Raw genomic sequence first — 288,358 nt, 5'->3', positions numbered from 1 at the left:
AACAAACATATGGAAAGATATACCATGTTCCTGGATTGGAAGAATCAATATTATTAAAGTGACCATACTACCCAAGGCAATCTACAGATTCAATGCAATCCCTGACAAATTATCAATGGTATTTTTCACAGAACTAGAACAAATCATTTTAAAATTTGTATGGAAACTCAAAAGATTCCAAATAGCCAAAACAATCTTGAGAAAGAAGAATGCAGCTGGAAGAATCATGCTCCTTGACTTCAGACTATACTACAAAGCTACAGTAATCAAAACAGTATGGTACTGGCATGAAAACAAACACATAGACCTATGGAACAGGACAGACAGCCCAGAAATAAACCCATGCACTTATGGTCAATTAATCTACAACAAAGCCAAGAATATACAATGGAGAAAAGACAGTCTTTCCTCAATAAGTGGTGCTAGGAAAACTGGACAGCTACATGTAAAAGAGTGATATTAGAACATTCTCTAACACCATATACAAAAATAAATTCAAAGTGGATCAAAGACCTAAATGTAAGACTGGATACTATAAAACTCCTAGAGGAAAACATAGGTAGAACACTTTGACAAAGACCGCAGCAATATTTTTTTGATCTGTCTCCTACAGTAATGGAAAGAAAAGCAAAAATAAACAAATAGGACCTAATTAAACTTAAAAGCTTTTGCACAGCAAAGGAAACCATCAACAAAATGAAAAGACAACCTATGGAATGGAAGAAAATATTTGCAACTGATGTTACTGACAAGGCATTAATTTCCAAAATATACAAACAGCTTATACTCAATATAAAAAAAAAAAAATCAAGAATGGGCACAAGGCCTAAATAGAAATATCTCCAAAGAAGACATACAGATGGCCAACAGCCACATGAAAAGATGCTCAATGTCACTAATTATTGGAGAAATGCAAGTCAAAACTACAATGAGGTATCATCTCACACCAGTCAGAATGGCCATCATCAAAAAGTCTACAAACAGGGGCTTCCCTGGTGGCACAGTGGTTGAGAGTCCGCCTGCCGATGCAGGGGACATGGGTTCGTGCCCCGATCTGGGAAGATCCCACATGCCACGGAGCGGCTGGGCCCGTGAGCCATGGCCGCTGAGCCTGGGTGTCCGGAGCCTGTGCTCCGCAACGGGAGAGGCCATAACAGTGAGAGGCTCGTGTACCACACACACACAAAAAAAAGTCTACAAATAATAAATGCTGAAGAGTGTGTGGAGAAAAGGGAACGCTGTTGGTGGAAATGTAAATTGGTGCAGCCACTATGGAAAACAGTCTGGAGGTTCCTTAAAAAACTAAAAATAAAGCTACCATATGATCCAGCAATCCCACTCCTGGGCATATATACAGAAAAGATGAAAACTCTAATTTGAAAAGATACATTCACCCTAGTGTTCATAGTAGCACTATTTACAATAGCCAAGACATGGAAACATGGAAGCAACTTAATTGTCCATTGAGAGATGAATGGATAAAGAAGATGTGGTATATATTTATATATATATATATATTATATATATATATATATAATACTACTCAGCCATGAAAAAGAATGAAATAATGCCATTTTTAGCAACATGGATGGACCTAGAGATTATCATACTAAGTGAAGTCAGTCAGACAGAGAAGGACAAATATCGTATGATATCACTTATATGTGTAATCTTAAAAAATGATACAAACGAACTTATTTACTAAACAGAAATAAACTCACAGACATAGAAAACAAACTTATGGTTACCAAAGGGGAAAGGAGGGTAGGGGGAAGGGATAAATTAGAAGTTTGGAATTAACAGATACACACTACTATATGTAAAGTAGATAAACAACAAGGACCTACTATATACCACAGGGACCTATGTCCAATATCTTGTAAGAACCTATAATGGAAAAGAATATGAAAAAAATATATATGTATATAAATTAAAGTCATATCAATCTGAGTTTGATTGTAAGAAGAGATTCATTATAAGAATTATGAAAATGGGGCTTCTCTCGTGGCACAGTGGTTGGGAATCCACCTGCCAATGCAGGGGACACAGATTTGAGCCCTGGTCCGGGAAGATCCCACATGCCACAGAGCAACTCAGCCCATGTGCCACAACTGAAGCCCGTGCACCTAGAGCCCATGCTCTGCAACAGGAGGAGCCACCACAATGAGTAGCCCATGCACCACAATGAAGAGTAGCCCCTGCTTACTGCAACTAGAGAAAGCCTGCATGCAGCAATGAAGACCCAATGCAGCCAAAAATAAATAAATAAATAAATCTATTTAAAACAAAATTATGAAAATAATCGTGTGATATAGGAATTAGGGCTTATAAGATTAAAGAAGGAGCTGGGGAGTAGACATCTGCAAGGATGAAGCCAAGACATCAGGAACAGTTATTCATGATGTCATCCTGAAGCCCTGGAGTATGGAGAAGCTGCAGCTTGCAGGGAATTTTGAGACACCACTACACCATGACCATGAAAGGAGAGCTCATAAGTCTATCTACAAGGCCACCATGTCTTAACACCACAACATCTCAGGAATATGGCTTCTATCAGTACTTTGCTTCCATCTTCACATGCTACACAAATTACTCTCAACAGGAAACTCTATAACCAGAACTGTACAGCAAAGAGGATTCTGAAAAGCTTTATGCTCAACCTTAAGTAGGAGGCCCTCAGTGCCAGAGAGAGACAACCCCCCACTATCTCCTTAAGACCAGACACCCCACCACTATCTCCTCTAATCATAGCAGAATTGCTTATTGTGTGAGCAGTTACAACATGAAAGAAAATAATCTTTAAGAATTATATTTAATTATCAGTTACCTAATTCCACTGAAGCCTTAAAACTTTCAAGAAAAAGATTTTTTCGTAGTTTATGAGGATAAATTAAAATCAGAATATCAAATTTACGACATCAACACTTCACAAAGAGGAAAATATCCAAAATTCTATATAACAAGTTCTATATTAAATCATCTTCAAGCTAAATATAATAAAGAATTTAGGTATAAACAGAAGAAAGTGTTAAAGAGAAATGGGTTTCCCAGATTACACTTTGTTCTCACTGATCAAATTTCAAAATAATAATTTTGTAAAGATGCTTTAAGATTTGAGTCTATGGGGTTAAGAATTAAACAAAAAGTAACTTAGAGTCCTGGCCCTGAACCAAGATGGCGGAGTAGAAAGATGTGCTCTCACTCCCTGTTGCAAGAACACCAGAATCACAACTAGCTGCTGGACAGTCATCGACAGGAGGACACTGGAACTCACCAAAAAAGATACCCCACATCCAAAGACAAAGGAGAAGCCAAAATGAGATAGTAGGAGGGGTGCAAGCACAGTAAAATCAAATCCCATAACTGCTGGGTGGGTGACTCACAGACTGGAGAATACTTATACCACCGAAGTCCACCCACTGGAGTGAAGGTTCTGAGCCCCACGTCAGGCTTCCCAACCTGAGGGTCTGGTACCGGGAGAAGGAGTTCCTAGAGAATCAGACTTTGAAGCCTAGTGGGAATTAATTGCAGGACTTCGACAGGACTGGGGGAAACAGAGACTCCACTCTTGGAGGGCACACACAAAGTAGTGTACACATCAGGACCCAGGGGAAGGAGCAGTGACCCCAGGGGAGACTGAACCAGACCTACCTGCTTGTGTTGGAGGGTCTCCTGCAGAGGCGGGGGGTGGCTGTGGCTCACTGTAGGGACAAGGACAATGGCAGCAGAAGTTCTGGGAAGTACTCCTTGGCATGAGCCCTCCCAGAGTCCATCATTAGCCCCACCAGAGAGCCCAGGTAGACTCAGTGTTGGGTTGTCTCAAGCCAAACAACCAAAAGGGAGGGAACCCAGCCCCACCCATTAGCAGTCAAGTGGATTAAAGTTTTACTGAGCTCTGCTCACCAGAGCAACAGTCAGCTCTACCCACCACCCGTCCCTCCCACCAGGAAACTTGCACACGCCTCTTAAATAGCTGCATCCACCAGAGGGCAGACAGCAGAAGCAAGAAGAACTACAATCCTGCAGCCTGTGGAACAAAAACCACATTCACAGAAAGACAGACAAGATGAAAAGGAAGAGGGCTATGTACCAGATGAAGGAACAAGATAAAACCCCAGAAAAACAACTAAATGAAGTGGAGATAGGCAACTTTCCAGAAAAAGAATTCAGAATAATGATAGTGAAGATGACCCAGGACCTTGGAAAAAGAATGGAGGCAAAGATCGAGAAGATGCAAAAAATGTTTAACAAAGACCTAGAAGAATTAAAGAACAAAAAAACAGAGATGAACAATACAATAACTGAAATGAAAACTACACTAGAAGGAATCAATAGCAGAATACCTGAGGCAGAAGAATGGATAAGTGACCTGGAAGACAGAATGGTGGAATTCACTGCTGTGGAACAGAATAAAGAAAAAAGAATGAAAAGAAATGAAGATAGCCTAAGAGACCTCTGGGATGACATTAAACGCAACAACATTTGCATTATAGGGGTCCCAGAAGGAGAAGAGAGAGAGAAAGGACCAGAGAAAATATTTGAAGAGATTATAGTCGAAGCAGAGGAAGGAACACTCCCAAACTCATTCTATGAGGCCAACAGCACCCTGATACCAAAACCAGACAAAGATATTACAAAATAAGAAAATTACAGACCAATATCACTGATGAATATAATTGCAAAAATCCTCAACAAAATACTAGCAAACAGAATCCAACACATTAAATGGATCATACACCGTGATCAAGTAGGATTTATCCCAGGGATGCAAGGATTCTTCAATAAACGCAAATCAATCAACGTGATACACCATTTTAACAAATTGAAGAATAAAAACCATATGATCACCTCAATAGATGCAGAAAAAGCTTTTGACAAAATTCAACACCCATTTATTACAAAAACTCTCCAGAAAGTGGGCATAGAGGAAACTTACCTCAACATAATAAAGGCAATATATGACAAACCACAGCAAACATCATTCTCAATGGTGAAAAACTAAAAGCATTTCCTCTAAGATCAGGAACAAGACAAGGATGTCCACTCTCACCACTATTATTCAACATAGTTTTGGAAGTCCTAGCCATGGCAATCAGAGAAGAAAAGGAAATAAAAGGAATACAAATTGGAAAGGAAGAAGTAAAACTGTCACTGTTTGCAGATGACATGATACTATACATAGAGAATCCTAAAGATGCCACCAGGAAACTACTAGAGCTAATCAATGAATTTGGTAAAGTTGCAGGATACAAAGTTAACGCACAGAAATCTCTTGCATTCCTATACACTAATGATGAAAAATCTGAAAGAGAAATTCAGGAAACACTCTCATTTACCACTGCAACAAAAAGAATAAAATACCTAGGAATAAACGTACCTAGGGGGACAAAAGACCTATATGCAGAAAACTATAAGACACTGATGAAAGAAATTAAAGATGAAACCAACAGATGGAGAGATATACCATGTTCTTGGATTGGAAGAATCAATATTGTGAAAATGACTATACTACCCAAAGCAATCTACAGATTCAATCCCTATCAAATTTTCAGTGGCATTTTTTACAGAATTAGAACAAAAAATCTTAAAATTTGTATGGAGACACAAAAGACCCCGAATAGCCGAAGCAGTCTTGCGGAAAAAAAGCGGAGCTGGAGCAATCAGACTCCCTGACTTCAGACTATACTACAGAGCTAACAGTAATCAAGACAGTATGGTACTGGCACAAAAACAGAAACATAGATCAATGGAACAAGATACAAAGTCCAGAGATAAACCGACACACCTATGGTCAACTAATCTATGACAAAGGAGGCAAGGATATACAATGGAGAAAAGACAGTCTCTTCAATAAGTGGTGCTGGGATAACTGGACAGCTGCATGTAAAAAATGAAATCAGAACACTCCCTAACACCATACACAAAAATAAACTCAAAATGGATTAGAGACCTAAATGTAAGACCGGACACTATAAAACTCTTAGAGGAAAACATAGGAAGAACACTCTTTGACATAAATCACAGCAAGATCTTTTTTGATCCACCTACTAGAGTAATGGAAATAAAAACAAAAATAAACAAATGGGACCTACTGAAACTTAAAAGCTTTTGCAAAGCAAAGAAAACTACAAGCAAGATCAAAAGACAACCCTCAGAATGGGAGAAAATATTTGCAAACAAATCAACTGACAAAGGATTAATCTCCAAAATATATAAACAGCTCATGCAGCTCAATATTGAAAAAACAAACAACCCAATCCAAAAATGGTCAGAAGACCTAAATAGACATTTCTCCAAAGAAGACATACAGATGGCCAAGAAGCATATGAAAAGCTGCTCAACATCACTAATTATTAGAGAAATGCAAATCAAAACTACAATGAGGTACCACCTCATACCAGTCAGAATGGGCATCGTCAGAAAATCTACAAACAACAAATGCTGGAGAGGGTGTGGAGAAAAGGGAACCCTCTTGCACTGTTGGTGAGAATGTAAATTGATACAGCCACTATGGAGAACAGTATGGAGGTTCCTTAAAAAACTAAAAATAAAATTACCATATGACCCAGCAATCCCACTCGTGGGCATATACCCAGAGAAAACCATAATTCAAAAAGACACATGCACTCCAATGTTCATTGCAGCACTATTTACAACAGCCAGGTCATGGAAGCAACCTAAATGCCCATCTACAGACGAGTGGATAAAGAAGATGTGTTACATATATACAATGGAATATTACCCAGCCATAAAAAGGAATGAAATTTGGTCATTTGTTGAGGCGTGGATGGATCTAGAGACTGTCATACAGAGTGAAGTAAGTCAGAAAGAGAAAAACAAATATCGTATATTAACGCATATATGTGGGACCTAGAAAAATGGTACAGATGAACCGGTTTGCATGGCAGAAATTGAGACACAGATGTAGAGAACAAACGTATGGACACTAAAGGGGGAAAGCAGCAGGGGTGTCGGGGTAGTGGTGTGATAAATTGGGCGATTGGGATTGACATCTATACACTGATGTGTATAAAATTGATGACTAATAAGAACCTGCTGTATAAAAAAGTAAAATCAAATTCAAAAAAAATTTTTTTAAAGTAACTGAATTGTTATACACTTGTTAAAGATAAAGGCTCTTTTAAGATGTCTTAAGTTCATTTTATAAAATGTAACTAAAAAACATTTTCTTGAATTATATTCTGTTGGATATGAAAAATGATATTGCTAAATACGCCCATTGAAAGAAAGTATGTATTTAGTACCTAAAACATGTGACCACTGTGACTAAATGAGCCATCCAGTAGTTAAGAGGTTAGAGAAATTACCATTCTGGTTCCACAATGTCAAACTTAAAATTTGACTCCTAAAGATTTTAATAATCATAATAGTAAACATTTTTTTTTAATTTCACTTATTCTTAAATTTCACAAGTTCATTCTATTATGGTGATATTTGCATTTGGCCTTGACTTTGGGAAATTATAGATCTTATCACCCCATCATTGAATATTTGGCAAAAAAATTGCATTTTAGGGTACATCTCTAAAATCATACCAACACAGTTCAACTAGATATTTTGGTGCTTTATGTGGATATAAATATCCTACATCCTTTCTTTTTAAAAGAGAATTATTTCTTCAGTGTTATCACGTTCATGATACCTCCCCACTGATCATACAGCCAGAGCTTTCTACTTTCAAAATTCTCTTTTCTTGTAATTATTTATGTCTATCGTCTCATCTCTCCTACTAATCAGAAGATGGTTTAATGGCAAGAACATTACTTTTGTCTCCTTTCCATCCCCAGCGGGAGTCATGAATCAGCAGCCTGCATGGCAAATTCAGTCTGCAAATACATTTGATTTGATTACCATAATGTGTGTGTGTGTTGCCCATACAATTGTTTTCAAGTGTATTCAAGGCATTGTGCAGCCATCATCACAATCTAATTTTTGAACAGTTTCATCACACCAAAAAGAAACCTGTATCCATCAACAGATATCCCCCTCCTTCCCCCCACAGACCTAGGTAACCACTAATCTATTTTCAGTCTCTATAGATTTGACTCTTCTGGTTATTCCATATAATGGAATCCTACTATATGGATTCATCTGTTACTGGATTCCTTTACTGAGCATAATATAATGTTTTCAGATCCACCCACATTGTATCATATATCAGTACTTTATTATTAATATTGCAAAATAATTTTCTGTTTATGAATGGACCACATTTTATTTATCCATTCATCAGTCAACAGGCATTTGGGTTGTTTCCACTTTTTGGCTGTTATCAGTAATTCTGCTATGAACATCTGTGTACAAATTCTTGAGTGAACATGTTTTCATTTCTCTTGGGTATATACCTAAGAGGGGAACAGCTAGATCATGTAGTAACTCTATATTTAACCTTTTGAGAGACTGCCAGACTGTTTTACAAAGTGGCTACATCATTTTTACATCCCCACAAGCAGGGTAGGAGTGTTCCAGTTTCTCCAGATCCTCACCAATTCTTGTTATTATCTGACTTTTTTGATTCTAGCTATACTAGTATGTGTGAAGTGGTATCTCACTGTGATTTTAATTTTCAAATCCCTAATTAATAATGTAAAACATGGTTTCTTGTGCTTATTGACTATTTATATTTGTTCTTCAGGAAAATGTCTATAGAGGTACCTTGTCCAATTTTTAATGGATTTTTTGTCTTTTTTCAATATTGAGTTATTAACAATTCTTTATATATTCTAGATGTAAGTCTCTTACCAGATACATGATTATCTCCCGTTCTATGGGTTGTCCTTTCACTTTCTTGATGGTATTATTTGTAACACATTTTTTAAAATAAGGTTTAGTGTACCTATTTTTTTCTTTTGTCACTTATGCTTTTGATATTATACCTAACCCAAGGCCACAAAGTTTTACTGTTATATTTTCTTCTAAGAGCTTTAAAAGTTTTAACTCTTTCATTTAGGTCTATGATCCATTTAAAGTTATTTTTTGTGTATAATGTGAAGTGGGAGTCTAATGTCATTCTTTTGCAAGTAAATATCCAGTTAGTCATCCCAGCATCCCTTGTTGAAAGATTATCCTTTCCCCACTGAATTTTCTTGGCACCCTTGTCAAAAATCAGTTGTCCAAAATGTGAGGGTTTATTTCTGTACCCTGAATTCTATTTGATGATTTAGATGTCCATTCTTATGCCCATACCACACTGTCTTGAGTACTGTAGCTTTGTAGCAAGTTTTTAAGTCAGAAATGTGAGTTCTCAAACTTTGTTATTCTTTTTCAAAATTGTTTGGGCTACTCTGGAAATCTTGCATTTCCATTGGAATTTTAGGATTAGCTTGTCAAGTTTGCAAAGAAGTCAGCTGGAATTCTCTAAGTCAGTTTGAGAGTATTACTATTTTAAGAAAATTAAATTTCCCATTAGCTTGTGGTATCTTTCCATTATTTAGGACTTCTTTAATTTCTTTTTTACAGTTCTCAGGTACAGGTCTTGAACTTCTTTTGTTAAATCTATTTCTACATATTTTATTCTTTGCGGTACGTGGGCCTCTCACTGCTGTGGCCTCTCCCGTTGCGGAGCACAGGCTCTGGACGCACAGGCTCAGCGGCCATGGCTCACGGGCCCAGCCGCTCCACGGCGTGTGGGATCTTCCCGGACCGGGGCACGAACCCGTGTCTCCTGCATCGGCAGGCGGACTCTCAACCACTGCGCCACCAGAGAAGCCCTGTAGCACTTATTTTTAAAAACAGTCACAAGCAGGAGTACCCCCTCCCACCCTCACCCTGATTCCCATTTAAAAAAATAAAATTTTCACTATCCTGAGTAATCAGGACTGATTACTAATTCACTTTGCTTCAGGGGAGGAGGATCTTTTGACTTATTCTGGTTTCTGAGATCAGGACCAAGACTCTGGAGAAAGGGGGCAGTCCAAATACTGATACAGGATATTAATTCATTACGCTAACTTATCACCTGCTGAAATTCATTTTGAACATCTTTGCATAGCAGTGAGTTACATAAAATTTTCATAGAAATGCTACAAGTGGCCCTTCAACCCCTAAAGGGAATGTGATGAGTCAACTTAAGCACCCCCAACACACACAAAGCCTTGGTTCTTGGTGGGAGTGACTGAAGTCACCTGGTTGGGAGGAGAAAGGGGTGAGAAGCACAGGTGGTACTTACAGCAGGAATAGGGTTGGAGTGAGGCAAGCGAGGGACAGACTGAAAGCTCTACCTATTAGAATAGTGCATTATCTTAAGTGAAGGAAATTGCCAATGAGTGAAACCTATCTACAAGGGAAAAAAAAGAAAATTTGGGGAAATTAAAACAATCCAGTGGTCACTGGGAAGGTTCTTCCTTTTTTATTTTTGAAAGTAATGGAAAAATTTTAACGTAATTTCTTTCTCCTTTGGAGAAAGAAATCATTCCCTCATCCCCCAACCTAAGCAAGTGGAGTTGTCACTACTAGTTTATTTCTATTGTTAACTTGCTAAGGGGTAGACAAAATAAAAGTGAAATGGGGTTTCTATGAAGAGGTCCATTAGAGGCTGGGGAGGGGCTGGGTTTACCCAGTGGAACTCCCCAACTACAAAGCAAGTCCAGAAGACCCTGCCCTCAGCCTCTCTCAGGGCAAAGTCCTGCTCTACTTCTTCTAAAGTGACTTGTCCCCTTGAAGACTAAGAAGGGGGTACAGGGGAGGTGGAGCATCTCAAGGAAGCCCTGTTGAAGTGGTCTTAGCTCTGGTTTCCCCAGGCTTCAAACCCCAGATTTCACCTCCTCTGGGAGAAGAGAAGGGGTAATTTCTTCTCTCACCCTCTGGTCCAACAAAGATACAGTACATGAGAGATGGACAAGGTGGAAGGAAAGGGGTGAAACATAGGATACCAGGGCAAGGAAGGTAGAAAGGGGGGACCTAATGGCCAGCCCTCCCACCACAACTAATATGAGAGGTGGATCCTCGAAAGTCTGCCTATTCCTGAAGGACAAATCTTTTGTGGTACAAGCTTCAACTTACTTCTCCTGGCTGGGATTCACACCCTTTACACCAAGTGCCTGTCCTTGATTCTAATGTTATTATAAGGATTGAGGTAGTTAATTATTTTTACCAGTAGTGTCCATCACCTGTGGTTACTCAAAACACATGCTCCCAAGGAGGTTTCTGCTATCACATTTAAGGGGGAAAAAAAATCTTTATTTTCTTTTGTCCTGTCTAAAGTTTAGATTCAACCATATTAAGGTACCAGTAATGTCGCCATCAGACTGTGCGCCAAGGAGGTGCAGAGGGCCCAGGGTCAGGGTTGGGGTCTTGGCCCTCACCCTCTAAATCCACCTTTGGTCCTCAGGCCTCCTCTCTCTCCCATGCCAGATAAAGAAGCCGTATGAACCCAAAGGAAAGAAACTGAAGTTTTCAGCTAAATATAAGGGAAATGTTCTGCATCTAAATCATCAAGATATTTGGAAGGGAAATAGTTTTATGTCCCCTGGCATTGATGCAGATTTTTTTCAATCTTCCTACAATTACTGTGTCAAGCTGTGCTATTTTCCACCTACCAGTTGTCAACAAACACGCAAACAGTTGCATGGTTTCAGGATCTCTCCATAAACACTTCATGGGAAAGAAAGGATGAGAGGTGGGAGGAAAGGGTTGACTTGAGGCACCAGCTCCTCCTGTGAATGAAAAAGCTCAGGCGGCCCTCTGGGGCTCTGTGAGGTCCAAATAAAGTACTGCTGGTTCCCAATTTGGCAGGGGGTGTGTCTGGGGTGGGAGGAGGGGAGGGCACCCTTGAGAGCGAACCGATGCCTCTCCTCACTGGACAGGATCATTTTTATTATCTGAGCAGAATCTTGCCAGTGAGACTAGACATATATACCATTTTCTCAAACAAGCTACTATGGCAATCCTCAGATTGCCTTTACTGTCTGGTTACCCAAACATGTGTTTGAAATTACTGTTTCATTCCTTGGGGATAGGACAAATTGTTCACTGTAGATTAGATACTTAAAATACATTCGTTTTACCTGAGTCACATCTTTATGGAAACTTTCCCAGGATTGAATTTGCAAGAATCCATGACTGGCATTTATCATAGTTATCAAGCATAATGAAATCTAAACGAATATGAGTTCATCTACTGTATCAGCCTCAAGGGCTCCATTTCGTATTCTGAAGGTCCAGGTTGTGAATACTGCTTGTAGCTGCAGCACAGTTACTATCAGTTAGAGATTCCAGTTTGAGAGAAGTCAGTTTAGTTTATTTCAAGGCCATTTTAAGTTTGGTTGATCAGTTTCTGCTTCATTTAAAATAAAATCTCTTCAAAACCATTTAACTTTAAATCTTTAAAGATTTTATTTTCAAGGAAAGAAAATGGTAATGATATAGTTAATCAAGTTATTGTATTCTAACCATATTATTAAAGAATAATACTTCAGAAGGGGGAATTGCATGAAGGCAATCAAAAGGTATGAACTTTCAGTTACAAGACAGTTACTAGGGGTGAAACGTACAACATGACGACCGTAGTTAACACTGCTTGTACGGCATATTTGAAAGTTGTTAAGAGAATAGATCCTAAGAGTTCTCATCACAAGGAAAAAAGAATTTTTTTCTTTTTCTTTTTTTGTATCTATATGAGATGATGGATATTAAACTAAACTTATTGTGGTAATCATTTCACAATATATGTAAGTCAACCATTACACTATACCCTTTACATTTATACAGTGCTGTATGTCAACTATATCTCAATAAAATTATGGGAAGGGAGGAATTGTACTTCACTATTGAGACATAATCCTATAAAGGATTGGAATCCTATAAAGGATTGGAAATCCCAAAATCTGAGCCCGGCCAATACTAGCTATGGTTGAAATCAGGGTTTCCCAACAGCAGCAGCATCGACATCTTTGCTGTGAGGGGCTGTCCTGTGCATTGTAGGTGATTAACAGCATCACTGGCCTCTATGCATTAGATGCCAGTAGCACCCTCTGCTTAGTGTAGCAACTAGAAATGTCTCCAGACTTTGGCAAATGTCCCTGAGGGGTCAAAATTATCCACAATTGAGAACCCTGTCTAAAGAAAGAGCTAAGATTATTTCAGGGTAGAAGTGGGATCTTCTGCATGAACTATGTCCCACATAAAAGGCCTATCCTTCAATAATCCTAGAGTAGACACTTGTGTCCCCTGTCTAATCTGAGTGGTTTCACCCAAGTCCAACTTCATTTACCACTGAATCTACTGGTTTGAACAGACTCTAGGAAGACGTAGTTCAAGATCCTCACCTCCAAGGCAAAGTTAGAGAACACTGACCAAGATACGTGCTTTTCTTCTGAGGAAAGCTATTCACCAGATCAGAAATTGTTCTTATACTTTGTGTTAATGGGCAAGAAAGTGTGCATTCATTATGTGAGCTAAAGCTGGGTACTGCATTATGAATCTTTTCATTCATCACACAGAGTAGTTCACAGTGTTTTTTTAGGTGCCCTGCACTGTACAATGTGCTAACAACAAACAAACAAAAAACAGAAAAATCATCAGAAATTGTCACTACCTTCAAGAAGCTAATAATCAACTCATGAACTACTCTGGTCTGGTTTCCTTTCAGCATCACTCCTGCTAACTTCCACCCTCCTCTGCCCTTGTTTATAGATCCTGGCCTCACACAGGGAAACCTATACACATGTTCCTGGGGCAGTTGTGCGTTTATTCTGAAAGGCAGAGTTCATTTTTCTGACATCTCAGTACTGCTTGAATTGACCCCCACAGGTCCCTTAATTTCACAGAGCTATCCTGATCATGCACTTATTTCAACTCTTCTCACCACTGAAGAGTGATTCCCTCAATTTGTACCAATCTTTTGGTTTATGTTTTTGTGAAACCATGAGCATAGAGAGCAAATAAAAAAATAGAAAAAAGGGATTGTTCATAATAGTCAGAATCCACCCTTAGATTGTAAATTCACATGCTGAACAGTTAAATGTTAGTAGGTACCTGGAGTACTGTGTTGAAAAGGATTCTCTGGCAAATGAAACATGGATTTGGTTTCTGGCATATGCAGAATGCTATGGGAACTCAGAAGAGGGAAGTTCTTATCTCTGCAGGAGATGTGAGGGACGGTCTTTAAAAAAACATGACATTTCGCAAAGTTCCAATTCTCTACATGTTACTGGAGAACGTTATAGGCAGAAGGAAATGCACTGCAAAAAGTTCCAGCAGGTTCAAGCAGCAATTCAAGGCATGTGGGTTGGGTTTGGGGGCAGGTTGAGAATATTGTGGGAAATAGGGCCAGAAAGTTAGAAATTAAAAAGGAGGGGGACTTCCCTGGTCATGTAGTGGTTAAGAATCCACCTGCCAATGCAGGGGACATGAGTTTGAGCCCTGGTCCGGGAAGATCCCACATGCCACGGAGCAACTAAGCCCGCGTACCACAACTACTGAGCCTGCGCTCTAGAGCCTGTGAGCCACAACTACTGAGCCATGTGCCACAACTGCTGAAGCCCGCATGCCTAGAGCCCATGCTCCGCAACAAGGGAAGCCACCGCAATGAGAAGCCCACACACCACAATGAAGAGTAGCCCCGCTTGCCGCAGCTAGAGAAAGCCCACATGCAGCAACGAAGACCCAACGCAGCCAAAAACATTTTTTTAAATAATTATTTTTTTTTAAAGGAGGGGAATTCCCTGGTGGTCCAGTGGTTAATACTTCACCTTCCAAAGTGGGGGGTGCAGGTTCAATCCCTGGTCAGGGAGCTAAGATCCCACATGCCTCACAGTCAAAAAACCAAAACATAAAACAGAAGCAGTATTGTAACAAATTCAATACAGACGTAAAATGGTCCACATGAAAAAAAATCTTAAAAAAAAAAAGGAGGAACCCAGATTTTGTAGAAATGTATCACTCAGGCAGCAGTGTAAAGAATGAGCTGAGGGGCTTCCCTGGTGGCGCAGTGGTTGAGAGTCCGCCTGCCCATGCTAAGGGACACGGGTTCATGGCCCGGTCCGGGAATATCCCACATGCCGCAGAGCAGCTGGGCCCGTGAGCCGTGGCCGCTGAGCCTGCGCGTCCGGAGCCTGTGCTCTGCAACGGGAGAGGCCACAACAGTGAGAGGCCCGCGTACCGCAAAAAAAAAAAAAAAAAAAAGAATGAGCTAAGGAGATAAGTTTTCTTGTCTGTAATGACCATGTTACCTTCGTCAAGAGAGTCCATCTGGTAGGATATTGCAAAGGACTCATAAACTGATGATCAGAATTTCAACAGCATCTAAATTGATATAATTTCTTATTTACGTATAAAAGAGATAACAACATAAAACCTGCTCTAACGGCAAGAGCTAAGTGTGAAGATGGTGCTATTTACGCATATGATGAGAATGGTAGATAATATTTAACTCAATATATAGCCATCTCTGATTCTAAGCACTTTACTCTGAGAACTACTAACTCACCTCATCCTCATATGGCAAATTGCAAAAAGGCCACAAATTCTACCCATCCTTGAATGTATGCTTCTTTGTGTTGTGAATTCCCACTCCTCCTATCAAGGGATAAAGTCTGTCTCTCCACCCCTTTAATTTGGGCTTGACCACGTGACTTTCTTTGATCAAAAGGCATTAGCAAACATCATGCAAGCAGAGGCTTAAAAATGGACTTGTTCTCTTTTGCTGCTCTGAGAGCACCATGTGAAGGAGCCTGGGTTAGCCTGTTGGATGATGAGACACATTCCGACGTGTAAATAAAACCACCCTAAGCCATCCATGTTCAGTCAAGCCACTCCAGATGAGAAGAACCTTCTAGCCAATCCATAGAGTAGTAGAAATAATAAATGTTGATTGTATTGAATCATTAAGTTTTGGGTAGTTTTTTACACAGCAGAAGCTTACTGATAAACCTCACTGCAATCCTGGGAGATGGGTACTAATATTTTTGATAAAAGTTGAGACTTAAAAAGACTAAGTAACCTGCCCACGGTTATAGAGCTAACAAATGATAAAGACCAGAATTTGAACCCAGGCTCTAGATTGATGTGTACTTTTTTTGGTGTTTGATCTGCTTGGCTAGAAGAATATGCATAGTGTTTTCTTAATTAAAGAAATTAAGATTTTGCTAGTACTTTTAAATTAAATTGGGGTAGAGGAGACATCCAAGACATTCTGGGATAAAATAATTCACTAGGTTTGTCATCAAGGAATACGTGAGTTAATGAGAAGAATGATAACTGTATTGCTGCAATTGTCAAAAACAGTAATTCATAGCCTATCAGTCAACTACAAGACTCAGTATTCTGCAGGGTCATCTGTGTGGACCATTGTCAGTCCATGGACCTATTAACATGTATTATATTACAGTCTTGCATGGATGTATTTATTATATACCTCCATGAAATGTTATCAAAATGCCTCACAGTTCTTCATATTCACTCTTTCTTTCTTTCTTATTTGGTGGTGGCAGGTGAGAGGGATTTAGTACCATGCCACAGTCCTAGACCCTAAGTGTTTGAGACACACTGCAACCAAGGTACAGCAAAAGTTCCCCCCAAATCTAAACCTGCTGGAACAGAAAACAAGAAGTTCCATGATAATTAAAAAGATAGCAGTAGGAATGCTGTAAAGCGCAGGCACCACAGAGAATGCAGAGTTATACCATAAAGGTAAAAAGGAGCAAATTTTGATTTATTGAGCTATAATTCCACTGAGGGTTTCTGGTGACTCCAGTTTCACACTTGTGATTATAGTAGTCCCAGAACCCTTCAATCGAGTGATTTCCTGAAATGCACAGCTGCCTCTTATTTATTTTATTAACTTTACATAAAAACCATGGGAGCACAGCTTTTACTGTATTTGACTATGATTGGCCTTGTCTTTTCAAGTTTGGGATGGAAGGGGAAAAAAAACATAAAACGCAATGAGAACATTTAAAAACTAAAACTTTCAAAGGAGTGATAAGTAGAAAGACTTTTTGCTTGAGGTTATAATTTAGCAGTGAAATTTCCTCAGACTAGTATATGATAATTGATTATATTTCAAAACAGATCAAAATCTGGATTTTATACCATGAAGAACAGTTGTACAGTATGCAAACACCTAGTTGAAAAGACAGGAAAATTACTGAACTTCTTGGTTATAACCTTGTTATTAAGGAGTAAGGTAATGTAATTTGTTATAGAAACTATTGTGATCCACTCAATTTTTTTCAAGTGTCTGGAATACATCTGAAAATATTTTTTGAAGGAATCATATTCAAAAATGTCACTGCAAAGACTATTATCTTTAAAACATAAACCATTAGAGTCTGATCCCAGACTCTGGAGCTAAAACAGTACCCTAGAATGGAAAAATCAGTTCACTGAGAAGAAAAATTTAAACTAAAAATAATAACTATTCACTAAACTAGTGAGACTTTTTTATAGTTTGGGGATAAATCTGCATCTTTTAATAAATCCTAAAGAAGCTCTTTTGGATAAAATCTCTAACCATGCAATATAATTATAAAATAATTAGTGCAAGTAAACCACGATATAGTGTTAATGCCAGAGTATTTTGTTGCCTAACTGAACAAGGGTATAATCAGAAATTCTTCAGAAAGTCCAGCATATGGAGCTTATAGCTCTTCAATTATGTCAACATTTATTAGTTAAATAGAAATCACAAATCTTCTTTAAGGAAGTGAGCCCAGATGCCTGCAATTAATATTTCTCAGCCCCACAGAAGATACTATAACTTAATTCCCAATGTCTTTACTTTCATAGGCTAAAATCTCACGAATTATGTCATTAGAAACAGCAATGGCTAACCAGAACTTCGTTGTAATGTATTTTCGTTAGCTGAAGCTAACTGGAGCCAAATGAGTAGAGCAATGTTGTAAGGGCACGAAGTGAGATCCTGTGTCTTTAGGAACTGAAATAAATGAGGGTAATCAGTGGTGTATGCAGAATATACTGCATTCAATTAATATAAATAGGATGGCAGTCAGCTGGGAAGTGCCACAGATCATAATGGGTTCTGGTGGGCAGCAGATGTCTTATTACGCTGTATAAACACAAACAGCGTGCCAGACTGAACCAGATCAAATAATGGGAAATCAGGGAACCAGGAGCTCAAATGGAGGGTGTTACAAATTTCTCTGGTGCAGTTTTACAGAGCATGGTCTGGTCTACATTGTCAATTTGTGTGTGTTGGGTAGTAGGATGCCCAGAAGTCCTCTTTTCAAAGACGAAAAATGTAGCTCAGGTAAGATAAAACTACTACCGTATTCCAACCATGGCAACAATTATTTTCACCCACATACCTATATAATAAGCATAAGAATTATTTTAAGCTTGTATTTGATTTTTACAATAAATTTTGATCTAAAATATAACAATTTCTGGAAGAATTTCTTGATATATTGGCATTCAGTTCTTAGGGAATAAATGTTATAGCTTGAGTATCATTAGCACAGTATCTTTAGGAAGTGTCTCTTTTTATAATGGACATTTTTGATGAGTTCCCTTTTCAAAATGAAACAGCATTAAACTCGCAATTTGAAGCTATTTTGAGCACAACATATTTAAATTTGTCACAATTATGTTGGAATTAAGATGTTTTCTCCCATTTTAAACATTCCGCCTTAGAGATGCCAACCTTGTCGTCATCATTAAGCATGTGTCTATTAGGTATGTATGTGTTCCAACAGCCACTGAATTAAACAATGAAATTTCAGATAAGTTCATATTGTTATCATTAAAGCAATCTTGGACTCACCACCAACTCTGTGACTTCTTGACTGAGTGTCAGCCTCTCTGGGTTTCAGTTTACTCCCCTTAAGATGAGAGACTGGTTTGGATAACCTCTAAGGTTTTTCCAGCTCTTGGAGTCTGTGTAAACTGAGAAGCAGTCAAACCGTATGAAACCACTAATAATTCAGGCAGAATGGCCTTTTTTTATTGTCATCTTTATAGCTGAGAATATTTCTGAGGCTTCTGAAGCTCTATTTGTGAGTCATTCCAGGAAGTGTAAGAGTCAGAGAGCAAGACAAATTATATATATTACAGAAAAATTATAAAATACAGGCAAGAAGAGAGAGGAAAATATAAACAGCCATAATCTTAACTCTAAAATAGCAACATTCTTAAGATCTTAGTGAATAGAAGTGAATAGAAGAAGGGAAGAGGGTAGAAGAGTGGTGGAAGAGATGGTGGGGGAAAGAAGAGACAGATGGTGAAGGCAATAAAGGTAATAGATGATGTAACTGTTATAGATGTGGACGTAGATAATGGCACGTATAGACAAATGATGTAAGATGATATAGATAGAGCATACAATTATCATTTTTGACCTTGATTTGACACTTAAAAATAAATATTTTCTTAGGTTATTAAATGTTTTTCAAAAGCAACAAAGGACTGGTAAACATATTTATAGATATAAACATATTTATAGATATAAACATATTTATAGATATAAACATATTTATAGATATAAACATATTTATAAACATATTTATAGATATATTCCATGTGTGAGAGTTTATATACATGTATGTGTATTGACTTGTGTAATTTTTTCTTTCCTTTTTTATTTTTTTCTTTTGGCCACACAGCATGTGGGATCTTAGTTCCCCTATCAGGGACTGAACCCGTGCCCCCTGAAGTGGAAGCATAGAGTCTTAACCACTGGACCACCAGGGAAGTCCCTGATTTGTGTAATTTTATAACAAATGTCATGCAGCTAAATTTTTATATATATCCATAATTTTTAGGTTAAATTTCCAGACATAAAAGATAGTATAGGAACGCTATGTAAAATTTTAAGACTTGACAGTTCATAAAAGCATTAATGAATACCTTATTAAGGACCTGAGGCACAGTTAGGATAAAATTATGTCATCCCTAATACAAAGGGAAGTGGGACGTGAGGAAGTCTCTTGTCCTCTCTTGACCTTAATGATTTTAAGGTTAGAGGTCTGTCTCCTGAAGAGAGCTTCAGGATAGGCACGCTGAGGTATAAGAAGTTGAGATCACTTGTGACATGTCCTGATCCGTGGCAAGAGCAGCCATCCTCATCTAATTCATCCCCAGTCAGTTCTGGATGGAAGGGAGGCAGGACAAGTAGAACAGGGCCACGGAAGCCAATCTTCAAGATCATTTTAGGAGTTCTTCATTTCTTCCAAAGAAGAAAGCAACAAACTAACAGAAGCAAGAACTGCAAGAATGTAGACAGGTCTTTCAATAAACTCACAAAAGTAAGCTACACTCTTCATTTTTAATTTCCAGGCTCCTTGCCCCAATTGCAAAATGAATAGCTTCTCAAATTCAGCTCCTGATTTTAGTGTTTCATCTTTGGAGACTTCCATGACTTTCAAAGAGTTACATTCACTGACATTTATTTTTCTGATATTTAAAAATCAAATATCAAGACATTTTCTGATCAGAGGTCATCAGTTATGACATTTTGCACTGTGGGGTTGAGAATGGAAATGGAAAGCATACCCCTCACCTGGGGGTGGCTAGGTGAGGTCTTCTGGTTTCTAGGGTTTATGACCCCATCTTGAGGGGCTCCTTCCTCTTACCCCCATCCCACTAGATATCCAGGGTCTCGCCTTCATTTTCTTAGACTAACAGTTATCCTTGAGCACCTGCAGAGGAGGGACATTGAAGGTGGACAGTAAGAGGAAGTTCATTTTTTTTGTCCTCTTCTCCTGCCCTCAACCCTTATCTAAGTTCTGAATCCTACTTCTTTTGGGGTAAACACCAAAGAGTTAATATTCTACATTAAGTGTTTGAGCCTTCCTTTCCTGTAAGGCAGTGATTAATTTTAGTAGTAGCCAAACTGCCTCAGTAGGTCCATGAGAAAGCATGAACGTCATTATTCACTAGAAGACATATGGGGGTTGGAAGTATATTCACGCAGGTCACCAAATCTGTCTGGGAAAGGACCCAGGGATGCTGGGTCTCCCAAAGCCCAGAACAGAAGCAGTGCTCTAAAGGAGTGTGGAGGGAGCCGCTTTGTGAAGAAAAAGAAGAGAAAAAAAGAACCAGAGCATGGAGAAGATCTTAGCATTAAGAGACAGAAGAGCAATAGTCAAATGTATTATCTTATGCCTGGATGGGGTGGGATGGGTGAATTGTTTTAAGACCTTCACTGTTCCACAGAAAGCGTTATGATCACTGGCTCCAACTGGACAGGACTGATGAGTCCTAGAGTGCTGCACGTGTTTCTGCAGGAAGTTTCAAAGAAGTAACAGTAAACGAAGGAAACTCCAGAAACCACACATGGAAAATAAAGAGCAAAGTAGCCATGCAAGTACAGGATGATGAGCAGAGCACACTTGCAGAAGCCATGTGGCCAGCTTCTTCCTTGCAGCCCACCCCTCTCTGGAAAGATTTCCTTTTAATCAAGGATGAAATTTGTAAGAATTGTTATGGGACACAGGCACTGTGAGACAATAGAATTTAGAGTGCTGTATTTCTTTTTTTATTTCTTTTATGTGTATATGTTAATTCTAAATACAGATTTAAAATGAAGTTTATACCCAGCCGCCTCCCTGTAGAGAAGTTGGAAATCTGCTGAAGTGTCTACTTTCCAGAAGACTATCCTAGATTTCTGAGAAAGAACTGCCATTTAAGAGGGGTTTTAGCCCCCAAAACAAACAAAAAAACATGCAGTTCTTTCGTGTCAATGGCTTTTTTGTCATAAACACTGATAGAAACTCAACATAATCAGAAAGGAAAACTAAAAATTTTTTAAATGCCTATATAATTTTATGATATGAGGGACCTGAATATGTAGCAGTGAAAGGAAACTAAGAACTTTATAATAGTGAATTTGTTAAGCAAGGTGGGTAATTCAACCTAATGACTGAAAAGAGTAACAGTCGATGTCATCACTTAGGATTGCCAAGAGACAATGTGACTACTTGAAAATAAAACCCTTTAGAATAACGATGACTCTAAACAAGGGAACATTATATATCTTTGTGTACAGCTTTGTGCTACAAGTAATTGGAATCTTAAATTTGAGGGTATTTTTTGATCCCACCTCACATAATAAGTCTGTAGGTTGGTTGACTCAATAACATGATGATGTCATAAAAAATCCAGGTTCTTTCTACTTGTCTTTTCCCATTGGCCAAAAATGCTGAAGTTCCAGGGGTTACATGTATTAACATTCAGAGGCAGAAAAATGAAGCATAAATTAATTTTTGCGCTTTTTTTTTGCAGTACACGGGGCTCTCACTGTTGTGGCCTCTCCCGTTGTGTAGCACAGGCTCTGGACGCGCAGGCTCAGCGGCCATGGCTCATGGGCCCAGCCGCTCTGCGGCACTATGGGATCTTCCCAGACCGGGGCACGAACCCAGGTCCCCTGAATCAGGCAGGCCGACTCTCAACCATTGCGCCACCAGGGAAGCCCAATTTTTGCTTTTTATTAGTGAAGATACGGTGTCTCAGTAACCCCCTGTAGCAGTCTGCACGTACTCAAAAGAGACATCACCCAGTAGGTTAAAAACGGCAAGTTTTACATAAGAATTATTAACTAAAATAAAACAGAAACTATAAAATATAAGGAACCTCTATATGGTACCCTAGCACTAAGGGGGAGCCCTTGAGGAGCTCCGGCCTTGCTGAAGAAGGTGTGCTTCAGCCACAGGACAACAGGGAAATTGGCCCATCTGGAGTTGCTGGTCAAATCATAGGCAGCCCCGCCCACTGCAGGCCGGGGAGCAGGGGGTCACTTACCCATGGTATGGGTGGCCACTGGGGGTCTGGGCTCCCTTGTGTAGGGTGGGGCCTGCACCGGGTTCGTGCCCCGGCCCGGGAGGATCCCACATGCCGCGGAAAGGCTGGGCCAGTGAATCATGGCCGCTGAGCCTGCGCGTCCGGAGCCTGTGCTCCGCAACGGGAGAGGCCACGGCAGTGAGAGGCCCGCGTACCGGAAAAAAAAAAGGGGGGGCAGGGCTGGCAGGGCTGGCAGGGAGGGGCTTGCTGAGGGAGCTTTCTGTATGCATTCTCCCCTTCCCGTGACCCACTCTTTGGGTCCCAGGTAGCTGCACGCAGGCCAGCCAGGTTATGGCCAGGCCGAGGCTACAAGGTCACAGAGAGATGGTGTTCTGGGCCTGGGGCTCAGGCAGGTCTCACCCAAAGTCCCCCCACCCCCAGTTCAGGCTGTAAATTGCAGAAGCCTCTTCCTCCTGCAATGTCTCTCCAGCGGCCTCTACTGAAAAAGCTTATGATCATACTCACTTTAAAGGGGAAATGGTTACAGGAATTCCGTTATTACAGAGTGAATGTCCAAGAGTGCGTTCAGAGCTGAGAGGCAATAAATTAAGAACGGATACAGCCCTGGATGGCTTTCCCTCATATCCACCTGGCCAGAAGTGCATAACATGCACATGCCTAAACCAATAACTGGATGGAATTAATCACCATATATGGCTTAAGCTAATCAAGATTTACCTCCCTAGGGCTGGAAAGGAGCTTTCTTTCCGGAGCACAAGACCCACAAGGCCAGTCAGGGCTCTGCCCTCAGGAAGAAGCCTGAGATTGGACATGGGCAGACAACCCACAGTGTGTGCTATCCCACGCACCCCTTCTGTTTCAATGGTTTGGGATACCCCTGGTCAGAAAATGACTGGCAGAAACCTAGAGTCTATTTTTTTTTAATTTTTTAAATGGTCTCTGAAACATAATAACTGTAGCAAAAGCATCTGAAAGCAGATGATACCCGAGAGCAGAATCTTAACGTATTTAAGGAGCTGAGTTAGAAGATTCTGTATAAGTTTTTCATGATGTGAAAATTATCATTGTCTAGAAACTAGAGGCTTGTTATGAGAAGCAAAAATGTTAATCTTTGCTTGATATGAAAGGAGAATGGGAGAAACTTCAAGTATCCATCCAAAAAAATGATTAATTTTAATTGATTAATTAATTCTCACTTACAGAAGCTCCAGAAACTATTTCATTACCCAACCGCCATCATCCTAGCCCTCTGATGGAACCTGGCTTTTCCTTTTATTACTTGCTGATCTCATTGCTCTGTTGCACACTCATTTGTCTTGGGTGACCTCATCTTTCTCTTTCTTGCCCTGCTTCCTCCATATGATAAATTCACATTTACCACCATACACTTTTATAGCCACACCTTCTGTCCCCATTCAAAGGGAGTTGCACCAAAGGCATGCTTGATGGTGAGAGTGTTGTTGGTCACAATGTTACCATTCTAGAAATTACATCTGCTCAATCTGAAACATTATTTGGTGAATATTGCTCTTACCTGTGAAAAAGAATTAAATATATGGAGAAACAGACATTGTTGTCCATACACAATTTCATTTTTAAAAAGACTTTTTAACTTAATATACCACCACTTTCAATGGGATAAAGTTAAACTTACATTAAAAAATTCAAGTTGCTTTTCCTGCTAAAGAATTATCTCCTGTCAGCTCAATCAGTAGTCACCTCTAACACATGATAGGAATAATCCATTTAGAGAAAGCTACAAGAATTCACCACTGAGAGTCATATTTCTGGGTGACATGTAACAAAGCTTTCGTAGCAGGCCAGTGTCATTTCCTTGAAGGCTGATGTGGGATATTGTTGCTGAAGAATATTCAAAAGCCGCCAAGACCTTCCTGAAGAACAGTATAACACCTTTATTTCACCGATTACGCCTACTTTGGGAGAAGGGGCATTGTATTTATTCACAAATGTTGAGTATTGAGTTGAGTATATTCAAGACTTCAAAGCTTAGCAATTAAGTTCTATTTGGATGTGTGACAATATTCAGACCTCATTTAACACATAACTAAAAAGTATAGGAAGCTCTAAGTAAAATTCGGCTTGGAGATTTTGTATTGGAACAGATACAAAATCTTAAATGTATCCTGTAACTGACTCAGGCTCAGCACCTCAATTTCCCCAGTGTAGGAAGAGATGAGTGTCAGATCTAGGCTGAGATATGAGAGGGGTTCATCCCTCTGGGCAACCACCTTCTTCACTGTTACACCTGGTCTGGGACGTGCTCTCAGTTACAGAATTTTCCTTCACTTTCCTCCCATCTTGATAGTCAAGCACTCCAATTACCATATCCTTTCTCAAACAGAAGTTAAGAAAGGACCCAAATAATATTGGGGGGGAGTGAAGGTGGGAGGAAGGATTGTCCCTGCTTCAAGGTTATCAGGAAGCCTTTGTCATACAGCTGAGTAGTTAGAAACACAAGCTCTGGAGCCTGTGACTGCCTGGATTCAAATTCCCTGTTTGATCAGGTTATTATCCATACAACCTTGACGGTATTATTTAACTTCTTTGGTTTCAATTCGCTCTTCTGCAAAATGCAGATAAAAATCATACCTACTAGGCATGGTTGTTCTTAGATTAAATGATTTGATACACACAAAGTTCTTAAAATAATGCCTGGGACAAAGTAAGTGTATATCAAGTCAATGCAGAATAGTTTTCAAAATGGGGGATAAAATAGTTGCTTGAAATATACAAGAAGTTTACATCATTTGAGTGTAAATAACTTATGAATATAAAAGTTTTCACTAATTTTGACTAGTAAAGCAAATGAGCAATTAAATGATTGAAATACTGAATTATATATTAAGAAATTTTTAATTTGCACATAATTATTTGTTCAATTTTGACAAGTGCTTCTGTAAAATTTTAAATACATTGAATTTTGTGAATTGTGCTATTCAATTAAATGAATATTTATTGAACAACTACTGTGTGTAAAGTTATTCCAATTTTCTATTGTCATTGGAAAAACCTCCCCAACACTTAGTGACATTATATAGTAACTAATTTATTATGCTCATTATGTTGTGGATCAGGAATTTGGGCAGATCACAGTGGTAATGTTTTGTCTCTGCTGCATAATAGCTGAGGTCTCAGCTGGGCTGAGATGGTTAAAACAGCTCAACTGAGACCATATGTCTAGAGCCTCATTTCTGGCTGGCTGCTGGGTTTCTCAATTCTCCTCTGCGTCACATCTGCTAAGATTGCAGTGTTCAGGTGGCTTCTTCACTCAAGTCCTATTCCTGGCACTGGGATGGCTGAAATAGATGGGGATGTCCAGGTATCTCTCTCTTCATGTAGCCTGTCCATGTGACTAGCTTGGGCTTCCTTAGAGCATGGACTGCTCATTCTTAGACTTCTCATTTAATGGTTCATGGATCTAAGAGCAAGTGTTCCAAGAAGCCAGACTAGAAGCTGCAAAGCTTTTAATGACTGATCTCAGAAGCACCAAAACATTACTTTTGCCACATTCTGTTGTTCAGTAAGTCACTAAAGCTAGCACAAAATCAAGGGGAAGAAAATTAGAAATGGGGAAAAAAGCAAATAATTTGTATTTTTAAATCCATCTCAAGTCAATAAGTCATTGACTTTATATATTTTTCAAGCTACTGCCCATGACAGTCAACCATCTCAAAAGAACTGTTTACCAGGCCGTATCTACTCACTTCTTAATAGCCTCTAATCTAGTGTTAGCCCCCATTATACCACTAAAACTTGTCATGAAGAAGCCATTAATGACCTCCATGTTCTCAAATAAACTGGAAAACTTTCAGTATCATTTATGTTGACTTCCAAGTGGTTTTTAACACAGTTAACACTTTCTTTAAAGATTCTCTCCCCTAGGTTTTTTGACACCATACTCTGGTTTTCCTCCTATTTCTCTGGCTGTTTCTTCTTAGTGTTTTTACTTCCTCCCTTTTTTCCATTCGTGTCCCTCTTCTTCATCACCATCACCATATCTCCCCCCACACACACACGCACATAAGTTGTTACCTCTGTTTTAACTAGTACTCAATCCATTTATTTATCTTTATTTCTACTGCTCCTAATCTAGTCAAAGCCCAAACTCTCTAGCACCTGATTTCCTGCATCCTAATTGGTCTCCCTCAACGCCTTCCTCCACCTTCTAATCTGTTTTTCAAATTACATTCTGAATGATGATTTAAAGATTGAAGACCCTTGGATTATTTCCCAATGAATTTAAAATAAAATTTAAAATCTTACAAAGTCCTGCCTCAGCCCATTTCATGACACTCTCCCCTTTGCTACTTTCTTTCAATTCCTCAACCTACCATGCTCTTAACATCTTAAGATCTTTCTCCATACCCAACTCTCCAGGTGGAAAATGCTATTCCTCCCTCCATTGCATTTGTGTCCTGGCTAATTCCCACTCACCCTACTCACTCCCACTCACCAAAGTCTCAGCTTAAGTATCATCACCTCAGAGACAACCTCATCTCTCTACCTAAAATAGGTCTTCCCACAAGTCTTTATCATTTTTCTTCATAAAATATTACTAATTGTAATTGAATATGTGCTTATTTTATTTCTTTAATATTGTCTCCAGTAAGTAGGATGTAAGTTTGATGAGGGCAGGAATACTATTTTTTTTTCTATAACCATTGTTGATATAATAGTGATAATTTTTCTCTCTGCATTCACATTACTTGATGTATATTCTGGATATAGGACTAGCTATGACTTTGGGTAAGTCATCTAATTTCTTATGCTTCAGTCCTCTTATCACAAAAATTTGGATAATAGTAAAATCTGTCTAATAGGGTTGTGGTAAGGACTTAATGAAATAATACATGTTAAGATCTGGCACATAGCATAATGTGCTCAATAAATATTTTCCATTAGTATTTCTATTATTATTATCTCTGGCACAGTGACTAGAACACAGTTGGTGCTCAATAAGCATTTAATTATGGGATGAATGGTGAAAATTAAACATTGCTTTAGAGAAAGTACTATATTTCTATGTGATGTTCTATATTTTATTTATATACATTTTAGATATTTTAAAAGATATATTTTGAAAGATAAGGTAGTAGTATATGAAAGAACTAAGGGAAAGTTATTCTTTTTATATCAGGCTAAACATTTCCCTTTCTTCAATGCCTGCTCTGTATAAAACTAAAATATGTCTTAATTATCTCTTTACAGATCATGTAAAGGTTAATTCCAATTAGTCCAAGTTGAATATTTACACATTTTGAATTAATGGCATTCTGATTGAGTTTTTCTGTATGTGTGGTTTATTCTAAACTAAAAGTAAGTTATACGTGCTGATAAATCATTAAATTTGATTCATTTAAGCATTTTTAATGAAATAATTGAATAAAATTTCTCATGAATAGAGTATATTCATGGAATTATATATTATGATAAGACAAAAATTGACCTGTGACATTAAAAGAAAAAAGTTACCTATTTAAAAATGAAAAGGGAAAGAAGGGAAAGGGTTCGTTTCTCCATGGCATAATTAATGTTACTAATTTATAATATAGTTTGGCTTTAATATTCTAGGAAAAGATTCATAGATGATAATCAGACTAGATTTGTAGGGGCCAGTATAATAACAATATTAAATTAAAAAAACAAAAAACACTAATGCTTATACAATATTCCTTAAAAATAGTAAATTGAATATCATTAAAATTAGTTTTACATTATAATCACATGACACTCATTATAAGGCTCTTCCAATAATCCATAATTTTCCAACTCTCATAACTTTTTAATAACTTTTGTCCTCTTCCCTTACCACCAAATTTCCTATGAGAAAATAGAAATGAGAATTCACTCAAATTATAGCTCAATATCTTAAAAATTTTCAAATCAATTATTCACCAATACTAAGCAGAAAAAATAATATTGCTATTTATAGTTAAATCCAGAAACAGGTTTACTCTTATATTTTTTAGTCAGATTTACTCTTTCTTTTAGTAATTCAATTTCATATTTTATTTCAGAATTAAATCCATTAATATTTCCAAAGGACATATTCAGGGGATTGAATTCACGTGTATACATTTGAATGTGTCTAATATGAAATTTTGTTCAATTATAATGGTTTATATTATTAAGCATAATTTGCCCAAATTTTGTTGCAGAAAAATTATTCCTATGAGAGTTTTTTATAGCATTCTTAAGACCACAAGGTGTGGGGCAGGGAGGTTGGAGAGGAGTATATATACATTGGGTAAGGAAATCTTAGAAAAGGCCCACTCATTTTATTAGGAAATGTTTTCTTAAGTAAGCAATATTTTCCAATTCACTGTTTTTCTCTTTTTTTTTTTTTTTTTTTTTTTTTGCGGTACGCGGGCCTCTCACTGTTGTGGCCTCTCTCATTGCGGAGCACAGGCTCTGGACACGCAGGCTCAGCGACCATGGCTCATGGGCCCACTCCACGACATGTGGGATCTTCCCAGACCAGGGCACAAACCCATGTCCCCTGCATCGGCAGGCGGACTCTCAACTACTGCGCCACCAGGGAAGCCCTGTTTTTCTCTTAAACCATAGAAAAGCATGGCAATCCAAGATTTCATTTATATGCTTCTCCTTGAGAATGTCTAGGAATGGTAAATTATTTTATCTCATTGCAGCCCTTTGGCCAACATGTATGCAATTTATTAGGATCATGAGAATAGTTGCATAAGATGTTAGTGGCTTCATTGTCTTCAAATTTACCAAAAATGTTTCCATATTCATTTTGTTAAATATCATCCCAAGTGAATTTAACTCTAATTCTTTGAAAATTACTGATTCCTGCATTGTTAACTCTCACTTAATCAGGGCATTCTGGTACCTGCAGATCCAATAGGAAGGACAATCCCATCATGCCTTTCTTTCTTACTGGTTCACACTGTGACCCACCACCTCACTATCCCATTGCTGACATCACACAGGTGTGGCAGGCAAAATTTCTAAAATGCATCCCTGCCGCCTGTGGCAGGCGCACATAGAGATGTCTCCCCATAACCCCCAGAGCCTGTGAATATGATGAGGTATCATTCCTGCGATTATGTTGTGTTCTGTGGTACAGTTGACTTTAAGACGGGGAGATTATCCAGGTGAGTCTGATTTGATCACACAAGCCTTTTAAAGCAGAAAGCTTTCTCCAGCTGATGACAGAAGAGCAAGTCAGCGAGATCTGAAGCGTGAGGACTTGCTGTTATGAGGGTGGAAGGAGCCTCCTCAGAAGGGTTGCAGATGGCCTTACGGAGATAAGAACAGCTGCCCACTGATGGCCAACAAAGAAACAGGGACCTCTCTATTATAACTGCAAGGAACTAGATTTTGCCAGTAACAGGAATTATGGGAAGACGCCGCGCTCCAGTTAAGAACAAATCCTGCTGATACCCTGTGTTCAGCCTTGTGAGACCCTGAGCGGAGAACCCAGCCACGCCATCCCAGAGTTCAGACTTACAGAACTGTGAGTAATAAATGGGTTTTGTTTTAAACTGCTAAATGTGGGGTAATTAGTTGTACAGCAATAGAAAACTAATTCAACTAGGAACAACCCTAATGTTCACCTAGTGATTCACTGAACTTACATGATGATTTGGGTCTCTAACAAAGTACTTAAATTTGTCATATGTTGATATCCTAACCACTAAGCCAGCATGCACATTATAACAACTATAGATTGCACTGGTCTTTTAAGTTCCTTTTCAACAGCAATAAACATTTTTATTATTATTTTAAAAACAAAAAAAATTGAACAAAATCTCCAGCGTTATATTCTGACACCTACATAATTTACTAATATATGTCTGAAGGTTGAAGAACATTGATTGAAGCTACTTTCTTAGAAGGGAGATTTCATTTTCACCCCAGATAGACCCATATTAGGAATCATTTTTAATAGTTTGATAATACTGTTTGTCAGCAGCAATATACGTTCTTCTTCTAAAATGCACCTCTATCATCCAAAATATTGTTCATGATTGCCCACATATGCCTGCCACACATCTGTTTTCATCTTTTCTATCCCTACTCTTGGATTCCACTCTAGCTTTTCAATGCGTTGATTTCTTAAAATTTCATCAACCACAAATTAACCACCCATCCCCCCCTCCCATTTCCAAATGATTATCCACACCTGAAGACTTTACAACTTACAGTACTTCTCTGCTTGTCTGGCATTTCTTTTAAGACTATTTTCAATAATCCCAGCATCTTAAAACAATTTAAAAAATAGAGATGGATGTGAATGACTTATTAGCAGTCCAGATGAAAGAAATTAACAATTGATTTAATGTGAAAGATGAATAGAAGGTGAAATAAAAAATAACACCAAAGTTTCAAGAGTAGATGACTTGAAGGAAGATTATGCCAGTAACAATAACAACAAAAAAGGAAATGCAGAAGAAAAAGCAATTCTGGAAGGAAACAGTGAGTTGATTTTGGATATATTGGGATGTTTATTCAAATACTAAAGGGCGAGATTTGTACCATAAGATTTAAAATGTAACCTTATTTTACAACTTTATACTAAATCCTAATCTCCTCTCCCAAACTTTGGATTCTTCAACCCTTTATTATTAAATAAATCTGTATTTTTCTTTACACCTAGAAACTTAATTTCATTTGTATATAATAAACTATTCTTAAACTATACTTAATGTGTGTATAAGCCCGTCTGCTCATTTAAGAAATCATCTTCTATTATATTTCTCTTTGTAATTCAGGGAGTGACAATCTTCTTTAGGGAATATTCTTCCAAACTTTATAGCTAGTTTGCTATTATGACCAAGCAAGGAAATTTCACTTCCAAGTGTAACCACAAACCCAGCTACTTTCCTCTGTAAACTATTGTTCCAACATATTTCAGCCTGAAATTTTCCAGCTGTGCTCAAGGGCTTCTCACAACCACATGGAAACTATTTCTTGGGGCTTATTTTTAATTACAGCCTTTACTCTTTTTTGGTTCTTCAGATATTTCTGCTCCCAAGGTTACATGATGCTCCAGAGACATAACATTAGTGACACCACCACTGTATGATATTGTACAATAAGGAATATCATTGGACAGATGGAAGCATTACCACAGAATTTGGATTTGTTTTTGTAGTTTATTCAGAAAGATGTCCATATTACCATTAATGTGTGTGCTTTGAACTCATCAGATGTTATTCATCTGGTTAGATGCCTATAAATATACCACACAACTAGGATCCCACAAACTGTCATGCTAAGCAAGATCCATACCCTTAATGACAGAAGTGGTAACATGCATTACACAGCTTTCCATCAGGAAAATGTAGTAAAGAACATTGTGTAATACGTCTATCTTACGAAGCAAGCACCTAATGACTGATGGATCTTACTGGCAAAGCTTTCAAGCAGACTCTCAAGTGAAGTCATGTTTATTTCTCATAAATGACCAAAAGTAACCAGAAAGTTCAATAAGGTAGATATAAATGTTTTCAGTTCAGTCTGAAATAATCATAGTGGATATATTCCTAGTTATTCCTCAAATTATTAGAATCTCAAAAGTTCTGGTTAATTCTAAAGTAAATCCAGAATGTGTGTATTCCAAGAAGGGTTAAAGAGATTCAAGATGTAATCTATCCAATCAGGACCCAGGGCCCACTGTACTTCTTAAGGACTATTCCAGAATTGACCAAGAAGATTAAAATGATTACTATGCTCCAGATATCATAATAGAGGATCCGCCAGTGACTTTTGCCTTAACTGTTTAGAGCCTTTTTAGTTAAAAGTGTCCATACACTATCATCAGTATTTTTTTTTTCAGTGAAGTGTGTATGAGGAAAGAGGTGGAGTGAAAGTAGTGTTTATTACTGAAAATTAATTAATGTAAAAGTGCTGTTTATACAAGATAGTTAATCATATAGGATAATTCCCTTTCTACAGATGATGAATCTGAGATTCAGGAACACAAAATGACTTTCCAGTAAGCGTTGAGCAAGATCTGGACTAAGGTGTCTTGTTTTCATTTTGATTCTAATTCCCATACTTCTTTGACTATAAAACACGGTGCCCTCAAACTTATCACATTATTAATAGAATTTTTGTTTGAAAAAGTACTATTGCCAGAGTTAAATAGCACAAATAACTATGCTATAAAACAATGGTTTTCAAGGTTAGGGTCCCCTAAGTAGCAGCAGCTGCATCACCTGGGAAATTGTTAGAAATGTACACAGTCTTAAGCTCTGGTCCTAATGAATCAAAGTCTCAGGGAGTGAGCCTTGGCAATCTGTGTTTTAACAAGGCCTCCAGCTGATTCTGAGACACACTCAAGTTTGAGCTCTAGAATAGTAATTCTCAATATTTGTGCATCATTATCACCTGTACAACTTTTTAAACTCAGATGCACTCCCTACAGTTACTTGCATCTGTGTAATTCTCACTTACACAAGGTTAAGTGACATTGCTGTAGAATGTTCGTGAGAGCAGTGAAATTCAATTGTTTAACAAAGAGCTTCATTATTTTCACATGTTTGGTCAATCTAAATATACATTACAGCAGTGGTTCTCAACTAGGGGCAATTTTCCACAATATACTTCACAACATTTTCACTATTGTGAGACTGAATTTTATTTGTAAGGATTTCATGTCAGATTTTAATTAATTATAATTTTTAGGTTTGGGGGGCTGTGAGTAGAACCACGGTATGACATAATATATTTAGATTAACAAGATATATATATATATATTGCCTTCTAGATATATGTAGACTTGCCTTCTATCTATCTAGACGCTACATATGGTTATAGAGATATGAAGTCTTTGAAGAATAATATGAACAAGTGTAGGGTAAAACACCAACCAGAGTGGAAAAGCCTCATTGAATATACTGGTTTCATGGATTGAATTGTGTTCCCCCAGTATTCAAATATTGGAAGCCTAACCCCCAGTGTAAGTGTGTGTGGAAATAGGACGTTCAAGGAAATAATTAAGGTTAAATGAGATCATTTAAGGAAATATTTAAGGTTAAATGAGGTCATAAGGGTGGGACCCTCATCCAGTAGTACTGGTGTCCTTGTATATAAGAAGATAGGAGACACACTAAAGAGTTCAGTCTGTCTCAGAACATGCACAGAGAAAAAGCCATAAGACAACACAGTAAGAAGGTGTCTATTTACAAGCCAGGAAGAGAACTCTCACCAGAAACCAACCCTTCCAGCACCTTGATCTTGGACTTCTAGGCTCTAGAACTGTGAGAAAATAAATCTATGTTGTTTAAGCTACCCAGTCTGTGATATTCTGTTATCACAGCTCAAGCAGACTAATACACTGGGTGTCTACAGGGTCTCCAGAAAAGACTACTTTTTATATTGGAGATAAACTAGTCCTAAAGAATGGCTATATTTACCCACCCAAAAATGACTTAAAAGCAGGGTTTGAATGGACCAAACTTATTTGTAAGTAATGCAACTTGCCAGAACAAAGTACAGAACTTGTTAAAGGAATGCAACAAAATCTAGCACTCAACAACAAGAAATTGACCATGTCTAGCATCCAATCAAAAATTACTAAATGCACCAAGAAGTGGGAAAATGTAAATCTTTTTTTTAAATGTATGTTTAAAATTGCCTATGCTTTTTAAAATATTTATTTATTTATTTTGGCTGCACTGGGATCTTTGCTTTGGCATGTGGAATCTTTAGTTGCAGCACACATGCAGGATATAGTTGCCTGACCAGGGATTGAACCCGGGCCCGCTGCATTGGGAGTGTGCAGTCTTACCCACTGCATCACCAGGGAAGTCCCAGGAAAACATAAATCTTAACCCGGAAAAAAAAAAAGAATCAATCAATATAAACAGACCAAGGAATAACAGAGATGATGAAATTAGTGAACAAAGAGTTTAAAGCAACTAAAGACTTTGTAAATATGCTCAGAATTTAAAAGAGAACATAAATATAATGAGGAAAGAATTGGAAGATATAAAAAATACTCAAATGAGACTTCCAGAAGTGAAAAATACTTTGTCATGAACATTTCACTGGATGGGTTGTCAGCAAATTAAACAGTTCAGGAGGGAAAAAGAAAAGTAAATGGAAGACATTGCAATAGAAACTGTCCCCCCAAAAAGCACAGAGAAAATCAAGTGAAAATAAAAATGAACAGAGCCTCACTGTCCTGTGGGACAATATCAATCAGCCTAACCTGTGTTTATGGTCTCTCCAGGTAGGGGAAAAAATGTGAAAGAAAAGGGTAGAATAGAAAAAAATATTTGAAAAAAAATGACAATTTTTTTCCAAATTTGATAAAAACTGTAAACCCACAGACTTAAATAGCTTAATAAATCCCAAGCAAGATAAAGAAAAAAAGGAAACTATACTGCGAACATCATAATTGATGAAAACAAGTAATAAAGAGAAAACCTTAAAAGCAGCCAGAGGCAAAGGAAGATTCATTATGTATAGAGGGCAATGATAAGAATGAGTTTAGACTTCTTGTTGTCAAAAATAAGAATGAAGCTACATTTTAACATCCTGAAATAAAACAAAAAGTCAACCTAGAATCTTGTAGCCAGAATAAATATCTTTTAAAACTAAAATTGAAATGAAAAACTTTTCAAAAAAGCTGAGAGAATTCATAGTTAACAGTCAGGAATTAGGAAGAATGATAATGGAATAGAACAGGCAGAAGAAAAATGATACCAGATGAAAACTTGAATATACACAAAAGAAAGAAGAACATCTCAAAAATCGTATGTGGGCAAATGCAAAAACCTTCATCATCAATTTTAATTTATTTAAAATGTCATTTTAAAAAAACATTAAATAAATTTATCCCTCCAAACCTGTATGTTTTTGAAGCAAGTTTCCCATGCATTTATTTCTGTAAATTTTTTACTTTTTACCCTGAGGGTGGATTGCAAGTAGAGTCAATTTGAGAGAACTCTGTATCTTAATTTCATCTCTGTAATTATTATCCACTCTTTATCATTCTGTTTCTTTTCCCTTTATGTTGCAGCTTTGTAGCCGGTGAGTGTGGATGACATTTAGCTACTTTAATATGTAGACAATTCTGAAGCACCTTCAGTCACTTCAGCACATAACAATCACTCTCCAAGACACGCTGTGTGGTAATGTAGGTGCTGGAATTCTCAGCCAGCAAAAGAATGTAAATAGTTTACAAAGAGTGACATAGCAAATTCATTAAATAGGGAAGAGCCTAGGCTTTCTCACTGTCTGCCAAAAGATACTCAGCTCAGTTTTAAGGATCTACATTCCTGCAAATTATGTACTGAACACCATCGTTGGGATTTTTTTGTTCTTTTTATCCCTGAATAATAAATTCAATGAATATTGCTAAAATACAGTTTAGTAGTTTAATGATCCAACTGTTTTTCAAATAAAGGTAAAGTCCATTCAACTATCAAATTACACAAATTCATGGCTGAATGGAGAATTATGTTGTAGTAAAAAAGTGAAATATTATCACCAGAATCAAACATATTTTCAAAGGGAATTTTTTTTTTTTACACAAAAAGCTCTAATCCTTAAACTTTAAGCATCTCTTGTACAAGGTATTTTCTGGGAAAATAAATATAAAATTGAAGGAAAAAGAAAACTAGTAAAAAAAATCCTTAAAGTTTTTAATGTTCAGTGTTGGAATTTACATAGTATAGCAGGAAACAAAAAGCTACATAGTATAGCAGGAAGCAAAAAGCTAATCTTCTTGTTCTCTTTCTTATAAACCCTCCAGTGGCTTCCCACAGAATCTGGAACAAAATCTACGAATCCTTGTCATTTCATTCACTGGCCTTAATGTTCTGGCCTCTGCTGACATGACAGGTCATCTCCTGCCATTCTCAGCCCACCGTGCTCAACAGGTTCAAGCCCTATTGACCTAGTAACATCCTTTCAGTCTGTTGACCTTGCCAAACTCCTTTCCCCTGAGGACCTCCCCAAATGCTGTTCCCTCTGCCTGGAACACGTTCCACCTGGATAACATCACCTCCCTCCTTCCTCTCTTCTCATCTGTATCAATTTAAAATATTTTATTATATTCTTTATTTTCCCTTCATTATGTTTAATTCACATAGTAATTATGTCTTTTTATATCTTTGCAATGGCATTGTATTCTAGTAGGGAGGTATCATGTTTTTGTCTCTCCCTGAACATCCAGAAAGTATGCCTGGCACAGAGTAGGAACTTCATGTTTGTGGAATGAGTGAACAGCTTGATTTGCACATGAATTCATGAATGCTTTTTACCACAAATGCCATTTCATTCTTAGATGAAACCCACAAACTGTGGTGGTATTTGTTATTATTTTATATACTCTAGTGGGTCTTTCAAGAACACTGTATATTGAAATTGATTCATTTGGCATTACATGGATTCCTAGTTGTAATATGGAGGAACAGTTAAAAGCATCATATGTGAACATTTAGGGGTACAAGATGCATAGAAATTCTAATGTTCCTTCCCCCAAAATGTGTGCCATACACGTGTGAACTTATACTAGAAAACGGAAGCACTCGTTTATGATAAGATGTTATAAAATGGAAAGGAAAATTGGAGCAGGTAGTGGAAATCCCTGTTCCAATATGAGAACTCAGCATTCCGCTGGCATGGCAAGGCGAATCTGTGTCACAACATCTCCACACTGTGGCCAAATCCAGAATCATTTACTACTCTGTGGGAACATAAGCTTTTCATGTCTTAAGTAAGAGTAATGCACCCAAGCATTCATTTAATATTAAACGGAACTAATTTGAATACTTTCTTGAAAATTAATCTTTCAGAATTTTATTAGTACCCCTTAATCATCGTGGCTTAATGTCACACTGGTATAGTTTACTGTGGCTGCTTTTCTAATGGCCCACTCCTCTGTCTTTCATCCTACTCACATCCAAAAGCAATTTTTTTAAAAACTCAAATACATGATTTAGAAAAAAATTGGAACTATATTATATCTCTCTTCCTCTATTTTAACGGTAACTTCCTTTATCAACTGTTACTCCTTTCCCCCCAAATTATCTGCTATACAATAACCTGAGTTCTGACCTTAAGCTTAAATTTTATAGTTATTTGAAATCTTTGTGCCATTACATTGAATATTTAAGATCTACTGTTTTCATATATACTCACTTCAGTGCCTTTGTGCACACCCCTCTACTTCTAGTATTGAGTGAGAAGTAAAGAGATTTCCCAAATGAAGGGAAAAGGGAGAAAAATGTAGCTAAATTTCCCAATCCTGCTTGGTCAGACTTTCTGATAACAAAAAAATTTGAGTTGAAGTGAACTCTTAAAGCATCTGGCACTTGATAATGAATTTGACTGCTTTGTTTAAAACTATTAATCTATAAAATCCCTTGATTGGCTTGTCTGTTAGTACTTTTACTATGTAATAGAGAAAAGGCATTTTGTTAACTAAAATTCCTCATTCTTCCTTCATCCAACATTGACAGCTTTCTGTATTAGATTCTATAGATGGCACAGTAAAGATTTTTCCCAAATATGTACCTCCTAGAGGGATGGAACAATGTTATCACCTCCTTTTGTTTCCTCATAAGTTCCTAATGTAATTTGATATCTATAGTGGAAATCTAATAATATTAGAATGACTAAATAGGCAGATAATTGTTTAATCACTTTATTATGTGTTGGTCTTTGTAACTGAATCATATATGATGTGTTAACATGCCATGTGACTTTTACCTAGTTTCTTAATTTTTCTGGGACTTTCATTACTCATATGTCAAATTTAATTTGGTTAAATTAGGTTAATTTTCTCTAAGGCCTCTTCCAGATTTAAGATGCTATGGTGATTCTGCATGTGAAAATAATAATAATTTTATTAAGAATTATAAGTAATAACAAATATAAATTTTTTAATCAAATGCCTAAGATTTAGGATTTACTATGACATTTTTTAGAGAAGTACTTGAAGGAGAAAGCTACTGTAAGTCTGTAAAAATATGAACTGGACCATACAAATGTTATTGATAAAAGACTTGAGTATATGGAATACCAAAATTATATTGTTATATCTGAGGAACTGGTTGTGTCATATGCTGACAGATTAATTAGTTAAAAAGAAAAACACAAACTAATCCCATTAATTCAATGGATGTAGCTTAAAAAAGGTGAACATAATAGATATTATCACTAAAATTCCTGGCCCAAAGTCATTTTTAAAACCTTAGGGCTTTAGGGGACTTCCTTGGCTGTCTAGCAGTTAAGACGCCACACTTCCAATGCAGGTGGCACGGGTTTGATCCCTGGTCAGGAACTATGATCCCACATGCCCCGCGGCAAGGCCAAAAAGTTAAAAAACAAAAACCTTAGGGCTTTGGAAGACACTTCTGTCAGTGGGGGAAAATGAAGCTAGATTGTTTGACTATACTTCATTCGTCCTGTAACTGTTTCTGGAAACTATTGTTTGGTAAATGCCCTGAAGATGAGAAAGTCCCTACAAGAGTGATAAATAGAGAAGTAAGAAACAATCAAAGAATTGGAATCAAATTACATAATTAGTTAAAATAGCATTAGAAATGCTTTAAAACTAAGTTATAATCAGAACTTCGTTAGAGTTTTTAAACAATGCATTACACTTTTAGCCTTTCTTTTAAAATTATTCTCTCAATAGGCACCGGTAACCTATGAATCTTCAAATTCAGTTCTAGTTCCTTCATCTCGCTTCAGCATGATGCTGTGACCATCTACTTAGACCCTTTCTTAGCACCACTTATGCAACTCTACCTGGTTCTTTTTCAGCATCCTAAAAATAGTCATTCCAGAAGATTCTATCCCACCAATATTTTCTTGTATTTTTAGGATGTTACATGTGTTTCAATATCATCATTGACCAGTTATATGGTTCTCAGCTGCCTTCTCAATATCTCTGTAAGGAATAGATAAAAGTCAATGCGTTTAAAACTGAACTTTCTTTTCAAAACCAGCACATCCTTCTGAGATTTCTGTTTCTATTAATGACCTTGTAGTTATCTGTGAATCTTACATGGCATCACAACTGTCTTTTCTTTCCCACTTCCAGTGCCACCCTCCTAGCTACAGGTACCTCTGTATCATCTCTTGCCTGGAATCTTGCAGTGGTTTCTTAAGTATGCTTCACATATCAGATTCATCATTTTTACAATACAAGTCTTGATTTATTGCGTACCATTTTAGTATTTCTAAAGCACACAGCAAATCTTATAATTCCCTGCTGAAAAGTCCTGTATGTATCTTTCCACTCTATGGGAACAATATAGAAAACCCTAATGGTGGGCTTCCCTGGTGGCGCAGTGGTTGGGAGTCCGCCTGCCGATGCAGGGGACACGTGCCCCGGTCTGGGAGGATCCCACATGCCGCAGAGCGGCTGGGCCCGTGAGCCATGGCCGCTGAGCCTGCGCGTCCGGAGCCTGTGCTCCGCAGCGGGAGAGGCCCGCGTAACGCAAAAAAAAAAAAAAAGAAAGAAAGAAAACCCTAATGGTCAAAGCTTTTCCTGAGCTTCCTAAATTACATTTCCTCCTGTTCTCTACCTGTCTCCATGTTCAAGTGGAACCAAGCCATCCCCAGTTCTCTACGGTTGCTCTTAGTTTCAGGCAGAAGCTCAAGGTGTTACCTTCCCCTGTAGTGCCCTCTTTACTTCCATCCCAGCCTTTCACGGCTTTGCTGCTTTGACCAGCTCGTTACCTTCCTTGATTCCCTCCGGTCAGAGTTTACTTCCCCACCCTCCTCCAACTCTTATTTTCCTTCAGAAAATTCCTTCCAATATTCATGTTTTTGAACTGTTTCAAATATATAAGAAGATACAGAGAAGAATACGACTAACAAATAATTAAAAACATAGCTGCGGATCTCAGAACGCTTTCCCAAAGGAATTCTTCTCCCTCTCTCTGAGGTAACCGTAATCATAATTATAATTTTGGTATTTTTCATTCATGTGCATTCATTATAATTTATATGTATATATGTAAATATATATACACATACATAACAAATATTTATATATAAATGTATATTTCTAATTATATATTCTAAATAATATGTAATATAGCTTTTCTTTTTTAAAATGTATTAAAATGATGTCATGTTATTCATCTTATCCTATGATTTAGGGAGATTTGGTGGGATGGGGGTGATGAACATTTAGCCTTGCTGATGCATGTAATCCTAATTCATTTTTTTAATTAATATAGAGTATTCCATCATCATTATATACAATTTTCTATCCATTCTCCGTGTTGACATTCAAACTTTCTCTGCTTTTCTTTTAATATTACCAGAAAAGTTGTTAAAACAATTTCCTTGTACATATATTCGAGAGGTTTTTTCTGAGTTTATATGCCTAGAAGTTAAATTTTGGAGTTGTAGGATTTGTTCCAATATTCACTCCCAGCGTTGTTCCCATTGTTCCACATTCTCACCCAAACTTGGTATTTTCAGGGCTTTTCAACTTTTGTTAATCTGAGAGATGCAGCTTCTTTCTTATTGTGGTTTTAATTTGTACCCTCCAGATTATTAACTAACTTGAACAAATTTTTTTCTTTTAATTAATTTTTATTGGAGTATAGTTGCTTTACAATGTTGTGTTAGTTTCTACTGTACAGCAAAATGAATCAGCTATATACATATATATATATATATATATATATATATATCTCCCCTCTTTTTTGGATTTCCTTCCCATTTAGGTCAACATGGTGCATTAAGTAGACTTCCTGTGCTATACAGTATGTTCTCATTAGTTGTGTATTTTATACATAGTATCAATAGTGTATATGTGTCAAATCCAATCTTCCAATTCCTCCCCCTCTTAGTATCCATACATTTGTTCTCTACATCTGTGTCTCTATTTCTGCTTTGCAAATAAGATCATCTATCCCATTTTTCTAGATTCCACATATATGTGTTAGTATATGATATTTGTTTTTCTCCTTCTGACTTCAGACTGTATGACACTCTCTAGGTCCATCCATGTCTCTACAGATGACCCAATTTTGTCCCTCCATTGTGTATATGTACCACATCTTCTTTATCCATTCATCTGTTGATGAACACTTAGGTTGCTTCCACATCCTGGCTATTGTAAATAGTGCTGTAGTGAACATTTAGGTCTATTTAGGTCTTCTGCCCATATTTTGATTAGGTTTTCTTTTTTTTTTTTTTTTTTATATTGAGCTGCATGAGCTGCTTGAATATTTTGGAGATTAATCCTTTGTCCGTTGCTTTGTTTGCAAATATTTTCTCCCATTCTGAGGGTTGTCTTTTCATCTTATTTATGGTTTCCTTTGCTATGCAAAAGCTTTTAAGTTTCAGTAGGTCCCATTTGTTTATTTTTGCTTTTATTTTCATTCCTTTAGGAGGTGGGTCAAAAAAGACTTTGCTGAGATTTATGTCAAAGGGTTCTGCCTATGTTTTCCTTTAAGAGTTTTCTAGTGTCTGGCCTTACATTTAGGTCTTTAATCCATTTTGAGTTTATTTTTGTGTATGGTGTTAGGGAGTGTTCTAATTTCATTCCTTTATATGTAGTGTACAGTTTTCCCAGCACCACTTATAGAAGAAGCTGTTTTTTCTCCATTGTATATTTTTGCCTCCTTTGCCATAGATTAGGTGACCATAGGTGTGTGGATTTATCTCTGGGCTCTCTATTCTGTTCCACTGATCTGTATTTCTGTGTCTGTGTCAGTACCATACTGTCTTAATTACGGCGGCTTTGTAGTAGAGTCTGAAGTCAGGGAGCCTGATTCCTCCAGTTCCATTTTTCTTTCTCAAGATTGCTTTGACTATTCGGGGTCTTTTGTGTTTCCATATAAATTGTAAAAATTTTTTGTTCTAGTTCTGTGAAAAATGCCATTGGTAATTTGATAGGGATTGCATTGAATCTGTAGATTGCTTTGGATAGTAGAGTCATTTTCACAGTATTGATTCTTCCAATCCAAGAACATGGTATATCTCTCCATCTGTTTGTGTTGTGTTGGATTTGTTTCATCAGTATCAATTTTCTGAGTACAGGTCTTTTGCCTCCTTAGATAGGTTTATTCCTGGGTATTTTATTCTTTTTGTTGCAATAGCAAATGGGATTGTTACCTTAATTTTTCTTATCATTGTTAGCGTATAGGAATGCAAGAGATTTTTGTGTATTAATTTTGTATCCTTTGACTTTACTAAATTCATTGATTAGCTCTAGTAGTTTTCTGGTGGCATCTTTAGGATTTTCTATGTATAGTATCATGTCATCTGTAACCAGTGACAGTTTTACTTCTTCTTTTCCAGTTTGGATTCCTTTTACTTCTTTTTCTTCTGATTGCTGTGGCTAGAACTTCCAAAAGGATATTGAATAGTTGTGGCAAGAGTGGACATCCTTATCTTGTTCCTGACCTTAGAAAAAGTGCTTTCAGTTTTTCGCCATTGAGAATAATGTTTGCTGTGGGTTTGTCATATACAGCCTTTATTATGTTGAGGTATATTTCCTCTGTGCCCACTTTCTGGAGAGTTTTTAATCATAAATCGGTGTTGAATTTTGTCAAAATCTTTTTCTGCATTTATTGAGATGATCATATGGCTTTTATTTTTCACTTTGTTAATATGGTGTATCACATTGATTGATTTGTGTATATTGATGAATCCTTGTATCCCTGGGATAAATCCCACTTGATCATGGTGTATGATTCTTTTAATGTGTTGTTGGATTTGGTTTGCTGAGGATTTTTGCGTCTAAGTTCATCAGTGATATTGGTCTGTAATTGTCTTTTTTTGTGATATCTTTGTCTGATTTTGGTATCAGGGTGATGGTAGCCTCATAGAATGAGTTTGGGAATGTTCCACCCTCTGCAATTTTTTGGAAAAGTTTGAGAAGGATAGGTGTTAGTTCTTCTCTGAATGTTTGATAGAATTAACCTGTGAAGCCACATGGTCCTGGACTTTTGTTTGTTGGAAAATTTTTAATCACAGTTTCAATTTCAGTGCTTGTGATTTGTCTATCTGTATTTTCTATTTCTTCCTGGTTCAGTCTCAGAAGGTTGTGCTTTTCTAAGAATTTGTCCATTTCTTCCAGGTTGTCCATTTTATTGGCATATAGTTGCTTGTACTCATCTCTCATGATCCTTTTTATTTCTGCAGTGGCAGTTGTTACTTCTCCATTTTCATTTCTAATTCTGTTGATTTGAGTCTTCTCCCTTTTTTTCTTGATGAGTCTGGGTTAAGATTTATCAATTTTGTTTATCTTCTCAAAGAAACAGCTTTTAGCTTTATTGATCTTTGCTCTTGTTTTCTTCGTTTCTCTTTCATTTATTTCTGCTCTGAACTTTATGATTTCTTTCCTTCTACTAACTTTGCGTTTTGTTTGTTCTTTTTTCTCTAGTTGCTTTAGGTATAAGGTTAGATTGTTTATTTGAGATTTTTCTTGTTTCTTGAGGTAGGATTGTATTGCTATAAACTTCCCTCTTAGAACTGCTTTTGCTGCATCCCATAGGTTTTTGGTCATCGTGTTTTCATTGTAATTTGTTTCTAAGTATTTTTTTTATTTCCTCTTTGATATCTTCAGTGATCTCTCGGTTATTTGGTGATGTATTGTTTAGCCTCCATGTGTTTGTACTTTTTACCGTTTCTTTTCCTGTAATTGATTTCTAATCTCATAGTGTTGTGGTTGGAAAAGATGCTTGATACAATTTCCGTTTTCTTAAATTTACTGAGGCTTGATTTGTGACCCAGGTTGTGATCTGTCCTGGAGAATGTTCCATGAACACTTGAAAAGAAAGTGTGTTCTGCCACTTTCAGGTGGAATGTCCTATAAATATCAATTAAGTCTGTTCAGTCTCTTGTGTCATTTAAAGCTTGTGTTTCCTTATTTATTTTCTGTCTGGATGATCTGTCCATTGGTGTAAGTGGATGTTAAAGTCCCCCAGTATTTTTGTGTTATTGTCAATTTCCCCATTTATGGCTATTAGCATTTGCCTTATGTATTGAGGTGCTTCTATGTTGGGTACATAAATATTTGCAATTGTTATATCTTCTTCTTGGATTGATCCCTTCATCATTCTGTAGTATCTTTCCTTGTGTCTTGTAATAGTCTTATTTTAAAGTCTATGTTGTCTGATATGAGTATTGCTACCCTAGCTTTCTTTTGGTTCCAATTTGGATGGAATATCTTTTTCCATCCCCTCACTTTCAGTCTGTATGTGTCCCTAGGCCTGAAGCGGGTCTCTTGTAGACAGCATATATATGCGTCTCGGTTTTCTATCCATTCAGCTAGTGTGTGTCTTTTGGTGGAGAATTTAATCCATTTACATTTAAGGTAACATAGATATCTATATTCCTGTTACCATTTTCTTAATTGTTTTGAGTTTGTTCTTACAGGTCTTTTCCTTCTCTTGTGTTTCCCAGCTAGAAAATTTCCTTTAGCATTTGTTGTAAAGTTGGTTTGGTGGTGCTGAATTCTCTTAGCTTTTGCTTGTCTGTAAAGCTTTTGATTTCTCCATCAAATCTGAATGAGATCATTGCTGGGTAGAGCAATCTTGCTGGCAGGTTTATTTCCTTTCATCACTTGAAATATGTCCTGCCACTCCCTTTTGGTCTGCAGAGTTTCTGCTGAAAAATCAGCTGATAACTTTATGGGGATTCCCTTGTAGGTTATTTGTTGATTTTTTTCCCTTGCTGCTTTTAATATTTTTTCTTTGTATTTAATTTTTATTAGTTTGGTTAATATGTGTCTTGGCATGTTTCTCCTTGGATTTATCCTTTATGGGACTTTCTGTGCTTTCTGGACTTGGGTGACTATTTCCTTTCCCATGTTAGGGAATTTTTCTACTATAATCTCTTCAAATGTTTTTGCATGCCCTTTCCCTTTCTCTTCGTCTTCTGGGACCCCTATAATTTGAATGTTGGTTCATTTAATGTTGTCCCAGAGGTCTCTGAGACTGTCCTCAGTTCTTTTCATTCTTTTTTCTTCATTCTGCTCCTTGGCAGTTATTTCCACCATTCTGTCTTCCAGCTCACTTATCTGTTCTTCTGCCTCAGTTATTCTACTACTGTTTCCTTCTAGTATATTTTTCATTTCAGTTATTGTGTTGTTTATCACTGATTGTTTGTAGTTCTTCTAGGTCCTTGTTAAACATTTCTTGTATCTTCTCAAGCCATGCCTCCATCTATTTCTGAGATCTTGGATCATCTTTACTATCATTACTCTGAATTCTTTTTCAGGTAGATTGCCTATTTCCTCTTCATTTATTTGGTTTCGTGGGATTTTACCTTGCTCCTTCATCTGCAACATATTTCACTGTCTTCTGATTTTGTCTAACCTACTGTGTTTATGGTCTCCTTTCTGCAGGCTGCAGGGTTGTAGTTTCTCTTGCTTCTGTTGTCTATCCCCTAGTGAGTGAGGTTGGACCTGGGGCTTGTGTAGGCTTCCTGGTAGGAGGGACTGGTTCCTGTGCTCGATGTGTGGAGCTGAGTCTTTTCCCTCTGAAGGGCAGGACCGTGTCAGGTGGTGTGTTTTGGCATCTGTCAGCTTAGTATGACTTTACACAGCCTGTCTGCTAATGGGTGGGGCTGTGTTCCTGTCTTGCTGGTTGTTTGGCATAAGGTATCCAGCACTGGAGCCTGCAGGCAGTTGTGTGGGGCCAGGGCTTGGTGTTGATATGGATACCTCCAGGAGCGTGCACACTGATTAATATTCCCTAGGCCTGGGAATTATCTGGTGGTCCAGAGTCCTGGACTTGAAGCTCCCACCCTGGAGGCCAGGGAAGCAAGAGCCCACAGGCCACACACTTTAAATATGTCCTGGCACTCCCTTCTGGTCTGCAGAGTTTCTGCTGAAAAATCAGCTGATAACATTATGGGGATTCCCTTTTAGGTTATTTGTTGATTTTTTCATGGACTTGAAGCTTTCACCCTGGCCAGGGAAGCAAGAGCCCACAGGCCACACAGTGCACCCAGAGAGAAAAGAAAGAAAAGGAAGAAAAGAAAACAGATGTACAAAACCCAAGACAAATAGCAAAACAAACAGCAGCAACAACAACACAACACACACCCATGCAGAAAAAGAAACAAGAGAACAAATAAACAGAAGAACTCAAAAGTGAGAACAGTCGGTAAGGACTAAACTAAGAAAAACAAAAAATGAGGAATAAAACAAAAACAGAAAGTAGACAAACAACAAAAAAAAAGCAAAGAAAACATAAAATATATACACAAAAACAATCAAAAGAAATAAATTTAAAAAATAAAATACAAAGAACAAAAACAAGAAAACCACAAAACAGCTAAAAAGTTAAGTAAAAATAGAAAACTAAAAAATATATATTTAAAAAAATACAAAATATCAAAATTAAAAATAAAAGGTAAACAATAATAAAAGCAACAACACCAACAACTGAACAAAATGAAACAAACAAAAAAAGAATATTAGTAATAAGAATATTTTCCTGGGGCCTCCTCTGTCAGTGTCCTTACTCCCACAGTGAGCCAAAGCCAATCCCCACCTCCCCAGGAGGTTTTCCAATACCTCTAGGTAGGTCTTTGGACTGGCTGTGGGCACTGTGGGGACAGCTCAGACTCTGAACTGGCCTGACTCCTGTGTGTACTTGCCCCCCAGTGTCCACTGCTACAAAGGTTAGACCTGTCTCAATTGTGGGAACACTCATTGTCTATTCAGGTATTCCACAGATGCAGGGTTAACTAAGCTGATCTCAGGGATTTAATCTCCAGTTTATGCAGCTGCACGGAAGGATTCCTGTTCTCTTCCTTAGTTGCATTGCCCCTGGGGCTCAGCTTTGGTTTTGACCCCACCTCTGCATGTGCACCACCCTCAGGCATCTGTTCCTTGCCCAGGCGAGAGGGAGCGAAAGCAGCAGCTGCTTGAGGCACAGTTACTCACTCAAGACAGGGAGGGGTATGGCAGCCACAATTGAGGTTTATGTGAGTTGCCTGCAGGGGTGGAACCAGCAGGAAGTTGCAACAGACTGTGGTGTGCTTGCTCTGGTGGGAGTCCCTCCCAGTGACCACAGAGGCAGGAGCATGCGTATGGGGGCCATGGTGACCCCCTCCCCTGAGCACCTCTCAACAATGGCACCTCACTTTCCAGGCAGACCACACTTCCTCTAGGGGCATTCCCAGCCTCACATCCCCTCACTCCTGTCCCCTCTGCTGTATCCATGCAGCCAACAGCGCTCCTCTCCCTAGATCTGTTCTCCCAACTCCACACTTTAGCACTCAGCCCCTGCCACCATCGGCAGACTCTCATCCCAGGCAGGGGCACCCAGGGCTGATTCCCAAGGAGGCTTTGGGATGGGCAACACTCAGGCTCCCAGAGCCCATGGGCAGAGGATACCCCGGCCCAAGGGGTGGGCAGGCCAACTCAGATGGAAGCCCCCCCCAGTGCCCATGGAGGAGGCCGAAGGAGCTGGAATGTGGGGAGAGGGGTTATGATGGCAGCTCCGCCCCTTGAGAGCCACTCAACAATGACACCTTGCTTTTATGGTGTCCCAGGCTTTTTCCAAAGACTTTCCTGGTTGTGGAGCTCCTTACTCCTGTCCCTTCAAGCTGTCTTTTCATAGCCAACAGCTGTCCCCTCCCTGGGTCCATGCTCCAAACCCCACTTTCCAGCACCCAGCCCCCCTTCACAACTGGCAACTCACGACTCAGGCTGGAATGTGCAGAGCTGTGGTGTAGACCATGCGTGCAGTTCTTACTTTGTCCTGTCTTCCACAGACCATCTGCGGTGTTCTCCTTTGATCCCCCAAAAGTCCTTTTCTGTCCCAGCTGACTTCCCCACTGTGAGGGAGATTTTCTGAGTGCAGAGACCTCCCCTCCCCTTCAGCTTCCTGCCAAGGTTGCTGGTCCCTTTTTTGATTCCTCTTTTCTCTTTTTCTTCTTTTTTTCATCCTACCCAGTTGCAAGGGGATTTTTCTTGTCCTTTTACAATTCTGAGGTCTTCTGCTAATGTTCAGCAGGTGCTCTATGAGAACTGTTCCATTTGTAGATGTAGTCTTGATGTACTTGTGAGGAGTGACGAATTCTGCATCCTCCTATTCTGCCATATTGACTCCTCCCCTAACTTCAACAAGTTTATTAGTCACTTGTCTTCTCCTAAAAATTGCCTATTCATCAATTTTTCAATTGAATTTATCTTTTCCTTAAGATCTTTTAAAATTCTGGATGCTAGCCTTTAGCACTCTTTTACTTTCAAATATCTTTGCTCAAATTTAGCTTATCTTTTTAGTTTTTTATATTTTCATTAAACAGAATTTTTAAAATATTACTATAGCTAATATTGATTAGTGTCCAATAATGCCTCACATAAATTAAATAATTGTATGTATTTGTAGTCAATTTAACCATCTTCTCCCTTGTGGTTTGTGCTATTACGCCTTGTCTAATAAATATTTCTTTATTTGTGGTTAAATGTGTTCTCCTTTATTTTCTTCTGAGAGATTGAAGTTTTGCTTTTCTCTTTTGTTTGGTTAAACCATATGGAAGTGACTTCTATAGGAGTTAGAGTGTTCGGTCATTTGTTTTCATATGGATCATCAGTGATACTAATAGCTAAAAAAAATATTTTATCAAGTCTGAACATCTTTTTCCTTTAACTGACAGTTTAATCCATTTACATTTATTATGGCTACTGATATTGCTAATATTTTATTTTGTGCTTTCTAATTGTCCTGCTTTTCTCTTGGATTTTAACCTCACTTTCTGTTGACTTCATATGTTCCCTCATTTTAATGCATGAAAATTATAAATTAAATTCAATTTAGTGGTCACACTTAAAATTGTAACATGTACAATTACATAAATTCTAAAGTTAATCAATATTTCTATTCTCCTCCTAAAAAACTAAAGGATTTTAAATGTCTTGTTGGCCATATTTCCAGAAAAGAAATGCTGAAAAGTACTTGCTACTTCTTGTAACTTCCTAATAGTATAGTTATTTGACTATATAGTACCCAATAGATTGTAAATTCCTTTAGGATATACATACATCCTCATTTTTTCTCCCTCTTAGTACCTTTAAAGACTACGTGCATAAAGAAAATGTCCATAATATATTTGCTGTTGAAGATTTATGGCTGGCTGTCCTAATTCCTCCTGGAGGACACCAAACCTAAAATGTGCCAAGCTTTGGGTGATATAAAAATAAAATGGATTAAACATATTAGGTTGCTCTCATTAATATATTATTCACCATATTACCTGCAGTAGAAGAAGTATGAGAGCAGGATGTCATAGATTTTAAGGGAATAAAAAGTTTCAAGGAAATTTTCCAACTCTACTAAGTCAGCAAAAAGATAGTAAGAGAAAAAATCTAATTTTTTCTTTTTAATTTGCAGTTAAAATGGTCACTGATGACCTTGTCGAGAGGAATTTTAAGAGGAATAGTTAGAACAGAAGATAAATTGCAGTAGGTGAAGTAAATGCAAGGTAAAGAAGAAAAGGAAAAAATACAGAGTATGGTTTCCAGAATCTTAGGTGTGACAGGAAAGAAATAATGAGGTAGAATTGAGAATATCTAATAGCTTTATTTTCAGATATTGAGAATATTTTAAATTCAGTAACTAGCATCTTTTGTGGAACTCTCTAGGCATGGGAGATAATTTGAAGTTTACTTATGTACATATATCTTGCTTACTCACTTGTAGCATGAAAACAAGATTCATGTGTTTTCATCTTTACATACTCCATATACTAATACAGTATCCTATACATAGATAGTGCTCAATACCTATTTGATGAAGAAACCAGTTTCCTTAATGTCCTTATCCCAGATGATTCCTAAGCATAGTGTTTTATACGCTTTGCCAATTTTGACTAAAGTTAGTCCCTTCCGGTTTTTGATCCAAGGCTATTATGAAGGGAAAATTTCCTTCAACTCTGTAATATAAAAGTGAAAAATGCATGTATCATTTCTAAATTATATTTTCACCTATATCCTCCAGGCTGAGTAAGTGAGTTTCTAGGAGTAAAAGTGCTAGAAAATATAACAGGCACTGAAATGATTATGGTGCCCATGGAGGTTCCAACCTTATCAATCCAGGAAGATCTTACCATCCCAGCACAATTATTTATTCCAGCTAAACACAGATATCAGAATAATTGAGTTTTCTATATGAGTAGAAGTATTTTAAATTTTAATTTGCATGGTAAAAGTCACATGTTCACATATAGAATTCATACTTATACCTAGTCCAAAGCTCAGTTCAGGTGGGCAGGTTGTATAAAGTTTCTATGGATCTATATTTGGAAATGTAAAGGGATGTATGAGAACATGGTATAGAAGCTGACTTGCTGCCCATTTCTTATTTAAACACCTCAAACCCTAACATTATTTATCCCCTATAGCTTTTAGTAATTATGTCATCAGGTACTAGGGCCATACCTTAGGCTCCAATAGAGTTAACATGGGTCAGAAGTTTTCAAAATGAATCCTTAGATAGACATCTTACCCTAGGTAAGACAGTCTTACCACAGAACTAAGAAATCCAAATTTCTTGGGGGGCTGTGAGTGAGGCAGCAATCTGTGTTACAACAAACCGTCCAGATAATCGAAATGCACACTAAAGTTTGAGCACCACTGCTCTAGTGGATGAAATGGGTTTTAATTACAAAGTGGCAGATTTCCACTCAACATAAAATTTTTATTATATATATATATATAACTTCTAGTAATATTCTTTAAATAAGTTAATTAGGAAAACTAAACAAATTCAAAAGTAGGCAGCATAATAATCCCCATTTACCACTCACCCAACTAAAACAACCATAATTTTTTCAATAATTAATCTATTCTGTTTAATCTTGTTAGATGTAACAATAGTGTAATTGTTTTGTTAGCAAATTCCCCCTCCATTAAAAAAAAAAAAATTACAGTAGTACCCCCTTATCCATGGTACTGATTTCTGAGGTTTCAGTTACCCATGTTCAACTGTGGCCCAAAAATATTGAATGGAAAATTCCAGAAATAAGCAACTCCTAAGTTTTAAATTGTGTGCCTTCTGAACAGCATGATGAAATCTGCAGCCACCCCTCTCTGATGGTGAAACATCCCTTTGTCCAGAGTATCCCACCTGTTAGTCACTTAGAAGCCATCTCAGTTATCAGATCAACTGTCACGGTATCTTAATGCTTGTGCTAAAGTGACTTATTTTACCTAATAATGTCCCCAAAGCACAAGAGTAGTGATACTGGCAATTCAGATATGCCAAAGAGAAGAGATGAAATGCTTCCTCTATGTGAAAAGGAAAAAGTTCTTGACTTAATAAGAAAAGAAAAAAATTGAATGCTGAGGTTGCTAAGATCTACAGGAAGAGCAGGTCTTCATAGATAGCATGAACTTGTGAAGAAAGAAAAAGAAATTTGTACTAGTTTTGCTGATGCACCTCAAACTGCCAGCCATAGTGTGCAATAATGCCTCTTCCATCTTAACCAAGCACTTAAATTTATACAATAAGATATTTAGAGAGAGAGGGAAGGAGAAAGAACACCTTCACATAATTTTTATTACAGTATATTGTTAGACTTGTTCTATTTTATTATTAACTATTGTTGTTAATATCTTACTGTGCCTAATTTATAAATTAACTTTATCATAGGTATTTATACATAGGAAAAAACATAGGATTTGGTACTATCCAATGGGGGGTCTTAGAACAAATCTCCTGTGGATAAAGGAGGACTACTGTATTTGTTGAAGTATTTAAGGGTGAAATGATATATTTGGGATTTGCTTTTAAAAGAAAGAACTTTTAATAATTATAGTTGCCTGCACATTAAAAGAGCTATCTAGGGATACAGTGACTTCCCTTTTACCAAATATGGTCTAAGAAATTTGGGTGACTATAAAAAATGCTGTAGAAAGAATTTCTGCATTACTTTTTAGGGGGGAATAGATAATCTCTAAGACCTCTTCAGACTCTAAACCATATAATTATATGATGAAATACATTATTTATATTAAATGTGATTTTAATTAAAGATATTTAAATTACCAAGGTAAGTTTCTCATTGAAATCACAAGTAGAAAACATAAACAATATCAATAAACAATAGAAAACATAAACAAATATCTATTCAAATGTAAATGTTAGACATAAACAATGTCATTAACTAAAAAGTCTATTTATACATTATAATTATATTAGAAATACAGTTTGCAAATTATTAAACCGAGTCTTACATATAATCACTATAATAACCATGGAGGATTTACTGCATAAGTAATCATCTCCCAATACCAGAGGCACTATATAATATATCTACATTACAAACTGTTGAAGGATACATCCCACATTCATGAAACAATAAAATTTATAGTCAAATATAAAACACATGTTACTGAATAATTGACCATATTCACAAATGCCAACTTTGTGGTTCAAGGACACGGCCCCCTTTGAAGAACATAGCAAGGAGATTGCATTTCCCAGGAAGCACAAAAGACATCTAGATCTGAGATGATGGTTGGATTTTACTTCTCTTTCTAACGTCAATTGATTAGGAATGGTGCCTGGAAAAATGTATTCAAGAATGTGTGACCTCCTTTGAGCTCAGTGGGAAAGAATGGGAAGATTGATTACTGGTGTCCACTACAGGTTGGGGTTATAAGAGGGTGGAGGAGTTTGGAATCAAGTATTTGCCAATCCTGTTGTAGACCGTTAAAGGTTTACTTTCTATAAATCTTCTTTAACCACCTCTACCACCTTGACTAGCTATAAAATCTCTCACTCATATTTAAATTGTTAGCCATTCTTCCAGAATAATCCTATTCCAGCAAAGTAATGGTTATTTTGAGTGGGCAAAAATCCTTTTTTTTTTTTCTTGAGACTTGCATAAAACAGGGTGGCATTCCAGAGCTTCCTTTCAGCAGATAGCCTGCATCCATCATCAGTAAAACACAGAAAACCTTAATTCGGAAAAGAAAAACCAGAATGATGTGGATAAAAATAGTACCCTCCCCCTCAAAAAAATGCTGATTCAGTGTCTCTTCTTCTATCTGGGTCCCATGATGCCCCTTGACTCCTCCTGAGTAGTGATTACAATTTCCCCTTGTTGCAGCCACCAGTGCAGCTGTTAACTCCCACTGTTGGCATCTGCCCCAGCACCCCCTCTAGTCCTTGCTCAGCTAACCCCTTCTGGCATAGATGACTCCCCTCATCGCAATCATGGTTATTCCTTGTGGTAGACCTGTCAGTCAAAAGAGAACATGGGAAACTGTGTTCAGAAAGACATGGCACAACACAGAAAGACTTACCACTGTGTTGCTTTAAATGATAAACTCCCATACTGCACTTATTTTATTTACTGACATTCTAGTTACACACAGTTCCCAGAAACTGAATTTTGATAAAAGAGAAGTCAGACAATAAGGCAATTCATATATAACTGTGAAAGCAAGGAAGGCCAAGACTTTCTGAGTTAAGATTGATCCCTCAGGATTGATCCCTCAAGTGAAGCTTTTTGTACTTTGGTAAATAAAATTTTGCTTTTTTCGGTAAATGTCTTATCTGGCCTCTGCTATGAATATTCTCTCTTGAACTTCTTGCTCAAAGTCTACCTGAAAGATGTTTCTTTACAGCCTCATCAAATAGAAGCTATTTTCTCTCTTACAGTTCTCTTATCAGTCAGCATGAAGATGACCATTCTCCCTCACTCCTCCCTGAAAACACTCAGCTCTGAATCTCAAGCCATTAAACTATGCAAAACAATGCCCTACTGTTGCAATGATCTACATATCCTAAGGCACTCCCCTTCTTTAATAATTATATTTTTATTTTTTTATTGAAGTATATTTGATTTACAATATTGTGTTAGTCACAGCTGTACAGCAAAGTGATTCAAGTTTTGGGTTTTTTTGTCTGTTTTGATTTTTGCAGATTATATTCTATTATAGGTTAAAAAGATATTGGGTATAATACCCTATGCCATACAGTAAATCCCTGCTGGTTATCTATTTTATGTATAGTAGTTTGTATCTGTTAATCCCATATTCCTAGTTTGTTTCTCCTCCCCTCCCTCTCCCCTTTGGTAACCACAGGTTTCTTTTCTATGTCTGTGAATCAGTTTCTGTTTTGTACATAGATCCATTTGTATTATTTTTTAGATCCCACATATGAGTGATATCATGTAGCATTTGTCTTTCTCTGACTTATTTCACTAAGCATAATATTCTCTACGTCTATCCACATTCCTGAAAATGGCAATATTTTCTTTTTATGGCTGAGTAATATTCCATTGTATATATATATATATATACCACTTCTTAAGTCAATCATCTGTGGACAGACACGGGTTGCTTCCATGTGTTGGCTAAATAGTGCTGCTATGAACATTGGGGTGCAAGTATCTCTTCAAATTAGAGTTTTACTTTTCTCTGGATATATACCCAAGAATGGTATTGCTGGATCATATGGTGGCTCTACTTTTAGTCTTTTAAGGAACCTCCATACAGTTCTCCATAGTGGCTGCACCAAATTACATTCCCACCAACAGTGTACAAGGATTCTTTTTTCTCCACACCCTCACCAGCATTTATTATTTGTAGACTTTTTGGTGATAGTCATTGTGACCAGTACGAGGTGATACCTCATTGTGGTTTTGATTTACATTTCTCTAATAATTAGCAATGTTGAGCATTTTTTATGTGCCTATTTTTCATCTGTATGTCTTCTTTGGAGAAATGTCTATTTAGGTCTTCTGCCTATATTTGATTGGGTTGTTGGCTTTTTTGATATTGAGTTGTATGAGCTGTTTGTATATTTTGGAAATTAACCACTTGTCAGTAGCATCACTTGCAAATATAATTTCCCATTCCATAGGTTGTGTTTTTGTGCGATGGTTTCTTTTTCTGTGCAAAAGCTTCTAAATTTGATTAGGTCCCATTTATTTTCACCTTAACTTCTTTTGCCTTGGAAGACTGATCTAAGAAAATATTGCTACAATTTATGTCAGAGAATGTGTTGCTGGTGTTCTCTCCTAAGAGTCATATGGTGTCATGTCTTATGTTTAGGTCTTTAAACCATTATGAGTTCATTTTTATATATGGTGTGAGGGAGTATCCTAATTTCACTGATTTACAGGTAGCTGTCCAGCTTTCCCAACACCAATTGCTGAAGAGACTCTTTCCTCGATTGTCTATTCTTGCCTCCCCTGTAATAGATTAAATTACCTTAGGTGTGTGGGTTTATTTCTGGGTCCTCTATTCTGTTCCATTGATCAATATGTCTGTTTTTGTGCAAATACCACACAATTTTGATTACTGTAGCTCTGTAGTATAGTCTGAAGTCTAGAGGAGTTATGTGTCTAACTTTGTTTTTCCTCAGAATTGCTTTGGCAATTCTGGGTCTTTTGTGGTTCCATATAAATTTTAGGATTATTTGTTGTAGTTCTGTGAAAAATGTCATGGGTATTTTGATAAGGATTGCATTAAATCTGTAGATTGCTTTGGGCAGTATGGCCATTTTAACAATATTAATTCTTCCAATCCAAGAGTATGGGATATCTTTCCATTTCTTTGAATAATCATCAATTTCCTTTATTAATGTTTTACAATTGTCAGCCTATAGCTCTTTCACCTCCTTGGTTAAGTTTATTCCTAGGGGTTTTCTCTTTCTAATATTTTGTTATCTGTGTAAAAAAATGCAACAGATTTCTGTATATTAATATTGTATCCTACATTGCTGGATTCCTTTATTAGTTCTAATAGTTTTTGTATGGAGACTTTAGGGTTCTCTATATAGACTATCATGTCATCTGCCCATAGTGACAGTTTTACCTCTTCCAATTTGGATAGCTTTTATTAATTTTTCTTGTCTGATTACTGAGGCTAGGATTTCCAAATCTATGTTGAATAGAAGTGGCAAGAGTGGGCATCTTTGTCATGTTCCTGAATTTATCGGGAAAGCATTCAGTTTTTCACCATTGAGTATTATGTTGGCTGTTGGTTTGTCATAAATGACTTTTATTATATTGAGATTTATTTACTCTAAATTCATCTGGGAGGGGTCTTATCATGAATGGATGTTGATTTTGTCCAGTGCTTTTTCTGCATCCATTGAGATGATTATGTGTTTTTTGCCTTTTCTTTGTTAATATGGTGATCACATTGATTGATTTGCATATGTTGAACTATCCTGTGACCCTGGAATGAATCCAACTTGATCATGGTGTATGATCCTTTTTATGTATTGTTGGATTCAGCTTGTTAATATTTTGTTGAGGCTTTTGCATCTATATTCATCAAAGATACTGGCCTGAAATGCTTCATCAAAGAATTTTTCTTCTTTGTAGTGTCTTTGTCTGGTTTTGGTATCAGGGTGATGATGGCTTCATGGAATGAATTTAAGAGTGTTCCCTCCTCTTCAATATTTTGGAATAGTTTGTGCAGAATACGTATAAGATCTTCTTTGTATATTTGGAAGAATTCTCCAGTGAACCCATCTGGTCCTGGACTTTTGTTTGGAGGAAGTTATTTTTATTATTATTATAGATTCTATTTAACTTCTAGTGATCGGTCTGTTCAAATTAAATGTTTCTACTAGACTCAGTTTAGGCAGGCTATATGTTTCTAGAAACTTGTCCATTTCTTCTAGGTTGTTCAATTTGCTGACATACAACCATTCATAGTATTCTCTAAAGATTTTTGTATTTCTGTGGCATCAGTTTTTATTTCTTTTCTTTCATTTCTTATTTGGTTTATTTGGGTCTTCTCTCTTTTGTTCTCGGTGAGCCTGGCTAGAGCTTTGTTTATTTATTTATTTTTTTATCGTTTCAAAACAACAGGTCTTGGTTTCATTGATCTTTCCTACTCTTTTTTTGATCTGTTTTATTTATTTCCTCTCTGATCTTTATTTTTTCCTTCCTTTAGCTGACTTTGGGTTTTGTTTGTTCTTCTTTATCTAATTCTTTTAGGTGGTAGATTAGGTTGAGTTGAGATTTTTCTTGTTTCTTTAGAAAGATCTGTATCACTATGAATTTCCCATCCCATAGATTTTGTAGTGCTATGTGTTCATTTTCATTTGTCTTGAGAAATTTTCTGATTTCTTCTTTGATTTCATAAGTATTCCCATTGGGTTTTTAATAGCATGTTTTTTAGTCTCCATTTGTTTGTTCTCTTCCCATTTTTCTTTCTGTGGTTGATTTCCAGTTTCATACATTGAGGTCAGAAAAGATGCTTGAGATGATTTGTATCCTTTTAAATGTGTTGAGGCTTGTTTTGTGACCTAGTATGTGGTCTATCCTAGAGAACATTCCATACATGCTTGAAAAGAATGTGTATTCTGGGTTTTTGTGGGGTTTTTTTGGAAGTAGTGTTTTATAGGTGTCAATTAAGTCCAACTGATCTATTGTATTGTGTCATTTAAGACCTCTGTTGTCTTATGGATTTTCTGTTTGGATGATTTCTCTATTGATGTCCTACTATTATTATTGTAATATTATCCATTTCTCCCTTTATGTCTGTTAGTATTTGCTTTATATATTTTGGTGCTCCTGTATTGGGTGCATATGTTAATGAGCATAATGTCTTCGTTTTGCATTGATCTTTTTATCATTATACAATGTCCTTCTTTGTCTTTTTTCTTTTTTTTAATTTTTTTTTTTTTGGCCACACCACACGGTATGCGGGATATTAGTCCCCTGACCAGGGATCGAACCCACACCACCTGCAGTGGAAGCATGGGGTCTTAATGCTGGACCACCAGGGAATTCCCAAATGTCCTTCTTGGTCTGTTTTTATAGCCTTTGTTTTAATGTCTATTTTTTCTGATATGAGTATTGTTACCCCCACTTTCTTGCCATTTCTATTTGCATGAAATATCTTTTTCCATCCCCTCACTTTCCGTGTGTGTGTCTTTTGCCCTGAAATGAGTCATAAAGTTTCAAACACATTCTAAAGGATCTACATTTTTTATTCCCCTCTCCCACATTTTGTGATTTTGATGTCCTACTTTACATCTTCATGCTTATTCTTTTACTGTTAATTGTAGATATGATCGCTTTCATTTTTTTTTCTTTTTAATTTCAGTTAAAATCTCTGAACTTTTTTTTTTTTTTTTTTTGCGGTACACGGGCCTCTCACTGTTGCGGCCTCTCCTGTTGCAGAGCACAGGCTCCGGACGCGCAGGCTCAGCGGCCATGGCTCACGGGCCCAGCCGCTCCGCGGCATGTGGGATCCTCCCGGACTGGGGCACAAACCCATGTCCCTTGCATTGGCAGGTGGACTCTCAACCACTGCGCCACCAGGGAAGCCCTGAACCTTTTTTATTATAGTTAATTTACAATATTGTGTAGTTTCAGCTATATACCAGTGATTCAGTTATATATTTTTTCAGATTATTTTCCATTATAGGTTATTTCAAGATATTGAATATAGTTCTCTGTGTTGTACATTAAATCCTTCTTGGTTATCTGTTTTATACATATATATTGTACTTGTTATTACCATACTCTTAATTTATTTTGCCCCCTTCCCCTTTGGTAACCATAAGTTTATCTTTAATGTCTGTGAGTCTGTTTCCATTTTGCTTTTGAAAGTTTATTGATTATTTTTAAAATATATGTACTGGCTTATTTAAATGATCTTCAATTCTTTTTTTAAAAAAAAATTATGGGAGTATATTTGATTTACAGTGTTATGTTTTAACCCTTCTATATATTTGCTTTTCCTATTGTGATTTTTTTCCCTTTTCTATAGATTTTTGTTCCTTTTCTATTTAGAGAAGACCTTTCAATATACTTTTTAGCATAGGTTTAGTATTGATGAATTCTTTTAGTTTTTGCTTGTCTGAGAAATTATCTCTTTCCATTCTAAATTATAATCTTTCTGGGTAGAGTATCCTAGGTTGCAGATTTTCCCCTTTCAGGACTTTGAATATATCATGCCACTCCCTTCTGGCCTGAAAAGTTTCTGCAGAGAAATCTGCTAATTACCTTATGGCAGTTCCTTGTAAATGACTCTTTGTTCTTCTCTTGCTGCCTTTAGAATCCTCTCTTTTTGTTTAACTTTTGACATTTTAATCACAATATATTTGGTGTGGGTCTGTTTGGTGTCATCTTGTTTGGGACCCTCTGTTCTTCCTGTACCTGAATATCTGTTTCCTTCTTTAGGCTTTGGGAAGTTTTCAGCCATAATTTCTTCAAATACATTTTCAATCCCTTTTTCTTTTTCTTCTCCTTCTGATACCTATTTTGGATAGGTTGACAAGCTTTATATTATCCCATAGATGTTGTATGTTGCTTTCCTTTTTTGTTTCATTTGTCTTTCTGTCTGATGTTCTGATTGAGTGATTTCCATTATTCTATCTCTGGGTCACTTATTCATTCCTCTGTGTCATTTAGTCTGCTATTCATTGCTTCTAAATTGTTTTTTATCTTGGCAGGTGAATTGTCTAATTTTTATTGGTTAATCTTTATAGCTTCTATTTCCTTGTTACAGTGATCTGCATTTCTACCAATAATCTTTCTTAATTTCTTTAGCATTTTTATTACCTCCTTTTTGAACTTGGGGTGTAGTAGACTGGTGAGGTCTGTTTCACTATTTGTTCTTTCAAGGGATTTTACTTGTTCTTTCAATTGGTAGTAGTTCCTCTGGCTTTTCATTTTATTTAACTTTCTCTGTCTTTATGAATTTAGGAGAAACAGTTATCTGTTTTGGTCTTGAATGGGGTGTTTTTATGTGGGAGCATCTCTGTGTTACTGTGTGTGTCCAATATTTTCTACATGAGGGTTTGTTTTGGTATGGATGCCAGCCACATCTTTCCTCAGTGTGATGGACACTATCCCCTTGATGGGTGATTGATGTGGTGTTTAGAACCTGAACTGGATGTGAGGCCGGGCTTCATCTTTCCTCTGAGGCTGTCACCACTCTGTCTAGGGCAGAGTCAGCTCCCCAGTTGTTGGGGTAGAAGTCCTGTGGGTGGGCTGGGTCAAGCTCCATTAACCTTGACTTCATGCCCCACCTCAAAGGAGGTAGATTGGTGAAGCAAGTGAGGCCCATGAGATCACAGCAAATCTACGCACCACCGGTATAGGCATCTGCAGTTCTACCCAGAAGCAGCCTAAAGTTGCACCCCTTTCTGTTGTGTTCATCCCAGACCTAGTGCAAGGCTGAGGTGTAGATTAGGCTGGGTGTCAGGGTGTTATGGCTGCAGAAATTGAGGTGGCTGTCCTGCTGCCTGGGCTCTGGGCTGCCTCTGTGACAGATTTCTTCTGCGACCTGTCTGCCCCAGAGCTAGGGCTAAGCAGCAGAGTGGAGTAGGCAGAGCCAGGATGCTCTCACTGGGAAATGAATCTCTGTGTAACCCTGCCCAGGGACTGTCAGGCTGAGATTCAGTGGTTATTTGCTGCACATTCTTGTGGCACTGCCCAGTGTTCATGCTGACAATGGGCTCTGTGGCTCCACTCAGATCACATCCTAGGTGCTTTGGTCTCTTTCTGTGTAACTAGATAAAGTCCTCTGTCTTCCTGACACTCAGTGCTTAGCCACTGCATGCTCTATGGCGCTACCCAGCGCATGCACTGACAACGTCTGCCTGGCTCAACCTACCACCTCCATGTGTGGGTTGATCATGGTCTCTAGGGCTCAACCCAGGTGCCCCAGTCTCCCTGTGTAGCTAGATCAATCTTTGCCCTGATCTAGCACCAGGCTGTGGTGTGGAGTGAGCGAGGCCAAGGCATTTGCTTCTTTGGGTTGGGAAGTGTGGTGAGGTGGCAGCCACCAGTGCAAGGCTCTTTCTGCCTTGACTCTTAGCAAGCCAGCATATGCAAACTCCTTGCAAGTAGAGTCTAGGCTTCTCCAGCCCTTCTATCTGTCTCAGCAGATTTCTCAGCGGGCAAAGGAGCTTTGTTCCTCCATACAGGACCCCATTACTGGGATGCCTAGATTATGGGTCTACATGCCCCCTTCCCTGGGCTAGGGTCTTCCCATGTGGACCATCTCTTCCTTAGAGATCCCTCCCAGGTGTGCAAGTCCCAACCTGATGCCTCTTTTTTTTTTTTTATCCTACCCAGTTACATGAAGATCTTTCTTGCAGCTTTGGTTGTATGGGAGATCTGCCAGTTTCCAATTCGTTTTCTTTGAGAATTGTTCCACATATAGGTATACTTTTAATGTGTTTGTGGGGAGAGGTGAGCTACACATCCTCTTACTCTGTCATCTTGATGACATTTTTTTGTCTCCTTTGTTCACTGCTCTTTCATTCACCACCAAGAATAGTGCTTAGATCATAGTAGGCACAGAATAAATTCTTAGTGAATAAATGATTTAATAGATGACTAAGTTAACAACATTGCATTCAAGAGGGTAATGTTGTGATTGTCTTGTTAATTTCACATTTGGCGAGGTGCCTTATTATAAACATAGTTCTGTATAACAGAGTTGGGTCAAATAATGTGTAATAGACCTGGGATAAAATTCAGATTAAAATATATTTAATATTATATTACTATTAGTTATTAATAAGTATTAGAGTTAATTTGTTACATTTCTTTTCATTCCCAAATCACCACTGAGCTCCAGATACACACAGCCTTATATTTATACCATTGTTTTAGTCTTCTAACTTGCTTCTCTACTTCAGTTGTTAAGACTGTATTTTAATCTATTTTACATACTGCTGCCAAATTAATTTTTCTGAAGAGCACTATGACAGTCATTCCCTGGCTCAGAAAATTGCTGCAGCATCTCAATGCCTAATGTAAAGTCTCTCAAGCTGGCCCTCATCCACCTCTACAGACTTTTCTTCTACTACTTATACTTCATCACCTTGCACTCCCGCCACTGAGCCTTTGTGAGTGTCACCAATTCAGCCTATAAAGTTGATTCTCTACATCAGAAATAGGCAAACATTTTGTATTAAGGATCAGATAACAAATATTTTAGGCTTTGCTAACCATATGGTCTCTGTTACAACTACTCAACTCTGTGCTGTAGAGCAAAATGAGCTCAACAATAAATGAATAAGCATAGATATACTCCAGTAATATTTGAATTTCACATAATGTTCATGTGTTACCAAATATTATTTTTAATTTTTTTAAACTATTTACAAATAGTAAAACCATTCTTAGCTTGAGGTATTATACAGAACAGATGTTGGGTGAGCTTTGGTTCTGGGGCCAGTTTGCCACCCTCTCTTCTACATGGATATAAATCCTACTCTTCATTTACAGTTCTGTCTATTCTGTGTATGCTTCCAAATTGTTAGTACCAACTGTGCTATCTTCTCCTTAAATTTTCTTCTGTTTATATAACAAAAATGACCATATAGTATACCTCTGTGTAACCCCAGCACCACATTATGCCAATACTAGGCACTCAGCATTTGCTGTTTGCTGTCACTACTGATTATAACTTTGATGCATGTTAGTCACATCACACTTAACCTTGCCACATAAAAAATATATATTAAAGATCTGTTATTTTTAAAAACTACTTTTTATATGTAGCTTATTTCTTTCATCTTAAGACATTTCCTCACCACATACACACACCATTATTTAACATTTATGACTCTAGTTGTTCTTTTTTTGTTTTTTTACTCTATATATCCATTGAGTGTGATGCCAGTTTTTGGCATCAAAAAGTAATTGAATCGTACTTCCCTGGTGGCACAGTGGTTGAGAGTCCGCCTGCTGATGCAGGGGACACGGGTTTGTGCCCCGGTCCGGGAAGATCCCACATGCCGCGGAGCAGCTGGGCCTGTGAGCCATGGCTGTTGATCCTGTGCGTCCGGAGCCTGTGCTCCACAACGAGAGAGGCCACAACAGTGAGAGGCCCGCGTAACGCAAAAAAAAAAAAAAGTAATTGAATCAGTGGTGCAGCTTACAGTCAATGGAATTTTACAGACAATTACAGGACACTCCAATTCTAGTCAGAAAAAGAAAAAAATTTCTTCTACAAATTTTTCTTTGTTTTGATTTTGAGCTTAGCAGACCACAGCTTCCTAGACCTAGGAATATGGTTTTGATTTGAAATTTTCTATAGAGTACTCAGATTTTGTCCTACTTTTAGTTTCAGAAAATATTACCACAGTCTGAAGCACAAGTGAAAGTGGTTTTCCTCCCAAACATCTCTCTGACTCAATGAAATGAAAGCCAAGTAGAAATGATGTCAAGTCCTGCCCTTCAAACTTGTTTGCTTGTATATCCCTTAAAAAAATGCTTGCAAAATTTATTCCCTCACAAATTTTGAGTTGACATCTGAAATATTTCATTATATTAAATAGTTGAAAAGAAGTAATTTCCATTTTTAAAATGTGTTAATTTTTTAAAATGTATCCAACTTCACTGTGTTCTCTACCCACCAGTATCTATTTAAACATTTACAAACAAACTCCTTTAACAGCTAGAAATTTTACTTGCACTATTTTAATTTGTAGGTTTTTTTCTACTTTTCTTTATTGAAGTATAGTTGATTTACAATGTTTCAGGTGTATGAGAGTGATTCAGTTATATATAAGTATTCTTTTTCAGATTATTTTCCATTATAGTTATTATAAGATATTGAATATAGTTCCATGTACTATACAGTAGGTCCTTGTTTATCTATTTTTCCCTGTACTATACAGTAGGTCCTTGTTGTTTATCTATTTTATATATAGTAGTGTGTATCTGTTAATCCAAAATCCCTAATTTATCCCTACCCCCCCTTTTGCCTTCAGTAATCATAAATTTGTTTTCTATGTCTATGAGTCTATATCTGTTTTGTAAATAAGTTCCTTTGTATCATTTTTTTAGATTCCACATATAAGTGATATCATATGTTATTTGCCTTTGTCTAATTTGCTTCACTCAGTATGATAATCTCTAGGTCCATCCATGTTGCTGCAGATGTCATTATTTCATTCATTTTTATGGCTAATATTCCAGTGTGTGTGTGTATATATATATATATATATATATATATAAATTTGTATTTTATTCCAGTTGTCCCACAGAATTTTATCCCAATATGATATATTTTATGATTTAAAAATCTATTAATCACTGTATAACATTTCTATACAAGAAAAATGTAATCACAATTTTTTAAAATTTTACTACAGTGTTTTAAGTACTAAACATGTGTTCTGGATTGAATTATTATAATTTTCAGTATTATATAATTGATCAAAATAATATAACTAATTCACACTGGAAATCCATAATTTAATGAGATGGGTTTATTTCATATATAAATAAGTATGTCATCAATTCTACTTTTTATATAAGCATGAGAAATCATGCTTACACTAATCAGTAAAGAGGAATGAAATTATAATATTTTGAACCCCAATATTTTGAACATTTTCTAAGTAAAGATTTGTACATTTTAGTGTATATAAATTTTAGATCAAAAGGAAAAAAATCAGATGGTAATTTATTGCGAAGATTCATTTTAATAAATGATCTATCAGATGAAAACTTAATTCAGTTTTTCTTTAATTTTGTTGAAAACAAATAATTTTAATGAAAATTTAGCAACCACCTGACTTGCAAAGCTTTTGTTGAATGATAATTGTAGTGATTCCCTTTCCCTATACCAATATCAATTAATTCAAAATTCTCTGTAGTTAGCACCCAAAGGTTTTGATACCATAGGTTAATGTACTACAGTCAGGCTCAGGAGAGATGAGAAGTAGGTCTTTCTTTGGTAAAGGGGAGAATGGTAACTGTAAAAGGAAGGTTGGGAAAAAAAGGGAAATAGTACAGTCCCTAGACCACAGGCGCATGGTCAGATAGTGTAGGGAGAGGGCAGGAGATTGAGGATAAGGAAATTGATTGCATTAAAACCTTTTATAACAGCTTAAATTTTTGGAGTCTTCAGGTACTCTCAGAAGTAGTACATTTTCCTGTTGGAAGTCCACTAGTACAAAGTCAATTCTACAACATAGACATAGAACACTCAGAGAAAAGCCTTGGCCACAAGATGTCACTAAAATTCCACACATTCTACTTTAAGATTCTATTGCAAGCTCCTTTCCTTCAGAATAATCAGCAACAGCATTTGAGTTCTAAACAAGAGGATAAAGTACCCCTGATTCCTTCTTAATTTTCCAAGGAAAAAAATGTGTTGCAGAAAGAAAGGATGATGAAGACAGGCAAGATAGTTTTGCAATATTATTTCATGCTATCTGAGCCTGTACAAATTTGTTTCTAGCAAAATGTAATCCAATATGTTTAAATGGAATTAAAATTTAATAATTTAAAGTAGAGTACTCTATAATGGAACATCGAATAACATTTTATTAAAATCCTCAGAAAATTTATACATTTTATAGGTGAAAATAAACCATTACATTAAATTTCCTAAGGTATATTTGATTTATCTGTTTATTCATCTACCTAGTTCTATGCAGTCCCTAAAACTTTTATAATTCAAGTCCATTTAGACTTGAAAAATTAGCAATAGCTTAGTTATTCAAGAGTGGTGTATATTTATAATACTCATTATACTTTATGTATTTTGATACCTTGTTTATTGGCGTGCTACATTTATTACCAATAAAAGTTAATCACTATGCAAAGTCTAGCAATTGAGACCAGAAGTATTTTAAAGGTACCTGTGTGCAATTCTTGGGACTTTCCCTAATGTGCAAACCCAAGAATTTCAAAAGATCCAGCCTTACAAAGACTAACTTATAAAATGAAGAAAGACATCACAGCACACCATCTGAATGTAGGGGTAGAAATAAGATATATTTACCAATTTACTAATTATGATAATGAATGAATGCTTTATTTTGGCTAGGAAATAACAAAGAATATAAAAATTATCTGATGAAAATATCCCCTCCCACCAATACATCATGCAAAAACATGCCCTTGCTTTACATACATCTAAAAGAAAGAAGGTATACTGATCAATGATGATGTTCTGAAAATGTTGGTAATCGTAATTCATAAAATGTGAACAAAAGAAAATAAGAATTTTTTGTGATTTTTAAATTTTTTAGTGACGTATAGTTTCAGTTGTACAGCAAAGTGATTCAGGTTTTGTTTGGTTTGGTTTGGTTTTGGTTTTGGTTTTTTTGCAGATTGTATTCCATTATAGGTTATTACCAGATACTGAGTGTAATGCCCTGTGCTATATAGTAAACCTTTGTTGTTTATCTATTTTATGTATAGTAGTTTATATCTGTTAAACCCATACTTCTAATTTGTTCCTCTTTCCTCCCCCTCCCCTTTGATAACCATAAGTTTGTCTTCTAAGTCTGTGAGCCTGTTTCTGTTTTGTGTATAGATTCATTAGTATTATTTTTTAGATTCCACATATGAGTTATGTCATATAACATTTGTCTTTCTCTGATTTATTTCACTAAGAATAATATTCTCTAGGTCCATTCACATCGTTGCAAATGGCACTTTTTCATTCTTTTTCATGGCTGAGTAGTATTCCATTGTATATATATACCACTTCTTCTTAAGCTAATTGTCTATTGTGGACACTTAGGTTGCTTCTATGTCTTAGCTATTGAAATGGTATTGCTATGAACATTAGGGTGCATGTATATTTTCAAATTAGAGTTTTCATATTTTCCAGATATATACCCAGGAGCAGGATTTACTGGATCATATGGTAATTGTATTTTTAGTTTTTAAAGGAACCTCCATATAGTTTTCCATAGTGGCTGCACAAATTTACATTCCCACCAACAGTGTAAGAGGGTTCCCTTTTCTCCATACCCTCTCCAGCATTTATTATTTGTAGACTTTTTGATGATAGCCTTCTGACTGGTGTGAGGTGATATCTCATTGTGGTTTTGATTTGTATTTCTCCAGTAATTAGTGATGTTGAGCATCCTTTCATGTGCCTGTTGGCCATCTGTATGTCTTCTTTGGAGAAATGTCTATTTAGGTCTTCTGCACATTTCTTGATTTAGTTGTTTTTTCGATATTGAGTTGTATGAGCTGTTTGTATATTTTGGATTTTAACCCCTTGTTGGTAGCATTGTTTGCAAATATTTTCACCCATTCATAGGTTGCCTTTTCATTTTGTTGGTTTTCTTTGCGTGCAAAAGCTCTTAAATTGGATTAGGTCCCAGTTGTTTATTTTGCTTTTATTTCTTTAGCCTTGGGAGACTAACCTAAGAAAATATTGCTATGATTTATGTCAGAATGTTTTGCCTGTGTTCTATTCTATGAGTCTTACAGTGTCATGTCTTAGAAAGGTCTTTATACCATTTCTAGTTTATTTTTGCACGTGGTATGAGGGAGTGTTCTAATTTCATTGATTTACATGTAGCTTTCTCAGCACTCATTACTAAAGAGACTGTCTTTCCTCCATTGTCTATTCTTGCCTCCTCTGCTGTAGATTAACTGACCATAGGTGTGTGGGTTTATTTCTCAGCTCTCTTTCTGTTCCGTTGACCTATGTGTCTGTTTGGTTGTCAATACCATACAACTGTAGTTCTTTAGTCTGAAGTCTAGAAGGGTTATGCCTCCAGCTTTGTTTTTCCCTCGGGACTGCTTTGGCAATTCTGGGTCCTTTGTGGTTCCATAAAAAATTTAGGATTACTTGTTACAGTTGTGTGAAAAATATCATGCGTGTTTTGATGGGGATTGCATTAAATCTGTAGATTGCTTTGGGTAGTAGGACCATTATAACAATATTAATTCTTCCAATCCAAAAGCATGGGATATTTTTCCATTTCTTTGAATCATCTTCAATTTCCTTTATCAGTCAGTGTTTTATAATTTTCAGCATGTAGCTCTTTCACATCCTTGTTTAAGTTTATTCCTAGGTTTACTTACTTATTTTTTGATGCAATTTTAAGCAGGATTGTCTTTCTACTTTCTCTTTCTAAAACTTCATTGCTAGTGTAAAGAAATGCAACAGACTTTTGTATATTAACCTTGTATCCTTCAACCTTGCTGAATTCATTTGTTAGTTCTAATAGCTTTTGTGTGGAGACTTTAGAGTTCTCAATATAGAGTATCATGTTGTGTGCAGATAGTGGCAGTTTTACCTCTTTTGTTCCAATTTGGATACCTTTTATTTCTTTTTCTTTTTGGATTGCTGTCACTAGGACTTACAATACTGTTTTCTTTAAAAAAATATATTTATTTTATTATTTTGGCTGCAGCGGGTCTTAGTTTCAGCACATGGATCTTCACTGAGGCATGTGGGATCTTTAGTTGCAGCGTGTGGACTTCTTAGTTGTGGCATGCATGCAGGATCTAGTTCCCTGACCAGAGATTGAACCCAGGGACCCCACATTGGAAGCGCAGCGTCTTACCTACTGGACCACCAGGGAAGTCCCTCAGTACTATGTTTAATAGAAGCTATGAGAGTAGGCATCCTTGTCATGTTCCTGAATTTAGTGGGAAGGCTTTAAATGTTTCACCATTGAGTATTATGTTGGCTGTGGGTTTGTCATAAATGGCTTTTATTATGTTGAGATATATTCCCTCTATATCCACTTGCATAAGAGTTTTTATCAGGAATGGATGTTGAATTTTGTCAGATGCTTTTTCTGCATCTTACTGAGATCATGTGTTTTTTGTCTTTCCTTTTGTTTGTGGTGTATCATGTTGATTGATTTGTGTATGTTAAACCATCCTTATGATACTGGAATGAATCCAACTTGTTCATGGTGTATGATATTTTTTATGTATTGTTGGATTCAGTTTGCTAATATTTTATTGAGGATTTTTGCATCTACATTCATCAAAGAATTTGGCCTGTAATTTTCTTTTTTTTGTAGTGTTTGGTTTGGGTATCAGAGTAATGGTGGCCTCAGAATGAATTTGGGAGTGTTCCCACCTCTTCAATTTTTTGGAATATTCTGAGCAGGATAGGTATAAGTTCTTCTTTGTATGTTTGGTAGAATTCCCTAGTGAAGACACCTGGTCTTGAACGTTTGTTTGGAGGGAATATTTTTATTACAGATTCCACTTCACTTTTAGTGATCTGTTTGTTCAAATTATCTGTTTTTTCTTGACTCAGTCTTGGCAGGCTGTATTTTTCTAGAAACTTGTCCACTTCCTATAGGTTGTCCATTTTGTTGGCATATAACTGTTCATAGTATTCTCTTATGATTTTTTTTTTACCTCTGTGATATTGGTTGTTATTTCTCCTCTTTAGTTCCTATTTTGTTTATTTGGGTTTTTTCTTTTCTTCTAGTGAACATGGCTAAAATTTTGTCAATTTTATCTTTTCAAAAAAAAAATAGCTCTTGGTTTCATTGATCTTTCTATTTTTTTTGATCTCAGTTTTATTTATTTCCTCTCTGATCTTTATTCTTTCCTTCCTTCTGCTGACTTTGTGCTACACTTGTTCTTTTTCTAGCTTTTTTAGGTGGTAGGTTAGGTTGCTTATTTAAGGTTTTACTTGTTTCTTGAGGGTAGCCTGTATCACTCTGAACTTACCTCTTAGAACTACTTTTGCTGCAACCCATACATTTTGTAAGGTTATCTTTTCATTTGTCTCAAGGTATTTTCTGATTTCTTCTTTGATTTCATTATTAGTCATGTTGTTTAGTATCCACATGTTTGTTCTTTTCCCATTTTTCTTTTTGTAGTTGATTTCTAGTTTCATACGCTCATGGTCAGAAAAGATTCTTGAGATTATTTCTCTCCTCTTAAGTGTGTTGAGGCTTGTTTTGTGAACTAGTATGTGTTCTATCCTGGAGAACTTTTCATGTACTCTTGAAAAGAATGCATATTATGCTTCTTTTGGATGTAGTGTCCTGTGGATATCAATTAAGTCTAAATGGTCTACTGTGTCATTTAGAATCTCTGTTGCCTTAATGATTTTCTGACTGGATGGTCTATCCCCAAATACAAGTGGGGGTGTTGAAGTCTCCTTTTATTATTGTGTTATTGTCTGTTTCTCCCTTTATGTCTGTTAATATTTGCTATTTATATTTAGGTGCACCTGTATTGGATGCATATATGGTAATGAGTGTAATATCTTCTTGTATTGATCCCTTTATCATTATATAATGCCCTTCTTTGTTGTTCTTTATGGCCTTTGTTTTAAGGTCTATTTTGCTTCATATGAGTATTGCTACCCCTGATTTTTTGTCATTTCAATTTGCATGAAATATCTTTTTCTATCCCCTTACTTTCAGTCTGCCAATGCAGGATGTTTCATCAATATATAATGCAGATACACAGTGCACAGTAGCGGAGGGAGAGGAGGCCAAAGGGCAGAGAAAAATATTTGTTTAAACTTTTCTTGTCTTGCCACAAAATACGAATTTTATTTCACAGTTTTCCCCTTTTGATCATTAATTGTTCGATAGAAAGCAGTAGGTGATCAAATGTCTGGTCCCTCAATGCCATGGCCTGCCCTGGGATCCATCATGTCCCTCCATGCTGGTCCTAATAGCCCAGTTCTCTCCTTTTGGGGGAGTTATACTAGCAGAATGTTGAGCAAGGAATGACATGCAACTCTAGGTTGTCCAATAAGACTTAAAGCCAATTTCCCTTGTATGTGCATTGTACATGTCCATTATTTTATAGAGAACTATAGATATGATCTAGTTTCAAGTTGTTTAGACATCATTATCTTAGTACCAATAGAGACACACAGTGTAAAAGGGAAGAAATTATCACCTTATAAGTTCCACGAACTGTAATTTAAATTGGTAGTAGGAGCAACTATATCATTAGCAAAGATTTAAGCCATATTCCTCCTGAACCAAACCATTTTCCTAGTATTTCCCCTATCTGGGAAGAGGGTTGTTTGAAGCAGAAATTTGACACTTCTTGTGTCATAAGATGAATTAACAAATATTGTGGCCAAATGGTCATACCACTGGAAAACTGATAGAAACCAATTACCAATTGTGCTCAAAAACCAATTGTCCTCAATTACAGATTGACATCACAGATTGACAGGGGCTCTTTCCAAGGCTACCCATAGATAACTGTGAGCCCAACAGAAACTAATTATGTAGCTTCCTAACCAACCTGGAGAGAACCAAGGTTACAAACTTGTTACAAACATAAATCCATTGGGATTTTTATTAGGAGCTACCCAATATTCAACATGTAATGAAAAGGAGTATTTATGGCCAGACTCAGAATAGGCATCATTCATTAATTGGCCTGGTAAGAGAGTCTCACTTAGTGATATTGGTGGTAGCATTAGCTTGCACAATGCTAGAGTTTCTTTCTTTTAAAATAAAATTTCCAAGGACCATCCAATCAGAGTTTTGGGAAGGAGAACTCCACCAAAGCAACCAGGGAGTACTGGACGTTGGTAATTGGCCACAAACCCAATGATTGGATTAATTTTTAAAACTTGCATATGACTGAGCCAAAGAAATACACTTGATTCACAAGCAAAAGTGTGAGCAGTTGTCAAAGAAATCAGTATACAGGCCTGGTTCAGCATCTTGGGTCAGCTGTCTACTTCAGATGTCATTGTCTTCTTGTCCTCATTGGGTAGTGCTGTTCTTAGTCAAAGTCAGAAACAGGAATTGCAGTTCATTCAGGAGAGGCCTGATATGGTCCCTTCTGACATGGCTGTAAAGAGTCCTTTATATGACGTCTTTTCTGATATGCATAATCTCCTTGTTTCAGGTCATAGCACATCTGATCTTCATCCAAAATTAGATTACTGTGATAAATTTTGGAAACAAACTTAGAGTGTCCTTTTAATAACTGAAGTTTATAAGGAGCTCTCTGGGAAGTGAGTGTTAGCTAGTAAATACAGACCTCAATTAAGAAAATTAGAATTTAATTGTCACTGAAACATAATCTTTTTATCTCTAAAATTACCCTCATACTACCAAATATCATTAACTGACCACATAGACTCTTTTAAATTAGCTGTGTTGAAACTTTTCATAAAGAATCTCAGATTGAGCTTTGAAAAAACCCTCAAGGCCAAGAAAGCCATGCAAAGGCTGTGTCAACGATTCTGCCTGTGATATCCTATAAGTTTGGGTGATAGATTTGGACAAATTCTTCTCCTCTCGAGGTCCCCAAAATATCTTGAGATTCCTGCACCAGTTTGGAGGTGGCCTTCTTTATATACCTGAGAAAGCTGCTGGGAACCTAAAGTTTACAAACTCTGGAGAGATCAGGTAGAGAGAAAAGAAAAATGTTTCATTTCTACTTACAGAGGTGTAATTTAAAGGTTTTCTTATATCTAGAAAATACAGATTAAAATCAGTAATATTTCAGACAAAAACCAAAAATTATAACCATACTCATAAGTTTGCTCAGTCTTATGTAAATAACCATTAATCTTAATCTTATGTTAACAGTTTTATGAAGCCATCAGGTTTTCCACTAGAGTTCTTTTATTTCTTACCCAGTTCACTGGTATAATATGAAAGTTATCAGAAATCTGTACTTGTCAAAAATTCTTTTCTATGAATCTTCTTGAAGATGAAGCATTTTGCAAAAGTGTTGGAGTAGAATAATAGCTGTCTTTGAATGACAAAAGACTTTAAGATACAAGGTTAAAGAACTGATTACAATGCAACTGACAAAGAAACTTGGTTACTGCTGTGACATGAAACAGTTTTTAAGATAATTACTAAAATTATGACTGATATCATTTACCAGGACATACCAGAATTTTAGGAGCTCCATGTAATTTCTAGAATATCTACATTAATAATAATGTTTACCCATACAATACAACTTAAGAAGTTTCATCACCAGTTATTTGACAATGCTTCCCATGTAATTTAACATACCAAATAAGTGTAATTAGTTTAATATTCCTCTGTCTTAGATGGCAAGAAAACAAATGTTTTGAGGTGTTCCAGGGACCCTTTGGAAAACCTCAGAATTAGCCATGGGTCAGACAAACTTCATTTAGAATTTAATCTTTGGGAAGTCTGCCAAAAATATCAAAAGTTTTAAATCTCTTTGTTAAATAGAATCATAGGTCACTGTGAAACAACACCCATTCATTTAACCAAAGTGACAAAGATTTCAGTGGCAAATACCAATCACTTAAAGGCAAAGAACCTCACACAAAAGAAGAATTCCAAGAAAACTTTGCTCTCTTAACAGACAGAGAACCAAACTCCAGTCTTGCACCAGCCTACTCTTAATAACAAAATCTGTTTACATAATTAAGTTTAATGCAATCTTAACCTATCCTGACCATGTACAAAACTGTTTTCTCAGTGTTCCTTTTCCACAAACCTTCTACAACTTCCTTTATCCATATTATTTTGTCCCTTATTTTCTTTTCCATTCAGAAACAACTAGCTCTAGGACAAAACCACCTTTCTTTCCTTTAACAAAATGCATTTCCATTCCTCATACCTTCTTTGCTGAAAACACACATCCCACTTTCCTTGCATACTGAGATGTTTCACATAAGGAAAATTCTTAACCTTAAAACCTTAATCTCTAGTGAAAACCCAAAAGCAAGTAATTATAAACTGTTTGTCATACCAGCAATTCCTGATTGGCACTTATGTGAATGTATTTTATAACCTCTAGAAACATACACCTTCTCAGAATTTCTTTCCTCAATGTGGTACAAGACATGTATGTAATATACTCAAACATCTTTAATTTCTCATAAGAAGATGAAAGTAGGTAAACTTAGACCTGGCCAGCAATTAATGTTCCAGTATTTTATCCAAGTTGAAATGACCCAGATAGTGAATGAATTCTCATAATTTAACTTAGTTTCAAGTTACCAAAATCTGGAGATACTGTCCTTAAAGCAAACATTCACAAAACACAATTATTCCTAAAGAGTTTACTTTAAAGCTCTTATCTCATTTACCTATATTTTATTAAGTTTCATCATATTATTATTTTTCTTGACAAATTTTGATGACATATTTTGTAACAAGAATATTTGATTTCTAGTAAACCTAGATACAATAAAAGCATTATACTTAATGTTGATGACTCTAAAGACGTCTGTATTAATTAAATCAACAAGCTTAAGCTACCATTAATGCCAGACATTAATTCAGTACTGAATATTTTTCAGATTATGTGAACCTGAAATTCATTCTGGCCAGTTTCTTCTATATTTCTGAGTATTTGAACCCTTATTTCCCTTTAAGCCAATTAAATACAGCTCTTTTACAAATTAATTTTGGCAGTACCATACATCTACAACACACATATATAAACACATACAAACACACAGACACGGACCTCATAGTTCACACTCCAAAAGTTCAGCCATGAATCAAGTACAACAATATAAAACCCATCAGTTATGAAAGAGATTGGATTCAAGTTGTGTTTCTGGTAGGTGAAACAAATCAACATCACCTGTCTAGATGGCTAAACCCTTTTAAACTAATATTTATGGAAAAGACACTTAAGATTTCTATTTGTCCTTGACCAGTCAAGATCCAAATTACCTATGCCTTTTCCCCAAATTTGCATTTTAAAAAGATGGTTGAGATAAGCATTCCTGTTGAAGACCAGGTAGAAATTTTGCATCTGAAATGCATAGGAGGAGAAAGGCAAGTTCCTTCTAGGAAGACTTTGTTCCCTTAAGGTCAGAAAAAAATTTTTTTTTCTCAATACTTACAAGCCTCTTAAGATAGATAGGGGAGTTTTGGGGAGTGGTAAAAGGATTGGTGAGCTTTAGGATTATTCCTGGAGTTACAACTCCAGTCCTGTAAAGACTAGATTTGGGGTTTTTTTGTTAGTTTGTTTTAATTTTATTGAAGTATAATTGATTTACAATGTTGTGTTAATTTCTGCTGTTATAGCAAAGTGACTCAGTTATACATACATGTGTACATATGTATGTATGTATATGTATATATATGTATTCTTTTTCATATTCTTTTCCATTATGGTTTACCACAGGATATTGAATATAGTTCCCTGTGCTATACAGTCAGACCTTGTTTTTACCCATCCTATAAATACTAGTTTGCCTCTGCTAATCCCAAGTTTCTAGTCCTTCCCTCCCCCTTGGAAACCACAAGTCTGTTCTATATGTCTGTGAGTTTGTTTCTGTTTCATAGATATGTTCATTCGTGTCATATTTTAGATTCCACATATTAGTGATATCATATGGTATTTGTATTTCTCTTTATGACTTACTTCGCTTACTATGATAACCTCTATGTCCATCTGTATTACTGCAAATGGCATTATTTCATTCTTTTTTATGGGTCAGTAATATTCTATTGTATATATATATACCACATCTTCTTTATCCATTCATCTATTGATGGACATTTAGGTTGTTTCCATGTCTTGGCTATTGTAAATAGTGCTGCTATGAACATAAGGGTGAATGTATCTTTTCGAATTATAGTTTTGTCTGGGTATATGCCCAGGAGTTGGATTGCTGGATCACATTGCAACTCTATTTTTAGTTTTTTAAGGAACCTCTATACTGTTTTCCACAGTGGCTGCCCCAATTTACATTCCCACCAACAGTGTAGAAGGGTTCCCTTTTCTCCACACCTTCTCCAGCATTTATTGTTTGTAGAGTTTTTGATGATGGCCATCTGAGTGGTGTGAGGTGGTACCTCATTGTAGAAATGTCTATTTAGGTCTTCTGCCCATTTTTCAAGTGGTTTTTTTGTTTTTTAGTTATTGAGTTGTATGAGCTGTTTGTAATATTTTGGAAATTAAGCCCTTGTCGGTCACATCATTTGCAAATATCTTCTCCCAGTCCATAGGTTGTCTTCTCATTTTGTTTAAGGTTTCCTTTGCTGTACAGAAGCTTGTAAGTTTGATTAAGTGCCATTTGTTTATTTTGCTTTTATTTCTATTGCTTTGGGAGATTGACCTAACAAATCATTGGTATACTATTTATATCAGAGAATATTTGCCCATGTTCTCTTCTAGGAGTTTTATGGTGTCATGTCTTATATTTAAGTCATTGAGCCATTTTGAGTTTATTTCTGTGTATGGTGTGAGTATGTGGTCTAATTTCATTGACTTACATGTGGCTGTCCAACTTTTCCAATACCACTTGCTGAAGAGATTATCTTTTCCGCATTGTATATTCTTGTCTCCTTTGTTGACGATTAATTGTCCATAAGTGTGTGGGCTTATTTGGGGGCTCTCTCTTCTGTTCCATTGATCCATATGTCTGTTTTTGTGCAATACCATGTTGTTTTTATTATTGTAGCTTTGTAGTATTGTCTGAAGTCTGGGAGGGTTATGCCTCCTATTTTGTTCTTTTTCCTCAGGATTGCTTTGGCAGTTCTGGGTCTTTTATAGTTCATATAAATTTTAGGATTATTTGTTCTAGTTCTGTGAAAAATGTCATGGGTAATTTGATAGGGATTACATAAAACCTGCAGATTGCTTTGAGTAGTATGGCCATTTTAACAATATTAATTCTTCCAATCCAAGAATATGGGATATCTTTCCATTTCTTAGAATCACCTTCAGCTTCCTTTATTAATCTCAGCATATAAGTCTTTCACCTTCTTCGTGAGGTTTTTTTCTAAGTATTAATTTTTTTTTTTGCTGTGATTTTAAAAGGGATTGTTTGTTTACATTCCCTGATATTTCATTGTTAGTGTAAAGAAACACAACCATTTTCTGTGTTAATCTTGTAGCCTGATACCTTGCTGAATTCGTTTATCAGTTTTAGTAGTTTTTGTGTGAAATTTTTAGAGTTTTCTCTATATTGTATCATGTCATCTGCCTATAATGACAGTTTTACCTCTTCCCTTACCAATTTGAACATCTTTTATTTCTTTTTCTTGTCTGATTGCTGTGCATGGGACTTCCAATACTATGTTGAAGAGAAATGGTGAGAGTGGACATCCTTGTCTTGTTCCAGATTTTAGTGGGAAGGCTTTCAGTTTTTCAACATTGAGTATTATACTGGTTGTGGGTTTGTCATAGTTTTTATTATTTTGACATATGTTCCCTCTATACCCAATTTTGTAAGAGTTTTTATCATGATTGAATGTTGCATTTATTTCTAAGGCATGTTTGAATATTTATTTGGTTGCACTAGGTCTTAGTTGTGGCAGGAGGGCTCCTTAGTTGTGGCACATGGACTCCTTAGTTGTGGCATGTGAACTCTTAATTGTGGCATGCATATGGAATCTAGTTCCCTGACTAGGGATCGAACCCAGGCCTCCTTCATTGGGAGCTTGGAGTCTTATCCACTGCACCACCAGGGAAGTCCCTGGATGTTGAATTTTATCGAATGCTTTTCCTGCATCTGATTGAGATAATCATGTGTTTTTTTTCTTTTGTTGATGTGGTGCATCACATTGATTGATTTATAAAACAAGAAGAGTTGTTTTTTTCCTCGAAGAATCAGGTGGCCATCTCAATGATATCAAAGGACTGACATATCCATTCACCTGTGTTGGAATGTTTTATTTTTCCTCATTTAGCTTAGGGGAGAGCCCCCACCCCCACCCACGCCACAAAAGAAAAAAAATTCTTATCAGGCTGAATATCAGCTATGGTCAGTTTAATCAGATCTGTGACCACCCATTTTGGTAATTCATTTTCAAACACTTTTGAAGATTCTCCCTGGGTTTAAGACATTCTTTAACTGTGGCCCTCAGATCAGCCTTTGATCTGAAGGGGCTTCCCTTACAGCCTCATGTGGTCCCATTTCTAAAGGTAACCATTTAATAATGTCTTCAGAGTGGAAAGGCAATTGGACAGAATATTACTAGAATGAGTACTCAAATAAAGAAGGCTAGAGGGGAGCAGCAGTTAAAGTTTTAAGTACCTTTTATATCATTAATCATTCATTATAGACTTTTACAACAAATCTTTCAATGAGGCTATTTTGGAATTTTGAAGGCTTTGGGGGCTTTCACATACCTGTTAGGATAGGTACCATAGTTTAAGATGAGAGTGTTATTGAACTCAGGTTGGGCTGCTCACCACTCAAAAGCCTGTACGCCACAGATAAGTGTTGGTTGGAAAGGAAAGGTGGTTTTATTCAGGAGCCAGCAACCTGGGGAGAAGGCGAACCCATGTCCAAAAACAAACTCTGAAGATTAGGCTTGACCATGAAAGTTTTTAAAGGGAGAAAGGGAAGTTAATCATTTGGGAAAGGAGTCAGAATCTTCGTTATCTTCCACTCTGTGCAGACTTTCTTCTGATTGGTTGGTGATGGGATAACAGGGTGGTGTTCCAGGAATCCTGTGCTCAGCTTGAAGTTACCATCCTCCATCTGGGTGGGAGCCTTATTTCCTGCAGAAGAACTCAAAGATATTGTTATGTATATCTCTTGAGGAGGAACCGGAATGTTGCTTTATCGCTGCAGTATTGTTTCTTGACTGTTCTTCCTTTGTTTCTGCATTCCCTCCCTTCCCTGATAAGCAACTTATTGAATCTGCTCTTCGGAACTCAGGGAAAGTCAGTGAGGCTGCGTGAAGCCTATTTCCTACAAACAAGAAACAGGGGATATGGAAAAGATTTGTACCTGGGAGGGCTCCACAGGGTCCTGCTCAGTTTCAAGAGCTCTCTAGAATTTTAACAATTTAGATGTTGCACCAATTCAAAGGATCCATGGAGCTAGCCATACAAATATTTCTCCCTGCTAATCTAATTTTAGAAAAAAGAAAGACATTTACCACTGTTGTTTCCAGTAGACCCTAAAGGCACAGATCCAGAAAACTGCTGGTTTTAACTGCACTCTCAAAAACTTTTTAGAGTGTCAAAAGAACCCCAAGTTGACCATTTCAGGGCCCGATTTCCTTTAGTTTCCAATTAAGTACTTGCAAACATACGGAAACCCAGCCGATATTCCCATAGGTGACTGTTTGCATGGGAGCTGTTTGGACTTTGAGGCAAAGTTTCCCAGTATTAATTTCATAGTCTAATTCAGATATGAGATACGATCTGAACAACTTTCTGAGGACAGTGTGATCAAGAGATCAAGAAGGAATGTTGTCTTTTTGATGCTAGGAGAATGTTGCTCTTTGTGGTTGAGCAGGTATTTCTCCCGATGGGGGAGGTTTGGTTGATGCATAATGCAGATGCACAATGCACAGTAGAGGAGAGGGAGGAGGCCAAAGGGCAGAGAAAAAAATTTTACGTTTAAATTCTTCTTGTCTTGCCATAAAATTTGAATTTTATTTCACAGCCAGCACCTGCACACTTTTCACGAGTGGAGTCTAGGGTTCTCCAGCCTTTCTATCTGTCCCAGTGGTTGTCCCAGCAGCCAAGGGCAATTGTCTCCTTTGTGTAGAGCCCCACGACTGGGATGCCCAGTCTGTGGCTCAACCTGTTTGCTCCCCGGGATGAGGGTCTGACCATGAAGACCTTTTCTTCCTTTCAGATTCCTTTCAGGGGCAGAGGTCCCAACCCTATGCCTCTTTTCTGTCCTACCCAGTATGTGGAGATCTTTCTTACAGCTTCGGTTGTATAGGAGTTCTGCCAGTTTCCAGTTAGTTTTCCATGAGAATTGTTCTGCACGTGGATGTATTTTTGATCTGTTTGTTGGGGAATGTAAGCTGCACATTCTCCTACTCCGCCATCTTGATCTGAGCCCCCAAAATAGGTTCTTTTTAAAGTTTTTTCACTCCAGTACTGAAAATATTTCAAAGTAGCCTTATTTGAGTAGAAAGTAAAAGAAGACAGTGAAATGATCTCTGACAAATTGCCAGAATATGGGGGTTATGAAAGGACAGAAAATAAGAGCATTGAATCATTGCTAAAAAAAAAAAAAAAAATGCAGGTAATGATTTCAGTTAAATTGTTGGTGAGAAAAGGTGATTACTGCTTTTTTTTTTTAAAGTATATAAAGTCAGGTCAGTATAAGCTTTTAGTGTACAACTAGTTGAACCTCTGTTAAGAATGATGTATAAGGGACTTCCCTTGCAGCCCAGTGGTTAAGACTCTGCACTTCCAATGCCAGGGGCGCGGGTTCGATACCTGGTTGGGGAACTAAGATCCCACATGCCGCACAGTGCAGCCAAAAAAATTAAAAAAAATAAAAAAGAATGATATATAAGCAATCTTATCTTTCCCACAATTCTATTCTATATTACCATGTTCATATGAAAGAGGAAGCTTGTCACTGCTGTGGTATTCTAAGAATAGGCATGTGATGCACAAAACCTCTTGTTTTTATGATCCACATATACAATTATTTTTTAGTCATATACTTTCTCTCACAATAATCTTACCTTGAATCACCAAAAGAAAAATCTACCTGCAGATGATGTTAAATGGGTTCCCAATCTGTCTTTTGCATTCAGCTCAGGAAAGAATTCTTTCATGTTATATTGCAGTATTTGGATATGGTTTTAAAGAAGTACTCTACTATACTATGGAATATTTCTACATTAAGCCAGGAAAATGAGATGGGGGTTAGGTGGAGATAAAGCTCTGTACAACTAAGCCATTTGCACAAGAGTTGTGTCATCTTAAAATAATCTGATCTCTTTGCCATTACAATTCACATTATGGACCTGAGGGATGTCTCTTCAAGACAGTAGGTCGACTGATTGATATGCCACATGAGCAAGGCACCTAAAATCAATGAAAAGCCCTTTACTGACATTAACAGTGTTTCAAAGAAATACTTTTAATCTCTGTTCTGATCTCAAACCTCATGTGAACACCTTTCCTCTAAAAAGGCAGTATCGAGGAACAAGTTTTGTTTCACCTCCTGCCCAGTTTTTCATGCAGTGTTATAAAAGTAAATGGTGTAGTCTTAAGAGATAAAATTTAGTATTTTCTTTCCCCTTCAGCACTGGATTAACATCTTGACAGTTTACTGTTGATAATTAACTGTTCTTTTAAGAAGGGGATGAGTTGTTTGGCTTTTTTGCATAACACTTTCATTTACCTAACCACCACCTTCATTGCTACCCAAATAGCTGGTGTTCTATCATTAAAGATCATGATACATCCTTTCTAGTCTTCACCAAAATTTATTTTCCAGTGTAATCTTGTTTTCTATATTCACAAGTTTTCAGGGGTGAATAGGACAAGTTGTTAAGGACTTCTCCCTTAATATATGTTAACACAAACACCAAATAATGATCCAGACACTGCACATCAGTGGTTCTGTCTGCAAAATAAAACATCCTCTAGAACACATGTGAAAAGAACTACTCTTCCATGTCACTGAATTATGAAATTTTCTGATAGGATTTTTCCAGTAGCTTTTTTGTTCTCTGATAATATTTATTAATGGTGAGACTTTTTTATAACCTCTCAACCAGTTTTTTATCCTTATTATTATTACCTTCTGTTATAGATTTGATATTTGAATTGAGTCTACAAGTTCAGACCCACATGTAATGGATTGCTTCATGGTTGTTAGAGGCTAGTGTTATTATTATTATATATATATAAATCTATGTAATTTCTGAGGATTACATCTGATGGCAGAAAACAAAGGACAGATGGACATAATCATTAAGGGATGCTAAAATGTGCCTTACTGCCCAAGTGATTGAGCTAAGATGGGAGACAGGCAGGGACTCCAGTCATTAAAGTGAGGTGGCTTCACACCACCGGGTGCTGAGTGAGCCCTGTGAGCCAGGTGCCTGGGACAGAAACTGGCAACAGTATCTTACACTTGGCCTTAAGGAATGCAACTCAGGATGATGCCTCGATAATTTTGGACTATTCTCCCACCTTGCATAAAAAATTTTAAACTGAGATGTATTATTTTATAATTATCCGGAAAATATAAAATTACCTAAGTTCATTTATGAGAGAAATCAATGTGCTTTAAAAAGGATGTGAAAACTTTGGCGACATGCAAATATTTGATAGGCTGTGTGCTGTTGACCACAAATATTTGATAGGTTGTGTGCTATTGACCAGTGGTAAATGGATTGCAGTCCAAAAAAAATTTTGGATGTTTATCATTGTCCTTCCTTATATGGTTCAGTTGATGTTTTGAAGACATCACACTCACAGAATCTCCTGCACAGAATATACAGATTTTTAACTCTGCATTCACACTGAAGTTCCTTCCACTATTTACATTATGGAATTTTTATGAATGGTGGTATTTGTACTATTTTATCATTTATCAGTAAGTCATTTATGTGAATTGGGAATAAAGGAGTATCAATTGTAAAATGCAAGTTTAATAAACATGAAAATTAATAGGAAAGTACATTAGTGAAGATGAACACCTTGCTGACTTCATCTTGGCTAGAGTAAATTGACCAACACAGTCCTTGTTGTATACATATGTACCTAATGAATGTACATTAAGAACAGAACACCGTTTTAAAAAATGAGACTTTATGAAAATCATCTTACATTTAAAATTTGCAAAATATGTGAATTATGTGCAAAAAATACATGTAAAAAAAATGTTTCAGTACATTTTTTTCCTTCTGAACTGTGAAACTGTTTACTAGGGTCTCCATTCTTTTAGCAGCATTACTCTGATCTGAAGGTTAGGATTTTACCTACAATTTAGATTAAGCACCAAAAGATGACAATAGTTAAGTAGTAAGAGAGAGATCTCAATGAGAGATCACAGAGAAGCACTTTCTAATAAAATAAATTCTTTATTAAACAGTAAAATTACTTTATACAAGTTAAAGTGAGGAAAAACATAAACTAGAAGAAACAATAAGCTACTTTATGTACCGACTGTCTTCTGTTAAAATACCTGGTACATAGTAAGTGCCCAATAAATGTTTACCAAATTCAAAGAACATTTAAGAGAAAACACTGATATGTTATTTAAAATCAACTTGTTTCTTCAGTCTAAAACTCTTGCTCTAGTATAAGGCTGCTCTTAGAATTAAAATAATGGCTTATTCTACATTTCTCTTAATTTCTAGGAGTCTACCGTTCAATGATTTTGATTGTTCTATTACTAGTTCCAGCATTAAAGGACCTGACATGCTAAAATTTTCTATCGTTATCTAGTTTCTGCATTCTAAACTCATTTTATCATAAAGCTGTATGTCTCTAATCAATGCAGTCAGTACAGCAAAACCTCCTATCTGCTCAAAAACTGTTTTTCCATTACACTTCCTAGAATAACTTTCAGTGATTTTTTTTTTTTTTGGTACGCGGGCCTCTCACTGTTGTGGCGTCTCCCGTTGTGGAGCACAGGCTCCGGACGTGCAGGCTCAGCGGCCACGGCTCACGGGCCCAGCCGCTCCGCGGCATGTGGGATCTTCCCGCACCTGGGCGCGAACCCGTGTCCCCTGTATCGGCAGGCGGACTCTCAACCACTGCGCCACCAGGGAAGCCCCACTTTCAGTGATCTTAAGAGCAGTATCCATCCAGGGCCATGCTTCCTACAGAAAAATCCTACCCCAAATCTGCCACTTGTCTCCAATGTCACTCTTAAATATTTGCCAACTCCTACTACTCAATCTCTTGGAGTCATCTATATTTGATTATTTTATTAACATCTTTATTTTTACTAGGGATTGCTGGCAGTCTATAATTTGGCCTTCTGTCAACCACTTTACACTCTTCTTGACTAAAACATGGACATATATTTTAACCATATGCAACAAAGCAAAAAAGTTGTACAGAACATCAATTTTTCAAACAACTTAAGCATTTCTAGTGATTAGAAAGTAGGACAGTATTTTAAAGGCTTCATACTTTTCCCTTTTCTATTCTAGATATGATCTGTAATTTTTTAATCTTTTTATTTCCTCTGTAAATAGAAACATACTATACACATATCCTTAAAAATGATTGAAAAACACATTTTTCATTCTTTGTTTTTTCAATGAGCATGATTTATGAGGAAGCAAAATAATAAGAGAATTTCCTTAATAATGAACTACAAATTCATTTAAAAGTAATATTCTTAAGTTGCTGAGAAGGCATACAATCACAAAATCGTGTAACCTGTAACAAAATTGTTCCAGACCTTAGAAATCATCTAACTGGTTCATTTTTACATGTGAGGAAATGAGGAATCGAGTTTAAATTCTTTCAAAATAAGGGAGTAGCAAAAGTCAGACTCAAAATAAAGTGCAAGAAAAAATAGGCTTTTATAACTCACAGTAAACATCATACTCAATTTTAATATTACTTTACTGAAAGACTACAGGAAAGGTTCAAACTAGAAAAAGTAAAGCTGAAAGGATTTAGTGCACTCTGACACAGTTCTGAAATTATTTTCCTTCCAACTCTAGCAAAGGGCCTAATGTAGCTCTCACTTTAAGATATCTAAACCCAGAGACTGAGATTTGAATTCAACATGAGAAGTTGAGGTAAATCAACTTATTGATGTATTATTTTATCTTATGCTTGATTCAGTGACTTACAGATTGTAGATGCTCAATAAATATATGCATATAAACTTGAAGAGAACCCAGATCCATAAGTCTTATTTCCCAGCATTACAGCTGGGCTGTGTACCTTCAAACTGGCTATATACAAAGGTTATAAATAGGGTTGGGGAGGAGAGGGGGAGGGAGCTGATCACAAATATAGACCCTTCAGAAGAAATGTTCATATTTTTAAAATCTTTCATTAGAATTAGCAATATGCAAACATTACCAAATAAACATCTCCTTAGGATAAAGTTTTGTAAAGATTTTAAGAACATTAATGTTTTTTTCACATTTTTATCACTTTCTCCAAAGCATGTTCATTGAACTTGTCTTGTCCAGATAAAATGAATTCTGCATTCATGTTTCACTTGACAGTACTGCAGTAGGTTTTGCCTTAATAGCTAACATCTATTGAAAAACAAAATACAAACAACTATCATAAACTGACAGACTTTCTAGAGATTATTCTTTCGTTCGTAAAATTTAGTCCTCTAGCTTAAGGACTCTGGCAAGGGCACAAAGTTTCTAAAAATAATTTTAATTTTTAACACAGTAGAGTAGTAGTCTGGGGGAAATAAAATTATTACGGCAGGATTTGAATATGGAGCAGAAGGATCCCTGTTAGGACTCACAGATGTGCTTCAGGGAAGTCCAAGAACTCAATGAAATATGCAAAAATTGTAATACTATATGCAAACATATTTTTTCTAGAAAGAATATAGCTCTCTTTTTCAAAAGGTCAATGACTATCCCCTGCAACCCAAAAAAACAGTGAAAAGGGCATCTAAATTTGTGAAAATAGATGGTGAGAAAAACATCAAGGTAGGGTTCACTCATTTTTATGAATTTTTAAGCCACAAGAGCCATTTTGTTAAAACACAATGTTTCTGATTATCTCATTTAGTTAAACCATTATTCTTTAAATCCTTTTCTGGGGTGCTATTACAATTTCTTACTGGGACTAAGTAGCCTTCCTTTAGCATAAAAATGTTGCCTTTCTGAAAACTCAAGAATGTTTTCCTGTTTGCCATTTTCAAGTTGATTTAATAAATTAGATACGGCTTTTTTTCTATTATTTGGTATTTTAGTAAGACACATGAAATACGTTTTTTGGTATTCTGGATATTAGTAAAACATCCCAATACAACTATTACTTTTAAGTTTTTAACAAAAAAAGGATATTGATGTATACTGTTGGCTATAGCAAATCAGCCTCCAGTAAATAAAGATCGGGTGTCCCCTGGTTTGACCACCCAATTACTATGAATTATGTGTGGAGTTAGTTGTATTCTTTACTACTTTACTCCACAAACTTCACAAATACCAGCTGAGTATAATGAAGTACTAGACAAAGCTATAGTCTCTACTATTCCCTAACATAAACAGAGTAGTGAGTGGTAGTAAAAGTAGCGTTCAATCTGCACTGTGCTTTTGGACCTTCTCAAAGGCCTGACCAAGCTTTAAGCTTCATGAGCCAATTTCAGTTCTTCTAGGTCTTCTTTCTCTGAACAGGAAGTATACACTTCCCTTATAATGGTTTCTAGGTATCTTAGGGCCCTCCAGTATATCCTACTCTGACCTTGGGCTTTTGAACGACAGTAAATTTTAATGGAAAGTTAAAATTACCCCAAATCTTAGTTTGGGGTCTAAAAGTTTGTGTATTCACGTATTAAAGTCAAACATGATATAACCCCAAAACCACCACTAATGACTAGAGCCAAAGACAAAATCTACATGCAAAAAAGTCTTTTATACAGTATATAAGCTTCTTTTGCTCATTCATTCACCCATTCACTTAGACATTAGGTCCTACTGTGTGCCCAGCGGTGGGGATTCAAAGGAAATAAAATATAGCTCTAATTCTCATTTGGTCTATCGGAAAGATTTCACATTTTTAAGGGTGATTAAAAGAACATGCAGATTACAGCCTTCCTTGAGCATTACACATTCAAAAATTCAATACTGAACATATCTACAGGTAATTTCTGCCCATCCTGAGCATCTTTGGTATTATTTCTTGATAATAATACTTGACATCAATAGCACAAAGAAAACAGATGGGAATAATTTCAAATTTTATCCTTTACTTTGTGTATTTATCGATAACATGCTATAATGATACTTCAAACTTAACGAAAAAGATAACAGGTTTAAATCGAAACAAAAAACTATTCTTACAGCAGAAAAAGGGATTTCCCTTCTTTATTAAGTTCTTATTTTAGGACATACCAATTTGTACTCCTCGTAAGGCATAGGACTAAAAAAAAAAAAAAAGATCAATATTTTCCTCCTGCTTCCAAAATTTTATCAGTTACCCTAGATGGTCATGAGCAGAGTTAAAGTTAAAAAAATTAATATGAACAATACCTCATCACGTTTCCCAGTTGAATTTTTTCCAAATGGGATTTTTGTAAATTAAAATTACTGATGAAATTCAGATTCAGCAAATAGCTGCTGGGTGATGAGGAATTTAAACTTGAAACCAACTGTGTAACCTGGCAACTTAACCTGGTAACTCAAATCTAGTAAAACAAATTAAGAGGTTAAAAAAATCCTAATAATTTTAATTCACGATGTGGGAGTATATCTCAATATATGTTTTTTTTTTTTTTTTTTGGTCACCTCTTCTAAAATCATTCAAAAGAAAACACAGTAACTCATTTAAATTAGGAACTGGGCAAACCTTTAAAAAATTTTCAATAGTATGTCTCCTTTATATGCTATTACAATAAATGCTCTATAAAACTGTTAGCTGAAACTTTAGATAAAGAAAAAAGTCTGTTTTGAGAACAGCACTTATCATTGCCCAAAATTGTTCAGAAAGTGTTGCAGATTTTAAGATACTTAGCTTGGACAACAGCAGATAACTCTGAAAAATGTTCCTCAAATATTTTGAAAGGCAAATTAAATTTTTTTCTACCAGCTAAATTACTGGACTTTTTGTATAAGAATGTCATTCAAGTTTTCTAAAATGAGAGTTTACTCATTTTAGAAAGTGAGCTTACTCATTTACTGAGTTTACAGTAAACATCTCTAAAATTTGTATTTTTTAAGCAATACTGTCATGAGATGCATTTGTAAAATTACCCAGATTTAGACAAAAGTAAATGAGAAAATTAAAAGGGGAAGCCTTGAACACTATTAATTTTTTCCCGCATGACAAGTACAGATATTAGCAGAATATCCACCAAGTAAAATGAAAATATTAACTGGTTTCTAAGGCACACAGTTAGTTACAACATCTAAAGTGGGATTTATTTGATGAATTGCATGAAGCCTTCAGAACATTTGCTGCAACTCAAGTAGAAAGAGGCAAGTGTTCACATAACATGTTAGTCTGTAGTCAAGAAAGACATTTCAACTAAAATATGTCAATCCCCAAATCTGAAATCACTTAGACATTACTGATGTAGTATTTGGAAGAATTTCTGTATAGAAGATTTTTCAGACTGAAATATAGTACTCAATGCTTCAAGGGCTAGGTAAAATTAGTTCTCTTTTGTTCAACAGTGCCTCATGTCCACTAGATAAAGTTTGGTCTCCAGTCTCACTATCCAATGCCTGCCTTACACTGAGTCATCCTTCACTGGACCACACAAAGTGTTTACATTATAAAAGGCTTCTAGATCACTTGGTTCAAGTGTAATAGCTGGTTTCATTAATGTTCCAGGAGCAAGGCAACTCTCTCCAATAATTCTCAGGTTGATAAATTTGATTTTCCAAGTATTCTCCACAAAAGGGCAGCGGATGAGTCCAAAAATTTGTTCAAAAATGCCCAAACAAGTGTTCTCTCGGTGGACAGTTCCAGCAACTCCAACCATAACTAGACCATGGGGAGAAGCAGCACATTTCAGTCCATGGGAATCTAGGTTGGGACTGAGAAAAAGATATTCTTCTTTCACTAGTGACAGCAGACGAAGGCTCACAATTTCTGCTCCATGGTAGTCTATCACATTTTGTTCAGATGTGTTGTAATAAAACCTAAGCTTGACATCATGCCAGAAGTGCTGTGGCCCCCATTCATCTTGAGGTGGTCCCAGAAGAGGATTCTGAGAATTAAGAAGTTCAAAGAACCAGTGACAGAATTCTTCACCTAATCGACGAAAATCAACGTTTTCAGCTTTTTTATCTTCTTTCTCCTGTTGATTAATAAAACCAACGTTAATTCTTGTATCTATTTACTATCTTGCCTGTTTCATAGCTAACTTTTAAGGTACTAATTATAGCAGAAAGGAAAGGAACTACCTGTGAACTCACTGAACCCATCTTGCACAGTAAATTATTTCTCAAAAAGGGGAGGTCATTTTAGAATTTCTCAGCTTAAACTTCTGAAAATTCCTCTAAGAAATTAAGGTTCAAAGTCTCTTAAAATATCAGCACGAATTAAGAGCCAATAATAAGGATTTACATAAGCATTTTCTCTTGATTGTGGTAGAGATTTCACAGGTGTGTTATTTGTCAAAACTTTCAAACTGTATGCTGTAAATGAATACACTTCACTGTGGTATATTTTATATGCAGCAAAGTTTATAATAAACATGTCTTTAAACAGACACTTCTAATATGATTGAAATTGCTTATTTTCTATGATTGGGCTTATTTTATATTATTTCTTTCCAAAATGAATATTGCAAAAATACACCTGATAGGCTAGACTTTATTCAACAATGTATTCCAGAGCACAGTACCTCATCTAGGTGGTGAAAGATCTTGTATTTACCGGGCACATGCTATTACTGAATGTACTGGGCACTGTGTTTGGCACTTAAGTGCTATTTCTGTCTTTCTCCACAAGCTTTATGACACAGATATTATCGTTATGCCCGTTTTATAAACAAGGCTCACAAAGGTCCTTACTTGCTCATTTACAGCTAGTATACAGCAGACCCTAATACGAAGTCATATCTATATGATTTTAAAGTCAACATTCTTTTCAGTACATTAAGGAAGGCTTAGAAGTTCCTTTCCTAATGTGAAGGCAAACCTCTCTCACTGTAAAATACCATTAATTCAATGTGGGTATGTAGTTTAAAAACTGCAAGTTACCTAAAGGTTCAATCGATATTTAAATATTCACACAATATTTAAAATGTACAGTGAAGATAAAAAGAAATACGAACAGCCAATGTCAGCTGGAGGAAATTACTAAAACAGGATTTTTTCCCTAGCTAACAAATAAAAAAAATTAAAAAAATTTAAGTTTCTTTCATGAAATGTTTGCAATTTAATACCAAAGAAAGTCTTCAAAATGAGAAAGTGCTTACAACAGCATTCTTCTAAAGTGGAAAAAAGAAATTGGAGAACCAGAGGCTAAATTAAAATTAAATTGATCCTGTAGTCTATCCATTCTCTTTAAAAATCAATAGTCCCCATTTGATAAAGGGATACAAAACATTTTTTCTCACAAATCAATAGAATATTACATATACATTACTAAATATCAAAAACACTTTGTCTCAGGTGCTTTACTGCTCTTTCTTTAGGATGCAAAAAAAAGAAAGTAAAGCTAAAATTATTTAAAAAAACCCAAAACATTAATCACATCATTCCAGATCTAGGAATATCTAAAGATTTTTACACAGAACTACAGTTCAGGATATGACTATAAGGTCTGTTTTACCTGTTCAAAGAGTCTAATGTCCTCTGTCTTAACTGGCTCTGGCGTTTCCTTCAATTTCAATTGTGACTGCTTTTTCCAGTAATCCTTTGCATGCTGAATAAGATTGTGTTTTTCAGTAGCTGGAGGTATAATAACCCCCTGTGTTGCCAAGTACTTAAATATGATTTCTCGGTGGACTTTTTTACGCCTCAAAAGTTCTTCGACACTTTGACTGTACACTAATATTGCATGAATGGCATCTAAAAGAAAATTATGAAGATTAATAGAAAATCATGAGTCACTTGTAAATTTGTCCAGGGTCAGCAGAAACTCTATCGAATAATATTTATAAACTCTTGTCATGGCATTATTGCTTTTGTATAAGACGGTTATCATTTCTAAAAACCAGGAAGTGGGGGCTTCCCTGGTGGCGCAGTGGTTGAGAATCTGCCTGCCAATGCAGGGGACACGGGTTCGAGCCCTGGTCTGGGAAGATCCCACATGCCGCGGAGCAACTGGGCCCGTGAGCCATAACTACTGAGCCTGCGCGTCTGGAGCCTGTGCTCTGCAACAAGAGAGGCCGCGATAGTGAGAGGCCCACGCACCGTGATGAAGAGTGGCCCTGCTCGCCACAACTAGAGAAGGCCCTCGCACAGAAATGAAGACCCAACACAGCCAAAAATAAATAAATTTATTAAAAAAAAAAAAAAAAGGAAGTAGGTTGTCAAGTTTTGGATTTTAAAAAAATTTCTTTAAACTATAAATTTCCCCACCTAAAATTCCTCCTTCCTTTCACTTCTCATACGAGATTGTGAATTTAAGCATTTTCTTTTAAAGAATGGTTGTACTTTAAGAAAAAAATTGAATAAGAAAAAATTTTAATAAGGTCAATGGAACTAAATTCATTTACAATCCCTAAAATATAGGTAAAATTACAATACTTTTCAATCTCCTCACTCTACAGATAACAAAAGTCAGGGATACATGAAGTATCAACAATCATACTTCTAAGAAGTGGCAGAACCAAGACTCTTAATTTTAAAGAACTTCTATTAAACAACAGACTAAAGATTATTTTTACATATGTGAGGTATACAGAATGGTAATAAAACGAACTCCTATATACACACACGACACAGCTTAAGACACAGGAATTACTGGTATCTTTGAGGCCTCATTTTACCTCTCCCTATTTAATGCTATTCCCTCTCTCTCCTCGCTCACCTCACATGTACCTACTTTCCAAAATTTTATCATTCTCTTGATTTTCTTTCCTTTTTTCTTTTCTTTTTTTTTTTTGGCCACTCTGCCGGGCTTGCGGGATCTTAGTTCCCTGACCAGGGATCGAACCAGGGCCCCCCAGTAGTGGAAGCTCAGAGTCCTAACCACTGGACCACCAGAGAATTCCCTCGATTTTCTTTAGAGTTGTACAGCATAACTATGTATCCCTACAAAATATAGTTTGGTATTTCTTTGAATGTTCTATAAATCTAATCCATCAATATATATAGTCTTCTATAATTAACTTTTAATGTTTCTGAGATTAATCTATGTGGCTAGACACAGCTGTAGTTAATTCATTTTCAGAGCTGTACCATAGGTAATTATAGACTATACCACAAGGTATCTATCCTTTCGTTTATAGACTTTTATTATGTGTATCCAATTACAAACACTATTACTTTGGACATTTCCACACTTGTCTCCCAGCCCAGAGGGGCAAGCAGCATGAGCATCACCTGGAACTTGTTAGAAATGTGGAATTTCTGGGCCCACTCCAAAACTACTGAATCAGAATCTGCATTTTAACAAGATCACTGAGGGACACAAAGGCACATTCAAGTTTGAGAAGCTCAGGTAAGTAACCTTCCATTTAAGGAGATAATATCGAACTTGTTTTCTTTCCAAAGTACTAGTTCTAATTTACACTCCCCCAGTAGTTATCAACGACATACTTCACAAGATCAACAACACTTGACGTTTTTACATTTAGTTTTTGCCAACTTGGTACATATGAAAGGCACCATGTAGTTTTGGTTTTCATTTCATTGCTTTCTAAAGATGTTGAGTATCTTTCAATATGCTTATTATTTTTTCCTCTCTGAAAAATGACTTCAAATCATTTAACATTTTTGTACTGGGTAGTTTCGTTTCTTGTTTGCTTTTGGATCCACCATCAATTAAATTCAGCAATTTTATCTATTACAATTTTAAATTCACATTCACCAAGACTGTTAGAAGGCGATTAGCATGTAAAATATATAAATGCCAAAGAACTACATTAAGTCTAAAATTATTTTCAGTCTAAATTCTTAGAAATTTATTCACTTAGTGTTCCTGGTTCACTTTCAAATGAATGACCTTAAATGGCAGAAATGTTAAAAGCAGAGAAAGACAGTTTTAAAAGGCAGACTCTTTTGTAGATACTTAAGTCATATGCTAATACAGGAGGCGGACATTTTCTCATTTTAAACTAAAATTCAGCAAATTTAAAATATAACTAGCCAGGCAATATACAAAATCATAAATGCTTAAGCTACTCATTACATTACAACCACACTGAATATTTATAATCCATGAAATCTACTCTACCAAAATGTTTATTTGGCTCTGAAAGTAATGTAGTCCTAGTACACAGAATCATCTCTGAAAAACTTTGGATCCAAAGAGACATGGATTGATCCTATCTGCTCTTTTATCACAGTAGTTATTTTACGCAGCACACTGATAAAAAGTGTTTATGATAGGTATCCTCCCCCAAGCTTGAAGAAAATGAGCAGCGGCTGACACTCCTCAGCTGATCGAAACTGAAAATGGAAAACACCCTGACTCCCCGGAAATCTTCAAAAAACAAACAAACAAAATCACTATTCACGTACTCTGCATCTTCGAAACAAGCAGCATTTGCCCACAACGTATAATGAATAAAACCTGGAAGCAGCGCCATTTTCAGCGTGCATCTGAAGCAACAGAGCAGCTATAGGGGCCGAGATTCCCGAGGGTTCCGCACAAGCGCAATCCCGGACGGGCTGGGAAGGAGGCCTACCACGGCCTCCACTCACACGCTCCCTACAGCTGGGGGCCGGGTGAGGTCTGGGGAGGGACGGCCGCCCTTGGGGAGAAGGGTCTACCTTTACCTTGGCGGTCCTCCGGCTGCACCTGGCGGTTGGTGATGGTGTCGCATAGGGCCATGATCTCGTCGTTGTCCAACAGACCGAGCAGGTTACGACAGCCCTCCATCTCTGAGTAGCTGAGCCCCGACATCTCTACCCCCAGAAAGCGGTGAGAGGACGCCAATAACTTCGCCCCCTTAGGCCCACTGGGCCGGCGCCGTGGCAACAGGTACCGGAAATGCTCTTCCCGTTGTTCGCAGCCAAAAGGCCTCGGGTATTCCAGAGCCGTGGGCGCGTAAGTGATCGTTAATGAGGGCACTAAGGGAACGCGGTGCTCCGACCGGTGGTTCCGGGCTCTCTGGCACTGAGTGGAGTCCCACGGGTCTCACTTTAGGGAAACTCCGCATTTACACCGGGAACATCGATCTTCCACAAGGGAAAACGAAACCTAAACTCCTCAGGAGTCCCTTCTCCAAAAGAACGCCTGGGAGGCTGCGCAGGGCGGGTGCGCGGAAAGCCGGCAGCGGCCCCAGCGCAAGACAAGCTCCCGTGATGCCGCGGGGCCGGCCAATGGAGGCGTCTCCTCCCCGCCTTTGGGCCGGGACCCCGGGAGCGCTCGAAAGTTCTCTGCGGCCACTTCTGCGTTGGGAGCACCTGTAGTTTGATATTCTTAAATTACGTAGTTCTGTGTTAAAACAATTTGGTTTTGTTTAACATTACACTTGGAAAAGTTAAGGGGAAAAAAATCACCTATCCTGCCATGCCTGCCCGCCTTGCCGCTGACTTAAATTCCCCAACAAGCTGCGGTCCGCTGTTGCTTCCCTTCTTATTCTCGCCGGCTTGGCTTTAGGCGAGGCAGTATCACGAATAGTTTAAGGTTGGGGTCTTTGAAAGCCAGATTACCAGGGTTTTATCCCGTCATTTACTAACTGTGACCGAGAGCAAGCTCTTTGGTCTTCCAGTTTTCTGTCTCGAAACGAATCTAGTAGAGATACCTACCTCATAGGGTTGTTGAAGCGCAGGGAGGGGGTGAAGAACTGTGCCTGGCGCCTAGAAAAAGCCCAGTATATATCAGCTATTGTTACCACTGTTGGTGTCAACATTCACGAGAGGGAAACTTCAGACTTCAACGCATTGTCACTGGCTTCTGTCTCCTTCCATTGTTTTAGCCATATTTTAGATTTTTAACATTTAATTAGATTATTGCCAGTTAGTAGCTGAAATGTACACACCTGCAGATACAGGTGAGCAGATTTAACTTTTTAAAAAAAATATCACAGCTAAATAGTCAAAATGAAATGTAAATACAGTCTTTAAAATAAGGCATTCAAACCATGGTTAAACTGATTTGCCAGTGGATGTTACTGGGGGTACCATTTACTCATCAGATACCAATTCTTCATTTGTCATTAAGCGTTGAGTGCCTACTATGCTAGATATTGAAGATTCCGAGAAATGACACAGACCCTCCTTCAAGGAGCTTTTGGGAGTGTTGCAAATAAAGAGATAAGTGCTCACAATACTGGTGTGGAACCAAATGGAAGAAGACATGCCCAACTTTTTCATTCGTTCATTTTTTTAAAAATGTGTTTACTGAGCATGATTTGCCAGACACTGGTCTTTATGCTGGGAACAAATGCAAGTCCTTTGGAGCTTGTATTCTAGTGAAAGGAAATAGACAATAAACATAAAAGAAACTATACTATGGCAGGAAATTCTGTGGAGAGAAATCAAAAAGAGAGGGATGGAGGAGAGGATGTTGCTATTTTATACAGGCTGTGAAGAAAGGCTTCTCTAAGTGACATTGAAGGAAAGACCTGAAAAAAGTGAGAAACTGAACCACAGAAGAGTGTTCTAGAAAGAAGCAAAAGAAGAGGTTCTGAGGAAAGAACAGAGTGCTTGGCATGTAGGAAGGAGGCCAGGAGGCTGCAGCAGCTTGTGCAAAGAGGAAGCAGTGACTGGTGAGGTTGGAGTTGTCAAGATTGATCTAGAGCAGGGTTTCTCAACCGTGGCACTACTAACATTTTGGGCAGGATAATTCTTTGTTGTGGGTCTGTCCCACAACATTGTAGGATGCTTCAGCATCCCTGACCTCTCCCCACTTGATGCCAGTAGCACCTCCTCTCCCCTACCAAAAATACCTTGTTCCTCAAATGTTTCCTGGGGTGGGGGGGGGCAAAATTCCCCAAGTTGAGAACCACTGATATAGAACCACTTGTCCAAAAGTGCTTTCTGAGATGAAAATATTCTGCATCTGAGCTAATACAGTAACCATCAGGCACATATGGTTATTGAGCTCTTGTAATGTGGCTAGTGCAGCTCAGCCGGTGAATTTTAAATTTTATTTGAATTTTAATTAAATTTTAATAGCCACTTGTGGCTAGTGGCTACTGTATCAGTACAGTCTAGAGTCTTGCAGCCCATTGTAAAAACTTTGGCTTTTATCTTTTACCTCTCTCAGCATTTCCTTTTATTCTCTCAGTCTCTCACTCCAGACCAGTCAGTGGTTCGCTTGCTATTTTGTTCCTTAAACTTGCCATGCAGGTCCTTACCTCAGAGCCTTTGCTCTTGCTATTCAGCCTAGCACATTTTCCCCTCATATATGAGTGGCTCTCTTTCCCTCAACTTCATTCATTACTATCCCTGCTCAACAGTTATCAAAGAGGTGGTATCATCATATTTTATCATCATCCTGTTTAAACACCACCTACAATGCCATGCTTACTTATACTTTCCCTACGCACTTAATTTTTCTCTATAGCACTTATATTGTATTTTTGTCCCCCCTCCCTACCACCCCCCCCCCCCCCCGGGTAGAATGTGAGTTCTGAGATTCAGGGATTTTTATGTTTCTTTTTTATTATTTTTTTTCAATTGTCTATTACAGAGGCTGGCACATAGTAGGTATGCAATAAGTATTTGTTGAATGAATGAATTGTAAAGCCATTGGAGGATTTTAAACTGAGGAATGGCATGATCTGACTTGTTACAAACAGTATCATTTTGGCTGCTGGTGTCTAGAACAGACTGCCAGAAGGGCAACAGTAGAGGCAGGGAACCCAACTAGAAGATTAATACAGTAGTCCAGGTGAGAGTGAAGGACACGATAATGAGTCAGGGATGATTGCAAGGATTTGGTTTGGGCAACTGGAGTTGCTGTTTACTGAGAGGAGGAAGACTGGGAGAAACAGGTTTCAATAGAGAAATCCAGAATTGTCAAGAGATTAGACTTTCTGGAGAGTGTGGTGATGCCCAAGAAGATAAAGCAAAGAATGAGGAGTGGGGTGGAAAAAGAATTACAGGTAAAGGGAGCAGTAGTGAAAAATGCATGGAATAAAACAGCATGGCTGTTTTTGGCTGGAACCAAGAGAAAGTTAGTAAAATCACTAACAGGAAGGCCTCAGCTCCCTTCAGGAGCTTAATTCTTAACCTTGCAAGAACGGCTCTCCCCTTTTAACAGATGTGGAAGTCTGAGCTCAGTGGGATACACTTAATTGCCTTAAAACTATCATGCTGGAATTTGAATATAGCTGATCACACATCTTTGAGCTGTTTTCATTAAATTACATTGTGGTAGTTTCAATCACTGAATACTTTGAAAAAAGTTCTCTAGATTAGAATTGTTTTGGGGTATTAGATCTGTTAAAATATCCATTCATTCAACAGTAGTTATTTAAGTACCTATTAATAGGGGGCTTCTTTAAATGTCCTGGAAATTGAGTTTCTAAGGCTCTATAAATTTAATACTTTATGAAGAAACTGGTTGCTTTGTATCTGTGGTTTTCAATCCTTACCTGGAGGACTTGTTAAATGACAGATTGGTCCCTCACCTGATCAAAAATTTAGCATTTCTTTCTTTTTTGAGGGGGGGCGGCGGGCACGCCTCATGGTTTATGGGATCTTAGTTCCCCGATCCCTGGGGACATGGCAGTGAAAGCACAGATTCCTAACCACTGGACCGCCAGGGAACTCCCCCAAATTTAGCATTTCTAACAAGTTCTCAGGTGATAGCGATTCTGCTCTTCTAGGGACCACACTCTTAAGAATCACTGCTAGTAGAAGAGAATGGAACATCAAACAGCCATGTCCGTACCAGACTTCATCCTTTGTGAAATCACTGATCCTTAGGCACGACTAACCCTCTCCATCTGGATATATTAGATCCACTCATGCTCTACAATTTGTAGGGAAAACTGCATGGCAGAATGGAAACTGCATGGCAGGATTTTAGGAGGAAACATCCGACTTTTCAGTTCCACCTCTCCATTTACTAGCTGTGTGACTAGTCAAGTTATTTAATCTTTCTGAGCCTTGGTGTCTAAAAAGCATTGTTCATATCTACCTTTGGGTTGTTTTAACAATAAGAGGTAACACACATAAAGTAACCTGGTACACAGTAATTTCTTCTCTAGTTGCAGCACCCATAAATAAGGCATGAACCTCTCTCCCTTTAGTTTTTATTCCGTGTAATATTGGATCGCCTCCATTTTAAATATTGATATATAGCCCAAACTTCTGGCCTTGTTATCAGTTGATTCTTGAATTAGTATGGACCTTATGCTATGAAAGCAATCTAATTTATCTTGGAAGTGTATTTAATATTTGATTGCTTCCCAGCATTTCTCAAATTTCAGAAAAGAAAAAAATGGAAAGTCTAGATAACCCCAATAACTTTATCTAAATACCTCAATACATTTATTTAATAGTCTAAGATCATATGACCATAAATCATAGATGGAGAATTCTAGATCTCAGCTCTAGAATGTTTCAGTAATTTTCTCATAGTTTTTCAAAGCATAACATTTGTAATATGTGCAAATCACCGTAATTAACACAATATCTGTTCTTTCATTTGCAGTGCTCTCATCGTATCAAAGAGTTTCTCTCTACTTCAGCCCCAAGCTGCAAGTTATAGCAAAAAGTGTAGGAGGTTTTCCTTTGTTAGTGAGCCAAAAGAGTAGAGCCCTCATGCCCAAGAACCCCACTTTTAGATACAGATTACTAATTGGTTTGAACGTTTTCCCATTGAAATACTTTCGTAGGAAGTAATTTTCATAATTTACATCTTATTTCAAAGCGACTTCACAGTCTTTAAGTTCCACCAGACGCTCTTCATCTCTGAAGAATTACCAGTGCAGATCAGTCCATCCACTGTCTTGGAGAGTTCTGATATTTGTTTTCCACCTACTAAGTTTCCAGAGGGTACTATTTCACACTGAAACCACTTACCTGAAATGACTTTAGTAACCAGTGTTCTATCAACTTGTAATTCCTGCATATGGACATGAGTTTAAGTAATGTCAAAAATATCTATTTTGTGTAGACTTTTAGCGTTTTCTATGTTCTTTAAAATCACTCAATAACCTGAATATGGTAATATTAACTGAAATACCTCATTCTCTTATGAAACATAATAGAAATTTCTTATTTAACATATACCTTAAGCCTAATTCCTTTTGAAGTAATGTGCTACATAAAACTGAACAACTTCATTACCAACAAGGACAATGTTTTATTGAACAAATCTATGTACAGTACAAAAAATTTCTTGAAATGAGACACTGTTGATTTATTGCAGTTCAATGGCTCAGTTTTAATTTGTACTCTTATAAAATGCAAAGTAAAATAATTTAATGTTCAACAAGGAAGCACAAATTTCCTTTCTTGCTGAATCTGTAATATCTTTCACATATTAACAATTCCAAAATGCATATGCAGCATTTAGTCATTCTGAAATGGTGTTTTACAGTACCAAATAAATTAAAAAATAAACACTACCATCCCTTTTAGGTTTTTCACCCATACTACAGTTTGAACCAAACATGAAAGGAGTACAGCTGAACCTTCAAGTGTGATTTGAAAAGAATCACAAGTTCAATGTTATGTTATGTCTTCATTATATAATTGGTGGTTTATTAAAAAAAAAAAAAAAAGAGTATGACTGAAGCCCAAAGTACCAGTGCCCCTGTCCACGAAGGTTCTCCTTTTCTATCTTCTCCATAATATCTGAGCAGCAAAAATTCAGATTTGCTATTTTTTTGACCTTACTGAAACATAGCAGAAAGTTAATATTTAATGTTTCAAAGGAAATTTTTATTTGAAAATGAAGGATGGAAACTTGGTCCACGTAAGATAAACACATCCTTAAAATAGAAGGAGTAGAAAAGAAAAAGAGAAGAATTTGAGGAATAAGAAGAAAGCTTCCTTGTCTTCTGAATTCCACATTGGAACTGTTGGAAGTTTATGCACCCCGTAAAAGCAAAATGATGTAAGTTTATGTTTTATAAGGCATACATAAGAAAATGTACACATTCTTTCAATAGCAATTATTTGATAAGTGTATAAAGAGGTTAGAACAATGTGGTCAAACAGAATTTTATAAAACATTCCTTGATCTAGTTATGTATAAACCAATTTGATCTCAGTCTTTCAGAAAGTTTTCCCTTACCAACACAAAAGTAGAAATAAAACCTCAAAGACAAAAAAATAACAAGTGGAATATGTTTAAAACATCTTGGTATGAACTGCAAAATGAATGAAAATAAGTTGCAGACATGGATTTATGTCAATAGTTACAACTTATAAAAAATAAAAAGTTAAAAATGTGATAAAATGTTAAGCTGTGATTTTAAACATCTGGAAAATGTACAAAGCAGAAATATTTTAAAATAACTTCATTGTCCATATGAACTAGTTTCCAAATACTTTTTATTATATGATGTATTTTAGACTGAACTGAAAAAGAACTCAAGTATTATATTTTTAGTATCAGGAAGTATGGAAAACATTTTTTTCTTTAGTTGACCTTAAAGGATTTAAAAACCTTATCGAGTTGTTTACTTATGTTTTTAAATGTAAATTCCACAGCCTAATGTAGGCTACATAACAAAACAAAAACCTGATTTGATTGATATGGACTTATGACTATCAATTGCATAGTAGTGAACGCCTATGATAAATAAACTAATAAAATTGGGTAGTTTTTTAGATATCTGATTTATCATGACCTGGAAATCCTAATTTAATAAAGCCTGGATGCTACCCTGGAAGAAAAGTCACACTTCCTTAGTGACTTCATTCAAGAAGCTTTAATATCCAGAAATTTATAATAGTAGGGTCTGATGAGATTATATACTTTGAACAAGAATGTATCAGTTGGAATAACTGGAATATCTGGTTGACATTGGTACATTAATAGCTCTGTTTTTGAAGAATTTGCCTTTGCATTTTTGTTCATTTTACCCCTGCTATAGATTAACACACTGTTAGGTAAAAGGAAGTCTTTAAGCTTCCTCTTTTAAAGACATGGAACACATCTGAGAGGGTATTTTTAAAAACCTTTTTGTTTTAACGATTTATTGACTATTAAGTTAAAATCTTCCTTAGGAAAATTACTGGTCATCAAAGAAAATAAATGCATCAATATATCTTACTGTGTTCTTGCTGTGCAAATTTTTGTGTAAATATTTCTTTTTATATATAAAAATTACTATTCAGACCAAATTCATCAGAAATAAATAAGAAAGCATAAGTAATATGGCTTATTTTAGAATTAACTCTCCTAATTGAATAAAACCAATGAATTCTTGACCGGATTCTTAGCTGCATATATTTTTTTTTATAGTCAGTTATTTTTATAGGACTGTACTTAGATAACTCACATTAATGTCTAAAGGACCTTACTATGAATCATCAAGCAATGTCCTAACACTACTCTATATACAAACAGAAATATCCCAGTGTGCTTATACCATTATTCACATTGAAGAATTTGCAATTCAGTGTTTTCTTTCAACTAAGATAGCCTTTAATGGTCTTAGATCCTCCCATCTCTTCCCAGAGTTACTGATAATATGTTTTCTATTGACGCTGCTGCCTTTTAAATATAACTCATTGGTATTATAAAAATGGAAAGTGGAAGGTTCTGTCAAGAGCTTATTAGCAAAGCACTGTTGTTTTGTCTTCTTTTGTTTGTTAATTTTAAATGCTGGTATGTCATTCATTGAACTTTGACCTAATCAATCATCTGGAAACAAGGTACAATCTTTTATAGCTAGTATGGTGATAAATCGTTTTACTTTCATCTTATCAATCAGTTTCTAAGTAATAATAAACCAAACAGAAATGGTTCCTTAAAGCATGTTTGACCAGAAAGGAGGACATAATCTGATTAGGCATGACAAGAAAACAAACCCTATTTGTGGAATACTTTTAAGTTGTAAACCACCCCCCCCCTTTTTATAATGGGTTTTTCCCTTTCTGTAAGGCCATAGCTGGTTATTCTTTTTGACTAGTTGCCTGCATATGTTTCTCACATAAGCGAAACTGAACATGCTGCTATTAATCATCATCGACTTCTTAAAAAAAATGTGGTTTTTCTGGATAACTGGTACTTTGGGAGTTTTGTAATAACCCTTTTGGAGTCTAAACCAGCACATCTCCTCTGTGGGTTCATTCTAGAAAATGTGCTTTGTCTTTATCTTTAGTAATCCAAGACCGCTCTAAAATTAAGGCCATCAGGGAAATAGCAAACTGATGATGCATTTTCTTGTAGTGCTTTTTGCACACTACTGCTTGATCGACAGATCGTTCTGAAACATTTTTATCAGGCACCTGTAAAACAGAACACGTCTGTTAATTCATATTTATAGATGTTCATCTAGTATTCTAAGTTAGATTTCCTGTTTATTTATACCCTTACTCATTTAAAGAATATTAATATTAGTAGAAAGGCAAGCTCTTCTTTTGCTCAGTTTTATTTTTCAATTATTTTCTGGTTCTTTCTTATTTTTGTTTTTGTAATGGAGGCTCAACTTGGTTTACATTTCTGGCATGCAGATGAAAAACATTTCCATCATAATTACTTTGTTTTTAGATCTCTTACTACATAAAACTTGGAATGAAGAAAAGCCTCAGATACAGTTAAAGAGTATGATCCAAAAGTATGAAAAAACTGTGTTCAAGTTCTGGCTTCCACAAGTTCACAGGTGTATGCCTATGCAAATTACTTGTGAATGTCAGTTGCTTGATCTATAAAACAGGAATAGTGACAGCACCTCATGGTGGTTGTATGGATTAAAAGAAATAATGTATGGGGTAGTGCTTTATTATCTGTGTTATATAAATGTTAATTTTTTTAACCTTACAAAGATCTATGGCATTTTCTATTTCTACAGATATACCTGCTGAGAAGACAGAAGACTTACTTTCATCATCTGAATCAAATCCAAAGAGTGTCTGACATTTCTTTTGTGCAAGGTGAGCCTCAAGTGCTTCCGCATTACAGTAGGTGGTCAGGCATTTGCCACATCTTAATCTTTTCACTGATTTTTTACAAACGTTATCTTGATCAGAACAGGCATCTACCCTATCAGTCAGAAATTTTCTGCGTTTTGGCATACTAAGGTACCGTTCATCAAGGTAACTGGGAGGCAATGGTCTGACATATGGCTTTGTTAAAATTAAGCCATATGAAGTATGTTCACTCGTCTGATTTGGTTTGGAAGGTGCCTGAGGTACTGGCAGGGTACTGTGTTCTTGTGGTACAACACTAGGTAAAATGGAACCGTTTTCTGTCCTGATTCTATTTGTATCAATTTTCAAAGCAGGATCTGAGGAAACTAAAGGTGTTTGCTCTATTCCACTGTGTCCATTGACTAAATCACTAATACAATTGTTTTCAGAATTTGGCTCTATGTCAGGCATCTTTTGGTCTGTCAAGCTTATATCAGAAACAGTGTGATCAGAATGTTCATTTCCATTCTGAACTAAACGGTCTTTCTTTTCCATACTTTCTATACATGTCTTTGGTTCTGTAGGATCTTTCCTTGATTTGCTAGTAGAAACTGGTAGACTAACAGTTTGTTTCTCATTACTAGATGAGTCTTTTTCCTGATGATTCGATTTTGAGTCTGTAAGAACATCCCAAAGAATTGCTTCACTTGGTTGTGCAGATGATTCTGGTGTTTTACTTAAATAGTGCTGAGCTTCATGTTCATATAGCAGAGGAAGATCTTCAAAAAGCTCATGGCATTCTGGAAAACTACACTGAGCTTGAAATATCCTGTGACTTTTTGTGTGCTGAGCAAGTTGGATTGGCAGCTTAAATGACTCATTGCAATTAAAATGCAAACAAAAGTACACATTTGGATAGCTGTGTCTATTAAGGTGATCTATAAAATGTTGAGAATCTTCAAACTGCCTTTGACAAAATTTGCATTTTCCTTTGCTCCACTTCATTACTGTTTGCCGCACATTTAAATCAGTTGGATGTACAGTCCTTGCATGCTTATTTAGAAATCCAATTCTTTTAAATATCCTGACACAGCCAAGAGCGGGGCACTTAAAGTTTCCTTCTTGATCTGTCGCATATATGTCTTTTGGATGGCACACGGTTCCATTGATTTTATGAAGTACTGAAGTTTCCTGATTCAAGTCGTAATCATCTTCTTCATAATCACCTTCTTCGTCTTCTTCCTCCTCATAGTCATCCACACATACAGGTAATGGCTCTGAGACATTATTTAAAGAAGTATCAGGATTGCCATTTTCAGTAATATTTTCAATAACATCTTCCGATACACTTCCGGGAATTTCAATGAATTCACCCACATGTGAAGGGAGGACATCTTTGTTTCCATCACTGGAACGGGTAATAGTCTCTACTTCCAAATCCTTATTATCAGACTTCCCATTTTCAAATGAAATGAAAGTATCAGAACAATTTATTTCTTCCAAAGCAGGATTTTCCTGATCCTCGTGTTGAGCTGCAGCAAGTTGCTGTCTCTGTATTTTCTTAACATGATTCTTTAAATGCTTCTGCATAAGTCCTCTGTTTCTAAATTTTCTACCACATATCACACATGAAAAACTGCCCTTTTTCTGATGAGCCTGGGCATGCCGTACAATATGACCACCTAGAAATTCCTTGTTACATAACATACACCGATGCCTTGGGACATTGTGATCTACTCTGGAAGCATTAAGAGCTGTGAGGTTTTTCTTTGCATTAATATGACCTTTTGGTTGCACTCCAGATATATCATCAGGATCAAGCTCTCCAGTGCTCTGATCTGTAAGAGAGTCAAGTCCTTCATCTAAACCTTGCTGTTCCACTGCCTTTTTTACATTACCTGTAGAATTTTCCAGTGTACTTTCATTTAGAAATCTAACTGCTGATTTATCACTCAGTAACGCTACACAGTTTTTCTTAATCATTATGAAGTTCCAGAATTCAGGATCAAAAAACAATCCCTTTTTCAAAATTGGAAGTAATTCAAAACGAACACGATTTTGAACACTACTTGTGCCTTCATTATATTCTTCATCTGGACGTTTGTAAAGCTCTTCAACAGTATGATAAGCTTCCAAGGAGCGCTCAAGAAAAAATATTGAGAGTGCACAAATCCTGAGAATCTCCAAATCATTTGGCAAAAAATGTGCAATTGTTTTATAAATTAGACATTTAGTTTTAGGATCATCATGAAGGTCTAGCTGTAGAGCACAACCACATATTTCAACACAAATTTGTAAGCCTTCTTCTTCAACCTGTAAAAAGAAAAACATTACTGCTACTTCTTAAAAAAAATTATTAACACTTACTAGATTATCCTTTTAAAATACAGGGTTGGCCAAAACGTTCCATAGCATCGTACGGAAAAACTCGAACAAACTTTCTGGCCAACCCAATACAACTCTGAAATGAAAGCTAAACAAACAGAGTATTCTAAATGTGCAATTTTCTTCAGTGGGTAGCCATGTTTAACTACTTTTTAATATATAAATAAATCTGTTTTAACTTGAGAATAACCTGGAAAAGACAGTATTTTAGCTTCCAATTTATTTAATTTTCAAGTCTGACAAGCCCTACTGACCATAATACAAAATGCTTCATAACCTTATGGTTATTAAAAAATAAAATGCTTCATGAACTTATGGTGATTCAAGTTTCTTACATATCTAGGCCCCTGTTTTAAGGTACCAATCTTACATTCTGTGGCAGAAGGGTTAAATTATATGTATTTAAAAACACAGTTATCAATTTTTTTTGTCTTGTCTTTGTTTTTGCGGTATGCGGGCCTCTCACTGTTGTGGCCTCTCCTGTTGCGGAGCACAGGCTCCGGACGCGCAGGCTCAGCGGCCATGGCTCATGGTCCCAGCCGCTCTGCGGCATGTGGGATCTTCCCGGACCGAGGCACGAACCCGTGTCCCCTGCATCGGCAGGCGGACTCTCAACCACTGAGCCACCAGGGAAGCCCAGTTATCAATTTTTGATGTTAAAAAAATACTAAAGTAGAAACAAAAAGAACTGCTTATGGAAACTCTTTCATAAAACTGCACTAAATAATATTACTTATTGTACTTATTAAGTAACATTATTTATCCAAATAAGGGGAGAAGTGTAATCCACATGAAGAAGGCAATTATAAACTTTCCAAATCTAATAAGGTATCAGAATAATGAACCTACTGGAAGTTATCTGAAAAGTATTCAAGCTTTGAAACTTTGACTGATGACTCAAAGATAACTGCATCAGCTTTTAGTTGGGAATTTGTTGTCTATCCACCTTAATTCAAGTTATAAATAATGCCTCTAGAATGACCTAAATGCTTGTTTGAATAGAAAGAGATAAAATAATAATATGTCTTTAACAGTTGTGTCTGTGTATCATATTGCCTGCATATGGTATATTACAGATGACATGCCAGCCTCATGTCCTCTGAGTTCCTTATGTGCTATGCAACCCTCACTTACAGTTCCACAAGCAGAACTTAACTCTGCATATCACTTTACCTCGCTGGTAAATTCCTACCCATCTCCTATTCATTCTTTGAGAATCAATTCTGCCTTGAAAGTTTTTCTGATTCATTCTGGCCCCTACCTTGGGGTAGAGTTAAAAACATTCTCTATTCTTTCCACTGAGAATAATTTATACTTATTTCTAAAAAGCATGTAATATTGTTTTATAACTGTCTACGCCCCTACTTCTTAACTTGGAATTCCTAAATCACAGGGACAGTATCTCATTTTTCATATCCTTCTGTGGTTAACATAGGAGTTGACATACAGTGACCTTTGAATAAATGTTTGCATAATGAATGAGATCAGATATATTCCACTGATTTAGTCTCCTATAAATCCACCATTTCCAGCTTGGAATCCTTTTCTGAATTCAAATTTCTCATTTCTATAATTGTCAGTTATAAAACCTACCTAGATTTTCCAGATATAGCAAATTCAAATCCACTGCTTCAAAACAATTCATTCTCTTTGTCCAATGTTCTATCTACATCCTCTCTTTTCTCATGAAATTATAATGTACTCACAGTTGCTGAGGTTTAAAAATTTTAGGATCATCACAAAAGGGAACAGGCTACTTACTTACCTGAAAGCCTTTAACAATTCCAGTATATTTATGGACTGACATTTCAATTTTTAGAGTAGCATTCAGTCCCTTTAGGGTCTATAGCAACCCCACCCCCAACCCCATAGAAACTAAACTCTTCGATTAGTTTTGTCATCCACACACTTCCCCGTTTCTGTGCCACCCTATTAATGCCACTGGACAGCTGTGAGAACCAAATAATAAAATGAGGAGAAGGGGCTCTGTAAACTACAAAATCCTCTACAAATATTAGTATTATCCTCCTCTATCATTTAAAACCCAACTGAAAGCATCTTCCTCTGTGAAGGCTTTTCAGATATGCTATCTGTAATGTCTCCTTCTGAACTCACACAGCATTGCCTGTGCCTCTTAGCACTGAGGCGTGTGAATGATCTATTCCATCAGATAAAAATGTTTTTAATAGACTGTATAAGAAATTAAGCACATTTTAAATATTTATTTCATCTTTGAATTTTTCCCCTTATCATGTATTCTTAGGTTGACCACACATGTGAAAACGAGAAAGCTCTATGATAATTGGCTGAACTTCACCTATATTGTAAATTTTCTGTAACAAAGTCTCTCGATTTTTGGTACAAATGAGAATCATATGTTAAAAAAACAGAGATAGATAAATATTTTTTAGAAAGTTTTACAGGTAATTCTGATGTACTTCAAATATTAAGAAGTATTCTATAGCATAGTTTGTTTTTTCTTTGTTTTTTTGGTGGGGAGAGAGGTTAACTTTGACAATGCATTTAAATGACATTTCACTCTTTAATAATGAAGCTATTAATGCAGTTAGCAAAATAAATAGGAAATAAAACAAAACCAAACCCTCTGATATAGTGCTTTTTATCACGGGAATATGATCACTACATGGTCATACATCTAATGAGTGATGTGATAATGAATGTAATAAATGCATAAATATGTAAAAAAATTAAAATATATTATTTAATGGATGCCTCCTTATATATTTAAAAGTAACCCACATAAAGATTCAGTTAAATGGAGCTACCTAAAATGTAAGGTAGCTTTATCTTTCCTATCTTTGTACTCAAAGTTCTGTTAATACTTGACGAGAAAAAGTAAAAGGATCTGTAGGATCTACTTTCATGTCTATGTAAGAATCATATGTAGAATTTTACTCACTTGCCAGTGGCCCATGAAAAACTTGCTTCAGAACTATTTTTAAAAATAGGTAATGGGTTTTTACTATTATTTTAAATAAACACTTTAAAAATTTGTCCTTAGGTTTCAAAAATGTCTCAGAATTCATTATTCCTTTTCACCTAAACACCAAACGTAAAACTATGAACTATTTCTCTATGATGGTGAACAGGTATTAGCTATAGTTACAGAAAGTTCATTTGCAAATTAGTTAAGATTCTACATACAGGAATTAGAATAATGTTAAAAGTGCCAGGCTTATTTAATTATAAGAAAAGAGATAATAGCTTCTTATGGAAGCAGTTCCCATACTAAACTTTATGTAACACTAAATTTTTTTTCTCTTTTTTCAGTTATTTTCATTTATGCATACTTTTTGTACCATGTTGGGAGTTTGAGGTGGGGGGAGGGGAGGATATAATATATGGAGAATGCCTTAAAATCCTCCTTTTCTTCAATTACATGATCAAATACATTTTACCACAAGAGATTCAAGTTTCAGTGAACTGTCATTTAAATTTAATTTAAAATGAAGGGATAAATATATACTATTTACCTCATCTTTAATGATTTTCATGAAAGGAAATATGACTCTCACATTAGTTGCTGTTCTTAAAAGCTGGTAGCATTGATCTACAAAAACTTGTTTTGAAGGATTAGACTTTAGCTGAAGTTTACTCCATATGAAAATCAACTCCCTGTAAATGAGAAAAAAAGAGAAATATCAAAGATACAGTTTATTCAAATACAGACATTAGCTGTCTTTCCCTGATTCTGTAGTGCCCTGGCTGGGATGTATACAAAGTGGGTGTAAATGGATATTAAGTTAACTTCCAGGCTACTTCCACTACCTATTTGGGACTAATAGAAGCTAGGAGAAAAGGTGAGATTAGAAATTGCAATTTGCTATATGGAATGCATTCTAATTATATGCCAACAAACCTAAGGCATCTCTAGTATTTGATCAAAACAAATTCTAATCTCAGTATACCAATATTAATGATATTGCTTAAAAAATTTAACTTTGACCTTTAATTAATACCCACTTGCAAATTTAGAAATCAATGTTGTAGAATTTCTGCAAAGAATGGTTCATACTTTTCAATCTATTAAGATACAAAAAGTACTACAGATTAAAAGTGTAAGTATATTATAGTACTGATTCTGAAATTTTGTTTTATATCATCTACTCTTCCATTAAGATGTAGTATTTTAAACAGACAAGCTATGGACCATTTAAAGTATTTCACAGGTAGATTCTTTTCTAAAATATGGCCAAGGTTATTAGATGAACAAGGTAGGAGCAGTGGGTTTTGAGGCAAAGGAAATCATAAGATATAATTGTTACATTTGGATATCACATTTTAGCAAATTAGAATTCCTTGAAAAGTGTCATAAAAGTTACATAAAACATCATAATCTAAAACGTATTAAAATAATTGATGAAAATGTTAAAAAAAAAGTGATATACTGAGAATGTACTTTGAACCCAGCACATACAGCTATTAAATCTAAGGACACCTTGACTACTATCATGAAGGTATGCATACTCTATTTAGAGAGACAACACAGAACACAAAACAAAAAATGATGGCAAGCAACACAAAAAGTAAAACCAAAATTCCTCTTCTATTTCACACAAGCTGTGTGGGTGTTCCTAAGCTTTCGTCCACCACTCACTTTTTTTTGGCACACATATTCCTTTGGAAAGCTCACCAGGTTTCACACCATGTTCCCAAATCTCTAGCTCTGACTTCTTTCCCACTTTCCGTAACTGGATATTTCAACTTAGATTGGTTTCTATCACTTTAATCCATTTAGAACAAATCAAATTCCTGCAAAATTGATTACCTTTTCCTAGACCAATGACACTAAACATTTCTCTAACCTGTCTGGTTCTAACCTGCTTGTTTTTCATAGTCTTTATATTTTTATTATATTTTTGCCCACAGTTATATCATTCTTTCTCAATGCTACCACGTTAGGCCCTTTAATTTTCCATATGTACTTCTATAGGGGTTGCTAAACTGATCTGCTTCCAGCCTCCCAGATTATTTCATTTAGTACTTGTTCAATATGCCTTGTGTTAAAAGCAACAGAAACATGGGCTTTGGTGTCAGAAGGATCGGGATTTGAATCCTGGGCATTCTCCTAAGTTGGTTTCCTCAGTGTCAGTTAATGTGCTTCATTTATTCTCACTTTTTGTTGTGCTGATTGCTCTACTTGGAAAATATTTATTTCTAAGATAAGCTTATCTTTCAGAGTCCATATCAAGTGCCTCTTCTTCATGAAAATTTTCATGAATACCCCAAACTTAAAGTGATAACTACTTCAGAACAGATCTTATCTCTCTTACTGGTTTAATGCCTTTCATATACTTCCTTGTTTATAAGTCCTGTTTCCCCAACTATTAATACATTGTAAATCTTCTCAATGACACATTATATAGTGGAGGTAGTGAAGAAGAACAGGAGATTGGGAATAAGAGACCTACATTTCAATAGGGCATTACATGCCAACTGAGATGGTACTCCCAGTTCACAGTGAACCACCATTTTCTAAGAATAGCCCGAATACACAGGGCTGGAACCTCAGTGGCCATGCCTCCTAAGTGACCCTCCTCACTCTCCTTAAAATATTAATTCAGGAATGGGAAACTGACCCCAATTAAGTCAGAATCCCTGGAATGTTCTCAGCTCTAAACTATGAAGCCTGGGGACTGCTGGCATTCTTCTGGTCTGCAACAGGAAAGACTGAAGCCAAATGGCAGAACAGAGATACTTTTAAAAAACCCCAGCAATCTCAACGTCCCTGTTAGCAATTATCTTTGAGGACCACCTATAACCCTGCCCTTTTTGTGGCTCACGTCATACCCCAGTATACATTCAATAAATACTACCTTCTCCCTGAACTAGTTAGACATAGGATGTTATCACTTGGAAACTGACTAGTATAAATTCCAACTCCATTTTGTTACTAGCTGTGTGGCTTTTATCTCTTTTATCCACAGTTTTCTTATACATAAAAAGAATTAAGAGAGATAAGTGAAAACACCTAGGTGAAATGTCTGGTATATACTGATGTTTAATAAATTGCTCAAATAGTATTCTTTGTGAAGATGAAAGGGAAAGTTTAATGAAGCTTATGTTTTCCTTTCCAAAAAAGGGTCCTTAAAAAAGAAACAACACAGCACTGATTTGGTGTACAAACACATTTCCCAGGTAGCTAACTGCTAATATAACCGCCAAGTTATCTAGTTGCAGAGAGACTATAACAAGGTCTATAGCCACCCATACCACATAGATTTTTTTTCATACTATACCCATTTTATAGTAAGTAATGTTTAGTAGCAGAGACTGCCTGGGTTTGAATCATTATTTACTAGTTGAATGGTTTGGGCATATTATCTACCCCATAAGATTGCTGGAGTAAATGAGATAATGCATATATAAAGCATAGACTAATGGAAGCACTCAGCAAATATAAGCAGCTGCTATTATTATAATATTCTTATTATCGATGGTGAGAGAACTGGATTAGTAGCTTTTTTCATTGGCTTGAGACAGAGCAAAACTGGACTGTGATCAGGTTTTGTCCTCAGAGAGGGGAGATGAAGAGTAATCTGAAGACCAAGATGAAACAAACAACACAGACCTTATAAGCTGGAAAGAATCCTGCTCTTGAAGTTACAGTGAAAATCAACTTTTTTCGGACCCCAGCACTCAGAAATATAAAGGAGAGAGGTAGAAGAAATAAGAGGGCAGGCGATCAGAACTCAGCCTACTCAGAAGGAAGGACAAAGAAGCAGGCTAAAGATTCCTTTTCAGTTAGGCAGCTGGGAGTCACACACCCAGCTTCTATTCTTAGAAGGTGACTGTGGCCAGGAGCAGGAAAGATAGGCACTGTTCTATTTTTAAAGTTCTTCCCTAAAGAGTAGAAATTGGTCAGCCAAAAGAAGAAGAAAATAAAATGTTTTCCTGGTCCTTTTTGGTTTGTTTATACTTGAGTCCAGTTTACTTATGAGTGTGTTAAAATGAAAACAATGGATATTCTGTTTAAATAGTTTAATATAGCCAAGGGTAGAGAACATTCCTATCACCATAGGAAAAGATATACTATAATAGTAATGACTATATCCTGTTTCAAAATAACTACATATCAAGAAATGATAATACTTTGAAAACTATTTAGAAGTGTATGTCTTACTATTGTCTCCTGATCCTCCTCTCTATTTGTAATTTCAATTTACATGGTAAACTTCTGAATAAAAATTTGTATATTCTAAGAGTACAGTCCCATAGAAGACAAAATTCACTAGTTTCTAGACCCAGTTCTATTAATTAGCTATTTGACTCTATCTCTGAATCTGAAGATTTTAATCTGTAAAATCTATAATATATTAAATAAGTTTATCTTTAAACCCCCTTCAAGCTATTGTTTTAAGTATCTAAGAACTTAAAATTTGAAAGCATTTATTAAAAAATGTTTATAGCCCATATCATTTCATATTATGATGTTAGGCACATGAAACCTAGTTTTCTCTTAAGAATTAATGACATGTCAAAGTGGTAGGGTTTTTTTTCGTGTGTGTGTGTGTGTGTGTGTGTGTGTGTGTATGTGTGTGTGTGTGTATGTACTAGGGTAGGGGAGGCAGAAGTTATTAGAATCTTTTCTAACTATTATTCATGATTTCATCTAATAGAACTTAAGGGTTGGTACTAAAAATACTCTCAAACCACATTCTAAATTACATGATTGCTAGATAAATTTGATGCTTCATAATATTCTAATAATTTTTTTTCTGCTAATAATTTTTAACTGGTTTTAAAAATGCTTAGAAAAACTAATAGTCACATAATACCATTTATATTAGTGTCCCCAAAATGAGTTACTTAGGTATAAGTCTAGCAAAATATGTATAAAGATCTACATGAGGAAAAAATCTAGCAAAATATGTATAAGATCTACATGAGGAAAACTACAAAACTCTGATGAATGAAATCAAAGGACTAAATAAATGGAGATATATTCCATGTTCATGGACAGGAGGGCTCAATATTGTCAAGTTATTAGTTTTTCTCAACTTAATCTACAGATTCAATCCCAATCTAAATCCCAGCAGGTTATTTTATGGATATGGACAAACTGTTTATGTGGAGAGACAAAAGACCCAGAATAGCTAATACAATACTGAAGAAGAACAAATTTGGAGGAATGATACTACCCGACTTCAGGACTTAATATAAACTAACATAATGAAGACAGAGTTGTACTGATGAAAGAAGAGACACATAGATCAATGGAAGAGAACAGAGAGCTAGAAATAGACCCACATAAATATAGTCAACTGTTCTTTGACAAAGGAGCAAAGGCAATACAATGGAGCAAAGATAGTCTTTTCAAGAAATGGTGCTAGAACAACTAGACATCCACATTAAAAAAAAAAAGAGTCTAAACACAGACCTTACACCCTTCACAAAAATTAACTAAAAATGGATCATGGTCTAAACAGAAAACACAGAACTACAAAACTCCTAGAAGATAACATAGGAGAATACCTAGATGACCTTGCGTATGTTGATGCCTTTTTAGATATAACACCAAAGACATGATCCATGAAAGAAATAATTGATAAGCTGGACTTCATTAAGATTGAAAACTTCTCTGTGAAAGACAATATCAAGAGAATTAAAAGACAAGCCGCAGACTGGGAGAAAATATTTGTAAAAGACTCATCCAATAAAGGACTGTTATCCATAATATACAAAGAACTCTTAAAACTCGACAATAAGAAAACAAACAACCCAATTAAAAAATGGGCCAAAGACCTTAACAGACACCTCACCAAAGAAGATATACAGATAGCAAATAAGCATATGAAAAGATGCTCCACATCATATGTCATCAGGGGAATGCAAATTAAAATGAGATACCACTACACACCTATTAGAATGGCCAAAATCTGGGACACGAATAACAAATGCTGGTGAGGATGTGGAGCAACAGGAAATCTCAAACACTGCTGGTGGAAATGAAAAATGGTACAGCCACTCTGGAAGACAGTTTGGCAGGTTCTTACAAAACTAAACATACTCTTACCATACGTTCCAGCAATCGTGCTCCTTGGTATTTACCCAAAGGAGGTGAAAATTTATGTCCACACATAAACCTGCACACAGATGTTTATAGCAGCTTTATTCATAACTGCCAAATCTTGGAGGCAACCAAGATGTCCTTTAGTAGATGATGGATAAATAAACTGTGGTACATCCAGGCAATGGAATATTATTCAGCACTAAAAAGAAATGAGCTATCAAGCTATGAAAAGACGCAGAGGAACCTTAAATGCATATTACTAAGTGAAAAAGGCCAATCTGAAAAGGCTACATGCTGTATGATTCCAACTATATGATATTTTGGAAAAGGCAGAACTATGGAGATAGTAAAAAAAAAAAAAAAAAAAAAAAAAATCAGTTGTTTCCAGAGGTGGTGGCAGGGGTGGGACGGAGAGATGAATAGGCAGAGCACAGAGGATTTTTAGGGCATACTCTGTATGATATTATAGTGATGGATATATGTCATTATATATCTGTCCAAACCCATAGAAAATTAACACCAAGAGTGAACCCTAAAGGTAAACTGTGGACTCTGGGTAATTGTGTCAATGTAGGTTCATTCTTAGTAAAAAATGTACCATTTGGTGAGTGATCTTGATAATGTGGGAGGAAATGCCTTTGTGGGGGCAGGGAATATATAGGGAATGCCTGTACCTCCCTCTCAATTTTGTTGTAAAACTTAAAACTGCTCCGAAAAATGAACTCTTAAAAAAATTTAAAAATAACACTCTAAATTTAATTTAAAACATAACTATTTTATTGTAACACATTCCTTAAATATCAACACTATCAATTACTGGTACATGATCATTTTCTTTTTTAATCCTTATGATAGGTCTTACAACCTATCATTTTTTGCACAATAAATGTGGGGGGGAAAGTGGCTTAACATTTTCACATAACTTTAAAAAAATATATAAAGTGCAAATTCTGCTAACCAATTCTCCTTCTGTACCCCATCTCACCATTTCAATTTCTATATTAGGAACACTTACCAGATACAGTACATATCCCCATTCTGGAGCTGTGGAATAAGAAAGGATTCACAGAGTTGCAAGGCTAACATAGTCTTGCCTTCTTTTTCAGTGTTACAGATGATATCAATTCCACTCTTACAATCAGTTTTCAGTAAATGCTATAAGAGAAAAAGAAAAACCAGTTTGTATCATTAAAAATATCTAGAAAGATAGGTGTAATAAATGTTTAAATTAAGCATTCAGAAGAAATTAGATTTCTAGTTTTCTTCTACAAAGACAATGATGAATTGTACAGAGATACTGTCATGTTTTCATAGTTTCACTATATAGAACCTACAGTTTACAATGACTACTTTTAATCTCAATGTCCACAGCTTGTCGGTATGTAGGGTCCGTATTCGAAAAAGGTTCTTTCATCTTAAAAAAAAACCAAAATAACAAACATATGCATTTAATTTCTTACGATTTTATTTAAAATGCAAAATCATAATGCTTCTCGGTTTTTATTTAACCTCTGTCACACCAGAAGCTCACTCAACATGAATAATGCTTATCAACAAAAATTTTAATTTCATCATTTGTTAATATCAGACTCTAATTCAATATGAGCTTAAAGAATGGTGCCAAAGGGAACATCTAGATAATGTACTTTTAAAACCTTTGATATTACTGTAAAAGGAATTTAACAAGAATGGGCTACTTTTTTTTTTTTTTGGTAAGGTTAAAATGGTAATAGGCAAACATAATCTCAAACAATACCTCCCGGAATAGGTGATCTTCTACAGGTGACATAAACAGACATGTGAAGAGTGCTTGATGGAAGTACAAGTCTTTACTGATTTCTGGGTGATTTATACAACATTTAATGAGAGCCATTGCTTCAGGTATGCGTTCACAAGCAATTAGATATCTGGCACGTAGTTCAAAGAATAGTGGATTTTCAGAACTTAAATATTTGTTCACTATATTAAAAAGAAAACAGACTCTTATTACTCTCATGAAAAGACTGTCTCAAACTTTGTTCTTTGACACCTTAGCGCTAACATGTGGTATCTAATTAAATCAACTATTTAATTAAATAGTATTTTTCTTATTAGGAGTTTATTTGTGAAAGGAATGTTCAGTTAAATGATTGGAAAAATGGAAGTAAGAGACACCAAAACTGTGTCCAAGAAATATTTGCTGATTCTTTCTCAGTCTAAAAAGTAAGCAAAATTTAAAAAACAAAACAAAAAAAGAAATATTCTTTTTTTGTGTTCACTAATGTTAAAATATGTTTCAAATTTCTTTCTAGTCTAAGATTACATACTTTATCTTCTTACTGACCAGTATTTTCATTCCTATAAGATTAAAAGGCTAAATTGTAATTTGTCATTAAACCATATTAATTCAGATTAATTATAGAGAAATGTAATCTGAATTAATGAAAAAGTTCAATCATAAAAGAAATATATTTTATTACTTTCAAACAAAAAAATTAAGTTACCAGTAGTGCCAAACAGGACTGCTTATTAATATATGCCCATGTGTCACTAAGGATAATTACTAATTAATACTTGCTTTTACACAATTTTAAAATATATAAAAACCTTTATCTATAAAAGTTCATTTAGACCTAACAACAACCTCATGACAGGTATAATATTAATACTTGTTTTACAGATCACAAAACTGAGTCTCAGAGAGGTCAAATGACTTGCCCAAGGACAAAGAATTAATTAAATAAGTGGCAGAGCAGGAACTGGAACCCATATTTCATGATTTCAAATCCAAAAATCTTTTAATTAGTTATATATGTTTAATCAGTAGTTTCTGAAATGCCTATGAATAATGTTTTATTTGGGCTTCAACATTTGCCTTGCAATTCTGTTTACACTATAAGCTAAGCAGACAATGATTTTGTATAGTTGATGCAAAGATAAACTTCAGACTGATCTTTACCCTGATGATCACCAACTAGAGTACAGTCATGTACATTAATGAGGTTCTAGAGCAGCTTTTCCCAAAGTGAGGTATGCTAGTGTAAGTATAAAAGGAATATATATGAAAGGACTATATACATATTATAAACTGTATATATTGAGGCCATCAGCCTTCACACCGACAAGCAACAGGTTTGTTCTAGCTCCTACTGAAAGGAGCTTAAAAGCTACCCTAAAACCCCAAACTCTCCTCCCCTGTTCTCATTCCCTATGATTCTGTCTTTGCCTAGCTCCTGTCCCCTCTGGCCACATTCTCCAGTTTCCTCAGAGATTCCTTCAAGGCTGTCACCCTTGCCTTCCCTATATTTGATGGTTCATACTTTTCCTCAATGAGCTGACTCTTCCTCCTCTGATCTAACTACTGCCTCCCTCTTCCGTTTTTTTCTTTTCTTTTTATTCCTTTCCAAGACCCTCACATCAAGTGCTACTCTCCTTTGTATCCTTTATATTTATACCACACCATTGTCACATATACCTTAGCTCTTTCCTTCTAGTCTTGTCCTACCTCCCATCTCATTCCACCACTGCTTCTCCTGGTCTTATCTCTTTTTTCATCTTCTCTAACATCTCTTCTAGTCCTCTACACTTGTATCTGGGGTCAGCTTGCTCTTAAGCCCTAGAATCATAGCCCCTTCTCCATTCAGTTCTAATCACAACCCACCCCACTCCTTTACCTGGGACAAATGGAAAGATCCTAACCTGCACAGGCAATTGGTGGTGTGAAACGTCTTCTCACCAGACCAATATCTGAATGGTTCCAGCTAGCAGGTCTTGTCTTTCCCTTTGGCCATGTTATAATTGCACTCCATAGGCTCTCTCCATGCTCTCAAATGTGTCCACACTTTTGTGCTTATTCACTACTGCTGAGCTTACATTCTATGTTTTGGTGACCCAAATGTTCTGGGGCTCAGGAATAATATGGCAAATGTTTTTTTAAAAAGAATTAACTAGAAATAGTTGACAGAGCTTCCTGCCTTCAAAAGCAGATTTTGGCTCACAGGAACCACTGTGTATCTAGGTTGGAGAGGAAGTGATGTCCAAAAGGTATGCAGGTGGTAAGGGGATGAAACAAAACTTAACTTCTGTTAATGAATGAAGTTTGGGAAATACTGCTTTAGAGTATTTGGAATCGAAATTTACTTATTAGTCACTCATTCAGTTATGCATTCATCATGTGGTCATTCATTCAGTAAACAAATATTTATACTGAGCACTGGCTAGGTGTAGGATATATGGTAGTGTATATCAAAACAAAAGCTGAAGGAGTTCCATCCTTCACAGAGTTTCCTGTATAAGGGAGATTCCATGTGCTTAAGGAGGGTGTTTTTTTGTTTGTTTGTTTGTTTTAAAGGGTGTTCCTACTTAAATAGATTTTAAAAAACAACTGAAGTGAAAACAAACTCTGTAAAAAGCATGGGGATACTAAATATGTTAACACTCTGAATTCCCATTTTAATAGGAAATTACTAGAAATAATTGTACCTAATCTTATGTCAAGTCACTCTTGGGCTGGGTTAATGTAACAAATTAGACACACTTCATGTGAAAATACATTACTCTTATTCAGTATTATAAAATAAAGAAAAATCACTATTACTGCTCTAGTTAGAAAATGAAATTGTATTTGCTTCTCACAAATGTTGGTTTAGAGTTTGAGTCTCCTGAAGTACCTATCTCCTGAGATGCTGGCTGGGCTTTTAGAACAGCTTGCAACACTGGATCTTCCCATGGGCCACCATCTCTAATGATTCGAGTCACCAGTTCCAGATTCACATTTCCATATCTGCGGAGGTGATTCTGGCATTCCTAGGAGAGAAAAATCATTTTGGCTTTGTGAATTTAAAGGGGTTAAAAACTAAACTTGATCATCATTGTCAATAAAATGACTGATGGTCAGTGAGGCAGCTGTTAAACTACAGAAGAGAAAGGGTTGCTTTAGTAACCTAATTAGGGTGTCAAAACCCCATTAGTACACAAATAGGCTTTAATGCCAAAGGTTACACAGTTTGTACATAATTGGACTTAGAAAATCCCATTATAACAGGGATGAAGTGTAACCTAAGGGAAAAACATATGGGATGCATCATTTCTAGGAAAAGAACCAGGCTGCAAAACCTAATGGAAAAACTTACAGGATGCATCATTCCTAGGAAAAGAACCAGGTTGCAAAAATGTAAAACGTGTACGTTCAGTTATGTGAGAGTTCATAAAGTCTCTGTTAACAATGGCAGGCCTAACAATAAGAAGGTAATAGAGAGGTCCCTGTCCAATGCAGATTCTGGTTGGCAGGTAGGTACAGGTCTCTGTCACTGATCCCAAATGTAGAATCTTAGGTGTAGCAGAAGGCTGGAAGATGGAAATTCTATTCCACTTTGTTGTGTAAGTAGATTTATAGTCTTGGGATGAGAAATGACAGGCTGAAGGAATGAATCCAGGCTATAATATGAAGACTTTGCATTAGGCTTAAGATAAAGATACTATTGATAAGTTGGGCATTAACTGATAATTTGTCTATGCATTTTGGAGGACTTTTAAAAAAAAGATATTTGAAATGTTTTTAGAGAATCTGGTATCTCAGACTTGTGATTAAAATACGAAATATGTAACAAGTTTGTGAACAATGTTTAATATTTAGGAGAACTTGGTTTACTGAATTTATAAATTTATTAGACTTAGATTTACAAGATTTAATCATTTGATTATGATGCTTTGATTCATTATATACTTTGTTAGGTATTTTTTTAAATGTTTCATGGAATTTAATTTGATAATTTAAAAAGATTAACTGAAGGCCTAGTGAAGGTATGGATAGATTTATTTTTTAATGCATAAATTGAGCTTAAGGCCTTAAGAAAAAACTAGATATTGAAATTGGCAATGCTAAAAACTGGAATAAACTGCACATCAATTAAAATACAAGCAACTGTCAGAATTTCTTTCTGTGCTAAAAAAATCCCTCAGACATGAAAAACTTAATAACAGTTATAAAGCGAAGCTTCAGGATAAAACCATATATATTTACAAATTTTATTTATCAGATGAATCATTAGGCTACATATTCAAAGTGGCAGTGAACACTGTGCTTTTATTAAATTGTCATGCTCTTTCATCGTTTCAACTTTCCAAAGTGATATCTATATGCCACTTTTCATTCATTGTTAAAATACATGAAAGAGGTTTTGTTTTATAAGAGAACAAGGCAGTAGAAGGAATCAAGTTTCAAGATGAAGAACCATTCAAAGAAGCCAAAGGATCATTAAGTCAAAACATGAAAGTAAGTATCTTCTAAAAGTTACTTAGGGAATTCCCAAATTAAAATGAGCAAGCAAGCAAACAAAAACCCTATAACCAAATGGGCAAGTTACTTAACCTCTCTGCTCCTTCAGTTAACTCCTCTATAAAACGGATACTAAAAACACCTACTTCATAGGATTGTTGTGAGGATTAAATAATACACAGTATTGAAAAGTGCTTAGGACAATGCATAAGTACTTAATGTTAGCTATTTTTTTCCTATTTTTAAAGATTCTGAATAAATATTTCATTTTAGGACACCCAACTGCCTTAGCATAAAATTAATTTCTACATTTCCATGTGTCAGCATATTATAGCACTCATAAAAATATGGTATAAAGTTATTGATCAGCCATGATTTTTTAACACATGGAACATAGTAATGATCTGTGGCAATGACTTCATGGTTAAAAATAATCATCGATTTCAAACCTCAAGGTAAACAAACTCCTAAATTACTCTAGACATACATATTGCTGCCCATACAAATTAAACTACCGTAAGCTGGCTTTTGGTCCAGGCAAAGCATAAGAAATAAGGTGAGCTGGATGCCAGCCCATGAATCACTGATTAGGCTTTAGCTCTGCTGCTGAGCTCTTGGACAATCTTTCTTTCTAGCTGTGTTAGGATAGGTGAGGCACCAATCATACAGCCATTAGTGCTGTGGGACCCAGAACTGGACTTGGGCCTAAAGTCAAGATATGGTGAAATAGGTCTATTGCTAATTTCTTAAACTTGGCTGAAAATAAGAAACACTTGGAGGTCCTGTTAAAAAATGATTCCCAGACCCCAATTCAAACCTACTGAATCAAGGTTTCTAGGAGAAAACCCTGATAATCTGTATATTTAACAATTCCTACCCCACAGTCAACTCTGGCATACTTTTTGATTGTATTGGGTTGGCCAAAAAGTTCCTTCGGTTTTAAAGTAAAAATAAGACAAATTTTTCATTTTCACCAAGAACTTTATTTACCATTTTGTTCCACTACCTTCTGCCATTTTTCAGGCAACTTCATAATTCCATCTTGCCAAAACTTGTTATCTTTTTGAGCAAAGAACTGTTCCAGGTGCCTTTTATAGTCTTCCATGGAATTGAAATTTTTTCCATTAAGAGAATTTTGTAAAGACCGAAATAAATGGAAATCCGAAGGTGCAATGCCTGGTGAATACATCGGATGAATCAGAACTTCCCAGCCACTGTAACACTTTTTGCCTGGTCATCAAAGAAACATGCAGTCTTGCATTAACCTGATGGAAGATTATGTGTTTCTCTTGACTTTCTGGATGCTTTCTGTCGAGTGCTGCTTTCAGTTGGTCTAACTGGTAGCAGTACTTGTTGGAATTAATCGTTTGGTTTTCCAGAAGGAGCTCATAATAGAAGACCCCCTTCCAATCCCACCATATACACAACATCACCTTCTTTGGATGAAGACCGGCCTTTGGTTTGGTTGGTGCTGGTTCATTTCACTTGCCCCACAATCTCTTCCGTTCCACATTATTGTATAGTATCCACTTTTCATCGCCCGTCACAATTTGTTTTAAAAACAGAACATTTTAATTACGTTTAAGTGGAGAATCGTATGTTGAAATACGGTCAAGAAGGGTTTTTTTGCTTAACTTATGTGGAACCCAAACATCAAAGCGATGAACATAACCAAGCTGGTGCAAATGATCTTCAACACTTGATTTGGATATTTTGAGTATGTCGGCTATCTCCCACGTGGTATAACGTTGATTGTTTTCAATTAATGTCTCAATTTGATCGCTATCAACTTCAACTGGCCTACCTGACCACGGAGCATCATCCAGCGAGAAACTGCCGGCACAAAACTTCACAAACCACTTTTGACACATTTGATCAGTCACAGCACCTTCTCCATACACTGCACAAATTTTTTTTCACGTTTCAGTTGCATTTTTACCTCTCTTGAAATAATAAAGCATAATATGCCAAAAATGTTGCTTTTTCTTCCATCTTCAATATTAAAATGGCTATACAGAAATTCACCAATTTTGATAAGTTTTTTTTTTTTAACACACGATGATATGACAGCTGTCAGAATACAATCTAACAAAATTGTTCCAAATGAAGTTAAAGACAACTAAGCACTACTAGCTACTAGAGCCATCTTACAGAAAAAACTGAATGAACTTTTTTGGCAAACCCAATCCCTCCTACATTTGGAGTGCACTTTCATAAATGTTTATACTGTAAATTATATACCTGTACTCCTACCAATCCTTCTATTAAAGATTAGTAAATTAGCTTAAATTCATCTTTCTCATATAAAAATTATAAATGAAAGTTTTGTTTTTTGTGTGCGTGCACTCGTTAAGTGCACCATATTTTGGAGGCCACTTCTATGGGGAAATAACTCTGGATAGGAAATAGAGATGAAAGAAAGATTTCACTTTTGTCTACTTAAAAAGACACAGGATGAAAGAAAAGTTTCTAAGTATCTTCTGGCTTATTTTTCCTTAAATAGTATGGTGGCTTTTTTGGATGATATTCAATTTAAAAGCCTCCCAAGTGAAAAGGAAACACTTAAATCACTACAGAATTTACAACTTATCTTTTCTAGAGTATATTCATATTGTGTTTTTTTAGAATGTTTACTTAACTAAATTTGGACCTGTGTATTAACCTCAACCTTTATTTACCCACTGCACTGTGCTAAATACAATTTCCTCAGAAACTTACATTCAATCTTGTGTTTTTGCCAAAGGCAGAGAGAAAACATAACTACCTCACTCTTCTTTTAGAATCCATTTAGTTCCAGAAGATGTTTCTTCCCTGCACCTGCTGCCACTTTAGAGTTGGCCACCACAACATGTCTGTGAAGCTGCAGGTCAGTGTTCTGGACATCACACAAACTTGATCTGAACCCTTTCGCTTATCATAGGATAAAGGTTCTTAATGCCCCGACTTCATATTTAAGGACCTCTGGATTTACGTACCTACTCACTCACCTATTATTGCACATCATGACTCCTTTTCTCCATCCTGGTCTCTTCCATGTCTCCCAAACTTATCTTGTCCTTTCTTGCCTATGCCTTTTCTCGTATCATTCTCTTTCTCTTACAACTTTTGGTAAACCTATCTAAATCCTTTCTTAACTATTATTCCACAGAGAAGCCTCCACTAGCCACCTCAATCCATAATAATTCTTTCTCCTGCAGTACTGAAAATCTGTACCACTCCACTCTTCTGGTACTCATAATATAGGAGGAAGGCCTTGCATTACTAATTAGGTGTTGCCATCTTACTTCCTAGGTAGTTAAAAGCTTCTTCAAACAGTCAGAAAAGGAAAGGTATATCAGAGAAGACGTATTTACAATAATAAATAACTTTTTAAATCAAAATAGGAATTTATAGAAATCTGTGTAAGTAGAAGCACTATGGAACATCTGTCTTATTTTGAATGAAATGCAGATTCCAGAAGAAAAGTATAAAATACCACATGTCAAATTCATTCATAAGCAAGCTACTGCAGTAAATCAAAGCAAAAATACAAAAGGTATTCAATGTGGTTAATTTATAAAAACAAAGCCTTAAAATACAGTAAAATCTTTATAATACTTTGAAATGAGAATGCTCATGATATCTTTTATTATTATATTTTCATCGGTTATCTTATGGCAAAGCACTTTAAAAGTGGTAAAATTCAAAGATGTTATGCAGTTTTCATTTACAAAAAGACAGTTCTCACAAATTTGCTGTTCATTTCTGTGATAAGTTCCTAAGAAGTATTTACCTATGTTTTTGAAAACATAAACATTCTGAGTTTGCTCATATAAAGAGACTAGTATACAGTGAAAAAGTTACTGCTTTGTAAAAGAAAGTTCTTAAGGAGAAAATCATTTAAAATGGATGTTTGGACGTATTTACATCATTACGTGATTGTTGTTGCCCAAAATCGGTATCACCTATAATGCTTGTATCTATGCCATTAAAAAACTTAAACTAGAATTTTCTGTTTAAAACAATCCTTCAATAAGAACCTGCTGTATAAAAATAAATAAATAAAATTCTAAAAAAAAAATTCTTCATTTGGAGCATTTAAATGAGTTATTTTGTTTAAAAAATGGTTGCTATTCAAGAAAACAATGATTGATTTCAGTAACAATAGAAATTCAGCAGTCAAATTGTAACAAAAAATTGCAAATTTGCAAAAAGTTGCAAAATTGCAAATTTTTTATTAAAAAAATTATAAATTTGGTGGAAGGCATTTAAAACTGAGTATCAACATTTAGAAAAAAAAATTTTTCCATTTGGATCTACCAAAGGTATCTTTTTCACCTACGACAACTATTAAAACCAAGTATCAAAGCAAACTGAACTTAAAAAATCAGACTTTGAAGCACTATGTGAACTGTTAAAAATTTTTCAAAAATAAAAGCACATTCAGTCATACTGATGTCATTAAAGTCTCACACTGTTAAAATATTTTACTATGTATTTTTGTGTTTTATAATGTATTATAGTATTAGTGCACGTACATAAATAACAAATATACATATATTGGGGATATGTGCTCAAACTTAAAAAAAAAATCTCGATGAGTATTATATCAGAAGTCTGGGGATTCTTGGTTTTAGGTATTATTTGTTTTTATGTTTGTGTTTGGAATCAAATATAAAACTCATCTGCTTCTATTGATCCTAATGTCATGGCAGTTTTCTTCAACATCTCCTGATCTGCTTCTTCCTTGCCATTTCTATAATTTGCACTCTAGTTGATGCCTTCATCTGCTATCATTCAGGTAACCAAACTAAAGTTTCTTCTTCTTCCCTCTCCCGGATAAGGTGGTCTTGAAAAGGCTTTAAAATGTTAAGACCATGAAGCATTTAAGATGGTAGTATAAATAAAAACGTTTCTTTAAACCTATTCTTTTGACATATACATTATTGCAAACACATGGTTACATCATTTCATATAATAGATTAGGGAATACTGGAAAGAATGCTGGGTTGAGAACAGGATTTAGGCCCTTTTTCTGCTTCTATAAACCTCAACTCCACTGGAGCTTAATTTTCTGATCTATAAAATAAGGAATTATTGGATTAAATAATTTCTAAAGTGACTCTCAGTCTTAAAATTATAAAAATGCATTAATGCACATAAATTACACATATTTGATTTTTTAAAATAACTAGAATCACGTACTTAGTGAACTATTTAAGATACCTCTTTTGGGGCTTTTGAAAAAAACAAATATTTAAATATGAGTAACTGTCTCCTGTAATAAACCTGATTGCATTTTTATATTTAAAAAATTTTAGGTAACAATGTAAATGTTACTTAAATTAGCAATCAGTTTTTTTCTGAAGCGGAAGCCAATCATAAATACAGTAAAACTATCAACTGAGAGTATAATCAAATTTCAAAATTAATTGGTGGTTGCCATGCTAATAAAAGCACAACCGTGCCCTACTATCAATATTTTTAAATAAGTAATGAGATATTATGGCCAACAGAGAAGTGCTATTGTTACAGTTCTAGACTCTAAGATAGACCCTGAAGCAGAATTAAAGTATATGCAAGATTTATTTGAGCACAGTTTCCTACACAGAGAGCTAAATGTAAAATATAACTCAGCAGAAAGAGTACTGGAGTCAGTCAAGAGAACAGGTCACAATACGGGCTATGCTACAAATTGAACAAGTTACTTAAGCGTCAGTAAACATTGTTGAATGAATGAATTAATGAATCTCTCTGGTCTTTGGTTTCATCATTTATTAAAAAATTAGATTGGACTTAATATCCTCTACAGTTCTTTACAGCTAAATTTTCTATGAGCTAATATTTTATCTGGGAAAATATAAACTACTTCAAGCACTAATATGTTGATAATTCTAATTATTATGTATTAAAGACACTCTACAGAATCAGCTTTCAGTGAATAATGAGTGCCTCAGTGATCCTGATATGCTTTTAGAACTAATTTCAAAGTTAAGTCCTAGCACTGACTTTAAAGGCACGTATATGTCTGCTCCTGACAACACAGATTGCAAGATACTCAGGATATTAAGATCTTCATTTATGTTGGATACTATGGTGTGAATAACTATCAATGTTCATCTCTTTTGAGATGACTGCTCTTCCATATGCCCAGGTATACCCGCCTTTCCTGAGATATGCAACTTACTGATGTTGACAGCCCTATCTTTTGGAGGCTTGCTCTTGGTCCCTTGAGCTTAACTATCTCAAGTTTATTTATTATATATTTTATGCTTGAAATAATTCTGGGTCTTTTATCTCTTCAAAGTGACTGTAGAACTTCAACAATTGAACCAAAGTAAAGTGTTTCCTACTCAAACAGATTATTAAAAAAAACACAGAGAAAGTGAAAACATTTCTGAGGCGGTGATATATAAGAATTATTAACCATGAGTAATAATTTCAAGATAAATGCCAGAGGAAAAATATCAAAGCTTTTACCCATTTCAACACAAGATTTATCTAAGGAATACAATCTTTACAAAATGATTTCAGAATCTGAAACTTTAATTTTAACATCAATCCCTCTTACTCCCAGTGCTAAATATGTGGCACACTTGTCAAACATGTTTCTTTCATAGATAGTGAAATCTTTTCTCTTATACTTTTCTCACAATTAAACATACTTTAGTTTCTCTTTTTTCCTACACATCGTCAAAGTATAATCTACAAGTAAACATTTGACGGTTTCATCCCATGAATACATTTATTGATGTCTCCCCCATCTTATTGTACACAGTGGTAACCAATGGACCATGAAGTAAACAGCTTCAGACAATACACCTCATTGTTTCTTATTTTTTAAGAGTTCAGCAAGGATAATACATCTCTAAATAGAACTTTTTTTTTAAGTAAGAAATGGCTAGACATCAGATGGAAATGTCTATGGACTTATTTATCCTTCCTTTGTACTGGCAGACATACCAGTCCCCCTTAGGGGACTTAGACTACTAAGTGTTGGAAACAAAGGGATGAAAGTTAGTCTTTGCCCACCAAATCTAATTATGTCGTAGTTGGAGAGACTATCAAACCACAGACAGAATATAGATTAGTGCTTTGTAACAGTGGAAAAACTTAGGTGGGGCAAGTCATATGCAATCAAGATGGAGTTGTGCAGAGACAGGAGAGCTTCTATTCAAGCAGAAAATATGGGAACACAATTTTGAAACTGCTTCTCACTTATGTCTTGTTCTTAAGCTGATATGGTTATATTTAAAAACCTTTTAACCAGCAATACAAAGGTGGTTTTGAATACCAAGATGAGGAATTTTGGTATTCAAAACCGCCAGATTAAGTATTTGGGAAATTTCTTCCAAGTAGCCTAGGGAGGAGGGGACATGATCCCAGTTTTGAGAAGGTTTTAGTGGAATGTTAATAGTTCTAAACTTATTCCTATTAGCTACAAATAATAAAATCTGGGAGATGTGCTGGTCTTATGACCACGATGAATATATACTCTAACTTCTCAGGGGAGATCAACACTTGCCCCAGTGCAACAGGGTGGGCATAACGATCTATTGTGGCTGGTTGTTTTACTGCTGATTATTTTTTGCTCCTTTTTTTTTTTTTTTTTTTTTTTTTTTTTTTTGCTGTACGCGGGCCTCTCACTGTTGTGGCCTCTCCCGTTGCGGAGCACAGGCTCCGGACGCGCAGGCTCAGCGGCCATGGCTCACGGGCCCAGCCACTCCGCAGCATGTGGGATCTTCCCAGACCGGGGCATGAACCCATGCCCCCTGCATCGGCAGGCAGACTCTCAACCACTGCACCACCAGGGAAGCCCCTATTTTTTGCTCCTTTTAAGATGCTATTGCAGTAAGATAGCCTTGGGCCTCTTCCTGTTTGGACGTTTATGTCCCCTACCTCACCTCCTCCCATCTCCTTCCTCTACTCCCCCAAGGAAGATCAAGCAGATTTAAAAATAGGGTGAAGTCCCAGGAAAAAAAGCTTAAGGAAGGCCAACTTCTAGTCTAAACAAAAAAGATCTTTGTGATTTATACACTGACCCCAAAGGATGGGGATAGAGTTTTCTCTGAGATAAAGGTAGGCTCATTAAAACATTTGTAGAGCTCTAGCAGTAACGCTTTTAATTACTGGTTGGCATTTTGTTGACTACTCCAGGGTCTCTGTTTTTTTTTCCCCTAAATTAAACAAGTGAACAAAAATCTTTATAACATGTATTTTTCTCTTGATTAATAAAAATTATACATGTTCTTGGATTAAAAAGAAACAAATTAGGAAGATACATATATAGACCCACGAAACTAAACATTATTGTGCATCATCAGTACTTGGATATTCCAAAGATATTTAAAACTCTTGCATCTAGAATGGAACTTATCTTCTTTCTATATCCTCCTCTTCCTGCTAGGATCACTGCTCACTTAGTGAATAGCACTACCCTACGTGGTTACTTCAGCTTAGATGCCCAAGAATATACTTGATTCCTCCCTATCTTCCTTACCTCCATCCAATCAATAACATAATCTGAGATTTTAGTTCCTGATTACTGTGTGTGTGCTTTTATTTAAAACTTGTATTTTCTTTTTTTGGAATCATTTCTGATATTAATAGGATTTTCATAATAACGATATTAACAATAGTGTGCTAATTTTTACTTGTTTCTTCAAGTCAGTCCTATTTTTTTTCTGTAACAACTCTGTGTAAATTCTTTGTTTTGATCACTTCTAAATCAGTTGGCATACTTCTTTTATTTGTTTTCCTGATAAAAGATGTAGCTGGTTTGTTTTCCAAGTATTTGGACTATTTATTTCTGTTGCCTTCTCTCATAGACTATAGGGCCTGGCAGCTGTATTATTAAATAATATTTTTCCCTTTAAAAACTCCAGACATTATTTATTTATTCTGGCATTTGTTACAATGAAGTTCACTGCAGACCTGATTTTATTCTTTCCTTTGTGAGAATCCTGTTTGTTCTACAGGAGTCCTGCATCTTTCTTTATCTTGAAAACTGAAATAAGATACAGCTATATGTAATTATGAATTGAAAATTAATTTTTAAAAATTATTTCCTTCACTGATTTGGATTCTCCTGGAGCTAATCTGCTGTTGATCGCCTTCACTACACTTTTAGTTTAGTAGTTTCATCTCCATACAATATTTTACTTCCATACATTCCTGAGGTTGTCCCTTCTTTACAATTTCACTTCCAGTTTCATGGAAGATACCATAGACTCAACCACAGCAAGAACATAACTGATCCTTGTTTTAAAAACTGTCTTATCTTACCATGTAACTGATGGTAACTGGTGTTAGTCTCTTTATTCATCTTTACCTAGAGTATTTAGAACAGAGAGCTCTTTTACTAATGGGTAAACAGGTTTCTGTCAAATCCTTCAAGCCCAAACAGAGAAGGTAAAAGTTTATAAGTTTGATTTGTTAGATGAATGGCCCATGAGGCAGTAAATTATGAGGAAGCTACAGTGGGAGACAAAACTTTACAAAACTTTCTGACCTCTGGGTATTGGGGCAGGCTGCATTTAGTTTGGGTCATACAGTCATTCTCTCAGTGGAAGGAATGCTCTCATGCAGAGCCATACATCCCATTCTTAATGTAGGTATAACACGATTCCTGTTCTGTTGGTTCTGCTGCACACCTAGTGCATTTTGAAGAAGCACCAACAAGAATGAGATTGGTCACATACCAAATGCCCCACCACCTGCTACTTCCTCCAGCCCCTATTGTTACAAGCTGGTAGGGGGAGTGGCGTATTACTGGATAGCACTGGAGGGTCTCTCTTTTATCGCTCTCTCTCATTCCCTATTTAATCACATTCAGTTAATTGACTGTTAATAAGTCCTCATCCTAGTTAACAGAATTTACAAGGAAGTTTTTCCAAATTTTATATTATTTTTGTCATTTCATTAGGAATCTAAAATATTTAATTAAATTAATGGATTTTGGAGTGTATGAATTCAATCACGAGCCTATGGAAAGCTCACCAATGAACAGATTAAAAATAATAATGAGGTAGGGGCATCATATAAGAAATGTGTCATCTTCTTGTGTTGAGGTAAAGAAAAGTTACTGGAAGCCAAGTGCCAAGTAAGCAAGGGTCTTAGAAGCCAGCATAGATCTTGCTCAACTTACAATGGGGTTAAGTCCCAATAAACCACCGTAAGTTGAAAATATAAGTTGAAAATGCATTTAATACACCTAACCTCCCAAACATCATAGCTTAGCCACGCCTACCTTAAAAATGCTCAGAACACTTACATTACAGTTGGGCAACGTCATCTACCACAAAGCCTATTTTATAATAAAATGTTGAACATCTCATGTAATTTATTGATTATACTGAAAACGAAACAGAATGGTTGTCTGGGTACAGAACGGTTGTAAGTGTATTGGTTGTTTACTCTTGTGATGGCATGGCTAACTGGGAGCTACGGGGAGCTGCTGCTTGCTGCAGCTGCCCAGCATATGAGACAGTATCATGGGCATATCACTAGCCTGGGAAAAGATCAAAATTTGAAGTACAGTTTCTACTGAATGGTATGCTTTCACACCATTGTAGAGTTGAAAAATTGTAAGTTGAACTATCGTTAAGTTGGGGACTATCTGTATATGGAACATCTGGCTCTAAGAATGAAGTTTCCTCTTGGAATAAAGCAGAGGAAAAATATAGTCAGTGGATAAGAAAAATTAATAATTTCTACTTGAACAACTCAAGGTTTAGGAAATCTGAAATTCATGGAGAACAGAATAAGCTTAAGAGGTAGGTTTTGATCTCACTGTGAAAAACAGAAATCCGAACAGTATGACTTCAGAGTTCACACATTTCACCAGACAGGTTACAGGCCTGCCTTAGGCCTTAAGCCTGATCATTTTTCTAAGAACCACGCCAAACCGATGAACCTATATACAGCAAGTACGATCATTATCCCCATTTTACAAATGATAAAACTGACACAGAAATTATGTAACTTGCCCAAGATGACAGAGTGGCAAGCTGGGATACTCACAGTTGGAAAATGGGAGGGGAGTAGGTGGGGGAACAGATAAGCGATTAACTCAAACCCAGCAAAGAATGTTAGACCCTTGCTAACCCAAAGCGTGATCAGGGAACGGCACCATCAGCATCACCTCAGAGCAGGTTAGAGATGCAGACTCTCAGGCCTCACCCCAGAACTACTGAGTCATAACTTGGACTTTAACAAGATCCCCAGGTGATCTTTATGTACATTAAAGTATTAGCAGTGCTGTGTTTGTCCTACTTCTTGTAGAGGAGAAAGAGCATGATCTTAAGCTGTATGAAAGATGGATAGAAATGTACCACTTGGGAACTAGGGCTTGCACTAGTAGAAAGTATAAAAAAATTCAAAAGGTGACATTGGGATTGTCACTGGGTTATCAAAGGTCAGTCAAAAGCCTGGAGAATTCACAAAACTTAGCAAATATGAGGTTTTAGAAGAGTATACATGATGGACTACGTGTTGGCCTTTCCTGGGTCGCTTAGGGCACCTGTCTGGGAAGCACCAGCAGCGAAGCACCAGCAGCAGCAGTTCAGTTAGAAAATGGAAGACTATTCTCCAGATAAAGCTAAGATGGGAAGAGAAGGTAAAATCTCTCCAAGGAGGCAGGAGTTAGAGGCCCAAGAAAATTCAGAGTAGGAAGAAGCAACAGCAACAAAAGTAGTGGAAATGCAGAGATTAAAAACAAACAGGAGAAGGGGCGGGCTTTAGAATTTGAGTAGGAGATAGAAAACAATACAAAACCATGAACTCTCCCTTGAGGGATTAATTATTTTGATAACTGAATGGAAAGCCTGTTCACAAGAAAAAAAGAAAAAGGATATATCCCTTCACAAATGCTATGATTTCACACATTTAAAACAGAAGTCAAGTATTGTCTCTCATCTACTCTAAAAACACTTCAGTAGTTCCCACTAAAGTCATCTGTCACTTTCTAAAATACTCTTACTTTACAAAGGTTTGACTTCTTGTCTTTGTGTCTCTACACCAGAATTCAACTGCACAGTAGCAGGGGCTCTTTTGTTTTTGCTTATTTTGGTTTTTCCAGAGCTTAGCGCCTAGCACACAATGGGGACTAAATAAATATTTGCTGAAGTAAAAGTTCAAGAATAGATTGCCAAGAACACAAGTGTCAAAGGAAAAATGGAATGGAAAATTAAGAAGTTTTAAATACTTGAATATAGACTCTAATTAGAATGCAGGCTCCATGAGAACAGGTATTTTTACCACTTGCTGAATGTAAGGATGGATAAAGTAGAAAGTTCAATATAATGTACCTAATTTCACTGATTCTAAGATACATTTTTTCATATTTTTATAACTCTGAAATCAGATTATGTTTTACATTCAATGCTATCTTTGAATCCATGTCAGCCTGGTAATGGTCATGATGTAGTTGTCATTCTGCATGCACGGACATTCAGAGACAACATGAAAACTTGCAAAAGGGTATATTGGTGACGCAGAATAAAATCCAGGAGACTAGCAGAGCACTCTCTTAACTCTTGGATATCAGATGGTATAGGAAGGGTATAGGCTAATTAATCTAATTTAACACTACCCCTGAAGCAGGAGTCAAAAGTTGATTAAACAGAACTTATTATAAAGCCAGCTTAAGCTTTTAAAAGCCCAGTACCAGTGACTTTGAGTTCTTTTATTAATTATTTTAGGAAATGCTGCATCACCAACACTTTTGATGCCACTGAAGACAAAATGGTGTAGAAAAATAGACACTGATGACTGGAAAGGAAAAGCAATTCTAGAGTAAGCTTCTGAATGTGAAGAAGTTTTAGATATACCTTAGCCAATTAAGTTTGCTTATAGTTTTCCTATTTTATGTATGTACCAGAGTGATCACTCATAAAAATCTGTTTTAATTCAGTCTAAAAGTTCTTTAAATAAACATGAAATAAAAATTCTAGGTGAGAGAAAGCACTGCATGACTTTGTTACTCTGATGACTTCCTTCCTCAAGGTAGATTGCAATACGTTGTCTGAACAACTATACCTCTAGGGGGAGCTCAAAGTACATCTTTCTTTATTCCACCCCAAAAAAGGGCAATGAGACTGCCAAGGACCCATCAGTGAGCCACGGTACTACGTATTGCTTCCCAACAAAATGGTAAAAACATCAAATGTTCTTTTATCTACAGGTGAGGTCTTAGATCTTTTGTCATTCCCTTCTGGATTTACTCTTCACTCATAGAGCATGTGCAAAAAAAAAAAAAAAAAAAAAATCTGTCTCCTATCTTGGGAGAGCTATTAAGAAAACAGATGACAAAATCAGGAGACAACCAAAGGAAAAAGTGGCATGGGACAAACAGCCTGCTTCTAGCCTAGGCAAAAAGAGTCCTTTTTCCAGGCTGAGTTCTACATGGGGCTTTGGAACAAAAGCCTTTAGCAATAAAAAGCAAGTATATGTCCAAGATGCGCTTGGGAATCTATAAGGGTGGTGGCAGCAGGCTCTAGTCTAGCAAATGTGGAATTAGAATCCTCTGTATGAATTGCTTAGAAGTACAGCTAAAGATTAATTTTAAGAACTTTCTTTTTTGCCAACATAACAGAATCTTAAGCACTGCCACCTTAGTAAATATAAAAGCTTATAATCAATATACTATTTTTAGGTGGGGAATAAAGGCCTGTTTTAAATGTAGACAAAATGTAGACAAAATGTTTTACCTGGAATGATCCAAGAATATCCTTTAAGGGCTCTTCATAAAACTCATCTCTTCCAAAGAACAGCAGCAACTCAAAGAAACTCCTGGAAAGAATAAGTGAATGATAACTTTCATTGCTTCTCTGAATTTTTGCCCCAATTTAAAAGTCTCAAGAGATACCAGTTATATAATATCAGATATTTAGTTTTAAAATAGTTGGCTTTGAAAAATTATACTGATCATTTAGGATTCATGTTATGTTTTCAGTAAAATTATAATAAAAAGAAATACACTGAAATTCTATACCTATAGAATGAACAATTACATTACTTATGTCTACCAGTGTTCACAGTGGGGGAAAAAATGCAATGGTATACCAGGTGGCAAAAATGTGGCTATACATATAACAATGATTCAAAATGGGCACATAGTCCAGCTTCACCCCAATACAATGGACCCCAGAGAAAACTCAAAATCTGATTGTTTTTCAAAGAGATACAAGGGGTGGTAAAATTGACCCAAAAATATAAGAGGCACAATGAAAAGTCTCAGCCAACATTTATATTATAGCAATATCACTAATTTTATACCTAATACATGACACATGGTCCTCAAACCCTAGGCTTACCTTGATTATCCCATTTATGATAAGTTGTCCAAACTCTGTGGTTCCTCCTTTTTAAATAAATTATTTGGAAAATACTGTTACTAAGTACTTTATGTGCCTTTAACAATTCATGAGTTCACACAGGCAGAAATATAACTTATTTCCTAATCATGAGCATGGAAAACTATTAAAAATTATTTAGTAATCCTAAAGTATCACAATGACGAATCCCTGAAAAATTTTAAATTTTATTAACCTAGAAGACTCAACTAGGAATACCTGAAGTCGTATTTTTTTAAACACTTGTGGCGCCTTTTTTTGAGGCATAATTGACACACAACAATATATTGGTGTCAGCTGTACAACATAATGATTCAACATTTGTATATATTGTGAAATGATCACAGTAAGTCTAGTTAACATCCATCACCATACATAGTTGCAATTTTTTTCTTGTGATGAGAACTTTTAAGATTTATTCTCTTAGCAATTTTCAAATATGCAACATAGTATTATTAACTATAGTCACCATACTGTGTATTATTAATACATCTCCATGATTTATTTATTTTATAACTGGAAGTCTGTACCTTTTATCTCGCTTCGTGCATTCTGCCTACTCTCCACCCCCCACCTCTGGCAACCACTAATCTGCTCTCTGTATCTATGAGCTTGGTATTTTGGGGGTTCTTGGGGTTTTTTTGTCTTAAAATTCAACATATAGGTGAGCTCATACAGTATTTGTCTTTATCTGACTTATTTCACTTAGCATAATGCCCTTAAGGTTCATCCACGCTGTCACAAATGGCAATACTGCATTTTTTTAATGGCTAAATAATGTTTGATTGTGTATATATACCACATCTTCTTTATCCACTAATCCACTGATGGACACACTTAGGTTGTTTCCACATCTCAGCTCTTGTAAATAATGCTGCAATAAACATGGGGTGCATATGTCTTTTTGAGTTAGTGTTCTCATTTTCTTTGGATAAATACTGAAGTGGAATTGCTGGATCATATGCTAGTTCCAATTTTAATTTTTTGAGGAACCTCCAGACTGTCTGCACCAATTTACACTCCCACTAAGAGTGTACAAAGGTTCCCTTTTCTCTGCATCCGTGCCAACATGTATTATTTCTTGTCTTCTTACTTTTTGCCTTTAATCAAAGCAAATCACTAATAAAGACAACTTTTAAAATACAAATGCAAATGTAGAATATAACTGAGAATTTTAAAATTATATAAAAGACCTAGGTATTACACAATAATTACAAAGACCCTTCTAAATACAGTATAGTAACCATACTCCATAAACTGATATATTTATAAATTTGACTACTTAAAAATTTTTAAATGTCAACAGAACAAAACCACATAAAAGCAGTCAAAAGTAAAATAATACAATGAGAATCTTTGCTGATTTCCTTAATTAAAAAGCTTATATAAGTAATTTTTGTTTTAAAAAAAACCAGTTAACAACCTAGTAGAAAACTGGGAGAGAAGACCACAGAAAAGAAACGCAAGTGGATTTTTTTTCAAATATGAAAAGATTCTCTATAATTAAATAAGTGAAATTATAAAGATGAAATGTCATCTCTCCTATCTTATTTACAAAAATAAAAATGTTGATATATCCCATGATGGCTCTGAAGTACAGAAATAGGCTCTGCTATCTAGTTGGAGGGATGATAAGTGGTACTACTTTTAAAGGCAACATAGTAATAGTCAACAAAATTTTAAACGCACACATACCACTAGACTTACCATTTCCATTTATAAGAATTTAATCCTCCAAATAATACACACATAAGTTCAAAGACACACATATATATGGATATGCATCCACAGATGGTTTGTAGCAGTAAAACAATGGAAACATACTAAATGTCTACCACAAGGGACTGGTTAAATTGTAATATACCCATGAAGTGAAATATAATACAAATATTAATGAGAATATTATTGAGAATATATTTACATCTAATGAATAGATAAGGGGAAAATTCCAGCATATATTGTTAAACAAAGATGGAGAAATCTATTCATTACATTATCACTGGTGTAAATGAAGGGAGAGAGTAGAAGGCACATGTACACCAATGCATATTGCCAGACTACTAGAGGGATATGCAACAAACTGGTAAAAACAGTTGCCTTTACATAGGGGAAAAAGAAACTAGGGGTCAGGGATGAAAAGGAGAATTATTTTTCATTATCAACCATTATGTATTTATTTTACCATCAATAAGTAAGTATAAAATAGCACCATCAACGTACTTCTGGAATCTTCTCCATCCCTATTAATAAAGCATTAATTCACATCTATCTCATCTTTAAACTTCTAATAGACCCTATCTCCTGTCTTGCTATTCCACACTTACCTAAAATCCATGTTCAACATGGCTGCCATTGTTATCTTCCTAAAACACAGAATGATCTACTTACAGACTTAACACTTGCTGTGTAGATTTTACCATCTAAAGCAAAGACCTTCAGCTGCCACATTTGTTTATATAGATCAAATATTTTTTAAAAATATTTTAGTTTCCAATATTTAAAAACTGTGGTATTTCAGATTAAATGTAGATTTCTCTGAGCTCTTGATAAAGAGGAACCCCTGTAACACAGGGCTTGCATCTCTCCATAGCAAAATAAGCTGAGCAGCTACTGCCTTTAGTCAGGGCATGGACCTCTCTTCCAATTTGTCAGTCTCCATCCATCTCCCATTTCCCCAGCACACTGCCTACTTGACTTATTTATTACTTATATTCCCATTCTATTTTATTTAGGTATTTGAGATCACTGATGAAGAGGAGGAAATTCAGATTCGTTATTTTGACATAAGAACCTTTATGTCTGATCCAAAACTACTTTTACACACAGATATTACTAAATTCCATGCTCTAATTGCAGCAAACTTTCCTACATAGCCTAAAACTCCTGTGTGCTTAAAGGTGTTTAGATCTGTTGCTTCCTCAAAACCTATTTATACGATTCCACCTAGGAACTTAGCCTAAAAACTCCCTTGCTTCTCTCCAGACTAATATATAGGTGATTCTTCTGTACTATCATAGTACTGTACTTTGCATGTATCACTATTATAACATGTTGAAACAAGGAGGTGTTAACTTTGTACTAGGTAGAATGGGGTAGAAATTGCATCATTACATTGAGTAGATAGTACTGACTGGTAGACCACTTAATTCTATTGAAGGAGGAAGAGATACAAAGGTTTTTAGTAGAAATAAAATATGCTATGGCAGTAAATTTAGAGATGAATGTGCAGATTAATATGGCCTTGTAGATAATCTGAATATGCAGAATTATGTCTGTATTATGTGAACATGAAAGGGGAGCCAACATTACAAGAGATCTGTATATGCCTCACTATCAGCTACCTCAATAACAAGGCCCAAGTCCATTATAATGACATTAAAATGAGAAAAACTATATGCAAAATAAGTAGAGTAAGTAATGATAAAACAATATGGTCTAGCTAACTCTGCCTGAGGGTAAGATTCAGGAAAGTCAACAAGTATTTACATAGTAGTGAAATCACTAAGGGAAAAACCTAGAGTATATGTAGAAGTAGAAACTTCTTGTCTCAGACCTGTTGAATTTCCTATTGCCTAGTGTAAAGGATCAACTAAGTGTTTAGAGATCAAATTGTCTAGCCCTCAAGGAGACAAACTCTACAAGATGCAGAGTAAATGAGTCCACAATAGAACAAGGTAGGACTCCAAAATATACATAGCAGTCTAGAGCAGGAAGGCCTGTTGTTGTATAATACATGAGATAAGAATAGTTAGCCATATTTAAACTGTTAAAAAACAAAGACGGGCTTTCCTGGTGGCGCAGTGGTTGAGAGTCCGCCTGCCGATGTAGGGGACACGGGTTCATGCCCCGGTCTGGGAAGATTCCACATGCCGCGGAGCGGCTGGGCCCGTGAGCCATGGCCGCTGAGCCTGCGCGTCCGGAGCCTGTGCTCCGCAATGGGAGAGGCCACAACAGTGAGAGGCCCGCGTACCGCAAAAAAAAAAAAAAAAAAAAAAAAAAAGACAAAAACAAACAACCCCCCCCCCCCCAAAACAAAACAAAACAAAAAACCCAAGAGAATAATATTTCCTAACAGGTAAAAATTACATGAAATTTAAATATTACTGTCAATAAGTACATTATTATTCAAACAGAACCACACCCATATATTTACATATTGACTATGGTTGCTTTCATACTAGATAATAGAACTGAGTAGTGGCCACAGAGACCTTATGAGTTAAGCCTAAAAATACTTGCTATCTGGCCCTTTACTCACCCATGGTCTACAGCCACACTGGGTTTCAATCTCAGCACCACCATCTCCTTGATATGTGATCCTGGGCAAGTCACTTAATATCTCTGTGCCTCGGTTTCTTTATTTATAAAACAGGAACAATAACTGTAGCTACCTCTTGTAAAGCACTTAAAACAATCCCTGGAGGTGCTATAGGTGCATGCTAATAATAATATAGTACTACTACTTCTATTATTAACCTTGCCATCAAAGTTTCCTTCAACAATCTAAGAAGAAACCTGAGGTCTTCACAGATTTGTTCTTCTCAGCTCTGCATATGTCAATTTTGTTGATATGTAAGACACCAATTTTTCCTCACTTAAATTATGAAGATTTTTTAAGATATCTAACTAAATTCATCAAAATGTTTCTTTCCAAAAATTTATTATTGTATAATGTTATATTGGTTTTTAATGTTGAATATGTTTCATATAGTGTTTAATGTTTGTGTAATAAAATATTTAGTATAATGCTTAATATGTCATAGTCTGTACATTAACCAATTATAATTAATATTAGTCCAAATTATGGGTTACCTACAGTTCATTCACCTAAATTGAAATAATTACTCAAAATAGAAATACCTAGGTAAAATGATTTATATAAAAACATAAATTATTTGCAGTGGGACAAGTATATTATAGATGGTATGCCCTTTGAATTTAAAAAAGTATACCTTTTACCATCATTTTTATTTGACTTTCATCAATCAGTATATTCCTATTAGCTATGTAAGTTTAAATAACTAGAATATCACTAAAGTCTCCATTTATGAAACAAACTATATTCTATCCTTGGGTTGCTTGGAATTCAGACAATATATTACAAGTGTTTACCAGACTTCACATATATTACAAGTGGTAATAAGGTGCCAGACTTCTTAAAATACAAAGGCACACATAAATAGATTGGTAATTATGACCAGAATTACTTTTCTTTTTTGGGTCTCTGAAGCAGATAAGTAATTTTCACACTAAAATATAAGAATGTGGATTTGTGCATTTATCTGCCATAGGAAAATTCCACTAAATTATGATGCTTAACTATCCAAATACAAGAAATCCACTTACTAATTTAAGCCAAAGAAAATTAGGTCTGTTCTACATGAATTAAATAAGAATAGAATAAAATGTTATTGCCCACACTTTAAACACTCATTTTTAACAATTTCTTCTACACTTACTAACTCTAAATCTTTGATCATATAGATGTTTCAACTCAGCAGTACTTAATCTTTTTTTTTCTTTTTTTCCTTTGGCCATGCCCGTGCAGCATGTGGGACCTTAGTTCCCTGACCAGAGAACGAACCTGCACCTGCTGTAGTGGAAGTGTGGAGTCTTAACCACTGGACCACCAGGGAAGTCCCAGCACTACTTAATATTAACAAAGAGCATTTACTTTGTCATACTCAAGCATTCCAATGCATTTATCTTCAAAATACTTTCTTCAGTAACGTCTTTAGTGAGGAAAGAAGAGTTTCATAGTTTTTTTTTTCAACTATATACTGATAAACTGTATCAGTATAAAACATTATTTTCTCTAAAGTATGACAGACTAGTACCCTTAGCGATTCACCATCAGAAAACAAGTAAAATGCTGGATAAAACAGCTGGCTTTTGCCTTGACTAAAACTTCAAACAGCTATGCCAATATGCTCCTCCCACCAACTTCACCACATTTCTAAGACTGTTAAGGAAAACTGTCTGGTTGCACTTTGAACTACCCTGGAAAAGAAAAAAAAAAATCTAGTTTTAAAATCCTCTCATATAGGTTGTCACCTGAATTCATATTGCGTACATGGTCCAAAAATTCTCAAGCCAAGAATTTAGCTAAGATTGGTCCTGGACTAGTAATATCTCCAGGTCCCTGCCAGAAACAAATGTAGATCCTTTCTGAATATCCACTTCAAATTCAGGCCTCAATTTTTGCAAATAAATTTATTCCAAGAAAATACAAATTCACAATGTAAATAATAATGATGATGACAATAAAAACCACAGTATATAAGGAAACACAACACCATGAGCAAGAAGCAACAGAAAGTCCATAAAGACTTTGTATATTTAAACCAGACCCAGAATATAAAATGAGGATAATATTAAGGAATAAAGTAATATTAAAATAATAAAAAATAGCAGTCAAAAATTATAGAAATAAAAAGTAAAATCAATGAAATTAAAAGCCAGTGAACATATTTAATTGCAGATTAGACACAGCTGAAGAAAGAACTGGTAAACAGAAAGATCTGTAAAAAAATAAAGTGCAATACAGAGAGACAAAGAAATGGAAAATACAAGCAAGAGTTAAAGACATGAGGAATGGAGTGTACAAGTCTAACATCCCTAATCATACTTCAAAAAAAAAAAAAAAGAATGAGAGAATGAAGCTAAGACAAAAACTGGGTAAGAATTTTTTCATAACTGATGAAAGATACCAATCCTCAGGTACAGGAAGCCCAGAAAATCTCAATAATGATTAATAAAAATAAATCTATACCTAGCTAATCACAGTAAGCTATAAAATGCCAAATACAAAGAACAATATATAAACAACCAGAGAATAATAAAGACAGTTTACAAAGACACAGGTAATTAAATTAGCAAGAAGAGTCTAAGATGCAAATTAGTAAGCATATAGGCTAAAACATTTGACAGCATGAAGCAATAATAATAATTTCATCTGGGCTTTTAAAAGTCATAGCAAAAATACATGGCATCAATAAACATTAAAGTTGGAAGGAGAAGTTTCAGCCTTAGTGTTCCAGTGTTTTTGAAGTGGAGGAAGATAAAGAGCATATAAAATATATACTTCAGTAAGTTAAATATTAAATTCTCCTAATTTATAAATTTACATAACTTCAAGTTTTTCTGAAAGTAGAAAGTTGATTACAAAGTTAATATCTAGGAAAACCATGAAATAGCATGAGCAATGAAAAGGAACTTGCCAATATTAAAACATTTTGTAAAGCCTTTATGATTCAACTAGCATTATACTGACACATCAACAAATAGCCTAATGAAATCAAATGGAAAATCCAAAAATAGGACAACTGCATGTGAAAAATGAGTATATGACAAAAACAGCATCTCAAATCAGGGAAAATGTTTACTCCATATCACATAGCCCAATACTAAAAGACAAAATTGATTCACTCCAATTTCCAAACATAAGAAAAAATTCAAAATGGATAAAAAAACCTAAATATAAAAAATTAAACACTACAAATATCAGAAGTAATCACATATAACTTGGTTATAGAGAACTTTTTCTTAACTATGACTCAAAAGTCAGAAGCAACAGAACACTGATAAATTTTAATTACATTTTAAAATGTCTAAAAGTATAATTGCCATAAGGAAAGCAAAACATAAATGAAAACATATACATTTGTAACTAGTATCAGAGGAAGGGGTTAATATCCCTAATACATAAAGAGTTTATGAAAACTGAGAAGAAAAAGTCCAACTAACTTATAGAAAATGGGCTTGAGATAATATAAACAGGTAGCTCATGGAAAATGAAACAAAATAGTCTTTAAGGATATGCAAAAGGGTGTTCACCTTCACTCACAATAAGAAAAATACAAATTAAAACCACATTGACGTGCCACTTCTCTCCTATTAGCTTAGCAAAAAATCAAAAGTTTGACAACAAAAAACTGTAGTGAGGTCGGAGGTAAAGCTTTATTTTATGGGTGAGAATGCAAAATGGTACAAGCTGTATAAAGGGAACTTTGAGACTACTTAGCAAAATTACATATCTATTCATCCTTTGACACAGATTCTAGGAGCCTACCCCAAAAATCTACTGGCAAACATACAAAAAGATGTATGCCAATGGATATTACTCATAGCACTACTTGTAATAGGAAAACAATGGAAGCAATCCAAATACTTATCAATAGAAGGCATGTTGAATGAACCATGGTACATCTACACAATACTGTAAGATGTAAAAAGGAATTTGGACTATCTCTGTATCACTATGGAGTGATCTCCAAGATATAATATTAAGTGAAAAGAGCAGAGTGTAGAAAAGTGTGTACCTGTTTATCTAAAAAAGGGTGTAGGGGTATGGATATATATCTGTTGGAACTTGCTTTTCTATCCAACTAATTTGTCTTTTTTAATAGGTTTAGGCAATTTACATATATTGCTTGGATTAAAACCTACCATGGATTTGTTCTCTGTTCACTGCTCCATTTGATGCTTCTTCCACCTTCTTTTGGATTGAGTGATTTTATGATTCCATTTTATCTCTATTTTCGCTTAATATATCCATCTCTGTATTCAATGTTTTTAGTGATTACTCTAGGGTTTACCTTATATATAAGTCCTAGCCTACCTTCAAATGATATTATGCTGCTTTAAGTATAATATAATAATCCTTGTGCTCTTTTTGTCATTCATTTAAATTTTACATGCTACAAACAATACTTCACTACAATTTTTGCTTTAATCTCAGCACTTAGAAAATATAACCCATAGGCTGGCTGCCAGTTTCTGTAAAAGTTTTACTGGAACACAGCCACATGCATTCACTTATGTTGTCTATGGCTACCTTGGTGCTACAAGAGCAGAGTTGAGTAGTTACTCTATGATCTGCAAGGCTAGAGTATATGGCCTTTAAAAAAAAAAAAAAAAGTTTGCCAACCCCTGCATTAAACAGTTATGTTTCACAGTGACTAAAAATTTTTTAAATTCAATTTTATATTTACAGTTGGCCCTTAAACAACATAGATTTGAACTGTGAAGGTCCACTTATATGCAGATTTCTTTCAATAAATATGTACTGAAGTACTATGCAATCTGTGATTGGCTGAATCCATGGATGCAGAATTGCAGAAATGGAAGCCTGACTGTAAAGTTCTACATGAATTTTCGACTGTGTGGGAGGTTGGTGCCCCTAACCCCTCCACCATTCAAGGGTCAACTGCATCTTCAAGCTTGTACCATTTTCAGATCTCATTTCTTTAGGTAGATTTTCTGTCTGGCATCATACTTGTACTACTTTTTTTTGTAGTTCAGGTCTTCTGGGAATAAGTCTTTCAGTTTTTGCTTCCCCAAAAACATCTTTATTTCTCCCTCTCGAACTGATAGTTGAAAGAATTGTTCTTTCAGCACTTTAAAGATGTCACTTGACTGTGTTCTGGCTTGCAGAGTTTCTGAGATGCCTGCTGTAGCTTTCTAAATTAGGTAATGTCTTTGTTCTCTGGTGGCCTTCAAGATTTTCTCTGTGATTTTTTGAGTTTGAATGTGATGCACCTAGGGGACCTAGGTGGTAGTCCGAGAGAGTTTGAAATTATCCTGTTTGTTGTTCTGAGTTTCTTAGACCTGTGGTTTAACATCTTTCATTATATTTGAAAACTTCATGGCTACTATTTTATACTTCTTCTGCCTCATTTTTCTTCTCTCTCTGGGATTCTAACAGACGTATGTTATACAATTTCATATTTTCCCAACACTCTTAGATGCTCTGTTGTTTTCTTCTCTTTTTCTCTTTGTCATTTAGTTTGGGTAATTTCTTCTGACCTATATTTGAGTTCATTCATTCTTTCCACAATTGTGTTGTGTTGACTCTACTGATGAGCACATCAGAGGCATTCTTAATCTGTTACTATATCTTTTACTTCCAGCATTTTCATATGAATCTTTCTTAAAAAGTGTCCCAGCTCTCTGCTGGAATTCTCAATATGTTCAACCATGTTATCCATTTTTCCCACTAGATCTTTATATCTAAATTTGATTCTACAAACTGCTTTGTCTCTTGATAGTGCATTTTTTTTTCTTTTTTATGTGTCTATAATTTTTGACTGAAAGCTGGACTTTATGATATATGAAAGTATAAACAGATGTTAATAAAATTGGTGCCTGGAAACAGACAAGCCTTTTCTTCTGCTAGCCTTTACTGTTGGGCATTTAAATAAATCTACTCATGAGTTAAGTGAGTTTGTGTTATTGCTATCATGTGGGTTGTTGCTATCATGACCTTCAGTGCACCACTGTCTTCAAATTCCTCCAATGTTATATTATGTTGAGGGTGGAGCCTGGGTTGCCAGATAATATTTTAGGCTTTCTGGGCCACATTAAGTCTCTCTCACATTTTTTTTTTTTACACACCATTGCTTAAAAATATAAAGACCAGTCTTAGCTTGGGAGCCATATTAAAAAAAAACAGAAACAGCCATGGGCAGCATTTGACCCCATGGGCCATAGTCTGCCAACTCCTAAGGTAAAGAATAATCAGGTTAAGCAGAGAAATGAAAGACATAAAAGACCCAATTAAAACTTTCATAAATAAAAAAATCCAATGTCTGAAATGAAAAATACATTGTATGGGATTAATGTCAGATTAGACTCTGCAGAAGATAAAATCAGTGAAAACAAGGTATAGCATTACTAAAACAAAACACACACACAAAAAGACAGAAAAAAATGAATAGAACAATCAGTCAGGTATGGGTCAACTGTGGATTCCCTTCAAGTGGTGTCCTTTAAGAAAACATAATGGTGATTTCTAAAAAAATTCTTTTTTTTTAACAACTGAAAATAAAATTTATTTGTAATATTTATTTAATTCATTTTAAGAAAGGAAATACATTTCTACATATTCTTGTGAAGTATCTATAGATACATGTTTTTTCTTAGCTTTCTTATCAGTTGTCTAAATAGTGAATTCTGAAAATTCTGACAAATAAGCAATGTAGGATATAATTTATGATAATCCTGTGAAAGACCTCCATAAGTTTCCACCTTACTTCTTTTTTTTTCCTAAAAAATTCTTGAGAGAATTTCCCAAATTTGGTAAAAAAGTACAAAACCAAAATTCCAAGAAATTTAAGAGTAAGAAATGTGAGAGATATTACACAAGGAAAATTACAATCAAATTTCTTAAAACCAGCAATAGATTCCAAAAGACACCAATAAGAAAATGAAAAGACAAGCCACAGAATAGGTAAAAGTATTTACGAATCATAGATCTGACAAAGAATGTGCAACCAGAATATATAAAGAACTCTTACAACTTAATAAGGCAAACAATCCAATTTAAAAATGGGCAAAGATTTGAACAGACATTTTACCAAAGAAGATATGCAATAGCATATAGGTACATGAAAGGATATTTGCCATCAACAGCGCTGAGGAAGTGCAAATTAAAACCAAAATAAGATACCATGACACAACTAGTGGAATACCTATCATGAAAAAGACAAATAATCACAAGTGTTAGTGAGCATATGGAGACACTGAAACCTTTCTAGATAGCTGGTTAGAATTTTAAATGGTGTAGTTAGTCACTTTGGAAACAGTGTGGCAGTTCTATGTTAAACCAAAGTTAAACATAAACTTATCATAGCATCTAGCAATTCCATCCCTAGGTATCTACTCAAGAGAAATAAAAACATTTGTCCACTTGTACACAAATGTTCATAGCAAAAAAACTGCAAACAATCCATATATCCATCAATTGCTGATCGTAAAAACAAAATGTACTATATCCATACAATGGATTACTATCCAGCACAAAAATGAATGAGCTACTGGTAAGTGCTAAAACATGAATGAACCTCAAAAACATTACTCTAAATGAAAGTACTCATATGTAAAAGCCTACATGTTGTGACATATTGTTTACACGAAATGTCTAGGTATAGCAGCTCTATTAAGATAGAAAACAGATCAGTAGTTGCCTTGGGCTGGGAATTGTCTGGAAGTAAGTATGAGGGATATTTTAGAGGTGGAGAAAATGTAGTAACACTGGATTGTGGTGACGGCTACACAACTTTATAAATTTACTATAAATCATTTAATTATACTTAAACTGCATGAACTTAATGACATGGAAATTATGCCTCAATAAAGCTATAAAAAATAGATAACTAGCAATGGGTAAAGAGTGTGGAGGTATAGATGAAAGAAGACTAACGATATATTGATAATTACTGAAGCTGGTGATGGGTAAGGGCAGTTCATTATACTACTCCTTCTACTTCTGTGTAGGTTTGAAAATTATAATAATTTTAAAAATTTATAAAACAGTGCATTGACAAAGGTGTAGGGAAACAGGTCCTCTCTTATATGGCTGGCAATACTGTAAATTGCCTCAACTCTACAGAGAAAATTTGGCACTATCAAAATGACAAACCTAAGACTCTTTGATCTAGCAATTCTTCTCCCAGGATACCTGTACAATATACAAAACTCCTTGCACAGGTATACCTCAGATATTGCAGATTCAGGTCCAGATCACCGCAATAAAGCAAATATTGCAATAAAGACACATGACTTTTTTGGTTTCCCAGTGCATATAAAAGTTATGTTTACACTATACTATAATCTATTAAGTGTGCAATAATGTCATGTATAAAAAAGTATATACCTTAATTTAAAAATGTCTTCTTGCTAAAAAGTGCTAACCATCATTTGAGCCTTCAGTGAGTTGTGGCAGTAACATCACAGATCACTGATCACAGATAAGAACAAATGTAATAATAATGAAAAAGTGTGAAACATTATGAGAATTACCAAAACATGACAAAGAGACATGAAATGAGCAAATTCTGTTGAGCACCAACAGACCTGCTCAACGCAGGGTTGCCACAAACCTTCAACTTGCAAAAAACACAGTTATCTGCAAATCAAATTAAGCAGAGTGCAACAAAACAAGGTATGCCTGTATATATTCCAAGTGTCACTCATACGTGGCAATTCATTATAATTCAAGATTCATTATTGTTGACAACAGCAATAGATTGGAACATAATCTAAACACCCATTAATAGAGTACCAGTTAGTTAAAATTTTTATATATCCATAACAGTTAAATACTCTACAACCATTATAATGACTGATGATAGTTTTTCTATGATGGGGAAAAATATCTGAATGAAGATATCTGAATTAAGAAAGGGTACAAGACAGTGCGCACACTACACCAGCATTTTTGTAAAATGGAGGAAAAGGAAACATGATTTTTTTTCTTGTACATGCATAAAATATGTCTGGAAGGAAACCCAAGAGAACAATTACATTGTTTGCCTATGGAAATGGAAACTAAATGGAACTAAGTGCGTTTCCACTGTAAACAAAATTGAAAGATGTAAATTGAACAATATCTACTTGTATGCTCCTTGTATGCTCAGCATAGTTTTTGAATTTTGAAACACGAACATGTGTTACCTACTCAAAAAAAAAAAAAAAAAGAAAAAGGGCACATTATATACAGGGAAACAAAAATAAGGACAGCAGACTTTTCATCAGGAAAAAAAAAATTGTGCAAGCCAGAAAACAATGGATGGACACCTTTTAAAGTACTGAGGATAAAAATCCTGTCAACCAAAAATTCAATAATCAGTGAAAATATCTTCCAAAAACAGAGGTCTCTGACCTCCAAAACAATCAGCACACTACAGAATCATATCCATCTCACTGCTGACAACCTTGTGATGAACCTATAGGATGAAAGTTTCACCCAAGGAAGTGACAGCTTTATAAAGGGTAAGAATTGAGCCTAGTGACCAAGAACTCCTCCCCCAGAGAAGAAATGAATCTCTTTCTCCCTTGGTGTTTGAGGAGCCAGCTTGGGGTCCAGCAAACCCCACCCTGACCCCAGTATCGTGTAATGGTCCCCTCTGCTCCAGTCCTCCCAACCCTTCTTGGATGAATGAAAACTGATCCATTTTCAGGGGAATGACTTTCCTCCTCACTGTGTTGGCCTGAGGTGTTGGAACAGTGTGTGATTTTTCAGTGGTTTCCTACACTGTTGGTTCCTCCCTCGAGGCTGGGAGGCAATAACTACCATCCCAGGACTTCTCAGTACATTTTTATTACCTAAACTGATGGGGGAAAATACCCCAGAGATCTCTGTCAGTTATGCAGAAGCCAACTGGTTAATGGTTAAGTTTGATCAAGGGAGGCAATGGTAGAAAACTGAAAGTTAGGAAGAAGGGAGGAATAAGTGGTCTTTTCCCCCTGCCCTTCTTCTTCTGGGACCTCTTTAGCAGTAATTATATTTCTTCTGAGGTCTCCTCTCACACAAGTCAATGCTTCTTCCCCTCATCAACCATTTCCAGTCTCCGAGTTCTAGTATTCCATCCTTGTGCCTTTGTCCTTTTATTTCCAGGACTAACAGCGACTTAACTACTAGTTGCTAAGTCTAGGTTCATCATACTCTCCTTGGTCTATTCTCTCAGATCTTCAAACTATGAACTGGTTCTATAAATTAAATTAAATTCTCTCTACTGAATTACCTAGCATGACTTACATTTTCCTAACGAGATCTTGATTTAAATAACCTATAAAACTCACCCATAACTTATAAACTTATCTCCACCTATAAACCTATCTTAATCAAAAAGAAAGTAAAAAAGGAAACAAAAATAAACTTACTTGTGATTACTCCCTATAAGACCAGCAGGAAATTATACTCCATTCCCCCAGTTCCAAAATTAGAATGGAAAACTTTTTCTAAAGTCCATGGCTTAAGAAAAATATAACCAATAAGCTACAGCCAAGATGAGTCACATATTTGTTTTTATTAAATATTTAAAAAATATAAGTTTGCCTTGGTACCTTCATCCTAGGAAAAATTTTTAATTGCAATATAATTTACATATAACATTATATTAGTTTCAGGTGTACAATATAATAATTTGATACTTGCATATATTACAAAATGATCACCACAACAAGTCTAGTTAACATCCGTCATCATATAGCCATAATGTTTTTTCCTGCGATAAGAGCTTACAAGATCTACTCTCTTAGCATCTTACAAATTACTAACTATATAGTCACCAAGCTATACATACATTCAATGACCTATTTATTGTATAACTGGAAAGTCTGTACCTTTTAACCACCTTCACCCATTTGGCCTACCCCCAACCCCCACCTATGGCAACCACCAATCTGTTTTCTATAGCTATGAGTTCAGTTTTGTTTTGCTTTCTTTTAGATTCCATATATAACTGAAATCATTAGGGTATTTGACTTTCTCTGTCTGACTTATTTCACTTAGCATAATAACCTCAAGGTCCATCCATGTTGTCACAGATGGCAAAACTGCATTCTTTTTTATGGCTGATAATAGTCATATATATATACATACATATACACACATACACATACATATCACATCTCTTTATCCTTTCATCTATCAGTGGACACTTAGGTTGCTTCCGTATCTTGGCTACTGTAAATAGCAATGAACATAGGGTTGGCAATATCTTTTTGAGTTAATGTTTTTACTTCTTTCATATTAATACCCAGAAGTGAAACTGCTGTATCATATGGTAGTTCTATTTTTAACTTTTTGAGGAACTTCCATAGTAGCACTTTCCACAGTGGCTGCACCAATTTACATTCCCAAAAACAGTGCACAGGGATTCCTTTTCTCCACATCCTTGCAACGCTTACTACTTCTTGTCTTTTTGATAACAGCCATTCTAACAGGTGTGAGATGATAGCTTATTGTGGTTTTGATTTGCATTTCCCTGATGATTAGTGATGTTGAACATATTTACACATACCTGTTGGTCATCTGTATGTCTTCTCTGCAAAACTGTCTATTCAGACCTACCCATTTTTTTTAATCTGATTGTTTTTTGCTATTGAGTTGTATGAGTCTTTATACTTTCTGTATTTTGGGTATTAACCCCTTGTCAGATATATAATTTGCAAATATTTTCTCTCATCCAGTAAAGTTGCTTTCCATTTTGATGGTTACCTTTGCTGTGCAGAAACTGTTTACTTTGATGTAGTCCCACATGTTGATTTTTCTTTTTTGTTTCCTTTGCTTTTGGTGTCAAATCCAAATAAATTATCACCAAGAACAATGTCAAGGAGCTTGCCACCTATGTTTTCTTCTAGGAGTTTGATAGTTTCAGGTCTTACATTTGATTCTTACATCCATTGTTAGTTGATTTTTGTGTATGGTTTGAGATAGTAGTCCAGTTTCATTCTTTTGCATTTGGCTGTCCAGTTTTCCCAACACCATTTATTAAAGAGGCTGTCCAATCCCCACTGTATATTCTTGGCTCCTATGTTATAAATTAACTGACCATGTATGTGTTGGTTTACTTCTGGGCTCCCTATTCTTTTTGAAGACCTATGTGTCTGTTTTTATGTCAGTACCATACTGTTTTGATTACTATAGTTTTGTAATATACAGTTGACCCTTGAATAACTTGGGTTTGAACTGCACAGGTACACTTATACCTGGATTTTTTCCCCTAAATATGTACTACAGTACTACACAATCTTCAGTTGGTTGAATCTGTGGATGTGGAACCTTGGATACAAGGGCTGAATGTAAAGTTATACACAGATTTTCAACTGCACAGGGGATGGGAAAGTTGGTGTCCCTAGCCCCCCCATTGTTCAAGGGTCAACTTAGTTTGAAATCAGGAAATATGATGCCTTCAGCTTTGTCTTTCTTTCTCAAGATTGCCTTGCCTATTGGGGGTCTTTTATGCTTCAATACAAATTTTAGGAATTGTTAGTTCTATTTCTGTCAAAATTTTAATGTGTTGTTGCATTCAGTTTGTTAATATTTGATTGAGGATTTTTGCATCTATGTTCACCAGGGACATTGACCTGTAATTTTCTTTCATGATACCCTTGTCTGGTTTTGATATTAAGGTAATGTTGGTCTCATAAAATGAGTTTGGAAGTGTTCCCTTCTATTCTATTTTCTGGATGAGTCTGAGAAGGACTGGTATTTAATTGTTTTAATGTTTGGTAGAATTTGCCAGTAAAGCTGTCTGGTCCTGGATTTTTGTTTTTTGAGAGGTTTTGGATTCCTGATTCAATATCCGTACTAATAATTGCACTGTTCAGATTTTCTATTTCTTCATGATTCACTCCTGGTAGGCAGTATATGTATGTAGGAATTTATCCACTTCTTCTCAATTGTTAAATTTACTGGGGTATAATTATTTGTGGTATAGTCAACTCTCTATATCTGTAGGTTCTGCATCCATGGATTCAATCCACCATAGATCAAAAATATTGGGGGTAGGGGCAATTCCAAAAGGTTCCAAAAAGCAAAACTTGAATGTGCTGAGCACTAGCAATGATTTACATAGCATTTACTTTGTATTTACATTTACACAGCATTTACATTGTATTAGATATTACAAGTAATCTAGAGCTGATTTACAGTATATGAGAGAATGTGCTTAGGTTATATGCAAATACTAGGCCATTTAATATAAGGGATTTGAGCATCCATGGATTTTGGTATCTGTGGGGAAATCCTGGAACTAAGCCCCCATGGATAACAAGGGACAAATGTAACCTCTTATGATCCTTTGTATTTCTGTGGAATTGGCTATAGCATCTCCTCTTTTGTTTCTTACTTTTAGTCCTCTCTCTTTTTTTCTTGGTGAGTCTAGCTAAAGGTTTGTCAATTTTATTTATCTTCTCAAAGAACCAGCTCTTAGTTTCATCAATCTTTCTTATCATCCTTTTAGTCTCTATTTCATTTAGTTCCACCCTGACCTTTTGTTATTTCCTTCCTTCTACTAACTTTGGGCTTCATTTGTTCTGATTCCTTAGAGTGCAAAGTTAGGCTGTTTATTTGAGATCATTTTTTTTTCTTGATGTAAGTATTTATTGCTATGAACTTTCCTCTTACAACTGCTTTGAGACTTTCAAGATGGCGGAGGAGTAAGAGGTGGAGATCATCTTCCTCCCCACAAATACGTCAGAAATACATCTACATGTGGAACAACTCCTACAGAACACCTACTGAACCCTGGCAAAAGACCTCAGACTTCCCAAAAGGCAAGAAACTCCCCACGTACCTAGGTAGGGCTAAAGATAAAAACAGAAACAATGGAATAAGAATGGGACTTGCACCTCTGGGAGGGAGCTGTGAAGGAGGAAAAGTTACCACACACTAGGAAGCCCCTTCACTGGCAGAGACGCAGGGGTTGCGGGGGGGAAGCTTTGGAGATACGGAGGAGAGCACAGCAACAGGGGTGCAGAGGGCAAAGCAGAGATTCCCTCACAGAGGATCGGTGACGACCAGCACTCACCAGCCTGAGAGGCTTGTCTGCTCACCTGCCAGGGTAGGTGGGGGCTGGGAGCTGAGGCCCTGGCTTCAGAGGTGAGATCACAGGGAGAAGACTGGGGTTAGCTGCGTGAACACAGCCTGAAGGGGGCTAGTGCGACACAGCTACTACTCCCGGAGGGAGTCCAGGAAAAAGTCTGGACCTGCCTAAGAGTCAAGAGACCACTGTTTTGGGGTGCACGAGGAGAGGGGATTCAGAGAACTGCCTAAACGAGCTCCAGAGATGGGCGCAAGCCGCGGGTCTCAGCACAGACACCACAGACGGTCATGAGACACTAAGGCTGCTGCTGTGGCCACCAAGAAGCCTGTATGCAAGCACAGGTTACTATCCACACCTCCCCCCACACCCCGGGAGCCTGTGCAGCCCGCCACTGCCAGAGTCCCGTGATCCAGGGACAACTTCCCCTGGAGAAAACACGGCGCACCTCAGGCTGTTGCAATGTCGTATTGGCCTCTGCTGCCGCAGGCTCGCCCCACATTCTGTACCCCTCCCTCTCCCAGGCCTGAGTGAGCCAGAGCCCCCTAATCAGCTGCTACTTTAACCCCATCCTGTCTGAGTGATGAACAGATGCCCTCAGGCGACCTACATGCAGAGGCGGGGCCAAATCCAAAGCTGAACCCCAGGAGCTGTGAGAACAAAGAAGAGAAAGGGTAATCTTCCCAGCAGACTCAGGAGCAGTGTATTAAATCTCCACAATCAACTTGATGTACCCTGCATCTGTGGAATACCTGAATAGACAATGAATTATCCCAAAATTGAGGTGGTGTACTTTGGGAGCAACGACATATATATTTTTTTCCTTTTTCTCTTTTTGTGAGTGTGTATGTGTATGTTTCTTTGTGTGATTTTGTCTGTATAGCTTTGTTTTTACCATTTGTCCTAGGGTTCTGTCTCTCCATTTTTTTTTACAGTATAGTTTTTAGCACTTGTTATCATTGGTGGGTTTATTTTTTGGTTTGGTTGCTCTCTTTTTTTTCTTTTTCTTGTTACTTTTTTTATTTTCTCATAATTATGTATTATTCTTCATTTTAATAACTTTATTTTATTTCCCCTCCCTCCCTCTCTCTCATTTTCTTTCCTTCTTTCTTTCTTTTTTTCTCCCTTTTATTCTGAGCCCTGCGGCTAACAGGGTCTTGATACTCCAGCTGGGTGTCAGGCCTATGCCTCTGAGGTGGGAGAGTGGAGTTCAAGACATTGGTACACCAGAGACCTCCAAGCTCCACGTAATATGAAATAGTGAAAGCTCTCCCAGAGATCTCCTTCTCAATGCTAAGACCCAGCTCCACTCAATGACCAGCAACCTTCAGTGCTGGACCCCCTATGACAAACAACTAGCAAGACAGGAACACAATGCAACCCATTAGCAGGGAGGCTGCCTAAAATCATAATAGGGTCACAGACACCCCAAAACACACCACTGAACACGGACATGCCCACCAGAAAGATAAGACCCAGCCTCATCCACCAGAACACAGGCACTAGTCCCATCCACCAGGAAGCCTACACAACCCACTGAAACAACCCTAGCCACTGAGGGCAGACACCAAAAGCAACGGTAACTATGAATGTGCAGCCTGTGAAAAGGAGACTCCAAACACAGTAAGTAAAGCAAAAGGGGAAGACAGAGAAACACACAGCAGATGAAGGAGCAAGGTAAAAACCCACCACAACAAACAAATGAAGAGGAAAGAGGCAGTCTACCTGAAAAAGAATTCAGAGTAATGATAGCAAAGATGATCCAAAATCTTGGAAACAGAATGGAGAAAACAAAAGAAACGTTTAACAAGGACCTAGAAGAACTAAAGAGCAAACAAACAATGATGAACACCATAAATGAAATTAAAAATTCTCTAGAAGGAATCAATAGCCGAATAACTGAGGCAGAAGAATGGATAAGTAACCTGGAAGATAAAATAGTGGAAATAACTACTGCAGAGTAGAATAAAGGAAAAAGAATGAAAATAATTGAGGACAGTCTCAGAGAACTCTGGGAAAACATTAAATGCACCAACATTCGAAATATAGGGGTGGCAGAAGAAAAGAAAAAGAAAGGGACTGAGAAAATATTTGAAGAGATTATAGTTGCAAATTTCCCTAATATGGGAAAGGAAACAGTTAATCTAATCCAGGAAGCACAGAGAGTCCCATACAGGATAAATCCAAGGAGAAACAGGCCAAGACACATATTAATCAAACTCTCAAAAATTAAATACAAAGAAAAAATATTAAAAGCAGCAAGGTAAAAACAACAAATAATACACAAGGGAATCCCCAAGGTTAACAGCTGATCTTTCAGCACAAACTCTGCAAGCCAGAAGGGAGTAACAGGACATATTTAAAGTGATTAAAGGGAAAAAACCTATAACCAAGATTACTCTACCCAGCAAGGATCTCATTCAAATTTGACAAAGAAATTAAAACCTTTTCAGACAAGCAAAAGCTAAGAGTATTCAGCACCACCAAAGCAGCTTTACAGCAAATGCGAAAGGAACTTCTCTATGGAGGAAACACAAGAGAAAGAAAAAAACTACAATAACAAACCACAAACAATTAAGAAAATGGTAATAGGAACACACATATAGATAATTACCTTAAATGTAAATGGATTAAATGCGCCAACCAAAAGACATAGACTGGCTAAATGGATACCAAAAAGAGACCTATATATATGCTGTCAACAAGAGACCCACTTCAGACCTAGGGACACATACAGACTGAAACTGAAGGGATAGAAAAAGATATTCCATGCTAATGGAAATCAAAAGAAAGCTGGAGTAGCAACACTCATCAGGTAAAATAGACTTTAAAATTAAGACTATTAAAAGAGGCAAAGAAGGACACTACATAATGATCAAGGGATCAATCCCAGAACAAGACATAACATTTGTACATATTTATGCACCCAAACAGAAGCATCTCAATACATAAGGCAAATGCTAAGAGCCATAAAAGGGGAAATCGACAGTAACACAGAGTAGGGGACTTTAATACCCCACTTTCACCAATGGACAGATCATCCAAAATGAAAATAAATAAGGAAACACAAGCTTTAAATGAAACATTAAACAAGATGGACTTAATTGATATTCATAGGATATTCCATCCAAAAACAACAGAATATACTTCTCAAGTGCTCATGGAACATTCTCCAGGATAGATCATATCTTGGGTCACAAATCAAGCCTTGGTAAATTTTAGAAAACTGAAATCGTATCAAGTATCTTTTCCGACCACAACGCTATGGGACTAGATATCAATTACAGGAAAAAAATCTGTAAAAAATATAAACACGGGGAGACTAAACAATACACTACTTAATAACCAAGAGATCACTGAAGAAATCTAAGAGGAAATAAAAAAATACCTAGAAACAAATGACAATGAAAACACACCGACCCAAAACTTATGGGATGCAGCAAGAGCAGTTCTAAGAGGGAAGTTGATAGCAATAAAATCCTACCTCAAGAAACAAGAAACATCTCAAATAAACAACCTAACCTTACACCTAAAGCAATTAGAGAAAGAACAAAAAACCCTCAAAGTTAGCAGAAGGAAAGAAATCATAAAGACCAGATCAGAAATAAATGAAAAAGAAATAAAGGAAACAATACCAAAGATCAATAAAACTAAAAGCTGGTTCTTTGAGAAGATAAACGAAATTGATAAACCATTAGTAAGACTCATCAAGAAAAAAAGGGAGAATACGCAAATCAATAGAATCAGAAATGAAAAAGGAGAAGTAACAACTGACACTGCAGAAATACAAAGGATCATGAAAGATTAGTACAGGCAACTATATGCCAATAAAATGGACAATGTGGAAGAAATGGACAATTTTTTAGAAAAGCACAACCTTCCGAGACTGAACCAGGAAGAAAAAAGAAAATATAAGCAGACCAATCACAAGCACTGAAATTGAGACTGTGATTAAAAATCTTCCAACAAACAAAAGCCCAGGACTAGATGGCTTCACAGGCAAATTCTATGTAACATTTAGAGAAGAGCTAACACCTTCTCAAAGTCTTCCAAAAAACTGCAGAGGAAGGAACACTCCCAAACTCATTCTATGAGGCCACCATCACCCTGATACCAAAACCAGACAAAGATACTACAAACAAAGAAAATTACAGAGCAATATCACTCATGAATATAGATGCAAAAATCCTCAACAAAATACTAGCAAACAGAACCCAACAGCACATTAAAAGGATCATACACTGTGATCAAGTGGGGTTTATCCCAGGAATGCAAGGATTCTTCAATATATGCAAACCAATCAATGTGATATACCATATTAACAAACTGAAGGAGAAAAACCATATGATCTTCTCAATAGATGCAGAAAAAGCTTTTGACAAAATTCAACACCCAGTTATGGAAAAAACCCTCCAGAAAGTAGGCATATAGGGAACTTTCCTCAATATAATAAAGGCCATATATGACAAACCCACAGCCAACATCATTCTCAATGGTGAAAAACTGAAACCATTTCCACTAAGATCAGGAACAAGACAAGGTTGCCCAATTTCACCACTAGTATTCAACATAGTTTTGGAAGTTTAAGCCACAGGAATCAGAGACAAAAAGAAATAAAAGGAAACCAAATCAGAAAAGAAGTCACTGTTTGCAGATGACATGATACTATACATACAGAATCCTAAAGAGGCTACCAGAAAACTTCTAGAGCTAATCAATAAATTTGGTAAAGTAGCAAGATACAAAATTAATGCACAGAAAACTCTTACATTCCTACACACTAATGATGAAAAATCTGAAAGAGAAATTAAGGGAACACTCCCATTTACCACTGCAACAAAAAGAATAAAATACCTAGGAATAAACCTACCTAAGGAGACAAAAGACCTGTATGCAGAAAAGTATAAGACAATGATGAAAGTAATTAAAGATGATACAAACAAATGGAGAGATATACCATGTTCTTGGATCAGAAGAATCAACATTGTGAAAATGACTATACTAATCAAAGCAATCTAGATTCAATGCAATCCCTATCAAACTTCCACTGGCATTTTTCATAGAACTAGAACCAAAAATTCACGATTTATATGGAAACACAAAAGACCCCGAATAGCTAAAGCAATCTTGAGAAAGAAAAATGAGCTGGAGGAATCAGACTCCCAGACTTCAGACTATACTACAAAGCTACATTAATCAAGACAGTATGGTACTGGCAAAAAACCAGAAATATAGATCAATGGAACAGGATAGAAAGCCCAGAGATAAACCCACGCACATATGGCCACCTTATTTTTGATAAAGGAGGCAAGAATATACAATGGAGAAAAGACAGCCTCTTCACTAAGTGGTGCTGGGAAAACTGGACAGCTACATGTAAAAGAATGAAACTAGAACACTCACTAATACCATACACAAAAATAAACTCAAAATGGATTAAAGACCTAAATGTAAGGCCAGACACTAGAAAACTCTTAGAGGAAAACATAGGCAGAACACTCTATGACATAAATCACAGCAAGATCCTTTTTGACCCACCTTCTAAAGAAATGGAAATAAAGCCAAAAATAAACAAATGGGACCTAATGAAACTTAAAAGCTTTTGCACAGCAAAGGAAACCATAAACAAGACAAAAAGATAACCCTCTGAATGGGAGAAATTATTTGCCAATGAAGAAATTGACCAAGGATTAGTCTCCAAAATTTACAAGCAGCTCATGAAACTCAATATCAAAAAAACAAACATGGGGCTTCCCTGGTGGCACAGTGGTTGAGAGTCCCCCTGCCGATGCACGGGACACGGGTCCATACCCCAGTCCGGGAAGATCCCACATGCCGCGGAGCAGTTAGGCCCGTAAGCCATGGCCGCTGAGCCTGTGCATCCAGAGCCTGTGCTCCGCAACAGGAGAGGTCACAACAGTGAGAGGCCCGCGTACCGCAAAAAAAAAAAAAAAAAACCGAATCCAAAAATGGGCAGAAGACCTAAATATACATTTCTCCAAAGAAGATATACAGATTGCCAACAAACACATGAAAGCATCCTCAACATCATTAATCATTAGAGAAATGCAAATCAAAATTACAATGAGGTATCACCTCACACCGGTCAAAATGGTCATCATCAAAAAATCTACAAACAATAAATGCCGGAGATGGTGTGGAGAAAAGGGAACCCTCTTGCTCTGTTGGTGGTAATGTAAATTGATATAGCCACTATGGAGAACAGTGTGGAGGTTCCTTAAAATACTAAAAATAGAACTACCATACGACCCAGGAATCCCACTACTGCGCATATACCCTGAGAAAACCATAATTCAAAAAGAGTCATGTACCACAATGTTCATTGCAGCTCTATTTACAATAGCCAGGACATGGAAGCAACCTATGTGCCCACTGCCAGATGAATGGATAAAGAAGATGTGGCAAATATACACAATGAAATATTACTCACAAAAGAAACGAAATTGAGTTATTTATAGTGAGGTGGATGGACCTAGAGTCTGCCATACGAGTGAAGTAAGTCAGAAAGAGAAAAACAATACTGTATGCTAACACATATATATGGAATCTAAAAAAAAAACTTGGTTTTGAAGAACCTAGGGGCAGGACAGGAATAAAGATGCACAGAGAGAATGGACTTGAGGATAAGGGGACTGGGAAGCGGAAGCTGGGACGAAGTGACAGAGTGGCATGGACTTGAATATACTACCAAATGTAAAACAGATATACTACCAAATGTAAAATAGCTAGTGGGAAGCAGCTGCACAGCACAGGGAGAGCAGCTCAGTGCTTTGTGACCACCTAGAGGGGTGGGATAGGGCGGGTGGGAGGGAGACACAAGAGGGATGAGATATGGGGATATATGTAAATCCATAGCTAATTCACTATGTTATACAGCAGAAACTAACACACCATTGTAAAGCAATTATACTCCAATAAAGATGTTAAAAATAAAAAAAAAAGACACTTAAAAAAAAACTGCTTTTGCTGTATCCCATAAGCTTTGATATGTTGTATTTCCATTTTCATTTTTCTTAAGGTATTTTAAAATTTTTCTTTGACTTGTTCTTTGACCCACTAATTGTCAGTAAGAATGTTGTTTAATCTCCATATATTTGAGAATTTTTCAGTTTTTTTCTTGTAATTGATTTCTAGTTCCACACCATCGTGGTCAGAAAAGATGCTTGATATGATTTAAGTTTTCTAAATGTACTAAGATTTGTTTTATGGACTAACATATGATCTATCCTATTCATTTGAGAAGAGTGTGTATTCTGTTGCTTTTGGATGGAATATTCTGTAGGTCTGTTAAGTACAACTGGTTTAAAGTGTCATTCAAAGCCAGTGGTTCCTAACGGATTTTGTCTGGAAGATCTATCTGTTGATGAAAAGTGGGGTATTAAAGTCCCTTACTATTATTATATTGCTCGTCTATTTCTCCCTTAAGGTCTCTTAATATTTGCTTTATGTATTTAGGTGTGTCTGGGGGAATTTCTTTTAAGATTTCTGCATAAGGAGCAATGAGCAAAATTTTGTCAAATTGTCAGCAACTACAGATGTATTTCGTATATGTTTTGTTTTTGTTTTCTTTTCCTTCTTACTTCAGTCCACAGTGAAAGCTGACAGTATAATGCTGTAGTCTAGCTCTATGAACCAAAGCTAGCGGGGGAAGGAAGGAAAAGTTAAAATGTTCAGATCTGTAGTTTTTCAGGGATCTGACTGAGCATAAAATTAAGACATTCAAGTATTAGAAAAATTCAAACATGTATTTACATCCTTCATAATGAGTATATACATGTTCTTCTAAAGAATATCACCGATCTTCCTGATAGCAGCAGAAATAGTAACACCTTTCAGTCTACTGCTTTTTCACTCTAGTTTTAGTGTATCCACACTGATCAAGGCAATTATCAAGCTGTCCTTCCTTTAGTTAGATCAGAAAAAAATAAATACCATTTTTAAAACTACACACATACATCCTTCTAGATTTTGATACATAGTATGGGTGAGAAGAGAGTATGTCATTATCCGATCACTTTTCACTTCTGCCAATACAAATATACCACTTAACAATCCCTGTATCTCTTTGCCATTAAAATGACTATAGTCTCAACTACTTCACTCCAAAATTAACAAAAGGAGTAATAAAAACCAAAATTACAAGGAAAAAAGACGCCAGTCCACAACTAGCGCCAAATGAAATGTTGAGCACCTAAACATGGCCAATATAAATAAATGCACATAGGTTTGTCTAATTTGACTTTAAATACAACAAATCCTGAAAACAAAATATTCTAATGAAATAGTAACGAGAAACAAAACGATATTGAGAGAAGTTAGTGAGGGAATTTAATTAAGATCCCAAATGGACTCAAAAAGGAAGACATCTCTTCCTTAGAGAGAGAAAACAAAGAAATAGGCTAGACAGTCTTGATTTCTCTATAAAATAAACAAGGTTCGCCTGTCACAAATGATTAGTAAAGATGATGGATACAAAATTGGAGACGGTTTTGAGTAAGTGTTGGTCAAAATAATTGAAGAGTCTAACCTTACACCTAAAGGAACTAGAGACAGAAGAACAAAACCAAAAGTTAGTAGAAGGAAAGAAATAATAAAGATCAGAGCAGAAATAAATGAAATAGAAACAAAGAAAACAATAGCAAAGATCAATAAAACTAAAAGCTGGTTCTCTGAGAAGATAAACAATATTGATAAACCATTTGCCAGACTCATCAAGAGAAAGAGGGAGAGGACTCAACTCAATAGAATTAGAAATGAAAAAGGAGAAGTTACAACAGACACCACAGAAATACAAAGCATCCTAAGAGATTACTACAAGCAACTCTATGCCAATAAAATGGACAACTTGGAAGAAATGGACAAATACTTAGAAAGTTATAACCTTCCAAGACTGAACCAGGAAGAAACAGAAAATATGAACAGACCAATCACAAGTAGTGAAATTGAAACTGTGATTAAAAATCTTCCAATAAACAAAATCCAGGACCAGATGGCTTCACAGGTAAATTCTATCAAACATTTAGAGAAGAGCTAACACCCTTCTCAAACTCTTCCAAAAAACTGCAGAGGAAGGAACACTCCCAAATTCATTCTATGAGGCCACCATCACCCTGATACCAAAACCAGACAAAGATACTACAAACAAAGAAAATTACAGACCAATATCACTGATGAATATAGATGCAAAAATCCTCAACAAAATACTAGCAAATAGAATCCAACAACACATTAAAAGGTTCATACACCACGATCAAATGGGATTTATCCCAGGGATGCAAGGATTCTTCAATATACGCAAATCAATGTGATACACCATATTAACAAACTGAAGAAGAAAAACCATATGATCATCTCAATAGATGCAGAAAAAGCTTTTGACAAAATTCAACACCCATTTATGATAAAAACTCTCCAGAAAGTGGGCATAGAGGGAACCTACCTCAATATAATAAAGGACATATACAACAAACCCAGAGCCAACATCATTCTCAATGGTGAAAAACTGAAAGCATTTCCTCTAAGATCAGGAACAAGACAAGGATGTCCAATCTCACCACTATTATTCAACATAGTTTTGGAAGTCCTACCCATGGCAATCAGAGAAGAAAAAGAAATAAGAGGAATACAAATTAGAAAAGAAGAAGTAAAACTGTCACTGTTTGCAGATGACATGATACCATACATAGAGAATCTTGAAGATGCCACCAGAAAACTACTAGAGCTGATGAATGAATTTGGTAAAGTTTCAGGATACAAAATTAATGCACAGAAATCTCTTGCCTTCCTATACACTAATGATGAAAAATCTGAAAGTGAAATTAAGGAAACACTCCCATTTACCACTGCAACAAAAAGTATAAAATACCTAGGAGTAAACCTACTTAGGGAGACAAAAGACCTGTATGCAGAAAACTATATATAAGACACTGATGAAAGAAATTAAAGATGATACAAACAGATGGAGAGATATACCATGTTCTTGGATTGGAAGAATCAATATTGTGAAAATGACTATACTACCCAAAGCAATCTACAGATTCAATGCAATCCCTATCAAATTGCTAATGGCATTTTTTACAGAACTAGAACAAAAAAATCTTAAAATTTGTGTGGAGATACAAAAGACCCCGAATAGCCAAAGCAGTCTTGAGGGAAAAAAATGGAGCTGGAGGAATCAGACTCCCTGACTTCAGACTATACTACAAAGCTACAGTAATCAAGACAATATGGTACTGGCACAAAAACAGAGATATAGCGCAATGGGACAGGATAGAAAGCCCAGAGATAAACCCACATACCTATGGTCAACTAATTATGACAAAGGAGGCAAGGATATACAATGGAGAAAAGACAGTCTCTTCAATAAGTGGTGCTGGGATAACTGGACAGCTACATGTAAAAGAATGAAATTAGAACACTCCCCAACACCATACACAAAAATAAACTCAAAATGGATTAGAGACCTAAATGTAAGATCAGGCACTATAAAACTCTTAGAGGAAAACATAGGAAGAACACTCTTTGACATAAATCACAGCAAGATCTTTTTTGATCCACCTCCTAGAGTACTGGAAATAAAAACAAAAATAAACAAATGGGACCTAATGAAACTTAAAAGCTTTTGTAAAGCAAAGGAAACTATAAGCAAGATGAAATACATCCCTCAGAATAGGAGAAAATATTTGCAAATGAATCAACGGACAAAGGATTAATCTCCAAAATATATAAACAGCTCATGCAGCTCAATATTAAAAAAACAAACAACCCAGTCCAAAAATGGGCAGAAGACCTAAATAGATATTTCTCCAAAGAAGACATACAGATGGCCAAGAAGCACATGAAAAGCTGCTCAACATCACTAATTACTAGAGAAATGCAAATCAAAACTACAATGAGGTGTCACCTCACACCAGTTAGAATGGGCATCATCAGAAAATCTACAAACAACAAATGCTGGAGAGGGTGTGGACAAAAGGGAACCCTCTTGCAGTGTTGGTGGGAATGTAAATTGATATAGCCACTATGGAGAACAGTACGGAGGTTCCTTAAAAAACTAAAAATTGAATTACCCTATGAGCCAGCAATCCCACTACTGGGCATATACCCAGAGAAAACTATAACTCAAAAGGATACATGCACCCCAATGTTCACTGCAGCTCTATTTACAACAGCCAGGTCATGGAAGCAACCTAAATGCCCATCAACAGACAAATGGATAAAGAAGATGTGGTACATATATACAATGGAATACTACTCAGCCATAAAAAGGAATGAAATTGGGTCATTTGTAGAGATGTAGATGGACCTAGAGACTGTCATACAGAGTGAAGTAAGTCAGAAAGAGAAAAACAAATATCGTATATTAATGTATATATGTGGGACCTAGAAAAATGGTATAGATGAACTGGTTTACAAGGCAGAAATTAAGATACAGTTATAGAGAACAAACGTATGAACACCAAGCAGGGAAAGCAGCAGGGCTGGTGGTGGTGGTGGTGTGATGAATTGGGAGATTGGGATTGGCATGTATACACTGATGTGTATAAAATGGATGACTAATAAGAACCTGCTGTATAAAAAAATAAATAAAATAAAATTCAAAAAAAAATAATTGAAGAGTCAGGAAGTAATAAGAGTTGTTACATGTTGTAGAGAAAGGATAAACGTACTGATTGGGGCCTACAAGACTAACACCTTTTGTGGGGCCTGGCACCACTGAAAAAAAATGGCACTTTAGAATTAGTCTTTCTTCCTCTGATTTCTAGGCTGTCTCCTAAATTAGTTGAAGCCGGGACTTAAGTTATAAATGTAATCAAATAAAACATGGTTTAATATAGTAGAGACTGAAATTAGGCACAAATTCTATGAAATATGGTAAAATTCAGCAACATAATCAGAAAGGGTCACTGATCTCTCATGTAATATGTGTGGCCCATGATTGTCTAGTCACTCTAAACAAGAGGCTGAGTATACCCACTTAGTTCCATGAAAAAGAAGGCCCTTTGATCTTCTCTCCCTATGCAACTTGACATATATACTTTTAGTGTTTGCCACTGCATATACTAAATGCTACTAGCTGAACTAGTTTCCTCCTCCAGTGGACTATGTGGGTCCTTGTGGACCTAATGGCTGCCAGGCAAATTACTACCTTCCATTACTGAACCCTGCCTGGACTGCTGAAATCTATGAACATTTACTTTCCGCCTGGCTAAAGAGGCTAGAAAGGCAGCATTAAAGCTTGCTTTTATGTAAAACTTACAAAGTCTATGTTCTCTGCCTGAAGGTCTGCTTAGTTTCAGGGTGTTTGGCTCTGCTCTACCTGGAAAACTTAGAACTCAGTATTTAACCGATCTAAAACAAGAAAACAACAGGAAAAATAAACAGTCAGAACTTAATTAACTTGAATTTGCAAAAGCCCCCTAACTTCTCAGGCCTCAGTTTTCTTATCTATAAAAAAGGAATTAATTTGAGGTCCTTTTTAGTGCCAACACATACATACATACACAGCAAAATCTTCATTTCTTTAGAAAATACAGCTTACAAGGAGAGTCAACCCAGGTAAAATTATAATTAATCAATTTAAGCCAATTCTCTACATAACTATTCATTTCCATAAACTTTAAAAAAACAGTCAGGTATGAATAAAAACAGAATCCAGTTTCCTTCTCTGTAAAGAACATCTTGGAAAAAGTGTAGTTTTTAGAATCTCCCAGTCTACAGAAGGCAGATCTTCACATACGTATTAATTTACAAGGTGGGTATAGGATTTTATGAAGGTAGATATACAGACCAGACAAAACTACCAGAGAATATAGTAGTTTTATGTTTAACATATATTTTGTATGCATATATTATACATATATATATTAGCATGAGACAGAATGTTATAAACATTACTTCTTTAGCTCACCTATATATTTTTTAAGTGACTAAAACTTTTAAAATACATTATATATATCATAAACAATTCTACAAATAGATATGAGTTATAATGAAATCCATTAATAACCTGATATCCTGTCCAGGCACCTTGAACATTCTGTTTACCATTCCTGGGAGTCTCTTTTGCTCCTTCATCCAATTTACTCCCATCATCCCTTCAGAGCTCAGCTCAAGTTTTAGTTCACCGAGCAAATTTTCCCTGACAGGGAAAGGTCCCCTGTTAAACTCTCTCACTGTACCCTATAATTCTTTCATACTTAACAATACGTACTAGTGGAGCCTCTTGTGTAATATCTTTTAGCTCTGTAAGGTCTTTAAAACAAGGACTCACCAATCTTATTTTCTATTTTACCTCTAGAACCAAGCACAGAGATTTACAGAATGAATGAATGAATGAATGATTATGGAATAATTGTTAGAAGAATTTTCTAGCTTAAATATTTCAATAAAATAGAACACTGTTCCAGACTCACTAACGCTTTCAATGGCACCACCATATGGCCATTTCCCCATTTTTCTTCTGGTATTAAAAGTACAATTATCTTTTCCACTAAAGTAAATTCAAATAATGCAGAAAGTTTTCTTTATAAGAAACATTACCATTTAACAAACCACTAAGATAATTTACTTTCTTTTGCCCAGCGCTGTCCATCTTAGATAAGATTTACCTTTGCTTATTAATACATTATTCTTTTCATGAGCAGTAGTTAAAAAAAAAAAAAAGCTAGCAAGCAGTGAAACGTAAGTCAACAAATGACTTAATTTACTTTTGAAAGCCTTAAAAACATTTTCACATTACAACACAAAAGTTAACAAGATTATACAGATGAAAAGGGGGAAATATCCAAATGGGCACTGAATCAAGAACAATGCTTCTTGCTTACAAATAATGTATTTCTTTCAATACTTATTTATTTTCCTCAGAAATCAGCAGAGAAAAATTGAAGCTGCTTCAGTAGCTTTCAAAATACCATATAAAAATATTCTTTGTAGTGACATCCATTACTTTTGTCTACTTAGCCAGCTCTCCTTCACACTACCGCATTCACTTCTTGAGGAAACTGCTAATCCCTCCAACATTTCTATGGTCCTCACAGGGCTGCCAATGTAGTATCCTCCTTTCCCCTAGCCATGAGGTGGGCTTGCTATCAGATAGCCAAAAATCTTACCATACTCTTCTCAACAGAGTGATTAGTTTAAGCAATTGGCACATAACCTCAGACAGGCCTGAGTTCCCAAAATATTTTGGGGAATAGAAGTGGGAGCAGAGGGTTTCTTCTCCCTTGGTTAATAAAGTAAACTTAATCCAAGAATTGTCAACAGCCCGGAGAGAATGAAGCCAAAAAAGGAATGATGGAAAGGAAGAGAACAATTCTAGATATTTTATTCTCTAGATTCGGAAAATCCTGAAACTAGCTCTAGTCCTTGCTTTTCCATGATTTAGTTATCTAATAAATCCCTCCAAGCGCTTCTTTTTTTGTTTAAACTAGGCTGGGTAGGATTTGTCAATTATAATCAAGAAGTCCTAATACTTCCCATATTTATTTAGGTATCGCAAAAATAAATCTATTTTTTAAAAATAATACATATATTTTTAAAACTTCTGTGCTCTTACAAGTCTAAATAACGTTATATTCTAAACTCTTCCCCTCCCACAATTTTTTTTCAGCTTTACTAGGCTATAATTAACAAATAGAAACTGTATATATTTAAGGTATACAAATTGATACATAGTGAAATGATCACCACAATTAAGCTGGTTAACATATCCATCACTTCACATAGCTTCTATAACTTTAAATATATATAAACTTTTGAAGAAGCACAATGTACATGCACTCTTCAAAATTTTTATGCATGTATGTAAATCAAAAAACATAAAAGTTCACATATATTAAATTTACACATCTTCAATATTTTAAAATGCTAAGTGTATAGAAAGGTTTCAACACTCTCTCACTGCCAATTACCCAGAATTAACAATTTTCAGTATTTTTAATAGCTGGTGATAATAAGCTCTGCTAGTATTTCTTGATTTACCAATTTTAAATATTATCTCTTAACTTCCTGCTGTGATAGAAGAGAATTAAACTCCTCACACAAGTACATCCTCCCAACAGTCATTCACTATTATTTCCTCTATTATTTATCTTTGTAACTTTAGTTACACCTTTATTTACGGTTTCATGTACTGACACTCCATTTTGTAAAATAAGAATTTTAAGGAAGGATATTAGTGCCCTGTCCTTCACTTTCAACTTGCAATTTCCATCAAATAGTCTTATATTGAAAGGTTAATAATTCTCCTCCGTTCTGTAATTATAATTATTTTTGTGCTTTAAAAGTTTGAAGTCAATAAGCATCATTTACATGAAGAAAACTATATATAAGTAACATTCAGTGCATATCTAAGTAGTTTGTTATGACTCTGTGTCATTTCCTGTTCAGATTATTTTTTCTAATTGCTTTTTTATTTCCTTTGCCTTGTCTACTTTTATCACTACCTTAAATGGTTCCAAATTCTCAAGGTGTCTCAAGTCTCCATTTTTACTGGATATTCCCCTCTTGGAGGTGACATATCTGTAAGACCTACTATTTAGCAGCGACCCTGGAACTTCTCTTCTGTCTATCTTAAGTAAAAGCTACTGTTTTCTAGATCCATTGTCATCTGGTCTTTTTATATTATACCCCATTTTTCTGGAGTACATTCTCTAATAACTTCCCAAGAAAGAGAATGTGGACAAATCAATCTCCTAGGTCCTTACATGCCTGGAAATATTGTTTCTACTCTCACACTTCACTGACAGTTTGAATGAGTATAAAATTCTACACTGAAAATAATTTCTCTTCAAAACTTCAGAGACATTGATTCATTATATTCTACCACCCACTGCTGGGTGGTAGAATATATCAACAAACATCAATCTGATGTTTGTTCCTTTGTAGGTGACCTAGTTTTTTCTCTCTAGAAGGTGTTCAAATCTGCTTTTACATTCTTGTTATTTTCAAATTGCAAAATGATGTATTTAGCTGAGTATTTTTTATATTCATTGTGCTGAGCACTTCTTGGGCTCTTTCAGTCTGGAAGTTTATGACTTTTATTTCTGGGAAATTCTTTTATTATATATTTATTTGAAAATTTCCTCCAACATATATTCTCTAAATTCTTTTTCTGGAACTTCAGCTAGTTAAATAATGAACCTCCTACATGAAGTCACTGCATCAGTGTTCTTCTGAGCATTCCTTCACTTTGGTTTTGTTTTACATTCTGGATTATTTTTTCAGCTTTACCTTGCAACTTTCCTACAGAATTTTAAATTTTAACCATCACATATTTTTAATTTCCACAAACTCATTTTTGGTATCTCTTTATTCCTTTCATACAGCATGATATGTTGATGTTTTAATGTCCTACAAATCTTCTCAACTCTCTCTGAAAATGCTAATTATAGATTTTACATTTCTCTTTTAAATTTTTTGTTTTCAACATTAACTGTATTTCTTCCAGAATTTTTTTTTTAGTTTGTTTTCATTGTATTTTTTTCATGTTGAAGGCATTCCCCAAATGTCTGATGATTCTTGAATATCCATTAATATCGAAGAATAAAGCCACAAGCAGTTTAATTGGGAGCCCTGTGAGCAAGCATGTCTAGAGTTTGGTGACTGGTAAGTTTTTCTTTAGGGTAATTAAGTGATTAGGTAGCTGTCTCAAGAAGAACACTTAATTGCCAGAATACAAAGGACACTGCTTCAAAGTCATTTAATTTCATTAGAGAAAAAAAGAAAGTATCAATGCTGTTTCCCCACCCTACCCAGGCCCTAGGGTCTAGTGAATGGCCTGAATGGAAAAACTGCAATTAACTCCTTTATCTGTATTCTCCCAAAGTATCTCATTCCCTACTCTCTATTTCATACCTATAATGTTCAAATTCTATACCTCCCTAGGATTCCAAGGGGAAGGAGGCAGGACAGATGGTCTTCCTCCTATCTTATAAGGCAGAGGATAATTTTGTTTTATATGCTACCCACAGTTTCAAAAAATGTTTTACAAATAATAAAGTATACACATACATAAAAATAAATATATAAAACAAGAGTTTTACAAAATAATACTTATCCCATGAGACACACTCTGATATTTTCTATTGTATTTTGTAATGTTGATAAATGAATTCAAACCCACTAATGTGATGTGAGTGTAATGTGAGGAACAAAAAAAGAAAAGAAAATTAAGTTGTGACTTGCTCTGACATGTTTCAAAGACACTCCTCTATCTGTTTTCTTTCCCAAAGAAAATTGTTGAAATCTTTTCATTCACTGATGATTCTTCTCTATTTTCTTTTCACTGTATTTCCCTCTTTTACTTCTTTACTATTTTAGTAGGATCTAGGAGGGCAAAAACGATAAATACAAGTGCTCAGTTTGTGATCTTTAACTCGAAGTCCTTTACAAGTATTTTTAAAAACCAAAGTTTCCTAACCTCTTTCTGGCCCGATTTAAGATCTATGATGGCCTCAACTGCTGCTGGGATTTACCATCAAAGTTTGCCAAGGGAATCTGGGGAATTAAAAAGGAAAGGAAAGTGCTAGTAGTAAACCTAAGAATCTATATAACAATTCCACTTAACTCTAAAGCTAAAAGTAAAATTGTGGTTAAATGTCCAAAATTAAACCTAAACACTTAAATGAAGAAATAGAAATCTTTTTGAGGGAAGACTTTAGGAAAGGTTTCTTCTGCAGGGAAAATAATCAAAAACCAGTTCTCAAATATATCAAGAAAATACTTTCGTAAGAAGTAAAGAGTACTTACAAAGCAAGGCTACTCAAAACATATTGTACGTGCTCACATTCATCTGGGAATGATGCACTGGCTGATGTAAAACAGCAAAGTGCAGTCTGAAGAACCTGAAGCTGTGGCAAAGGGACCTGCCATCTTCCAGCATAATCTTCAACCACCTGATAGGGAAGCAATCCAAAAAGTACATTATTAGAGAAAATGTTAAATTTGGATAAATTAAATTATACCAGATAAATTAAAATATTAGTTCAGCATGAACACATGATTTAGGAAGGGGAAAAAGTTCTTTATTGTTTAGTTTCATGGTATACATCTGAAAATAAAATGAACTATTATTTGAAAATGTGGAAAAGAAATATAGTATATAAATGACCACACAGTTCAGCTGCCAAATGTTGTAACAAATGCCTTTACATCCCATATCTAGTTTTTGTCAAAATGCCAATTATCAAATATTAAAATAGCTAGACAGTAGACTATAGTAATAAAGAAAATTAGAAATGAGCATGCATTATTATTACCATTAATATTTACAAGACTGAACTCTAAACATTCTGGCAACAAATGAGTATTATAGTGGTGTGATACTCTCATTAGGAAAGTTTAAACTGTACCATACTGAGGAGAAAAGAATACAGAATATAATCAGTCTTGGCTCTGTCACTTAACTAGTTTTATGAATTGGGTATGTCATCTTCCTTCTCTATGCAGTAGTTGCCTCACCATAAAATGGAGATAATAATGCTTATCTTGCAGATTTACTCTGAAGCTAAATTGGGAATAATTTATGAGAAAACATTTTAGAACTATCAATTGCTATAAAATGTTAATTATGATATCTCATATACAAGACTGCTGTATTAAAACTATTATATTCTAGAAATTCATCTTATAAAACAGGTTGGCAAACTATGGCATATAGGCCAAATTCAGCCTGCTACACATTTTTGCATGACCTACAAGCTAAGAAATGGATGTTACATTTTCAAATGGTTGAAAAAAACATTTTGTGATGTATGAAAATCACATGAAATTCAAATTTCAATGTCCATAAAGTCTTATTGGAACATAACCAGGTTCATCCATTTACATATTATCTATGGCTGCTTTCCTGCTACAACAGGTTGAGTAGTTGTGACAGAAATCATATGGCTCACAAAGTCTAGAATATTTAATATCTGACCCTTTACAGAAAAAGTCTGCCAACTCCTGATTTAAAAGCTGGTAAAACTAGAGCAGAGTAGAAAAGCCAAGAACATTCAGAGCTCAAGGACTTTTCATACTAATCACTTCCTGTTGGAGATAATTTTCCATGAGTCTCTTGTATTTCCACAGTTTTTTAAAAGAGGCCCTGACTGCCTTCATCCTTTCCAAGATGTTTACAGGGAACAGCCTTGAAAAATAGAGATGATATCCATGATGCCCCTGCCCAAAGCAATGTGTCTCTCTGGAGCAAAGGTCAGGCAGATATGCTTGCAGACCATTATAAAAGATTAGGACTCCCTAAGCTTGGGGTTCGTAAGCTGTGATATAAACTTACTATGAGTTCAGGATCCACCTGGGCCATTCACATCACCTTTGTGACACTTGAGGGGCAAAGGGAACCATCATGAACTTGAAGCACATGCTGCTTGCTGTGCCATGAGTAACAGAGTCTGCTATCTCTGATCCAGGAGTTTCATGTCTTGGGCCAGCATTTGTGAAACTGTGGCAATCTACCTTAGATAAAATCCCAGACACTTCACACTTGTTTGACAATTCCAAATTGCATTACCAGGTGTCTAGCATGTCTCCAATGTTTCTAGGAACATGTATGGATAAAGAAGAAAGCTAGAGAGTATTAGCTCTGTGAACTTGTATCCCCCTTCTATATCTAGTAGTCCTTACTAGCTGGGAAGTAAAAACTACTAGTAACTATGATGACTCCAAGTAGGACAAATTTTTCCAAACCACCACAGGCAAAAAAAAAAAAAAAAAAGAAGAAGAAGGAGAAGAAGGTTAGATAAATGGTGGTTTCCTGGCTTTAAATTTTCTCTTCACTAAAGTGTTTGACCACCTTTATTGCCTCTTTTTGGCCCCCACACCACGATTCTGGTGCCACATAAAAAACAGGTACTAACAGACTCACATTTTTTCTACCTTTAATCTGAAATAGTTTGCCCTAATACATTTCTACTTACAACCTTATGCACTTCCTATTTATGGGCTGGGTTTATCTCCTTAGAAGAGAAGCTTTCTACTTTCTCAGGTTCTGTTCTCATTGTAGCTTCCCTCATTCACCAAGATTCGGCTATTAATACCCTGCCTGATCCAGCTGAGCCCAAACCTAACACAATAAAAGTACTTGTGCACGACACCCCCAGTAGGTTTCCCACAATACCCTTTAAGGGACATAAACAAAACTGGCTGAAATTTACATACAGTTGGCCCTCAGTATCTGTGGAGGATTGGTTCCAGGATCCCCCACCCCATACCAAAATCTGCAGATGTTCAAGTCCTTTATATAAATAATGTATTTGCATATAACCTACACACGTCCTCTCGTATACTTTAAATCATCTCTAGATTACTTATAATACCTAATACAATGTAAATACTATGTAAATAGTTGCTAGCGCATAGCAAATTCAAGTTTTGTGTTTTGGAACTTTCTGGAATTTTTTTTCCAAATATTTTTGATCCACAGTTGGTTGACTCCACAGATGTGGAACCTACAGATACAGAGGGCTGACTGTATCTTCTTATACTGTTTAATGTCATGCCAGACACTAATAATTCACTATAACATTCACTATAACACCACTTTTTAAATATTTTCCTTAAAATATGTAAAACTATACATTACACTATCTTTTTACTTTGAAAGTTTTCTCCTGCATTATAACTGTTATCATAAGCACTCAGGTAATGAGAGCTGATAACCATGACATCATAATCTGAATGTGCTCTACCAGGTCACTGCGCGGTGAGCAACACATCCTACATTTGTCATTTTCTTTGGTATTCTAATAAGTAACAGTTTTTACTGTTACTATGTAAAGAACTGCTGTATAATTACATTCTTTACTTACGAACATCATCCAAATTACTACAGACTAAAATGTGTCCCCCTAAAGTTCTTGTATTGAAGTCTTAACCCCAGTGTGACAGTATCTGGAAATAGGACTCTTAGGAAGTAATTTAGGTTAAATGATGTGATAAGGAAGGGGTCCTAATCAGATAGTATTGGTGGCCTTATAACAAGAGGAAGAGAGGAGAGATCTTTCTGTCCCTCTACATGCATGCACTGAGGGAAGGTGATGGTGAGGCCACAGAGAGAAGGCAGCAGCCTGCAAGCCAGGAAGAGCATCTTTGCCAGAACTCAACCATGCTGGCACCCTGATCTCAGACTTCTAGCCTCAAGAACTGAGAAAATAAATTTCTATTGTTTAAGCTGCCAAGTCTGTGATATTTTGTTATGGCAGCCAGAGCTGCCTAATACACAAATGTATAAAAATAATACAAATGTACCAGTCTAGGAACCCCTAAAATGTCATATAAAGTGATTGACTAAAATATGATTATCTGTTTCTTAACTGAATTCTCCTTTTTTCTAATGTAACAATGAAGACTACCAAACACTAGTTTGTCACTGAGCAAACAATCCTCTTGATTTCTAAATCCAGGTAATAATAGACTAGATCATTAACATAGTTATCACACATGACTTTACTTCCGTTAGCTGGCCATTCACATCCCTGTCATTTTCCTACCTGAAACCTCCCACTGGCATCAACTTTCATTATTTATATCAAACACTTCACAGGTGTCAGTGGAGCTGTTCACTAATGTTAATTTCATTACCTGTTTACAGTGAATCCACCCACTTTTAAAATCTGATTTACAAACCATGGCCATTATCGTATGTGATTAGCCACATCACAACTACCTTCCATTCTAAGAGCTTCAAAAAATGCCTATAATACATGCCAATCTATGCACTGAATAAATTTGTTAATCTTCTAAATACTTAAAATAAACATTGTAAGAAACATTAAGTTAGCCTTTTCCTCACCCCCTTTCAGTATGATTAGGTTATTCATTTGTAATATACCTACTATATATATATATATATATATATATATATATATATAATTTCCTAGCTCTGTCCATTGAGAGGGCCACAGAGCAATGACACCTCAGTAGCAACATACATACTTAGGGCCCAAATCTTGGTTTCTAAACACTATTCTCCAACATGAGGAACTTGGGGCTCCTCAGGCACAAGGAACTTGGGCTGCTCAAGCCCTCCTCCAGCAGGGATGGAACAGGGAAAATAACTAGATAGGACTAAGTAATGAAATGCTGAAACAGTGATGGAATATAAGAACATGGGAGCCAACCTGAAGGTGCTCCGAGCAGTTAAAGCTAGAACAATTTGAGCAACAAAATAAATGATGGTAGTATTGGACTTTAATCCATAAAACCAGATAAATATCCATGAGTCCCTACAAATAATCAAATTAATCAGTAAGTGTAAGAGACAGCTCTTCCTCACAGAAGAAGACTAATTAATAAACATAGAACAAAAGAGAGAAATAGAGAATCACCATTAGGCAAATACTGTACACAGCAATGAATGTTGCAGACAAGATCCATGGAACAATGCTAATATTAGTGGGTGAAAAGTTTGAGGATGCAGGATTTGCAGTTTCAAAGCATCTCCCGCAAGACGGTTATCAACTACAAACAGATAGCAACTTTAGAGTGGAGAAACCCCACGGACACAAACTTAACAAAGCCATCAAGGTAATATCACTAATAAGTAATAAAGCATATTATTATCATAAATCTCTTGATATGAAGCCCCAAGAAATACAAAAGCATTTTTGTGGTACTTTTGCCAAAAATGCATAAACTCATTCCAATCATGAGAAATCATCAAACAAACCCAAACTGTAGGATATTCTACCAAAAAAATTGATCAGTACTCTTCAAACATGTTAAGGTCATGAAAGGAAAAACAGAAGAACTGTTACAGAATAGAACAGACTAAGGAGAAATAACAACTAAATACAATGTGAGATCAGAAATAACACCCTGGAACAGAAAAAGAGCATTGGTGGAAAACCAGTGAAAAGTATCACTCCCAGAAGACTCTCATCTCCCTTCTTGAGTATGTTGCATCCATATGGTACGAGGCTGGCCAGAGTTCTCCCTGTGGCTGCCTGAGTATCAACTTAAAGACCCAACTTTTCTCTTAAGTAGGTCCAAAGGTAAGTAGTAGGCTCATTTTAAAGGCTTTAGATCAGTTTTGGTACCCATCAATTTTTTCTTTGATTTCAAACTCACTAGAGAGAATAATATACTAAATGCTCCCTGTATAAACATTAAAATTGGCACACAGACAAGGGAACCCCAAATATAAGGAAATGTATATGAATATCAAATGAACATGTTGGGTGAACAAATATCTTCTTTTGCCTGAAGCTGGTGATATCCACAGATGTGTGTGCACATGATAATGTCTTAACTAGCATGGGCTAAGCAAAATTCTAAATCTGACTTCAATTTAGCATGGCCACTAAGGCAAAAGAAATAAAAGCAAAAATAAACAAATGGGACCTAAACTTAAAAGCTTTTGCACAGCAAAGGAAACCATCGACAAAAGGAAAAAAACCTACGGAATGGGAGAAAATATATGCAAATGATGCGACCAAGGGGTTAATATCCAAAATATACAAACAGCTCATACAACTCAATTAGAAAAAAAAATCCAATCAAAAAATGAGCAGAAGACCTGAAAAGACATTTTCCCAAAGAAGACATACAGATGGCTAACAGGCACATGAAAAGATGCTCAATATCGCTAATTATAAGAGAAATGCAAATCAAAACCACAATTAGGTATCACCTCACACCTGTCAGAATGGCTATCATCAAAAAGTCTACAGATAACAAATGTTGGAGAGGATATGGAGAAAGGGGAACCCTTCTACACTATTGGTGGGAATGTAAATCGGGGTAGCCACTGTGGAAAACAGTATGGAGGTTCCTTAAAAAACTAAAAATAGAAATACCATATGATCTAGCAATTCCACTTCTGGGTATATATATGGAAAAAAGCCTACAAAAACATTAATTCGAAGATACATGTGCCCTGATGTTCACAGCAGCACTATTTACAATAGCCAAGACATGGAAGCAACCCAAGTGCCCATCAAGAGATAACTGAATTAAGATGTGGCATATATATACAATGCAATATCAGCCACAAAAAAATTAAAAAATACTGCCATTTGCAGCAACATGGATGGACCTAGAGAATATTATGCTTGGTGAAATATGTGAAAGACAAATACTATATGAAATATGTGGAATCTAAAAAATAATACAAATGAATGTATATGCAAAACAGAAACAGACTCACAAATATAGAAAACAAACTCGTAGTTACCAAAGGGGAATGGGAAGGGGGGAGGGACAAATTAGGGGTGTGTGATTAACAGATACAAGCTGCTATATATAAGAGATAAGCAACAGAATATACCATAAAGCACAAGGAATTATACCCATTATCTTGTAATGACCTATAATGGAATATAATCTGCAAAAATAATGAATCATTATGCTGCACATCTGAAATTAACACAATATTGTAAATCAACTATACTTCAATTAAAAAAAAAAAATTAGCATAGCCTGGCCACAGATGGTATTACAGGTGTGGCTGAGGCAATAATTATATTATTGAATTTTTTAAATGTCCATTAGCCATATAGGTTTTTTAGATATTAGTAGGTGGAAATCCTTTTTGTTCCTTCTGTCTGGTTTCTCAACAAAGACTACAAGCCAGAGGATTAAACTGAAAAGCTGGTTAAGTTCCATATGGGTCTTAGCACACTAGTGTGTTAATGTCTAGACTTTAAATTGTTAATATTAGTCTTAGATCAGCTGACTTAATTCTGTCCCTCTTAATTTTGTTCTCAGAGAACAGCTCTTATATTCATGTGACTTGTCCAAAGGCTTCTAGAGTCACTATCATAATATAATCTCTAGTAACTTCTGAGATTGATATGTACACAAATAATCAAAGCTATAGATGTCAAGATTTTATCTGAGTTCAGTGAAGATGTCCAGTGGATTTTATTAAGTGCAGAGATAAAGAAGGGTCAAGGTTCTTTATTGTTTAGGGCATAAATCACTTTCCTAGGATGAGGAAGAAGAAAAGCTCAATGGAATTATTACAAAGTCAAAGCCAAAAGGGAAACTTTTAAAAGGCTTATGCCTCAAAAACTAACTTTAGGTACCAGGTTTGCTTAGTCTCAAGAAGAGCTAAATTTGTTTTAAAAAGATGATAAACTTTCAATTAAAGTAACAGTGGAAGAGTTAAAGTAAATAAAAAAAAGGAGGTCATGTTAAGATGGAAGAAGAGAGGGACTTCCTTAAAAGTAAGTTCAATCTCAGAAGCTAGACTAGTCAGATATGAAAAAAGACAAAGGAAATATATATACCAGAACTATGTGTTCCTAAAGATGGAATGGGGGCAGAAAGTATTTTAGTTGCTACTCATCAGAAAGGAAGGGTGACTGACTCCAAAGGTATCTAACAGAGGGATAGCAAGTAACTGTAGGATGGAAATCTCGGTGAACTGAACTGGAAATTCAAGTATGGTAAGATGGTATTTTAAAGAAACAGATAGAAAGTACATAATAAAAGTGAAAAAAAACACACCATGAAGACTGCGTACAGATTTGAAAGGTTAAAAAAACCTAAGAGATTACCTTTAAATACCTGAAGAATTTCAGGTGCATTTCAAATTACTAGTTATTACAGAGGGCAATGTATGGTACGGCATGGTGTCACAAAGAAAAGTGCCCCAGGAACTCAAAGTTAGGCCTCAGGGAGTGGACAAGGAAAAGCAAAACTGAAGAAAAACAAAATAAGAGGTCAGACCTAGGTTTTATGTTGAGCTGGTAAGACTTCCTTAAACCTGGGAGAAGAGAGTGGGAAAAATCTGTTTGATAATAAATGCTTTTTGATAAACTCAGAATTCCTTGACTTTCATCTCTGACATTATGGCAGATCTTAGAAGACATAATTGAAGAATAATAAAACCTAAGCCCAAAAGCAAAGAGAAAGGGAAAGGAAGACAAGAGGGGCCAACTTAAGAATAGGCTAAAATATAAACAAAAACAGAAACCAACTATGTTTATCTGAAATGGCATATCCTATTATTGCTGAAAGGAATGTTTACACTGCCAATGAGGTAGAACAAATTATGCAAGGCCTATAACAGTTAAAAGCAGAATAAAGAAAAGGTCTAGAGAAGCAAGTAGCTGAAGAGGTACTGTCTTTACTCGGCTCCTATGAGTGCAGACATCAGAAACATTAAAAGTAGCTTCATTTCAGGTACCCATTTATGGTTATTATCCAAATAATACAAATATGGGGCACAAGAGGAGTGCTTTTATGATTTTAGCTCAATAGGCCTAAGAATTTCAGGGGAAGTGGCAAAAGCCAAGGTAGCACAGGGCTAAAAATGTCTTGGCACAGGTTGGGGACGGAGGAGTCCAGAGACAAGAGCAGGACACTAGAGCTATGGAAACTGCAAGGCTGGAGCCTTGTGGGGCCTTGTAGAGATTATACTTTGAGCTTTACACACTGCAAGTAAGTGATACACTCTTTACAAGAGGCAGTATAGAAATTGGTGCCACTAAACAGAATCTATACTCACTGTAGCAAAGGAGTACCAGGACAACACAGAAAAAATGGAAAGTAAAAGCTTTTTTTTTTTTTTTTTTGCGGTACACGGGCCTCTCACCGCTGCGGCCTCTCCCGTTGCAGAGCACAGGCTCCAGACGCGCAGGCTCAGCGGACATGGCTCACAGGCCCAGCCGCTCCACAGCATGTGGGATCCTCCCAGACCGGGGCACGAACCTGTGTCCCCTGCATCGGCAGGTGGACTCTCAACCACTGCGCCACCAGGGAAGCCCGTAAAAGCTTTTAATATAAAGGAAATCTAAAGGAAGAGACATCAAGTATGACCTTGGTGCCTGTGGCTATAATCCATGGAAATTTATAAACTCTGCAAGACAGAAATTCAGACACAGCTTTCAAGGAAGTAGAAACGTTCAGGTAAAGTGCTTCCACCCCTCAGAAAAATATCATAAGCACACAGTGGCACAACCACTTGATGAATTTTCCCAGTACAACTTTACAAGTTATAGACACTGGCAGTTGCCATAACTGACTGGCACCCTGGTAAAGTTGAAACCAAAACTGACTTGTTACCCTGTTTTTTGTGCACCCATCTTTCCTCTAATATCCATCTTTAGTGATATCACTAAATCCTACTGGCGAAAGTGATGTGAGTCAACTGTATTATGTACTAAATTCAAGGAATTACTAGTGTTTCTAAATTTAATGGGTGTTGGCTGGTTAAAATATTAAGTGTTTGCCCACTGACCTTCCGGATTCTTTAAAAAGTAAGATTGGAGGCTAAATAATTTTCCTTTTGAGGTGTGAAAGAAGCCAATCCCAGTCAGAGGAGCACGACCAAGCTATAGCTCCTGAAAACTCCCCAACCCTAACCAGACAGGCACACTCTGTCTCTGATTACGCAATATTCCAGGAAGGCAAGAATTTCATATCTTAACCTCTGTGGGACTCTAGTTTTTAATTTCTCTTTGTGAACTTGATAATGGGAAACAATTCATTTGACCCAAATGAAGTGTTTCTGACAGACAAAACAAAGGCCAAGTGGCAGGAGAATAGTTATTCAAGTCGAAGGAGGGGGCAAAAACACTAGGGTAGCTGAAGGTAAGTAGTAGACACAAAGAGTAATAGGGGACAAGTCAAAGAGCTAGACAGGGGCTGGATCACGAAGCCCTGCAGTCCATGGTAAGAATTCTGGCTTTGACCCTGAGATAGAAAAGCATGGAAGGTTTAGAAGAGACCTCACTCATGTCTTTAAAAGGATCACTTTGGCTGTGTGGAGAAAAAACTGAGAAAAACTAAAAGCTGGGAGATAAAATTGTCCAGGAGAAAGACAACTGTAGCTTGGACCAAGGTTGTAACAGCAGTTACAGTAGTCAGATATGCTTTTTCTCCCTTATTAGATGATTCAGTTCCTTGAGGGAAGGGGTTGTGACCTTTTCCTCCCTAAATCCCCTGTAATCATTAGGATGAAGCTTTCCACATAGTACACAGCCAATGTTTTCTTTCAGGAATATCTTCTACAACACTTTTATGTATCTAGATCTATGCCTAAGATAATTAAGGATAATTCAATTGACTGACATTAAGAAAAAGTAAGTTACGTATACATTGTCAGATAGGCACATATGCAGCATTTTATGACCACCTATTAAGTTATGAGCAATTAATAGTTGTTGAAGTTAAATTCAAAATATAAAAGAGAGGATAAAGAATCTCAAGAGTTAAAGGGCGACTTCCCTGGTGATGCAGTGGTTAAGAATCCGCCAGCCAATGTCAGGCACACGGGTTCAAGCCCTGGTCCGGGAAGATCCCACATGCCGCGGAGCAACTAAGCCAGTGCAGCACAACTACTGAGCCTGCTCTCTAGAGCCCGCGAGCCACAACTACTGAGCCCACGTGCCACAGCTACTGAAGCCCCCACGCCTAGAGCCCGTGTTCCGCTACAAGAGAAGCCACCGCAATGAGAAGCCCGTGTACCACAACGAAGAGTAGCCCCCACTCGCCGCAACTAGAGAAAGCCCACGCACAGCAACGAAGACCCAATGCAGCCAAAAATTTAAAAATTAATTAATTTAAAAAAAGAGTTAAAGGGCAATCTATGTGGAATCTAAAATATGGCACAAAGGAAACTATTTACAAAACAAAAACAGACTCACAGACATAGAGATCAGACTTGTAGCTGCCAAGGGGAAGGGGGAAGGGAGAGGGATGGACTGGGAATTTGGGGTTGGTAGATGCCAACTATTACATTTAGAATGGACAAACAACAAGGTCCTACTGTATAGCACAGAGAACCATATCCAATCTCCTGGGATAAACCATAATGCAAAGCAATATTTTAAAAAGGATATTAAAAAAAATGTGTATATGGTAAAACTAAGTCACTTTGCTGTAAGCAGAGATTGGCACAACACTGTAAACCAACTATACTTCAATTAAAAAAGGCTAACTAGTAATTCAAAATAATAAAATTTGAACAACAATAATAAAAAAAAGTTAAAGGACAAAATGGCTTCAGTTAATAAAGAATTTTTAAGAAACTATCAACAGAATAACAGAAGAATTTATTTTTTTCAAAAACATCAAGAAAGGACTGCATAAGAGTTAAGTCCCATAAAGAGAAGCAGAAATAGCATATCTGCTCTTTACAAACACAGGATGAAATGTAGCAAATCAAAATAATAAAAAAGGATGAATGACTTTTAAGATTCTCATAACTCAGTTCTATCTAATTTTTTTTCACAACTTTCTCCCCTCTTGATTATGTTATGTACACTCACTATAGTGAATCTGGATACTTAAAAAAATCATCCATCATTTTCTGCCCATATATCACCACTATTAACATCTTGGTAATTTCTCTTTTCTAGCTGTGTGACTTGGGGTTAGCTGTTTAACCTCTCTGCATCTCATCTAAAATGAAGATAAAAATAGTATCTATCTCACAGGGTTGTTGAAAAGAATAAATAAGAAAGTAGGACATGAGCTGACACACTTTTTTTTGAAAGGGCCAGAAAGCAGCTTATGGGCCATACATTCTCCATCTCAACTACTTAACCCTGCTATATCATGAAAGCAGCCATAGAAAATACAGAAGTGAAAGGGCAAACCCCAATAAAGTTTTATTTGCAAAAGTAGGCAGTGCTGCTTGTATCACAATGGCTTACAGCAAAGGTTCATAACCTGTTGGTGTGTTTGGATGATTGTGGTCTGTGTTTGTTTAGCAAGTTTTGAAATTCTTAAGAGAATGTGATAAAAACACAAACAAAAAACCTTAGACCGGCTCACCAAGGAAATGTAAATACAACTTTTTTTTGCAAATAATTTCAGCGTTCACAGACTTCCTGAAGTACACGAATGGCCCCTACGGATTATCATCAAGAAATCCTGTTTCTAGTGAAATAGCTCATTTGATTTTTCTTTACAGCACTTTCCCCCTCTAAAATACGGTGAGAATGGACCAGCCTATATTCGAGCTGTATAATCCTGCTACAAACAAATTTTTCCACCTAATATTTTTGTCATTGTACTTTATTTTCCTAGATCATTTATAGTCATTGAGGACATAATTTTTTAAGGTTGAATAATATTTTAGTTTATGAGGGTTGAAAAATGTTCAACTGTTTTAGATGTTCTGGTTGCTTTTCCATTTTCAACTCATTCCTTTCATTAATTACAATTAATGCTATGATGAAGCACTTTAATCCAAATTTACATTTCCTCAGAAATTAATGCTATAAGTCAAAAAGTACAAATTATTTTTAAAGTTTCTAATATATTTTGATGAATTATGGTTCAGAAAGGTTGTGGTGATTTCTGCTCCCACCATTTGAAAATGAGATATCCATTTCACCATACCCTCATGAGCATGGAATATAAATCTTAAACTTTACTAACAAGTTCTATAATCTGAAAGATCTTTGGCAAAAGCTTTCAAAACATAGTAAAGGATAGATAATAAAGTCTAAAAATGTACATCCACTGTGCTCTGGGTTAGTAAGATTTCAAGATATTCAAGGTTGAATCTTAAATAATATGGAGAAACAAACTTTAAAATTTTAATCATTAAGAAAAACATCTAAAATATATTCCATACCCTCCAGCCTTCAAAACACAAGGTAATAACATAAAGTAGCAGGTCTGTAATCATCATAACTCTTGCATTTAAAAAATAACCATTATAGTGAACCACTGCTTCAGAGCAAAGCATATCCCACTCAGGTAAGTTGGGGGAAAAAATAAAAAAGGTTGAGAATCACTTCTTACAGGGAACCTCTGATAGCTTAAGTTCGATTTTTTTTCTCTCTTTTACATTCATGAACATCTTTAGTTTCTGCTGCCTTGAGTCTTTTTAAATCACTACTTTTACTCAGTCAATAATTGCTTAAGTATGCTGTAGTACATATCAATACATATGCAGATGCTATTACAGATACCAAATGCATATTCCTAGACACAATATATGTGTATGTTGGAATGGTTAAGTACACGGGCTCTTGACAGATGGGCCAGGATTCCAACCTGACTTAATCAAACCATTTAACCTCTCTTGGCCTTAAGTTTCCTGATCTGTAAAATGAGAATAATGGCACATACCCTGTGGGATAGTGGATTAAATGAGACAGAACAGGTAAAAGACTTATCACAGTACCTGACAAATGGAAAACACTCAAAATATTATAAGTTATATACATAGCACTCCAATAAAATAAATAAATCTTCCAGATACTAAAAATATAACACACACATATCAAATCATTGGCAACAGTGATCAGCGAATATTTAGAACATTTCAACTTTAGGGTAACCAAAACAGATATGGGTTAATTTTAGTAAACTCTAGTTATAGAACTATATATTAATAAATTGTGTACATGTTTTATTGGGGTATCATATGTGTATACATATTTTCAAGGTACACAGAACAATGTTGTACACTTATCTATTAATATCTACTGATACAACTACTTTTCTAATTTCTCCTTCTCCTTTCACTTCTCTCTTTTACCACAAATGTAGCCAGAAAATGAGGATATCCCCTTCTTTCTCAAAGTTAATTAACTGATCAATTACAGTATGTCACTCAACTCTGAATAACTACTCCAGTCTGACTCCTGCTCCCATCGTTACATCAAAACAGCTCTGCTTAAAGTCACCAAAGACCTGCACGTTAATTCAATGGTTGGATCTCATTAGCTTTTGATGCCAGTTACTATTCACTCCATCCTGAAATATTCTCTTTTCTTGTCTTCTGTGACACCATAGTTCCCTGGTTTTCTCCAAGCTCTTTAATCCTTCTCAGACTTCATTTGAAGACTCAACCTCTTCTACCAGGCCATTTAACTATGGAGTTTCTGAAGCTTCACTTCTAAGTCCTCTTCTTTACTCACTCTATATTATCTCCTTATGTGAGCTCATTCACACACACGGCTTCAAATACCATCCACACAACTATGATTGACCAGATCTCACTTCTGAGCTCTGGATTATGTAAATCTAGCCATCTTTAAGATCTCTTCTTCAGTGAGGATACGCACCTTAAATTCAACAAGTTCAAACAAAACCAAAGAATCTCAGCCAAGTTCAACTTGCCCAAGAATGCCTTTTATTAGCCTGCATTTTATAGTATTAACCTTTTCTTCTTAGAACTTATCAAAGTTATACCTACATACAAAAACAGAGACAATGCCTCTTTATCACTATATGCCCAGTGCCTTATACAGTCATTCGTCAGGATCTGGGAGACTGGCTCCAGAACCACCCCCCAACCCCTACCCCCACCCACAGATATCAAAATCTACAGGTGCTCAAGTCTCTCATATAAAATGATGTGGTATTTGAATCTACACATATCCTCCCGTATACTTTAAATCATCTCTAGACTACTTAAATACCTAATACTATGTAAATGCTACATAAATAGTTGCCAGTGTGCAGCAAATTCAAGTTTTTTTTTTTTTTTGGAACTTTCTGGAACTTTTTCCCCCAATATTTTTTCATGTCCGGTTGGTTGAACTCGGGGCTGCAGAACCTGCAAATATGGAGGGCCAACACTATAAACAAGCGTCAACCCTAACATCAAGGACTCTTTTTTCTACTGTTTAAATGGAAAGCCTTTCAGCTATTTTCACATTCATGGCTGCTTTGGAGAACTTAGGGTATTAAAAGGTTGGTACAAGAGTGTCAATGTACTGAACTTTAGGATCTTATGTAGCACTTTATACAGATTGACCTCCTCTCATGTTTAGTTGCCACCAAGTGTTCCACCATAGCTCTAACCAGGTGATGCTGACTGGGTCTCATCCTAGAGAGCAGACCCAAACTGAATAGAGTGTACTGCTGAAATGATGAACTGACCTGTCAGAGAAATAAGGAGCTAAAAAATAAATGTGATATATATTACATGAAAACTGAAGATTACCTTGTATTAGATTCATTCGAAATTACAAACCTTAAAAATGCTCTCCAAAACAGACTAGGTACTGCTGTATTTACAGCATAACTAGAATTAATATTTAGTTAAATAAATTACATTAGATCTTAAATGGCCTAATAGCCTTTCCATTACATTTTTTAATATAAATTTATTTTTTTATTTTTGGCTGTGTTGGGTTTTCGTTGCTGTGTGCAGGCTTTCTCTAGTTGTGGCGAGTGGGGGCTACGCTTCGTGTGGTGCGCGGGCTTCTCCTTGTGGTGGCTTCTCTTGTTGTGGAGCATGGGCTATAGGGGTGCATCCTTCAGTAGTTGTGGCACATGGGCCCAGTAGTTGTAGCGCATGGGCTCTAGAGCGCAGGCTCAGTAGCTGTGGCATGCGGGCTCAGTAGTTGTAGCACACGGGCTCTAGAGCACAGGCTCAGTAGTTGTGGCGCACAGGCTTAGTTGCTCCGCAGCATGTGGGATCTTCCCAGACCAGGGCTCGAACCCATGTCCCCTGCATTGGCAGGCGGATTCTTAACCACTGCACCACGAGGGAAGTCCGTCCATTATATGTTAATATACATTTTAAATGGCATATTAATTGACCATATTTTATTGATCATGTTTTATTTTTTCAAATACCTCACCAGACACACATTTTACCATAGCTTTCTAAAATTTAATTTAAACTTTTCTTTTTTGCTTTTGTTTGTAAATGCTAAGGTATAGTTTACCACATTTTGGCAAGGAAATCAAAAAGATTCTGTGCCAACAATAACAGTACAATTGGTGCCTTCTCTTTGGCAGAACTGCAAAATAATGGTATCACTAAAAATTTTAAAGCAATGAACTTCATTTAAAAATATTTTCTTCTACCATCTTATCTATAAAAATTGAGAAATTTCTTTAAGCCAATGTCATGAGTGCTTATTAGAAAGCAGTAATGAACATATATTTTAATGCAAGGCTGTGTATAAAGAAGTTACATAAGTTTAGGATCTCATTGGTTAACCTAAAATGACCTTCATAAGTTCACTTAACCAACTCATTAAAAAAAAAAAAAAAGCATTTCACTTATTTTTGAGAAACAAGGAGTTAAAATTTCATCATGCTCAAAATATTCTTGCATTTATTCACAGAAAATAAGCAATCTGTGAAATAGGGAGAGAAAAAAATAAAATGTGTTTTTTATATTTCCTATGTTTATAAAGATAGTAGGTTTAATCAAGAAAATATAAATGCAAAGAAAAAAATTTAGCTATAAACATATCACTAATAAATTATCCACTGTTAACGATTTGGTATATTTGTTTTCAATCTTTTTTATTTACAAAAGTGAAATCACCTGTCATCTGTGTCTTTTCAGTCATTATTATACCACTAACAGTTTACCATATGAATAAATATTCTTTAAATACACGACTGTTAGGAGAACATAGTGTTCCATTATATGTAACAATTCCCCTAACTTTGGCCTAAAGGTTTTCAATAATTTGGTATTACAAATAATGTCATTATGAACAATTAGCATTATTCAATTCTGAAAGTCAACATAAAAAAAGCATAAATAACAACAAAGCATTAGCTCTCCAAACACAGCCAACAAGATCTATGGTTCATTTTGTTTTGTTTTTCCTTATTATAATAATTATAATAAGGAATATTATATAAGGAATATAATATAATAATTATAATAAATAACATGGAGATAAATATCATACTTGCTAAGAGAACTGCAAGTAATTGCCTCTGGGGAAGATGCAGGGAAGAAAAGGGACAAGGAATGACTGCTATTTAAAAAATACTATATTATATAATAAAATTATAACCAGTGGCAAAATAGAAAATCAAAAACAAAATAAAAACACAAACAAACAAACAACAACTGCCTCTAAAATATCTTCTTGTTTTCTTCCTTCCTTATTAATAGAATCATAGACATGTGTCTTATCAGGGAAAAAAATACAAAAAAAACAAAAACAAAAAAACCCCCAAATCCTAACATTCTTTTCAGATGAGAATAGCTAACAAGATGGAAATGGAAGTTACTGAGTAGAACTTAGGGCAAGATGTTTTTGGCTTACCCCAGAGACACCCTGTTCCTGCTACATGGAACTCAGATGTGATGGCTGGAACTTCAGCAATTATTTTGGGTCATGAGGCCAACTTGAGATAGGAAGATAAGGATGACTGATAAGAAAGAGTGAACAATGGTAAAATGATGATAAAGCTACCATATCATCCCTAAACTATCCATTCAAGACTTTTCATGTGAGAAATAAATGTGTACTATTGTTTTGAGCTGTTTAAGTCAGGTCTCTACTAGCAGCAAAATGCAATTCCTCATATTTAAGTTTTATATGACTCATTAAACCAAGTACATGTAAAACACATATAAAAAGTAATAGCAAATCAAAAAATAATTCCAATTAATTCCAAGACTAGTAAAAACATATTATTATACCCTAAGAAACTGCTCAAGAAACTATAAATATTATGTAAATTTTATACCAAGACTAAGAGATAAAACTTGTATTTTCCTAAAACAATTAAATTTTAATTTCTCTAAAGTAAGAGGCATTAGCATGTATTCTATAAAACTATGAAGCGAACCCTTTTTCTGTTAGATTATCTCTTTATCTATTAAAGTGCCGGGTACCCAGTAGCTGCTTAAAATTATCTGAGGATCATTAAAGACTTTTTTTAAGACATAAAGTATCCACTAAGGGTTCCAAAGTAAGATTATAGCAGGGCTTCTCAACTTTGGCACTATTGATATTTTGGACCAGACAATTCTTTGTTGTTAGGGCTGCCCTGTGCATTGCAGGGTGTTCAACAACATCTCTGGCCTCTACGTACTAGATGCCAGCAGCAACGCCCCAATTAAGACAATCAAAAAAATCTCCCGACACTGCCCAATGTCCCTACAGGAAATAAAATCTGAAAAAAAAATGTAGTTGTTTTTGCAAATCATTTAGTGCTTCATCAGGAACATTTGGCTTTTCTAGTAAATAAAAGAATTTTAGAATTGTAACATTTCTAAATTCTCTCTAAAGCTGATTGTGGTATACAAACTCAAAGTGACCTACAGATTAGGTTATCTCTAATGTCCCTCTTAAACCTTCAGAGGATTTCACATGAAAGAAATATTAATAGCTTCTATCTATTTAAGCCTATCTATGTGCTAGGTATAGTACTGAGCACTTCATGTTCATTCTCTCTATACTCCTGACATCCTCGTGGGATGGCTACTTAACCCCACTGTAATAAAAAAATAATTTTAAAATCTATTTTAGTCAACAAATCAAAATGCTTCCAGAAATAATTATTTATCATTCATTATATTAACTCTGGCACTGAACTAAGAAGGTACCTTTACTTGCTTAATTTACAATTTATGATAAAAATATTTCAATATATCTAGTAACAAAATTAAGTTGAATTACCACAAACTTCAGGAATTGGGGAAATGTTCACAGCCCCTAACAAGTCAGAGAAATAATAATTAACTGTTTCTTGGAATATTTTTTATACTGTGGCATAATGAAAGAGCACTTTTTAAATTTTTCTTCCATGATTCCCTGAGTTCTTTCAGTAACCTTTTTTTTCTCCTTTGTACAACCTGACAAAGAAAAAAAAAATCACTTTATAATTATTTGAGGATTCATCTGTAATTTCAATCTGTTGTTCAGGAGAAATTGAAGGCTGGATCCAAAATCCCAGCTTCTTCACCTGACAAATTAACTTGTTCAGGCCTCAATTTCAACTATGTAACTTGCATAACAAGACCTATCTGAAGGCCTTAAGAGTTAGTAGGTCCTCAATAAAAATTACATTCCTCTTCCTTTCATCCTGAAATTAAATATCAGCTAAGTGCCAATTCTATTTAAGCAATTGTTGAGAGTCCACTAATAAGAGCAAAGGGAGGATATGATGGGGCAGTTAGTCTAACATTATTCAATGTAACTGGAAATGAATACATTCAATCTCCCAAATCCATCATCTCAAAAATGCTGTAGCCTAAGCCCTTAGTTTGAGATTTTTAATTACTATGCTTGTATTGTTTCTCAAATAGAAAAGTATATCATCAAATACACTGAGTACATGCATAATTTTTCATTTATATTATCTATAAGTGAAATAGCAGCAAAATGCAATTCCTTTTTACTTTTCCCTGTGGTAAAAGACACAGAACCATTTTTGAAAAGAAGTGTTCCTTCCTCTCCCTTCACCCACACAACTAACTGCCAAGAAATTTTGATTCATATTTCTCTCTAAAAGGAGGAAGATAAATTGGAGCCTTTCTTCTCAACTTCACAAGGCTCTGTGTATAATTCATATATTTAGTTAACTGTCACCAACCCAAGTGCATATTATCCATTTTATGGATTACTCACAATTAAGTCATTTACTAATGAAGGCAAGTTACCCTCAGCGAACATTAGGAAACCAAACGTTTAAAAAGAAACAATCTTTAGGAATTAGATTATATAATCTACTGCTTCCCTCACTGGCAAATAAAACAGAATTACTATACTAGAATTTTGTTAATCAGTCGGTAAAATTCAACTTAATACAGGTAATCTTTTATTCCATCTAAGTTTTAATACAAAAAAGGACTTCACAAAGCTCACCTACAATGTGGAACCAGACAAGAACTCTAAGAAGAGATCGTTTGGTAATCTAGAGTATTATAAAATATGTTATAAGGGTTCAGGTAAAAGTTGGTAACATGAAAGTATATCAACGTAACACTCATAATTTAGCAATATAAAATAAAAGTTCATTAAGTTCATCCTGTTTAGTTTTGCTTCCTTGGATATTTTAGGAGGTAGTGGAGTTTTATAAAACAGTCAACTTCATTTGTTCTTAAAATAATTTACGGTCACTATTCGGACACTGCATTTCACAAACTAAATTTATTCATTTGTTCTTAAAGTTGATTTCAAGAAACAGAATAAGAGTAATTAAGAGTTCTCCAAAAATGTTCTGGCCCTCAAATTAAATTTCGCATTCTACAGAAAGTAAGGGTTATCTGTTCAGGTAAATTTACAAAGCTAAATGTAACCAAAGCCAAGTTGCTCATTAATGATATACAAGCAAAATACAGAAAAAGATAAAAAGACTTTCTGCCTATGACTATATTAAAAAGAGCAACTGTAACCTAATTTTTCAGAAGTTTAAAACTCCTGTAGATACAAAGTCTACTGATAACACGGTTTCTAGATATAAAACATAGAAGACAAGCTCTGTAAAGACACTGAACCTCTAAATCCTGAATGCCAATACCAACAAAAAAATTTTTAATAAAGTCACTAAATAGAGAGCAATGCCAAAGAAAACTGACATACCCTTTACACCAAGACAATTTCCACTGTCAAACCAACTTATCTATTGGGGGAAGGGGGGATGAAATCAAAAAACAGTTTAAAGTATTAAAAACTTACCTGAATATGTCAACTCCAGCCTTTTTCTTTCAATACTTGGAAATACATAAAATCAAATTTCAGCAAACATTATGCCCACTTCTGCTTAACTTTATTTCCTATTTGTTAACCGGAATGAAATTAATGGCTTACTTTAATTAATATGTAAAGGATCCAAACCCTTTACATATTCATTCCTTTAATTACTATCCCTATTTGACATAAGAGGAAAGAAACTAAGGCACAAAGAGGTGAAGTAATTTGTTCAAGGTAACACAGCTAGAAGTAGTAGAGCCATGACTTGAACGCTATATAGCCAAGATAATAAACAAATAAAGGAATGGGGTGGAAAAGGAGCAGTTAAATTTTTTTCCAAAAGAGTTTTCAAAGTAAGAGTGTTGTGAAAGAGAACAAAATGTTTAAACTATAAATATATGTAGATGTGAATGTAGATAACACAAATTTTACCCCTACACAAGTACTTTGGTGCTTTAATATTTGATTATGGTCAAACATTCTAAACTACATCAAATTTTAGTGGCAGTCAACCAAGTAAATAATTTACTGTCACTATTCAGACACTTTCCTTTTTTTTTTAAAAGCTAAATAAAATACACTATAATTTAAAGGAAGGGGGTTGGTGGTGATGTAACTGGAGCAATAGTTTCAGGAAAGCTACTTTCTCTATTAGCAGTTAATTAGAAAAGAGCTTGCGTGTATCGGGGAAAGGGTAAGAAAAGGAAAGATGACAATCCCACTGCCTTAACCCCACCTCCCAGAAAAGTAACTAAGTCACTGTGGGTCAGCGCCTAAACCAACTGGAGAACCGGCCCAGCGGGGTCTCGCGAAGAGATGACAGGAGACCCTAGCAGAGGGGGAGGGGTGGCGATGACAGAAGAGGGGGCGGTAGAGAGATGGCAAGCCTCCCATCTCCGGAAAAGGGGAGAATACGGGGGCAAGGGGCGGAGAAGGGAAGGCAGGAAATGTTGCCAGAGATTCCAAATGAGGTGACAAGAAACCGGGTAGGAAACACAAGAAAGGCGGGACCCTCGGGCAGAAAGGGGTCTGTTTGGGGCAGGGGAGGCTTGTCAGTACAGAGCTTTCCTGCCAGCTGGCCCTCCTCTCCAGCCCCTCCATCCCCGACAAACTCTCACTTTCTCAGCAACCCTAAACCTGCGCAGGTCATCCCCGTCCCGCTCCCCGCCCCCCACCCCAAGCCGGATAGGTGGAGGGGGGAGCTTCACCCTCACGCTCCTTGTTGGGCTTGTGGCGCGAGCGCTGGACACAGCCCAAATTCGGGGACTGGAAGACCAGGAAAAGCAGGGAGGCCCAGGACCTGGCTGACAAGTCCTGGCGGCCGACGGGCGCCTCACCTGACAGAAGCGTCGGCAGTAATCCCGACTGCTGATCCCGACGCCGCCGCCACGGCAGCTGCCGCCGCCAGCGCCGCCTCTGCCTTCGCCCGCAGCTCTAAGCCCGGGAGGGCCTGGAGGGGACTCCACAATGGCCACGAGCTCTTCTCCAAGGCGTTCGGCCTCTTGATCGCTCTCTTCCTCCGCCATGAGGCTCTCGCCGCCCAGCGCGTACCAGCCCCTGCGCCCCCGCCGCTGTAGCTGCCTCGGCTAACCTCCTCCTCCTCCTCTAGTTCCCTCCCCCTTCCCTCCTCCCCAGCCGGACAGGGGCCTCTCGGCTGGCTCTACTTCCGGCTCCGCCCACCCACGCCCCCAGTTTTCATTGGAGAGCTCTAGATGCCAATCATGCACATGTCCGCCCTTCCACTACTATTGGCCAACTCAGCCGTCTGTTTGATAGGTCCGCGGCCCGTTGGTCAATGTTGCTCGGCGGTTACTGGGTACCGCCTACGAGCTCTCCCATAGGCGGCGCAGGAGGACTGGGCTCGGCGGGGGACACGGCGGCCGCTGCGGGGCTCGATCGGGCAACGGCGACGGCGGTGGCGGCGGTGGCGACTGGTCCTCCTCCTTCACCCCATTGCACCTCCTTTTCTTCCTCTTCCTTTTCTTTCCGGCCGCGTATCGTCCATTTCCCCTCAAGGCGGCCCCGATCCTACGGTACCAAGGAGCTAGGGAGGCCGAGGGTGGGCCCGACCGTTGGTGCGGGCTTTGGGCCCGGGGCCTTCCGGCCCGAAGCGGGAGCCGGGGGCGGGGCCGGGGCGCTGTTGTCGGCGGTAGGAAGAGGGAGGGGACGGGAAGCCTGACAGCGGTCGCCTCAGCCAGGCGCCTGCTGCCTCCTCCCTTGAGACTGCCGCCAACTCGGCTGTCGAGTTCCCGGGCCCACGGCCGGCAGCTGGGACTCAGCCCTGCCCAGCTAGCGGGCAGGGGCGGTGGGGCGCCGGCGTGCTGGGCTCCGCGCGGGAGGAGGGAGTCTAGACGCCGGGCGCGTCGCGAGCCCCGCCTTTCCCTCCTCCCGAACCCTGGGGCTTGGGCGCCCGGAGAGGTGCAGATCCGGGCGCACCGCTGTGGAGGGACTGAGATGAGGAGAGTTGGAGTAAACGTTGGGATCCGAATTTGTGGTGTGGACTTAGGGTGATTTTAAGCACACCTGCGTGGTGGTTGTGGTGGACGTTCTTGTTCGTTTTTTCATCCACCCTTTTTCCTTCCCCCTCCCCCATTTTTTCTTTCCATTTGTTTTTCGTGTTTTACAGTAAAGGCATGACTTCCCAGCACCTCAGGGAAAATAGGGTGCAAGCCCAGAAACTATTTCCACACCACCACTTGTTGAAAAACTGATTTGAAGGCATCTCCGGGTTTGAACAAACTGAAAGTGCCAGGATTTCATGCGTCTTTGGTTTTGCTCTGGAGACCCTTCGCTTCTAGGTATCAAGACGAAAAAAACTGGAAACTAATCTGGTAAACATTTAAACTTGAAAACTTCTGTTGAGTTTTATTTTTATCTAGTAAATGATTTGCTTCTTTTGTTGGCCAGTTCCTGCTCTTAACTTTGTAACTTCCTCGTTTAAAATATCTTTACTTCTATGGAAAACACTTTGGTTCTTCGGTTCTGTAAACTCGAGCATCCTCTACTGGGTGGATATTTACCTCTGCAGTAACACAAATATACTTTAAAACTTAAAAGATTTTGGAATGTATAGGCCTTTCATATTAGCACAAGTGATTGCGCGTTTTATGCTTCAAAGAATAAGGAACATGTTAATTGTTTTAGAGTATGAAATCCAAAGACAGAAGACTTTTCACATAGAATGATTTAAGCATTACTGGGCACAAATATGTAATGTTTTTCATAAATAGCTTAGAACCATTAATTATAATTGGGACTGACTTGCTATATGATTATAAAACACATACCATTAACTTAAAGTACAAATATGTGTAATGGTAATTCACTGTTTAGTAAGCAGGAATTGTCTTACCTGCCATTGAAAACCTATAACCTAAATAGTATTTGACATGGGAGCCTTGCGTTAAACACATTTTTAATGGGAAAAAAAAGAATTAAATCTATTAAAACCTAAACTTGATCATACTTTCCAAAATTTCTTTGGAATGTTGACTTCTTCTCTGAGGTTATGTCCACAGGTGTCTAATACATAAATTCTTTTGAGAGAGATTTCATGGTAACCAGCTATGAATTCTGTAGCATAGATTAACGGAATACTCCATTGTTTCTGATTACACTTATAAAGTACAGTTCTTCAGAGCATACCTGGGAATTTTTCTCTAATGTATTTATACAGAACAGAATTCCATCTTGAATTCTATCAAATTCATTTCAATTTCTTATATCTAGGTTAATGTAAGAGCTTAATCCAATGACATGGCCTCAGGGAACAAATGGTTATCACTTACAACTTCTGTTATCTCAAGTTTTCAGTGCCCATAACCTTACAATTTTGGCAATGATCACAAAAATTTGTTTTGGGGTTCAACTGAGAAATTATTAAGCTGCTTCTGAGTTAAATATTTGGAAAAATAGTGAAGATAGTCACTTATTCCATATCAACAAATTGTGATTGAGCATCTGTCATGTACAAGATACTGTGTTCTTAGTTTTGGTCTAACTTAATAGTTAAATAAGTGAAATAAATATTAGCAAATGTAAATATTATTCTTTAGTGAAAAAAAAGTGTTAGATAAGGCACTTTGCATAGCTTGTCTATCACCTTTTGGAAAGGTATCTTAGTAGAGGTATATATGCATTAAAAAAAAATGACTTACTTTGAGCTCTGTATTTTGACTTTAAAATTTAACATCATTGTTGCTACTTTTAATTGCATTTGGCCTGTGTTCTTTCTTGGTTTTTACTTTCTTTCTCCTCAGAACAATTTGGGAAATTATATTCAACTTCATATAGAATTATGCCAGTTTAGTGGCCCACCTGTTTGAACAAACTTTGTACACAGTTCCTTGCAGTTGTTTTCCTAAAATCTGTTGCCCCAGAGCTGTGAAGGGAAAGAAGTTCTTTTAAACTTGAACACATATCTGAATTGGATGAGATTAATACCATAAATGTTGACCTGTAGTTAGGTTTTTCTAAAGGATAGTGACATCTGGGATAGTTTTTTCATACTTTGAATTTATTTGAATTTCATCATAATCAAGGAATGGACCTAGTTGTTACTAGTAACTTGCTCTGGTTTTGCCTTCACTTAACGTATCTCAGGTAAGTTAAGACTTAATAGACATACAGTCTATTAATTGGAATTAAGTTTTCTGAAGCCTTTAATCTTAAAATGTTTATACCTACCTTTTTATTATTCCTTCCCTCATGAAGTGTTGTTATAACACTCTGTTTCTCTTGTCTTGAAAGAACCCTATTCAAAGTCAGAATGGAAAGATTTGTAGTGACAGCACCACCTGCTCGAAACCGTTCTAAGACTGCTTTGTACGTGACTCCCCTGGATCGAGTCACTGAGTTTGGAGGTGAGCTGCACGAAGATGGAGGAAAACTCTTCTGCACTTCTTGCAATGTGGTTCTGAATCACGTTCGCAAGTCTGCCATTAGTGACCACCTCAAGTCAAAGACTCATACCAAGAGGAAGGCAGAATTTGAAGAGCAGAATGTGAGAAAGAAGCAGAGGCCTCTAACTGCATCGCTTCAGTGCAACAGTACTGCGCAAACAGAGAAAGTCAGTGTTATCCAGGACTTTGTGAAAATGTGCCTGGAAGCCAACATCCCACTTGAGAAGGCTGATCACCCAGCAGTCCGTGCTTTCCTGTCTCGCCATGTGAAGAATGGAGGCTCCATACCCAAGTCAGACCAACTGAGGAGAGCATATCTGCCTGATGGATATGAGAATGAGAATCAACTCCTTAACTCACAAGATTGTTGACAAGGAGGTTACCACCATTGTGATCAAGATAAATAATGTGGAGTATTAAAGTTATGTGTTGATTGTGTGGTTCATTTTTATATTTATTTCATTTTAAATCATGTGATGCAGAATAGTTTTGCAATGTATATATAGTTGCAGGCAAAAAAAAGAAAACATAAAAAAAAATAACTTCACTGCAAAACATATTGTTAATTTTAGTCACCAATGGTGTAAAGCAAAACTTAGGGTTTAGAGTGTGCTAGGATACCTGAAACCTGATGGTTATCTTTAAAATTGATGGTTTTTCTCCTGAAATGTTTGTGCATGGAAGAACTGCCCTGCTTTTTTACCCCATTGCCATGTATGATTATTCCTTGTGAGATTACCTAATTACTTGGATTGAAGACTAGCCTAGGAAATTGAAGCTGCTGCCAGGCAATACCACTCACAGTAAATTAAAGGAATTATTTCTGATTAGAGGATCCTCAAAAAGGAAGTTTCCCATCCTCAAAATGGTGGGAAACTATTCTTACATCTTCAGATTCCTAGCAGAAAATGATCGTTTATTTCAGACTATGCTTTACTTGTATATGAGGTAGTTAACTATCTTTCAGTTCCTCACTGTCTTTTTTCCTTTTTTTTTAAAGGCTTATTGTATTTAGTAGCAGCTTCAAGTGACCAAAAGACTAAAATCTTTTAATGTCAGTGCCAAAAGCCACCGGGAATTTTGCAGTGACACGATTTTAGTCTCGTACTATAAACAAATGTTCGAACCATAGCTTTCATTTCAAGCATCATCTTGAATTTGAAACTTTTTTTTTATGTCATGGTGTTAAAAGACTTCAAGATTGGCATTTTAATTTAAACAGGTAGACATTTTATGATTGAGTTTCCTGTTTTTACAGAGAATTAATAATTACTTTTTGGCTGACAGATCAGATGATAAGGAAATTACTTTTTATGCATTAATTTTTCCACAGGATTTTATAAGAGTTTATTTAGATAGACTAGAAACAAGTTTACTTTCAGTTTTATGTGCTTTGCCTCTGGTGGTATAAGGTTTTTAAACAGATGGTAAACCATTGTCTAAAAATACTGGCAAGATTTTTGTAATGGAGATCTGGCAGTATCCTGCATAACTGTTTGGGTGAGGAAATAATCAATTCTGTTAAAGGTCAACCATGTTCAGGAAATGATCTCTATCTGAATTCCACTATCCTGTAAGGTTATTAAAGTGGCTTAGCCCAGGTATGTCCTCTTTGTTGGATACCCAAATTATATTTTAAAAAAAATTAAAGAGCTGAAAACTTGGAGTAGAGCTTTAAAAAAATGTCTTAAAGTCTTTGAAAACATTCAAGTTAAAAATCTTTATAAAGTATATTTCTATTACAAAGCACTGACAAAAAATGCCCTATGTGACTTAGAGGGAGTTATCTTTGAGGTCATTTTACCACAAGTCTTCATTAAAAAACAGCCAAAGTGAATAAGAAAAAGATTAGATATTAGGTTTTTCAGAATCGGCTTTCCATGTCTAAGTTTTTTTGGTGGACTTAAGTTCCTAGTATGAGGTGTCAAAGTGCCCATCTTATTTTAGATTTTATGTGGGCTTTTTGTTGTTGTTGTTTTCATTTTTAAATAAGTCTGCCACCAAAAAAAAAAAAAATCACTTGTCAAAATTTGAGCTACCAGTTTTTCTCATGTTCAGTTATGTTAAAGTAGCACAATTAATGCCCAGAATAGTGCTCTCATTTGTTAAGCACATGCAAGAGGAAACCAGTGGCAAAACATAACCAAAATGTACTTTGCTTTTACTTCCTCTAGTAAAGAATTTGCAGGCAACCATGTTTAACTTGAATTATCTAAGATGGTACAAGATCTAAGAAACTCGGAAAATAATTGATTTTTATAGCAGTATTTTCAGAATACAAAGAAGGTTAGATATACAATCGTTCTAATTTTTTCAAGACTTTCATGTGATTCAGACTGCTCCCTATTGTTTTGACATTAATTTGCACTAACAGCAAACACATAGTGGCAGAAAGGCTTTAAGTAGTCCTAAACAGTAAACTGGATGACGTTGTACTAGAAAAATACCAATAATTCACATTTGAGTTTCTAGCAGTTATTACTAATTTGATGATCATTTAGGTCCCATATAGCTTAATGTATTTCTCCAGGCTCCTAACTTTTTGTATATCCAGTATATCTAGGGGCATAATCCGTCCTCCTGTTAGGATTATATCATGTCCTTAGAAGCGTTTTCCATCCTGTTATAGAGGTTTAATGTGTTTCTTTACTAATTATGAAACTTTTCGTTCCCTGAAACTGGTTAACTTTACTTCATAGTTAAGGCAGAATGATTGTCTTAGCCTGCTCAAACTGGTACAAATCTGTGAAACCATGGTTAGCATACGTTGGGTAACAAATGGAGAATGTCTAAGAGGCATATGCTGCTGTGGAGGTGTGGACGTGTGTACAGAGCTCTCAACTATATAGTGTTAGTGTGATGCTATACTATTGGGAAAAATAGCACATTTTTTCTATTTTATAAGTTGTATGCATAAACATAAGATTTGTAATGTTTCATTTATAAACTGCCTTCAACACATGCTTACCTGTTAATAGTGTTTTCTCAAAGTATAGTATGTCTTCCAGAATTTCACTATATGCTTACAGTAAATATTTCCTAGCTTGTTGAAATGTTAAATTCCTTGTTGGTTTCTTTTGATTCTCTGGGGCATATAGCAAGCCTGAAAGACATTATAATCATTTCTTACAGGGTGGAAATTTAGAAAGATTGTGTATTGGAGCCTAAATAGTTATTTTATTCATTATCATCTTTGAGTAAGACTTTTTTTCTTTTTTTTTTTTTTAAACAAATGTTACTTCCAGTTAATGCATTTGGCCCTACTGAATTTCAGGGACCAAAATACCTATACTTAAAAAGTTCTGCATCTTACAGTTGTAACCAATTAAGTATCAGCTTGGGATTGTTCTGAAGTCTTCATTGCTTAAAAACTATTGTAAGTAACAGTTGGCAAGATCTCTAAGCAGAAAGTTCCATGTTAAAATCTTTTGCCTGAAAGAATTTGTATGTAAATGTTAATGGAAAACACATTTAAAGAAAATAAAACGTAAGGTGGCCCCAAACAAAAGCCACAAACAATTTGTCATTTGGTGCTTAGTCTTTGTAAGGGCTCTCTGTGGTTTGACTTGCCCCAGCTGCCTTTAAATGAGTACAGATCACCTTAAAACATGTTTATTAAATAGAAGATTCATTCTATAATTTAATTGAAAATCTTAGCCTAAAATAAGTTGCTTTGGCTTCTAGTCAGCACTGATTAAAATGTGAATAGTGAAGTGACTATCCTAAACCTGGTTTATCTCAATCCATACTACCATAGACTTTTGAGGTAAATACAGTTCTTAATGTAGTGGTATTCTACTTGTATCCAGAATACTGTATTCATTAAAATTTTACTATGTTCATTTTTGTATTCCCTTCTTATTTTTTTTGCTCACGCATGTATCCTTAGTATAAATGTGTCGCTTTTAAAGTTTTGTCTCTGTGACTTTTAGAAATAAATTTCAAAAATTGTTTCAGAAGTTTTTGAAAGCATGTTTTGTTTTGTGGGTCAATAGCATATATTTCATAATTCCAACAGATTAATAAAACTTAGATTTATTTTTCTACTAGTTATATCTCTTTGTAAGATTATTAGTCCTTATGTCCAATGTAAAAGCATATATATTCTGTCAAACCAAATTTACATCATAGCTACAGATAGCCCCTTTCCCCTAAAATTATATAGGTAATATTTAAATAAGCTTAATCAGTGCTTTTAATTGGAAACATACTCTAACTTTCTACCTTTAGAAAGACTAATTATGGAAGACAAGGACCTAATTTGCATCTCGTAAGTTTTATCGGGTTTTCGAAAGATTTGCTGTACTCTTACCAGCACTGGGGAGAAAATGCATAGAAGTGGAAAATTGTCTTTTATTAGTTTTACATAGTTTTGAAGACAGCTATTCCTCCTATTTACTTCTATTTGGAAAAAATTAATGAATTTATAAAGTAATTGACTTGTTTTTTCTGAAATCAAAATGGTAGAAAGGACCTTAAGAAATTAGTCAATACTTCTGTTTCCAGCTTAATATCTCCAAATCAACAGAGGCTTGTCTTCATTTTTCCTAAAGAATCTCATCATAACCTTTATTAAATGTAAACCAATTGAATGTGTGTGCCTTTGGGTCTCATAATAGTTCCTTTTTTTCTTTCTGTGTGTATACTGAGTTGTATTATGCACCTGTAATATGGTATCTCATGATGCAAAGATGTTTCTGGGATCAGACTAGCTAACCTAGCCCAGTAAAGACTAAAACTAGGAAGTAGAGTAGGACTTAAACTTGTGATGTGATGCATTTGATATGTATGGCATGACTTCCATCTGATTACCCCTCTAATATGTTACTTGATTTCATTTGTTTTATATGCATACTATTTAGAATGAATGCTTAGATCTCTCTTGTTTAAATGTTGGAATCAAATAATTTAAAAGTCCATGGCCTCAAGTTCTTGGTTAAATTTGAATAATATGCAATCAACTAGTACTTACTGAGTTCTTATCATGTGCTTGACGCTACTCCCGCCATGCTACTCTAGTGGCTACTCTAGCCACTCCATCACATCTACTCTACATCAGAGAAAATAAAGATGATTTATTGTCGCTAACACAGTGATGGGGGCAGAAGAGCGGGAGGGCATATATTGTTGTCTTATCTAGCCAACTTCTTTAAGCATTCCTTGTAAGACTAGTAAATTACCAACAAAATAGTTATCATTGGTTTCATCTTCACTCTCCAAGTCTTATTCTGTACAGGAAGAGCAATAAAATTTGAAAATTTCCAAATTAAATGGTGTGCATATCCTTTGAAAATCTGGTAGTATATGTTATATAGAAACTATCAATTTCTAGATTAAATTCTATTAAACAATGGGATTGACCAATGTAAATAAGAACCTGCCACACATTTTACTGCAATGCCCATGATACATCAAGAGCTTCACTGAATACTGAATATCAAGATAGTCACTGGTGTACCTAATCAATTAGACATTAATTAATGATGATCATAATCCAAACCCCTGAGCTGGTATGTATATTAAATGACAGATTCTACAACCTCTTCTGTTTAAGCATACAAGGAATCAGTATGTAATAGAATACATTGATTTTTAAAAATTTTTTTCTTAGAATGCTCATATAGTACATATTCAATAGTAATAGTAATACTTTATGTATTCCTTTTAATCTAACAAATTCTACTTTTATGGATATATCAGAAACAAAATGGCCAATATATAAAGATATATGTTAAAAGAAGTTCATTTTAATATTATAATCGTAAAAAAATGCAAATACTGTGAATGTCCAGCAAAAGTGCAATGGTCCAAAAATTATGACACATCAATATTATGGAGTTATTCAAGTGCCCTAAAAGTGTGGATTAAAAGAGATACCTACAAGATTGTTAAGTTTCTCTATATATACATTTATAAATATATATAGTGTATTTTGAGGAAAAATAAAAGAACAGTGCTATGCAAAGTACAATACATTTGTATGTGGTAAAAAACACACACTAAATGGTTAAGATTACTGACATGGTGATACTGAATGGGGTCGGGGGGCAATATTTGCCTTGTTTTATATACTCCCATATGTTGACTTACAACAAGCACGTTATCTGTGTCACACACACAAAATATGAATTAGACTTTTATTGAAACTTGCTCCCACAGTAGTTATATCCTAACTGTAAAGAACAGCAATATCACATAATTCATCGACCTTATTAATGAGAATATTAAAGAATTTTAATTGCTGAACAAATATTTTAAAACATCTTTTTGAATTCTTTAAAACTTATCTTTATAAAATTTAGTTGCATATTTACAAAGTGAAGTCATTATTCTTCTCCCCAAGTTATTCATTACTAAGTATGTAATGGGGAGTCATTTTCAAAGCTATGACTTTAGTATCCCTGTACTCTATAAATAGCCTAAACTTGTTCTAGTTTTTTACAGTAGTTGTAAGTACTAGTCCACAATGCTTCAATAATACCTATAACAAACATAAATCTAATAACTGCTAAAACCTTGTGGGTGTTTGCTAATCTGTCAGTTAATGAGAATAAAACAAATGTCATAAAATATCAGGTAGTTTTTCTATCTAATACCTTAATTTCCTATTTCAGAAAACCAGCATTAGATCAGGATTGGAACTCCATGTCTGGTAATCATTTGTCATTTAATTCTGTTCCTCTCCATGAAGGTTGCTATTGTGGAATGTACACTCTTCTGAATACTCTTTTCCTACTGGGGGATCACCTAACATCACTTTGCTTGCTGACGCAACAGCAGTTTCTTTACTACTTAGTATAGTAGTGACACAAAACAATTAAGGTGCAATCCTTCCCTGTTACCAAGGGCCATCTGTCCTTAATCTTTCTTTCCTGATTTCCTTCTTTCTCCTCTAATGCTTCTTCGTCATCTCCCCTTGTGGATTCTTAATGCTATTACCTTCCTTTGACTAACACAAAATATTATCAACTCACTGTGAGATCACAAGAGTTATAAGTAGCAAATTCATGTCTAGAATCTGTGTAGTCATTAATCCACATTTTTAAGTGTACCACTGTATTGAATCTACAGAAAAACAGGTTCATATTGGAGCAAAAGGAAAAAAAGGGCTGGGAAGGAAGGTCTCCAGGGAAACAAATGGAATATATATTATTTTGTATTATATTTATATTATTTCTTTGATCATCTACTCTCCTTCATTTATTCCATCCTGCTTTTGATTTCTAAGACCTCTTTCTCGTTTTCTGAACACTTCCTTTTCATAGCATCCCATTTTAGGTTTATGATTGCAGAATTTTCTTTTATCTCTGTGACAACTGTAATTTTTTAAAAGCTTTCTTCTGCTCCTGCACTGTCTCTATTTCCTCCAGGCTCCTCTATTTCTGACTGTTTAATTTTAATCTGTCTCTTCCTTATTGGAAGCATTATTTAAGTATCTAGTGATTCATAGTTGCTGATTCATATTTAAGAACTAAATAGCTGATTGGAATCCCTATGTGCATGAATGGGACCAGGCAACAGGTAATCAGAAATAAAACACAATTTTTGAAGAACTCCAGAAGTAAGTTGCTGAAAATCTTTTATCTAAGTGCATTCAGTTTCTTCGAACTCACAGGGACAAATGTAAAAAAGTAATAAACAGAAACCTCAATCAAATAGAGTCTGGAGACCAGAAGGGGGAGCTCTCATGCCCTGTGATGATGGCAGAACCCAACAGGAGGAAGAAAGACTCCTATTCTTTCCTGGCAAGGACTCAGCCAATGAAAAGCCATGGGTCTGTTTATGATAACCCTCTCAACTTCCTTTTCCCCTTTATAAAAGCTTTCCCCCATGTGGGGACTTGCCCATGGCTTGCCTATACATGGCCATGGTTGCAGACCGCAAGTTGCAATTCTCTGCTGATCCTGAATAAACCCATCTTTGCTGGAGAAATATCTGGCAGTCTATTTGTTTGGTCAACCCAAGAATGTGAATAATATGCCCAATTACTGGAATTCTGAGAACAGGATGAATAAGAGAGCTATTATGAGTTGAATTGTGTCCTCCCCCACCAAATTTGTAACTTGAAGTCCTAACCCACCAATACCTCAGAATATGACCTTATTTGGAAAAAGGATTATTGCAGGTGTAATTAGTTATATTGGAATAGGATGGGCCCCTAATCCAATAGGACTAGTGCCTGTGAGAGGGGAAATTTGGACACAGACACACACACACACACACACACACACACACACACACACACATAAAACAGGGAGAATTCCATGCTAAAGGTAGAGCTCTAGGTGATGTGGCAGAAGCCAAGGAATATCAGAGATTGCCAGCAAACCATAGGAAGCTAGGAGAACAGGTCATAGAACAGGTACATAGAACATAGAACAGGTGCTTCCTCACAGCCCTCAGAAGGAACCAATCCTGCCTACACCTTGATCTCAGACTTTTGGCCTGTAGAACTGTGAGACAATACATTTATGTTGTTTAAGCCACCAAATTTGTGGTTTGTGGTACTTTGTTACAGCAGTGTGAGGAAATTAATACAAGAGCTTATGGTTCAATATGTAATAATTCTTTTAATCCCATGTTGTTAGCGCTGTGCCTCATTGTAACCCTTTATTCACTGGCTTTCCTGAACCTGGAGCTTCTCTGGTTCAAATTATCCAGAGAATAAGCTTCTGATCCCTTGCTTGGTTAGGAGTATGGATGTGAATGGAGAAATAGTTGCCTACTGGTATGGTCTAGGGAAGTGGGCCTGGAGCATGCCAAGAGCTTCCTTGCAGCCTGCAAGTGCTGAGCCCCTGGGGGTTTCTGTAGAGTGAATTGACTGGCTCTGTGTACTTGTGCCACTCAGTCACTTATTACCTACCCAACTACACTTTATGTTTTGAAGGTTCAGGAAATTTCTCATACATTATGTGTCCTTTTCCATTTCATTTGTCCTTAAGTTTTAAATACATACACACATACACACACATATACATACATATATTTCTAATTCATGTATTTTTATTTTAGTGAAGTTTTATGAGATAAAGGAGATAAATACATGCTAATCCAGCAATTTTAACCAGAAGCCTTTTGCTTCTGATCTCAATATGCTACGTTTGAACATCAAAGCCAGAGACTGGATAGACAGGTCAAACACATGCACTTCCTTCCCTTTATGCCTCAAATCCCTTAAATTCTGAGAAGAAATTCATAGTAGCATCATAAAATAAGAAAGGGTTCATGAATGCATAAGACTTCTTGAGGAATTCCTGGATGATGGAAAAATTGATTGTATGGGACAATTAACTGTATAGATGTTGGAAAAACACAGTTAACCCTTGAGCAACACAGGTTTGAACTGTGTAGGGTCACTTATACATGGATTTTTATCACTAAATACATACTACAGCACTACACAATCCAATCCTCGGTTGGTTGAATTCAAGAATGTGGAAACTCAGATATGAGAGCCAACTGTAAAGTTATACTTGGATTTTTGACTGTGTGGCGGTGGGGTCTGTGTCCCTAATTCCTGAGTTGTTCAAGGGTCAACTGTAGACTGATTGAGAAGTGACACAGCTAGAAAAACCAAAGCTCAAATGCTTTGAAGAAAACCACATCCTGAAGAAAACCACTGCTGAATTCACAGCAGAACCAGAAAAACAGCAAGCTCAAGAACAAATATGAAGAATAGGAGATGTTGTTTCTGAGTAATTATCAGGGTAAATGGCTAATAAGGCCAGCTATACCTTGCAGGGTGGAGGCAAGATTCTCCAGAAGGCTGTATATAGTCTGAATCAACATCCGATATACGGTGCTACTTCTCCCATAGCTGGTGTACAGGAATCATGAGGTGAAAATGCGAGTGGCACCAGTCTCTATTACCCCTAGTGATCACTAGCAAAATTTGTGCTTCCTGTTCTCATGACTTTATGTTCTGCTGGCCTAGAGGTCTTAGTTCCAAAGGGAGGAATGCTTCCACACTGAGACACAGCAATGATTTTCGATGGAACTGCAAGTTAAGACTGCCACCCCGCCACTTTGGACTCCTCATGCCTCTGAATCAGTAGGCCTAGAAGGTAGTTACTGCACTGACTGGAGAGACCGATCCTGACTACCCAGGGGAAATTGGACTGCTGCCTCACAATGGAGGTAATGAAGAATATGTGTGGAATACACAGATCTCTTAGCGTCTCTTAGTATTACCACCCTTGTGATTAAAATCAATGGAAAACTACCACAACTCAATCCAGGAAGGACTACCAATGGCTCAGAGCCTTCAGGAATCAAGGTTTGGATCACCCCCCCCCCCCAGGTAAAGATACATGACAAGGCAAGGTGCTTGCTAAAGGCAAAAGGAATATAGAATGGGTAGTGAAAGAAAAGTAAAACTACCATCTACAACCACATGACCAATTATAGATATAAGGACTGTAACTGTCATTGAGCATTTCCTCCTTATTCTGCTATGAATACATTTGTGTATCTATATATCTCTATCTGTATCTATATGTCTTTGTCTTCTTACCTCTCCTATTACCTTATAACATAGGTGTATTGAATTTATATTGCAGTATTTAAGTACTGTTAATTTTACATCATAGTATTGAAATTATAGGATATCAAGAAGAAGAGTAAACATCACTGAAGGATTTTATCTCCTCTTCTAGGGAAGGGGTTGGTACATTTTCAGTTGTACACAGGCTAGTTGTATCATGTTAGATGGAACTTTGGTCTTAATATTGTTTTCATTTGAGTATTGTTTAATGAGATGAATATGGGTGCCACGTTGACAAGGGGTGGGCTTGTGATGATCAGTTTTATGTGCCAACTTGACTGCGCCATGGGGTGCCCAGATATTTAGTTAAACATTATTCTGGATTTGTCTGTGAGAATGTTTTTTGGAGGAGATTAACATATTGTCCTCCTATCCAATCGGTCGAAGGCATGAATAGAACAAGAGGCTAATACTCCTTTCACTGACAAGGAATCTCCTCTTGCTTGACTGCTTTGGGCTGAGGCATGGGTTTTTCCTGGGTCTCAAGCCTGCAAATATTTGGTCTGGAACTACAACATTGGCTGTCTAGGGTGTCCCTTAGGTCTCCAGCTTGCTGACTACAGTTCTTGGAACTTGTCAGCCTCCATAGTGGCATGAGAAAATTCCTTACAATAAATCTCTTCAGGGACTTCTCTGGTGGCACAGTGGTTAAGACTCCACACTCCCAGTGCAGGGAACCCAGGTTCAATCCCTGGTCAGGGAACTAGATCCCACATGCATGCCACAACTAAGAGTTCACATGCCACAACTAAGGAGCCTATGTGCCACAGCTAAGGAGCTGGCGAGCTGCAACTAAGACCCAGCACAACCAAATAAATAAATAAATATTAAAAGAAATAATAATACATAAATCTCTTCATATATAATATACATATAATATGTATTGGTAAGATATATAGTTATAGATAAACATCTATATTTATTTACCTGCATCTATATCTATATCTATCTACCTGTCTATCTGTCTATCTATCCATCCTACTGGTTCTGTTTCTTTGGAGAACTCTAATACATCACCCAAGTAAAGTCTTCCTTCTTTTGGGAAATAGGGAGGAGTTGACGGAAAACAAATAGGCTGCCAGATATTTCTCCAGAAAAGAAGAGTTCATTCAGGATCAGCAGAGAATTGCAGTTTGGGGTCTGCAACCATGGCAAGTCACATACAAGTCCCCACAGGGCAAGGGAAGGAGAATGCTTCTATAGAGAGGGAAAGGAAGTTGTAAGGGCCATAGTAAACAAAGAATCTATGTCTTTTCATTGGCTGAGCCCTTGCCAGGAGAGAAGAGTAGACTTTCTTCCCCCATGTTGGGCTCTTCTATTGTCACAGGGTATGAGAGCTCCCCGCTTCTATTCTCCAGACTCTATTTAATTGAGGTTTCTATTTATTAATTTTAAACATTTCCCCCTTTTGATCAAGATCTTGCTCTGAAAGCATTGATGATCAAGCATCAGGTTTTTATAGTTTTAGTGGCTTTCTCTCCCTTAGTGCCAGGAAGGACCTTTCCTGGGTGTAGTGTCCCACATATGAGGGAAAGTGCACAGGTTGAAAACCAATTAAAGTCACATTTGAGTAACAAGGAGGGGTAGGAGGGAGATCTCTCAGGCACTTTTTATCTAAAATCCATATGTTATCAAGCTCATAGACATTGGTGTGGTCTGATCCGGATAACTTTGGAAAGCTGTTGAATCAGATTTCCTCTGCTTCTATTCTAGAAAATCTACTTTCAGTCAGCAGATTATGTGCACGTTCAGTCAGAGTTCCGTACTTTCTTTAGGCGCATTACATAAATCCAAGAGTCTATTCCTTGGAGTTTGGCAGTAACTGATGGAAGCCTCTATAGTGAGGTTGAAGAGAGTTCTTCTGGAGGTGCCTTTTCCAATAGATGAAATCTCCATGTTGTGAGGTGTGATGCTTAAGGTCTTCATCTCCTGAGAGCACACCGTGAAAAGACTGCTCTACCAAAACATGTTATTTTTAACAGAAGCAATCAGGCCTTTGTAATATTGGAGTATCTCTCCTTTTATCTCCTTCTATGAATTGTAGGTCAAAAGAAGCAGGAGCCAAGTGCAGTGGGAATCCTGTGACTATCTCAAAGGGTGAGAGTTAATGTGTTCCAAAAGGGGTGAATCTGAGATTTAGAAGGACTGCAACAACAATTTTGGTCAAGGTTTTTGGAGAGCCTCTACAAATTTTATCACTGGGTCTTAATAATGCCATTAGTGTGTTCAACATAGGATTGAGGGTGGTAAGCATAGTGAGAGTATTGTAAAACTGACCAAACGGCATAGACTTTTTGAAGTACCTGTCCAGCAAGATAGGTTCTTCAAAAGTTCAAGAGGAGTTCCCCAGGTAAGGATAATCTTTTCCAAAAGGGCTTTAGAAGAAACAGTAGCCTGTCTGCAAAAGAAGGCTTCAGTCCAATGTGAAAACATACAGACTAAGCCTAAAACAGATTTATATCCATGAGACAGAGGAAGTTGTATGAAATCCATTTGCCAGACGTCAAATGGTCTGTTAGGCAGTTTAAAATGTCCAGGAGCAGTATGAACAGGCTTCCCTGGGTTGTATTTTGGACAAGTGGGATAAGAAAGGTAGGTATTTTTGTGGCCTTGTTAATGTTTTCCCACCAACATTATTCATGAAAGCTATCATTTTGTCAATAGATCAATGATTTAATGCATGTACAGTGGTTAGGACTGGGAATTTGAGTCTCCAGTGAGACTGGGTTGTTATTTGGTCCAAACCAGAGCTTTCTCTTTTTATCAAACTAACAGTTGTTGATTTTCAATCTTGTTTTTCTTTTTCTGAGGCCAACTATTGGGCTTTTCTAGCCAGTTTTTCTAAGTTATCATTTGGGGAAATATGCCTTTGAACCATGACAGAGATTTGGCTGTTTCTGGTCTCTTTAACAGCAGCATTCCTTGCAAAAATGCCAGCAAGGTGGGCGATTTCCCTTAGCTTCCAGTGAGTCAAGTTTACAATGCCCCAGAATCTTAATAATAGCCAAAGCAGTAGGTAATAGTATTACAACCAATAATTCCTGAACATAGGGGCCATTTTAAACTTTATTTCTCCTGGAAGTAAAGGAAGCCATGTTGCTTCCTTGACATTCCAAAATCTTGAACTACTCTGAAAGTGTACCTTCTATCAGTATAAATATTGTCAGTTTTGTCCTTGGCTAAAGTACAAGCTTATCTAAGAGCTTATAATTCAGCCTGTTGGACGGAAATAGCCATAGGTAAAGATACTACCTCAACAGCATCATAAGGAGTTGCAACAAATGAACCTATCTACAAAACAGAAACACACTCACAGACATAGAGGTCAGACTTGTGGTTGCCAAGGGGGAGAGGAGGAGGGAGAGGGATGGACTGGGAGTTTGGGGTTGGTAGATACCAACTATTACATCTAGAATTAATAACCAACAAGGTCCTACTGTGTAACACAGGGAACTATATCCAATCTCCTAGGATAAACCATAATGGAAAAGAATATTTAAAAAAAAGAATGTCTCTATGTGTATAACTGAATCACTTTGCTGTACAGCAGAGACTGACACAACATTGTAAATCAATTATACTTCAATTAAAAAAAAATGAAAAAAAACAGGAGTTGTAATAGCATACCCAGCACTACATTTGCCATTGTCAGTTTTTAAATAAGAACCATCAGTGAACCATGATGAAATCAGTGTTACCCAAAGGAATTCCCTATAGATCACCATAAGGGGTCAGAAGGTGGTCTACCAGCATTAAGCAGTCATGAGGGACCTTGCCTATGTACCTCTTTATCCGGCTATTCATCTATATTCTTTATAGTATCCTTTATAATTAAATGGAAAATGTTTCTCTGAGTTCTGTGAACTGCTCTAGCAAATTAATAGAACTGAGGAGGGGGGCATGGGAACATTTGATATACGGTTAGGTTGGTCAGTCAGAAACACAAGTGACAGACGACCTGGACTGTGATTGGCTTCTGACATGAGGGCAGTCTTATGGGATGGAGCCCTTAACTGGTCGGATCTAATGCTATCTCCAAGTAGACAGTATCAGAATTGAGTTAACTTTGTAGGATACCCAGTCAGTGTGAGCACTGGAAAAATTGGTGGTGTTGGTAAACACTCTGGAAATACCTTCCAAATGCTGGGTATGAACTATTTCAAAAACACAAGTATACACTCCTCCAAACTAGAATTTAAATGTGAGGTCAAAATAAACAAATGTTCTGACTTGCAAAGGTCAAAAGTTACCACCCACAGAACCTCTCTGAGATAATTACATGAGAATCATAATAGAAAAATGTTAGATATAAAAAAATGTTAAATATAAGAAAACAGAAAACGTGATATACAAGAAAGGGCAACACACAAATATACAGTTAAGTCTTAATACTTTTGATATATAATGCTTTAAAAGAGTGAAGAATGTGGTCATTAAAATTCCTGATGATACTAACATTTAGACATTGGGATAAAGGGATAGGGTAAAAACCAAAGTAAATAAAACCTAAAACTAAGATTAATGCTAAGATTAATTAGTGCTAAGATTAATCCTAGATATTGCTAAAATTATAACTTTCAGATGTTGCTATAATTAACTATAGATATTGCTAAAAATATAAATTTGTATATAAACAAGCAAACAAACCAACAAAAAGACAGGAATTGGATGTGTAACTTCCAATCCCACTAATAAAAAAGAAATTTAGTAAAAGAAATCCAATCAAACAAAACAAGAAAGGAACAAAAAAAGAAAAGGAAAACAGCACTGCAAAAGACAAAACATAAGATGGCAGGAGTAAGTTCAAATATATCTGTTATTATAATTTATAAAAGTCTTCTATTAAAAGAATAATTAGATTTTTGAAAAACAAGGTATGATTGAAAAAACTGTACTTACAACAAAATTGCGCTGAAAGTTTGAAAATGATATATTAATCAAATGCTCAGAAAATAAGAACAACTTTGACAATATTACAATCAAGAACAAATAGAATTTACAATTATAATAAAACAGAAAAGAATAATTTTTGATATTGGGCAAATATACACTGTGCCTCTTTCTATCCTTTTATAATCCCCATTCTCAACAAAGAAAACACCAACCTCAGCTTAGAGGCTTCTGCAAGCACTAATAATGCCTCAGCATTTATAACTTTTTGTTTTTAGTACATGTATTTTTATAGTTAAGTTCTATTTGTGGATATTTCACTTTGGCTTTCCAATTACAGTTTTGATGGTTTTCTTTTTAAATAAATTTTTTGAAGTATAAAAAGTAAGTGAATGTAAAACATACCAAGGAAATAATAGCATTTGTGAGACTTCGGTAGGACAAAATACTCGAAGGTACCATGTGATGCTACACAAATATGACAAAAAAACAAAAGATGATGTGGCACAGAATGGTTAGCTGCTCACCAAACCTGCAGATAGCGAGACTGCATTTCCCAGCCTCCTTTCCTAGGTGACAGAGTCCTGGCCAATGGCATGTGAGTGGAAGTCAAATTTTAATCTCTATCATGCCATCTTCTATTCTCTTCCTCCTCTGATGACTGAACCCAAGGCTCTAGTGAAAGGAAAAATGATAAAACAAAAGGAGTTTGGGAGTTGAATTGTGTTCCCACAGAGGTAACAGCAAATATTGATGCATACTGCCTTGTCATCCAGGAAGATTTCCCTCTAGAAAGTCTTCAGGGCAGTGAACTTTTTCTTTCACTCAACTGGTTGGTAATATGATGGAGAGACACACACACAGAAACACACTCACTCACTCCACACACTTGTGCTTAGTGTTCTACTGGTTATATTCCTTGATCAGAGGTTTTTATTATATTATGTATGATAACTAGGTTTTTTTCTTTTATCAGCATTTGAATAATCAACAGAATTCATCATATTACTTAAGGGAATATACCTTTTTTTTTGAGGTTTTTAGCAATGAATTTAATACAGGAAGGGAAAACTCTAACTATAAATACATCTCATCTGTTCATTGTAGCAGGCCCATAAGTAGTCTTAGAAAGGATCTGGAAGCTCCTACTTCAAGTTGTGGGTGTATGGCCATAAATTAGTAAAATCACATAAAAATATTCCAAGGTTAAAGATTTTCATTACTTTAGACTGATTTTTTCCAGTTAGTACCAAAAAAGTTTCTTACATTATAACGATGAGAGAATGAATTTCTTTCTTAATATTATTTATGTATGTGTGAATTGTTCTTTTGTGTGTATGCGTGTTTAACAAATTTCTAATCATGGGTGACCCATACTCACTATCTATTAAGTTCTTGACTAATATTTTCTGATGTCACTTTCATTTATTCAACAAACATTACTGGGTACAAACCAGTCAGGTGTTGTGAGAAACACTCTTTGCTCTAGACCTGAGGGACCAGGACTAGGCTCCTATTCTCAAGAAGCTCTAATAGGGGAGAAAATGGAGAGAGAAAAAAATTCCAGTATAGTACAATAAGTTCACTCTAGTCAAATAAATGAAAATTGAAATATTAGTGAGATAAATTATTTTTGGCTGGTAAAGATGAATATTACTTTTTAATGTTAGTCAGTGTATGGGAAAAATGGATATCTCATACCATGCTGCGAGAATAAAAATGATAGATTCTGGATACAATTTGGGAATATGCCATAAAAGCCTTAAAATGTGCAAACCTTTGGCCCACAGATTCCATGTCTTTGATTCTGTCATGAAGAAATATTCATGAATGTATGCAACCAATATGCTTCTAGGAATTCATCCAGCATTGCTATTATTAGTAAAAAAATTGTAATTAATTTAAATGGCTAATAATCAGTACATTTTTATAAACCAGCCATAGGGTAGAATGCTGCACAGCTTTTAGAAAAAGACGCTGTAGGAGAGGATTTTGACATGAAAAATTTTTCACATTCTATTTTTGTATTAAATGAAAAAATAAATTACAAATATATCCATCCTTAGGTGTTTACATTTATCTCTGGGTAATAGAGTTGCAGGGATTTTTATTTTCTGGTACATGCATATTTATACTTTCTAACCTAGAAATGTCCCTCAAACAAACAACTGACCATTGGGAAATGGGAGCCTATCAAATCCATTGCAAAGAGATTCTGTTATATATGTGCTGCTTTTATGAGTATGAGAGGGGCCCAAGGTAGGGTGGTCATATTAATTTAGAATTAAAATCTTGAGGATCTGTATAAAAGGTGTCAATTGTTTCACTATATGGTTGATAATCTGAAAATTCAGGAATCACTGATACATTTTGGTTTCCTCCCTCTTTACCCAACTGATATTATGACACACTAGCATATGTATGGTACTTAATAACCCTGGCAAAATGGAATAGTATGTTTATTGCTTTCTTTTTAAAGAATTTTGTCTACACTTCCAGTGTTACAACAGCTAGAGCTTAATGATAGTGGTCACATAAAGTACATGTTATATCCTCAGGGATGAGAACAGGCTACAGGAAAAGTATGTAAAATTTTTTTAAACTTGCTTCTGTAGTTTGAGAGAGTTGGTTGTCACCTTGACTGAATGAGATTTATCATTTCCTTGGGGTGAGATTTCTTATAATGACTGAATTTCTCTTAGTTATTTATAAAATCAATTAAATGAATAAATGCATTAATTACAAACCTTGGTGTTATAATTTTATCTACTTAAGCGCTATTTATCACCTATATCCTCAATACCAGGCAAGCAGTCTGAGGAAGTTCAGGGAAACTATGTTTGCCAATAGGTTACGGTGAGATCTAAAGTTGATTTGCCTTTCATAGGTTCTTTAAGAGAAGTAAATTTTCTACTGGATATCCGAGATGGGGACTAACAAGCTCGTGCGTTTCTATGGAAGGAAAATACATTCTATTTTCCACAAGATATTATCTTGTAAACAGTTAAGAGTCAGTGGTCACATTAGACTCAAGTGACTAGAACTATCTTAGACACAGGAAGGCTCTAACTGGGTAACCAGAGGAAATTCAATCATTTCTATGGTTTGGTACTCTGGATTTGATTAACTTAGCACTGAAAAATAGTTTTTCCTGTACAGCACCGAGAACTCTACTCAGTATTCTGTAATGACCTATATGGGAAAAGAATCTAGAAAAGAGTGGATATATGTATATGTATAACTGATTCACACCTGAAACTAACACAACATTGTAAATCAACTATACACCAATAAAAATTTTTTAAAGATAAAAAGGTTTTCCTTTTTAGTTTTCTAAAAAAATTCCATTTGAAAAAAATACCAACACAAAACACATATGCCATCTGTACAACTGAAGAGGATCAATGAGCCCTCAATGTTAGTTCAGGCTCACCTATAAATTACTTGCACGATTTGGACAAGCTCGTACAGACTTCTCTGAGCCTTAGATTTCACTTCTGTGAAATGCCAAGTTTGGTCTATGTGGTTCCCAAAATACTTTTTGGGTTTATAGGCTATCGTTTAATGACAATGAGAAAAAGTCTGTCCACGCTGAGATGCTGGTAACGGTATCACATTCAATCTGCTTTAGAAGAGCAAAGAGTCTGGAAGTATTTAAACAGTTGGAGGCCAAGAAGGAAAGAGTGGGGACAACAATAAGCATTACGAAATTTCTGCCTTAACTTTTCATTCATATTGGTATACAAACAACTTGGGCATAAATGTAAAAATATCTTAGTGTAGACTAAGATAAGTGGTGATTAAATATAGAGTAGCATAATATAAGGTACTATGTGATAGCTATAGCAGTAGTAATCTGAGAACAGAGAAGAACAAAAAGTTCCTTTCTTTTGGGTACCGAAAAAATATATTGAAGAATATCATTTATAAGCAAGAATTGCTGAATGGTAATTGGGCTGTTTGGTGGATTAAAAATGAACCCCAGTTCTTTGACATTCCTCCCATCTAGAAGTGAGGGTCTATGTCCCCTCACTTTAAATCATTGTGGGCTCCAGGTCTGCTTTTACCATTAGATTGAGGCAGAAACAACACTGTGCCAGTTTCCAAGACCAGAACATAAGAAACTGGTAGTTTCTACTTCCTGTTTCTTGAAAAATTCTTTCTGGGAGCCCTGGGTTGTCCTGTAAGAAATCCAACCACCTTGCAACTGTCATGCTACAAAGGTCACATGTTGATACTCTGGGCAATAGTTCCAGCTGACCTCAGCCTTCTAGACCCTCCTAGAAGTAATAGTAATAGTCATGTGAGTGAAAGGTCTTGGACCTTCCAGACCATCCCATTCACCAGTTTATATAACTTGATGATGCCAATCAATCCCACATGGAGAGGAGTCTCTCGGCTAAAACCTGTTCAACTTCTTTACCCACAAAATTGTGAGATACAGCAAAATTGTTTTTTGACACTCCTAAAGCTCAGGGTAAGCTGTTAGGCAGCAATGGGTAACTGAAACAAGATGATAAAAGATTCTTAGAAGTAGGTCTTTTTTCCCTGAAATTTTATTTGGTTTGTGGTATACCGGGGAGACAGTTTATGACATCAGACCTTCTAATCTTGGATCTTCTAATCTTGGATGACTCCTGGAGTGTTACATCTAGAAAGAGAATTACATTACTTCTGTACATCTTTTTGCTCCTTCTCCTTTATATTCTTGGTTGGCTGCCTGCCCATTAGAGGACAGGAATTCCTTTATGTCTGTTGAATGGTAATCCAAGCTCCATTAGGTAAGATTCAACAACCTCTTATTCTGAACTGGGAATTCCTCCCCAAATATTTCTGCCTTTCATGGTTGATACCATATTGGGATTGGGAGAAATTCCCTATCTATTTTCTATCAACTAGATTTAGATAGAAGAGCCAAGACTTTCAATAGAGAATTTTTTGCTACTTACACTAATCCTGTTCACCTCAGGCAAATTACTCAAACTCTCTGAGCACCAGATTTGCTTTTTTTTTTTAATAAAATGAGGATAATAATTCCTTCTTTGTTGTGAGGTTGATAGCAAATATACACATACAAAGTATGAAATAAAATTCATATTTTATGACAAGACAAGAAAAATACTGACAAAAAAAATCTCTGCCTTTTGACCTCCTCTCTCCCCCCACTTTGCATTGCGTATCTGCATTATGCATTGACCAAATCTCCCCCACCTGCAGAAATACCTGCTTACCCATAAAGAACAACATTCCCCTAGCATCAACAAGATGACTCCTTAAAGATAACATTCCTTCTTGATCTCGTAAGGGGTCACATGGCACTTAGATCTGGATCATGTAAACTGTCAAAAATATGTCATTTGAGGTACAGCCCTCTGTCTCAAACTGTGCCTTGACTGTGTGTCATATAACTGTGCCTTGACTTCTAATGGGCGGAACAGTTCTCAGAGCTTTCTGAGATGCTCTTCCTGGGTTATAATCCTCAAATTTGGCTTGAATAAAATTTTCCATTTCTTTCTTAGATCGACTGACTATTTTTTCATCGACAAAAGTATATTCCATAAAATAACCTGGCCACAAAATATGACATATAGTATAGAATAAATTTGATGATTAGAATAAGTTTTTCCCAGATTCCAGTCCCTGAAACTGCTTCTCTTTCTATTCACTACAATTACCGAATGCTTGCCGTATTTCAGGTTCTGATCTATATACTGGAGATACAAAGATAGATAAGTTACAGCTTCTGGCTTTGTGGAGCTCAGAGATCAAGAAGGAATTTAGAAATTAAATCAGGCAATTAAAATCGGAGGGCTCACACTTAAGGAATTTACACATCATGGCAGCTTACAGAACACAAAAAAATGGAAGTTATTAAGATACAGAATGAAACTCAGCAAAAGAGATTATCTACAAGCACAGAGTGAAGCAGGACACAAATCATGTTCTCAGAGTCAGAGAAGAAGTTAAGAACAAGAAAAATAGTGTTAAGTAAAACCTGGGCAACAGAAACCCAAGTGAATTAAATATGCAGAATAACCCTTTGGACAGGCATTTTGTAAAAGGCTTGGTATATGATGCTCTTTTGTTAAAGAGATTTAAAGGAAGGTAAATTTGGACAGTTGGTGCCAGTAGTACAACACTCATTGTCAAACCAGACCATTATACCGTGAGAAAATGAAAGTGAAACTAATGGCAATAAACTCGTAGTAGCCCACCTACTAACATTAATGCATACATATGTATATTTAATCTGTTGGACAGCAGCTCTAAAAGTCACCTAATCTGTCCCTTAGGGACATAAAACAACCCCTGATACACATTCAGCCAGAGGCCTATTATAGGCAACATGAGGAGCATTAGTACGGAAAACAAAAAGAATAGACAAAGCTCTCACTCAGCCCCATGTGCACCATCCTTCAGGGCCTGCCTCCTGCCTCCTGATCCTTCCTGCTACTTCTCCAGACAAAAGAGTTCAATGAAGGGTATTTAAAAGAGAATGATAACATATGTTAGCATTTCATTCATTCAAAAGTATTGATTGAGTACCAGCTATATTTCCAGTATACATATTAAATTATATAAATTTTATTTTTTAACACAAATGATTCTTTTAGCAATTGGTTTTCATGAACCAGCTTAAGGTCTCTTCCAGCCTTAATACCCAGGGATCCTGGAGCCAAGAAATTTCTTTGGGACAATTATTTTTGCCTAAAGGAAGGTTTTATTCTATCTCCAGTCCAAAATTGATTACCCAACTTAAATATGTCTATTTTTGTACAAAACTGTGTTTGGCTTAGGACAAAGATATCATCCGTATTCAAAGCAATGGAAAACACATGAATTTGGTTATTCTGTTCTGAAAGTGTCCAAAACAGAGATAAATTAATATCACTGTTAAAGATCTTTACAGTTAGAAAATGTATACTTTAAAATGTATAAAATACATAATTTATAACATAAGTAAATTAATAGTTAGATCTGACCTAAAAATGCCTTAAGGTACCTTGCCTCCAAAAATGAAATTGAAACATTAAAACTAGAGCTCTAAAGCTAGGATTTTACGATCAGATACTGCAATTCATTATTTATAGGATATCTTGATATTTGGTTAACTATATATTTTTCCATGGTTTCCAACTTTCCTATTTAGATATAAAAATTTTAGAAAATGTATAAAGATAAAATTGATTCTGACCCTATTTATGGAATGTTTTATTCTGCTAAGTATTTTTAGATTTTTATTTTGATATTTACTAGAAAAATGTTTCCTCTTAAACTATATGAATAAATGTTAAGAAATCTAGGAATTTCTGCCTGTAACATTTGATACACAGAAAGAAATATATTTTGTTTAGATATCTTTAAGTAGAAGACATTTTCTGAATTTTTTATTTATGAATCATACTTCTGACCCTTTTTCACTGAATGTTATTCATTATTTTAATTAATTCATCTGGAATGACAATACTATATGAAGTTTTAAGTTGGATAAATATTTGAATTCCTTAGGGACTGAGAATATTATGCCCAAACTTTGCTCTCAGAAAAAGAATAAGAAAGCCCAAGGGAAACCAAACCAGAAATCAAATCTCAAAATCTTTCAAAGAGAGGTATGTATTTACCTGACACTATGAAAGAAAATTATCTCTACATTACATAAGATACAACTTCCATGTCATGTAATTAGTAGTTAATAGTGACATACAAATTTTTTTTAATCTCAGGTACAAATCGTTGCCATTCTCATTTTTTGGATCATGGTACACCATCATTATTGGCACATACTTCTCTTGTTGGGTTTTGTCTTAATTTTACTATTGATATATTTCCTCTTCAGATCCTACTCCAACTTATATCTACACCCCTCCCCCATGGTATATACCGATGTATTTTATGTCTCAGAAAAATTTTGTATCCCTAAAACACGCAGTGTTTCTTTTCTATAGATGTGCTTTTAATTTACACAAATGGTATTGCACTATGTATTTTTCACTTAGCATGTTTACAAGATCTATCCATGTGGCTTTGATTACATCTAGTTCATTATTTCTGACTACTTCATAGCATACTATAATATGCATCATCACATTTTATCTATCCATTGTCTCAGTGATGGACAACTAAGGTGCCTTCAAATGCCCACTTTCACAAATAATGCTGAGGTAAACCATCTTGTATCTGTTCCTTTATGGGCCTGTGCAAGATTGCCTCTGGGCATATGACCAGGAGTGGGGTTTCTGAGTCATAGGTTACATGCATATTTACTTGTCTATCTTATTTGTCTTTCTAAAGAACCAGCTCTTGGTTTTTTGATCTCTCCTATCAAATTTTAATTTTTTGTCATTCTCTAGTTTATTGATTCTGCATCTATCTTTATTATTTCCTTCTTCTCCTTCTCTTTTTTCTCTACCAGCTTTACTCTGTTGTTCCTTCTTCACCTTCTTGGGTTGAACTCCTAAGTCATTTGTTTTCAATTGTTCTAGTTTTCTAATAAATACATTCAAAACTATAATGTTTCCATTAAGCATGGCTTGAGTAAAGTTCCTTAGACTTGATATACAGTACATTGTCTTTTAGTTCTAAGTATTTTTCAAGTTCCCTCCACCCCGCTTTTTTTTGTTTAACAAAAGGTCATTTAGTAGTATGCTATTTAAAATATCCAAAACATGTTTTTTTTTTTTAAGGCATTCTTTTAAGCCTAGTTCTACAGATAAGTTGGCTTAATACGTTGGAGTGAGCTAAACATAAACCACTGCTACACTGTGGACTTACTCGAGCGTGGCCCTAAGACACGGTAATGAGCGGAAATCCTCCCAGAGAGCTGAGCTTCAAGACTCACACTAGGTCACCACTTTCAGTAGTCTGAAAGAAGACTGTACGTAAGATCTTGAGAAGTGCCATGTGGCTTGGCTGGTGGGTCAGGAGCCTGGGTGAAGCACTGAAAGATCAGATGAAGGAAGATTGAGGAAGAGACACGTGGATAAATCTTTGGAATGAGCATAGAATAAGGAGGAGAAAATGAACAACAAAGTATACAGGATAACTCATCCAGGGACCCTTACCAGTCTCTGTCCTTGGTCATGGCATTGCTCACAATGGGCCTAAAGAGAGTAGTCATGGTGGTGGAGATGGAGGCTGTATACGGACTCAATAGCTTAGCTCAATAGCGTAGCTTCCTTTTACTGATGCTAACCTAACTACTGCTGCTGCTGAATATCATATCTCCCAGCAGCACAGACTGATGCTGAGCCTTAAAATGGTACTGTCCTTCAAGGAGCTCAACCAACAACTCTGCAGCAAACTGGTTGCACTGGACCTCTTTACAGCAAAGGAAGCGTGACAATATTCAGATGACCAGGAACCACCAGTCCTACCATATACTGCATTACCAGAATCTGCCAGTATGATAGAATGTTGAAATAGCCTCTTAACAGGTACAAGCCAAGGCATCAGCTTGTGGATGACCCTCTGTGGCACTGGAGTGTTGTTCTTCAGGATGCGATATATACTTTGAACCAATGGTCATTATATATGTTGCAACGGCCAGCACACATGGGTATAGGAATGAAACAATAGAAATAGAAGTTGTTCCTGGCATCACTCACAATGAACCACTTTGGATGTCTGTCCTTCTATCTGCAAAACTTGGGTTATGCTGGATAACAGGGGACCAGTAAGGTTCTACTGAATCTGAGGCTGTGGCTGCCACCTGGTCACTTTTGACTCCTCAGGTCAATAGGCCAGGAAGCAAATAAGAGTTACTATACAGGAAGGTGTAATTGAGTTACTATCATGAGAAGATAGAGTTACTGCTGCATCATGGGGGCAAAGAGAAGTATGTCTGGAACTTAGGGGATTCACTGGTTTCTTCTAGATGATCATATGTCTGATGATAACAGTGAGAAGGCAACTACAACAACCGTGAATTAGTTAGAAAATGGTAAAAAAAGGGATCAGACCCCTCAGGGATGAGGGTCTGAATTTTCCTAAAGTGAAGCAACCTAGACTAGTGGAAATGCTAGCCAAGGATGAGTGGACTGTACAATGGCTTCTACAGAAGTAAGACGCTGCACAGCCATCATAGGCTCGCGACCAACTGCAGCAGTGGAGATTGCAATTTGTCCTATTAGCTTCCTATTGTTAGTATTTCATTTCATTTCATTTAAAAATTGTGACTGTCCACTAAACTGAAGAATAGTGACTAGACAGTGGGGCATAAGTAGATCTGTGCAGTGCAAGGGGAAGATTACAGCAGTTGCCATTGGTGTTCAACCCAGATCCCTTGTGTGATTATGTTTCCCATACATCCTAATAGCTTCTTACTTCAGGTACAGTGAATCTTAGCCAGAGGTTTTCTTGGATCTTGGGAGGGTGCTTGGCCATATGTGGGGCAGACTGGAATGTCCAGGGAGCTAATGACCATGGGAACAGCCCTTAACCAATGAGGGACTGGAGTTGGTGGGTGAATACCCAGTTTTTTTGCTCTTCGAATGGGGTAAATCTGAGGCCTGCTCGACATCTCCCAGAGGGCCCCCGTGGGATTTAGTTTCATTGTCCAAAGTGATAACTTGTTCCTTAAAATGTTCTGTATTGACTTTCTTCCCTTCACTGTCTCACTTCTGCATTCCCCTATTGGTGCTTTTTTAAGTCACCATCAAAAATAAAATATTTGCACTCAGATCTTTGGCTCAGGGTCTGACTGGGGAAAATCCAGCCTAAAACAATCAGTACCTTAACCCTCTCTCAGCCCTCTTTCCAGTCTTTCTAGCAGCCTCCAACTGTGTTAACATTACTATTAGTTTATCTCAGAATCCTTATTGATGGGTATTTTTCCTTTTTTCCCTCCTTTTAATGTTTTTTCTTTATTTTTTGGTAGTGGTCATATAAGAAACAGTAAATGGTATTAATTGTTCATTTCTCTTCTTTCTGGAGTGCTTCCTCCCAAAGTGTTTTTGATAATGGCTATGTGTGGTAAAACTTCTGAGACCTTGTATGCTTGAGAACCTCTTCATCTTACCCTCACATTTGAATGATCACTTAGATATAAAATTCTAATTCAAAGTTCCTTCAGCACTTTCAAATGAGTGCTCTCTTGTCCCCCTGTTTCTGCTGTTGCTGTTGGGAAGCCTGATGTCAGTTTAATTCTTGTTCCATTGTAGGTGTCTTGGTGAAGCTCTCTGAAACCTTTTAGAGTATTTTTTTCTTGTACACACTTTATTTCTACAATAAATAAAAGAGCAAATCGTCCATATGATCTATTGTTAAGATACATATATTACATTTGGCATTTAAAAATGATCTCTCCTTCCATGGAACAGAACAGTGAGCCCAGAAATAAACCCAAACACTTATGGCCAATTAATCTATGACAAAGGAGGCAAGGATACACAATGGAGAAAAAACAGTCTCTTCAATTAGTGGTTCTGGGAAAACTGGACAGCTACATGGAAAAGAATGAAATTAGAATATTCTCTAACACCGTATACAAAAATAAACCAAAAATGGATTTAAGATCTAAATGTAAGACCGGATACCATAAAACTCCTAGAGGAAAACAAAGGCAGAACACTCTCTGACATAAATCACAGCCATATTTTTTTGGATCCATCCCTTAAAGTAAAGGAAATAAAAGCAAAAGCAAACAAATGGGACCTAATTAAACTTAGAAGCTTTTACACAGCAATGGAAACCATCCACAAAACGAAGACAACCTACTGAATGGGAGAAGATATTTGCAAATGATATGACCAATAAGGGATTAATATTCAACATATATAAACAGCTCATATTATGTAACGTCAAAAACAATCTGATTAAAAACTGGGCAGAAGAACTGAATAAGTATTTTTTCAAAGAGGACACACAGATGGCCAACAGGCATATGAAAAGTTGCTCAACATCACTAATCATCAGGGAAATGCAAATCAAAGCCACAATGAGATATCATTCACACCTGTCAGAATGTCTATCATCAAAAAGAACACAAATAGCAAATGTTGGCAAGGATGTGGAGAAAAGGGAACCCTCATACACTGTTGGTGGGAATGTAAATTGGTTGCAGCCACTGTGAAAAATAGTATGGAGGCGTCTCAGAAAACTAAAAATAGAACTACCATATGACCCAGCAATTCTACTCCTGGGTATATATCCAAAAAACATTAATTCAAAAAGATACATGCACCACAATGTTCATAGCAGCATTATATACAATTACCAAGGTATGGAAGTAACCTAAGTCCATCAACAGATGAATGGATAAAGATGCGGTATATATACATACATACACACATACAATGGAATACTACTCAGCCATAAAAAAGAATGAAATCTTGCCATTGCTACAACATGGATGGACTTGCAGGGTATTATACTAAATGAAATAAGTCAGACAGAGAAAGACAAATACTGTATTATATCACTTATATGTGGAATCTAAAAAATACAACAAACTAGCGAATATAACAAAAAAGAAACAGACTCACAGATATAGAGAACAAACTAGTGGTTACCAGCGGGGAAGGGTGGAGGGGAATTATAGGAGTAAGGGATTAGGAGGTACAAACTATTATGTATAAAATAAGATACAAAGATATATTGTACAGTGCAGGGAATGTAGCCAATGTTTTACAATAACTATAAATGGAGTATAAGCCTTAAAACTTGTGAATCACTATATTGTACACCTGTAACATATATTGCACATCAACTATACTTCAATAAAAACAAACAAGAAAAACACAAAAAGCAATTTATCCTACCATTAAAGAGAAAGATAGCTTTATGGATCACTATAATTTGATGGGAAATGTGGCAGCCTGAAGGTGTGCTGTTTGGATCTCCCCTCAAGAGAGAAGCTGCCACTATGGAAAACAGTATAGCGGTTCCTCAGAAAAATAAAAATAGAATTATCTTATGATCCAGCAATCCCACCCCTGGGTATATACCCAGACAAAACTATAATTCAAAAAGATTCATGCAACCCTATGTTCATAGCAGCACTGTTCACAATAGCCAAAACATGGAAACAACCTAAATGTCCATCAGCAGATGAATGGATAAAGAAGATGTGGTACATATATATATATGATGAAATTCTACTTAGCCATAAAAAAGAATGAAATAATGCCATTTGCAGCAACGTGGATGCAACTAGGGATTATCATACTAAGTGAAGTCAGAAAGAGAAAGACAAATACCATATGACATCACTTATATGTGGAATCTAAAATATGGCACAAATGGACCTATCTACAAAAGCAGAAACTGACTCACAGACATAGAGAAGAGACTTGTGGTTGCCAAGGGGGAGGGGGGGAGGGAGGAGGGGGGAGGGAGAGGGATGGACTGGGAGTTTGGGGCTGGTAGATGCAAACTATTACATTTGGAATGGACAAACAAGGTCCTACTGTATAGCACAGAGTACTCAATATCCTGTGATAAACCATAATGGAAAAGAATATATAAAAAGAATGTACATATGTGTATAACTGAGTCACTGCTGTACAGCAGAGAGTGGCACAACATTGTAAATCAACTATACTTCAATTAAAAAAATATTAGAAAAAAAGAGAGAGAGAAGCTGCCATGAGTACCGTGAGCTGACAGCCTCCAACTGCAGTGCCTTCAGGTTATACCCCAGGGTTCAAATCAAGGCCAAGCTGTCTTCAAGCAGCTCCCTGGAGAGACAGCACAGCACGCTCTTGGAGGATGGAAGTCTCCTCCCAATTAGAAACTATGGGCAGTCTTTGCACCAGCGTTCCCCACTGGGCTGAGACGCTCTCAGAGCTGCAGCATGGTCTGAGGCTCTTCCTCCCCAGTCTTTCGTCCTTACTCTTTCACTTTCACAAGTGTCAGACTTGTGCGGATTGTAGGCTTTCTCTGACCACTTTTGCTCTCTCTGCTCTTGATCTTGCGCAGGTGCAGGTGCTATCTCTACTGCAACTCTTGCATTTCAAACTCCATCTTGGTGTCTGCTTCTGGGACAACACAGACAGGAGAAAATGAATGTGTGTGTATGGTATTTAGTTAACTAGAAAGCCCAGCCCAGAAGACTTGCAATCTGATTATTTTCCATATGCTGCCGCGGGACATATACTACTGTTACCCAGCATGCTCTGCTTTCCTTATTCCTTTCCCATCAAGGCCTGCAGTGAAATGAATCTTGAACTATCAAAACAGATATATTTTTATTATAGATCAATAGATTCTTTTTATTATAGGCTTCCCTCGCTTGAGATAAGGTATTTTATATTTATAGTATAAAAAGAATACAAATGCTTATTATTATCTCTTTAACCCATTTATAGTTTACCAAACAGACTCATTTGGTAGCTCACAGCTTGGATACTGGTTTGACAGTTCCAATTTGGTCATTCCTGTTTACTTTTTTGGCTTTAAGAAATCTGTGAGTGGTTTCTGACTCATTTAGAGTTATTTTTTCCATTTTTCAATGTGTTCCTACTTTACAAAACACTAAAACTGAAGAATTCAGATACCAGTAATTCACAATATCTTTATGGATTGTATAAGCAAGTTATAAAGAACACTGAAAATATAAAGATAAGCATTGTTTTTAAAAACCTGATGAATTTTGGAAACTTTTTACAAATACAATTTCAACATGTTTATTTTTATATCAAAGTATATTGACTTGGTAAAACATAAAGGACCTAACTGCACTCTTAGTTCAGCTGTTAAAACACCAAATTTGTTAAAACACCAAGAAATTTATAGCTACTCCTCTATCTCAATCAATTCAAATCACTGAAGTTTATAGTAGAAAGATTATATTTCTCTAGTCTGAAGGCTTTGTCCAATTACAGATACTTAACCTGCCAGTAAGTAAATCGGAGACATTTTATGAAAAACATGTGGTTTGTACTGGTGTGACTATGATTATTTACATTTCAATTTTTACCATGTATTAATCTGCATACTGGCTTTTTTGCTCTGTGGTTAGCATCAAATATTTGGCACCAGGGTACTTATATAAAATAGACTACCGCGGTGGTATTTTTCTGAGTTCACTGTTTATTTTTTGTGTCCACAAAACCCACAGGGCTACTAGGTGTCACATGACAGCTGCATTGCAGCAAATTTTTGCTCAAAGCCACGCTTACTTTTGCCCTAGTGTAGTGGATTTTTACTGTATGTATTCCAAGGCTTGTCCTTGGAAGAAAAATGCCTGGCATATCACAGGCACTTTTCTGGGATTTTTTTTTTGAAATTGTAAATGTTGAATTTGATTTTAGTGTAATAAAGACAAAAAAAATAGCAGCTGACTTGTCACCTTGCATAGTAATTCTGACATAAAAAGTTTAAACTTATCTTGCCAACATTTTCTTCATTACACATAGCCTTAAAAAAAGATGTCAGAAATCTGTGGGATGTATTTTATAAATAAACAAGGTAAGAACACAAACTGTTAAATTTCTGGTGCAGGAGTTAATCCTGTATTAAAGGGGCTGAAGCTTTAGTAATAAAATAGAAAATGTAAGAGATCACTTGATAAGAGTAAGAAAATAAAAATTTTTAGTATCTGAAAATGTACTAGGGATACAGTGGTAAACAAAGTCCGTGCTCTCATTAGACATATTCTAGAGGGCTTCCCTGGTGGCACGGTGGTTGAGAGTCCGCCTGCCGATGCAGGGGACACGGGTTCGTGCCCCGGTCCGGGAAGATCCCACATGCCGCAGAGCGGCTAGGCCCGTGAGCCATGGCCGCTGAGCCTGCACGTCCGGAGCCTGTGCTCCGCAACGGGAGAGGCCACAACAGTGAGAGGCCCGCGTACCGCAAAAAAAAAAAAAAAAAAAAAAGAATGACATATTCTAGAGGAGACAGACAATAAGCAAATATATAAAAAATTTAATGTCAGATAATGAAAGGAGCTATTATTAATAAACCATGTATTCAGAGAGGAACTATTCCAAGTAACTTAAAACAAACAAACAAAAAACCAGCTGGTCTCTGAAGAAATGGCTGATTCCAGATCTTGGGCAGTAATAGTACAGGATAACCTTAGAATATCTTCTTATACCAGAAAGTAAGAGTTATTAAAGACTACACAACGTCAAAAGGACTCAGAAGCCAACTTGAAGAAACTCTTTATCAGCCCAGATTCAAATAAGAGAAGAGCCACAACAATTATTATGGGAATAAAAGGGTTTGTTGTAAGAATATGAATTCACATGAGTGTGGAAAAGCTGAGAAAGCAGCCAGAGGATCACATAACTAATGTCTTTAGCATGAAGCTTGGATCAGTTTGAAAAGCAAGAATTCTAGAAGAGTTTGAGAAGCTGTCACTCAACCTACAGTGACTTTGAAGTGGGAGCTCATGGACGGGTCTGTGAAGCCAATAAACCTGGTCACAGCAAACTCCTGAGAATAATGGCTTCTGTCTCCACTTACAACTTTCAAATTTTGCATGAGTTCCTGTCATTGACAAACTCTGACCCAAACCCACATAGGAAAGGGGAATCTGGGAAATGTAGTTTCCAGACTGAGAGGACGTGGCAGGGGGTTCCAAGTAAACGGTGGCTCCTACTGTCCTGGTATGGACAATTTGAATGCTAGCAATAAGAATAACTGCAATTGACTAAAATACATCCAATAGGATTAAATCCATGAGTTAATAATGATGCTAAGATTGATTGCCCAAACAGCCTCAATTATTTCCTTCCCTATATCTCTGCCCCTTACCACAGGACTGCAATTCCTCGCATCAGTAGGTAGTGTATTTTTCCCCATCCCTTGAATCTGGACTGGCCCTCTAGCTCTCTTTGGCCAATAGAATGCAGCAGAAAGGACAGTGTGCCAGTTCTGAGTCTGGTCCTCAAGAAGCCTTACATGCTTCTGCTTGCTCTCTTACACAGTTGTGCTTTCTCATTCTTGCCACCCTCCTACCACATTGTGAAAAAGTCCAAGCTAGCCTGCTGGCCAATGAGACATTACGTGTAACAGAATTAAGTCATCTCAGCTGAGGTCATTCTAGACCAGCCAGCCACCTGCTGACCAACAAAGCTCAGCCTGGAGAAACTGAACTGCTCAGATTACGTTTCATGCCTATTTTTAAAACAGTTTTATTGAACTATAACAGACATACAATAAACTGCACATATTTAACCTGTATAACTTGATAAGTTGTGACATATGTGTGCACACATAAAACCATCACTGTGATGATTTGACAGATGTATCCCCATCATCCCCACTTAATTCTATTGTGATCAGAGAACGAATGTTGTATGACTTTAATCCTTTTGAATTACGTGAGACTTGTTTTATGGCTCAGAATATGGTCTTTCTTGGTACATGTACCAGGTGCACTTGAAAACAATGTCTTCTGCTATTGCTGAATGGAGTGGTCTATAATGTCTATTAGGTCAAAGTGGTTGTACTCTTCTAATCTCTGTCATGCATCAATAGACTCTTCTTTAAAGAGAAACATAGTAAACATTTTAGGCTTTGCTGGCCATAGAGTCTTTGGCACCATTATGCAACTCTTAAGGTGGAAGTTAAAGTGATTTATTTCAGATCTTTTTTTCTTTTATTGGCACTTAGTGCTATAACTTTCCCTCTAAGTAATGCTTTAGTGGTGTTTCACGAAGTTTGATGTGTTGGTTTTTATTTTCTTTCTGTACAAAATATTGGCACCTAGTGCTATAAATTTCCCCCTAAATACTACTATTCTGTTACAATGTGAAAACAGCCATAAATATCTACTGTTGTGATGTGAAAGAAGCCATAGACAATACATATAAGTGAAAAAACCTGTCTTTAACCTAATAAAAAGTTATTTACAAAAACAGGTGGAACAGGGAGAGGATGGATTTAGCTCTCAGGCCATGGATTCCTGAAATCTAAGAACAATTACTGATTTTCCATCTACTTGTTCCAACAATTATTAAGATAACAGTATTGAACTCTCTATGTATACTTGCAAACTTGCCCATTTCTCCTTATAGTTCTATAAATTTTTGCTTCATGTATTTTGAAGCTCTGTTATCAGGTGAATAAACATTTAGGAATGCTTTGTCCTTTTGATAAATTGACAGTTTTATCATTGTGAAATGACATTCTTTGCCCTGGTAAAATTCTTTGTTCTGAAATCTACTTTGTATGATATTAACATAGCCATTCTAACCTTCTTTGATTATTAATAGCATGATGTATCTCTTTCCATTCTTATACCTTTAGCCTATTTGTATCTTTATATCTGAAGTGTGTTTTTTGTTGGCAGCATATCAGTTGGGTCCTGATTTTCTAAAACAATTTGATAATTTTCTCCTTTTAATTGGGGTATTTAGACAATGTGCATTTAATGTGATTAGTGTGAGATTTTACAGCATCGTCTTGTTTTTTTCCACTTTATTCATCTGTTTTTTCCTCCTTTTTCCATCATTTTCTTCCTTCATTTAAGTAAATATTTTATATAATTTTATTTTATTTCCATTGTTTCCTTATTATCTGTAATTTATTGTTTTGTTATATTCATGGTTGCTTTAAGTTTTATAGTATATACATTTACTTTCACAGTCTATCTTAAAATATAGCAAGAGAACTTTACAATAGTACATACTTCCTTTTCTCCTCACCTGACCTTTTTGCTATTGTGGTCATTATGGTTTTTGTTATATAGTTTTTGTGTTATAAACTCCACCCTACATTGTTACTATTTTTGTTTAAATAACCAATTATCTTTTAAAAGATTTAAATAATAAAGAAACACACATTTATTTACCTATGAATTTACCATTTCTGGAATTATTCATTCCTTGGTAGTGATAATATTTCCATCATTTTTCTTCTAACTGAAGGATTTCCTTGAATATCTCTTACAGTGTGGGTATACCGGACATCTTTCAGCTTTTATATGTCTGAAGAGGTCTTTATTTTACCATCATCTTTGAAACATTTTTCACTGGGTATAGAATTGACACTTTTTCTTCAGTGCTTGCTCCATTGTTGTCTTACTTGCATTGTTTCTGACAAGAAATTTGCTGTCATCTGTATGTATTGTGCATTTGTGTAGTTGCTTTTAAGATTACCCTGGTTTTGAGCAATTTCATTATGATTTGCCTTGGTATATTTTTATTCATGATTCTTGTGCTTAAGATTTGTTGAGCTTCCTGGATTTGAGCCTTTATAGCTTTCATTTAATCTGGAAAATTTTAGCCATATTTCTTCAAGTAATTTTTCTGTCTCCTTCTCTCTCTCTCTCCTCTCTTTCAGGGACTACAAATATGTGTAGATTAGTCTGCTTCAATTGTGCTGCAACTCACAGCTTTGTTCATTCAAAAAAAAAAATCCCCTCTTTTCTGTGTGTTTTATTTTGAACAGCTCACTTGCTGTACCTTCAAGGTAAATAATCCTTAATCTTTTCTTTTAGAATCTCTAACCTGCCATTACTCACAGTCAACATTTTCATTTCACACATTGCAGTTTTAATCTTTAAAAGTTTAGTTTGGGTCTTTTTAACATCTTTCATGTCTCTTCTTAAGTTTCTGAATGTATGAAATACAGTTATAATAAATTTTTAATGTTCTTGTTCACTAATTCTAACAGGTGTGTCCATTCTGGATGGGTTTTAAATAGCTTATACCCTCATAATAATAGGTCTTATTCTCCTGCTTCTTTCCATGCCTAATAATACTGTATTGGATGCCAGACAATGTAAATTTTACCTTGTGGGTATTGGATATTTTCTGCATTCCTATAAGGATTCTTAAACTTTGTTCTGGGTTACAGTTATGTGACCTGAAAATGGTTTGACCTTTCAGACTCTTGAATTTAAGATTCCTAGGTGAGATCAGCTCAGTGCTTAGTCCAGAGCTACATAATCTCTACTCTTGAGATAAGGCCCTTCCATGTACTGTTCCTAATGTTTTATAAATTTATAAATGTTTTATAATGGGTTTTCTAAGCTGGCTGGTGGGAACAAGCACTATTTGTGGCCCTGTGTGAGTGCTGGGCACTGTTGCCTCTAATCTTTTCTTTTGGTTCTTCCTTCAACCTCAGGGAGTTTCCTCACATGCATATACTGATCAGTATTAAGCTGATACTTGAGGATGTACCTATGCTTATCTCCACAGTTCTCTCGATGAACACTTCTCTCTTCTCTGGTACTACGTCCTGAGAACTCTAATTTCTTTGGACTCGCTAAAATCTTAGCTGCATCTCCTCATTCCAGGAGTATGCTGGGATCTGCCTCAGTTTTCCCTTCCTTTGCTGTGGCCTCTAAATTCCCCCAAGTTAGTACAGTGGAGCATTCACTGAACTTCCATTGTTTACTTCATGTCTCTCAGAGATAATTGTCCTTTGTTGTCTAATGTCCACTGTCTTACAAATTGTTGTCATATATTTTGTATTTTTAAAAAATTATTTTAGGCAGAAGAATATTGTGGAGAAACAACAAATTGTTTCTCCATCTTGGTGAAAATCAAAAGTGCTTTATTCTTTTAAGCTATTGAGTTCGTAGGGGTGGGAAATGGGGGAGTTTTTTTTAACAAACTGAGATAAATAACAACACTAACTGGTAACTGCTGCAGGATACTAAGGAACTCATTATTTTGAAACTTAATTTTAAACAAGAGAAGCAATCAAGCATTTATCCCATCTTTCCTATATGAACTCTATTGCTGGGTAACTAAAAAACTGATGAGGGGAAGTTTTTCTTTATAGCAGTAGTCCAGTTAATAAACTGAGATAGAACAACAGAATTGAAATTTATCATTTTGCAACTGTTAATGCGTTAATGGATCAAGTCAATACCAACCAACGTCTGCCTACATCACAAAAGCAGATGGTATACTTTCTGTTGGAAGAACACCACAACCCCTATGAAGCAGTCCCACCAAGAAAACCTCATATGATCCAGCCATCACTGCACAGGAAATACAGAAGGAAAATACAAGAGGAAAGTAGTAGTGAAACTCATCAGCAAAATCCAGAATGGGAAACTAGACAGGACAAATGATCAAGTTTTTTTTTCAATAAATAGACTGCCGAGGGAAAAATATGGAGAGAGAGAGAAGGAACTTATGGATTAAAAGAGAATTAAGAAACTTATCAACAAATCAGTTATATACCTTATTTAAATACTGATTCAAACAAGGCAGAAAATGATATTAATGAGTAAACTGGTCATTTAAACACTATTTGCCATATTAAAGAATTATTATATTTTTCCCAGTTCTATTGAGAAATGATTGACATACAACACTGTATAAGTTTAAGGCATTCAACATGATGGTTAGATTTACATATATTGTGAAATGATGACCACAGTAGGTTCAGCTAACATCCATCTACTCATGGATGTAATAAAAGGAAAAGATAGAAGAAAAGAAATAAAGAAAAAAATTCTCCTTATAGAACTATCAGGATTTACTCTTGTAATGACTTTCTTATATATCATACAGCAGTGTTAAGTATAGCCATCATGTTCATTACATCGCTAGTACTTATTTATCTTTTAAATGGAAGTTTGTATTTTTGACCACCTTCCTCCAATTTACCCTTCCCCCACCCTCTGCCTTTAGTAACCACAAGTCAGATCTTTTCTATGAGTTTGGTTTTCTCTCTCTTGCTCTCTCTATTTCTTTTTTTCTTAGATTCCACACATAAGTGAGATAATACAGTACTTGTCTTTCACTGTATGACTTATTTCACTTAGCATAATGTCTTCACAATCCATCCATGTTGTTGCAAAAGGTATGATTTCCTCTTTGTTATGGCTGAATAATATTCCATTGTATATATACCAAGACTTATTATCTTGTTTTCAGTTATGATAATGGTATTATGATTAACAAAAAATTTCCTTATTTTATAGAGATACATATGAAGTCTTTATGGATGAAAAGATATGATGTCTGGGCACTACTTCAAGATAGCATAGGAGGAGAAAGTTGGTGTGGAACTAGGTAAAACAAGTTTGCCCATGAATTAGGTAATTTTTGAATTACCTGTTTACTTTCCTATATCCGCAATTTTCTAAAATAAACATAAAAAGAGGACAACATAGGGAAAGGCGACACCATGACAGTAAGCAATGTTTTATTTGGGGGAATCAGGAAAGGCTTCTCTTTCGAGAGAAGACTTTTGATCAGGAGACTTTTGAGAAGAGGCTTGATGGAAATAAAGTAGCAAAATGAGGATTAAAATAAGTAAATCTATAAGATTTTTCAGTTAGGAAGCCACCTTTACAATGTTGAGTGGAGTGCAGGGCATGAAATTTGAGTGCAAAGGGCTGAAAACAAGTAAGAGGAGACAGTGTTATTCTTTCCAGTAGTTCACTGCAAAGGGCAGACAGAGGAGAGACAGTGACAGGGGAGAACATGCATATCTGAAACAATACAGGACCTGATGGGTCTCTGCTTAGAATTACCATCTGACTCTTAGCTCCCTTCCTGGGGCCAGTTTTTCTGATCCTGTTTTCTTTTAGCTTCAGGTAGTTCTTTCCCCGCCTAGCTGTCCTTTTTGGCCCTGCACAATTCCTTTAGGGAACTGCCTTTAAGCCCCATGTCACAAATCAGGTACCACAAAGAGGTGACTGCCGGAACTCTTGTGCTGATGGAGGCTTTTATTTCTTCAGCTTTTGCACAAAGTGATTCTTCAATTGCTTCCTCCTTCAGTCTGTTCTCCGCTATCCTGACTTCGGCCTTCATTGTTCACTTTCCATTTTCAACCTTGCCTTGTCTTTTAGACTAGATTTTCAGCATTGTCTTCTTACCCATATTCTTATCTACCTGTCTTCCAAGAATTAGGTCCTTCCTGTACCCTGCTTTGGGCTGCCTATCTCAATCCAGCCCCAGGAGATGTGGTGTTTCCTGAAGATACAGCAGAGGAAACCACAGATTAGGTTGTTAACCTACAGTTCTGGATCACCTCCTTGGTAAACCATGGCCATTTTTCATGTCCAAATTAAAGTCCTCCATGGCTAGCCAACCTGGCACTAGAGGTAGAACATTACTCTAATAACTGGAATCCCTGGGCTCTTTAACCATTAACAGAGACCAGGGCAGAATTGCTGGCTCTACATTCAGAGGCCCAACCCCCAAGGCTCTGAGAGCCCTCCAAGTTCTGCTGCCAGTTTTCCCAGTGGTTCAGTCCTGCTGCTAACTTCTGTGTGATAACATGGGAAGCGTGCATAACGCACTTTTGTTGACTAATGATGGCTATCATGACAAAAGCTTTTGGGCTCTAGTGTCAACTGAAATCTAAATTAGCTGTTGCTTTTCAACGAATGCCAGTTTTATGTGAAAGAGTGACTGGCAGACAAACCCTGATTATCCAGACATGGGCACCTGGCAGGTATTTTCTCACAAATGAGCTTGTCACGTCAAGTGAATCAACTGACAGTATTTGTTGCCAATGAAAACTTCCAAGTTTTCAAGCAAGCGAGAGCATCTTACACATATGAGGTTTGTTTTAGTACTTTTCCTACTTAACTTTTCTCCACAATTATCCAAACTGAAGGCCAGAAAACTGCTTTTGATTAAGTGGTCTTCCCACATGGCGTTCAGTATTTGAGACAATTCACTTGTGTAATTGTGTGTGTGTGTGATAAAGGAGATATTTCCTGTAAAATCTGGTTTCAGTGCCAAGAACTACACTTTTAAAATGTGATTTAGCAATTTTATTATCTTACCAGTAAGGGGCAGCAGACAACAATGTTTGTTTGAAATACTAAGCTAAATTAATCTGGAATTTGTCCTTTTATTTTTTGCTTCATGAGCACATCTCTGACCCCTTTCCCACTCTTTCTAGTGATGCTGAGCTAGAGAAATTGATGACGAAAGGGTCATCTAAAAGAGAAGACAGTAAACTGTAACATTTAAAATATAATTCTAAGAAAAGATAAAATCTGCCAGACCTCTGTGTTGACAAATGGTGAATCTCTTATAATTTCCAAGTTGGGTCCTAGGAACTGCCACACACCCAGTTAAGTAGCCACAAAACTTATTCACAGGCCATTAATGAGAAGGAAAAGGTGAAAGTAATATTTTGCCTTAATTCTACATTTCTCACAAAAGACTGTTTCTCATCTGAGCTTTAGTCATCTAGTTAAGAAAGTATTTCATTTTAATCATTATTTATTAAGCATGTACCATAAGCCAGCAACCATTCTAGGCAGTGGAGACAAATGATAAGCAAAACCGATACAATACCTGTCCTCCTGCTGCTTTCTTCTGAGCTGGGGAAAGTTATTCAAACTAAGAGAGGGGCTAAAGGTAGACAAGAAAAGGAGACACTCTGAACACCAAATGTGAACAGAGAGTCAGATGCTAGTGAAGGAGGGACAAGTGCCAAGTCCTAGTGCTGGAGTGATTTCTTCAGAACATTCTTTTGAATCTTTCACTTTTTTTTTTTTTTTCCTGTAGCGGGCCTCTCACTGTTGTGGCCTCTCCCGTTGCGGAGCACAGGCTCCGGATGCGCAGGCTCAGTGGCCATGGCTCACGGGCCCAGCCGCTCCGCAGCATGTGGGATCCTCCCGGACCGGAGCACGAACCCGTGTCTCCTGCATCGGCAGGCGGACTCTCAACCACTGTGCCACCAGGGAAGCCTCGAATTTTTCACTTAAAAAAAAAATTTTATTGGAGAGTTGCTTTACAATGTTGTGTTAATGTTGTGTTAGTTTCAGGTGAACAGCAAAGTGAATCAGTTATACATATACATACAACCACTCTTTTTTAGATTCTTTTCCCATATAAGGTCATTAAATCTTTCACTTTCTTTCAGAACCTTCACTTGAATCTTTCCAATCACAAATGCTGGTATGAAAAAAATGTAACTTTATTTTTCTTATATCTGGATGAGATCTCTATCTTAAGACCCCATTCTTCTGAAGGATAAAGCTTAATTATTTCCAATAAATTCTATTGCTCCAGGGATTTCTGAGTATTTCATGCTTTATTCAAATTCAGAATCTGCCCTCCACACCCCTCTTTCTTCCTGTGTTTGGGAAAGTACATCTACTTCTCTTGTTCAGTCTGTCTCAATGCTGTGTTGCAATCTTTGAAATGTAACTCATGTTATAAGGTACTCAAGCATTCTTTCTCCATGCTGGCATCAATATCAAGATGTGACTGCAACTGAGATGTGATCTTCTGTAATGTCTTCTTGTGCCCCTAGGGCCCTTGCAGGACAGATGCTTCTTTCTCTCTCTCCCTCACTTCTACATCTGGGGTCTTTGGGGGGAATTCTCATGCCACCACAGGCCATAGGATGCTCACTGAGCCTACGTCAGCCTTATTTCTGCCCCCATACCCTACTGACTATGTTTAAGAGATTGCTACTGTACCATTCTAGAGTAGCTGATTTCGTGGGAACTCTTAGATGCTCAGGGTCCTAGTGGAAAGTAGGTGCAGAAACCCGTCACTTTCAGAGTCCCCTCAATACATTCTGGATTTTCTACTATCTACCCACATACTTTGCGACTTAATCATTGGAGAGACTGAATGAGACAAATATTGTTTTTAATTCCTTCTATGTTATACTTGCATCAACGTTTCTGAATTTGAAAGCCAATATTTAGCATTTATTCCAGAGAAATTTCCTTGAATGAGGGAGGGTCAACTAATAAAAGAAGATGCAGGGAAAAAAAAAGTAACAAGCAATGTTTCACATATGGACCCATAGGTTGAACTACACTGTGATTTAAGAATCAAACCCAAATCAACACTTAACTTCTACCTCAAGCATATTTCTCTTTTCCTTTTAATGCTGAACTCCTCAAAAGAGGTCTCCATTTCTCAATCATCTAACAAGTAATAGTTCCCAGTCACATGGCATCTATGCAGCAGAAATAGAAATACTTTGTAAGATTTCATGAGTTTTCTTGCTTCAAGTTCACGAATATATATCTGTACTGAAATATAGGGGGTTTTGCGTTTTCCGCAATTCCAGTATTATCTGTAAGTTTTAAGTCAGCCTGCAGAGGGCAGCAAATAGTAGTGCAAATCCCTGTGCTTTATAAACTTAGGATTGTAGTAGCGGCTGATGAGGAATAAAGCATAAATGTGAGTTCACATTATCTAAAGTCAGCACTGAAAGTTTTTATTAATGTAAGGGAGATTTTAGTGGCTTTTTTGTTTAAGTAAAAATAAGTGCTGGGCTGCTTGTTATTGAAAAAGAAGTAGTCAAATCTGGTTTTGGTAGGACTTTATTCCTCTGGTACTTCTAGATCTTTCTTCCAGACAACCAGGACCTGCTCATGTCTCTAGATACTGAGAACACTGGCTCTCCCAGTGGGTTATCACATATGCCAGGCACTCAGAATTATGCCCCCTCCAATAAAAATAATTATCTTGTAATTCTACCTGTATTTTCTTCTATGGGTAGTGATAATTTATATAGAATAACTACTCTTATATGCTCACTATCCTTAACAGATATATATTTTAAAACCTAAGTATCTAAAATAAAGCTGTTCATAAAAAGAGTAAGTTTTATTGCAGGATGGTATTTTTAAGTAAGTTTTACTTGCCTAAGAAGACAGGTATGAAGCAAGATTCCCCAATACCTAAGTCAGTGATCAAATAAATAACTACAAAAACCTACAAAAGGGGGGAGGGTAAAACTTACCAGCAGCAACAAAATAAATAAAGGGCCACAACATAATGCCATAAAGAAATGGGGTCAAAGAAAGACATAGAAAATACTGTCACGTTGCATTACACCTAAACTTGCCTTCATCTCCCAGAAGAATTATCATGAAAAATGAGTCTAGAGTATTATGAAAGTTCTCATTAATGTCATCTAATTTAGAAATATGTGGACTGAGGAGTTAAGTAGGTATCCCTGAGAAAAATGAAGGAGAGAGCCACAAAAGTACAACCCTAGCTTCAGAATTCATCAGCAAAAAGAAGGGCCAATGGCTTAATAGTATCTTTAATGGTACTGTGCAATGTTGGAATGACAGCCAACCCAAGAATCCACTCATGACAGAACTCAGATGCCAGATCTACAGCAAGGGTAACACTCCTCCACAGCAAGGCTCCACCCCTGCCGTCTCCACACGCTCGGCCTACGCCTCTGCCATCTCTACATGCTCTTAAGCTTGAAAGAAAGACCAGCTGGTTATAGATAAAATGAGAAGTGATTCAAAGAAAATCCGTATTATGTTGAATTGTAGCAGTACCTGATGATAAATGTGACCAAAGTAAAACTAAATCACATGGCAATTACAGAACTATGATAGAGCAAAAATGAAGATGGAAGGAAGGGAGGGAGGGAGGGAGGGAGGGAGGGAGGGAATACAAAGGAAGGAAGAAAACAAGGAAAAAGGAAGAGAGACTTATAGTTCATAACAGGCAAAAGTCTGGAAGTTAGCATAACTCAAACTACAGAGGCAGAGTCCCCAAGTGTTTTATGCTATACAATAACATAATGTCAAAGTAATAAGTAAGTAATAAAAGAAGAGCTAAAAACCAAGATGATTAGAATTAAAAGGTTAAAGGGAGATTCAGAGATAAGAAAACAATCTGAGCCATAATTGTAGATGTAACAAATAAACTGTAATACCAGAAACACTAAGGGAAAAATAAATTATAATAAAACAGAATAAAGGCTTGAGATAACTGTAATGGGTACAGAAGAAAAAGCAAGTTTAAGGCAACTTTACTTCCATTACCGGTAACATGGTTAACTAAGTACCAGGACTGACCCTAATTGCTGAAAACAACTAAAACTGCTGAGCAAAAATATTTTTAAAAATCTTAAATGCGTGCAAATGCTACCAAAAAAAGTTAATACTACTTAGGCTAAAAATAAGTTAACGGCAGGAACTCCAAGAGGTAAGTAAAGCACTGAGGTTGTTTTTTGCCTTAATGGCATTTGCTGAGCTCAGATGACCTCAAGCATTAATTTTTAAGGTTTCAGGGATGGAAGACAAAGCCCACACCCCACTCAAGTAGGGATTATATTAGGAGACCCTTTTCAAATGAAACTGGACCCCAAAGTGTTATACTCCCAGTTTAGGAATGAACTAGAAATACACACTGACACCAATCTAGAACTGAAAAGAAAGAAAGAGAGAAAGAGAGAAAGAAAGAAAGAAAGAAGGAAAGAAGGAAAGAAAGAAAGAAAGAAAGAAAGAAAGAAAGAAAGAAAGAAAGAAAGAAAAAGAAAATTGCCCATCTTGAAACATGAACATTGAACCTTGATTCTGATTGGAGGTAGAAAAGGATTTCTCCTGAAAATTCATAACCACAATCTGGCTTCCATTTAATTTGTATCCTGAACACACATCACATGATATTATGAAACACACACACACACACACACACACACACACACACACAAGCAACCTCTCAAATCAACAGTTTAAATTAATACAGCACTGATAATGACCACAGGTGTCTCACAGTAACAAATGCTAATCCTCCCATGGAGGAATCCACCTTCATCCCAGGCCTCAAAGAATTTCCACAGAGAAAGTTCAAATAAAAGTGAGAACTCAACGCAAAAAGAAAAACAAAGTCACTGAACACATAGGGAAACAAGGCACCACGCATGAGAGCTAGCACAAACAACATTAAGCCTCAGGAGTCTTCAGATACAGGAATTGTCAGAGAGAAAAAGGAAAAAATAAAAAAATTTGTTTAAAATGTCTTAAAATATAAAAAGGCATGAAAATCATGAGTAAAGAATACACAGATGTGTAAAAACCCAACACTTCTAGAAATGAAAAATTAATAGAAACTTAAAACTCAATGGATGGTTTATACCAAATTGTCTGTAATTGAAGTCCAGAGATACAAAGCAGTAGAAAAATATGAAAGAGAAATGAAGGACAGAATAAGATGGCCTAACATATATCGAATTGGAATTCCAGAAGGAGAAGAATGAGAGAGAGAGTGAAAGAGAGACAGAGAGAGAGAGAGAGAGCAGGAGAAGGAAAGGAAGAGTGAGCATGGGGTAGGGGCTATATCTGAAGATACGGATTGAGAACTTTTCACAACTGGTGAAAGGATATAAGCATTAGAAGCAGGAACTCCAATGAACCTCAAGGAGGACAACTTAAATCCAAATTTAAGATCCACCATAGTTAAACTGCAGATACCTTACAGAAAAAAAAGAAAGGAAAAGAAGAGGAAAACAATTCTTTAAAGTTCTATGACAGTTTTTTCAGAAGAGGAAATTCATTCAAATCTCATTCTCTGCCTTATCTCTAAGAAATACTTTGTCTTATTGTTTCCACAAATACTTGGAAAAGTATATAGAGAAACCCATGCTATAAATCCTGTTCCTGAATATGGATTTTTTTTTTTTTTGTCAATTGGAACAGTTCTATTTTAATTGACACCTGTGAGATCTTTGAAGAAGAGTGTCAAGACGTAGTATGAGCATCTATATCTTCAAGCAGGCTAACCTGGTATTCCAATTGTGCCGTTATCACAAAGTTAAATTCAGCTGAGTTAAGTTGACAAAGTACAAGACAAAGTTTGCTCTAAAGACTCATCACGGGGATCCACTGCCGCGGCAAAATCGTTACCAGCAAGCTGAGTAGTCTGAAGTAAAGTCGCCCGTCTCTGAACAGTCAAGTTAATTCTGCACGAACCCAGCTGCTGACGGCGGAGCACAGAGGTCAGCGTACTCACAGAACCCGCGGGCTCCTGTGACTGCGCATGCTCCAAACGCCAAGCTCGCTGTCTTCTCGGAATGAAGCCAATCCCCCAAGCGAACGCAAGGGGGCGGGTGTGGCTGCGGGCTCGGCTCTGCAGAGGCGGCTTCAGGTTCCACTTAACACCGCAGCAAGCAAGTCACCGAGACTCTAGAAAGCTCCACTATCTAATTCTAGGGCAGGAGCAAGCGGTGGTGCTTATGGTAGCTAAATGATGGGAGGCATGGGCTTAGCAAACCAGTCCAGTTATGGCGGCCCAGCCAGCCAGCCGGCAGCTGAGTGGTGGTTATGGAGGCTGCTGTGGTGGCCAGGGCAGCCTGATGAGTGGATACGACCAAGTTTTACAGGAACACATCAGTGATTTTCAACCAAACATTGCATAGGCAGTCAAGGAGCAGTGAACAGCAGCTACTACAGTAGTGGAAGCCGAGCATCTATGGGAGTGAACGGAATGGGAGGGATGTCTATAGCATGTCCAGTGTGAGTGGTGGATGGGGAATGTAATTGATCCTGATCGCTGATTCTTGGTCAACATTTTTAAAAGAAAAACAAAACTTAAGTTTTAACAGTTTTGCAATACAAGCTTGTGATTTATGCTTACTCTAAGTGGAAATCAGCAGTGTTTTAAAGACTTAAGGTTCAGTATTTTTGAACACAAACATTCATTTAGGATGTAACAAGTAGGTTGCATAATCTAATCTATTACTGTTAAATAATTTTCAGCTGTTCTCAAGTTAGTTCTATTGTAGGATGTACTTAAGCAGTAGGTGTATTTAGGTTAAAGCAGTTGAATTATGTTAAATGTTGCTCTTACACCACATTACATTGAACACTGGATGCATGTTGAAAGACATGCTTTTTTGTAAAACTCACTATAGGATCTGTGTGTACAATTAAAAGTGAAACATTTCGCATGTTTGTTAATTCTAGTTTCATTTAATAACCTCGATGGCACGCAAGTTTAAGCTTTTTTTTAAGTTAACGGGGAAAATTTGAGACGCAATACCAATACTTTAGGATTTTGGTCTTGGTGTTTGTATAAAATTTGGAGGCCTTGATTTAAATCTTTCATTGTATTGTGATTTTCCTTTTAGGTGTATTGTGCTAAGTGAAACTTGTTGAATAAATCTTCCTTTTAAAAAATAAATAAATCGCAGCTGTGTATACTAAATTGATACTATAATCAAAAGAAGCAGAAGGATGGAGAGAGTGGAGGAGAAGGAGAAAGGAAGAACCAAGTAAAACCAAACAAACTCACATCTCTCTGGGAAGTACAATTACCTATTCACAAATATTTGGGAATAAGTGGAGATATTTATTTTTCCCCCTATTGTTTCCTTCTAACATAGTTTTTTTTTTTTTTGAAATAACTGATGAATATATATCTTTCTCTATGGAATATATGCAAACATGTTTTATTTAACTGACACTATAACCTTTTCTTCTTGTCCTCTTTTAAGTGCCAACATTTTTTCCACTTCGTCTCTATCAAGGTTTATTTTGAGAGGGAAAAGCTGAAAGAAGCTATTTCTCAAAATCTAATACATACATACAACGTGATTACACTCAAAACCGTTCTTAAAAGATTGGGACTCAAAAGAGAGCACAATGCAGGGATGGAGAGAACTCCCATCCTTCTTTTCCATTTGCACTTGAGTATTACTTAGTAACAATATATCAGTGCTTTTTACTGATTTTTTTTTTTAATTTAGGAAAATAAAAGGAACTGTCTTCGTTCTAAACAGAACTTTACAAGTGAGAATGTAAATTCTTTGAGTGAACTGAAGGACCAGAAGTGAAGTTATTGTAGGTTATATTGTCGAATAAGGGAAACTCATAGCTCAGTCTTCCACAAACACTTACGGAGAAACACTCGGACACTTAAAATCCACGTCTGCTTCATATTTTTATTCTTCCTTTGTAGTTTTTAAATAGAATGCTATAGGATGTTTTGAAATGATAAAGTGAAAGCCAACACTCATTATTTGAAGGATATGATTTATTTCACATTTTACTGTTTCGGGGCTAAGCAACATCAAATTCCAGCATATATTTATTTTTGTTACCCTTTTAACAGCAACAACCTGAGCAGACTTTCATATTTCATAGACTATTAAAATTCATATTTGAACATTTTCTATAGTTTGGGCAATCGCTATTAAAATTGTTAAAGTAAACGTACGTGGTTTTTCATGTCTTTTTTTTTTTTTACTAAAGATAATAACCACTATATATTATTTTTCATCAATGGGAAGATTTTGAGAAAGAAAATGCATTTAAAGTTTTGGCTCAGGTTTAATAGTGCACATATACAATTCTAGTTCATTGATTATTCAGTGGAAAATACAAAACATAAGAAGTCAATGATCCAACTTGAGCCTGCAGTGTTTTGCTTATGACTTTTTTTTTTTTTTTTTTGCGGTACACGGGCCTCTCGCTGTTGTGGCCTCTCCCGTTGCGGAGCACAGGCTCCGGACGCACAGGCTCAGCGGCCATGGCTCACGGGCCCAGCCGCTCCGCGGCATGTGGGATCTTCCCGGACCGGGGCACGAACCCGTGTCCCCTGCATAGCAACTGGACTCTCAACCACTGCACCACCAGGGAAGCCCCAACATTACTCTTTTTAGTTAGTATAAAAACCAAACACTCATGAAGAAACTAGTGATATGAAAAACAGGTAAGGAATTATTGAAGACAATATTGTGTCCTCACAATATTGAAATTGCATACAAATTTAGTTTCAAGGAGGAAGTGGAATTTAATCTGTGCTTTGAAAGATAAGCTGGATCAAGTAGGTGGAGGGCACATCAGGTGGAAGGGAAAAAAGTGCTAAAAGAGTAATTGAGACAAGAATGAGAAAGGCACACTGTGAGGACAGTGAAGAGAGGGACCAGACTGGAGAAGACAGCACTTGTTGGGGTAGAGAGGATAGTGGGAAATAAGATTTTATAGAGGGTGGTTATCTTTTGTTATTAATATTAAGGCCCTAATATTAGGGCTAAGCCAGAGAGTCTCGATGCAATGTAATAAGCAATAGGGAGCCATTATTGAATACTTTAAATTTTAATATTTTTATATGAATTAGTAGTGTTTTTTTCATACACTCAGTAGAGCCTAAAATTAAGCCTCCAGTCTTATTTTCAGCAACTTAGAGTTCTCATTTCAAATGAAGGTTTTCCCTTTAGTATTTAAAGGATTAAACTAAAGCCCTGATCCTGAAACATATGGGAAATCACCTCTGAATATATCAACAGGAGAAATCCATGCTGGAATAATTGCGGTTCTGATTTTAATAGGGTGGAAGGATTGTATTGCATCCTTCAAGAAAGCTAACCAAGTTTCAACAATGCCAGGCTTTTCGTAATACAGATGGCAGGATACAGCAAGGGAAGAGACTCGTGAGTGCCCAGCAGGGCGGCATTTCTATAGCTGCAGATGGGGTTTTTGGGAGTTATTGCCCTACTAAGGACAGAGCTTCGAGGGAGAGTCAGAAGCAGGAGGCCATCAATCACTCACTTCTCTCCAGACTCAGAAAAGGCAGTGCACAATCAAGAACACCCGTCTCCCTGTCGTGTGCTCTGACACATTCCAGACCCGCCACAGAGAATAATAACAATGCTAATTTACATTTTGTGGTGCTTTAGTGTTTTTCAAGGGTGTTTGCTTTATCTCACTCTACTTCCTTAGTCTTTCAATTCTAATTTGAGGCATGCAGGATAGATGAAACTTGCTCAGCATCAAGTCAGTGATTAGCAGAATCAGGACTCTCTTTTAGCCTTTTCTGATTTCAAATCTAGAGATTTCTTTACTCCTTTAAATTGTCGCTTCATATGTGATGAAACGCTTTCATTCTTTGTCCTAGCAAAATTTAAATAATATACTGATTGAGAATAGACTTTAATATTTTTTCTAACTGAGGGCTTTATAATTCACTGAGCAATGTTGATGTGATTTTTACTTCTGTTCAGTTTTGTATTAGGTACTTTTCATATAGTAGCAATTCTGACTGGAACTCAACTAGTGAAATGGTGGTGAAATTTCATTTTCAGTTATATAACTATGTCCTATAAAATTCTTACCTAGCTAGCTGGGAGCTTTCAAGCAATGGTCTCTAGAAAGGCTCCACGCTCCAGCTTCATTAGAACAGCTGGAAAATCCTGCTAAACACTCAGATTCTGGAGTTCCATTCAGGACTCACAGACTTAGAGTCTTTGGGATCTGCCTTTGTAACTAGCATCTCAGGTGGTTCTTCTGCACACTGATTTTAAAAAGCTCAAATTTAAATGACTCCCTTCCTGCTGAAAACCCCCTCTCCTCCTCCTCTTTCATTTTCATCTTCAAGTTCAACAGTGTGCTATGCTAAGAAGAGCATTTCTTTTTTCCAGTTCAGTCCTTCTTAACATCTGCAAAATCACACACACACACACATAAACACACATGCTACTCGGGTCACAGATCCACTCAAATCCAAGCCAAGCCACCTAACACAAAGAGGAAATTGTCAATGTTTGTGTGTGTATGGGGGGATGTGGGAAACCCCAAGGCAGCAAGACCTAGCAATATGATGCAATTATAATTATATAATAATCAATGATGCAATATATGAAATAAAATATAATGAGGGCTTCCCTGGTGGTGCAGTGGTTGAGGGTCCGCCTGCCGATGCAGGGGACACGGGTTCGTGCCCCAGTCCGGGAAGATCCCACATGCCGCAGAGCAGCTGGACCTGTGAGCCGTGGCCGCTGAGCCTGCATGTCCGGAGCCTGTGCTCTGCAACGGGAGAGGCCACAACAGTGAGAGGCCCGCATACTGCAAAAAAAAAAAAAAAAAATATATATATATATATATATATAATGATATAATAAGTATAATTTTTAGGAATGAATGTTAATTACATATAATTTAGGAATATTAACAGGATATAGTGAAAAGTTTATTGGAGAGCAAAGGAAGAAAGACATAGCAAGCTTTGCTCTGTATCTACATAAACCAATAAGGTCATCTTACTGTCCTTGCAGAGGTGGAAACTCTCCATGGTAGAAATTAGAGCTGTGACACAAACTTCACTGAAAGGCTAGTTTGACAGGATTTATTGTTGATCAAAATATTATACATTTTTTTCCTCAGAATTTTTATCATTTCTGGCCTAATCAGGGAATGCAAATTCTTTGAAAAAGTTTTATCTTTCTCAGGTAGGTTTCAAGTACTATCATGCTTTGTACAGAGAAGATATTCTTTATCAATAACCATACATTTATTATAATGTTGGAAAGTATTTTTCTCAACAAGTGCCTCATTTAAATAATTGGGGGAAGCATATGAATTCACAAGCCCATGAAAAATGATCACAATGCCATACGAAAGTATTACTTTGTTCATGACAGAAATATTAACTTGTCTTTGGAAATATTTTCTGGCAAAATAAAGGTCTGAATATAATCATTTGAGTTTTTAGGAGGGTATTAGAGACACATTTTCTAAAACAATTTAATGTGGACACATTTTGAATTGTGCAGGATTATTATTATTATTATTGCGGTACACGGGCCTCTCACTGCTGTGGCCTCTCCTGTTGCGGAGCACAGGCTCTGGACGCGCAGGCTCAGTGGCCGTGGCTCACGGGCCCAGCCGCTCCGCGGCATGTGGGATCTTCCCGGACCGGGGCACGAACCCGTATCCCCTGCATCGGCAGGCAGACTCTCAACCACTGCGCCACCAGGGAAGCCCCGTGCAGGATTATTTTTGAAGGACTTTAGAAAATATTAAGGAAAAATCCTTCAAGTTTCCTTTCCTGCAATACAGTAAACCTGATTTTCTGACTGCAAGTCAAAAAAAGTCTTGTGTAAATTCATGAGGAAGCTGTTCACTCCTTGAGGTGAGGAAAGCATGTCAGCAGGAAGCAAATAACCGCTCTCACTTTTCATGATATTTGGTGAAGCAAGTCAGCACATGTCCCGTTAACTGGCTTCCAATTTTTCTCTATTTCTTTTTGACACAAAGCTCTTGATGAAGAGGGGCAAGCTTAAGTTTGAGCCTGAGAATATGGGAATTATGCTTTGCTAAGGAATTTTAAAATTCAGAACTGTTAGAAGAATTTGGAAGTGAGTCCCAAAGAAGCTTTTCTTCACTTGGAAGCGGGGAACTTGTGTAACCTGGAGCACAGGGAGTGGGTTGAGGTGGGAGCAGGGGTGAATCAAGTTCACCGGAAGAATGAAAGGAAGATTGGTTTTGGAGATTCAAATGGAAATTCATCCTACTTAAGGGCTGACCCATCAACTGCCATTACCTGGATAAACTGTTGATGCTATGGATTTGACCCTGGGGATGTCTATTGTGAAACGAAACAAAACAAACAAAAAATTAGGGTGGAGAATCCATATTCCCATCCCAACCCTATAAAAAAGACCATATTTCATAAACAGAAGTGAATTTTCAAACATGATCTGTACATAGCTATGCCAAATGATGGATGTATTGGACTGAATTTAGTATTCAGTAGTTTGACATCCTATCTCTTCTTTGGTGTTTTGACCTTGTCATTTACACATCCTTCATTTGAAAATACTTAGCAGAAGCAGAGCAAAAACAAATCCTCCACTTACTTTCCTGGTGCTGGTCTATTTAAAATTATAGCAGGAAGTTAACCTTCATTATCTAATATTTAACCATTTTCTATGATATTTATATATTTTCTTCTACCTTATCAGTTAAATATATGCATTATTAAATTGTTACATTCGTTATGGATGTGAAAATTTATTTTCTTCAGTAGAAATCTTCAGCTTTTAGTAACTTGGAAAAATTTCATTGAGAGAATAAATCTTAGGTATTCAGAGAAGCATATCATGTTATATGCAATCTGTTCTTCATAAATTTTTTTTAACAGTCCAAATTACAGATTATTAGCCCCTACATTCCTACCCTTTAAATCTATTAAAGAGAAATCACTCATATCAGTTCATGAGGAATGGCATGATCTATATCTTCAGCATATAGGGAAAACCCATAGATGAAGTGATAATTACTGTAATGTGTTGTGACCCCCCCCTTGGATTAAAAAAATGCTTTAAACACGAAGAAATAATAAACTTGATTCTCCAGACAGCTCTAAAGGAGAATTTGACTTCCCTGTCACTTAGAGTATTATTTTCCTAGATTTGAGCTTCAGTCCAACTCAGAGTAGAGGGTAGTAGGTATGTTTGGGTGGGCCTCACCCTGCTTGAGAATTCTTCCTTTGGGTTGATGGGCTGTGTCTCTTAGAGTTCTCCAATATAAATATATACATTCCTGAGGTGAGTGTAAATAAATTAATTTAACAGATTATTTTAACTTTAGCAAGGCCTTTGGGTAAATAAATCACAGAATCCAATTTTGGTGAGAAGGAGAAAGAGAAATAAATAGAGAATGATAGGGTCTCAAACAAACTTTGGACTCTCAACACAGCACACGGGCCCTGGGAAATAAAGAAAAGAGGACAAAAGAAGTTGCAGGAGCCTTAGATAAATCTCATCTACTTGTTAGTTTTGCTTGGACCAGACTGCTCAGGAAGTGCCTGTGAGCGCTGATATGTCTTTATGTGCTTAGCATACCCAAAAGAGAAGTCACCTTTGCACCAATAGGCCCCTTCTCTTGAGTTCCTCATTTCAGTTGAGAACCAGTTATCTTAGTGACTCATGTCCTTCTGTCTGTCTGCCTGCTTATTAACGTATTTGCTATAACCTGCAGATTCTACCTCCACAATACCTCTCATCTATTTCTTCCTTTACATTCCCATTGCCAGAATCAAGTTCAGGACTTTATCACCTCTTGCCCAGATTAATAATTGCTTTCTAACAAGAAGTTATTATGTCCAATACTCTCTCTGCTCAAATCTACTCAGATTTTTTCTCTAGAACTGCCCTAAACTTGTATTATTTCTTCTACAAAACATCAGTGACCACTCATTGACAGACAGCAACCAAATTGACTATAGACTTCCTTTGCTGACATTCAGAGTCAGCCACAATAATGGCCAGTTTCTCTTTTAAGCTCTTCTACTGTCATTCTAAATAGCTGCCCAACTCATTGCTATTTTATGATCATGTCCCGTCAAATGCTTGCAGGATGCAGTCTGAAATCTTTATGTTGCCACCACCTGAGGTATGCTCTTCCAAATCTCTTGCTCAAATGCTGTTCATTAAATATCCATTTTAGATACATTCTTTACAAAAATTTCCTGATTTTTCTTAACTAGATGTGATCAGTGTTTCCTTTGAATCATCATAAAAATGTAAACAACCTCCATGCTGATCTTTGTTTTTTCTTTTCTATTATAGTGTTCATATTTTTATTTGTTTCACCTTTTAGATTGTAAACATGTTAAAGGAAGAAACAGTATTTTATTATTTCCCGTATCTTCTATACATCTTCTATACATTGAGAGTACATCTCAATGCCTTATATAAAATTAAAGTTCTGTAAATATTTGTTAGATTGAGAGTAATGTGTCATTGATACATAAAAAATTGATGTAATGTACTCTTAAGCACCCCACTGGGAAAGAATATTTAGAATACACATGAAGGTACAGCTTAGAATAAAAGGGAATGTATTGTTTTTTCAAATGATTTTGGTTGATGGTAGGATTAAAAGGTGGTATATGACCTTGCGGTTCAAATGAAATGAAATCTTCTCAGAAGCATGGTTCTTTTATTTTCAAATCCCTATATAAATATGATAGATAAACTTAGGAAATTGCTTTGGCTCACTGAACTTGTGGAGTGACCAACTGGGAGATATATACATATATAATATATATAATTAGTATAATAGTCATCTTTGCTTATTCATTTCTATCAGTTGGAAAACTAGAGACTTTTTTGAAGTCAGTGAAAAGTCTAAGAATCCCTACCACATTCTCTCTAATAAAAGGGAAATAGCTGCTGAAGTACAAAGTATCACAGACATTTTAGTTAGTAACTAAGCCTATTAACAGAAATGAAACATATCTTATATTTTTTTAAAAGTCAGGCATATAATATCTATGGCAAGTAACACAGGGTACTTAGTGCCTTAAATTTGATTCCTAAACATGGCAAAATTAGAACACCACCCCCAGACTCTCCCTGAGTTATTTCTACTAGGGTAAGGCTTTGATTTCAAATGTTGATAATATATGATTAAGAAAATATTCTTCTAGGAATTCATATTAAACAAAAAGAATATAGTAAATATGTACAAGTTCAGTATCCAGAATTATTTTGCAGTACCTAGCTCATTTTATGATTACTCCTTACTATCAAAATACAAAGACAGTATCAACCTCTGACTTTTATGTTTCCTCTGGTCACACTAAGTAAGAGTCTTTTTTTTTTTAGCTCCTTCCCCCTCCTATTTTGCCTAGGGTAAGATGGAGAGGGGACAAGAGTGGTTAGGTAGGAGAAATGTGTGCTTTGTGGTGAATTTTATCTTGTCTATAAAATAATAGAATCATATAATAAAACAATAAGATTATGTAGAAATTATGGATGGAGGTATGTTGTTAATTGAAAATTCTTCTGTAGTTGTTATAAGATATAAACCTGAAAAATCACTGTTAATAATATATATATGTATATATATTTCCAGTTAGTTTTTAGGGACATTGCATAGGCAAAATATTGTTTATAAACAATAAATTATTTTCTAATTTCACATACTCTAGAATAATGGTCAAAAAAAGTCTTTAAATCAATACATTTTATATGTATTTGCTATTAAAATATATATTAATATCATTCTAGTGGCTTTAATTTATGTCCTTCTAAAAGTTTAAATGTTTTATTCTTTATCATTCATTTAGTTACTTCACCTCGAAAGAACCCCAATCTTTCCATAATAAACTTCTCTAAACTAATATCGACATCGCACAAGTTTTTGGAATGCTTTCTTGAAGTCTTCATTAAAGATTGTATAAATCAGTGGGTTTATAAGGGAATTGAGATATCCAAGCCATGTCAAAAAATTTGACATTTCTTCAGAAATTTCACACTTTTCACAGATATTAACAACCAATTCTTTTACAAAAAAGGGAAGCCAACATATTACAAATGCACCCAAGATTAATCCCAGGGTAGTGGCTGCTTTTCGTTCTCTTGTGCCTGAGATCTTTTGCCTTCTCCAGGATCTCTCATGCTTGAATTCAGACCTGGGGCTTTTCACTGTGCTATGAATTTTATCAAAGTCCGTTGATGGATCAGATAAAGACTTTTCTAGCATGTACGGTGTGGAGACCAGTCTAATGCTTTTCTCACCACTCCCCAAAAGGTGACCATTCAGCTCCTCCTTGGCAATCCTACTTGCTTGTCTCTTGTGGTATAACGTCTTTGCTGCTTTATATATTTTGTAGTAGAGGATCAAAATCAATGTTAATGGGATGTAGAAAGCTCCAAATGTTGAGTAAATAGTGGAAACAATGTTGTCGTGTTTGATGATGCACTCATCCTCTCGGCTAGTTCCTTGGTGCCTCCAGAATAGAGGAGGCATAGAGATTAAAATAGATATAATCCAAACTATGGTAATCATAATGCCAGCATGCTTGGGAGTCCTTTTCCTGGCATACTCAACAGCATCTGTGATTGCCCGGTACCGATCCAAAGCTATAGCAGAGAGATGCAAGATGGAGCAAGTGCAGCACGTGATGTCAATGCTCAGCCAAATGTCACAGACCACTTGCCCCATAATCCAGCTCTCTCTCACAATATACACAATGCTGAAAGGCATCACCAGGACAGCTACAAGAAAATCTGTGACTGCAAGGGAGCAAATTAAGTAGTTGGCTGGGTGGTGTAGCTTTCGGGTCACAATAATGGCAGCGATCACAAGTGAGTTAATGGTCGTCGTCATCAGTGCCAGCCCAGAGAGAATGAAGGACACCAGAATTTTGGATGGCATTCTGTCGAACAGTTCTTCCGAGGTCAAGTTTTGATCAGATGAGTTTAAGAAATCCATTTTTTGTTTGATTTAAAAGATTAATATAGCTGAAAGAATGGACACCTGTAACAAAGGAGAGGAAAAACAGTTCAGAGAAGGCTTCAAAGATTTTTCTCTTCCTTTCAGAATAATTTTTTTTAAAGTATACATGTATCTTTTTCCAGAATAGTCTATGGATTAAAAACATGGAGTTCAGATAGCAGATTTTCTTTTTCTTTACATTTAAGAAATACAATAAGAAGAGTAAAAAACAATAGCTTTAAAAACATTTTCTTAAAATAGGGCTCAAATAAAACAATTTTTATGCATAAAATAACCTATCACTAAAATCTCTACTATTATGAAAGTGTTTAAAACCTATATTAATATTAGCTATGTTTTTCTCTTTGTCTACAGCAGAAAAAGTTTAAAAGCACATGTCATTAGTATATATTTGTGCATTATATAATGTAATATAAGAAAATATCATTTTAAAGGCAGTATTCAAAACCATAAACAATTTTGTACTTAAAGTTACACTGAGAACATTTTCATTGGGCTTGTGGAGACTAAAGGAACTTTCAATGTATTTTATATCAGGATATAAAGGTTATAAAAAGAAAAATAAACAAAATTAAAATATTTTTAGTGTATTTCTAGCATTCCATGATCATTTTATGAAATTAGGAAAATATCAGAGTGTTTAGTCTTTGTGGATATAAGTAGTTAGTTTGGTTTAAGAAGACGAAATAAAACTAGTTGGAACCAAATAACCATACAACACTGCCCATAATTATAATGACGTATATGACTGAAATAAACCACTGAACGAGGTGAACCTTGCCAGTAAGAAAAACTCATAACATCACACACCCTGAAATGGAAATTATTCCTTACAAGACTCCATCGTAATGACCATGTAACCTTACTTTTGAAAGGGAACCCTCCAAACATGGCTTATAATTTTTACTTCAGTCCATGTTATTACTTAATTGCAAGTCAAATACGAGCAATTAGGGTGTAATTAAATAAGATTAATCGTTTTTATAAATAGTTTTTATTTTCCAAAATCAGCACTTTTCTCTTTCTTTAATAATTCTTTAGTAGCTACCTGCATCTTTGGAAAAGACAGAGAAAAGATGGAAACCTGAAACTTCATTCTTAGCTATAGTTATAACTATTATTGTACCTCTATATTCCTTGAATTATTTTTACTTTAAAGTGGTTATGTTTTACTAATTGGAACTGATAGAACAAAATTTAAAATACTTGATATTTTTATATCAAATACTTCTTATGAAGTGTGTGTGTATACATATAAGATTATGTATATATATATTATAAAAACTTGGAGTGCAGCATATTTAATATCCTAGTGTTCGAGTTACCAGTACTAAATTTAACTTTTATTTTCTCATATTCATTGAAGGCAGGTGCTGATGGCTTTCTCCTAAGCAAATTGAGTGACAGAAGAAATCTGAATACATGAGACCCATAAAACAAATAGTCCCATATGTAATTGAAAAGGAGTTGTATATCTAAGTTATTTATATCAACACTTACCCATTTGTAAAGGGCAACTAAGACAACTTCAGATAAAGAATGGAGGCTACCATCTCCTTAGAAATTCTAAACGAGTGGTTTTGGAACTCTGTTTGCCTCAGAGTCACCAGGAGGGCTTGTTAAAACACAGATTATTGGGTCCCAGTCTCTGGAGTTTGAGATTCAGTAAATCTGGGGCAGGGCCTTCAAAACTGCATTTCTAACAAGATCCCACATGATGCTGATGCTGTTTGTCCAAGGAGTCAGGTTTCTGGCAGGTAATCAATACAGTTCTTCCTTAACTCTTTGTCTAATCCTTTCACCGCTATAGCCTTTATGAGTTCCTCTCATAAATGTCAGAGAGCAGCTCTGACATTTCTGCTGTACAACTTTGTCAGCATCTCTCTTTCTCACATTCTTATTTCCTGGAGTTTTTCAAATAAATGATCTTCCTCTAGCTTTTCTTCTGATGCCTCCCTGATTATTTTTTTTAAACTTTTTATTATGAGAATTTTCAAACACAAAGTAGAATAATGCAGTACACATCCATGTGCCCATTACAGAACTTCATCAATTGTCATCATTTTGCTAATCTTGCAGAAACAAGTGTTAATTATAATCAGAGATAAAACAGGATTCAAACTTTGTGGAAAAGAGTAAAATATACTTTTTTACCAGCAGTCAAAAGGTGAAAGTGGGCAGAATCATTGCATGGTGCAACATGGAGGGTTAAGGTCCTTAACAGAAGGATGCATCCGGCATGAAAGGGGGTGGGACATATTTTATAGGCCCCTCTTCATACTGTAGGAAGAATCAGGACCACAGCCTATCGTTTTTATTAGATTATGAAGTTAAAGAGAGCAGCAAAATCATTTTGGTGTAGCAGCAAATCAATGGATTATGTTGCTTATAGACAATCTCTTCTAAAATATTCCTCTGAAACTGAGAAGCTGAAGAAGGCTGATGAATCACCTTTTTTTTTTTTTTTTTTTTTTTTTTTTTTTTTTTGCGGTACGCGGGCCTCTCACCGTTGTGGCCTCTCCCATTGCGGAGCACAGGCTCCGGACGCACAGGCTCAGCGGCCATGGTTCACGGGCCCAGCCGCTCCGTGGCATGTGGGATCCTCCCGGACAGGGGCACGAACCCGTGTCCCCTGCATCGGCAGGCGGACTCTCAACCACTGCGCCACCAGGGAAGCCCCAGAATCACCTATTTTAAACTGTAATTTTTGCTTTTCATGTATGTTTAAACCTAACACCTCTCTTTTAATAAGCCTCTACTGAAATATTCATTTGTGGAATCATTCTAGCAAGTTTTTAATGTAAATATTCAATAGTTTCTATAAAGAACTCTGTTTCTTTTTCCTGCTACAGTCCCTTCTTATCAAAATTGGTAATATGCTGTGTTACTTAGGCCTGCCAGTACTGGGTAAGTTAAAAGGAAGAGGGTAGGGAGAATTCTGTCTTTGCTGCCATCTGGCTTTTCTTCCCCTTCAAAACAAGGTCTCTTTTAATCTATCTAAAATTTTCTTTAGGTTTTTTCCACTTAAGCCGAATATCTTTGAGCCTTTTTTTTTTTTTTTAACATCTTTATTGGAGTATAATTGCTTTACAATGTTGTGTTAGTTTCTGCTGTGGACCTAGAGTCTGTCATACAGAGTGAAGTAAGTCAGAAAGAGAAAAACAAATACCGTATGCTAACACATATATATGGAATCTAAAAAAAAAAAAAAGGTTCTGATGAACCTAGGGGCAGGACAGGAATAAAAATGCAGACGTAGAGAATGGACTTGAGGACATGGGGAGGGGGAAGGGTAAGCTGAGATGAAGTGAGAGAGTGGCAGGGACATATATATATACACTACCAAATGTAAAATAGATAGCTAGTGGGAAGCAGCTGCATAGCACAGGGAGATCAGCTTGGTGCTTTGTGACCACCTAGAAGGGTGGGAGGGAGACGCAAGAGGGAGGGTGTATGGGGATATATGTATACATATAGGTGTTTCACTTTGTTATACAGCAGAAACTAACACTACATTGTAAAGCAATTATACTCCCTGATTATTATTAATCCTGACTTTGTGCAGCTCTTGGACTCCCTGCTCTAGACATGTTAACTCCCCTTCTAGAAGAAGACTTATTTGATTAACTGATTTCTGTAAGTATCACACTGTAGCATTTAAATTAGGCTCAATAAAATGGTACTTAATCCTAAGGGAATAAGCCAAAATGTTTCATATAAATTCTACTGCATTTTACAAGAAATTTTTCCATTATTAACTTTAGAAAGTTAATTAATCTTCTGAAAATTGTTTTTGTAGAAAACAAAGAAAATAGGAATACAAATGCAGCCAATCACAGTTGGGTTCCTTTTTTTTTTTTGTCTTATTTTCCTTGCCACTTAATCAGAATTTCAATAAACCATCTACCTTCATTAATTCAGACATGGCCTCTAATCAGATTCTTACTCCTTTACATCTTAAGTGCCCACAATGAGTCCTCATGGTGCTAGGGACCACTTCTGGGTTACTAGACATAGACTATGTCACACACATTTCTCCTCAAACTATATTCTGTATTTTGAATGTATTCACTGGGAAATAGGATTATTCTGTAATTAGAGCCTGTAGTCCCATCATTTATGTGTAGCCTTCTTGATAATAACAAAGAGAGAAAAACTTCCCCAGGCTTTACTAAGCATGAATATTTGCCAATGTATTGATTTAGCCACATGGTGCATTTTACTTCTCCACTTACACTTAGTTTTTTAAATCTAATGTTGATTTATATTCAGATGTCTGATCTTGATGTCCAACTGTATTGTTCTCATTCAGGTTAAACTATAAGCTCATTGGGGCATAGCTTAATTTACTTTATATTGTAAATAACCTGGGGGGGGGGTCATACACAAATAGCTTTAATAATAATACTGTAGAGAGGCAAGAAAGCAAAATTCAATTCTATCAAGACCTCGTAAGAACCCATAACTTGGCTGCTCCAATTAGAATGAAAATAATATTTATCTTTTCTGAATGTTTAATTCTGCAGGAACTATGCTAAGTGCTTCGCATATGTTAACCCATTTAATCCTCACTGCTAACCTATGAGGTAGGTACAGTTATTATCTCCCATTTCATAGGTAAGAAAACTGAGGTATAGAGATTTAATGAAGTCCTTTGCAATGAAACATAACAAATGGTTGGTGGAACAAACCCATTCCTTTAATCACCATTTTACTGTCTATGAGGTATTTATTACTTTACTTAATAATTCTAGTCATGAGATCTATAAAGTACTTTTTATTTAAAATAAAGATTGTTATAGAGTAATAAGTATATTCAAATGGAGGCAAATATCCAATAGATTGAATTGCTTACTTCTTTTTTTTAAATGGAAAAATAATATTTATTAAACCCTTCCAAAGCTGTTAAAGAATAAAATATATACCAGATGTGAAAGTCCTTTTAAAAAACAATACAGAAAGAATACATAACGTTTGCTTCAGTTATGATTACATCTCATACAGTAATAAGCTCTTTGTTTTGTGTGGTTTCACATTCTTGTGAAGTAGGCAGGGTAGGCATTTGTGTCCCCATTTAGCAGATGTAGAAACTGAGGCTCAGGAAGCCTAAGATCCACAATTGATAGGTGATAGAGGAGACCTTGCCTTCCGAGTCCTCGTGGCCTGATTCTCCCTCCCAACTGCTTATTTCTTGCTGGGAATGTTTAAGTTAGGGACCAGGTCTAAATGTATAAATTGTGTAAATGTGCAAAATGTGTAGGGATGTGTTCACAGTGTTTTCAAATTTTTTTTACTGCCTTTCCAACTTTGAGTCTTCCCTTCTGTTCTTATTCTATTTCTTTATCCCATTTATTCCTTTAAGAACTATTCATTGAGTGCTATTTATGGGCTAATTAACTTGCTAGGTCTAAAAGATACCAAAAAAACAAACAAGCAAACAAACTTACCCCCATTCAAGACAAAACAGCAAAACAACACATTGTTCTTGTCTTTAAGAAACTGCCATGGCAGTGAAACAGCTAAATACTTAATTATAATACAATGCAATAAGGGCATTATAGAGGTTTGTATAAAGTGTCCTAGGACTACTGGTGAGAGAGAACTAATCGTAGCATAGTGAAACAGTGAAAACCTCTCCAGGCTGAAGTTGAAGTATGAGCAAATTAAGAGGCATATAAATGCAGGATGCATTCAGACACGTGAATCAGTTCAGTGTGGACAGTGCAAAGGCATATTAGCACCAAGTAAGGGATGAAAGTTAACTGAGGAAGACAATAAAGGGACTGGCATGATATGATAAAGAAACTGGATTTTATTTTACATGCAATCAGAATATTTCAAAATGTTTAAGAAGGTAAGTGAAAGGATAAGATCTACGTTTTGGCATAGTAAGGTGCACAAGTAGGGTGATATGGCTTGAAGAGAGTGGTGCCACTTCTCTAGGGAGAAGGCATAAGAAAGATTACACAGCACTCTTAAGAATGTAGGTGAAATTAGAACTTTATAAGGTCATTGGAATAAAATTGGCCTAGGTTGTTGTTTTCTTCCATCAGGGATCCAAAATTATGGATTATATATCCCAGAGAAAAAGATAATTGAATTGACTCAGGATTGGATCAGGAATGGGATGCAAAGCAGGGTCAAAGGCCAAGAGAAGATAGTGGTGATGCTGGATCAATGCTAGTTTCAGAAAAGACCAGACCAGACCAGGGAAGGCAATTACACAGCACTCTTAAGAATGTAGCTGAAATTAGAACTTTATAATTCTGTGTCTGTGAAGACACAGACCAGGGTGTTAATGAGTTTAAGGAGCAGGTGTAATGCAGGCTCAGGTAATGTGTGAGGATGGAAAAAGGAGAGACTGCAGTTACTTTCAAAGCCTGGGATTGCAGAGTTTCAAACTTAAGAAGTGATACCAGGGCTAGGGTATGGAAATGTTAAGAACTGCTCTAACTCCTTCAGACCAGTGAAGGCTTGCTTACAGAGAGCCCTGTGGGTCCTTACAAAAACTTCACAGCACTTCTAAAGTCAACAAAAAATTGCTCACATGTTCCTTGTATGTGTATAAATTTCCTCTTCTATATTTCTTTATCACGGCCTGCTGGGATTTGATCTCTAAGTCTCTTGAACTCTGGTTCTTGATATACTCTGCTCAGATTTGTCAACTCAACTTTCTTTCTGATATTGAATACTCACTCCTTCCCACCACTTCTTGCTTCAACTCTGCCCATATTCAATTTAGGTGATGGGTCTGTGATTCCCAGATGTCTGGCCTAGTCTCACTCTCAGCCTGTAGATTAAGATTACCTTTTCTTTAGTTTGTCTGCTGGATCCAATAACTCCTGTTTCTCTCATACTCAAAATACATTCACCTTCTTTCCTGGCTACCCCAAACTCATCCAATCATGGCACCAGTCTTGAAGTCCATAATCTCATGTTTTGCATGAGGTCAAGAAGCAGATGAGGCTCCTTTAGGCTGCAGTGCCTCTTGATTCAGAGACCTGTGAACTAAAAAGACAAGTTATCTATTCACCAATCCCCAATATGTAATAGTAAGTCAGGGACAGGATAATGACAATAGACATCCCCCTTCAAATATATGAGGAAACGCATAGTGGCCACTGATTTGAAATCCAATGAGACAAGTCAGAGTGCTCTACTCTGAGGGTTAGAAATGCACCTTCATTAATGAAGCAGAAATCTAGTAACATAGTGTGAATGCTTAATTGCTGTCAGTTGAAATTGGGTAGTTGATTTGTCATCTTTAATGATATTATAGAATGTTCAGCACTGGAACACAAGGCAGATGTTATATAGCCATGATTTGGAGCTCTGCTCACGTGCAATCTGGTCTTCCAGTCTGTTGGTTAACCAAGGCTATCAACTAAAATATGAAAAAAAACCCTTAACTTTTAAACTTGGGTAAGACAGGCAGTGACTGAGACATATTTAACCTAAATGTTCACTGGCTTTATATAAATATAAACTACAAAGTAGTCATGATTTTAAATAAAATAGATATATATTTTTATTTTATTTTTTTGTTGGATTTACTTAATGCTGTAGAATATATCTTGTTTGTCACTCTTCTACACAGTAAATTATCCTAGACTGCCAAGGTACAAATTGAAGCACAAAGTAAGGTTAAGACAGTAATATCTTGAGATTCAGCCCCAAGATAATTATAAGAAATCTGTCTATATCTGAATGACAAGAAAGGAGAACTACTCATGTACTTTGGCGTAACATGCTTTTCCATCTGAGAATATTGAAATGCTACTACCAAATAATTTTTCTCTTCTTCAAGATTTTTAAGCTAGGTTTTTATAACTTCAAAAAACAAGTTCTCATTCAGTAGCTTCAATTACTTCTACTTTTTTAAACTATGGTGACTACTATCTTAGTAGCTATTATTATCTCTAGATTACAAGTATTTTAATACATGTGCTTGGAACTAATAATAATAAAGTAATGTGTTTTAGAGAAAATTATTAAAAAATTCTAAAGAGTGGGTTGGATATTTCAGAAATGACATGGTTAAATGATATGATTTATGTATTACCTATTGGGATTCAACATAGACAAATCTGAACTGTCATCTGAATGGAATAACAAAATATCAGAGAACACAATGGTTGAACCTCCTGATTTGTCTCCTAAGTTCTGAGCATCAATCAATAAATATTTATTATTTTAATAAAACAGAATTAATTTAATCTATGTGTGGTAACGTGCTCTGTGAATATAGAAAGTCACAGAAAATTGAAACCTTTTTTGACAAAATAAAAGGATATCTACTCAAAAAATAAATAAGTAAAATAAATATTCATTAAGCAGCACAGTGTGTTTTGGGTATGAGACATAGGCATAAAAGATGCAATTCATGCCATCCAGGAGTATATTACTTATCAGTAGTTGGGGGAAAGAGACATACACCTATTTAGCAAATATTTATTTAGTTTCAGCATTGTAGTTGGCACTCTGGATATAAAAATGAGTATGTCATGAAACATTTTTTCAAAGATCTCACTACCAGGTTATATGAATCACTGTATTATGATAAGATGGTACGGGCATTATAGTAGTCACTAAAAAAATATTTACAAACCTTTTCTTTTTTATAATAGTAGTGATATTAACAGCCATATTTGTTGGATATTCAATATTTTAAAATACTGAAATGTTTCTCTACCAGTCAGTAAATAAAATATTAAAAACTATAATAAGCAGTAAATCTAATAATATACATTCTAAAATAATCTCATTAATCCAAGTCAATCAGAAAACTATTGAAAAATTGCCCTCTTATTTTACTGAGAATTGATAACAGAGATATTGAATATGGAAAAATATCAGGCAGAGTTTTGAATATCATTGCTATCAGTTCAGCAGTAGTTGAGGGAGGTTCTGCATGATGAACAACATTGTTACTGTTAAGAAATCTTCTTGAGACTATGAGTTCTGCGAAGATGTCCATTGGTGCCATTGAGGTGGGTAATAGGCCTGTGTGTTGTTTCTGCATGGCAGCTGGTTTCCTTAGTTGGCTGCTGAGGAGGTGGAGGTGGTAGCAGAGGCAGGAGCAATTGCTGCCCTGCTGCTCTAGAGCTGTCCAGCATGCTGAGGTAGCATAGGGTGGCATTGTTGTCATTGAGACCTGTCTCTGGGTCCAGGTCATGTGCGATTCTGACATCTAGGTTCCCATTTGGTTCCCCTACCCACACTGCATCTTTGTAATTAGTCCCTTTGTAAATAAATTCTCTTTGAATTATCCTAATTTGAATGTGCTATCTATTTCCTGTTGGGAACCTGACTGATAATAAAAGTCATAATTCCCTGGCAATGACTGTAACTAACAATGATCAGTTTGGTAGTGGGCCTGTCTCCAAAGACAAGTGAATCCAACAACAAGGGAGTTTCCAGAAAGGGGATTTTTGTTTTTTCAATTTTATTTTTCAACTAGCCACATGTGAGTATTTAAGCTTGGCTCTCTTGAAATGCCTTTGCCACCACATAAAGCCCGAGAATGAAGCCAGTACTTATAATCTGAAATGTACTATGTGATACATGCATTTAGTATGTGTATTAAAAAGGAAGCCATCCCTGGTGGCGCAGTGGTTGAGAGTCCGCCTGCCGATGCAGGGGACACGGGTTCGTGCCCCGGTCCGGGAGGATCCCATATGCCGCGGAGCGGCTGGGCCTGTGAGCCATGGCCGCTGAGCCTGCGCGTTCGGAGCCTGTGCTCCGCAGCGGGAGAGGCCACAACAGTGAGAGGCCCGCGTACCGCAAAAAACAAAAACAAAAAACAAAAAACAACAACAACAAAAAAAAGGAAGCCATGATTATTCATATGAGGTTGCAGCATTTCTGCCTGGGACTTAGGGGCAGAAAAATCCTCACACTGGAGTTTAAACTAAGACTTGAAGATTAAATTTATTGGGTCAGCAGATGGTTGGGGGGAGTAGGCGGCAGAGAAGGTGTTTTCAGAGAAGAAATATCAGGAAGAGTATGGTAGGGAAATAATCTGAATGGGTATTATAGTTGAGGCTGAAAAATCAGAAAGGAAGTAAGAGCTTTATATATACCACAATCCGGGAGGTCATAGAGAGCCACTGGAGAATAGGAAGCAGGATAGGCAAAGATTAGAGGTCATGATAAGAGATCATTAAGTAGTTTAGGTGAGAGACAATGAGTCATCAGCTAAGGAATGAAACAGGAGGATGGGGAGAGATAAATCCCTTTTTAATATATGACAAGATTTCACAGTTTATTTGGTTTGGGAGGAGGTGAAGCTTGAAGAAGAAGAATCCTAGAATGACTGCTATGTTCTGTGATGGGCAACCAGTTGGATGATGATGGAACACAGGGAAAGGAAGTTTGAGAGGCATGGAAAAGGATAGGATCATGGTGAAAGTAATGGATAATTTCAAACACATTGGGGCTAACATATGGGACAGCCTATATGGAATTGTCTAGAAGGCAGACCTGGACTGGAAATTTAATTTATAATTCACACATTAGTTGAAACCCTGTGCGTCTATAAAATCACCAGGGATTGGTGAAGACAACACATCAAAGAATGAATGGAAGATGAAGAAAGGGAGAAAGTCAGTGTGAAGTAAAGAAAACATAAAATTTAGAAATTTTATGAAAGGCAAAAAATATATGAAAACTCCAAGTTGAGAAATTTGATTTCTTTTTTTTTTAACACAAAGATACTTTGGGGGCTTCCCTGGTGGCACAGTGGTTGAGAGTCCGCCTGCCGATGCAGGGGACACGGGTTCGTGCCCCGGTCCGGGAAGATCCCACATGCCACGGAGTGGCTGGGCCCGTGAGCCATGGCCACTGAGCCTGCGCGTCCGGAGCCTGTGCTCCGCAATGGGAGAGGCCACAACAGTGAGAGGCCCGCGTACCGCAGAAAAAAAACAAAAAAAAAAAAACAAAAAAAACTTCGGTATATTTATGCAGCAAGGAAGCTAAAGTTCTCAGGCAAAGTAAAAAGTTTAACTGGCATTTATTTGTTTATTATGACTTTCCTCATTAGAATATAAGCTATGTAAGAGGAGAGAGGCTTTAATCTCTGGGCCTGGAACAAAATTTGCCTCAAAAGTCACACAAAAAATATTTGATGAATGAAGAATGAATGAATGAATGAATGAAAAATACTCTGTTAATTGAGAGTGAAGGAAAGCATGCATGCACTCTTACATGCTGCTGACATAAATTAGTCCAACCCCATGGAGACAATATGGAAATACTCTTTGATACAATCATTCTATTTCTAAGAATTTATCCTGTAAATATTTTCCATCTGTGAGAAATAAATATGAACATCAATACAGATAAATTATTGTATGTATATCCTTCAGTGAACAAAGAAGCTCTTTAATATTCCGATATGAAAAGATTTCCAAAACATATTTTAAAGTTACAAACCAGAGTGTAGAAAAGTATGGATAGTATATTACTATTCCTGTAACATAAAGAATATTTATAAATACACATGCTTATTTGTATATAGAATATCTCCAGAAGGATACACAGGCAACTGGTAACTGTCCGGATGAAAATAGAGGTATTTTCTCCCTTAAATACTGCTGAAGATTGAAATTGAAACTAAGATTGTTGATAGCCCCAAACAGTCATCATCCACAAATTCCTTTATGATCAGTGACACTCCCACAGCTTAGAGGAAAACAACAGAGAGAAGCTACCCTTCAGCCTGTTACTTTTTTTGTTTTAAAGTACTTAGGTGAATTAACAGGCTATTGGCACTGTGTGGTGACACCCGTCAGAACACATGTGCCATCTTTCTTATTCAAATACTTGTATAATCTGTGCACTGTCAAAGATGTTTTTGCTCAAGTATTTTTGAAAGAAATACAGAAACTGATGGTGAAAACTGTGGTTGTCTCCAGGGAATAGAAATGTGTGTCTAGTGAAACAGGGTTTGGAAAGAAATTCTAAAATTTTACACTCATTATACATTTGTATAATTGTATAATGTTTTTTTAAAAGGAATAAACTAAAAAACTAACAACGCAAACAAAGTTATTGAGCACATTAGTTTGCGTCAAACACTTTCATAAGTACTTTGTATGGTGTTATCTGAGACCAGGAGGAAGAAAATAAACGAAAGGAATAAGTCTGTAGCTAGTGAACATGTGATCTTGTACGTATTGGGGAAGCGGGCGGAAATGGCAGAAACCTGGAGGCTTTCACATGTCATAGACTCTGTTGTTTCTTTGAATAGCTGAGGGGGAGGAGGCAGGGATCATGAAAAGTATGATGAGCATTTGGCATAGTTGCTATAGAGAGTAGGAAAGGAGGTGAGCAAAGGCAAATAAAAGAATTCTGTGAATTCTTTAAAGCTGTATAGGCATCAGTCTTTACTACAGTGCTGTTTTGCTTCAAGAATGCTCAGTAGCCCTGGTATAAGAGTAGACAATGAACATTGTTAGCTTATATATCTTGCTGTGGGAGAACAAAGTAGCAAGGAAGTTGAGGATAATAGGAGAAAAGTAGCTCAAATCAAATGGTAAGTGAAGACACCAGTTGGGAAATTAGATTCTCCCTTAGCCCATGATTTTCTGTTGCTCAGCACCCAGTCTCAGAAGGTAGGTTCCCAGAGTAAAATTCTTTCAGCAAGCCTCCAGCTAGCTCTTCCCTGAGTGGCCCTCACTCACTCGGGGAAACATCTGCGAACATCTAGCACATTCTCTATCTTTTCCTCTAGCTCAGTGATTCTTTAGTGCCATTCCCGGTCCAGCAGCATAAGCATTAGCTGGGAACTTTTTGAAATGCAAATTCTTCTTCCTTCCCTGACACTGAATCAGAAACTTTGGGAGTGGAGCCCAGCAACCTGTGCATCCGTGCATTAACAAACTCTTGGGAGGATCCTGAGGCTAACAGACCTCCCAAGGGTTCTGATGCAGGCTCAGGTTAGCACCAGCTGCTTTAGCCTGAACCAGCCTTACCTGAGAGAACCACTTGGTTAATTGACTCTATCACTTCCTTCAAGTCTTTGCTCAAAATTCCTATCACTCTACTTAATATTTCAACCCGCCTTTACCTCTCTTCCTCTTTATGGTACCCCTCCCTCATCTTCCTAATCTGCTTTAATTTTTCTATTTTCCTTAGCACTTATGATCTTCTATATTATATACTTATTTATTAAGAACGTTTTTGTCCATCTCTACCCACTAGGATGTAATTGATTTGAATGTGGGGATCTTTGTTTTGTTCATTGATATATTCCAAGTTCCCAGAACAGTGCCTGATGTCTAGTAGGAGCTCAATAAATATTTGTCAAATGAATTTTTGTCCATTGTCTCAAGAAAGAGCCATTCCCAAAGCAGCCACCTTTGCTGGGTTTGTGGAGAAGTAGTTTGTGAATAGTCTCCATCCTTAGGCTGTTCCAGGTGTGGGTCTCCCACCAGTCCCTGCCGTCCAGACTCCAGGAGTCATAAATCATGCTGTCTGAGCAGTCTCACTGAAGCTCCGTTCTCTCAGTTTGAGGTGAGGGGGAAGCACAAAGCACCCTCACCTCCAGGCACAAGTCATCATAGGAAAGGGAGTAACTCACAGAAATCTGTAACTTTCCCCAAAGATCACTCTCACCCTCTTTTCCGATCCCTACCCTCTTCAATTTCAACTCTGTCATAATATTGAGCTGGTGAAGGCCTAAGAGATACAAAACTTGGTTTTCCCCTGCTCCTTTCTCCGTCCTGAAAAGGGCATGGTTCCATATAGCATCTCGTATTGGAATATGGTAGCTGGTACTTATTTCCTTAGGGTGTCAGCCAGAATCAGAATGTTCAGTTTTTATTACATGCTACATGGTCTTCTTGCTTGGTTTTTGCAGTTCGTTCTTTATATTGAGGCAAAGTGAGCCTTTAAAACCGTAACTAGATGATTTTATTCTGCTCTTTAAAATTCTTCAATGACTTTTCTTTTTTTGTGTGGGATTTATTTATTTTTTAACATCTTTATTGGAGTATCATTGCTTTACAATGGTGGGTTAGTTTCTGCTTTATAACAGTGAATCAGCTATACATATACATATATCCCCATATCTCCTCCCTCTTGCGTCTCCCTCCCACCCTCCCTAGGTGGTCACACCTAGGGTGGATCCCACCCCTCTAGGTGGTCACAAAGCACCGAGCTGATCTCCCTGTGCGATGCTTTAATGACTTTTCATTGTACTTAGAATAAAGTCTAGATCCTTAACCCTGCCCTTCAAGACCCTTCATGAATTGGTCCTTGTCCACCTTTTCAGTCTTCTATGGTATCACTCTCCTATGTACTCACTATTCTTGTAGCCACACAGGCCTTCTTAGTTTTGCTACTCCATAAATTCAAACTCCCTTCTAAATTAGGGCCTTGGGACTTGCTGTTCCCCCTGTTTGCAAGATTTTCCCCTAGAAAACTTGCTCTTGTCCTCATTAAAGTTTCAGACCCTATCATATTATTTTTCTTCATAATATTTATCGCTATTGGAAATTCTTATGTTTCTTACTTGTGTGTGCTCTGCCTCCCCTACTAGAATTTAAGATTCATGAAAGCAAGGCTCTAGACTTGTTGGCTCAATGCTGTAACTTCAGTGCCAGGAACAATATCTAATATGTAAGCTTTCAATAAATACTTTTTTTTTTTTTTTTTTTGAGGTGTGTGGGCCTGTCACTGTTGTGGCCTCTCCCGTTGCGGAGCACAGGCTCCAGACGCGCAGGCTCAGCGCCATGGCTCACAGGCCCAGCTGCTCCGCGGCATGTGGGATCTTCCCAGACTGGGGCACGAACCCATGTCCCCTTCATCGGCAGGCGGACTCTCAACCACTGCGCCACCAGGGAAGCCCTTCAATAAATATTTTTGACAAACATCTTATTGCGTGCTTCCTAGGTGCCAGGCTGTGTATTAGTAGCACCATTTTGATAAAAAAATTTAGTCCCTGCCCTTAAGAAACTTTCAGGGTATGAAAAAGATAAGAAAAAGAGCCAAATTTTCATGTTGTATATGTGTTATATAAGAGCAAAGTGTTAGGGCTTCTATGGAGGCAGAGAACGAATCCAGTGTCACAGAGAGAGTCTGGGTAACCAGAGAGTGTAAGGCAGAATTTTAGAATGCAGAGGCTGTTTCCTGACTTCTAAAGTAAAGCCAAATGAAGGATGAAAAGATCTAGGGGCAGAGGGAAGGAGGTGGTTGGGTAATAAAGATGGATGATGAACTTGTGTCTCATTTCTGGTGTCTCTACACTGTCTGAAGAGCTTGATGTTGACATGGGAGCCCACTCAGACTTGTCTTCCAGACTCTGTCCACTTCTGTCACTGCTTATTTTGTATAGACACATATTTCAACACATCTAAACTATAATAGCCTTTCTAAAACAACATTTACTTGTATCATGTGATGGTATTCTACTGTGATAGAACACCTATAACACTCAAGAAACTAAATGTATCCAAAATTTCTATTTATTCTTAGATTCTTGTTTCCAGCACAGTTGATTATTAAAGTATTGATCTTTTTGCTCAAAACTGGTTTAAAAACCATAAACATCAGTACTATGAACAAAAGAGTTAAATCAATGTCATTTAACCCATTTCTATTTTATTACTAGTAAGATAGACTTAGCTTAATGTTTTTGTTGCCTATACTTTCTTTCTTTCCCATTTTTAAAACTGAAATATAGTTAATTTACAATGTTGTGTTAGTTTCAAGAGTACAACAAAGTGGCTCCGTTATATACACAAACACACACCATATATATATTCTTTTTAAGTTTATTTTTCCATTATAGATTATTGCAAGATATTGAGTATAGTTCCCTGTGCTACACAGTAGGTCCTTGTTGTTTATCTATTTTATATATAGTAGTTTGTATATGTTAATCCCAAACTACATTGCCTGTTAATAGCAGTTTTCAAGGTCAGTGAATCAAGTAGATAATTCTGGAAGCAAACTCCATTTGTAGGTTCAGCAAGCAAAACAATTAGTAAAGAGTATATGAGTTATTGTATTTGAAAGATTTTCTAAGCCCTGTCAAAGCAGAGTCATCTTTTATCTTATGAGTTTTAAAAAGTACTAACATGATCTAATAATCAATAAGTATTTATTTTATTCTTAGATCACTAATGAAATTGTTTTTTTGCCATTTGGGTTGAGTCAGTTGAGTCATCAACTTAAAATTAAGGCATTTACCATTTTCTTTCAGATATCAATTGTCAAAAAATGACGAAATTACAGTGCAAAAGATGTCCATGTGACAGACCATTATTTTTCTATCAAAGCTAAAGTTTAATAGGCGGTAGAAATCAAACACCATATTTAGCAATCAATTTTCTCCTTTGGAAAGAAAAAGCTCACAAAAACGGAAGAAAGATTGACTTAGGAGTTAATCATGCAACAGTTCTGATACCTCTCTTGGTATGCTACGCAGTTTAGGAAAAGGAAAGACGTAATATGAAGTCCCTAAAGGACATTTTAGTGAAGCGCTTGAAAGGTCATCTGAGATACAGAGGAACTAAAGAAAAGAGTGAAATATTAAGCTGATGTGGCTTTAACCTGGATAGGGAAAGACTTAGTCATTAACTCTTTGGCACTGACTTGAAGAACAACTCATGGGCACGTGGATATTCCTTGCTTTGATCTCTCCTAGCTAAATTTTGTATTGCACAAGCCATCTGAAAGTAGTGCTTTGTGGGTATAGTCCTTGACATTTGTATTAATTCTGTGCATGTCATATCCTCAAAATGTCTTCTAAAATGTATTGCTCATATGGTATGTTGCCAGTTATTCTCCTAAAGATAGCATTATTATCTAGTATCCTTGGAATATGTCTATTAACTTTACTTTTAAGAAGGCAGTACGTGGGGCTTCCCTGGTGGCGCGGTGGTTGAGAGTCCGCCTGCCGATGCAGGGGACATGGGTTCGTGCCCTGGTCTGGGAAGATCCCACATGCCGCGGAGCGGCTGGGCCCGTGAGCCATGGCTGCTGAGCCTGCGAGTCCGGAGCCTGTGCGAAAGGCAGTCCATGATCAAAATGCTTTTTATCGTACAGAAGGTCCAGAATGGAATGGTTGCCTCTCCCAAATCTTGCCTTGGTTTTATATGGTCCAGTTCAATCTTATCATTTCTATTCTCCTGTTTTATAATTTGACATTGCTTGCCTCCTTTAGATTGAAATTTATTTTTGTAATATATATGAACAATTAAGTGAATAGTTCAAAAAATAATAGGAAATGTCTATTAAACAGCTTTTGGAACATCTTTTTAAAGACCATGTAATGTAGCATGTTATTTGCATAGAAACATGTGTCACTAATTCAGAGAGTTCCTGCAAATTCATTTTATTAATTGTATTAATCTCAGTTTATGAAGGACATGTCTAGTTATAAAAAAGAAAAAACAAATGCACTCAAGCCAGCTAAAGAAAGGGGATCACTAGAACAAATGACTTTATATTCACACAAGGGCCACTCAGGGGACTGGAGAGGGATATAGAAAGGAGATCCTCTTACTTTCTTTCCAGATTCAAGTGGTCTCTCTCATCTGCATTTTTCTTTGCTGTTTTCTTTCTCTGCTTGCATGTCAACCAACATGAAATTCTGGCTCTAGTGCTGGATAACCTTTTCATTCAAGTCCTGCTTCATCTAGCAGTTAATTGACTAGTATCTCCCTGTCTTATTGATAAATTCTGAGGAGAGAGTTTGAATCAATTTTAGAGTAAGATGTTGTTTGGGTGATTATGTTGCCAGAGTTGGTACCAGATCCTTGCTCAAAATCCACAAAGCCCCACATTTAACAGGAGTTAACTTAAATCTTTAAGTCCCAAGGTGCAGAGATAAGAAGGGAAGCTATAGGAAGAGAAAAACAAAAAAACAGATATAACAGGATGGAACCACGATGGCGAGGAATATGACCTCCAACAGACCCTGGGTCTCATAATACGCTGATTTTACTACATTAGTGTTTTAATGACACATCTGCTGGCAGCCATGACTGGAAGTCAAGGACCAAAAAAGGATAAAAAGAGGGTGGCACCCACTCCTTCAGAAAGCCCTGGTCCTTCTCCAGTAGACTAATGCCTATGCCTCCCCATCATTAGACTCAGTCCTCCTTCCTATGTCTTTACCCTTTAAAATCAAATTCCTCTTGTCATGTGGGCCAGAAGATGATCTGTGAACTAAGTTCCTGCTTCTCCATTCTTTGGCCATTGAATAAAGCTTGAACTGCATTGATCTCAGCTTTGGTTTTGTTATTTGGCTACAAGAACCCTAAAGGAAAAAACCTTTTCCCACTGAGGCAGAGGGCCTTGGCCAGGCTAGGGTCTGAGCAGGTGTCCATACAACTTAATTCGGTAACAATTACCTCGAACCATGTCAACTACATCTAAATATTCAATAGTATTGAAGAATTATGTATTACTCTATGTTAATGATTTTTGTTGGAATGTTTACGGTCAGGATAAAGAAATGACATCAGAGCTTGAGGAGTGACTTACTCTGACCTGATGTATACTCAGTTGAAGATGAGAGGATTCAGCATAAGGGTAAGGGGTATACTGCATTTTTATACTTTAATATTTGTGGATAATTTTATAGCACTTGAATGTGTACTTGCCATTAGAAGGGCGCTGGAGGAGACTGAATACCTAGGCATTCTTCCAAGGCAGGGGAAAAACCAGATGAGTATATGATGGCCATATTTTTGGCAACTTGTACAGATGTTGCCCCAATCTCTTTGAAATGTGGTTAAGTCTTCTTTTCTAGGTCACTTTGTATTTGTAGGACTATATCAAGGCAGTTCCAGAGGAAATTACTCTAATTAAATGGCTTTTTATAGTGCCTGGCTTTTTGCCTGCCCTTCCTCCCTCTGTCTTGCTTCTCTGAGAAGAGCTAATCTAAATTTTCAAGTAGGAGAAGTGGGTAAGTTAGTAGAAAACTGTGATAATTGTGTTCTACTATGCAATCAATTTTAGGGGAAAAGAACCTCAAGGAGCTTGTGTGGGTTTTGAGGAAAAAGAAATTGGTTTAAGTTTCTGAATCCTGCTGCAAAGAGGGAAAGGAAAGCCCAGAAAACTGGCCTGGACTGGAGAAAGGCTGTGTTGCTAAACAGAAGAAAGATGGATTTGATTCCTTAGAATCAATCTCTGGATGTTTAATGAGCTTCTACCAAGTATGAAGTCCGGTGCTCTGGTCTATAAAAACCAGTTACAGACCTTGCTTTCAAGGGGTTTACAACTCAGTTGAAATGACACAAGCGCACATATTGCTAGGTAGGTTTGGATAAGATAGACCATAAATTTATAGAAAATTCATATCTCTGGCCCTGAGGTGCAAGCATAGATGCTTTCTCCCGAATCCTTTCAACACCATGGAGTTTGAGGAGTCATAAACCAGAAGTTTTTACAAAACTGAACTACAAAATCATGGATTTCCTATACAGGAACCAATGTTGTAGGTAACATTTTGAGGTTGACAGACATGTCAAGAGAGGAGGTTACAGGGGTAGCACCTTGCAGGAGAAAGGTGAGAGTGTAGTAGTGTCACGGTAGAGTACAACACACAGCCAATGGCTCATTGTTTTCTTCTCTGTGGGCTTCACTTTAACGACAAATAAGATCTAGTGAGGGTAACTCTGGGTTTCTTAAGTTCGTCACGTTTAGGTAATTTGGCAGATCAGGACAACTCAGCGCCTCCTTTGTACATAATATTCTATTATAAGAAGATTTCCTAGAGACAGTTGTAGCAGAAACTTTTTTCCATAATGTGATACTTTTTCATAAATAGTATAACTTTCTTATTATTGTCCAAATGCAACATTTATTGAGGAGCCACTGCATGTTAGTTCCATACACATGTTTCAAATGTTTGAAGCAAATTAAAATATTCTTACTGGGGCTTCCCTGGTGGCGCAGTGGTTGAGAATCTGCCTGCTAATGCAGGGGACACGGGTTCAAGCCCTGGTCTGGGAGGATCCCACATGCCGCGGAGCAAGCAGGCCCGTGAGCCACAGCTACTGAGCCTGAGTGTCTGGAGCCTGTGCTCCGCAACAAGAGAGGCCGCGATAGTAAGAGGCTCGCGCACTGCGATGAAGAGTGGTCCCCGCTTGCCACAACTAGAGAAAACCCTCGCACAGAAACGAAGACCCAACACAGCAAAAATAAATAAATTAATTAATAAACTCCTACCCCCAACATCTTAAAAAAAAATCATGATAATGATATCAACATTGTGTATGAGCAGGAAACATATTTAAAAAAAAATGTTTGGGCTTCCCCTGTGGCGCAGTGGTTGGGAGTCCGTGGTTTGTGGTACACGGGCCTCTCACTGCTGTGGCCTCTCCTGTTGTGGAGCACAGGCTCCAGACGCGCAGGCTCAGTGGCCATGGCTCACGGGTCCAGCTGCTCCGCAGCATGTGGGATCTTCCCGGACCGGGGCACGAACCCGTGTCCCATACATCGGCAGGTGGACTCTCAACCACTGTGCCACCAGGGAAGCCCTATGTGTGTCATTTTTGATGCAATTCAGATATTTAACACATTTAGGCTGCCAGATTTAACAAATAAGAAAGTGGATAATAACCAGTTAAATTTGAATATTAAATAAACAATGAATAAATTTTTAGTATGTCTAGAATGCTTACACTGACAAAAATATTCATTGTTTACCTGAAATTCAAATTTAACTTTGTGTCTTGTATTTTATCTGGCAACCTTAACACATTTCATCATATTTCATAAGTTTTGTGTAAACATTCTGTTTCTTTTAGATCCTATTTCTTCTCTTTTATACTATCTTCATTTCCCATTTTTTAGATTACAAAATGAGAAAACAGTGAATTCAGTTCTATAATTTTTGCCATACAGAGAAATTGTTTTGTTGGGTAAGATACTAAATACTGTGTTTACAGGTAATACAGTAAAATTATTTACAAGAAGTAGCCATAATCCTGATGACACTTTCAACTCTAAACCTCTAGTTTAAATTTTCATTTCAGAATTTACTTTAAACCTCCCCCTCTCACCCCCACCTTCCACTCCCAAACACACACACAGCTTTTAGGCTTCCTCTCTTGATCAGAGTTGGCTGGGATGGGTTCTCTTCCAATGACAAGGAGGGGAGAGTTGTTGAAATTAGTTTTCTGGCTTTTGGCTAGTCATGAACAAAATCATTCAACAGTATTTCTCAGCTATGTTCCTCAGACTTCCTCACTAAAGCTGTTAATGGGTGGCCCTAACGGGGCGGGGTGGTCAAATAAAATTGGGATATTCTGGGTTAAAGGCATATCTCTACTGTAGAACTTCTCTGAAGCTTAAGTATGCTACTTTTCACTAGGCATCTGTAAGAGGAGACTGCAGTGAGACAGGCTGGGACCTGGGACCCTTTGCTGCAGTGCTTGCACCTGGACAAACATCTCCTTGAGCAACAGAATACAAAGAAACTAGAAGGGACTAAAAATAACTGTGTACATACACAGTTGGGGCAAATTAGGAACAAGATACAAAAAGACCAAAAACCCAACTGCCACTTCTGAGGTGTCTGGAGTAAAAGCAGGGTACTTGTGCATGCACACAGCACACAGCACCATCAAGGGGGTGGGCAGACCACCTAAGCCACCCTTCCGCTTCCAGCCCCACCCAAGAACCCACGCCTACCCTCACCCCATTTAAGAGACAAGCTCGCCCCTGCTCAGGGGGCAAGCAAAGGAACCTGTTACTTGTTTTCTCTCCCTTGTGCTCTAGCATGAGTCCCAATAAAGGCTTGCCTGAATTTCTCATCTGGCCTCTTATCAATTTCTGTTGATTAAAGAGTCCAAGAACCCTGGTCAGTAACAACAGAATACTGCTTTTCCTTAATTTTTTTGGACTGTAGACCTTTTTGTGCATGTGGCACACCAAGTACATTTTTGTGAGACACTAGAGTTCTGGGAGAAACAGTTTTGGAATTCTGAAGAAGGTTCCAGCTCATGTTTCATCTGATTTCAAGATATCAGGTGGTTTGAGGACTAGAGTAGTGTGACAATCATCAGAAACCAGTCTACCACAGTATCAGTCAGGCTGCATCAACAGGGCAGATTTCAAATGACTTACTCTGAGCATTGTTGGATTAATGTAAATTGAATAAACTCATATTAACAAATAACAGAAACTAGGAATAGGGAAGCCACAGAGATAAGGAAAATTGGAAAGAACTTTTGTTGAGCACCTACATAGTCCTAGAGACTACACAAGATGCCTAATATAGCTTGTTTATATTAGGTATTGTTTGTATTGTTTATATTATTTTCATAATGCCCTCACAACAAAAGTGATATATCCTTTTATAGATGAAGAAACTCAGCCTCAGAGAAGTCTAGTGATTTGTTTATTGTCACATATAGTTAAGTTGGCACACCTGGGATTTGATACAGGTTTTTTTAGATTTCAAACCCATATTTTTCCCCTACTCATAGGAATCTACCTAAAGTCAGTTTCTTTTTGGCGTCTCCTACTACTCTAGAACTACCCAGACTACTCCTTCAGTTTTGAGAACTACCACTGTCAAACAGCGATGATTCTTTTCTTTTTAAATTACCTGAACAGCTACTTTTTTCTGGTAACTTACAATGACCACTTCTTTCTGTGATTCATCTAGAGTGTTTTACAAATTGCAGATCAGTAACTACTCACACTACTCAAAGGCTCTCAGGTAGTGAAAAGGCAACTGTTCTCAATTTGCTGGCTGCCATTTTGGAATCACCTGGGGACTTTAAAAAAAGTTTTAAAAAAACTTTAAAACAAAATTTCTGTGTCTCAGCCCCAGAAATCCTGATTTAATTGATCTAGTGTGTGGCATGGGCATTAGGATTTTAAAACACTACCTAGGTGATTCTAATGTGCAGTCAGGCTGAGAACAACTGTTTTTAGGATCAAGATGAACATATAAGTATTTCCATAAGGAAGCAAAGGAAATGTGTTAATGTTACTTTTAACTTAATAAACTCATTTAAAAAAATAGCTGCTGAGTCAGACCTTTTTCAGATGGAATAACAGCAGGTTGAAACTTGGTATCTTTTCCTATTTAAATGATATTTGTATTCATTCGGGGTACTGTGGTGTAAAATATTTACTTATTTCATTAGTTAGGTTACTGAGTCATTCCTATTTAATCTTTAAAACTCATAATCCTCCCCATACCATGGTGGTCTCACATCACATCTCAGTGTAGATTTAATTACTGCACTAAGAAAACTGCATTATCAAAACAGCATGAAATATATCCATAGTAATGTCTTAAGTCCTTTTATTAATGCACTTTTTATATCTCATATTTGTTTCTCTCTTACTAACCCTGCCAGAAGTTTCATAAATAGAACTTAAGCAAACTACCACTTCCTCAATGTAACTACATTTTTCAAATTATTCTTTAATTTTGGATGTTAATTTGCTTTTTCTAATTATCAAAATTAAAAAAAAGAAACTTTATTAGATTTGTTCTAGAAACAGTATAGTATAACTTTTAAAAGCAAATGCTAAAATAGTGACAATAACAATGGATCTTTATTGAAAATACAAAGAGCTCAAATTGCCAGGTTATGGCACTGGATGGGTGTATGAAGCAAGGGAGAATCTAGATGTAATAAGGCTGGCAAAAATTTATGGTGCGCTAATTGCATTATAGTCAAGATCTCGTTTAACCCTATTTATAATACTAGGATTTAGGCACTACTACTATCCCAACTATACAGGTGGGCGTATTGAATCTCAGCAGGCTTTGAACTCAAACAGTCTGGCTCTAGAGGCTGTAGTCTTAACCATTATATGTTATTGCCTTCTTCAAAATTGAGTGATTGAGGGGTTCATTATGTCAAAAATCTTACATATATAATTCAGGTAAATTAATAGTTTCAGGGTGGGTGTCAAGGTAATGAGTTTGTACTTAGACATATGTTATTTGGGGTGCTGGAATTTTACATTGAGGTAGTATTCATCAGGCACTTAACAATATGGATCTGAAATTCAGGAGAAAGTTCAGAGCTGGAGAAGATGCGGGTACCATATGTATGGAGGCAGTGGTTGAGAATGTGGTAGTGAGTAAAATAACCAAGGATACATAAAATAAGAAGAGGTTTTAACACTGGATCCCTTGGAAACACCTCTAACTGTGAAGCAGGACGCAACTGGATTGGAGAGAAAGATGGTACAATAACAGAAAACACTATCACAGAAGCCAAGGGAAGAGGTTTTAAGAAAGAAATGGTGATTAGCAGTGTCAAATGCACAGAAATGTACTAGAACAAGGCATGGATTCTGCATTTGAATGTTAGCAAATTTTTAAGTATCTTCTAAGGAATGATTTTAATATTTGTGTAGGGCTGGAATAGAGATGGTGTTAGCTTATTGAGTAAATGAAGAGTCTTAATTTAGAAGTAGCTAATGTTTGTGGAGTGCTCTCTATGGACCATGCACTATTGAAGGGTTTTACATGTTTTTAAATGAGTTAACCTGAGTTGGGAATTCTGTATGCTCAAGAGCACACAGATTTAAGGAATTAAAGAGAGAAATAAACAACATACTAGAAGTTAAAAAAAAACACCACCTATCTCAGCAAATGATAGAACAATTAGAACAAAAAATATTTTAAAAATAGAAAAGAGTAAGAACACAGAGGATCTAAACAATACATTTTTTTTACCTTGGTCTAATTTATATTTACAGAACACCCAACAACTGTAAAATGTATGTAAGGAGCTCAGTAAAACCCTAAGTATTTGGAAATTGAACAACACACTTCTAAAAAATCCATGGTCAAATAAGGAATTGCAAGGGAAATTTAAAATATTCTTAACTGAATGATAATAAAAATGCTATATCTAAAAATTTCTGGAGACAACTAAACAGTTCTTAGAGGAAAATTTAGAACTTACTGCTTATATTAGATATCAGCGACTTAAGGTTCTATCTCAAGAAGCTAGAAAAATAGCAAACTAAATCCAAGGAAGTAGAAGGAAGGAAGTAATAAAGGTGATAGCAGAAATCAATAACATAAAAATAGACAAAAATAAAGAAAACAAAGTCAAAGATGGTACTTTTAAAATATCATCAAATGTGATGAAATTCTAGATTGATAAGAAAAATAAAAGACTAAAACAAAATCAGCAATATAAAAAATGAAAGAGGGGTTTTCCATGCAAATGATACAGATTTTAAAAGGATAATAAGAGAATATTAGGAAAATAATGTCAACAAATTAAACAATTTAGATAAAATGGACAAATTCTTTGAAAAACACGAATTAGTAAAGCTCCCTCAAGAAAAAAGTAGATAACATGAAGAGCTCTATATCAGTGAAAGAAAATGAATTAGTCACTAAATACCTTCCCACAAGGAAAACTAACTCCATATGGTTTCACCGGTGAATTATACCAAATATTTAAAGAAGAAATAATGTAAATTTAATAAAACTGCTCTCAGTAAATAGAAGAGGTGGGAACATTTCCAACGAATTTCTTGAAGCCAATATTATCCTGATACCAAAGCCAGAGAAGGACATTAAAAATGAAAACAAAACAAAAACACCCCCAAATCCCCATTAGCCTAGATGTTAAAATCCTTAACACAATGCTAGCAACTGAATTCTGAAATATTTAAAAAGGATAACACATCACGACCAAGTGTGAGTTGTCTCAGGAATGCACAGTTACACTAACATTTAAAAATGTGATTCAACATATTAACAGAATAAGAGAAAATAACATGTTATCATTTCAATAGAAGTAGAAAAAATCTCTGATAGAATTCAACACCAGTCATGGGAAAAACTGTAAGAATAGAAGGGAAATTTCTCCATCTGATAAAAGGTATCTATAAGAAATCTACAGATAACATCATACTTAATTGTGCAAGTCTGAATATTATTCTCCTTAAACTGGGAACAGGCAAAGAAGCTTGCTCTCGCTGCTCCTATCCAACATCGTATGTCATAGACATAACAAAAAAAGCAAGAAAAAAATGCAGAAGGGCAGGAAAGGAAGGGTAAAGCTTTCTCTACTTGTAGATGACAAATCTGTCTACTTAGAAAATCTATAGGAATCTAAAAGTCAACTATTAGAATAAGTGAATTTTGCCAAGTTGAATGCTACAAGCTAATAAAATCATTTGTAATTTAATATAACAGTAGATAAAATTTTGTTAACGTCTTTATTGGAGTATAATTGCTTTACAACGTTGTGTTAGTTTCTGTGTATAACAAGGTGAATCAGCTATATGTATACCTATATAGGTATATATAGGTATACATATAGGTATGTATACCTATATAGGTATCCCCTCCCTCTTTCATTTCCTTCCCACCCTCCCTATCCAACCCCTCTAGGTGGTCACAAAGCAGCGAGATGATCTCCCTGTGCTATGCAGCTGCTTCCCACTAGCTATCTATTTTACATTTAGTAGTGTATATATGTCAGTGTTATTCTCTTATTTCACCCCAGCTTACCCTTCCCCCTCCCCATATCCTCAAGTCCATTCTCTAGTAGGTCTGTGTCTTTATTCCTGTCTTGTCCCTAGGTTCTTCATGACCTTTTTTTTTTCTTAGATTCCACATATATGTGTTAGCATATGGTATTTGTTTTTCTCTTTCTGACTTACTTCACTCTGTAGACAGACTCTAGATCCATCCACCTCACTACAAATAACTCAATTGTGTTTCTTTTTACGGCTGAGTAATATTCCATTGTATATATGTGCCACATTTTCTTTATCCATTCATCTGTTGATGGACACTTAGGTTGCTTCCATGTCCTGGCTCTTGTAAACAGTGCTGCAATGAATATTGTGGTACATGACTATTTTTGAATTATGGTTTTCTCAGGGTATATGCCCAGAAGTGGGATTGCTGGGTCATCTGGTAGTTCTATTTTTAGTTTTTTAAGGAACCTCCATACTGTTCTCCATAGTGTCTGTATCAATTTACATTCCCACCAACAATGCATGAGAGTTCCCTTTTCTCCACATCTAAATGTCTATTTAGGTTTCCTGCCCATTTTTTGATTGGTTTGTTTGTTGTTTTGATATTGAGCTGCATGAGCTGTTTGTATATTTTGGAGACTAATCCTTTCTCAGATGCTTCATTTGCAAATGTTTTCTCCTGTTCTAAGGGTTGTCTTTTCATCTTATTTATGGTTTCCTTTGCTGTGCAAAAGCTTTTAAGTTTAGATCAGAGCAGAAATGTATGAAATAGAAATAAACATGCCAAAAACAATAGCAAAGATTAATAAAACTAAAAGCTGGTTCTTCGAGAAGATAAATAAAATTGATAAACCTTTAGCCAGACTCATCAAGAAAAAAGGGGGAGGACTCAAATCAATAAAATTAGAAATGAAAAAGGAGAAGTTACAACTGACACCGCAGAAATACAAAGGATCATGAGAGATTAGTACAGGAAACTATATGCCAATAAAATGGACAACCTGGAAGAAATGGACAAATTCTTAGAAAAGTACAACTTTCCAAGACTGAACCAGGAAGAAATAGAAAATATGAACAGACCAATCACAAGCGCTGAAATTGAAACTGTGATTAAAAATCTTCCAACAAACAAAAGTCCAGGACCAGATGGCTTCACAGGTGAATCCTATCAAACATTATAGAAGATCTAACACCTATCCTTCTCAAACTCTTCACCTTGCCTTTAAAAGTGCTTTGCTGAAACCCTTGGAGGAGTCTGGGGCTTTTGGGGCATAAGCCACCTGTTTCCTTGAATGGCCCTGCAATAAACCTTTCTCTGCTCCAAACTCTGACATTTCAGTTTGTTTGGCCTCACTGTGCATTGGGCACATGAACGAACCCGCATTTGGTAACACCACATATATGTATGGTTAATTGATTTTTGAAGAAGGTGCCAAGGTAGGTTAATTGATTTTTGAAGAAGGTGCCAAGGTAATCCATTGAGGGAAAGAAAAGTCTTTTCAATAATTATGCTGGAATGCCTGTTATTCATATGGAAAGTTGAATACTGATCCTTAACAGATATACAAAAATAATTTGAAATGGATCATAGACATAAAAGGAGAAGCACAAACTTTGAAACTTCTTCTATAAAATGTAGAAGAAAATCTTAGTCATTTTATTTATTTTTATTTTATTTCTCTTTATTTTTTGCAGTACATGGGCCTCTCACTGTTGTGGCCTCTCCCATTGTGGAGCACAGGCTCCAGACATGCAGGCTCAGTGGCCATGGCTCACGGGCCCAGCCGCTCCGCGGCATGTGGGATCTTCCCATACCGGGGCACGAACCCGTGTCCCCTGCATCAGCAGGCGGACCCTCAACCACTGCGCCACCAGGGAAGCCCTCTTAGTCATTTTAGATTAAGCAAAGCTTTCTTAGAATAAATTAGTACAAGCCATAGTGGAAAAAAATCATTAAATTGGGCTGTGTTACTGTTTTAACATTTTGATTTCTGAAAAACACTCAAGAAATAAAAAGTCCAGCCATAGAATAGGAGACAATAACCATTCGACATATAAATGACAAAATATTTGTATCCAGAGTATATAAAGATCTTTTGCAAGTTGATAATATGAAGACAAAGGACTCATTTTAGAAGTGGACACATGGTTTAAACAGACACTTCACAAAAGATATTTGAATAGCCCAAATCCCATGGTATATGGTCAACATCATAGTCATCATGGAAATGTTATTTAAATGATAATGATAAAAAGATCATTGGAAAATACCAGTTGTTGGTTAGAATATGGAGGAAGTGGAATACTCATGGGAGAATAGGGGTATAAAATGATACAACTACTCTGGAAAACTATTTGCATATTTCTATGAGTTAAACATAAACACGTCATATGATTCAGCAATTCCATTGCTGGGTCTTTACTCATGAGAAATGAAAACGTATGTCCACAAAAAGCCTTGTACATGAATGTTCAATCCACTTTACTCATAATCCAAGTGTCTATCAATAGGTGAGTGGTAAACAAGATATGCCATCCATACAACTGAATGTTATTCATTAGTAATAAGCAACAAACTACTGATAACTCTTAAAATCGTGTTGAGTTAAAGAGCCAAATAAAAAGGGCACATGTTGTAGTATGATGTTTATATAAAATGTAAACTAATAAAGGTGCCAAAAAGCGGATCAGTTATGTAGGTCCAGGGACAGAAGGTGGGACAGACTGCAAAGGGCAATTTTTTGAAGTTAGTGTATTTTAATTATGGTTTCAGGGTATATACAACCATTATAGCTCATAGGATTTTACATTGGTATGATATATCTTATGCAAATTATCCCTCAATAAAGTTGATAAGGCAAAAACAAAAGAAGACAACAAACGGAGGCATAATTGAGACTGTAAAGTAGTGACAACCACAGCCCAGAATATGCACCAAGCAGCGTACAGCATAGAGTAGAGCCAGTTTATCTTAGAGAACCTGGAAAGACTGATAATACACAAAGATGTAGATGGGAGTAAGATGACGGGTTGAAGACAGAACCATGTCTTTTTCCTGACAACGGTCTTATGAGGAAGATGCCCAATTTTACAAATGAGGAAACTGAGGCTCAGAGTGGTTTCCCAAAGTCTGCCTGTTTCCATGTCAATGTCTCCACTGAATTAGCAGATTCTGAAATGCTGGTAGCCTTGGCTGCCCTTGGAGGATGGATTCAAATACTTTTAGAAACTAAAAGACCAAGTATAACAAATGATAAATATTACAGGTACACATTACTGTTTGTTAAAAAGTGAAATAAAGTAATAAAAATTTGTTCTTACAGCTTAGTAAAATATAAATAACCTGTCTTACTCAAATCTTATCTATTAGAGTCAGCTTAGAATGTGACTTTGTCTCCTGTAAATAAATCACTGATTTTGGAACTCTGACTGGACAGGATATAAATTAATGCTACTTTGAAAAAAGAAGTTCTCAACCGAGATGTTCTTCAGTAGGTGAATGGAGCAAAGTTGGGAACAACCTATGTAACCATCTTGGTGACATCACTTTAGTAGATGATGGATAAATAAACTGTGGTACATCCAGACAATGGAATATCATTCAGCACTAAAAAGAAATGAGCTATCAAGCCATGAAAAGACATGGAGGAAGCTTAAGTGCATATTAGTAAAAGAAAGATGCTAATCTGAAAAGGCTGCATACTGTATAACTCCAACTACATGACATTCTGGAAAAGGCAAAACTATGGATACAGTAAAAAGATCAATGGTTGCCAGAGGTGAGTGGGGAGGGAGGGATGGATAGGTGGAGCACAGAAAAATTTTAAGGCAGTGACCCTATTCTCTCTGATACTATAATGATGGATACATGTCGTTACAAATTTGTTCAAACCCACAGAATGTACAACACCAAGAGCGGACTCTAATGTAAACTATGAACTCTAGGATATAATCATGTGTCAATATAGGTTCCATCAATTGTAACAAATGAACCATTCTGGTGGGGAACATTCATTGATAATGGAGGAGGCTGTGAATATGGGGGGCATTAGGGAAATCTTTGTACTTCCACTCAATTCTACTGTGAATCTAAAATGGCTCCAGAAAACAAAGTCTATTCAAAAAAAAAAAAAACTCTGGGGTAATGTACCCATATACATTATTTAGTTTCTTTAGCAAGTATTTATTGAATGGTTTTGACTTCCTATGCCTACTTTGATGATTTTTACCATGTGGATACTGATAATGTGTCTCCTAGGATTGTTGAGAGGATTAACTAAAATGATACATCTAAACTCTAAAGCAGGGGTCCCCAACCTCTGGCCCGTGGACTGGTACGGTCCTCGGGCTGTTAGGATCCTCCCCCCCCCCGCCCCCACGCCCCTGGGGCCGTACAGCAGGAGGTGAGCTGTGGGCTAGCCAGCGAAGCTTCATCAGCTGCTCCCCATTGCTCCCCATTGCTCACATTACCACCTGAACCATCCCCGCCATCGATGACATTACTGCCTGAACCATCTCCCGCCACGCTGGTCCGTGGAAAAATTGTCTTCCATGAACCGGTACCTGGTGCCAGAAAGGTTGGGGACCACTGCTCTAGAGTACCTAGCGCATAGTAAACTTTAATGTACTATTATTATTGGTGGTGTTGGTGGTGTTGGTGTAAACAATACAGTAGTCCAAGCAATACGCTGGATGTCTTTGATAAAATGTTAGGTAAAAGCTTATAGTCTGAAATCACAGTGATCATTATATAACTGACTCCAGTTGCACTCAGTGGTACTGAAATAGGAGAAAAAACAATTGATAGGGTTTTCCAGGTTTTAGAGGCTGGCCACTGGTCAGAGGAATTTGCAACAGTAAATTCACAGGACTTGTCAGAACATAACTGACATTGACCCTGAGGTCCAAGGTGAGCCCAGGAGAAAGTGAAACCAGGGGCATACTGATCAACTGAAAGACTAGAAGAAATTAAGAGTTGGTTATGTATGGATGAAGAATTAAAAGTAGGAAAGGAAAGATGGTTTTAGAAAACCAGATTTTGGAATTAGACGGGTTTCCAATTGGTTAGTTTGGCATAACAGAAGTCCAAGAGGTTGCAGTACTTGTGGGAGGATAAAATAAAATCTACATGAAAATTGTTCAGACTGGGAACTGTGAGACTACAGTGTCTTATGTTTTGAATTTCCTAGTGTCCTGACAGGGAATGGGAGAAAAAGAAGACTTACATAAACCAATTCTAAAAAATCTCTGACCTCGGACCTTTAGGGTAGTAGATGGTAATAGGTTACAGTAAGGGTGATATAAAGAAGGTGGTGTATACTTCAAGAAGGAGAGGATTTTGGAGTCAGATGAGAATAAGATCTGCAAGTGGCAACTCCTGGCTCCATGAGGAAGAAGAAAGATGATAGTGGCTTTCATTCGAACTTTATAACCTACTATTAAACTGTTCACTTTTCCCAATGTCACTTATTTCCCTCAACACATACTTCAGGCTTGAAGGAATTTGGAAGTCCTTACAGTAGCTTACCTTTCTGAAGGAGTTGTCCTTCCCCAAGGACTGGGACAAAAGAGGCAGGGATTCATATCCTAAAATGACCTTTTCTTGAGATGTAGATGCATATATTCAAGCTGCTGCTATTCTTAGTAATTGACTGATCTGTCAGCAGTAGATGCTTTTAAGTAATTAATCATTTCCTGAGTATTTAGAATGGAGGTATTTGTAGGGCTGTGTTAGAAACTACTCCATAAATGATCTTTGATCTATTAGCAATACAATTAACTTCTACTGTTGTGTGTGTGTCTGTGTGTGCCTGTGTGCACAGAAACTCTTTTGGCTCTGAAGAATAAATTTAGACACACATTTTATTAAATAGGGAGTCTGGTTTGAGAATTGTCTTTGCAAACTGTCATTTCCAAAACCTAAGCAGTACTAAGGTAAATGCTGATTGAATTTGGAGATGCAAAATTTGGTTTAAAACAGAATAGTTTATGTAACTAATCTGAAAACAGACTTCCTCTTTTATAGACCTTAGTAAATACGTTTAGAGTAAGGTATTAGTGTTTAACAACATTGAGAGTGTTATTATGGTTAATTAAGTACTTCTAAAACAAGGTCCTTTTAACACAGCTATCAGTACCGTTATCAAAAAGCAAACAATATTAAAAATCAAAGTCTTCACAGAATAGACCTGAAATAGTGATGTTAAAAGAACAGTATATAAAAAAAGATAACACCTGGCAGGAGAACTGAAATGTGACTTTTCTTAAGTACTCATCTTACTTGAGACTTTCAATTATGCATACATGGATTTAATGAAGAAGTAATTTAACAGGACAAAGATATGAATTTTTAGACACAGTATATTGTCTTGGAGCCTTTTTATCCTAGTGACCTCTGCCTTTTTAAGCAAAAGTAGCTGCCTTTTGGTCTTTCAAATACATTTAGTTCACAGAAGGTATTATAATAATTAACTAGGCTGCTCCGAAAATTGGGGGCGGCCATCCAAAATGAATGAAGCAGTGAAAGTAGTCAACCTAAAATTCAGAACCTTTAAAATTGAGGTCAACTATTTTTACTTTTTATTCCCTCTAGGATGTTTGGATAAGCCTTCATTTTTTAGAATATTTTTCTGAATGTAATTATTTTCAGTGAATATTAGTATACTAGATAGGAATCTTTTTTTCAGTCTAACACAAAACCGTATGTATGAGTAGTTTAATAAATTTTAAAGCATCCTGACAGTCTCAAATTTTGGTTTTTCAGTATTAAGCCAAATTTAAAGTCATCAACATCATTCTAGCTGGCTGTATTAAAGGAGAGACATCAGAGTGTTAAGTCCAATGGTAATTAGCCTTGTTAATAATAAACATAATAATAATTATGTTAATAAGTATAAAGATGGCTAATATTTTTGAACAGTTACTTTGTCCCAGGCATTTTAGTTTTCACATACATTATCTTCATCAATCCTCACCAAAATCCTGGGTGGTAGGTGTTATTATCATATTTTACAAATGAGGTAAATAAGGCTTAGAAAGTTTAAATAATTTCCCCAAGGGCCTGCACTAGGAAGTGGCTATTGTTGGTCTTTTGGACTCCCAAATTCAAGCTTTTAAATGCCGTACTATAGAACTTCTCTAATACTTTCTGTACCTTTGACATTTGTGGTTATGACTAACAAAAATATTTCTATCTTTCTAAATCTTATGACTTTATGTAACACCATATGTGAAAATAGTTCTTCTAAAGTTCACTGAGCAAAAAGTATCAATAATTTCCTTAGACTTACAATTATAAAGTAATACTCTGAGAGGATGAATTTATTTTTTATTTGTTAATTAAGAGAGAACTATTCCAGTGTTCCATGTATAATCATGTTAGCTTATCTACCGAAACCACTTTTTCCTGTACTTTATCTAACTTAAAGACGAAGACGATCTGAAAGCAAAAGACATCTATTTTTGGCACAGTCCTTCCAGTAATGAAAATTTCAAATTACTCTGAATGAAAAACAAGAAGAAAATATTGTGATGGCATTAATATTATTTTGGTAGCCAAAATAATTGTATTAAATAATACTATAAATTGCTGATTTTAAAATACAGATTTCATCTCAGTCTTAGCTGTGCAGCTCATTGAATGTTTATTATGTGCTTATATCTGTGTAACCACCACCCAGGCAAGATGTAGAAGACTCCAGCACCACAGAAGTTTCCATCTTAGTCCATAATTCCCCCAGGAGTAACTTGTGTTTTTTGACTTCTGTCACCATCATTTGGTTTTGTTCGTTCTTGAACTTCACAGAAATGGAATCAGGCAGAATTTATGTCTGGTTTCTTTCACCTAGCATAATGTCTGTGAGATCCATCCATACATTAGTGTGTCAGTAATTCCTTTTCTGAAAATTGCTGTGTAGTTTCCATTGTATACTGCACCACTATTTAATTTACCCCAAATGTTGAAGAACATTTGGGTTATTCTAGGTTTGGCTGTTGTAAATAAAGCTGTTATGAACATTTAAAAAATAAGAATAAAAATAAAATACAGATTTCATTTTAAAAGGCGTTTAAAGGTACTCATTAAAAGTAATACTTGAAAAGAAAGGCCAAATGTGTTCCTAGACTCAAAATATCCATGACCATTTTCAACACAACCATTAAATTATAAAATTAACAAATCAAATTATTTAGGGACAGAACAATATTGTTTCTTTCTTTTTCACTCCTTCCCTAGATTTATCAGTATATATGTGAATTATCTCTATTCTTTTATCCATATTTATCAGAAACATTAAACTTTTTTAATGTAAATTAATATTTGATTTTAGAAAAGTTACAAAACTTGTATTCCTTTTAGTCTTATCAATAACAATCAACTAAATACATTCAACTACTATAGTGTGCTATGTTCTTTGGGTGGCAAGATTACAGGCTCTTTGATTATAGTTCTTCAGTAGCTTTCAGAATTCTTAGAATTTAAATTAAGAACAAAATAAATCAATGGACTATGAAAAATAAATAAAAAGTGGGCATTGCAGTTTTAGCTTTATCTCTATTTTTACTTTCTGTATCTACAGAAAAATACAATAATAATTGATTTTTACAATAATAGCTTTGGAACATTTCAAAGCTCTAAGTAGAATATTAGAACAGAGTATTTATTATGAAGATCAAGTATAATCCTTTGAAGCCCACTGGTGCTAATGTTCAATATTTTCAAGTTGCATTTCTTTGCTTCTTATTCAAATATCATATAATACCAATATTTGCATAGTTTAAATGAATGAATAATGTATGCCAGTATTTCCCCAAATATGAATAAATTAAGATTCCATAAGTGTTTTTAACTTTGTAAATCAATCAATTATACTTCACATTTTCTACATGTCTTTATTTCTAGTTCTTAAAGACACTTTTATTACAAAAAGTATGAAAACTACAGATCAGGGGAAAGGAGAAATAAATGTCCCATAATCAATACTATGATTTTCTACTAGAGACTATAATAAAGATTTAATTTTTAAAGATAAATTAGTGAACGACTTAGAAAAAATTAGCAATTTTTCTTTTTTATAGGACTCCAGTTAGAGACTGACCATGGAATTGGAGGCAAAATCTGTGATGATTCTGACTAAATGTTGCAGCAAAACTTCTGAAAGACAGTAGGTTATAAAATATAAAACAAAGAATAGCTAGAGTGAATTTCGAAGCACAAAAATACGTAATTTTTAAAATAAATAAATAAATAAATAATTTATTTATTTATTTTTGGCTGCGTTGGGTCTTTGTTGCTGAGCACGGGCTTTCTCTAGTTGTGGCAAGCAGGGCTACTCTTCATTGCGGTGCACAGGCTTCTCATTGCGGTGGCTTCTCTTGCTGCAGAGCACAGACTCTAGGCGCTCGGGCTTCAGTAGTTGTGGCATGCAGGCTCAGCAGTTGTGGCTCATGGCCTCTAGAGTGCAGGCTCAGTAGTTGTGGCACATGGTCTTAGTTGCTTGGTGGCATGTGGGATCTTCCCGGACCAG

General features: G+C 36.3%; 4 protein-coding genes across 9 annotated transcripts; 1 reads left to right on the top strand and 3 right to left on the bottom strand.

Moving 5' to 3' along the window:
- Positions 1-83,634: 83,634 nt before the first annotated feature.
- Positions 83,635-93,993, bottom strand: LOC309962119 (uncharacterized protein C3orf38 homolog). Its single transcript, XM_082839694.1, has 3 exons — positions 93,555-93,993; positions 90,439-90,677; positions 83,635-88,957 (listed from the first exon to the last, which is right to left on the bottom strand). Exons 1-3 carry the CDS (start codon positions 93,679-93,681, stop codon positions 88,385-88,387), a joined length of 939 nt encoding a protein of 312 aa, XP_082695820.1. The 5' UTR covers positions 93,682-93,993; the 3' UTR covers positions 83,635-88,384.
- Positions 93,994-99,048: 5,055 nt separating this feature from the next.
- On the bottom strand, positions 99,049-193,001 carry ZNF654 (zinc finger protein 654). Of its 3 annotated transcripts, XM_082839365.1 has the most exons (9): positions 192,778-193,001; positions 170,874-171,019; positions 134,128-134,209; positions 118,833-118,968; positions 115,940-116,142; positions 115,199-115,338; positions 108,644-108,785; positions 102,737-105,077; positions 99,049-102,143 (listed from the first exon to the last, which is right to left on the bottom strand). In XM_082839365.1, exons 1-9 carry the CDS (start codon positions 192,964-192,966, stop codon positions 102,136-102,138), a joined length of 3,387 nt encoding a protein of 1,128 aa, XP_082695491.1. In that variant the 5' UTR covers positions 192,967-193,001; the 3' UTR covers positions 99,049-102,135. The 3 variants fall into 3 exon arrangements, with proteins under 3 accessions (XP_082695491.1, XP_082695490.1, XP_082695492.1); XM_082839364.1 differs by having other exon boundaries at positions 99,049-105,077; XM_082839366.1 differs by lacking the exons at positions 115,940-116,142; positions 118,833-118,968; positions 134,128-134,209; positions 170,874-171,019; positions 192,778-193,001 and adding an exon at positions 117,862-117,873 and having other exon boundaries at positions 99,049-105,077.
- Positions 193,002-193,291: 290 nt separating this feature from the next.
- Positions 193,292-196,779, top strand: CGGBP1 (CGG triplet repeat binding protein 1). Of its 4 annotated transcripts, none has more exons than XM_082839943.1 (3): positions 193,292-193,473; positions 194,067-194,238; positions 196,190-196,779. In XM_082839943.1, exon 3 carries the CDS (start codon positions 196,209-196,211, stop codon positions 196,710-196,712), a length of 504 nt encoding a protein of 167 aa, XP_082696069.1. In that variant the 5' UTR covers positions 193,292-193,473; positions 194,067-194,238; positions 196,190-196,208; the 3' UTR covers positions 196,713-196,779. The 4 variants fall into 4 exon arrangements, with proteins under 4 accessions (XP_082696069.1, XP_082696066.1, XP_082696067.1 ...); XM_082839940.1 differs by having other exon boundaries at positions 194,067-194,271; XM_082839941.1 differs by having other exon boundaries at positions 193,307-193,374; positions 194,067-194,271.
- Positions 196,780-251,270: 54,491 nt separating this feature from the next.
- On the bottom strand, positions 251,271-252,368 carry HTR1F (5-hydroxytryptamine receptor 1F; the record flags this gene model as incomplete). Its single annotated transcript, XM_082839343.1, has 1 exon — positions 251,271-252,368. The coding sequence occupies one exon, from the start codon at positions 252,366-252,368 to the stop codon at positions 251,271-251,273; it is 1,098 nt and encodes a 365-aa protein (XP_082695469.1).
- Positions 252,369-288,358: the final 35,990 nt, after the last annotated feature.

Source organism: Leucopleurus acutus (assembly GCF_964270905.1).
Source record: "Leucopleurus acutus genome assembly, chromosome: 5".
Taxonomy (NCBI): Eukaryota; Metazoa; Chordata; class Mammalia; order Artiodactyla; family Delphinidae; genus Leucopleurus; species Leucopleurus acutus.
This window is presented reverse-complemented; position numbering and strand designations above follow the sequence as displayed.

What these genes read in the sequence shown, in the direction of transcription:
- LOC309962119 (XM_082839694.1), bottom strand. Translation starts at nt 93,681, where the DNA reads ATGTCGGGGCTCAGCTACTCAGAGATGGAGGGCTGTCGTAACCTGCTC. An exon ending in GCAGCCGGAGGACCGCCAAG is followed by an intron (nt 90,678 to 93,554) that starts GTAAAGGTAGAC and finishes ATTTTCTTTTAG; the next exon opens with ATGCCATTCATGCAATATTA. An exon ending in ACATTAGACTCTTTGAACAG is followed by an intron (nt 88,958 to 90,438) that starts GTAAAACAGACC and finishes ATTAATCAACAG; the next exon opens with GAGAAAGAAGATAAAAAAGC.
- ZNF654 (XM_082839364.1), bottom strand. Translation starts at nt 192,966, where the DNA reads ATGGCGGAGGAAGAGAGCGATCAAGAGGCCGAACGCCTTGGAGAAGAG. An exon ending in GTTTTGAGTAGCCTTGCTTT is followed by an intron (nt 134,210 to 170,873) that starts GTAAGTACTCTT and finishes TATTCTTTCCAG; the next exon opens with GAGTTTCTTTGAGTTGCTGC. An exon ending in AAGATCACCTATTCCGGGAG is followed by an intron (nt 115,339 to 115,939) that starts GTATTGTTTGAG and finishes TTTCTCTTATAG; the next exon opens with CATTTACTGAAAACTGATTG.
- CGGBP1 (XM_082839943.1), top strand. Translation starts at nt 196,209, where the DNA reads ATGGAAAGATTTGTAGTGACAGCACCACCTGCTCGAAACCGTTCTAAG.